General features: G+C 43.7%; 6 protein-coding genes and 1 non-coding gene across 13 annotated transcripts in view; 6 read left to right on the top strand and 1 right to left on the bottom strand.

Moving 5' to 3' along the window:
- FCGR2B (Fc fragment of IgG receptor IIb) overlaps window positions 1-12,887 on the top strand; it is a 15,746-nt gene extending 2,859 nt beyond the window's left edge. The window contains exons 2-8 of one of the 4 annotated variants that reach the window (XM_030303267.1): window positions 2,078-2,098; window positions 3,554-3,808; window positions 7,255-7,509; window positions 8,215-8,337; window positions 10,214-10,344; window positions 12,167-12,204; window positions 12,284-12,887. In XM_030303267.1, coding sequence (XP_030159127.1) covers window positions 2,078-2,098; window positions 3,554-3,808; window positions 7,255-7,509; window positions 8,215-8,337; window positions 10,214-10,344; window positions 12,167-12,204; window positions 12,284-12,332 — 872 coding nt within the window. In that variant the 3' untranslated portion in view covers window positions 12,333-12,887. Of the gene's footprint in view, window positions 1-2,077; window positions 2,099-3,553; window positions 3,809-7,254; window positions 7,510-8,214; window positions 8,338-9,156; window positions 9,895-10,213; window positions 10,345-12,166; window positions 12,205-12,283 lie in introns of those variants that run through there. The other 3 variants (XM_030303268.1, XM_030303269.1, XM_030303270.1) reach the window with 3 other exon arrangements.
- Window positions 12,888-29,209: 16,322 nt separating this feature from the next.
- On the top strand, window positions 29,210-38,658 carry FCRLA (Fc receptor like A). Its single transcript, XM_030302583.1, has 6 exons — window positions 29,210-29,357; window positions 32,184-32,231; window positions 32,484-32,636; window positions 33,412-33,678; window positions 34,260-34,544; window positions 35,409-38,658. The coding sequence occupies exons 1-6, from the start codon at window positions 29,225-29,227 to the stop codon at window positions 35,699-35,701; spliced, it is 1,179 nt and encodes a 392-aa protein (XP_030158443.1). The 5' UTR covers window positions 29,210-29,224; the 3' UTR covers window positions 35,702-38,658.
- Window positions 38,659-44,196: 5,538 nt separating this feature from the next.
- Window positions 44,197-48,933, top strand: FCRLB (Fc receptor like B). Of its 3 annotated transcripts, none has more exons than XM_030302890.1 (6): window positions 44,197-44,242; window positions 44,561-44,581; window positions 44,930-45,184; window positions 46,445-46,711; window positions 47,307-47,585; window positions 48,438-48,933. In XM_030302890.1, exons 1-6 carry the CDS (start codon window positions 44,212-44,214, stop codon window positions 48,857-48,859), a joined length of 1,275 nt encoding a protein of 424 aa, XP_030158750.1. In that variant the 5' UTR covers window positions 44,197-44,211; the 3' UTR covers window positions 48,860-48,933. The 3 variants fall into 3 exon arrangements, with proteins under 3 accessions (XP_030158750.1, XP_030158751.1, XP_030158752.1); XM_030302891.1 differs by having other exon boundaries at window positions 44,212-44,242; window positions 47,440-47,585; window positions 48,438-48,756; XM_030302892.1 differs by lacking the exon at window positions 44,561-44,581 and having other exon boundaries at window positions 44,212-44,242; window positions 47,440-47,585; window positions 48,438-48,756.
- Window positions 48,934-68,196: 19,263 nt separating this feature from the next.
- DUSP12 (dual specificity phosphatase 12) lies at window positions 68,197-73,734 on the top strand. The gene is made up of 6 exons (XM_030302536.1): window positions 68,197-68,579; window positions 69,878-69,991; window positions 70,082-70,200; window positions 70,607-70,703; window positions 71,367-71,553; window positions 73,205-73,734. Exons 1-6 carry the CDS (start codon window positions 68,197-68,199, stop codon window positions 73,364-73,366), a joined length of 1,062 nt encoding a protein of 353 aa, XP_030158396.1. The 3' UTR covers window positions 73,367-73,734.
- A 7,182-nt stretch (window positions 73,735-80,916) lies between these two features.
- ATF6 (activating transcription factor 6) lies at window positions 80,917-284,610 on the top strand. Of its 2 annotated transcripts, none has more exons than XM_030302535.1 (17): window positions 80,917-81,163; window positions 81,475-81,788; window positions 92,061-92,137; window positions 95,478-95,565; window positions 97,498-97,598; window positions 100,290-100,419; window positions 101,740-101,943; window positions 109,343-109,563; window positions 127,581-127,766; window positions 129,128-129,219; window positions 150,592-150,723; window positions 155,654-155,767; window positions 156,640-156,739; window positions 164,334-164,401; window positions 167,847-167,958; window positions 229,621-229,705; window positions 279,651-284,610. In XM_030302535.1, the coding sequence occupies exons 2-17, from the start codon at window positions 81,737-81,739 to the stop codon at window positions 279,857-279,859; spliced, it is 1,971 nt and encodes a 656-aa protein (XP_030158395.1). In that variant the 5' UTR covers window positions 80,917-81,163; window positions 81,475-81,736; the 3' UTR covers window positions 279,860-284,610. The 2 variants fall into 2 exon arrangements, with proteins under 2 accessions (XP_030158395.1, XP_030158394.1); XM_030302534.1 differs by having other exon boundaries at window positions 80,923-81,163; window positions 167,844-167,958.
- TRNAQ-UUG lies at window positions 94,636-94,720 on the bottom strand. Its single transcript has one exon. It is a non-coding gene; the product is annotated as a tRNA-Gln (tRNA).
- LOC115505115 (proteasome activator complex subunit 3-like) lies at window positions 195,070-198,391 on the top strand. Its single transcript, XM_032591729.1, has one exon. It carries the CDS (start codon window positions 197,091-197,093, stop codon window positions 197,829-197,831), a length of 741 nt encoding a protein of 246 aa, XP_032447620.1. The 5' UTR covers window positions 195,070-197,090; the 3' UTR covers window positions 197,832-198,391.
- Window positions 284,611-287,167: the final 2,557 nt, after the last annotated feature.

Below are 287,167 nucleotides of genomic sequence, written 5' to 3'. Positions count from 1 at the left end.
AGGAAGTAGGTCTAGAGAAGAGGGATGAGCTTACACAAAAGCCCCAAGTGTCAGGAATCTAAAAAGGAGCTCAGTGAGTAGGGGAAGAGGGCCTCAAGATGGGAGGGGAGAGGGGAGCAGAGCCCTCGCCCTGTGTGGCCTCATAAAGATGTACACTTCATTTCAAGAGCAAAGGAAGGCCCTTGAAGGCTTGCAAGCAGGGGAGTGATGTTATACGATCTGATACTTTTATTATTATTTTTTAATGTTTATTTATTTTTGAGAGAGAGAAAGAGAGCACGAGCAGGGGAGGGGTGGAGAGAGAGGGAGACACAGAATCGGAAGCAGGCTCCAGGCTCCGAGCTGTCAGCCCAGAGCCCGACACGGGGCTCGAACCCACGGACCGCGAGAGCATGACCTGAGCCGAAGTCGGACGCTTAACCCACTGAGCCACCCAGGCGCCCCTGATGTGATATTTTAAAAATAACTCCGGCCTTTCTGTGGGAAGTGGATCGTAGGGGGACACAGGAGTGAGGAGAGGAGTTAGGAGGTGGAAAAAAGCTGGTGGTGACCTAAACCTGCACGGCAGTCACGGGCACGGAGTGAAGCTGACAGACTCCAGGCCTAAGCGGGAAGCAGAATCAAGATTCACTGATGTGAAAGGGGGTGGGGGGCTTGGGAGAAGGAGGGGAACAGAGGTGAGTTGCAGTTTCCAGGCTTGGCTAACCGGGTAGATAGTGAAGACGGACACTTTCGCGGGGGAAGAACGGGAGAGAGACGTTAGAGCGAACCGGCAACGGCAGAGTCCCAACTGCGGCGAACGAAACAGTGAATGGAAGGAGTAGAAACGAGGGTGGCCCACGGGGAAAAAAACATTTTTGAGAAATCTGGCTCTGAAAGGGAGCAGAGCAACGCTTTTAGAATTGCATGTGGGATCAAGCGAGAAGCTTTTTTTTTTCTTTTAATGAAAAATCCTGGGATATGTTTACGTTGACGGGCCAGACCCGGCTGAGAAGGAGAAATTGATGATGCAGAAGAGGATGGGAGTAACAGAGAGAGGGAAATGCTCGCCAGGGTGACAGAGATGACAACACAGCCTGGAGACGGACCAGGGAGAGACGCAGGGAGGCTTTGCCCAGAGAACAGGGAGAAAGGATGTTGGGCAGAGGTGCAGACCGAGCTGGGGGAAGGCGTGAGGTTTCCTACCAGCTTTTGTTTTCTGTGAATTACGGAGGAAGGAGTCGGGCTTTAGGAGAGAAGGGTTCCAAGGCAGAGGGCAGGGAAGTTTTGGCAGCGAGAAAAGATGAGTGTTACTGGGCAGCAGAGCAAATTTACTGGAGAAAATTGTCAGAGGGGCGCCTGGGTGGCTCAGTTGGTTAAGCGCCCTACTTTGGCTCAGGTGGTGATCTCGCGGTTCATGGGGTTCATGGGTTCGAGCCCCGCGTCGGGCTCTGTGCCGACAGCTCAGAGCCTGGAGCCTGCTTCAATTCTGTGTCTCTCTCTCTCTGCCCCTCCCCTGCGCAGGCTCTGTCTCTGTCTCTGTCTCTGTCTCTCTCAAAAATAAACAAACATTAAAAAAGAAAATTAAAGGGGCGCCTGGGTGGCGCAGTCGGTTAAGCGTCCGACTTCAGCCAGGTCACGATCTCGCGGTCCGGGAGTTCGAGCCCCGCGTCGGGCTCTGGGCTGATGGCTCAGAGTCTGGAGCCTGTTTCCGATTCTGTGTCTCCCTCTCTCTCTGCCCCTCCCCCGTTCATGCTCTGTCTCTCTGTCCCAAAAATAAATAAACGTTGAAAAAAAAATTTAAAAAAAAAAAAAAAAAAGAAAATTAAAAAAAAATTTTCAGAATGACAGTTCAGTGTCCTTTTGAATATGGTGACCGCAAATTTATAGAAACATCCATCTGCCTGCTTGTGTAGGTGATTTTAGTAACACAGCTGAACCAGTAAAGACAGGGACAATACAGAGACAGCCAAGGGTAAGGAAGTTAAGGGGATTTGCATAGGGGGCTTTTTTTTTTTTTTTTTTTTGAGGGGATGCTTTGTAATGATGAATCATCAGATCTAAACTCCAGGCTGATCTTTGCTTTTCTCTCTTACAGGTCCAGTCATTGGGACACCTGGTAAGTGCTCCCCCCACATCCTCTCCCTCCCCCAGCCACCTTCTTCCTCTACTCCCAGCACCCCATCTGGAGGTGCCCTGAATGCACCAGTAACACCATACTGAAGTGGAGTCTCCCGGAAGATGCCCCGCCCCCTCCCCTCCTTTCTCTTTCCCCTTCTCCCAGGGAAGCAGGGGAGCCTTGGGGGCATAGGTGGCTTCAGCCCTTCCGGTTCCCTGCTGGTGAGCTGTCACAGATACCGTCACAGAACATAACTCGTCGTCTCTCTCGCACCTTCCTCTCCCCAAGTAAAATCAAGAGCCCAGACAATTTTAGTTTCAGCTGCACACAAAATCCCATCATCTGCCTGGGATGTCTCCGTGTGTTGATAAATTTTCCATTTTGGGTGTATCTGAGGGCTTCGGGGCCTGTTTCCCTGGATAGAAATAGGAGGAGAGACCCCTGGGTGCAGCTTGCTGAAGCAAACTCTGCAGGGCCTTCTTTCTCTCTGCCACTAAGCTCCCCAGGTCCCAGGCCCCCCAGGGGGGGAGGCGGAGGTTCTCCCTGGGGCACTGAACCCAGGATCCCTAGACTGCCCCCCAACCCCAGCCTTTCTCTCTTTCTTTATCCTTTTGAGGCCACAGAGCCTCCACTGTACTTGGGTGAGGATAGGTCTAGTCTAAGGGATAAAGATTGACATCAGGTCAGAACGGAAACCTGATGTCTGCCTTATGCCTGACACTTTCACCAGATGCTCCCACGGTCTTCATCCAGCTCTGCAGAGAGTTTATCCACAGTGTTCACATGCCTCAGGTTACAGGGGAGGAAAGTGAGTTCCAAAAGGGCATGCATGTGTAGTGTGTGTGTGTGTGTGTGTGTGTGAAAGAGAGAGAGAGAGGAAGGAAGGAAGGAAGGAAGGAAGGAAGGAACAAAGAAACAAGGAAGAGAAAGAAAGAGAAGAAAGAAAGAGGAAAGAAAGAGAGTAAAGAAAGAGGAAAGAGAGGAAAGAAAGAAAAGAAAGAAAGAAAGAAAGAAAGCAAGAGGAAGAAAGGAAGAAGCAGAAAGAAGAAAGAAAGAAGAAAAAGAAAGAAGGAAAGAAAGAGGAAGGAAAGGAAAGGAAAGGAAAGGAAAGGAAAGGAAAGGAAAGGAAAGGAAAGGAAAGAAAGACCTGCTTCGGATGGCCCCCCGTGAGATATACTTCCAGAATGTTTGCCTTGCCCCTTCTCCCTTTCTCTTACCTCTTGCCCTGTCTTTCTGAGGAACGGCGGCGACACTCTCTGAGGGGACCTGGCTTCCCAGGGGCCCCTGCGGTGGGGTGTACGAGTAAAAGGAGCTGCCTACATTTGCAGAACGGTTCTGGGCCGGTTTCCACGCTTGATGTCCCCAGCGGGACCTCAGGTGCTTGAAATTCGGGGCCCGCTTAGGCTCTTGGGGCCCCTTTTCCTCATGCGTCCCCTTCTCTCTGCCCCGGAGCAGGTCTCCCGAAGGCTGTGGTGGACCTGGAGCCCCCGTGGATCCTCGTGCTCCGGGAGGACAATGTGACTCTGAAGTGCCAGGGGGCCCACACAGCCGGGGACCACTCCATCCGGTGGTTCCATAATGGGAGCTCCATCCCCACGCAGGTCCGGCCCAACTACAGCTTTAAGGCCACCGAGAAGGATAGAGGGGAGTACGCGTGCCAGACGGACCAGACCAGCCTCAGTGACCCCGTGTATCTGGATGTGTTTTCCGGTCAGTGGAGGAAGGCCCCGGGGATGGTCCGGGAGGGCAAGGAGAGACGGAATCTGCTTACAGACGTTTTTTAGGGAAGCGAGGTGGCCTGTTTACTGGGAAGCATCGCCAGTGAGCTGTTTGAAGTTGTTTTCTCCACTCGTTTCCCTTTTCACCCACCCCCTTTGCTCGGTGTGTGTTCCTAAGAGATTCCTGATTGAGCGAGAACCTTACGAGGGCTACAAACAAGCAGCCCCGGGGTGTGAGAGAAGCAGAAGGAAATTCTGACTGCATAGAAACCCATTTTTGTAGCGGTCACGGAGCGCAGACGGACCACAGCTGCGTCCCTGGCCTGGACATTACCAGCCGTGTAAACACCGAGCTACGGTCTGCCCTCGGGCCTGTTTCCTCATCTGCTCCTGGGGGCTAATTATGCCTCCTTCCCCAGGTCCTGGTGGTACCAGCATTTCCCTGCCCCCTGCCCTCCAGGCAACTTGACCTGAAAATTGTGTTTTAACTATCTTTGCATTTCCAGCCCCTGACGGGGGCAGGCCTTAAAGGATGTTTGCTAAACAGAGGACCGGTTATACAAAGCTCCGGGCAAAACAGTAGTTTCTCCCCGAAGAAAAGCCATCAGGCAATTGAGATGCATACCCGTCACTGTCACTCTTCCTGTCCTCCCTTTCCCTCACCTGATTCCCGAATTTTCCTCAAAAGCACGGGGCCTGCTGCCCACCCCACCCCCACGGCCCACTCTCAGCCCAGCAGGAAGTGACAGGCCTGGAGGGAAAGCTCTGAGGACCGGCAGGGCCTTGACCTGTGTGTCCCTGTCCCTCCAGAAAGGGAAGGAGGTGAGAGCGTCCCCCTCAACCAAGTCCCCCCAGCCGCCCCCCCTCCCCCAGAGTGCATCCGCAGCCAGCCATTGGAGCAGGGAGGGGCTGTGTGCGCCTTCTCTGCGAGGCTTCCAGAAGATTGCAGAGGACTTTCGTTCCCAGATTGACAGAAAGGCCCTTGGATTACCCGAAGAACATATGGGGGCCGCGAACACGAAACTGGGCCCTGCTCTCAAGATCTTCCCCAAGACCCATGGGCTCAAGGAGACCTCAGGTGGCCCGCTCGCAACCCAGCCTGAGGCGGACACTCCCCAGTATTCAGGTCCAAACCTGGAGCGAGCACAGACTTTGCAGGGAAGGAAGGGCCAGTCACCTAGACAGGGAAGAGATGTGCAGGAATCCGTTGCTGGGGCCACGTGGCAGCAGCTTTGGCTTTTTCTCTGGGCTCTACTTTATTATTATTACTTTTTTAAGTTTATTTATTTTGAGAGAGAGAGAGAGAAACAGAGCACGTGAGCAGGAGAGGGGCAGAGAGAGACGTAGTAGGGAGAGAATCCCAAGCCGGTTCTGAGCTGTCAGCGCAGAACCCGACTCGACGCGGGGCAGGATCCCACAAACCGCGAGACCGTGACCTGAGCTGAAACCAAGAATCGGATGCTCCTCAGACTGAGCCCCCCGGGCGCCCCTCTACTTTAGTTTTTAAAAGCTTGACAGTCTCAGCGTTCCTGCCTACCCTCGTCCCATCTTCTGAAAGAGGCAGTCAGTCCAGGGGACCAGGGCCGCTTGGCCTCACCCTGGAGTGCAGTGTCCAGCCGGGGTCCCTGTTCTCCGAGAGGAGGAATCTGCAGAAAGGAAAGGGGAGGAAGTGGGTGGAACGTGTCTCCCCAGCAGGAGGGGTAGGCTTTTCTAGCTGGTGGGACCCAAGTGGCAGGATCTGGTGTCATCCTCTGCGCCCAGATTTCCCACTGTAGCTGGGGCACCCCCTGGGTACTGAGTATCTCTTCCTGTAACCGCGGCAGGGTCACCAGCCAGTGTAGAGACTTGGTTGGCCTCATTCTGGTTGGGGCCAGCCCGCGCCTGGCTGTTGTCATTCTTCCCGCCCCCTCCACCCCTCCCTCCCTCTAATTCTGCTCTCTTCTTCCACCTCTCTTTCCAATTCGTGCTCAGCTCTGTCCTCCGGCTTTAGAGAAAAGGAGTGGGGTGCCTGGTGGCTCAGTTGGTTGAGCATCCGACTTCGGCTCAGGTCATGATCTTCGTGGGTTCAAGCCCCACGTCGGCCTCTGTGCTGACAGCTTGGAGCCTGGAGCCTGCTTGGGATTCTGTGTCTCCGTCTCGCTCTGCCCCTCCCCTGCTCATGCTCTGTCTCTGTCTCTCTTTCTCTCTCTCCCTCTCAAAAATAAAAATTAAAGAAAGAAAAGAAAAGAAAAGAAAAGAAAAGAAAAGAAAAGAAAAGAAAAGAAAAGAAAAGGAGTACCTGGGCTGAGGTCAGGAGTACAAATATCCCTCATAGGCTCTGTTCCCTATACAACAAAATTACTAAATATTTTTTTCTTCCTCGGTAAAAGGATGAAAATTGGGGGGAAGGGGTATGCAGCAGTCTAGTGCCCCGCCCATGAAACTGCTGCCTTCAGGCAAAGACCCCGCTGAAGTAAAACTCCACGTTACCAACATACGTCAAATAAACTAATATTTGGTTCATGTCCATGATTTCGTACTCTCCCAGAAGACGCGTGTCGCTGCCGTGTCCCCTCACATGTTACCTCCTAGGTCAGACTGGATCTTTCCCGGGGCGCCTGGGTGGCGCAGTTGGTTAAGCGTCCGACTTCAGCCAGGTCACGATCTCACGGTCCGTGAGTTCGAGCCCCGCGTCGGGCTCTGGGCTGATGGCTCAGAGCCTGGAGCCTGTTTCCGATTCTGTGTCTCCCTCTCTCTCTGCCCCTCCCCCGTTCATGCTCTGTCTCTCTCTGTCCCAAAAATAAATAAACGTGGATCTTTCCCATCGCTCCCCCAAGGAAGGGACCGCATCCTGGGGTCTTTTTTTTGGTGTTTTGTTTTTTCTTTTTTTAATGTTTATTTATTTTGAGAGAGAGAGACAGAGCATGAGCAGGAAAGGGGCAGAGAGAGAGGGAGACACAGACTCTGAAGCAGGCTCCAGGCTCTGAGCTGTCAGCACACGGCCCGACGCGGGGCTCGAACTCAGACTGTGGGATCATGACCTGAGCTGCAGTCAACAGCTTACCTGACTGAGCCACCCAGGCGCCCCCCCCCCCTTTTTTGGGTGCGGTCTCTTGTATCCTTCTCACAAGGGCCTCCTGGGCAGGACGGGGCTGTAGCTGCCCTCTCTCAGGACAGGAAAGAGAAGACGGGCGTATCCTGAACACCTACTACGTGCCAGAAACTATCATAGATGCGTGGTATTACGTCATCCATTCTCACAGCTGAGGAATCCACGGCCCAGAAGAGGCCCAAGATCGCCGAGCTCCCAAATGATGGAGCCAGCTTTGGAGACCAGGGCCGCTGGATTGCGATCTCAAGCTCTTCCCTCCACACACCGTGTCCCACCAGTGAGGACAGGGTGGGTCTCAGAGTGGAGTCAAGACCTGCTGGGTCCTGGGGTCCCTTTGTGTCTTTCAGACTGGCTGGTGCTCCAGACCCCTAGCCTGGTGTTCCAGAAGGGGGAGCCCATCGTGCTGAGGTGCCACAGCTGGAGGAACAAGCCTCTGTACAAGATCACGTTCTTCCAGAATGGAAAATCCAAGCAGTTTTCCCCCATGAATTCCACCTTCTCCATCCCACGGGCAAACCTCAGTCACAGCGGCGAGTACCATTGCACGGGACTGATAGGGAAGAGTCTGCAGGCGTCACAGCCCGTGGCCATCACCGTCCAAGGTGGGAACCCCATCAGGATGGAGAGAGGACCGGGGGCTGGACAGTCATGGCCGAGGTCCTACGGGCCTACTTGGAGGCCTGAGAAATGCCACAGCCGAAACAGTTGGGCGCTGAGGCAAAGGGGGGAGGAACGGGGGGGGGGCTTGATGAATATTGGCCAAGGGGCAGCAGTAGGGGCTACGGTTCAGAGCCTCAGCCTCAGGTCCCAGCTGAAAAGGCTGTGTGCCGCTGAAAATGCAGGTCCCTACTAAGGACAGCAATGGCACAGAGCTCCCTCACTGGTGCAGAGGTTCCTTGAGCTCCTGGACGTGCCCAAGAACTGAGGGTTTCGGTTCTTCTTAGTTCTCGCGCCATGTACATTGGCTCGCTCCCCAAGGCATGGCGTGTCCCCGACAGTTCAAGGTCTTGCTGGGTCCAGTGGTGGTGCTTTCCACCAAGGAAGGCTTCAGGCCCCCCTCCCTTCTCTCCCTGAAGCTGACAGGAGCCCTTCCCTCTGCCCCCACACAGGCCCTCGTGTGCCTCTAGGAGGCACCTGGTGTGGGGGAGGCACACATCCAGCCACAGCAACCCCATTCAGGGGAGGTGGGGGAGGAAGTGAGTGTAGCATCTGCAAGGGACCCAGACACAAAGCAGCTCCCGGGGAGAAGCACTGAGCACTGTGGGAGGTGGGAGAGTACCGCCTGTCCTGAAGTCTCTCCTCTTCAGGGTCCAGTTGGAGCGACTCCTCAGTGACGGTGATGATTGCGGTCGCGGTCGCTGGCATTGCTGCCGTGGCCATCCTTGCTGCTGTTGTGGCCTGGTTCCGCCACAGGCAAAAGCAGACTTCAGGTTTGTGGCTTCTCTTGGTTCCTCTTGTTATCAGTTCCTACTTGGCCAACGCCCTAACCCCAAACATTTCCAGAACCCTTCTCTTGGGGCTAAGAGAATCCTTATAATTCAGACATAGCCCCTTGTTTTGTTTTGTTTTTGTTTTTAGTTTATTTATTTATTCTGAGAGAGAGGGAGAGGAAGAGAGAGAGAGAGGGGGGGGCAGAGAGAGAGGGAGAGAGAGGATCCCAAGCAGGCTCCTTGCTGTCAGTGCAGAGCCCAATGCGGAGCTCGATCCCACGAACCGTGAGATCATGATGAGCGCTGAAATCAAGAGTCAGATGCTTAACCTCCTGAGCCACCCAGGTGCCCCCACAACCCATGTTTTATTCATTCATTCATTCATTCATTCATTCAACAAGGCTCAAACAAACTTGTGTTCGTGCACAGCACTGTGCTAGGCAGTGGAGGCTAAGTCCAATCTCCGCTCTCAAGGAGCTCACGGTGCAGTGGGAACGACAGATGTGGGAACGGCAGAAGTCCAAGTAAATCGTTATAACTGGGTGGGATGACAGCAATGGTGGAGAGTTGCAAAGGCTATGGGTTCAGAGGACACGAGAGCCCACACGATGCAGCACGCGGCGAGCCATCAGAGAAGCTTTTTCGCGACGCTGTGGCGCATGTAGTGACCCACGCACACGTGGTGGGGCCAGACCACCCGAGTTTAGATCTTGGCTCCACAGCTCCCCCGCTTTGTGAGCTTGGGTGAGTTATTCACCATCTCTGGGCCTCCGTGTCTTCATCTGGAAAGTGAGGACGCTAATCGAACCCACCTTGCAGGATTGTAGGAGGATAAACGAGGCTGAGCTCTCACGACAGTGCCGAGTGCCTAGCAAACAGCACGCAAGTAAGAGCCGTTGTCATTATGGAGGAGGCCGTACATGAGGGGAGCAGTTAGCCAGGCCAAGTGGGCCGGAAGAGCATTCTAGACGTGGAAATGGGGAACACTGCAGCTGGGCTGGGACTTGAGGGAAGGGCAAGGAGGGCGCTGGAGGCAGTTGGAGGCATTGAGGCCATGAATTGCAAGGCATGAAGGAAGGAGGCCTGAGTCAGGCAGGCAAATGGACAAGGGCCGGGTCACGCAGACCGCGGAGGCCACATTAAAGAATGAAACTGTGTTCCAAAGAGGATGGCAAGACCACAGGAGGGAAGTAACCGTAACTCCTCGCTCACTTCCCCTCTGCACCACCCAGCACAGTTTGCCAGGCAGCCTTCCGTTCACTGATGGGCGCGCTGAAGATTCTGGGCCCTTGGAAACCAGTTCCTTCCCGCTTAGCACTAACGCAAAGGAGCTGAGAGAGGAGGGCAGGTGCCATAGAGATCTAATAGGCAAATCCTCGCTGTTCCTCACGTGGAAAAGCCGGCTTGCTGGAGAGAAAGTCGGAAGACACCCAGGGGAAGAAGGCGGAAAATGACTCAGAGCCATTGAGAGGAGGAAAGACTGTTACTAATACCTCGGAAAGCACTTTGCAAGCCTGCACCTCAGTCACTGATGACAAGCAAGTGCGGAGATGCAGAGAGAGACACTGAGTGGGAGAAAGTAGTGCTTTTTTAAAAGGCAGAACGAGCCTGAGAAAGATGCCTCGGAGGGGCCTTTCTGGCGGTCGCAGGAGACGCCACGGTTAACCCAGGCGCCCAACCTGTCTCTCTGGACCAGCCCTCTTACAGGCAGGGCCTGGGCAGGAGAGCCAGGGCGTGGGGAGGAGTCTCTGTGGGGGAGGGGTCTGTGTTGGTTCTAATCCATTCCTGCCCTGGGTCCTTGTCCCAGGACTCAGGCCCCAGCCCACAGTCCTACTAACCTTCTATGTGCACCCCCCCTCCCCCATGGCTCTCCTAGGATACCCTGAGCACAGGGAAATGGGAGAGACCCTCCCTGAGGAACCAGGTGAGTGCAGCTCCCCGCCTGGGGGCCTGAGGTGCCCTGTCTGGGGCTGCCAGGTGGATTGGAGTCAGCAGGAAGCGGCTTGTGTGAGTTCAGCTGGGAGCACAGGAGAGGGAGGGGGCGGTGGGAGGAGGACAGGGGCTCAAATCGCTTGGTCAGTTCTGAGACTAACTCCTGGGCCTCAAGAGGACCTCACTGGGGATGAGGGGCAGAAGACCACCTGTCCCAGATAGAGAGGGGAGGGCCGTGTCCGAATTTCGGAGCCAGGAACGCTGGGAACGTTTCCAGAGCAGGAAATAAGAGATATCTGGGCCTTTCTGTGGGGGTTGGCCAAGCTGGCATGGGACAGAGGTTAGAAGTGGTAAGACTGAGACAAACAGGATTGAGAGGAAACGAGGGGGAGACCTAGGGAATACTCCCAGGACATGGTGAGGAGTCTCTGGGAGTGATGGGGTAAGGGTGGGGCATCAGGAGGAGATCTGGGCTTGAGAAAGTTCTAGAGGACTGGGTGCATTCATCAGTAGCTTCACTTGTGGGCAAAGCTTGGTTCTGATGCCCACTTGAGTAAGTTTATTAAACATGGACGTGGTCCTAGCTCTGTCATCATCATCAGGTGGAATCTTGAATGTTCCCCACCATGGGGGTGCAGGGACCTCCCTGAGGACAGGAGTGGAGTGGCCTGGATGACCTCGAAGCCCTTGCAGGCCTGACACTCTGAGAGTCAGTGACCATTCAACCCCCGGCTGAGGTAGGAACGGGAGTATTCCAGGTGACCTCCTGACTGTAGTTTAGCTGGAGCACAAGGGAACCCAAGACATTCTCGAGGGGCTCCCCAGCAGCAGCAAGAGAAGAACAGGAGGCCCTCGAGGACTCTGGGTCAGACGGCAGGAGTGTGACTCAGAAAAGAACCAACAGATTCGAGAGCTTGAGCAAAATGGCGTTCGTCCCGCTGTGCTTTGAGCAAGGCCCTTGCGTTCTTGGCCAGGTCACGCGGGGACGCGGGGCCTGAGCCCACACCAGGCCAAAGCAGATGTAGAATAAAGCCCCAGCACAACTGGGAAGAGCCACCTGGAGGTTTGGCTCCGTCCATACTGGCATAAATACATTCCACAAGTATTTATTTCACAGCCAGGCACTGGGGCTGGTTGTTTCCCATCAGCTGGCGAGGTTGCTGGGATTATTGAGAAATGTATTGGAAGGAGAATTGGGGAAGAGGTTTGCCCCAGAATTTGCAGCATGGCGAACAGAGACTCTTTGTGTTCAGAGGGGGAGTGGAGACACTAAACGTATTGTCCCAGACCCTCCAGCCCCTTCCTGAGGAATGCTGCTTCGCAGATACTGAGGCCACTTCCCGCCCTGGCGAAGTGAGCTTTTTGGCAAAACACATGTGGGAATTTGGTGTGTTTTAGCGATTTACCAGGGAGCCCACTGGCCTGATTTGCTTGCTTCCCTCTTTCCCTCCCTCGCTTTCACCGTTGCGCTTTCTTTCCTTTTAACGTCAGGGAGCATCACCTTCTTCTGAGAGTTCCCAGCAAGATGCAGGGCATCTGGCCGATGCCCAGACGCCCCCCCACCCCCACCCCCGGTCTCCTGGGGTTGGCAAAAAATCTGGACTTGACTTCCCTGTGATACTGAACAGCTCCCAGCTCTTCCCCGGTTCTCAGATCCCCCAAGCTGGCCAGTTTGCCTCTAGAAAAAGTCAGCCACTCTCTGAAACACACGCAGCACAGACCGCCGCCTTCTGCCAGCTTGGCCAGGGTGGGGAGCCTGGGTGGTGAACGGAGCTCTTGGCCTACAGGTCCTTCTTGCAGGTCTGGTTCGGGCTTTGTTTTTGCAGCCTCTGCGGCAGTGTGGTAGGTCCTCTTCTGCAACAGCGCCCTGGCTGATCTCTGTTCTTGTTGCCCACAGCCAATCTCACGGATGCTGAAGATGCAGCCAAAGTTGAGGTGAGCCATCCCAGCCATCTCCTTCTCCCCGCTCTTCTGCTGCCTTCATCCCTGTGACTCTCCTTTCTGCTCTCTCTAGGCTGAGAATGCCATCACCTATTCACTTCTCTTGCACCCGGAAGCCATAGAGGAAGAAGCAGAGGACCCGGATTACGAGAACCACATTTAATCTCCATTGTCTTGCCTGAGATCCGGGGAGGAGAATCAGAGGGGCCAGAATCAGAGAATCAGAATTCTTGCCTGGCCTGAACTCCCCTTGGGGAGGACAAGAGGATGCTGCGGTTCCAAAGAAGGAGAAGGACTCTTCCAGAGCGACCTGTGTGAATCCTGAAGCTCCCTGTCCTCAAAGACAGTACGGCCCCAGACAACTGACTGTAGTGAGTCCTTCTGCGTCTCTGTCCTTCTCACCATCGAGACTCTTCTGCATACATCCACACAGCAGATAAAAAATTACATTTATTAAGAGATTGTAGCAACATGGGAAATATTTATGTCACAGGCACATGAGAAACATTACGGAAGTATGTACAATTTCAGAAATGATGAAACAGACTACATTGGCCAACACATTAAAAGTGGTTGTTTCAGGGTCATGGCGTTAATTATGGGTGCTTTCCATTTTCCTTCCTTATTTTTCTACACGGACCGTGTGTTCCTTTTATAATAAAATACTATAAAAACAACTTTCCCTTTACCTTTTAAAGGCCGTATTGGTTGGAGTGTAGACAGATCTATTTCTTTCCAGCGATACAAATCTTGGGCAGGTGGTGATGGGAAGGAGGTGGAGGAGAGGGAAGATTTGGAGTATAGGGTGAATGTCCCACTTAAAACTGACTACTCTTGGGGCACCTGGGTGGCTCAGTCGGTTGAGCGGCCGACTTCGGCTCAGGTCATGATCTCAAAGCTCGTGAGTTCGAGCCCCGTGTCGGGCTCTGTGCTGACAGCTCAGAGCCTGGAGCCTGCTTCTGATTCTGTGTCTCCCTCCCTGCCCCTAACCCACTTGCATTCTGTCTCTGTCTCTCTCAAAAATAAACATTAAAAAAAAATTTTAAAAAAACTGACTACTCTCAGCAAACACGTCTTCTGGTTTCCATGTCTTCTTTCTTTTCCTCCGATGGCAAAGAAAACAATCGCTTTGTTTTGTAACACTTGTTCTCAGGAAGCCAAGCTTCAGATGAATCCTCAGGACAGATTGCTGACTTCCTGCTGCTGAGGTCCTCCTATATTTACCAGCAGGACGTGACCCTCTTAGAGAAGCCATCCTGGCAGGTTCGAAACACGACTGACAGCTCCCCTGAGGGTTTGGTGGGTGCCCTTGGAGCGGCCTCATTTTCCTGGGACGCTAACACAGCCTCCTTGAACAGCCTCCTTGCATTTGGGATTTAGCAGCTTCCTTCTCAGTATAGTTTCCATAGCTTTCTAGGATACATCTTATAGTCCCACAATCAGATTTCAAACGCAAATAGTGTTATAATAATAAGGAATAGTAATGCAATAACCTAATTACTAGGTTATTGAGGGCTTACTTTATGCCAGACTAGGTGCTTTAGAATTAGAGAGTTTCAGAGTATTAGCCATTCACATTTCTTCTTCCTGTTCACATGCTCATTTTTATGGGAATAATGTATATCTATTTATAAATTTCCTGGTAGCAACTTATTTCCAAAAGGAAATCAAGATTTCTATGTAAATTATTTTACTACACTAATATTCTTTGCATAAAATTAAAATACAGGTAAGCAAAAGAGATCATTAAAATCACCTATACGCCTAGTAACCGGAAACAGTCAATGCCGACATTCAAAGGGTGCCAATCCGTGTTCCCATCTGTAGCAATAGGTATATGTATTTTAAAAATCGGATCACATCGTATTGTCACATGTGCATAAGTGCACATAGACAGAAATTCATGCTCACTGTAAGTACGTAGCTCAAATAATACAGGAATATATCAGGTAAAAGCAAATGCTCCCTTTAACCATCCCCATATTGTTCCCCTTTCTGTGAGTAACTGCTCTTGAACATGTGTGTATTTCTGAATTGTTTGGTATGCATCTAACACATATTTACGCTCTTTTTAAGACCGGAAGTGGGACCATATTTTACAGATGCTTATGCAGCTGGTTTATTTTGATTGACTGCATATTATGGAGTTCTTTCCATGGAACTTTTTTCTTTTTAAGGATTATATAGTGTTCCACAGTGCAAGTACTATACCACATTTTGTTTAGCCAACACTTTAAATGTTACCAATTTTTCATTGTTACATACAATGCTGCAATAAACAATGCTTGGGGGGGGATATTTTTGACTGCACGTGTGACTGTTTCTGAAAGATAAAGTCCTAAATGTAGCATCATTGGCTCAAAGATACTTTCATATTATCTCTAAGAAAGCAGCCTCCGTGCCCCACCCCACCCCCTGGAGTATATTAGGGTGCCCAATTCCTGACGCCCTTGTCCATGGTGGGCATTTAAATTTTTACATTTGTGCCAATCTGATTATAATGGACTATGTTACTGTTCCCGACCCAGCATGAATTTCCCCCCAATTTTCGTAACAGACTGATTTTGCTTTGGCACGATTCTGCTGCCTCTGTCAGTCCATGTGGGTAGGTAGGCTCACTGTATACCTATCGGATCCCAGAGGACAGCATGCACCCCAGCGGGTTGAGCAGGTGCCGTCTCCCTGGAAGTTAAATTCTGGAGATTAGGGGTGCCTGGGTGGCTCAGTGGGTGAAGCACCCGACTTTGGCTCAGGTCATGATCTCATGGTTTGTGGGTTTGAGCCCCTCGTTGGGCTCTGTGCTGACAGCTTAGAGCTTGGAGACTGCTTGGGATTCTCTCTCTCTCTCTCTCTCTCTCTCTCTTTCTCTCAAAAATAAATAAACATCAAAAAAAATTTAATCTGGAATAGATTAGACCATGACGGAAGGCAGGTGAGGTTCATTCGTCCCAGTGACGCTGCCTGGATGAGACCAACTTCCTACATCCTCGAACCTGCCCTGTTTCTTCTTGTACTTTCTAAGGTCAGTCATCTTCCCCTTAGGATAGGCAATTTAGGTTTGATAGATTTCTCCTATAATATCACATGGACTCGATACCCTTTTTTGGGATACATCTTTGACAAACTTTTGTTCCCTGTTATTATTGGTCTCATCAGGCTTTTCTATCTCCTTTGGAGTCAAGTTTGAAGAATCATCCATTTTACTGGTATGCGGCTGTACACATTTTCTTCTATTTTTTGGTAATAATTTATGTGTCTGTCCACATAAATCGTTCCCCCCCTCATACCTCGCTTTGGAGCTCTCTTTCTTTTATCAGCAAGATGATTTCAGCTGGAAATAACAGGAAAGCATGATTCAAATTGGCTTAAACAGTGAGGAAATGTATTATCTCACACAACAAAAAGTCTAGAGACAGGATGTCTCCAGTACATCAGGACTCTGGACCCAGTTTTCTGCAATTCTCTGGGCATGGCCCTTGGGCTAGCAGCAAGATGATTCTAGCAGCTCCAAGCATCAGACCCGAAATATAGAGAAAGAAAGGGACCAAGTACCTCTTCTATATGTCTCTTTCTTGAGTGTTGAAACTTTCTCCAGCGATCTTGCCATATCATATTGGTCAGGACGGGGTAACCTGCCCATTTCTAAGTCAATCACTAGAAAGGGGAATGAGATTGGCCACCATAACTTCCTCAGCTTACCCATTCTGAGGTGGAATGACTGTTGGGGAGGCAACCCCTTTGACCACTCTATCTGTTTTAATCAGACTTGCCAAAGGTTTGTCTGTCTTCTTAGTCCTGTCATAGATTTTGTCTTATTGATCAGGTCTTTGCCTTTTATTTCCTCATGCATTATTTCCTTCCTCCACTTTAGATTTACCTCATTATTCATTTATTTCTAAACTTCTCTTTTTTTTAATGTCTATTTGTTTTTCAGAGAGAGAGAGAGAGAGAGAGAGAGAGAGAGAGAGAGTGCAGTGCAGGGGCGGGGGGGGGGGCAAGGGAATCTCAAGCAACCCCTGTGCTGACAGCAGAGAGCTCGATTCAGGGCTTCAACTCACAACTGAAGTCATGACCTGAGCCGAAGTCAGATGTTTAACCTACTGAGCCACCCCGGTGCCCCTAAGCTTATGTTTTTACACAAACTCACAAAGGCTATCACTTTTCCTCTTATTGTTATCTTGGCCACATTCATTAGACTTTTCTATGTATTCCTGTCTTTGTTCCTGATTTCTAAATAATCTATAACTTCAGTTTCACTCCCTTCTTAACTCACGGTTGATATAGAAGCCTGTTTTATTTTCTTCGTGGTTTTCTTTCCAAGAGGAATAAGCATTATCTCCTTTGTTGTTATTTTCCACTTTCGCTGCACAGTGATGTGGCCTATGTGATTTTTTTCCCATGGAAATATCTTTAAATGTATGTGGGAAGACAACGCTTTCTTTCATTTTTCTTTATTTTCCTTTTTTTCTTTTTTGCTTTCTTTCATTTTTAAATGATTTTTTTTTTCAGTTAAAGGAACACACACACGATTTGAATTGTATAATAGAATTGCAACGCATGTAAGAAGATAGCTGTTTATTGGCCCTTTCCTCACACCCCTCAGCCCTGTTCCCCAGAGGCAGTTAAATAATAATAATTTTCAACAATTTTAGCTATGTCTTCTGTTACTTTACCTCGGTATGTAATATGCTGCTATTTCTTGATTTTTTCAACATTAGATATTATCCATTTGAACTCCTACCATAGAATATGAAGATTGCTCTTATCAGACCATCATTAGTAACCTCCCTCTTTCCTTAGCCACCGCTCCGATGCAGCTTTATCACAATTTATGGCTGCTGCGCGTTACTGAGACACACAGTGTTCGCTGATTACGTTTCCTTTCCCGAACAATCTTTTCCTCTCTAGAGATAATAGCTGCTTCATTTTTGTCATTTGGTTAGTTTTCTACGTGCCTATTATTAGCTTTCCCCCAAAGTTTTGAAAAACATTCTGAAGCCACTTAATACTATTTCCCACATGGGTAAAAGCACCAAGAAGTTTTTCGGTTTCTTTTTCTTCTTTATTTATTTATTTATTTATTTGATTTTCATCAGCAAAAAGTGTCCCCTGGGATCCACGGATCTTTGGCACTAATTTGGATTGTCTGATCTCTAGGCCCCCTGCCATGCTGCTATCCTGGGACTTCCCTGCATCTGTCTTTTGTGTTAAACCTCTTTTTTTCCTGAATCTTATGTCTTCCTTTTTTTTTTTTTTTTTTTTTTACTTCCTTGCTTGGCTGAAGCACCTTCACCAGGGCAAAGAAAAAGAGCGTCTGGGTGGTATGCCAGGTGCCAATGATGCCCCAGCTGTCGACCTATTGAGCTCACCTGAGTTCATCTGCACTTGCTACTGGGTTTAATTTCTCTTGAGCGTTTAACTTCGGTGGGGGAAAAATTAGTCTCCTGGAAACACCCACCCCTCCTTGGATGGAAGAGAGGCTCTAAGTGTCTAATTTCTCTTTGTGTAGACTTTCCAGCTAGCCTTTTATTTTCAAAATCATTCCTGATCTATATATTGTGTTGTACCTAATTCCTCCTATTCCTGAACCTTTCAGGAAAATCATCTTGCTTCTCATTGGTATTTTCCTCATTAGGGAAATAAACTCGATTCCCTACAACCCAATTTTCTTTTTTTTTTTCAATATATGAAATTTATTGTCAAATTGGTTTCCATACAACACCCAGTGCTCATCCCAAAAGGTGCCCTCCTTAATACCCATCACCCACCCTCCCCTCCCTCCCTCCCACCCCCCCATCAACCCTCAGTTTGTTCTCAGTTTTTAAGAGTCTCTTATGCTTTGGCTCTCTCCCACTCTAACCTCTTTTTTTTTTTCTCCCCCTCCCCCATGGGTTTCTGTTAAGTTTCTCAGGATCCACATAAGAGTGAAACCATATGGTATCTGTCTTTCTCTGTATGGCTTATTTCACTTAGCATCACACTCTCCAGTCTACAACCCAATTTTCTATAACAACAGGACCAAGATTAGTGGTCATCACTTTACTTCATAGATATTAAACAAAACATTGTTGTTTAATGGTTGAATATTAGAGATATCTTCATACTTAAAAAAATTTTTTTTAACATTTATTCAATTTTTTTTTTTTTTGAGAGAGAGACAAAGTGCAAGCAGGGGTGGGGCAGAGAGAGAGAGGGAGACACAGAATCCGAAGCAGGCTCCAGGCTCTGAGCTGTCAGCACAGCGGAGCTCGAACTGACAAACCATGAGATCATGACTTGAGCCGAAGTCAGATGCTTCACTGAGTCACCCAGGTGCCCCTAGACATCCTCATACTTCAGTTTATCTTAATCAGACTAGTCAAAGGCCTATGGCTTTTGCAGAATTAACTTTTGATATTTTCATCAAGTCTTCTGTCTTGTTTCTTCTACCTTGCACACTATAGTCTCTTCTTTTTTAGTCTGAATTTTTAGTCTTAATAATATCCCCTTTCTTATTTCTAATACTTTTATATTTTTAAATACCAAGGAATATATATATTTTCGAAATCATCTAAGATATTTACCCCACTAATGTATTCTGCTTGCTGTACTCCTGTGTCCGCTTGAATTAAAAATTCCTTATTTCTCGTCTTTTATTTTTGCAAAAAGCATAATTTTGACAGAGTTTAATTTATAGTTTATGCTACACATAATATACATATAACTTATGCTATAAATTATGTTTATACTATGGTTTATACAACGAGATGGCTTAAGACTTCATCAAACACCTTGTTACATACATTTCTGTAACTATGTGAGTCAGATAAATTAAACCCATCAATTTATGATTTCCACATACCCCATGAAAGTCAGATCATGACCTGAGCCAAAGTTGGACGCTCAACCAACTGAGCCACCCAGGTGCCCCTGAGGTTAATTTTTTAAATTTTTGGTAGAAGTCTCCAAGAAAACTATCTGGGCCTAGAGATTTCTTTTGGGGGAGTTTTAAAATTATGAATTCAATTTCCTTTATAATTATAGGGCAGACTTTTCAAGGAATTGGCCCATTTTACCTAAGTTGTCACATTTTTGTGTATTAAATTACTTATAGTTTTTCCTTATTGTCTTCTTGATATCTGCAGTTTCTGTAGTGATATCCTCAGTTGCACCTAGATATTGGTAATGTATGTCTTCTTTCTCTGGTTTTTCTTTTCCAGTCTTGCTAGAGGTTTGTCCACTGTACTAATCCTTCCAAGAAAGATTGATTTTCTCATTTCTTAACTTCATTGATTTTCTCTATTGCTTTTCCATTTTCAGTTTTATTGTTTTTCTGCTCTTATCTTTGTGCTTCCTTTTTTCTTCTTGTTTGGATTTATTTTACTATTTTACTATTCTTTTTTTAGGGAGCTTAGACTATTGGTTTAAGATTTTTCTGTTTTCTAATACATGCAGTTATCGCTATATATTTCCTTGTCAGGGGTGCCTGGGGGGCTCAGTCAGTTAAGCATCTGACTTTGGCTCAGGTCATGGTCTTGTGGTTTGTGGGTTTGAGCCCCACATCGGGCTCTGTGCTGACAGCTCAGAGCCTGGAGCCTGCTTGGGATTCTGTGATTCCCTCTCTCTCTGCCCCTCCCCTGCTCATGCTCTGTTGCTCTCTCTCAAAAAATAAATAAATGTTAATAAAAATTTACATTTCCCTCTCAACTCTGCTTTAGCCATGTCCCACAAATTTTGATATATTGTATCTTCATTTTCATTCAGTTCAGTGTATCTTTTTTAAAATTTTGTCGACTCATGGACTATTTGGAAGTATGTTGTTTCGTTTCCAACTGTGTAGAGATTTTTCTGTTCTCTTTCTGTTATTGATTTCTAGTTTGATTCCATTGTGGCTGGAAAACACATTCTGTATGTTTTTAACTTTGTTGTTAATTTTATTTTAAAGAGAGAGAGAGATCACACGAGCAGTGGAGACGGACAGAGGGAAAGAGAGAGAATCCCGAGCAGGCTCTATGCTCAGGGCAGAGCCCGATGCGGAGCTTGATCCCACGACCTTGGGATCATGACCTGAGTCAGACGATCAACGAGCTGAGCCACCCAGGTGCCCCTGTATGGTTTTAAATTTGAAAATTTGTTGAGCAGTTTTTTTGGCCCAGGCTATGGTCTATTTTAGTATATACTCTGTGGACATTTACAGAGAATGTGTGTTCTCCTCTTACTGAGTGGAGTATTCTACAAGCATCGGTTAGGTCTTGTTGGTTGATGGTGTGGTACCTTCTTCCATATCTTTGTTGATTTTCTATCCAGTTGCTTTTACAGTTGTTGAGAGGACTGGTGAAGACTCCACCTGTAACTGTGGATCTGTCAACTTTTCTAGTCTATCGTTTTTGTTCTACGTGTTTTGCAGCTCTGTTGTTTGGTCCATATACATGTGAGATGTCTTTTATGGATTGATCGTTTTATTAATACATAATGTCACTCTCGGTCTGTGGTAATTTCCTCTGCTCCGAAGTCTACTGATGCTTTCTCCAACGCTTTTGCTTCTGTTCTTTAAGTTTGTTTGTGTTTTGTAATCTCTACACCTAACATGGGGGTCAAGCTCATGACCCTGAGAGGAAGAGTCACATGCTCTTCCGGCTGAACCAGCCAGGGGCCCCAGTTTTCTAATGCTTTTGTGGGTAGTGGTGGGGCCATAGTTTTTTCCTGTGATGTTGCTGAAGTGGAACATTTATTGTCTAAACGTTTTCTGTCATGTTAAACTGTTCCTTTCCCAGTCCTTTGGCTAAAGAGAGCAGACTTTTGCTGGGGCTCCCGCCTCCCCCCCCACACTGTGCCATTGCATTTCTGGGTTGCTGGCTTTTTCAGCTCCGAGTCTGGCATATATAAAGCAAAAAGAAGGGGGCCTGGGTGTCTCAGTTAAAAGTGCCCAACTTCGGCTCAGATCATGATCCTGCAGTTGGTGAGTTCAAGTCCCACATCGGGCTCTGTGTTGACAGCTCAGAGCCTGGAGCCTGCTTGGGATTCTGTGTCTCCCTCTCTGCCCCTCCCCTGTTTGCACTCTACCTCTCTCTCTCAGAAATAAATAAACGTAAAAAAAAATTTTAAGAAAAAAAAAAAAGATCCAGGGAACTTATCTTCATTTGTTCCTTGGGTTCCAAGATCCCTAGCTGGTTTGCTTTCTTCTATTTATTTATTTACTTATTTATGTATTTATTTATTTTAGAGAGAGAAGGGGGAGGGAGGGGCAGAAAGGAGAAGGAGAGAGAATCCCACAGAGCTCACAGAGTATGAAGCCTGACACAGGGCTCGATGCCACCATCCCGGGATCATGACCTGAGCCGAAATCAAGAGTCAGACACTTCACAGACTGAGCTGCCCAGGCTCCCCTTCTTTTTAAAGGTTTTAAAGATCTTATTTTTATATGTAATGTGCAGAATTTTTAGTTGTATTTAGTAGGAGAATAAGGAAGAGTGCCTGTATTCTATATTCCCTACTTTAGACATCTAGAGCTATATATGTGTGTGTGTGTGTGTGTGTATGTGTGTGTGCGCACACATGTGTATATATATATACACACACACACACACACACATACATGTATATATTAGAGCTTTATATTTTTAATATACATTTTTAATCTTATGTTTTTTACCAGTACATAAGATTAATCATGGTCTATATTCCTGAGCTTGTTGGGTGGGGGGAACACCTAAGAAGAAAATTAACCAAACTATCAATAGGAAAAGTCTCTAGGTAAAAGAAATACAAATGATTTTTATTTCTTTATTTTATTTTTCTGTATTTTCTTCACTTTCTACAATTAGCATGTATCATTGCAAATAACATTTGGAAGCTTGATGTCCTATGTGCCTTATGTTGATATATTATTAAGAAAAATCTGGAATAGCATGGAAGGGTTTTGTTTTTGTTTTTTGTTTTTATCTCTCATCCCTGAAATGTGGCCAGATCAACATCAAACCATCTTGCACACCTAGAAAACTGATCTGGGGATTAACACAGCAATCTGCACAACTTGTACTACAGAACTTAGCAGAAAGGGAAAAATTTTATTTTTATTTTCCGTCTTTATAAAAAAAACTTCCTTTAATTTTTTCAACTATATTTTTTACTTTATTGTGATTTTTTAAAATTCGATTTTATTTTCATTTCATGTGATTGTATTCATTTTTTTCCAATTTTCAATCATTTTCCTTTTTTTCCCCTTTATTTCCCCCTTTTCTTTTCTTTCCCTTTTTACTCTATCAAGCTTCTTTCAACAACCAGACCAAATGACATCTAGGATCTAGCATCCTTTATTTGATTTTTTGTGTTGCTTTTAATTTTTAAATTTTTTTTTTACTTTATTCATTCCTTTTCCTCCTTCAAAATGATGAAACGAAACAATTCACCCCAAAAGAAAGAACAGGAAGGAATGACAGCCAGAGATTTGGTCAACACAGATACAAGTGAGATGTCTGAACCAGAATTTAGAGTCACAATAATAAGATTACTAGCTGGGTGAAGAAAAATCTTAATCATTTCTACATCATTTCTGCCAGTAAAACAGAGTTTTGTAAGCCTTCTTTTTGCTTACAGTGATAACCAACAAAATTGCAGGCTCTAACCTTTAAAAAAATGCAAGGTTTCATAACTATTAAAAGGAGCCTTAAAAGAAATGAAATAAATGTCCCTTCTCTTCTGAATCAATAGAGGGAGTATGATCCTTCTGTATCATAAACCTGGCCCAAAGAATCCAACTCGAGAAGGTGTCGAAGTAAAGACTTCTTATGGGACTATCAATCCTGTTATCTTGAGCGGAAAAAGAGACTTGTGTGAATATTCCTAATTGTTTACCAACTTCTTCTGTTAATATCAACCTGTCTTTGGAAGTAGAACTTTTTTTTTTTTGCTTTTTCTTTTAATCAAGTTTTTAAATTTTTTTTCTTTTGCAAATTTTTATTTAAATTCTAGTTATGGAAGTAAAATGTGACTAAGGGGGGGCTTGTGGAAGAACTTCTTGAAAGATGGCCATGTTCGGCGAAAATGACCCTTCAAAAGGAAACCCATAATTCTATCTGGTTATCTTATTTTTTACTTTGTTGCCTGGGCAGTAATGTGGTAGTTGACATCTCTGTATTCCTGCCCAGAATAAATACTTGTAAAATTGCTCTATTGACCCTTGAGTTTTTTTCATGTGTGTGTGTGTGTTGTGGGGGGAAAGCCTGTGGTTCTGCTAGAATTATTACTTCAACAAAGAAATTGAGAGATGTATTTCAACTAACAAATTTCATTAACCAATACACAGGGCAACTGAGAACTGAAGACAGGCCCAAATAAAGCAGCCAAGAGAAGGGAGGTAGACTGTCATCTTGGGCCCCAGCAGGAGCCGGCCTGCCTCTGTGATGCACCTCTAGGCAGCTCAGAATTCCTCTGTTTTGCTGGGTCAGCCTGCAGACCCATCACAAAAGGAGTAAGAAAAAAAATACACGCATACGTATTTTTTTAATCCTCTGTGGCCCAAGAACCTCAACCAGTATTAATTTCTCCAGGAGAAAAAAGCTCAAGGCACTATCCTCCGTGAAATAGCCTTAATTCTTTCATTTGCTGCCGGCAGTCAAGTTAAAGGAAAAGCTCAGGACACGATCTTCCAGGAAGATGTGTGTTTTCCTCATGAAACTGAGGCCCACCTGGCAGCAGAATGAGTTTCTCATACTTCTAGTGTCCTGGGGACAAGGGATCGGCTTGCTTGAGGAACTGGAACCACTCCCTGAGAGGGAAACAATCGAGCGAGAGGCTTGGTGCATGGGAGACTCAGAGCATCCTTGTGCTTGGTTTCTGAATGTATGTTCTAAACTCTATGCCTGTGGGGTGCATGGGTGGCTCAGTCGGTTGAGCGTCTGACTCTTGATTTCGGCTCAGGTCATGATCTCACGGTTGTGAGAGCGAGTCCCTTGTGGGGCTGAGCATGGACCCTGCTTGGGACTCTCTCTCCCTCCCCCTCTGCCTCTCACTCTCTTAAAATAAATAAAGAAACATTAAAAAAACACAGACAAAAAAACACGCATCTGGGGCATGTCAGTTGATGTCTGGCTTATCCGGACACTTCCAGCTTCTACATGAACAACCCGAAATAGACCTGAGAGCTTTCTTTTTTTTCCCCTCCCCCCTGCCTCCCTCCTTTTCTCCCTTCCTCCTTTTTTTTCCTCCTTCCTTCCCTTTTCTCCCTCCTCCTCTCCCTCCCTCCCTTTATTTCTTCTGTCTTTTTTTTTTTTTTTACAAGAAATGAACAAACAGTGGAATTCTCCTACACTGCTGGTAGGATTGTAAAATGGCTCGGTGACTTTGAGAAAACAGTTTGACGGTTTCTTAAATAGTTAAACATATAGACTTGAAATTATAAAACGCTTAAGAAAAAACCACAGGGCAGAAGTTTCATGGCATTGAATTTAGCATTGGTTTCCTGGGTTGTGACACCAAAGTTACCAGCAACAAAAGAAAAATAGACAAATTGGACTTTCTAAAAGTTAAAAATTTTGTGCATCAAAAAACATCCACATAATGAAAAGACAACCCCCAGAATGAGTGAAAACATTTGCAAGTCATAAATCTGATGAGGGGTTAGTGTCCAGAACATACAGAGAACTCCTAAAACTCAACAAAGAAAAATCAGATTTTAAAATAGGCACAGAATTTGAATAGACATTTCTTTTTATTTTGTTATGCTTATTTATTTTTGAGAGAGAGAGAGTTCATGTAAGTGGGGATGGGCAGGGGCGGGGGCGGGGGGGGGGACAAAGGGTCCGAATTGGACTTTGAGCTGACAGCAGCGAGCCCAATGCAGGGCTGGAACTCTCAAACTGTGAGATGATAGCCTGAGCTGAAGTTGGATGCTCAACCCCCCCCCCCCACCAAGAGCCCCTGAATAGACATTTTTCTAAAGAAGATAAACAAATGGGCAATAAGCACATAAAAAGATGCTCAATATCACTAATCATTAGGGAAATGCAAATCAAAACTATAATAAGATACTGCCTCCCACCCATTAGGATGGCTACTCTCAGAAAAACCAACAGAAAATAAGTGATTCTACTGATGTGAGGTACTTAGAGTAGTCAGGATTACAGAGACAGAAGGTCAAAAGGTGATGGCCCTTCTACTGGGAAGATGAAGAGTTCTTGTTTAATGGGGACAGAGTTTCAGCTTCACAAGATGAAAGCCTTACGGGGATGGATGAACGTATTTAATACCACTGAACTGTGTACTTAAAAATAGTTAAGATGGTCGATTTTATCAAGATGGCGTACTTTATGACAATAAAAAAATTATGCAAATTATACAAATACACGCTTTTTTACTTTTTACTTACATAAAAGAGTAAAAATTTAGAAATAAAAATGTTAAACATACACCTACACCTCATGAGCCAGCCAGTCTACTCCTAATTACTCAATACAAACGAAAGCTACTAAGTCCAGAGTTCAGCATGGTGGGGGCGCCTGGGTGGCTCAGTTGGTTAAATGTCTGATTTAGGCTCAGGTCATGATCTCACAGTTTGTGAGTTTGAGCCCCGCGTCGGGCTCTGTGCTGACAACTCAGAGCCTGGAGCCTGTTTTGGATTCTGTGTCTCCATCTCTCTCTGCCCCTCCCCCACTCACGCTCTGTTTGTCTCTCTCTCTCTCTCTCTCAAAAATAAATAAAACATTAAAAAAAAAAAGAACTACAGCATGGTAACTAGAGCTAATAATGCTGGATTGTATATTTGAAAGTGGCTAAGAGAGTAGATCTTAAAAGTTCTCGTCACCAGAAGAAAAAATGTGTAACTATGTGTGGTGATGGATGTTAATTAGACGTAAGGTGGTGATTATTCTGTGATATACGCAAATATTTAATTATTGTGTTATACACCTGAAACTAATATGCTATATGTCAATGATATCTCACTATAAATAATTGATTAATTAAGTAATTAAGAAAGCCAGTGTGCATGTGACAACCTATGCATGAATGTCCATAGCAGTTTTATTTATTTTATTTGGGGCTAAAAATATTTGCACTATCCAACCAGAAAGAGACATGGAGGAAACCCAAAAACACAACGCTAAGTGAAAGAAGCCAATCTGAAAGGTTACACGCTGTAGAAGTCCAACTCTGACATTCTGGAAAAGGCAAAATTATGGAGACAGTATAAAAAGACCAGTGGTTACCAGGGTTTAGGATGAATAGACAGAACACAGAAGGTGGTTAGAGCAGTGAAAATACTCTGTATGATACTATAATAATGGATATAAGTCATTACACATTTGTCCAAACCCATAGAATGGATAACCCCAAGAGTAAACCCTAATGTCAACTATGGATTTTGAGTGATGGTAATGTATCAATGTAGGTTCATCAACTGTAACTAATGTACCACTCTTGGGAGAATGTTGCTAATGAGGGAGTCTGTGCATGGGCTGGGGACAGAGGGGTACCCTCTGCACCTTCCCCTCAATTTTGTTGTGAATCTAAAACTACTCTTAAAAAATCCTGTTTAACATCCTATACACATACACTCACTCACACACACACACACACACACCTGACCTGAAGGATGGCAGATGAGGAATTAAGGACCTCTTGTCCAAGCCCAGCAAAAGGCTAATAAAAGAAATTCACAAGAAAAAAAAAAAAAGAAGAAAGCAAGTCTCAGAACAATCAACATAATGTGATTCTATTTATTAAAGGTTCAAAAGTACAAAGTTATTGCAACTATAAAATAAAGGGAGTGACAGATACACCATCAGGATTGTGGGTGATGATCATGGGGCAGGAAGTGTCATCAGAAGGGACCCACACCGTACTTCATGGATAATGGCAATATTCTATGTCTTCCGCTGGGTGAGGGCACAAAACTGCATATTGCGTCATCAGTCTTTAGACCTTCACATCTTTATAAATATTTTTATCTACTCAATAAAAAAAAAAAAAGGAAAAAAAGAAGCATCAGCCCACTAGTGACAAGCCAGGTGCAGCTGGGAATGGCATCCCAACTAGTGTTGGGATGGGGTGAAGGCAGGGACTTGTCCCAGTTCCCCGTGAGGGTTCTGGGATGATCTTGGTGGCAGGGCTCCCTCCGTGAACTGGATTTCAGTCTTCATAAGCGCATCGCAAGGCCCGAGGTGGCTTTTCCCCACTAACTAGTTCATTGATTAGGCTTCAAGGGAGTAAAATTTCCCAGAGACCGTCGTAGGAATTTAAGTGCGGAGAATACGATAGCTTCGCCCCACATCTTCAGAGGCCATCTCGTCTCCCATATTGAGATCTCGTGAGTTGTTGCAGACGGTACAGAGGAGGGTCTCTATCCAGTCATGACACTGTGGCAAGGGCAGTTAAGTTGAAAGGATGCCAACGAGAGGGAAAGATCTTTGTGGTTGGTTTAGAAGCCCCTTAAAGACCTATCTAACCCCGGGACTCTGTTTTAGGGAGTGTTAGGAGTGGAGGTCCATCTAAACACATTTCATTTTCTTAATTTTTATTAGATCCGGCCAAGAATTTTCTTCCTCTTCTGAGGCTTCAGAGTCTTTCACATCACGTCAGCTGCAGGGCTCACTGCCTCACTGACTCTCCCCACGCCCATATTTTCAACCCCCACTGGAGTCCCTGGGGCCACCTGCACAAAAATACATGTCTCTCAGATAATGGAAAATCTATTCTAAATGCTTATTTTAGATTGAGAAGTATCCGTTCTCTCATGGCCGTGTTGCCAACAGGTCTGCTCTGATCTGTGGTTTTTGCACAGCTGAAGGGGCACGCTGGCCCTCCCTCTGACCTCAAGCAGGACTGCATTCTCCCATTTCTGATGATTTGTTTCATCTCAACGTGGGTGTTATGCTGGGGAGGGGTGAGGAATGCGGTCCCTGTGACCAGAGGCCTGGGCCCTGCCATTAAGTAGGCCTTGAACAAACAGCAAACATTCGGAGGCAAGGACAACGGTTCCCATAAGGCCACCTGGAGCTGAAGAGAGATGCTAGGGCCTCCCTATCGCCCTTATTCCTGCGTCTCCTTAGGTTTCTCAAGCTATCAGATGCCTCTTATCTCTGATTTCCTCAGGATCAGTGGCTCAAGCTTTGGCCCTGGGCCTGAGCCCTGGGCTTACTGTTGTGTCTTCTAGAAGTCAATGTCCTTCTTTCCTCTCCTCTTTCCCAGGGGGCTCTCTCTGCTGCATACTCAGGTTTCCTCTGAGACTGGATATTCAGTTAAAAAAAATTTTTTTAATGTTTATTTATTTTTGACAGAGAGAGAGAGAAAGAGACAGAGCATGAGCAGGGGAGGGGCAGAGAGAGAGGGGGACACAGAATCCGAAGCAGGCTCCAACCTCCGAGCTGTCAGCACAGAGCCCGACGCGGGGCTCGAACTCACAAGCTGTGAGATCGTGACCTGAGCTGAAGTCAGACGCTCAACCGACTCAGCCACCCAAGTGCCCCTGAATATCCAACTTTAATCGTGCCACAGAAAAAGCCAGCAGAGACATGAGACTAGAGAAATCTGTGCACGAATCTGTGTGGGCTTTGGATGGTCGGAGCCTACAAGGGACTAACCTGATATCTGATTGGGTGTCATTACTGATCTTCCCGCTCTGTCACTCTGGTCACTAGAAACACGTAAGGCTTGCGGCAGGATAGGGCAGGACATGTGAATTCTCATCATTGCTCTCCCAGTGGATGTCTGTGTTGCCTTCAAGCAATTTCCTGCTTCTTGCCTGTTGTTTCACTAGGGAGATGAAGGGTTAGTGCACTGACCCTTGCCAGAGTGCCACGAAGGCCAAAAGGAGATCAGACAGTTAGGTGCTTTGGAAGGTCTCTGAGCTCTAGGGGGGAATTCTTGAGCAACTGAGAGTGTTACTATTTCATCCATAATCCTTTGGTTGTAAATGATGCTGGAGCCAACCTAGCCGAATCTGAATGATGAAAGCCAATCACAAAGTTGAAAATAGACCCCAGATGCAAGGAGATGAGACAGTTAGATTGACTTCCTCTTTTCTAATTTGAGAGGTTTCATGTTGAAGAAAATCAGTGCGTTAGAGGCTGCAGGAGACCTAAACACAGTCACCATGAAGCTGGGCTCTGTCTGCACGGCTGGGGCCTTCCACTTTTCTCCTACTATGCTCTGGGCAGGCCCGATGCTGCTGGGTAAGTGAAATGTTTGAATGCTGGTGTGGGAACAGAGATATGCCTGAGTTTGATCAAGGGAAAGAAACATGGACTGACTTTGGCCCAAAGAAGCAATGTTCAGGTGGGACGTGAAGGATAGACGTTACAAAGTCCGGTGTGCTGGCTTGAATGGCTCTTTCTGAATATAAAAATCTGCAAGCCTTTCCCATTCTAAAAGTCCCCTTGACTATGATGCTCTCTATTTAGCTACCATCTCAATGCTTTTCCTTCTTTTTCTCAAAGATTTCTTGAAGGAGTAGTTTGCACTTGCTTTCTCCACTTCCTCACTTTCCACTCACTCATGCCTCAGTGCTCCCAGTCTGGCTTCCACTGGAATCAGCTTTGCCCAGGGTGCAGTGACTTCTGTGTTGACTGCACCATTTTCCGTTTTTTAGTTCTTATCCTGCTGGACTTCTCTGCCGCATTGGGCAGCGTTGGTCACTTATTCTTTCTTGGCATTCTCTACTCAGCTGGGTTCCACTCACCATTTTCTCCTTGTACTCCATGTACCTGTCTTTGTCCCTTTGGTGTCTTCTCCTCTCTTCCCCTTATAGACTGGTGTTTTCTACGGTTGCATTCCTGCCACCCTACTCCTCTCTCTCTTCTCACAATCTCCTTAGTGAGCTCATTTATCTCTATAGTTTTTACCACTACAGCTATCTATTTAAGAGTCCACAGCCCGATCTCCACCCCTAATTGTGCTTCTGAGTTTCACAGTCCAAGATCAAATTTCGCATGAGACATATCTACCTGCATGTTTCACAGGCATCTCAGCACAATATGACCAGAGCCAAACTCACCTGTTTTCTTGGCTTCCACCTCTCTCTCCTGATTGCGTCTTTCGCTATTTCTGACCTTGGCTCATGGCATCCGCCCAGACATCCAGGCCAAAAATTGGGGAGATAACCTAGACACCTTCCTCTCCGTCCTCTGCATAGGGTCCATCAGCAAGTTTGGCAAAATGAACCTTCTAAACTGTTCTTAGAGCCAGTGCCTTCCTTGAAACAGAACTAATAGTATCCTAGGACAAGCCGTCATCATTTCTGACTTTGGATAGTCCAATAACTTCCTAAGTAATCCCTGTGTCTCAGACTTGTGTCCTTAAAATGGATTTTGCACTCTGCAACCAATGCACACAAGGCCCACCATAGCCGGCCCCCATTTCACCTCTTCAGCCTCTACCCTTACCTGTGAGCCCTGTAAATTATGCTGTAATAAACCCCAACCTGCTTATATTAATTCATTCACACACTGGACTCTTACCTATCTCCAAGCTTTACTTATACTGCCTGAAATGGTCTCTTCCCTTCACTCACAAACTTCCTGGTATCCCTAAAGATTCAGCCTAGGTGACATCTTCACCAGGGAACCTTCTTTGAACCCTCCTTTCTGCACCAGTTGCTGCCTGTCATACCTCTCTGTCATTAATTTCCTCCTCATGCTGAAAGAATCTCTTCATGTGCCTGTGCCGTCCACCAAACTGAGTTATTTGTAGATAGGGACAATGCTTTATTGGTTTTGTTTTTTAACCTTGTCGTGTTCATGCTTGAATTTTTAACATCTACACTGTCCCTGCACAACAATTTTGTTGAATCATTTTATTAAACTCATAGAAACAGGACTGGGTGACCATATGATGATACAACGCCGGCCTTATGGCGAGAACTCCAGACATTCTGGTTTCAAGCTGTTCTTACTAGCTCTATGTCGCCTTGGAAAATTCACTTTTTGTATCTCTGAATTCCATTTTCTTATGCATAAAATGAGACGAATACCTACCACAGTTTTTTGAGTGAAAGTGCCTGGCAGCCCACAAGTTCATTTTCAAAAAGGAATGGCGGCGGAGTCCAGTTGAGTGACAGCAGAGGAACTGAAAAAGGTAGCATCAGGGTGGTGAAGGGACCTGAGAGCGGAGCTAAAGAAAACACCTGGTACCGGTGTAATGAGAATTAGGAAGTGGAGAGGGCCTTGCTAGGAGAAGTTACAGGGTCAAAGAAGAGTACTGGGACTCTGGGAGTGGAAGGGAGCAAAGGCAAGTGGGTCAGGAAAGAACAGATTGAAGACTTGAATATATGTGAACGGCCGTGGAGGCAGAAGATAGGGAGAGGGATTAAGGGACAAGAAGCAGTCATGAACATGGGGAAAATGGAATTTACTTTGCCTGAGTCAACCATGGTTGAAGAGATGCAGTGAGAAATCCTTAACTGTGTTAACCTGAAAGTAAAGAAAGAATTGTTCCATAGTCACCAGTACAGCCTGGGAGGAGAGGCTTGGGATAGAGAGAAGGACATAGGGAGGGCTCTAGAGTTGCCATGGAAAGTTCAAGTCCAGAGGACATCAAGGTAGAGATGGGAGAGCTCTCCCAAAAGGAAGAGCAAGGAAGAAGGAGACACAGCTAGGTACTGAAAGCTCTTGGGTAGATGATATATTCAAGGATGAAGAGCCAGGGGAATGTTAAGAAAATGAAAATATGGAAGAACCCCCACACCCCCAAGGAAGGTCCGAGGATTGCAGTAGATCAAGTCTAAACAGTGAAGTAAAAAGAACACTGATTTTGGACTCAGGTATACCTTACTTTCTTGCTCCATTCTCTTTTTCGAAATTTTGAATAAGTTAGTTAACTATTCTAAGCCTATTTCTTTTTGAGTTATAAAATGAGAGTGAAATCACATACCTACAAATCTTGTGAAGATTAAGTAAAATAATGTGTAAAAGTGCCCAGCAGTGTCTGGCACCCAGTAAGTGTCAGAATCTGACCATCTCCCTTTCCCTTTTGTCTTGCATCTGCCTGCTCTGGGGTCATAGTTGTCTTTGGCTTCTGGTTTCATGCACCAGCGGCTGGATGTCCTGCTGGTGAGTTCACATGCCTCCAGCCCCTCCCCACCCTCTTCCCCAAACCACAGTCCGCTCACTAAGAGCACCTGGAAGCCAGTGAATCAAGTCAGAAGTATGGGTCAAGAGACACATATGGGTTTTGGCGTCTCCCCCTTCTCACTGTGAAGAGGATGATTCCCCCAGAGAGGGAGGGCTCCTTGTGGAGGGCAGTTTTCTGTCTTCTTCCAAGTCACAGCATTGTTTTCTGGTCTCAAACCATGCTCTCCCCAGCTGCCAGTTTTGAGACACTGCAGTGTGAAGGACCTGTCAGCACCCAGGACAGCAGCTGCGATACTGAGGAGGACTTGACGAGCCCAAGGGAAGTTGACTTCCAGTTCAAAGGCTACACTTTCAGTAAACCCTTCCATCTGATTGTGTCCTACGGTGAGGTCTTGGGAGGGACTGACCAGTGCAGGCCTGTTCTTTCTCCCATTTTCCAACCCTGTCCTTTCAGCCTGACGGCCCACTCAGGAGGGTGCCCCCAGGAAATTGGCCATGGGATGGGATAGAGTAGCCCCTCGCCTTTATCCATGGGAGATATGTCCCAAAACCCCCAGTGGGTGCCTGGAACTGGGGATAGTACCTAAACATACTATGTTTTCTCTATACATACATACCTGTGATAAAGTGTAAACTAGGCACAGTAAGGGACCAATAAGAGATTAACAACAATAGCTAATCATATAGAATAGTTATAACAATATACTGTGATAAGAGTTATGTGAATGTGGCTTCTCCCGCTCTCAAAATATCTTATAGTACTAATACTCATCTTTCTCGTGATGATGTGAGATGATAAAGCACCTATGTGATGAGATGAAGAGAGTGAATGACATGAGCATTGTGATATAGCGTTAGGCTACTATCGACCTTCTGATGACATGTCAGAAGGACAATCATTTGCTTCTGGACTGCAGTTGACTATGGAAAGCCAAACTGTGGTTAAGGGGAGACTACTCTACCTTCTTCCCCATATTCAGCCCACAAAAGTGAGGGTTTCCTCAGTCTTAGCTCCTAGAGAAGTTGTTCCACAATCCCAACCAGGGGTTGGGTCCCTGAGTAACTTTAGACGGGGTCGGGGGGCGGTCTGTGTGGGCAGCACTGGGGGAAATCCCAAGGAAGGCAGGGGGTCACACTCAGCTCTTGCTTTGGGTCGCAGACTGGCTGATTCTCCAAGGTCCAGTCAGCCCTATATTTGAAGGAGACCCACTAATTCTACGCTGCCAGGCCTGGCAAGACTGGCCCCTGACCCAGATCACCTTCTACCGAGATGGCTCAGCTCTGGGACCCCCTGGACCTAATAAGGAATTCTCCATCGCCGTGGTACAACAGACTGACAGCGGGCACTATCACTGCAGTGGGATCTTCAGGAGCCCTGGTCCTGGGAGCCCAGAAACAGCATCTTCCGTGGCTATCAAGATCCAAGGTGAGACCTGGAGGGAATAATATTGTAGCAGAGGCAGGTAGGGAGACACAGAGGGACCAAGACTGTCTTTCATTGGATGTGGCGAGATCACTGGAGGCTAAGGAACAGGTTGCTGGCAAATGCAACCTGTTAGGCGTCAGGAGGGGCATCATCTCAGCATTGTGTTCGCAACTCATCCAGCACTCTCCAAGCTCCGCCCACTTCCTGCAGCTCTATCCTACAGATCCATGTTCCCCAGTGTTCACTGTTTGGGCATCTGGACCATTGTCAGATTTGCCCACCTCTGGGTCTTTTCTAATCTCATCTACTTGAAGAGAGAGGAGATTCCAAATGTTCAAATGGAGCTTTTCTAAGAGTGCTCATTGCTGATGGAAATAGGGAGAGGAACATGTGACTGGGTTCTTTGTGTACAATAACCTTTGGCCAGTAGGTTAGCACAGCATTTAATAATGACCTCAGCCAGCATGCATTCTACCATGTTATCCTAAATCATGTGGTACAATGTTATCTGCTGTATTCTTTCTTTGTCTAGCATGAATGCAAGATGGCTGAGTGCTTCTTTCCCCCCATCTCTCCTCCAGAACTGTTTCCAACCCCACTTCTCAGAGTCGCCCCCTCAGCTGAGCCCCAAGAGGGGGGTCCAGTGACCCTGAGCTGTCAGACAAAGCTGCCCCTGCATAGGTCAACTGCCCGCCTCTTCTTCTCCTTCTACAAGGACGGCAGGACAGTGCGCGGCAGGGGTCTCTCCTCAGAATTCCAGATCCCCAGAGCTTCAGAGGCACACTCTGGGTCCTACTGGTGTGAAGCAGCCACTGAGGACAACCAAGTTTGGAAACAGAGCTCCAAGCTGGAGATCCGGGTGCGGGGTAAGTTAGTAGGTATTTGTCTGGCCTTTGTGAAAAGTGAGGGAAAGGAAGACTGGACCCATGAGCCGGCGTTTGGTGTGAGCAGGTTAAGAAAGGACACAGAGGAGGCAGGAGCAATAATCCAGAGTCTTCCAGAGATGGAAGAGAGCACAGACGGGGAACCTCTCCCTCACACCATGGTGCACACTTCACCAAACCAAGACCTGAGCCAGCTCCACAGCTGCTGCCTCAGAGGCCTTGTGCTCCCTACCTGAACTCTGGGCATCAGCAGGAACATAGTATCTAGAATGAAGATGAGGTCGTCTGGGGTTTGTGTTCAGTTCTGGGACCCTCAATTAAGAAGGTTGCATTTGGCCTGATATAATATACCCAGAGGAGGTAACAAGGGCAATGACTGGGCTTAAAGCCACGTCGTAAGAAAAATAATGGGGAGGGGTGGAAGATGTTCATCTTGAAGAGGATGTGACCCAAGCGGCCAGCAGAGGTGTCCTCAAAACACTGAAGTCTGGCACAAAGATGAGGAGTTGCACTAAGGTCACATATAGTGAGAGGTTGACCTAGGACCAGGTACCACATCCATGCTGTAGGGAATTAGGTTCTGAGAGTAGGCTGATATGCGTGTGCCCGTAATGTTGATGCCTCATCACTGAAGAGTTTCAAACTGAGGTAGCCAAGTGTCAGATTCAAACTTTGACCATGAGGGGGTCCTCAAACCTCTGTTGTCATTAGACCTCCCCCCCACCCCGCCCCCACACACAAAACAAGAAAGCCACTTTCAGAAAACAAGAAAGATTGACCATGAATATGAGTCTAGGGACAGAGCCAGACTTCACTCTTACATGTGCCTCCTACCCCATAATGCAGGACCCTCCAGCTCTACTGCAGCCCCCACCTTGAGTCCAGCTCCTCAGAAATCGACTGTTCCAGAATCTACTACAACCGAGTCGCCTGGACCTCACCCTCCACTGTCCACTCCTTCTAAGAATCCAGGCTTCTCCTCTCCTCTGCGGGTGCCAGACCCCCATCTGAATCACCAGATGGGCATTCTTCTCAAACAAATGCAGGATATGAGAGCTCTCCTTGGTCACCTGGTCATGGAGCTGAGGGACTTATCTGGCCACCTGAAGCTTCAGACCACAAAGGGTCATGCCAAATAGGAGTAAACAATCCATTCCCAGTTTTGCCCAACTACTCCCGATAAACTCAACTTTTTCTACCTTTCCTCTTTCTGTCCTATATATACACATAATACCCACAAATAACTTCACAAATTGCCCAGTGTTACGGTAGAGTAACAGAGACAGATGAGTAGACGTAAATTTGCACAAGGCGATCATTGGAGTCTAACTAGAATTGTGTATTCTCTCACAATGTGACAACATAATCCTGTTGTCTCTAAACCAGGAGTTGCCTTCTGCTGCCCAGACCAGAATCTGGTGATTGAAAGAAAATCAATGGTATGGATTTAGTGCAGCGGTCTCAGTCGGAGGCAACTCCGACCCCCAACCAAGGGGATATTTGGCAATGTCTGGAGACATTTTTGGTCTTCACATTGCGGAGGGGGGGTGCTACTGGCATCTAGTGAGTAGAAGCCAAGGATACTGCTACACATCAGGTAACACACACTGGACAAGCCCCCACAGCAAAGGATTATCTGGCTCAAAATGTCAGTAGTGCTGAGATTGAGAAACTTCAACCTAGTGGAAGCTAGGTGTTAGGCTCTGGGGTGGGACTTTACCTCTTTGCTGGCTGCCCCCCTCCAGCATCGTTCAGCAAATATTGATTACATGCTGGTATTTTGTTGGCCTCCACCACATACCAAAGTTTGTTCTCTGTTAAGTATACTCATAAGATAGTGTCCCTGCCTGTAGAGGGTTTAGACTTTGGGATAGAGAAGAAGTAATACCCTTTCCCATCAAACAATTAAAGCAGGGTATTGGAAAATTTCCTGCAGGATCTTACTGGACTCAGAAATATGTGATTGAGCATAACATTGCCAGAACAATAATTATGGGTTTTAATACACTTGTGTCTGAAATGTTTTTCTTTAAAAAAATACATATGTCTATTTTGGTACCATAATAAGACTTTTTTTTCTACATTTGGACTACTACTGTGCATTCACAGCCAATGAAAGATAGCTTGACAGCTTTTACGATAACCTTTGGTCGGTGGGTTAGCACACCATTTAACAACGACCTCAGCCAGCACGCATTTTCCCATGTTATCCTAAATCATGTGGTATGATGTTATCTGCTCTATTCTTTCTTTGTGCCATTTACTCTGTGCAGTTTTGACCCACAATGATTTGTGATCTCTCCAGACATGCCACAAAGAAACAAAGGAATAGAATCGTGCTGGATATTAAAACTTGAGTTTTGTGGTGGTTCTTAAATACGTGTTTTATGGTGGTTCTTCGTACTCTAAAATTCATGTTCTCTGGTGGTTCTTAACACCTTCAGGGTGAAGGATCAAGAGGCAATTGGGAATTGGTAAAAGCCCATAAACATCTTTGCAGTGGGAGGATCAACTCACAACTGTGAATGGGAGTTGCAAGAAATGATGACCAGAGATATTCCATGACTTTGGTGGCTTTGAAAACAGGGAAGTTCAATTGCCAAAGGACGGTGCTGGATGTACCTCCAAAGATACTATGTTATAACCATCCTACTTGGAGTTTATCTCAGCTAATGGTATCATTTTCATGAATGCATCCTACAAGCTCTCATGCTAAACAAGGGATTCACGTACAGATAATAAGAGCTATCAGAGATTGGAGAAGGAAGAAATGGATACAGCTGGCTGAGATGGGTGTCACGCTCCTCAATCGTGGGTCTATGTGCACCTCTGTCATCACGCTGCATTTGAATTTGTTATTATCCTTATTATTTCTATTCGTTGGAGGGTGAGCTCTTTGAGAGCTCCTGGAGCTCTTTGTTCTTCATTGACTCTTTGCTGTCTAGTTTAATGAGGCACAGTTAAGCTCTAAAATTCTGTTTAGTTGAATTGAGTTGAACCAGCACAAGGGAATATATCTTGAAGAAGATGGGAATGAGTGGTTTGTCTGGCATCAGAAAAATCTCCAGACTCTGCCCATGGGACCCAGCCTACTTGGAAGTTGGAAGCCTCGGGGAGAGGATCTCCTATCATCAGGGATGAGGAAGGCAAGACAAGAGCTGAAAGGATGGGGGCGAGGGGCTCTTACCTGTCTCCATCTGCCCTTCTAGCCTGGGGAGTTTGGGAGGGGGTGGAAAAGAGGAATTGTTACACTGGGTCTGGGTTACAGCATGTGCAGTTTAGGGTTCTGTAACCCACAGGGGTCCCAATGCGGCTATGCTAGAAGCTGCCTCTGGAATCAACATTAGGTAACAAGCACCTCCATTATCCTGGAAAATTGAATACTTGCATATACTATAACCCAGAATCCAATGCCCGGGTGTATATGCCCCAAATAGATTTCAGCATATGTGTATCAGAAGACAGGTATAATAACGTTCATAATTCTTACAGATAGTAAAAGCAAAATTTTGGAATCAATTCAGTTGTCCACCAACAGAAAAATGGACAAATTGTGCAACTTTCACAGAATGGAATACAGTACGACAATAAAAATTAACAAACCATAGTTAAAATGAAGCAACATAAAAAATATCAGGGATATAACTTTGAGTGAAAAAAAACAAGTCCCAGAAGATACCACACAGTGTGATGCCCTTTATACAAAGCTTAAGAACAAGTAAAACAAAAGAATATATTGTTTAGGCATTCACACATACGTAGGATAAACCTTTTAAAAAGGCATGAAAATGGAAATACCAAGATCAGGATAGTTACCTTTGAGGGTTGACTAGGGAGATCATGAGGGAGAAATGCATAGGTAAATACAAATTATTAGTGATTTAAAAAAATCTTCTCTGAGTAGAAATTTAAGTCTCCTTTAAATATATATCTCTCCGTACATCATCTTCAAATTCCTATGTGTTTTCTGCCTTTAGCTTTTCTTAGAGGTGATAAGAAGCCAAGTTTACCTCTTACAATGTGGAGTTGTTCCTTCCTTTATCGCTCCTCAAGGACCCATACCACCCTATTAAAGACTGTCCCACGTACCCTCGTATTGCTGGATTTGGTGAACCTTTGTTTGTTTGTTGACCTTAAAGTCATGACTATATATGTTTCATACATTTTCCCCAGCCTTAATCAAGTCAGACAAACTAGCTCTTTTTTTTTTTTTTTTTTTTTGCAGTACTGAAGAAACTTCACTTAATCTAACATTTATGTACAGAGTATTGTGCTCTTAAAAAAGAAGCCGCTATATAGGGGAAAAGAATATAAATTTAACATGATCTCTGCTCTCAAAGAAGAATTTACTTGGGGCACCTGGATGGCTCAGTTGGTTAAGTGACCGACTCTTGATTTGGGCTCCGGTCATAATCTCGCACTCCATGTTGAGCCCCACGTTGGGTTTCTCTCTCTCTCTCTCTTTCTCAAAATAAATAAATAAACTTAAAAAAAAAGAGTTCCCTTGAAGTTTGTAAAGTCTAAGTTGATCACACTATATGTTCCTTTATTCCTTTATACATCTGTGGGGAAAAAAACAACAGCCTCTGCACAGGAAACAGTAAACAGAGTGAAAGGGGAACCTCTGAAGTGGGAGAAAATATTTGCAAACCACGTATCTCGTAAGGCATTCACATCCAAAATATATAAGGAACTCATACAACTAAATAGCAAAAAACCAAATAACTTGATTTAAAAATGGGCAAAGGACTTGAATAGACACTTCTCGAAATAAAACCTACAAATGGCCATCAGGTATCTGAAGAGGTGCTCAACATCACCGGTCACCAGAGAAATGCAAATCTAACCCACTAGGAGATATCCCCTCGCACCTGTTAGAATGGCCACTATCAAAAAGACAAGAAGTGGGGTGTCTGTCTGGGTGTTTCAGTTGGTTGAGCTACTGACTCTTGATTTGGGCTCATGATCCCAATGTCATGGGATCAATCTGTTGGGCTCCGTGATGAGCATGGAGCCTGCTTAAGATTCTCTCTCGGAGCACCTGGAAGGCTAGTTGGTTGAGCGTCCGACTTCGGCTGAGGTCATGATCTCATGGTTCGTGGGTTCAAGCCCCATGTCGGGCTCTGTGCTGACAGCTCGGAGCCTGGAGCCCGCTTTGGATTCTGTGTCTCCCTCTCTCTCTGCCCCTCCCCCACTCATGCTCTGTCTCTGTCTCTCTCTCTCAAAACTAAATAGACATTAAAAAAAAAAAAGTTAAGAGGCGCCTGAGTGGCTCAGTCGGTTGAGTATCCGACTTCAGCTGAGGTCATGATCTCATGATTCATGGGTTCAAGCTCCATGTGGGGCTCTGTGCTAATGTCACAGAGCCTGCTTGGAATTCTCTCTCTCCCTCCCTCTCTGCCCCTCCCTTCTCTCTCTCTCTCTCTCTCAAAATAAATGCATAAACATTTTTTAAAAATTAACAAAAAAAAAGATTCTCTCTCTTCCCCTCTCTCCTGCTTGCGCCCATGCGCTCCCTCTCTTGCTCTCTCTCTCTCTCTCTCAAGACAACAACAAAAACGACAAGTAACAAGTATTGATGAGTACGTAGAGGAAAGAGAGCCCTGTGCACTGCTGGTGGGAATGTAAACTGGTGCAGCCCCTATGGAAAACAGTGGGGTTCTTCAAAAAAAAATTAAAAATTTTTAAATTTTTAAAAATTAAAAAAAATTAAAAATATTCCTTATGAACAGGAACCCCACTTCTGGGTATATGTGTAGAGGAAGTAGAATCCGTATGTCAAAGAGATATCTGCTCTTCTGTGTTCACTGCAGCCCTTCTCACAATAGCCAAAGCATGGAAACAACCTAAATAGTGCTCAACGTGTATCGAAAGATGAACGGATGAAGAAAGTGTGAGATTTATGTGTGTATGTGTACATACTCACACACACTCACACACACACATACACACGCCCACAATGAAATAGTATCCAGCCTTCAAAAAAATCCTGCCATTCCCAACAACATGGATGAACTTGGAAGACGTTAGGCTAAGTGAAATAAGCCAGAGACAGAAAGACAAATCGTGTGTGATCTCATTATGTGTGGAATCTGAAATCGTCAAACTCGTAGAAGCAGCGAGTAGAATGGTGGCTGTCAGAGGCTAGGAAAGAGAGAGGGAGAGAGAGAGAGAGAGAGAGAGAGAGAGAGAACGAGGATGAGGAATCAGTTCGCGAGATCATGGAGGCTGAGAAGTCCCATGACCTGGCATCTGCAAGCTGGAGACGCAGGAAAGTATAATTCAGTCCTAATCCGAAGGCCTGAGAACCGAGAGAGCTGATGATGTAAATCCCAGTCCAAGGGCCAGAGACGAGAAGATGAGATTTCCCAGCTCAATCATAGAGGCGGTGGGGGTGGGGGGGCGGGGTGGAAATGGTGGTTGGGGCAAATTTCTCTTAACTCTGACTTTTGTTCTAGAAGAGAAAATGGGGGTGGGGGTGGCTGGGTGGCTCAGTGAGTTAAGCACCCGACATGATCTCCTGGTTCCTGAGTTCAGCCCCGTGTGGGGCTCTCTGCTGTCAGTGCAGATCCTGCTGGAGATTCTCCCTCTCTGTCTCTGCCCCTCCCCCTGCTCGCACTCTCTCTTTCTCAAAAATAAATAATAAACCGTTTAAAAATAAGAGAAAAATAATACCTAAAACACAATACCATTTATGTAAATCAATAACGAGATATTTCTCACAGATAAACACATGCATGAATGGATGCGCGTGGGGAGGAGAGAAGGGTCGTGTGGATAGAGGTAATAATGATCCTTTCTGAAAGGCGCCTTGCGAGGATGAAATGTGTCAGTAATATGGTGTCGGCCGCAGACAGGATGCTCACCCTTCAGTGCTCCCTGAGAGCGGGCTGGTGCCCTTACTGTCAGCAACAGCAGCCTTGTCATCATCATCATTGAAAGCATTTTAGTCATCAGAATTCTTATCAGAAGGTGGCATATCTTGCCCAGAAATTAGGTCATGATAAGCTCCAAAGAATTGCTCAGGTAACAAAATGATAATTGCTACATATCTCCATATAGCAAAGGGGTGAAGAATTGGAAATTCTGCAGGGGAAAGTCTGGCATGGAGAAAAAGATCCAAGTTGGGGAAAATGCAAAAAAAAAAAAGCCTCCTGTAAAGAAATGTTGGGGGCCCCCAAGTGGCTCAGTCGGTTAAGCATCTGACTCTTGATTTCCGACTCTTGACCTCGGCTCTGGTCACGATCTCATGGTTAGGTTCATGAGTTTGAGCCCTGCATCGGGCTCTGCACTGACAGTGGGGAGGCTCCTTGGGATTCTTTCTCTCTCCCTCTCTCTCTGCCCCTCTCCCGCATGCACTGTCTCTCTCTTTCTCTCTCTCAAAAATAAATAAATAAACGAACCACAACAAAAACGAAATGTTGGGTGGGAGATTCTTCAAGTCCAATTCTGAGCAGTGTGTGATGGGGACCGTATGGATAGGTCTAGAGATTTTCAGGGAGAAGATACAGCTCATGAATATGTGGGTTGATCAGGTTTCTTGTGGAATCTGGTAAAGAGGCTGAGATCTGTGTTCTGAGTGATAAGAAGCCCCAAGAGAGGCTGCTTGCGGAGAGCAAGGACAGCTGACAGGTGCATTACATCCTGACCACGGGGGCGGTGGCCTGGTGCAGAAGTCAGACCCCTGAGTCAGGATGTGGTGAGGCCCACACTGGCCCTAGAGGAAGAGTCAGGCAGGGTGTTTGGGAGCCTTATCTAGCCAGGGCACCCCTAAAGCAGGCAGTTTATAATCTCTGTTCCCAGTATCGAATTCTTCTCTCCCTCCCTCACCCCTGAGCCCTTATCAGGTTCCTCCCTCTTTTTTCAGACCCATATGACTACCTGTCTTTTATCAAAACCTGCTCTCATACAGGATCTAAAGTGGCCATCAAAACTTAAATGGCCAATCACATTTCCCTAAGAGGCATTTGCATTTTTAACAAAAACTGACACCTTAAGAGAAACTTGAGGGAATTCTCAGACCGGAGCTTAGGCCCGCCGTCAGCCAGCAAGAGGGGAGACACTGTGTTTAAGAGGTGACAGCATCTGACAATCCTTTTCCTTCCTGCCAGGGTTCCAGAAGAAGGAGGTGCCCCAGTGCACTACAGGTGAGGACAGGAGACAGTCCAAAGAGACATACAATCAGGTTGGAAACTTCATTAAGTATTTACATGAGAATTCAGGTGCCCATTTGCTCAGGGTATGATCACATAGCTCGGAAAGCTCGAGAAGTAGAGCTGGGAGGTTGGACCTGAGAAGCTTCCGAGGGGCTGATGTGGTGACTTCTCTGCCACAGGTAAGGAGTCCCGGAACAGGGGACACAGGTAAGGAGTCCCGGAACAGGGGAATGGTTGGGGGAGGCATGTAGGCATGGTTAGAAGGAAGGAAGGCACAAGTGAGTGGAGATGCCATAGGGAGAGATCACTGGGGTGGATAGTAAAGAATTTTTGCATTTTTGAGGGTTTAAGTTTTCCAGAAGGGAGGAAGAAGGGGAAACACATTGCATTTCTATTCTTTTTTTAAGTTTATTTACTCATTTTGAGAGAGTGAGAGAGCACGAGTGGGGTAGGGGCAGAGAGAGAGAGAGAGGGAGAGAGAGAATCCCAAGTAACCCCACACTCAGTGCAGAGCCTGACACAGGGCTCGAACTCACAAATCGTGAGATCATAACCTGAGCCAAGATCCAGAGTTGGCTGCTTAACTGATTGAGCCACCTAGGCGCCCCATATTTCTTTAATTTAAAAAAAAAAACGTTTTAAATGTGTATTTATTTTTGAGAGAGAGACAGAGTGGGGTGGAGGAGGGACAGAGGGAGAGGGAGACACAGAATCTGAAGCAGGCTCCAGGCTCTGAGCTGTCAGCACAGAGCCCCACGCGGGGCTCGAACCCATGAACCGCGAGATCGTGACCTGAGAGGAAGTCGGATGCTTCCCTGACTGAGCCACCCAGGCGCCACCCCCCCCCCATTTCTATTCTTAACTGGAACTTTGGAAGACAGCGACATAGAAGGTGGTTGGTGAATCAGACCTTTCCATCCACTCATCTGTGGGCAGCTGTGAGCTCCGGGTGCAGGGAACCCAGTGTCAGCCTCACTAGGCCTCACACCGATGTCTGTCACCAGGGAGCCAGCATTATAAAGGCCCTGGGTAGACCCTAAGGACATGAAGAGGTATTTCCTCAACTAAGGCTTATAGGGTCAGCTGTGGAGCTGTGGAAGGTGGGGAGGAGAGAGAATGGGAGGGGGACGTCAACGGGAGCCCGAAGGTGGCAGGGTCGCCTGCCACCGCCTGGGGTTCTCTGTGGCTTCCTCGGGCTGCAGACGGCATGGGTTCTGCTCAGCACGCCTTCTCTACAGAGGCTGGCGCTGGCCTGAGATGTGCCGTGGCTGTAGGGCTGGCAGGTGGGACAGCGCCTGGTGCCTGGGACACCGGAGAGCTGCGCTTACCCAGCCCACGTCCCACTGTCTCCAGTCCGCCATCTTCAGGAATCAGGAATGGGTGAGCGAAGCCGCAATGCCTCCCAGGACTCAGGCGGCAGCACTGGCCACCTTCTCTCCCTCCTCCCCCACCCTACGCCAGGGCACCTGCACCGTTCTGGAGGCAGGTCCGTCATGTGGTCTCTGACGGCCCTACTGCTCCTGGGTGAGTCCTCAGTGCGTCAGCAGCGACCCAAGCACTTTGGCTGTGGGGGAGGGTATGGGCCAAGGTGTGTGTGTGTGTGTGTGTGTGTGTGTCTGTGTGTGTGTGTGTGTGTTGGGGAATATTCCTCTATTCCAAACAACAGTTCATTGTCTATTTCGGGAGGATAAAGAGGAGGGGGCTTTCTCGGGGCTGGGGAAACTAAAAGCAGAAGGAAAACAGGTCTTGAGACCCATGGGGGGTTTCCTACGGTCAAGAGGGCCCTTGCTTTCCTCTCACCTCCAACGTTCTTTTTCTTCTTCTTCAATTCCTGTGTTGCAGTTCCAAGCAGCGGGCAAGCTGGTGAGTCCTCCACATCCCTGAGCCCAATTTTCTACAGCCGCCACACCAATCCCCCTAAGGGAGCTCCCTGGGTACTCCCCACTTCCTGGCGGCCGTGGGACAGTGTCGCTTCCCACGCCTCCTCAGTCCCTGTGACTCAGTTTGCCTCCAAGCACCGAGAAATGGCTACAGATCAAGGGACTGGTAGTTTGTAACCCAGCGTGGTGTCTCCACAATAGGACTGGTTTAGTAACACGGGTTGGGTCCTGGGAGCTGGAGTTTTCTCAGATTTGCCAACCCCAGACCACATTTTGGGCACCTCATCTTGATTCTCTTTTCCACCTTGCCCCCTCCCGCATCCCTCCCCAGCTACTCTGGAGAAGCCCGTATTGTCTCTACACCCGCCCTGGACCACAATCTTCAAGGGGGAGCGGGTGACCCTGCGATGTGATGGGTACCACCCTCCGCTCCTGGAGCTTCGGCCCATCAGCACTCTCTGGTATTTGGGCCACCTGCTTCTGCCCTCTCACAAGAAGAGCATCGAGGTGCAGACACCAGGCGTGTATCGATGCCAGACCCGGGGGGCGCCCGTCAGTGACCCCATCCACCTGTCTGTTTCCAATGGTGAGTGTTTGAAACACGAGGGCAGGGACTGCGCACATCTCCTCTGGCCATACTGGCCCTCCTATGGGAGGGGACACTGGGCCACTCCCATTGGGGCAGGAAATGGGGGCTGTCTGGAGTCTTTGGGGCAGGCAGGGCCCTGCCTGGCCCTAAGACGTGAGACGCGCGTTAAGGCTTGCCTGGCCCCAAAGGTCCCCGCACCCCTCTGCTGCAGTGGGAGGCTAATAAACATTTGTGTTTGTTTCTGGGACTAGCTCAGAAGGGGAGAGGCTCTGAGGACCTGCAATACTGGACGGGGAGCTTTGGGGGAGGGCTCAGCCAGGGAAAGGGCAGAGCCAAGCCTGGAAAGTGAGAGTCCCGTGCAGGCTGCGTGCAGCTGGGAGAATCACTCCCGGCTGAGCAACGAGGTGCTTCTCTGTGCTTCCCAGCAGCCAAATAATTGTATCTGTGCCTTTGGCTGTTGCGCAGACGAGAAAGGAAAGATGACTTGTTGTTAAGGGGGCGGCAGAAGCAGCCGTTGAACCAAGCGCTTGAAAGCTTATTGTGGACGTGCCCGTGTGCGCATAGGGGCCAATTCGGAGGCTGACTTCCTGGGGATACGTAAAGGGTTTCCGAAGCAGGATGAGAAAATAGCAATAACCCCTTCTTTAGGGCACGGGATTGGCTATTTGGTAGGGAGTATTATGTCCCCTTAGCTCGACGGGCCACAACTTGTATTCAGAAGTCAAATATCATTACTTAGCATTTACATGCATTTCATGTCCATACTCTGTGTTTTGGAAGTTGGTGATACAGACAAAATACTGGCCACGAGAGAAGGTGATTACTGCTTGTGGAACGGAGGAGCATAGGGACTGTGGCTGTTACTCTAGAATTCTTTCTCAACGTAAAACTCCTAAAATGGCATCCAGAACATGTTAGGGCTGCATAAGCATTAGCTGTGATGGTGATGATGGTGACGGTGACCCATAAATACAGGGTAGGGTGGGAGGTACCTAAAACTGTCCTGCGGGGGTTGGGGAAACGTCTAAACCCAGATCTAGGGGACAAGTAGGTCTCAACTAAAACGCGTGTGTCTGGGGGTGGGGGCGGGGGTGGGGGGAGTCTTCTCGGGCGCCGGCTGCTTCTGGAGCAGGGAGGGAGCTGGCGAGGACGAGGAGAGCATCCGCGCGGGGAGGGCGGCGGGGAGGCGGAGAAGAAGGGAGACTCCCAGGGCTGGAGTTCTCTCGGAGTCAGGCCTGTCTGTGGGGACTGTCGTAGACTGGCTGATCCTGCAAGTGCCCTACGCCGCGGTGTTCGAGGGCGAGCCGCTGGTCGTGCGCTGCCGCGGCTGGTACGACAAGGTGGTGTATAAGCTTCACTACTACCACGACGGCAAGGCGGTGCGCTACTTCCACTCCAGCGCCAACTACACGGTGCCACAGGCGCGCGCCAGCGACAGCGGCCGCTACCAGTGCTCGGGCACCATGCGCATCCCGGTGGAGAGCGCGCCCATGTTCTCCGCCAAGGTGGCCGTGACCGTGCAAGGTGGGGGACACCGGGGGCCCAGGAGGGAGGCGAGCGAGTCCCGGGAAATTCGGGGACGGGCACCGGGCGGGCAGGGAGGGCGGGGGTCAGGTAGCTGCCACGCGGCGGATTTCTCCCCCCGGCCACGCACGCTCTCGGCCTCTCCTCCCCTGCGCAGTGAAGGCGACATCGAGGCACAGCCTGCGCGGGGGCGGGTGTCACCTCCCTCCAGCACGCTCTGGCTTCTCACTCGGGGTGGGGACTCCAATAGGCGGCGGCTCAGTCCACAGCCCCAGGCAGAAGGCGCAGCCACCCCTCTAGGCCGCGGGACCCCAACTGGAGGTCATCGGGATGTGACAGGAAGCGTCTCGCCGGGTCCTGCCCCCTTGCAAGCTTTCCCCGTCCCTCGAGCCCCCTGCCCCGCCCTTCGGGAGGCTTCCTCCCTCCTCGGCGCGCACCCAGCCTCCTCCCACCCCTTCTCCGCGTCCGCGAGGAGCGCTCGAGGGAAACCCGAAGCACAGAGGGGTCGCGGGGCCGCGGACGCGGGGACCTCGTCCCCTGGGGCCCCTGCGCCGGCCCGCCGTGCACGCTCAGCCCCTGGAACCCCTCTCTGCAGAGCTGTTCCCGGCGCCGGTGCTCAGGGTGACCGGCCGGGCGGAGGCCCGCGGCGGGGTGGCGGTGCGCTGCGACACCCGCCTGCACCCGCAGAAGCGCGACACGCCGCTGCAGTTCGCCTTCTACAAGTACAGCCGCCCCGTGCGCCGCTTCGACTGGGGCGCCGAGTACACGGTCCCCGAGCCCGAGGTCGAGGAGCTCGAATCGTACTGGTGCGAGGCCGCCACCGCCACGCGGAGCGTCCGGAAACGCAGCCCTTGGCTGCAGCTCCCCGGGCGCGGTGAGTGACCGCACCCCCGGGGACGCCCCCCGACCCCGGGCGCGCAGCCCCGCCGCCGCCTCCGCGCCCCGAGTCTCCCTCGAGCCACCCCACCCCTCCAGCTCGCCGTTCTCGCCCTCCCTCCCTCCTCTCCACCTCACCCCTCCTCTTCACTGCTCCCCTCTCTTCCGCACTTCCCACCCCAGTCCCCCCCCTCCCCGCCCTCCTAACCCTTCCCCTTCCCCCTCCTCTCCTCCCCATCCCTACCCCGTCTTCCTCACTCCTCCCCTCCCTTCTCTCCACCCTACCCTCTGCGTCCTCCCCACCCCTCCTCACTACCCCTCCTATCTCTTCTTCTTCTCCACCTCACCCCCTCTGCCCTCCTTACTCCTCCCCTCCCTCCCTCCTCTGCACCTCCTTCCTCTCCTCACTACTCCCCCTCTCTTCTGTTCTCTGCGCAGCATCTCCTTCCTCCCTCCTCTCCATCCCGTCCCCATCCCTGCCCTCCGCATCCCCCCTCTCCTCCCCATCCCTCCCCTCCTCCCTGTCCCCTCCCCCGCACCCCCTCCCCTTCCCAACCCTTCCCTCCCTCCCTCCTCTTCCTCTCGTCCGCTTCCCCGCCTCCCCATCCCTCCCCTCCCCTCCCTCGCTCCTCTTCACCCCGTCCTCTCCACCCTCCTCACTGCTACCCTCCCTTCGTCCTCTCCGCTCCATCCACTCTGCCTTCCTCAACGCCCCCCCTCCTCCCTTCCCTCCACTCCACGCCGTCCCTCCTTACTCCCCTCCGGCCCGCGTACCCCGCGTGCCCACGCGAGCGCCCAGGCCGCGGGAGGGTGAGAGCAGCCGCGCGGTTCTCGTGTGTTGCGTTCGCAGGTGCCGTCCCGGACTCGGCGTCCACCACCGCCCCAGTCCCGCAGGCCGCAGCCTTGGCGCCCGGCAACCAGCCGCTTTCCTTCAGAAAGCCCCCTGTGTCCCGATCGGCCGCTCCGGTCACCTCCGTCCCGAACATCACCTCGCCGGGGCTGCGGTTCCCCGCGGGCAGAGCCCCCACTGCTGGGCCCCCGGCCTGCGCCCCGCCGACGCCCTGGGAGCCATCGGCCGCCGCAGCAGCCCTGAAACCCGACGTGGACCTTCTGCTGCGGGAAATGCAGCTGCTCAAAGGCCTCCTGAGCCGGGTGGTGCTGGAACTGAAGGAGCCACAGGCCTTCCCAGAGCACGGGGACACCCCCGGGCCCCCCACTTCCCACTTGGCTGTGAGCCCGGCAACGCAGGCCACCGCTGTCGTGGAGAGCTGAGGGGGCCGGGGCGCCACTGTCCCCTCCCCGGGCTCCTTCACCTGCAGCCTCTCCCGCTTGTCACCCGCAGAGACCTCGCGAAGCCACCTCTGCTTGCCCGCGGTCCTTTGGCGGTGGTTTCCAAGAAGCGCCATAAAGTGTGGTGGCTGACCATTTCAGTGTCACGCAGCATGTTTGAGCCGTTCTCATCACACTCCAGTCCTCTGAGCTCTTCCTTCCCCTCTCAAGACCTCCCTCCTGTTACTCTCTACCCTGGAGTTGATGTTTGGAAGTGAATTAGGTCACACTTAGCTTTTCTTTAACAAAAAAAGTCTTTTTTTTTTTACATTTATTTATTTTTTGAGAGACATAGAGAGACAGAGTACAAGTTGGGGAGGGGCAGAGAGAGAAGGAGACACAGAATCTGAAGCAGGCTCCAGGCTCTGAGTTGTCAGCACAGAGCCCGACGCGGGGCTTGAACTCACAGACAGAGATCATGACCTGAGCCGAAGTCTGACGCTTAACCGACTGAGCCACCCAGGTGCCCCACCCTTAGCTTTTCATACATGCCCACCCGGTGCGTATTTCAGCACAAGCAATATTATTTTGGTACTTGAGGTCATTGAGGTAATGAGCCCTTTGGAACCTTCTAGGGTCAAGTTGTAATTATTCATACTGAATTTTTAAGGTTGATTTTTATTTTTATTTTTTTTTAATTTTTTTTTCAACGTTTATTTATTTTTGGGACAGAGAGAGACAGAGCATGAACGGGGGAGGGGCAGAGAGAGAGAGAGACACAGAATCGGAAACAGGCTCCAGGCTCCGAGCCATCAGCCCAGAGCCTGATGCGGGGCTCAAACTCACGGACTGTGAGATCGTGACCTGGCCGAAGTCGGACGCTTAACCGACTGCGCCACCCAGGCGCCCCTTAAGGTTGATTTTTAAAAAGGCTTTCAGTCCCATTTCTGACGAGTGTATACCCCAAAGTCCCAGAACCTATTTAGTTTTAATGTTTACTTATTTTTGAGAGACAGACAGAGAGCTAGAACATGGGGAAGGGAAGAACAGAGAAAGTGGCAGACACAGAATCCAAAGCAGGCTCCAGGCTCTGAGCTGTCAGCACAGCGCAGAGGCGGGGCTCGAACTCACCAACCATGAGATCATGACTTGGGCGGAAGTCAGATGCTTAACTGAGTGAGCCACCCAGGTGCTCCAATTCTACTTGGTTTTACAGGGAATGGTACTTGTGTGGCCCTCATTCCAGGCTATAAGGGTCAGAGTCCTATGAGACTCACCCAGATGCTCCCCCTGCCCCAGTATAGCTGGACAGACTGATGGACTTTGGTGGCAGCCGGCAGGCCATGCTTGCTTTAGCCATAACTTAGACAAGTGATACTATTTACCATCCAGATGGTAAATCTACCATCCAGAAATTTCTTTGGAGGAAGTTCAAGACAAATCCTTAAAAATGCAGAATTTTAGTTTTTAGCATTTTTTTTTTAACTCTCCTAAGAGCCGCTCCAACCCTAACACATCTAGACACACATGACCAGATCCAGATCCCGCCCCGCACGGTGATTTTATGTTACTTGAAGGAAGAAAGCAAGAGACCATATGATCATCTCAGGGATATGTTCACTATAAGTCTTATTTCCTGAGTCCTTCACCTGCCTGCTAGAGTCATTTGTTCTCTGCAGGGCTGATGTGACTTCTTCCCAGAAGGTCATTGAGTTCATACCTCATAACACTTAAGGGGCACCGACAAAGGTTAAGGACCGGTAACAACTCTACCCTCCCATCTCTTACTTCTACTTGACCTTGCCACAACCCAATTTCTCCTTTCTTTTTGAGTGATTAACCAACATGCTTCCTCATAGTCTTCTTAGTATTATTCTTCACTGCATTATTACAAAGTCACTGAAATTATACAGGGAGAGAGGCAGGCAGGCTCACGCGTAAGTTCCAATGCAATGTGGTAAGTGCTCTCTGAAACACAATGGAAATCCAGAGAAGGAAGCTGAATCTTTAAGAAGAGTGAGAATGCAAGTGGTGATGGGAAAAAGAGTGAGAGTGGGTGTGTAGGCTGGGGAAGCAAAGGCATGGAGATTTGAAAGGCCCGAGTGTGTTTGTAGAACTGCAAACCATTGAGAGTGGTTGGAGAATTGTGTGTGTTTCCGTGCGGGGAGGTGAATTTTAGGGGCAAGGTGGCAGGAGACGAACATAAAGAAGTAAAAGGGCACCAGAACGTGAAAGTCTTGTTAAGAAGTCCTCCAGCCTGTTGGACATTGGGGATGCGTCTTTGAAAACATTCTTTACTGAAAGCATCCATGAGCCTTAGTGGTGGAGATGCCAATTTAAAATTAGAAGTGAAGAAACACTCAAACTGATCTCAGTGGACATTTGCTTATTTCTGAGAAGATATGTCCAGGCCCCTAAATCTGGTACTGGGTTGTGGTTTACAAGAGTCTTGGGGCTCTGACTTCCAGCTTTCTAAAACAGGCTATCTCTTCTCAGAACTCTCCTCCCAGCACGACTTCCCCGCTAAACCCACTTGCCAGACAAGGCTCCTCCTCCTCCTGATTTTTGTTCCCCTGAAGTTTCTGCCATCTCTGAATTAGATAGGAAGTGACCAATATTAGTGCCAAGAAGCTTAGTAATCAACGGATCTCAAGTCAGAACCCCCCCCCCCCGAAACAAAACAAAACACACAACCAACTGGTCATTTTTCAAAGGGGGGGGGAGTGAAATAGCCTCTCACAGGAGAGCGAGAATGGCAGAATCTCCTTCACTCATGAAGGTAGCAGCCTTAATACCCTTCTTCCTGTCCTGTTTGCACTAGAAATGTGGGGCTGGGGAGGAAAAAGATTTAAGGGGGAGAATGGAAGTCACTCGTGACTTCTCTCTCTGAGTGTGGTGTGTGTGTGTGTGTGTGTGTGTGTGTGTGTGTGTGTGACAGGGCAGGAGGGATTGACACGTATACCCTCCAGACCACTGTTTGAACCCCCCAGCTTTCGTAGATCATCCCCCGCAGCACCTTAATGATTTCCAGGAAGGCCTACACTATGAAAAGAGAAGGAAATATCAGACAGGCAACTTATTGTCCATGCCCCTTAGGCTAAAAAAAAAAAAAAAAAAAAGTCCTCATCCAGCTTCTCTTTGAGATTCCAACATGCATTTAGGGAAACAGAAGGCTGGCTAGCCCGGCCACGCACAAGGAGAGCTCAGAGCTCATTCCCAAGCAGCAGGGATAGCAGCAAAATACTGGAGAAGCCTGGGGAGGAAGCTGCTTCTCTCTGGTTCTCAGATCAGTTCGGAGCCTCCAGGCTCAGACCCTAAACCTGCAGGGGTCCATTCCAGATTCCAGACAAGGAAACCAAATGTCTGCAGTCAGAGAGCAGAGAGCAGAGAGGATCCTGTTGCATTCCGATCTCAGCCTTACTCACTTACTCTGTCCTGCCTGAGTCTGAGTTTCTTAGCCGGACTTAACTCCCTGGAAAGAGGGAACTCTGGGTTCTACATTTAGGACTCTTTCCCTCAGAGGCTGAAGCACATCCTCTGGGTTAAAGTCCAAACGCCCTCCCTATGGAGCCCATTCACCCTGTAGAGCAGTCACACTGACCACTTGCTCTGTCCCCAACATGCCAGCACCTTTCCCACGTCTCAACCATACCCTCGCCTCAACCCCGATGGGGGGCTGCACAGGCCTTCAGAGCCCAAGCTTCCTCATCTGCAAAACGAGGGAAATAGAGTAACCTTACATGGGGGAGACAGACAAGTAAATAGATTCTTTCCTTACTGGAAGTTTTAAGACAGAAGATGTTAAGGTGCTTAGAAGCACACAGGAGGGACGCTAAGCCCAGAGTGGAGGTTCACACATCATTTCCTGGAGAAATGACATCTGCCAGTGCCTACTGACGGAGTATTAGATTATTTCTAAACGTTTGCTGTTTTACATTATGCAACAGTGAACATCCTTACCCCTACATCTTTATGCACGTATTTGGTTTTTTGCCTTTGTGTTAAAAAAGGTCTTTTTTTTTTCTTAATGTATATTTATTTTCGAGAGAGAGGAAGAACACAATCAGGGGAGGGCCAGAGACAGAGGGAGGCAGAGGATCCGAAGAGAGGTGGTGCTAAAACAGATAGCCCGACGTAGGTCTTGAACTCCCGAACCAAGAGATCATGGGCTGAGCCAAAGTCAGACGCTTAACCAGACTGAGCCAGCCAGGTGCCCCTTTATGCATGTATTTGACTTAATCTGTGGGATAAACTCTTAGAAGTAGAATTGCTGGGTTGAAGGAGCTAGGTCTTTTGTATTTTAATAGATATTGTCAAGTCATCCTTCAAAGAGATTGTAGCCATTTGAATTTAACCCTAGTTATGCGTAAGAGAGTTTGTCTCCCCAACCCTAGTCAAGAGAGCACATCATCATACTTTTATGTCTTAATTGGACCCAGAGAACCTCTTGACTCTTTATCCACTCTAGAATGTTCCCAGTTGGATCCTGAACCATTGGATCCTGCACCATACATCTTGGGTCATGTCGCAGCCTACCAGTAGAGTCCCCGAGTCAATGCCCCCTATTTGTAATGCTACCCCATCCCGTCTTCTGAATTACTTGCTGGCTGGTCCACGGTTAAAGGAAAATGCACTCCGGACTGTACTTATCAAGTGCAGACTTTCTCCCAAGTAGAGCTCTTAATCCCAACATATACTACAGTTATCCCATATTGGTTTAGTTTATTCCCCAGTCACAACACCTGCAAAGATAATTGGTTTCGATGCTTGACATCCTCCTCATCGTAAGAAGCTTCCTATAATCGTATGTCCCTGATTCAGCTCACATCTAAGGCAGAAGAATAGGTGAAATACGCTCTTGTCTTTTTCAGTTCAGAGGAGCCAGTCTCATTACAGTGATGTGGGAGATAACCATTCTCCTATCTCTTTAAGTAAATACGCCCCTAATGTAGCATGTTGTAATAGCCAGGCTAATTAGCTTTGGACCTAGAGGTGGCAGACTACAGAGGTTAAGAGCCCTGGCTCAGGAGTTCAGACTTGGGTTCAAATGTAATTTTTATTACTTACCAGCTGTGTAGTCTTGGGCAAGATACTTTGTTCCTGAAGTTCTGTTTCCTCACCTGTAAAGCAGAACAGTAATAGTATCTGCCTTACAGAATTGCTAGAAGTATTAAAAGAGATTATGCAAGTAACATAATACATAGGAAGCAGTAAATTGTTATTATGACTGTAATTCAGTGAATCCAAAAGGACATTGATTGCAGGATGCACCAGTAAAGAGAATACTAACGAAGGAAATCGTGGCCAAGTAACCACACGTTGTCTTTGAAGTTTAATTAGAAATTTTAAGTATCACGAATCCCTCTTATACACGCACAAAAAAGGAAAATATAAGGGAAATAAATTGGGCAAGGTATTTCTAAAACTTTTGCATTTTCAGGATCGGACTTTTCTTTCTTTTAAGTTTTTATTTTAATTCCAGTGTGGTTCACATGCACAGAATGTGACTTTTCTAAATCACTTTTTGAGTCAGATTTATCAACGTCCATATTTTCCCACTCTGACAACTTTCCTATGAAGAGCATTAGTAATTCTTTAAAAAGAAGCCTGGGGGTCTCTGGGTGACTCAGTTCACCTTGTGACTCTATTTCAGCCGAGGTCATGATCTCACAGTCCCGGTGCCTGCATTGTGTTGTGCCCTTGTAAGGGTTAAACTGTAGTGTAGGGCTAATGGGTAGCTTGAAAAATAACAGCTTTGTTCTGACACTGAAGGTCAAGAGATAACAGCCTTGCTTTACTCTTGTAAATTACGCTTCGTACTCTTGTAAATCAGGCTTTACCAATGAAGGAAACAAAAGCTCAAAGAAAAGAGCATCAGAGGCAAGGTCAAGGAGATCCACTGGTTGCAACTTGGCGGCAGAAAGTCTAAAATAATCACCTCATTCGCAACTGTTTCTAACTCATCTGGGAACTGTTTCCCTGTTCTGTTCCCAGGTAGTGATAAAACGATGTGATCGGCTTTAAAAACTCTGTACCCTGACTGTTCGGGGCCGCACTCTTATCAAGAGTGTTGGTCCCGATAGGATGGCCTTGCCTCTCGTTGTAATAAACTTTGTTGTGACTGTCACTGGTGCCCGTAGCATTCTGTTTCAGGAGTCGTGTGGATGCAACACCCTGACAGCACAGAGACTGCTTGGGATTCTCTGTCTCCCTTTCTCTCTGCCCCTCCCCCGTTCTCTCTCTCTCTTTCTCTCTCTCTCAAAATAAATAAATAAATTTAAAAAGAAGAAGAACCCTGAAAAAGAGTAACAGTCAGCAATTACTAGGAAGAGCTTACTTTTGACTTCTGCTTCAGGAATGTTGCTAAACGTGTCTGATTAAGGACGCACTTCACCTCTCCCCACAGCCTACAATTGGTTCACTGTTGTCTCTGGAAATTTCTTCCAAGCTGCTCATACTCATTCTGTAAATTCTGATGCTGGCCCTTTAATGTTCACATTTATGGAAGTAATGAAAACTGACGAGTTAGCAATGATACGATGCATCACGACTTCACAGATGTTAAAATGGAGTTTTAAATTGTTTTTAGTTTTTAATATTTTTTAAGATTGTATTTTATTTTCATAAAAACAGTTTTTATCTTTAAGTATCTTTACACCCAATGTGGGGCTTGAACTCACAATTCCGAGATCGAGAGTCACATGCCCCACTGACTGAACCAGCCAGGCACCCCTAAAATGTAGTTTCAAAAAAAAAAAGTCTTGGGGCGCCTCGGTGGCTGGCTCAGTTGGTTGAGCATCCGACTTCAGCTCAGGTCATGATCTCACGCCCTGTGAGTTCGAGCCCTGAGACAGGCTCTGTGCTGACAGCTCGGAGCCTGCAGCCTGCTTTGGATTCTGTGTCTCCCTCTCTCTCTGCCGCTAACCCATTCGCATTCTGTCTCTGTCTCTCTCAAAAATAAATAAACATTAAAAAAAATTTTCTTAATGTCTTAAAATTAATAAAATACAAAATGCACCCTGAAAGGAAATGGAGGAAAGCAAATTTCAAAACGCCTTAGAAAATAAGCCACGTATGACCCTACACGTAGCCAGAAACTAAATGTGGACATCTTTTTGAGATGTATTGCAGGACTTCAAAAAGCTGAATGGAATTTAAAGACTGTTTAGTTCAACCAAGACTTTTCCTTTCTATATTTCTGCCACTGGGTCATGTATGCAGCCAAGCTTGGCCCGATCCTTGCAGCCAGTCCTTTTTGTGAAGATGTGTCCTTGTTTCCTCCCAAGGACAGCCTACTCTACCATCGGACAGCTCTGGCATTTAGAAAGTTCTTCCTTATAGATAAGGGGCAAAATGGTTTTGTTATAACTTTTAGTCACTGTACCTCCTAGGGGTACACAGAACTAATTCCTGATCCTCTCGTTAGCTTTTCAAATACTTTAAAGACACTGGTTAGGTCATGTTTAGGTTTTATTAAAGAGAGCCTTTTTGGGGCGGGGCAAAAAGAGAGAGAGAGAGAGAGAGAGAGAGAGAGAGAGAGAGAGAGAGACTCTATTTCTTGTTTTTTTATTTTCAGTGTTTTCAACTGTCCCTAATTTGGAGTTTCTTTCCATCCCGGCTTTTCTGAGCACATCTCCAGCTGCTGTATGTTTGTTTTAAAATGTGGGGGGGCGCCTGGGTGGCGCAGTCGGTTAAGCGTCCGACTTCAGCCAGGTCACGATCTCGCGGTCCGTGAGTTCGAGCCCCGCGTCGGGCTCTGGGCTGATGGCTCAGAGCCTGGAGCCTGTTTCCCATTCTGTGTCTCCCTCTCTCTCTGCCCCTCCCGCGTTCATGCTCTGTCTCTCTCTGTCCCAAAAATAAATAAACGTTGAAAAAAAAAATTAAAATGTGGGACCCATGGGGCACCTGGGTGGCTCAGTCAGTTGGGCCTCCGACTTCGGCTCAGGTCATGGTCTTGTGGTCCACGAGTTCAAGCCCCGCATCAGGCTCTGTGCTGACAGCTCAGAGCGTGAAGCCTGTTTCAGATTCTGTGTCTCCCTCTCTCTCTGCCCCTCCCCCACTCACCCTCTGTCTCTCTGTCTCTGAGAAATGAATAAACCTTAAAAAAAAATTTTTTTTTTAATGTGGGAGCCACCACAGACTACGGCTCCTCAGGTGGCTGTGTCTGGGGAGAACAAGGCAGGAAGGCAGGATTTTAGTTTTATTTTTTACAATTAAGCAATCACAGTCATGACAGTGTGTCAAAAGTGGTATTTCACGACACGACAGACGTGACCATCTGAAGCCAGACTGTCACATGCAGAACTTACGTAGGGAATGGTTGAGGATCTGTCCCCTGACTTTTGGACTCTGAAGTCCCACGAAGGAGATAAAAAGAGGTCAGAGTATGGAGAAGGTCTGGGCAGAGACTCCTTTGCCGTGATGTGAGATCCCATCACAATTCTTCATCATAGTGGGAAGGTGTGGGAAGCCCGGACATCTCCCTCAAGCTTAACAAGGAAGATGCCCATGGAGTCGCCCAGGGGAGGCGACTGTGCTTTTCATTTGCTTTTAAATATCCTTGACTCTCCTCCTGGGGGAGGCAGATCTGAGGCTTGCCCTCCTGTCTCCTCCTTTGGCTGCCTCTGCAATAAACCTTTTCCTTGCTGTGTATCTGATGTCAAAGTAGGCGTCTTGGCTCCTGTACAGTCAGGCCACCGGGAAGGGTTGTCAAAGGCACCAAAAAGCTGAAGGTGAATCTGTATTCCAGGGGCTGAGGGAAGAGGTACAAAGGGACACCTGGAGGCATGCTAAATCTGCGGTGAGTTCAGGACCACAGAGGAGCGCAGCGCTCCAAAAGAAACATCTCCAAAGAGTCCACAGGAGTGCCCGTGGGAGAACGAATGGGCTTTAGTGACCTGCCAAGTTCAGAGAGCAGAAAGCTGCCAGGGTATCTAAGAGCTTTCTGTTTCCTTACCCGTCCTCCCTCCCTTCTCTCTTCCCAGCAACTTTGGCTCAAGTAAGAAACAGGGGGTAACCGCCCACTGAGAGAGGTGGGGAGGCAGGCGGAGGGGGAAGAGACAGAGGAAAAGGGGAGGGAGACCAGTCTAGCTCCTTCCCCAAGTCAGGACCTCAGCTGGGTAAGTAAGTAGGAGGACAAAGACTTACCTTTCAATTCAGATTGAGGTCTGGGCGTTCTCATTTATAAATTCAAACTACGCTGGCAACCTACAGCCATTATAGGACTATCCATTACCAGGAGAGGCAGAAAAAATCATGGCTTATCTCAAATATTAATGAACACGGGAACCACCCAAGGGCTCCTCCTCAGATGCAGGTTATGACTCAGGTGGTCCGGCAAGGCGTCTGAGGGCCTGCCTTTCTAACAAATTCCCAGTCCATGCCCATCGTGCTGATTCTGGGGCCACGCTCTGAGCAGCATAATGCTGGGGGCAGGGAAAGATTACCCCATGGGAATACATTTTAAATGGATTAGGAAAAAAGATTAGAAAGCTGCATTTTGACCCTGCCGTGAATTGCGCTTTCAATATACAATTCATCTGCTTTATTTGACTTTTTAAACAGAGCGTCGCGACGGAATATATTCTCTTTATTTGAAAGAAAGTCACAGTGTATGAAGAAAGGTTCAAGTTGACTTTCAGAGGCCACCTTCTCACTTGCTCCGTGGTTTCGGAGGTCACCCTAAAAAAAAAAAAAACAAAGCGTACTGTCATATTGACCAGAATTCAGTTTCAGAAAACAGAATCCATTCTAGCTGGTTTAAGTAGGATGGAATTTATTATACACGATTTCGCAGCCTACAGAATAGTTGGGAAAGGTAAAGAAACAGATTCAGGTCTGCGTTTTCAGCAAAGCCTCTCAGTATCAGGCCGCTGCGGGAGTCACTGCCCCTTTCGTGATCATAAAATCCCCAGTCGAGGACCACTCAGACAACTGCTACGATCGGAGAAAGAGCCACGATAAGAAAGAAGCTACTATTTCTGGGGCACCGGGATGGAACCTTGTCTGCTGTAGTCCAAGAAATAGATGCTCAGGGCCCTGAGATCGCGGACACTGGGATCTCTGCCGTGGCTGCCACGGAACACCCCAGAACTCTCCACTCTCCACGGAAGCCACAGAAATACAGCCCGTTTCACTTTCACCTTCCATGTGTTATCCAAAGGCTTCTGAGTGGCCAGACCTCAACTGAGCCCCCCACCCGGCCACAAGGGAATCTGGGTCCCTTTCAGCTTCCCAGGAGCTGCAGCTCAGAAAGGCACTTGAGAAGGTAGTGGAACGAATGTTGACCCCATATCCACCGATGGTAAAGGCTGCAGTCCTAGAATTTACTGCTGTAAAGGACCTAGTGACTTAACCCAATTTGTTGATTTAGAAACCAAGAGGTGGAGACCCGGAGACTAACGGACTTGTTAGTGGTGGGGTAGAAACATACACGGGGTTCCGGGTGGCCTGGAGGACAGCAGCTTTTCCAGGGGACCGGTGATATTGTCCAGCCTCATTAAGCTGGCTGCCTGCCTGCAGACCCACCGACGAGATAGGTTCTGTCTAAGGTCTACCTCTTTGCACCCCAACTGGTGTTTGTGCAGTCCATTTGGGAGATCAAAGTGTAGAACCTTGCATTTATCTCTTTTGAATTGTGTACTTGAGATGTGTCCCGAAGCCTGCAGAAGGACGGATTCGGTTGGTGGGCAGCTTCTCTAACCTGCCTATGAAGTCATTCTGTCAGGGAATGAACGGGTTTATCAGGGCAAGACTCATCCTGGTAAGCTCATACTGCCCCCTAGTGGACGCTGCTTCTTCTGCTTCTAAATTGAGGTCTACTAGCCCCATAACGTTGTATTGCTTTCAGGCGGGCAACGGAATGATGATTCGATATTTATATGTATTGTGAAATGATCCCCTCCATAAGTCTAGTTTAACACCCACCACCACACATAGTTACATAATGTTTTTCTCGTGATGAGAACTTTTAAGATCTACTCTCTTGGCAAGTTTTAAATACGCAATACAGTATTATTAACTAAAATCACTATGCCCACCATATATAGTTAATACAACTATTAACTATAGTTAATAACCATGCTACTGATGGGGTCTTGGAATGGTGGAGGTCCAAGAAAGAATTCCTGAGATGCCTTTGGTGCCAAAAGGTGATTTTAGTAAAGCACAGGGACAGGACCCGGGGGCAGGAAGAGCTGCACTGGGCTTGTAAAGAGTGACTGCTTCTATACTACGGAGCTGGGGGAGGGAAAGACCGAGGGGAAGCCTCCAGAAGGACTTTCAATGCTAAAGAGGACTCCTAGGATGCCAGGGGCCTTGCTATTGTCAAGCTAAGGTTGTTCTCCCCCTAGGAAGGCATTAACATTACCACAGCAGGGGGTTCCTGGAGAAATGTCACACACCTTATCTGCCTCAAGTATTTGTCAATGGGCTGCAGGCCATAAAGAAATTTAATTTTACCTGCCATTTCCTCCTTGCCTTTGTTCCCACATCACTGTGGAGGGGAAAGTGATGTTGGGGCTCCAGACAACAGTCCAGAGGTTTCCGGAGATTAAGCTGTTGATAAGATTGCCTTTTGTAATTTACGAAGACATCTGTAAACTGACGGAGACTCACAAATCGTATGACTGGGATCTCCCGTGTGTCCTGTATGTTAACCTTTTGTTTTCTTTCTTTTTCTTTGTTCTTGGGCAGCCAGGAGTACCTGAGGAACAACACACATATCCCACCTAGGTGTGTGTGGGGGGGGGCGGGTCTTGTTAGCTTGTGTTTTGCCCTCAGCTTGCCTTCTGCTCCCTCATCACTGTCGTTAATAACACTGTGGTTAATATAGCTGCTTATTTCTGTAAGTGCTAATGGGCCATTCCTGCCGTAACCAGGATACCAGGCAATCTTACTGGTTTGACGGCTTAAAGATATATATGGAGCTGGGGGCTAGACTGCCAAGGGACGCTGAGACCCTCTGTGAAAGGGTGCTTGGATACATGAGGCCAGTGAGTGAGGGACACGTAGTGATGAGGTTTTTGGGGGTGATGGTGGGGGTGGTCTGGAACCGATGGCCGGGAAAGAATTCTTGAGGACGTCTTTGGTGCAAAAAGGTGATTTTATTAAAGCACGGGGACAGGACCCAGGTGCAGAAGAGCAATACTGGGATTGTGACAGGTAACTGATTATATACCTTCAGGTTGGGAGGAGGTTAGGGACAGCATAAGTCTGTAAGGAATTTTGGAAGCAAGATTTCCAGGACCTTGAGGGGCTAGCTGCTGTTAGGAAAGTGCCGTGCTATTACCGTTTAGTAAAATCTCAGTCATGAGACCCTTCAGATGTATATCAAGGGGCCATAAGCTTGGAGTATGATTGCCAGCATATATCTTGGGGGAGTTGAGATAAAGGAAGGTTCCAAAGGAATTTTTACATGTTAAAGTAGACTTACAGGATCCCGGGGCTTGGCGGGGGGGGGGGGGGGGGGGGCAGGATAATGTTAAGCCAAGATTCTCTTTTGCCCCTAGCAAAGTGTCATCATGGAGGCAGCTGAGTTCCTGGAGGGAGGTCACTCTGCCAGTTTCAAAGACTTGTAATGGGGGCTGTAGGCAGTAAGGGAATTTAATTTTTCATTTGCCTTAGTTTCCCACATCACCATGGCAAGCACTTAAACCCCTTTCGTCTGTTCTTGGGAAGTGTCAACCACACATATCCCACCTGGGGTGCAGGGGGCAGGGGTGCCAGCTTGTACTTTGCTCTCAGCTTGCCCCACGCTCCCTCATCGTGTAGGAGCCCTTTCCCTCCACGGAGGCTCAGCTCTATGCAGCCACTGGTAGGGCTGGATGTGGCCAGTGTGACTGAACACACATCCCAGGACAGCTTGTGAAGTCTGACAACAAATCGTCCCTTTAGTTAGCCACGTTGGGCACCATGAATGAGACGGTCTGGGGTCTTAGCCCTCAGACCTCAGTGTTTCCTGCTCACAGCTACCCCCCACCCCACCTTGCCAGCCCCTTCTTCTCACCTCCTTCACCTGCAACTCAACCCTACAGGGTGCTAAGTTGGCAAATGTTGGAGGGTGGGGAGGGCCTGGGAGTAAGGCAGGGCAGTTGTTGGGTCAGTGGACACAATGCGGGTGCTCCCACTCCATTCAGTCGTCTCTGCTCCCAGGGTCTGTAGGCAGAGCTGATGCTTCTTCCTCAGAATCTCAACAGTAGGTGCCCCTTTGTCAAGAGGACGCACCTCTACAAAGACCCAGAATCCCAATGACTAAGTGAGTTTAGGGATGTGGTTGCAGCACGGTAGGTGGTTAGGATCCGCTTTTCCTAATCCTCATGACCGCTGAATTCCTGGACTGAGCACACCCCATGGTTCATCTCTGTTCAACAGCTTCAGCTGCACCAGCCTCCCCCCCCTCCCCCCCCAGCTCAGCAACCCTCTCACAGCCCCTTCCAGCTGTTCCCTCCAGGTGCACAGCTTTCCCTCCAGGTGCACAGCTTAGCATGGCAGATCTCTCTGTCGCCACCTAGTGACACACACCAACAAGTTAATCCTTATCAGAACTCTGCAACATGGCTCTAACTACTCCCATTTTGCAGATGAAGAGACAGAGACTTCGCGGAATCATAGAACTTTCTAAAGGCACGGGACCACACGCTGGTGGGTAGCAGGGGCCTGTGCAGCTCAGGATCACACCTAGGTGTTCCTCTGGCTTCAGACCGTGCCCCTCAAAAGCAACACCAAGTCCCAGCTCGTCACTTTCTAGGTGTCCACTTCCCACTCACAAACACAGGCCAAATAATAGAGTTATGTTGTCATCTATATTTTTGTTCATTTTTACTTGGCCTCAAAGTACATTTCATGTGTATCTTCACAACTGTCTTTAAGCCCCATTGAGAACATCACTGACAAACATTTCCTGATAACGCGCTGGGTGTAGGGGGGGCCCTGGGAAATGTGCTAGGAACAGAAAGAGGAAGTTCCTCTTGGGACTTTGCTGGGGAGAGGATGGGGCAGAAGAGGGGAAATTTCCTTGCTCAGGGCTCAGCACAGACATACACTTACAGAAAACATTTTTAAAGATGAAAGCGATACATTGTACACGTGACTGTAGCCAAACATTTCTGAGAAACAACCAAAGAAGAGGAAGGCTAGGGTAATGCGTATTCGTACAACTGGGTCGCGTTACAAAAAACGGCTGTCTTCTTAACATGCGGGCCACCACATATGTGATGATCGCTTAACAATAAGAATTTTTGCTTAATATTTATCAAGGTTGCAGGTTTTCTGGTGATACAATGAACAGATAAATTGCCTTTGTGTCTGCGGGGTGGGGGTGGGGACTCCCAATCCTAGGACAGAGAAGCTCCTTTCTCCTTGACAGAAAACAATCCGGCTCCCTCCCTAAAGACAGCATTCCATTCCTAACCCTAACATCTTACTTTTCTCACAGGCTGCCATATTCCTTTAACCCTATCGTGAGGGTGGGACAGGAAATGTATCTTGCCAGAGGGTAAATTGTGTCACCTAGTGGCCACAAATACAAATGCAGAAACTGGAAAAGATCTTCAGCGGCAGGAATCTGGGTATTTTTATTTATCCAGTTACAGACATTTACTGGACCAGACTCTGTGGGTAGTTAGTAACAATTCAGAGGTGTCTCCTACCCCCGGCCATGAAGGAGATGATAGTCATTTTAGGGAGTTGAGGAAAGAAAGCTCGCTTCCAACAGAAAACTAATAAGGCTGCGGGAATGATTAAGGTAACTTCAGGAGATGAACCGCTAATAGTGTTTTCCCCCTTTTCCAGAATATAAATAGCTATAATTGTTTACAGTGAATAATTTTAATGGTAGTAGTCGAAAAAAAAAAATAAAAACTACATAGAAAGAAGTGTATGAAGGCTGTCCTGTAAGTCTCTTAAGCCAGCTCCCAGAAATGACCACTGTTATGTTTGACATGTATCTTTCAATATTTTTCACATCTATATCTATATCTGTATCTATATAATCTATATCTATCTATGTGTATACATATATATGTCCAAGATGTATTTTCTATTTGCAAACCAGCTTCAAAAAAAACAAAAAACAAAAAAACAAAACCTAGGGGCGCCTGGGTGGCTCAGTCGGTTAAGCGGCCGACTTTGGCTCAGGTCATGATCTCGCGGTCCATGAGTTCGAGCCCCGCGTAGGGCTCTGTGCTGACAGCTCAGAGCCTGGAGCCTGTTTCAGATTCTGTGTCTCCCTTTCTCTGACCCTCCCCCATTCATGCTCTGTCTCTCTCTGTCTCAAAAATAAATAAACGTTAAAAAAAAAACTAGCATGGACCACTTCCTTTGTTATCTTTGAAATAGTTGGTTAGTATTTCATTGGCTGGATATAACCACTTGTGAAACAAATCCATTACTTATAGTCATTTAGTATTTCCAGTTTTTCATGATTCTAGACAATAGATTCTATATCAGGGGTCACCAAGACTACCCTCAGGCTTGAGTGTGAGCCACCAAGGCCTACTGAATTAACCCTTTACTGCACAGAAGCGTATTTATTTATTTATTGATTGATTGATTGATTGATTTATTATTTGAGAGAGAGAGAGAGAGAGAGAGAGCATGAATGGGCAGAGAGGCAGAGGGAGAGAGAGAGAGAATCCTAAGCAGGCTCTACACTCAGCACTAAGTACGGAGCCAGACATGGGACTCAATCCTATGACCCTAGGATCATGGCCTGAGCTGAAATCAAGAGTCAGACGCTCAAGGAACTGAGCCGCCCAGGTGCCCCAAGAGTTTTACATTTATGATGCAAACACTAACCAGGCCCTGGGCTGCCTGATCCCACAGGTCAGCTTCCACGCATGTTCTCTACTCTCTTCAGGCAAATTTCCCTCAAACTGGCTATTCTTCTGAAACCTCCATCATCATTCTCAGCAGAGAAGCCAGATTCTTTACCTAGAAAATTGTTTATTATGTTGAGACATGTCCCTTCATACCCAATTGTTGAGTTTTTTTTTTTTATCATGAAAAGATGTTGTATATTGTCAAATGCTTTTTATGCATCTATTGAGATGATCATGTGACTTTTATCCTTCACTCTGTTCGTGTGGTATATCACATTTATTGATTTGTGGACGTTAAATCATCCTTACATCCCAGGGATAAATCCCACTTGATCATGGTGTATGATCCTTTAATTTGCTGTTGAATTCTGCTTACTAATATTTTGTTGAGAATTAAAAAATCTTTTTTAGTGTTTATTTATTTTTGAGAGACAGACAGGGCATGAGTGGGGGAAGGGCAGAGAGAGGGAGACAGAGAATCCAAAGCAGACTCCAGACTCTGAGCTGTCAGCACAGAGCCCCACATGGGGCTCAAACTCACAAGCTGTGAGATCTTGACCTGAGCTGAAATTGGACACTTAACCAACTGAGCCACCCAGGTGCCCCTGAGAATTTTTGCATCCGTATTCATCAGGGATATTGGCCTGTAGTTTTCTTTCCTCATAGTGTCCTTATCTGGCTTTGTAATCATGGTAATGCTGGCCCTGTAAAATGGGTCTGGGAAGTGTTCCCTGCTCTTCAATTTTTTGGAAGACTTTGAGAAGGATTGGCATTAAGTTTTTCTTAAATGTTTGGTAGAATTCACAGTGATACCACCTGGCTCTGGGATTCTTCTTCTTCTTCTTCTTTTTTTTTTTTTTTTTTTGGAAAATTTTTGATTACTGATTTAATCTGCTTACTCATTATTGGTCTGAACAGATTCTCTGTTTCTTCATGATTCAGTCTTGGTAGGTTACATGTTTCCTAGACTGTATCCTTTTCTTCTAGGTTATCCAATCTGTCAGCAGATAATTGCTCATCCTAGTCTCTCATGATCCTCTATATTTCTGTGGTGTCTGTTGTAATGTCTCCTCTTTCTGATTTTGTTTTTAATCTTCCCTCCTTCATGCTTAGTGAGTCTGGCTAAAGCTTTGTCAATTCTGTTCATCTTTTCAAAACACCACATATTCCTTTCATTGCTCTTTTTGATTGTTTTTCTGGTCTCCATATCATTTTGTCATTTCCTTCCTTCTGCTAACTTTGGGCCCAGTTTGCTTTTTTTTTTTTTCTAGTTCCTTGAGGTATAAAGTTAGGTTATTCATTTCAGATCTTCTTTATTTCTTTTTTTTTAAATTTTTTAAATGTTTATTTATTTTTGAGAGAGACAGAGACAGAGCATGAGTGGGGGAGGAGCAGAGAGAGAGGGAGACACAGAATCCAAAGCAGGGTCCAGCAAAGCAAAGCAAATGCTCTGTAGATTATAGATAAACGCAGATGCATAATGGAATAATGTAAGAAATTAATCAATAATCAAAGGGTATGCAGGAAACTTAGGGGAAAATCACCATGTTATTTCTTAAAGGTTGTTTACACATAGGAACATTTTCAAAATTAGGTAATGTTAGAAAAACATAGATGACATATGTTACAAGGAAATCAATAGCAAATATAATGCCACATTTACTATAATAAATCGGCCAGTTCAACACACTGCTGTTGTCTGTGTCCATTTTTATTTTAGTTTTAGTTTTTTATTTTAGTTTTGTTTTATTTTCACCAATGCCGTTCTTCCTTCGGGAACCCCTGGTTGCTGGAGCTGGTCTCTGGCACTCTAGTTCCCTTCTCCCTTTCTTGCTTCCTTCATTGCTGAAGTGATGATTTTCCACAGTGTTATGCTTTGATTCCCTACTCTTCATCTCATGTGTATTGCATCTACTGTAGGTTTTGTTTTGTGGTTACTATAAGGCTTACATAAAACATCTTATAGCTATAACAGTCCATTTTGCGTTGATAATAACTTCAATACATACAAAAGCTCAACCCAGTTATCCCTCTCCCCCTTTTTGTTTTCTGATGTCACAATTAACCTGTTTAAAAAACTTTTTTTCTTTAATGTTTATTTATTTTTGAGACGACAGAGCACAACCAGGGGAGTGGCAGAGAGATAGGGAGACACAGAATCTGAAACAGGCTCCAGGCTCTGAGCTGTCAGCACAGAACCCAATGCAGGGCTTGAACTCATGAACCATGAGATCATGAGCTGAGCCAAAGTCAGCCGTTCAACGGACTGAGGCACCCAGGCGCCCCAATATTCCAAATTTTTTATTATTATTATATTTGTTATGGTGATCTGTGATCAGTGATCTTTGACGTTACTATTGTGATTGTTTTGGGGTGCCACAAATCATACCCATATAAGATGACAAACTTAATAAATGTTGTGTGTATACATATATTTAATGTTTATTTACTTATTTTGAGAGAGGGAGAAAAAGAGAGAGGGAGGAGGGGCAGTGAGAGTGAGAGAGAGAGAGAGAGAGAGAGAGAGAGAATCCCAAGCAGGCTCTGAGCAGAGCCTGATGTGGAGCTTGATGAGGAGATAGATCTCACGGACTGTGAGTCAGGACCTGAGCCTAAATCAAGAGTTAGATGCTTAACCAACTGAGCCACCCAGGTGCCCCAACATGATATATGTTCTGACTGCTCCACAGACCAGATGTTCCCATCTGGCTTCCTCTTTTCAGGCCTTCCTAGTCCCTGAGATGCAACCATATTGTAATTAGGCCAATTAATAACCCTACAATGGTCTCTAGATGTTCAAGTGAAAGGAAGAATCACAGGTCTCTCTCTTTAAATCAAAAGCTAGAAATGATCACGCCAAAAGCCAAAATAGGCTGAAAACTAGGCCTTTTGCACCCAACAGCTAACATGTGAATGCAACGGAAAAATTCTTAAAAGCAATTAAAAATGCTACTTCAGGGAACATGCAAATGATAAGAAAGTGAGATAGGTTCCCGGCGTTCTTGGGTTGGAGGGTACTGACACACAAAAATATGAGATTAGTATCTTAAAAGTATATAGGACAGTGTACATCAACAAGAAAGAGATTCACATACCAATAAAAAACTGGGCAAAGAAAGAAAAAAGAAGAAAAATTAGTCACAAGAGAAGAAACACAAACAGAAGGCTTCATAAACGTTGAAAAAACGGTTTTACCCCAGTTGGATAAAATGAGAGTTGATTCATTCGGTTGGTGGGACCATTATTTCAAATTTGAGTCCAGCTGCTCTCATCGCCCCTTTCCCTGAAGTCTCAACACTTTAAGCCCGAGAAACCCTGTATATGGGCAAGTTTATCCTCTACCACCAATCTAGGGAGGCTGGGGCCAGACTCGGGTTCTAAAGGCTGCTCTGCCTCAGCCACAGCATCACCTTGCCCCAGAAGCACGCATTCCTGCCATGGCCGCGGTCCTCCGAGGGAGCGCCTGCGCATCTAAGGCCGGCTCCTCCCAGAGGAAGGGCGTTCTAGCCGGCCGCCTACTCGATGGTAGGGCCCCTGGCCGCTCGGCCTCCGGCCGCCGCCATGTTGGAGGCGCAGGGAGGGAGTCATGGCTGCCCGCGGCCGGGTGACAGTCGGAGCGGGGCCAGCTCCGCCGGGCAGATGCTGGAGGTGCGGCCGGGGCTGTACCTGGGTGGAGCCGCGGCCGCGGCGGAGCCGGACCACCTGAGGGAGGCGGGCATCACGGCCGTGCTGACGGTGGACTCGGAGGAGCCCGACTTCAGGTCGGGCGCCGGGATCGAGGGTCTACGGCGCCTGTTTGTGCCGGCGCTGGACAAGCCCGAAACTGACCTGCTCAGCCATCTGGACCGGTGTGTGGCCTTCATCGGCCAGGCCCGCGACGAGGGCCGCGCGACGTTGGTGCACTGGTGAGCGGCCCGCACGAGGGGGTGCAGCCCCGCTTCGCTTCCAGCCTGCCGCCGCCCCCCTTCCTCCGAGGATCCTAGGGGAGGGCGAAGGGGCTGTCAGAAGACCAGAACCTCCTCTCCCTCCCTTGGCTGGCGGGTGTCCCGGAGAGAGGAGGGGGCAGGGGGCGGGGCCCCTGAAGGCGTGCTGGCTCTCATTCATTCCTGTTTTGATGATTCACACTTGTGTATTTTGATTCATCCTGCAGCCCCCCTCCCAACCCGGAGTTGTTTTTTAGCGGGGGGTGGGGGGTGGGGCTGATAAACGGCCAAGTCCCTGCACCTAGAAGAGTTTAAAGCTCTTCAGAAGAAGCCAGGCACCTACCCCGATGATTGTAATGCAGACTGTGATGCGAGTCAAGTGCCAAAGGAGATGAACAAACGTTATTCAACCTTCAGAGGAAAAGTAGATTCTTTTCAGTGTTTTTGTTTGGGGCAGAGGGTGGTTGATGAAGGGGAGAAATGGGGAGAGAAAAGTTGGTTAGGACACGAAGGATCCCTAAGCCACGCCCACGGGAAAGATGGAGTTACGTCGTAGCAATGCCAAAAAGAAAATCTTGATAGGTATTTGGGAATTCTTAGTAGTCCTTTTTAGTTGGATTGGAGTGTAGTAACAGGAGTTTCGGTTTATTGAGCCAGCACTTTTACTGTGTGCCAGCTCTTGTTCTAAATATTTACATAAAGGACATAAGGTAGTGGTAAAATGGAGAGAAGCCTGGGACCGGGTTTCCAGGCCCCTGAATGCCAAGAGCAAGGGAGCTTGGATTTTTTCCAAAGCCATTATAATTTTTTTTAATTAGTGTAAAATTAGTGTATTACCTTTTGGAAAGGTAATACATTCACATAGTTCAGAATTCAAAAACAAAAAGGAAATAAATAGGGGTGCCTGGGTGTCTCGGTTGTTTAGCGTCTGTCTCAGGTCATGATCTCACGGTTTGTGGGTTCGAGCCCTGCCTCGAGCTCTGATAGGTGGGAGCCTGGAGCCTGCTTTGGATTCTGTGTGTGTCTCCCTCTCTGCCCCTTCCTCTGCTCATTCATTCTCTCTCTCTCTCTCTCTCTCAAAAATAAATGTTAAAGAAATTAAAAAAAAAAAGGAAATAATTCTTTTGTATGTCGTTAGTATTTCAGAGACAAAGAGTTTATCTTGGGTAGAAGAAGCAGACATGCAGTGGACCTGAACTTTACCACTGATAGGGAGCTGGGCTTTTTTGTTTTTTTAATTGGTGCTGTTTGCGATTTTATTTTAAAGGTCTCTTTTTCAGTCATGCAGGAGTCAGTCGAAGTGTGGCTATAATAACTGCTTTTCTGATGAAGACTGACCAGCTTACCTTTGAAAAAGCCTATGAAAATCTCCAGACCATCAAACCAGAGGCTAAGTGAGTTCTTTGTTATAGTAATAATTGTTTTTGCAGTGTGATTTTACTCATGTAGTGAAAACTTAACTTTAAATTTGCTTGTCCTTACAGGATGAATGAGGGATTTGAGTGGCAACTAAAATTATACCAGGCAATGGGATATGAAGTAGATACTTCGAGTGCAGTTTATAAGCAGTATCGTTTACAAAAGGTTACAGAAAAGTATCCAGGTAAGTGATAATTGCTAGTGATAATTGCTTATTGGGCCCTTTTTAGATGTTCTTTGCTCTGACACGAAAGGCTTCAGGTGCATTATCTCACTTTTCCAGCCATCTCTTGAGACGGGTACTATTATTTCCTTTTGAAACTGTGATTTAGCAAGAAATAACTTGTTCCAGGTCACATGGTTTGTCAGTGGTGGGCTGGGATTTGAACTCAGGCAGTCTGTCCCAGAATCCAAGGGCTTCACTATGCTCTCCTACCTCCCCCTGATTTCTCCTCACTGGAGATTTTTTTTTTTTTCTTTTCTAATTTCTGAGGTTAGCACTTCTTGCCTTAGTTTGACATTAGCTGAACTTTGCCTGACAATGCAGAGTTAGCTTCAACAATTAGATACATTTTAATTATGTCCTGTAGAATTACAGAACTTACCTCAAGAACTCTTTGCTGTCGACCCAACGACCGTTTCACAAGGATTGAAAGACGAGGTTCTCTACAAATGTAGAAAGTGCAGGTAAAATATTTTCTATCCTCTGGAGATTTTGCCTTGTCTCAGTAGCTGAAAAGTATTGAAAGTTTCGTTTTCTTAAAATCTGTAGGGAGAACTTGTTTAATTGAGTAACGTAGAAATTTCAAAATCAGGGGTGCCTGGGTGGTTCAGTGGGTTAAGCGCCCAACTCTTGATTTCAGGTCAGGTCATGATCCCAGGGTTGTGGAATGGAGCCCATGCTGAGTGTGGAGCCTGCTTGGGATTCTCTCTGTCTCTGTTTTCCTTTCGTGTGTGTGTGTGTGTGTGTGTGTGTGTGCGCGTGTGTGCGCACGCGCGCATGTAAGTGGGGGGAGAGGCAGAGAGAGAGGAGAAAGAAAATTCCAAGCAGGCTCCCCATTCAGCATGGAATCCGACCAGACGCTGAATTGCACAACTGTGAGATCGTGACCTGAGCTGAAATCAATAGCCGGACACTTAACCAACTAAGCCACCCAGGCACCCCTTCAAATCTGCTTTTAAGAAGAGAATAAGTTCTTAAGAGTGAAACTAAATCAGATTATTTGTAGAGGTTATTGAAAATTACAGTAGCATAATCAATTTTATTTTATTTTGCTAAGAAATACTGCACATTGCATCTATTTTTTCATTGTTTTGAAAGCCATTAATGTTTTTGTTTGGGGCTTGCAGGCGATCTTTATTTCGAAGTTCTAGCATTTTGGATCATAATGAAGGAAGTGGTCCTATAGCCTTTGCCCACAAGAGAGTGACGCCATCTTTGATGCTCACCACAGGGGGTCAGGCTCAATGTACATCGTATTTCATTGAACCTGTACAGTGGATGGAATCTGCCTTGCTGGGCGTGATGGATGGACAGGTAGGAACACATTATATTTTCTGCAGTTTCATTATATCATCTATATTTTGTTCTCTGGGACTTTAAACCATCATAACTACCTTCTTGATGAAGATTATATCTTTCTAGTGTAGATAAGACTCTATCAAATATATTAATTAAATAAAACCCAGCTGATCTAAAATAGTGAACCACTTCTAGTTGGGGGTTGTTGGTCTAAGATAATTCCTTTCAAGGCTATTTATGTTTTTTCAAGTAGAAGACTAATATAAGCCAATTAGAATGTATTTTAACAAAACGCAAACTTAGTAACAAGTAAGGGCAAATAAGGATTTTAAAATTATATTTAAAGTTTTTCTTCCCTCTCTTTTTTTTTTTCTTTTGGCTCCATAACGTCTCTCTTTTTTCCTGATCTTTCAGTTTGTATGTTTGCTGAGAGATTTGTTTTCATTTCCTGTTAATTCTTAAGAATGCAGCTCATGTGAGCATTGTGACGGCCACATTTCTCATTTAGGTTTGCTTAATGTTAATCTAAAGATACCCTTTTTTTTTTTTTTAGTTTTGAGAGAGAGAGAGAGAGAGTGTGCACAAGTAGGGGAGGGACAGACAGAGAGGGAGAGACACAGGATCTGAAGCAGGCTTTGCACTGTCAGCACAGAGCCCAACGTGGGGCTTGAACCCACAAACTGTGGGATCATGACCTGAGCTGAAGTCAGATGCTCAACAGACTGAGCCACCCAGGTGCCCCTAAAGATATTCTTAATCTTAATCTAAGATATAGTCTTTTGTTTTTAATCTCTTTATTTTTATTTTTTATTTTTTTTAATGTTTATTTTTGAGAGAGAGAGAGCGCGCACAAGCAGGGGAGGGGCAGAGAGAGAGGGCCACACAGAATCCGAGGTGGGCTCTGTGCTGACAGCAGTGAGCCCCACGCGGGGCTCAATCTCACAAACTGCGAGATCATGACCTGAGCCAAGATTAGATGCTCAACAAACTGAGCCACCCAGGCATCCCTTTATTATTTTTAAATGTTTATTTATTTATTTTGAGAAAGAGCGTGACTGGGGAAGAGGGACAGAAAGAGAGGGAGAGAGAGAATCCCTCACTGACAGTGTAGAGCCTGACCATGGGACCTTATCCCATGAACCCCAGGGAGATCATGACCTGAGCCGAAATTAAGAGTCTGATGCTTAACTGGCTGAGCCACCCAGGGGCCCCTGTTTATTTGTTTTAAAATAGCCAGGAAGCTGAGACCTAACTTACATGCCGTCAATATCATTAATAGAACGTGAGACTCCTAACATGCCTTCCTGTTCTGTAGCCGTGATGATCTTAGTTTGAGATACTAAACCGCAGGCTGATTTAAAAGCCAGCACGTGCCACATCCTGCAACCTTGGGTTTCCTATCTCCGCCGTCACCTTTCTCCCCTCATGCGCGGATTCATCTGGTCCTTTGCCAAACTCCCAGGACACAACATGCTTTTTGCACGATTATCATAGCCCTCCATCTTAGTATGGCGAATTGCCATAGCCTTTCATCTTGCTGATTAGATCGTAAACTCCGTGGAGGTAGGAGCTGCGTCTTACCTGTTTTATATCCTATATTGCCAGTGGTAATTATTTGTTTTATATACAGGTGAGTGAATGAAGTAACACAGTTGCTTTATTTCAGCTTCTTTGCCCCAAATGCAATGCCAAGTTGGGTTCTTTCAATTGGTATGGTGAACAGTGCTCCTGTGGTAGATGGATAACACCTGCTTTTCAAATACATAAGAATAGAGTGGATGAAATGAAGACGCTGCCGGTTTTGGGATCACAGACAAGAAAAATTTGAACTTGTGACGTTTTTGATAGCTTGGAAAGAAACTTGCTGATACATGCTTCCCTTGCTTGTTGTCATTCATGGCCGATTGTCTAGTTTTTAGACCGTCAACATTTCATTTACTGTGACTTGGAAACTGTGCTTTGTTAGTCTCTTATTTCAGTAGAATACTTTATGTGGAAATCAAAACTTTTAATCATGTAAATTATACTTTATTCGATATTAAAATTTTGTATAACCCAGATTCGTTCCTTGTTTCGTATATTTTAAAGAGTTCTGATTTTTGGAATGTTAAGTGATGTTAAGGTCTGGATGGACAAAATTATGTACAAAAATTGGAAATGATTGTGTTTAAATAGATTTATTTCTAGAAATGCAAAGCAGATTTGTTTGGACATATTTTGAAACTTCTCTTTCTTTTCTAAAAACCTTTTTTTTTTTTTTTTAACGTCTTATTTGTTTTTGAGAGAGAGAGAGAGACAGAGGGTGAGCAGGGGAAGGTCAGAGAGAGAGGGAGGCACAGAATCCAAAGCAGACTCCAGGCTCTGAGCGGTCAGGACAGAGTCTGATACGGGGCTTGAACCCACGAACTGTGAGATCATGACCTGAGATGAAATCAAGATTTGGTTGCTCAACCAACTGAGCCACCCAGGCGCGGCCCCTAGTTTAACTTTTGAAATGGTGGGAGTGTTGTGATTTGTGAGAATATCTTAACATAGGACTTGAAGCCTTTGGTAACTTTTATAAAATAATTTTTTCTTATGAGAAAAATTTCTCCCATTTTTATCTTAGCTTTTGTAATATCTGTTCACTTTGCTTCATAATATACTCTAGAAAACTTTAAAAACAATTAGGCTGAAACACATGAATTTTGCCTTTTGTAGGTAACAGGTAGTTAAGAGTTTTGTATGGCTTGAGTTAATACCTATCAATCCCACGCTGTAGCATCTAGCATGGGGAAAATTGCATAGATTTTATTTGGATCTGCAATTGTCAATTCCGTAAATAATTTACTGAGCAACTATTCTGTGCACAATTCTAGATGATGCAGTGAGCACACTAGATAAAAACCCGTCTTCTTGCAATTTACATTCCAGCCAGGAGAAAGAGACAAAATAGCTTTTTTTGGAAGATAATTGGTATTTGCCAGTGGAAAATGAATTTGGGGGAATTGACTTTATGTAAATTTTGAAATTTTGTGAAACATCCACTAAGCAAAAGTTTCCAATTTCAAACTCATTAATGTTAAAACATTTTGGGTGGTAAATAGAAAATCCATTATGCCTTCATTCTCAAGAACAAACAAACAAATGGAAAGCTTTTTAATATGTAAGAATATCCATTTACAACATGATGGGCTTACAGATCTGTAGAAAATAGCAATTTTAACTCTCTTTCATGGCAGTGTTTCTGGCGCAGTTAAACTAGTACTGAAGGACTAGAGTGGGCTCTGAGAATTCTGGTTTCACCTGTCCCCAACTTCCTGGCTTGTGTTTGTTTATTTTGATTTAAAAATTGTTTTTAATTTATTTTGAGAAAGAGTGCAAGCGGGGTAGGGGTAGAGAAAGAAGGAGAGAGAGAATCGCAAGCAGGCTCGAACTACGTGGGGCTGGAACTCCAAACCCTGAGATCATGACCTGAGCTGAAACCAGGAGCCAGACGCTTAACTGACCGAGCCACCCAGGCGCCCCCTTGGAAGGTCTTTGGAAAGTTGAGCGTCAGTTTTCTTTCATGAAATGGGAATAATACACACTCTGCCTTCCTTAAAAGCATTATTTTAAAGGTCATTTGCATAAGCCTTAATTCCTTATATAAAACAGAGAGATAATAATAGGATTCAGTCTGGGTTTTTATGGGGATTTGGGTGATATAATGCAGTGCCTAGCTAGTAGCATTCATCTTTGTTCATTAAAATAGCTACAATTTTTTGAAAATTTACCATGGGCTAATTAGCATACCAATCATTTAATGTGTATTATGGAATTTAATCCTCCCCCCAAACCCTACGAGATAGGTCCTGTTATTCCCTTTTTACACGTAAAATTGAGGCTCAGAAAGATTAAGTCACTTCATCAAAGTTACATTGCTAGAAAATGGTTGAACCTAGATTTGAATCAAGATTTGGCTTATTCCAAAATCTGAGGTGTTTTTTTTTTTTTAATGTTTATTTATTTTTGAGCGACAGAGAAACAAAGCATGAGTAGGGGAGAGGCAGAGAGACAGGGAGACACAGAATCCGAAGCAGGCTCCAAGCTGTCAGCACAGAGCCTGACACGGCTCAAACCCACAAGCTGCGAGATCATGACCCGATCTGAAGTCGGACACCCAACCAACTAAGCCACCCAGGCTCCCCCAAGATCTGAGCTTTTAACCTCTGTATTCTAATGTTTGGATTCACTGTTTAGGGTGATCTAGAAGATGTCATAATGAAAATACCATTTGGTAAAAATATAGAACTGATGAAATACAATTAAAACAAAATTTTTTTCAATCTTTATTTATTTTTGAGAGACAGAGAGACAGGGCGTGAGCAGGGGAGGAACAGAGAGAGACGGAGACACAGAATCTGAAGTAGGCTCCAGGCTCTGAGCTGTCAGCACAGAGCCTGATACGGGGCTCGAACCCACAAGCTGCGAGATCATGGCCTGAACCGAAGCCGGACGCTTAACCGCTTAACCGACTGAGCCACCCAGGCGCCCTGAAATACAATTTTTAAGCAAGTTATAAATTCACTGGTCAGGTACCCCACCAACATTTGCAGCATCCTGATGAGTGCAAATTGAGGCCCATGTGCTATTTGTCTTAGTATTTGAAAGTTACAAATGAAGCTACCAAACTGTTATTCCCTTATCTTGACAAACATGCCTTCGTAAAGACCTGGAAGACAAGGTCTGAGTTTACAGACCTGAGAAGGTCTCAGACAGGTCTGAGAAGACAATTCCCAGACTTTATGGATTCCTTGCCAAAACATGACAGTGTAGGAGAATTGGCCCCTGACCTACAGACCGTCCCCTTTCCCCACCCCTGGGTTTGTTTATATGGCCCGTGCATATGTGGATGTGGACTTTCCACCTCACATTTCTAAGCTCTGTTTACACCCCTGGCATACAGCATTGGCACAGTTCACCCTTAGGAGTCAGAAACCCAAGCAAGCTTTAGAAGCAGGTGTGGAGCTATTTGGGCATAAGAAGTGTGTCTAGAAGGAGGCATGTGTTCCGGTTGGGCATCTCACCTTGGTACCATGGATTCTCCCCCTGCAGGAAGAGACACTGCCAGACGCCGGAGAGGAGTCCTCAGAAGTATGGATCTAGGCAAGGGTCTCCTTTATGTCTCTAGACAAAATTCTCATTTTTTTTTTTTTAATATTTATTTTTGAGAGAGAGAGAGAGACAACACAAGCAGGGGAGGGACAGAGAGAGGGCGATGCAGAATCGGAAGCAGGCTCCAGGCTCTGAGCTGTCAGCACAGAGACCGATGCGGGGTTTGAACCCACCAACTGTGAGATCATGACCTCAGCTGAAGTCAGATGCTCAATCGACTGAGTCACCCAGGCGCCCCTAGACAAAACTCTTTCAAATTTCATTTCTCTTCCAAGGGTTTAAATTGAAAACAAGTGAATAAAAAGGATGTAGTAACATTTAACATTTATCATTAAAAATTTTTTTAAAAAGCATGGTAACTAGAATGGAAGGAGTATATAACCAAAAGTGTGTAAAAAAAACCCCTAACCACGGCAAATTTCTTGATGAAAAATGAAAAGAAATTTTCCTTGTGTTAAGAAACTACAGGAAAAAACAAATCTTATCACTAGTAAAACTTTTTTAAACTTTCACATCGGGGGCACCTGTGGGCTCAGTCGGTTAAGTGTCCGACCTCGGCTCAGGTCAGGAACTTGTGGTTCATGAGTTCGAGCCCTGCGCCGGGCTCACGGCTCTCGGCTCAGAGCCTGGAGCCTGCTTCCGATTCTGTGTCTCCCTCTCTCTCTGCCCCTCCCCCGCTCATGCTCTGTCTCTGTCTCTCTCTCTCAAAAATAAATAAAACATTATTTTTAACGTTTATTTATTTTTGAGACAGAGAGACAGAGCATGACTCGAACTCACGGACCCCAATATTGTGACCTGAGCTGACCCAATATTGTGACCTGAGCTGAAGTCGGACGCTTAACCGACTGAGCCACCCAGGCGCCCCTAAATAAGGCATTTTTAAAAATCCTTTAAAGGAAACCTTTCGCATGAAAGTTGGGAACAAGTTAAAAGATGTACACTTGTGCATCTGCCTTCAGTGTGGTAGGAGAGGTCCTTGCCATTGCAACAACATAGGAGACGAAACAAGTGTACAAACCAACTGTAGAAAGGCATTTCTGAGCGAAAACTGAACATGGAACAGGTAGTAGATAATATTAGGAATTATTAATTTCGGTGGGTATCGTAACAGTGTTGTAGTCATGTTTTTAAAAATGTGAAAAAAGCCTTGTCGGGATATCTAATAAAGTATTTGTAGGTGAAATAACACGCTCTCTGGGATTTTCTTTAAAACACCCCAGGGGAAGTGGGGCGCCTGGGTGGCGCAGTCGGTTAAGCGTCCGACTTCAGCCAGGTCACGATCTCGCGGTCCGTGAGTTCGAGCCCCGCGTCAGGCTCTGGGCTGATGGCTCGGAGCCTGGAGCCTGTTTCCGATTCTGTGTCTCCCTCTCTCTCTGCCCCTCCCCCGTTCATGCTCTGTCTCTCTCTGTCCCCAAAAAAAAAATAAACGTTGAAAAAAAAAATTTAAAACACCCCAGGGGAAAAAACAAAGCAAAAGAAAAAGTGTTGTGGGGAGAGAGGGTAGATAAAACAATGGGAAATTGTTGAAGTTGGGTGCTAAGAACGAGTCTTCAGTACCTTTTCTTTGTGTTTGAAATTTTCCACATTAAAGGTCAATTTAAGGGGCGCCTGGGTGGCTCAGTCGGTTAAGCGGCCGACTTCGGCTCAGGTCATGATCTCGTGGTCCGTGAGTTCGAGCCCCGCGTTGGGCTCTGTGCTGACTGCTCAGAGCCTGGAGTCTGTTTCGGATTCTGTGTCTCCCTCTCTCTCTGACCCTCCCCCGTTCATGCTCTGTCTCTCTCTGTCTCAAAAAATAAATAAACGTTTAAAAAAATTAAAAAAAAAAATAAAGGTCAATTTAAGGGGTGCTTGGGTGGCTCAGTTGGTTAGGTGTCCGACTTCAACTCAGGTCATGATCTCATAGCTCAGGAGTTCGAGCCCTGCATGGGGTTCTCTGCTGTCAGCACAGAGCGGACAATTTAAAAAAGGTTACAATGGGGGCACCTGGGTGGGTCAGTTGGTTAAGGGTCTGACTCTTGATCTTGGCTCAGGTCATGACCTCGTGGTTCTTGAGAGCAAGCTGTATCGGGCTCCACACTGGGCATAGAGCCTGCTTGGGATTCTCTCTCTCTCTCTCTCTCTCTCTCTCTCTCTCTCTCTCTCCCTCTCTCTCTCTCCCTCTGCCCCTCTTCCCCTGCTCACATGTGCTCTCTCTCACTCAAAATAAATAAATTTTAAAAAGAGGTTACATGCTAAAATAAATGTTAAAATATTCGTATTTGCATACAATACATACATACATACATACATACATACAATTTCTACATAGAAAATTCTGAAGATTTACAGACAAAATATTACAGTCACATAATTCAGCAGGTTTTTAAAATTTTTTAATGTTTATTTATTTTTGAGAGAGAGAGAGAGAGACAGAGCACAAGTGGGGGACAGAGAGAGAGGGAGACACAGAATCCGAAACAGACTCCAGGCTCCGAGCTGTCAGCACAGAGCCCAATGCGGGGCTTGAACTCATGAGCTATGAGATTATGACGTGAGCTGAAGTCAGATGCTTAACCGAAGTCGGATGCTTAACCGACGGCCACCCAGGCGCCCCATCCAGCAAGGTTTTTGGATACAGGATTGCCGTATAAAAATCAATAGTGCTACTACACCCCAGCAATAACCAAATAAGGAGAAAAAAAAGAATGTGAAAAACAAAACTATAAAACTATGGAAAGAAAATTTAAAACATCTCTGTGACCTGAGGAGAGGGAAGGATTTCTTAAGCAAGTTACAAACAGCACAGATCATAAACAGAAGATTGGTAAATTTGACTACATTGAAATTGAAACCTAAAGACAAAAACCCCATAAACAAAAAAACAAGTGTAAACTTAAGAGAAGGTATTGGCAACATATATACCAGTTAAATGAATAGAGTAGGCTAGCTAAAGACATACATACCATTGAGAGAAAGAAAATACAATAGCAAATTTTATAAGAATAGGCAATTCACAGAAGAGGAAATAAGGTTTAATAAACGCGAAAAGATCTACCCCATATTTAATTGTCAGGGAAATGTTAATTATAGTCACACCCTTCACGGGGCAAAAAATGTGAAAGTGACCATATCTAGTGTTGGTGACAATGTGGAGTAAAGAGCTCATCACTGGTAGAAAGGATGTAAATTGGTATAATTTGGCAGATATTAACATTCATACTCTATGACCCAGCATATATCTTAAAGACATTTTTGCATATATGCATGAAGAGACTCATAGAAGGATGTATGTAACAGTAAAAATTTAAAACAATCCAAATGTCCGTTAGTAGAGAAATGAAAAATGAAATTGTGATATATAGATTTTTTCAAGGAAATACCACGTAACAGTTCAAACATGAATAGATCATCAAAAAGTAATGTTGAATAAGAAAAGTGACTTGGAGAACATGAGTATGATACATTTATGTAAATTTAAAAACCCAACACAACACTAAATATATGTATCTACAAATAAAAATAAAATACAAATAAAAATAAAAATGGATTTGATTCCCATAAAATTCATAATAGAAGTTGTCTATGTGGGGGGGGGTGGGGAAATGAAGCAGGAGAAGCAGCAGAGTTGGGCTTTATCTGTCATGTTTAATTTCTTACAGTATGAAAAATCTGAAAGAAAAATAGAAAATGTTAATATTTGTTAATTTTTGGTGATAGGGACGCAAATGCTTGTTTCATTGTCATCTGCGCTTTTCGGATAAAAATAAAAACTTTGAAAAAAAAATGGCTGGAGTTCAGGCATGGTGATTAAAAAAAAAAAAAAAGACCAAGGTATCTGATGGATGTAGAATAAAAGACTCTTGATGGTTTTATTTTAGGGCTTTCTTTTTATGGTCCGTTTTTGAATAGAAGCGATATTTATTCCACTATCCATGAAAACTGTTTAGTTACCTCATGACACAAGGAATCATTTCGGGAAAATGTTTCCGGTTTGGGGTCCCAGGACTGTATTGAAGACTGTGGATTATGCAATCTGTAGTAACCCCGCAGCCACGAGGAGTTCGCTGGATTCTGGGAAGCGTTTGTTTGGTTTAGTAACCATGGGAAGGATTCCACTCGGTCCTAGAGGGATCCGGGTTCTTAGGGTATTTGAAACAACTCGCGGCTGAAATGCTACATGTAGGAAGGAATTCTATTACGTAGCGTTCTTGAAATTGTTCCGTCAATCTCAATCCAACCTTTCAGTGGCAGTTCGTGATGTGAATTGCTTCGGAACAAAACAGACTCTCCAGTTCCAGCAATAAAAAGATTACGAATCTACCTTATTCTAGGTTGTAGGGTAAGGTCGCTCGGATTTCCACTACGAAGTACTGTGCGTTAGAAACGCATATCTAGGAGATAGGTGTGAGGACGAGGAGTTCCCTCTTTTATATTTGCCTTGCTTAAATTTGTTTAAATAGAAGGGGGCTTTCTGGAAGTACGACGGACGTGCTGTTGTTTACCTCAGGTACTGTGCCCGTGAAGAGAGGCGGGTCTAACGAACGCGGCACAAGAGTTGAGTTTTTCTTTCACACACTCGTGTGTACGCAGAATTTTTACAATGACGGCCAGCGATTGCAAAAAAATTAAATCACATTTACTTTATGGGTCTCTGCCTTTGTTCTGAGATAGCTACACGGTGGTATTAACAAGGATATGCGAGGAACAAGCCGGTCTATCCAGAAGGGGCTTTTACTTTTCATTTTGACTATTATCGATACATTTTATTTAACGAAAGTAGGGCTTATGTGTCTTTTTTTCTTTTTTTCCTTAAAACAGCGGGACAGAAAGTGCCGAAAACTCCCAAAGGGAAATAGTTACTCGGAGATCCGCTGAAAAGGAGATCGGTCTCTGACGTTTCCCCTTTCTGATTTGCGCAAGCTCCCCGGGCAGCGGGCGTAGTTTGTCTTCGCTCGGCCACCGTCCCCGCGCCGGGACGGGGTATTTTGTCCGCCTGCCGCCGCCGTCCGAGCTGTTAGTCGCCGAGTTCCAGGCCGCGGGAGCGTGGGGTGTGCGAGAGCCGGCTGGCGTTGCCGGCACCATGGAGTCGCCTCTTAGCCCGGGCCTTTCTCACCGAGCGAACGAGGATTGGGGTGAGTGGCGGCCGAGGACGTGCCAGCGCTGGCCGCGGGGTTCTTCCTCCCTCCTTCCGCCCACTTGTGGAGACAGGTGTGGGCGAACTCTGCCCCGGGAGCGGGGGCTAACTCGTCGCTTCCGTCCGTGGACCTGCCTGGAAGAGTCTAGCAGAACCGGGCGGTTTCTGCCCTGGCACCCGGCAGCATAAAATGTTGCCTGATTGGAATTGTTATCGTTTTTCGCCATTTGCGCTGGGAAAGTACCAGGGGGTCAGGATGTGGGAGCGGAAAGGGCGTCGGTAGGAAGCAGAGGGCAGGATGGCTGGGATCACCAAAAAGGCTGGAAGCTGTTTTCTCCGTGTGGGATGTGGGCGGTGATTGCCGTGGAGTGTGTCTGTACGTGTTTGTGTGACAGAAGGGGAATGTATGCAAAGATCTTCGTGTCGCAGCTGCCATTGTTGGTCTAGACTTGATGTCCATCTTGGCAGAGAACCAAAGCACCTGACCTTGGGTCCCTGACTGCCTAGACCTAACGCTTAAAAATGGATGTAATCCTGACTGCCCTTCAGAAACAGCGCCAATTTGTTTTGAAGTTGTTTCGTGTATCTTTGGTTTGGTTTTGTGATCGGGAAGAGTGGAATGGAATGCAGTGGGAATGACGGTGGGGAAACTTTGTCATCTAGGTGTTTAGAGGAAACTTGTATTCTTCTCTTCGTTTTGGGACATAGGACTAATGCTGTTCTCCGGCTCCAGCGAGAATTCGGGATTGCGTAGGTCTCTGAGTGGGCCCTGTCGTGAGCCTTTCACCTACTTTGGAACTTGGGGGGAATCCGGGGGGAATCCAGACTGATCTTCATCTTTCCTCCTTGGGCCACCATTCTCGGTAGCAAGAGCGTAATCTCAATTCTGTGTATTGAACTGAAGTCCTCATTTGATTTTCTAAGGACAGAACTCCTCTTAGATTGTGTGCAGTGGGAGCTTTATTTCAGTCCTTGGGTAGATTTCCTAGGAGCTGCTGGAAGGAACTTGAGACTGTCGATTCCAAGTGTGTTTTCCTGAGCCAAATATGGTGGTAATAGGGATAATTACCATTTATCTAGCCCTTCATTTGCGTCAGGTGTCCTGCTAGGCTCTTAACATGCATTGACTTCTTTAATCCTCCCTACAGCATAAGGAGGAGGTATTATTAATTTACAGATGAAAAAACAGGCTGAGAGAGAGAGCGCAAATGTTCAGTGTTGTAGCAAGTGAGGGGAGCAAGCAGGATCAGGAGGTTTGTTTACCTCCAAAGCCTGTGCTCTTATCTTAGTCAGTATTCCAGAATGCTTTTCCTAAATTATTTCTACAGATTTGATTCTTCCCAAGATCCACCCCCTCCATCAGTTATTAATAAATCTAGAATATCAGGTAGTTATGGTTTTTCTCAGCTAGCTAACTATTATATTTTTATGATATCTCTTAAACTATAACTGTGGGGCGCTTCCTCATAGCGTTATTTTCTCTTTCCAGCCTGCATTGTGGTGATTGATCTGATAAATTGACTCCCAGTCCTAGTGTTCTTTTACAGAGCGTTCAATTCTTTGTAGTCGGTTCACTGACTCAGCTCAGGTATCCTGCCCTGTCCCTCCCTGAATGTGCGCATTTCCCATTGTTTTCCAGGCTTCTCTTTTCACACTGTTAACAGTCTTCTCTTAGTTGAACACTTCAATTCTGATTCATTAGGGGTTCAGTAAGTGGAGTGGATTTTGCAGGCACTAAAGTGAAACGCTGTTGTCTGCTGGTGTTTTTCAGTAGACTGTGGATTCTTTTTCTGGGAGTTGCCATTTTGAGTATTCAGATACCTCACTGATTTATTTGATTTTTTTTTTTTTTAATATTAGAAGGTGGCCAGTTAAATTTTAAAATTCAGCTTATGTGATTAGAACTTGTGACCCTAACAACTTTGAATAATAAAGTGGTTCGCTCAGAACTGCCTATGGTGGGATGTGCTTTTTCCCTTTAACCTGGGTAATGAAATTTAGAGCAGGGGTTTGCCAACATTTATTTTCTGTAAAGGTCCAGATAGTAAGTATTTTAGTCTTTGTGGTCTTGTGGTCTCTGTTGCAACTACTCAACTCTGCTGTTAATAGTGCAAAAGCAGCCAGGGGCAATGTAAACTGAACGTGTAAATGAGTTATCACTGTGCTTCCATACAACTTTTTATTTATGGACACGAAATCTGAATTTCACATAATTATTTTTAATGCTTAATAGGCTTTTTGGGGGTACAGTTTTACATTTACAAAATAATTGAGCAGATAGTACACAGAGTTCTATATACACCCCCATCGCCATTTTCCATATTGGCAACATCTTGCGTTAGTGGAGTGAATTTGTTACAATTGATGAGCAAGTATTGATCCAATATTATTAACGAAAGTCCGTGGTTTACATTAAGATTCCCTCTGTGTTGTACATTTTGTGGGTTTTGACAGATGCCTAATGTCATGCATGTACATTGTCCTACAGAATAGCTTCATGTACCTAAAAAATCCCCCGTATTCCACCTATTCATTTCTTCCTCCCTCCCTCCCAAGCCCCAGGCAACCACTGATCTTTTCACCATCTCCCCAGTTTTGCCTTTTCAGAATGTCATATAGTTGGAATCATACAGTCTGTAGCTTCCTCCACTTAGCAACATGCATTTAAGACCTATAATTTTTCATGACTTGGAAGCTCTTTTTCTTTTGTCTTTTAAGCACTGAGTAATATTCCACTGTATGGATGTACTACCGTGTGTTAGTCGCTCAGCCTGCCGTAACAAACTACCATAGACTGGGTGGCTTAAACAACATAAATTTATTTACTGACGGTTCTGGAGGATGGAAGTCTGAGATCAGGTGCCAGTAAGGTCACGTTCCGGTGAGGGCTCTCTTTCTGGCTTGTGGATGGCTGCCTTTTCACTGCATCCTCACAAGGCAGGGGCACGAGAGGCAAAAGAGAGGGAGAGGGGAGAAGAGAGAAGGGCAAGAGAGAAGGGGGGTGGGGAAGGATCTCTCTCCCTCTTCCTAGAAGGCCACAGTCCTATCAGATTAGGGCCCTGCTCTTCTCTCTTCTATTGTCATTTAATCTTGATTACCCCTTAAAGGCCACCTTGTCTCTCTCTGGACATAGTCACACTGGGGGGTATGGCTTCAAGATACAAATTTTGGGGGGACGCAATTCAGTCCATAGCACAGTTTGCTTATCCATTTACCTACTGAAGGACATCTTGCTTGCTTTCACATATCGGCAGTTATATGTTCACACACAGCTTTTTGTGTGGACAAGTTTTCAAATCATTTGGGTAAATACCAAGAGGCACAATTGCTGGGATCATACGGTAAGAGCACATTTAGTTTTGGAGGAACCTTCCAAAGCGGCTGTACCGGTTTTGCTGTCCCACTAGCAGTGAATGAATGTTCCTGGTCCTCCATAGCATTTGATGTGGCCGGTGTTTTGGATTTTAGCCATTCTAGTAGGTGGGTGTGGTATCTCGTTTTAATGCTCAGCTGCCTGATCCCATACGATGTGGCGCATTTCTTCACATGCTTGTCACTTGCATGTCCCCTCCTTGTCTTCTTTCCCTCCGTGTCTGGGCTTTGTGCAGAAACCACCTCTTTGCCACATGTAAGGTGCATGTACCAAGACCAGAAGCTTCTATCCGCGTCTGTGGTTTCTTTTACGTCTTCAGTCTCCTCTGTGAAAGTTGGCTTTCCGGCACTGACCACAGCCTGACCCTCCCCTTGGTTACAGCTGCTTTCTCTGAAGGCTTGGGGAATGGCTGCCATTTTCATTCTCAAAACCTTTTTGCCATTCGGGCCTCTAAAGGTGGGATAAGCACCTTGGTTTTCACCGCTGCTTTCGGCTAGCTCTCCTTTCATCCTCCCTGAGATAAATCCCGTTTAAATCTCGTGTCACAATATGCTGTCCTCTGTCTCTGTCACAGTCCGGCATCTGCTGCTTCCGAGTTTATTCTCCCTCCCTCCCTTGTTGAGAAATTTTAGCTCCTCGCTTACTGTCACTCTTCTCGAATATTCCTTCCTTGGATGATTTCAGATTCTCAGAGGAGATACTTCAGATACCCTGAGCTCTCATTTCTGGGCCTCCTCTCCACCAGGGATCTTGCCTTCCACCCTGTCTCAGCCATTTGCTCCCCCATCATAGGCCGAAACCTTGTCAGCACTGAGAACCGTCTCCGTTTCAACACCCCTCGCTCTGACCACCACCTCCTGTCTTACCAGCTCACTCCCCGTGGCACTCCACCGGTTCCTGCGACCCTACGGACACGCCATCTTTTCACTGTCCCCCGTTTCCTCTCTGTCGTCACTTCCCCCTTACCCAGTTCAGTTCCATGGGCAGTCGTAACCGCTCCCTTGCTCATACCCTCCATACCCTGGTCTGTGTCTTGTTTTGTAGTTCGTTCTCTCTCCCTCTCTCTCTGGTGAACCACAACCTCGATTAAATCTAACTGGCTTAGTAAGCTGAACCAGGCCTCGAGGCCGTCGGCTGGCTGATCGGATCTGCCTGGTCCTCTCATTCTCCACTTAGATGTTTGTTTTTATGAAGTGTCTTGTCTCTTCGAACCTCTGTCACCCCCTGCCCCTCCCTTGAATCAGAAGAGCACTTCCAGAATCTCCCACTAACTCATCTACCCACCTGCCAGCATACTTGCCTTCTCTTCTCTCGTTGAGAACGAATGGCTTCTCCCGTGTGCTGTAGATCCTCCTCTTTAGCCAAGAGCCTTGCTCAAGGCTTCTTCCCTCTGTTGCCTTCTTCATTTCCCTCTGTGCTGGATCATCTGTGCTAGTCAGTAAACAGAGTTGTTGCTCCCATTTAGAGTAAAGAAAAAAAGCCCCTCCAAACTCTCTTTAGAGGTTACTTCCCCTCTAGCCGCTTCTGCATTTTTCTTTATGTTACGGCAGAATTCTTAAGAAAACAAAACAAAACACGTTCACCGACTCCGGTTTCTCCTCGTCTCTTGCTCTCACCGCAGCCAGGCTCCGCCACACCGCCAAAGCTGTTCTTACTGATGTCATCCCTGATTTCCATTATGTGACGCCTGGTGGCCGTTTGTCATCTTGCTAAACTTACAAGAAGTAAATGAATACCTAAGAGGTCAAAGTCGAGGTCATAGCTACCATAGTTTACTACTGTGAAGGGACATCTAACTGCTGGTCGTGTGGGATTGGTGAAAAGGATGTAGGAATGGGCAGTGGATTTTAGAGATTCCTTAGAGGTGACCAGCACTTTCTTAGGGATACTACAGGGATATTCTGTAGGTATACGAATGTATTTATCACCCTACTTGCAACGTTTTTTTTTTTAAACCACAGAAAAGTTTTTGTTCAAAAACTACAGAAAATTAAAAGATTGCTCTAGTGATGCCTTGTATTTCCCTTGTCTAGATTTACCAACTGTGAACATTCTTTATTACCCACACTTCCCTCTTCTTTCACCATCTGAAAGTAGGCTACAGATAATATGAAACTCATAAACATTTCATCATGTACCTCCTGAGAACAAGGAAACAGGTATTTTCTTTTTTTAAACAGCATGGATTCGTACCAATACCCACAGTTCAAAGCCAGTACCACAGGGTTCTCGCTCACCTTCTTACGTTATACACTTGTCTTTCTTTTCTTCTGTAAAAATCTGGATTCCCAATAATACCCTGTTTTTAATCTCGCTTTAGCTGTGCTGTTGAGAATGGCCTGAAGGGTGGGGCCAGGGCGGAAGCAGGGAGACCATTTGGAGGCTGTTACAGCAATGCAGGTGAATTGTGGTAGCGTGCAGGTATGGGAGTGGTTGGATTATGGAGATGTACAAATATACTTGTATATATTTATGAACACATAAGTATACAAATAATATATTACATAAATATACATAGGATAAATATACATAAGATACACAAATATACTTACGTATACTTCTGAATACACACGTATTTTTTGTTTAGATTTTAGTTTTCAAATAGTTTCAAACTTAAAGAAAAATTGTAAAAACAGTACAAAGAACTTTTGCATGCCCTTCACACAGACTCTGTTAAATTTTACTGTGTTTGCCCTATTTCTTTCCCCAGAGAGAAAGAGAGATGTGTTGACCCTTTATCTTTAAAGGCTACAGTGTGTATCCCCTCCTCGCAAAACAAGGATATACTCCTGTATTACTACCACGTACTCCTTCCAGTTAGGAAATAAACATTGCCACATTATCATCCATCTCACAGACGCCATTCAGATTTTGCCATCGGTCTTTAAAAAAAATTTTTTTTAATGTTTATTTATTTTATTTTTTTAAATTTTTTTAATGTTTATTTCTGAGACAGAGAGAGAGCATGAGTCAGGGAGGGGCGAAGAGAGAGGGAGACACAGAATCAGAAGCAGGATCCAGGCTCTGAGCCGTCAGCACAGAGCCTGACGCGGGGCTTGAACTCACAGACTGCGAGATCATGACCTGAGCCGAAGTCGGACGCTCAACCGACTGAGCCACCCAGGCGCCCCATAATGTTTATTTATTTTTGAGAGAGAGAGAGAGCATGCACAAGTGGGAGAGGGGCAGAGAGAGACGGGGGGAGGGGGGAGACCCAGAATCCGAAGCAGGTGGCAGGCTCTGAACTATCAGGACAGAGCCCAATGCAGGGCTCCAACCCACGAACCGTGAGATCCTGACCTGAGCCAAAGTCAGACGCTTAAGCAACTGAGCCACACAGGCACCCTGCCGTCTGTCTTAATAATGGCTCTTTTTCCTTTCTTGACTGGGATCCTACCTGTAAACACACATCGCTTTTACTTGTCACGTCTCCTTAATGGCCTCCAGTCCATAATGGTTTTTTAGTCTTTTTCTGTCTCTTGTGTCCTTGACAGTCTTAAAGACTACAGGTTTCCTATTCTCTAAGAGGACCTAAACCTGGGTCTGTCCGCCGTTCCTCGTCACCAGGCAGGAATGCCGGGAGAGCGATGCTGTGCTCTTCTCAGTGACTCACATTTGGAGGCCCACCATGTTGACTTGTCCCAAGGTGAAGTTCTCCTTGATCACATGGTCAAGTTGGTGTCTGCCAGGTTTCACCGCAGTAAAGTCACTACTTTCCCTTTTGTATTTGATTGCTGTTTTGTGGGAGCTAATCGGCCGTGACACCAATCTCCTTTTCCTTGTTAAACCTCCACCTGCCAGCCCTAGTCCCTGCCTGTGTCAGCCAAATGGTGGTTTTGTCTGCATTTACTAACTGACATTGTAGTGTAAGTAAGGACTTTCTCTAGGTATGCATGCGTGTATATACATGTATTTATTTCATTATGACTCCTCTCTTTGATTCAGTGGGTTAAAATCTGATACTCCCTTTTTATTTTGGTGCTCACATTTTCCCCAGTTTGACCAGCGGGAGTCCATTCGTATTAGCTCTTTTACTCTTTTGACATACTCCAATCATTCTCTGAGAGTTTCCTTATTTTCTGGCATCACAGCATCTTCCATTCTTATCTTGCACTTTCCCTGCTTCAGCTTTGGCATCAGCCATTTCTCCAAGGAGCTCTTTAGTGGACTTCCATTTAGTGGAGGATGGCATTTAGCGTCCAAGATCTGAGCACACAGTATGTTCATTGCTACCGCGATATCACTGTTCTGACTTTCAGCCCACAGAACTAGGAAATGTGTGTGTGTGTGCGCGCGTGCACACACACGTATAAAAACATCTGCAAGTCTTCTGTGTACATATATGTTTTAGACATGGGTTCATACTAATACTTCCCCTGCCAGTCCAACATCTTAGGGTTCTTTTAGGCTCTTTCCTTTCCATGTTTGTGAATTCTTTCTTACATAGTGAGAAACCTGGCTCTGGTTATTTTAGATGTATTTGATCACTTGTTCAGGTGATGAAGGTATTTGTTCAGTGTCGTCATTCTCTTAAACACTCAGGCTGCCTCTTCCATCTGCCTCTTTGTTCTCCCACCTCCTGCCCCATTTCCTTGGCAGCCCCAGCATGCTGCCACCGACACTGGGCCGCCCCCTCTGTCACACCATCCCATTTCCTTGGACGCCGGGCACGTTGCCACAGATGATGACACATAGAGCCCCATCACGCTCGTTGCCCTGCTTCCTCAGAAGCTGATATCTCAGTGTTGGGAAGGGTACAGAAGAAAAGGAAAGATGGGAGGGGAAGGAAGAATGGGAAGGAAAGGTAGGAAGCCAGATTATGGATATACAGTTTTAAGACAGAACTGATGGGAGTTGCTGGCGGTTTGAATATGGAGAGTGAAGAAGAGAAGCTAAACAGTGACTCCGAGCAGGGTTTTTGACTTGAGCTCCCAGGAGAATTGAATTGTCATTGACTGAGATGAGGACAAAGCAGTAGGGGATTTGGCGGGGGGTGGGGGTGGTGGTGGTGGTGATCAGGAGCTAAGTCTTGGATGTGCTAAGTTTGAGACCTCCAAGAGGAGATGACCCAAGAGGTGTATTGTGTGTGTACATGCATCTTGACGTATGAGCTGGACATGTATATTTGGGAATCCTTGGCATGTAGACGCTGTTTAAAGCTGTGAACTCAGCTGAGATCACAGAGGGAGCGGAATAGATGGAAGAGTTTATGCTAAGCCCCCAGGGACAAGTTCACACTGGGAGATGAGGAGGAACCGGCAAGGTAGGGTCAAGCAGTGAAGTGGAAGGAAAACCAGGTGATTGTGGTGATTTGGAAGCCAAGTGAAGCAGATGTTTCAGTTAATATGAAAGCATCAACTCTGTCAAATGTTGCTGATAGGTCAAGACGATGACCTTTAAACCTGCCGTTGAATTTAGCAATATGGAGATCATCGGTGACGTTAATAACCATTTGTGTGTGGGAGAGGAGCTTGGTTAATGTAGCCTCCAGAAAGAGTGGGAGAAGAGAAATGAGAGACGGCAGGTAGAGAGGACTCTTTCCAGGGTTTCAAGCGCCGTGTAAGGCACACGGCCACAGTTACCTACTTCTGTGTTTGCGGCTCTGCCGCTGAGTGCGAGGCAGTCCTTTTGTGAGAGTCGTGTGAATAACCTTTCACTATCACTACACACAAAATTTGTTGCTAGGCATTATTTGGGTGTAGGTTGGTGAAACGGTTGTGTCATTGGCCGAGTTAATGACAGACGGGTAGTGTTGCTCCTGTACATGTTATAAGTGAGGAAATTCCCAGAGCAGTTTCAGTGGCATGATACTGGGGAGGATAAGTTTGTTTTTGTTTTGAATTTTTTCAGTTCATTTATAATGAGAGAGAGAGTGAGAGAGGGAGCATGCAAGCAGAGGAGGGAAAGAGGGAGAAAAGAGAATCCCAAGCTGTCATCACAGAGCCCGATGCGGCGCTCTATCCCATGAACGGTGAGATCATGCATGACCTGAGCTGAAATCAAGAGTTGAACACTTAACTAACTGAGCCACCCAGGCGCCCCCTAGGGGGTATAAAAGCAAACTGCGATTTGGAAAACTGAAGTTCTTGAGATTCCAAAAATGTTAGAGAAAGTGGACACTTTACAGGTTGTGTGGTAATCAGCTGCCTTTGGCCTTGTCAGCGCCTTGACCTTTGTCTATAAGAAGTTGCAACTTCGTTTATTGAAGAATATTTTCTATGTCCATAAGTTGCTTGGTTTATAATGAAATCTTTTTTTTTTTTTAATTTATTGCAGTTTTTTTAAAAAAGATTTTGTTTTTAAGTAATCTCTACACCCCATATGGGGCTTGAACTCATGACCCCGAGAGCAAGAGTCACATGCTCCACTGACTGAATCAGACAGGCGCCCCTATGATGAAATCTTACTAGGAAATTAGAATTAGTTAGATATGCTGAAATAAATTTAACGGTTTAGACAAGTGAGTCCTTGATTGTTTAGATAGAAAGTTGGTTGCACCCGCCACTTAAGGCTTGGATGACAAATACATAGTACATACGCTGCCGTAGTCCTCTCCTACCGTCGCTGCTGATCAGCCACAGTGCATTTTCATGCTGAGTCCAGCTGTGGCCTCAGAATTCGTGTTAGTAATGTTCCAGAAAGTTACTACCATTTAGTCCATTGTGACCCGACATAAAACTTGTTAATCCCTGGTGTAAGGACTTAGATCGCAAGATAATAATTATGCGGGAACAACACATAAATTAGAAACAGCTTTGAATTGGTTGTCATTCACACGGCTAGAGTTTATCAGTAATAGCAATGGCTGATGAGGACCCCAATAGAGCTGGGTTACAGCGCTTAGTTCTTTTGTTGAAACGTTGAATTGACAGTTAATCTCTATTCTTTTGTGCGAAGATTCTACTCTGTTTGCTGAATTTGGCTATTTCACAGACACTGATGGCCTGCAGTTGGACACGACAAAGGAAACTTACGTAAGTATTCACTAGAGGGGAATGACTGAGTAACGTGATATTTAATCTTTAATCACTGCAAGATGGTTTCGGGATGACAGGTTTAGGCCAGTGATTTAAAGTTTAAATAACTTAGTGTTAAGTACGAAAATCAGCAGCCATTTTTTACTCAGTAAATTCAGGATTGTAGAAATTGCATTGATCTTGGCGTGAGAAGACCTGTGTTCTAAGTTTACTTTGGCCCCAGGGTTGGGTGACTTGGAAAAGTCAGTTCACTGCCTACTTTTTGGCTTCTATAGATACTTTGCTGCATAAGGGAAATGATGACGTTAAAGGGTATACGTGAGTCGTGGATCCACTCAAGTAGAACTTACTAACTTCCTTTTTAAAAGTTATGTATCCTTAGTGTAGAAAGCTCTCAAACTCAGACATATCCTTATTTTTTGCCTTTGAGTGGTTAGAAGTCTGTATAAAAGCTATCAGAGCACGTTGAATCCTCAAAAGTATTTTTTTTTTTTTTTGTCTTTTTTGTGTTCATACATAGTACGTTGGCCCATGGAGCTCTTATTTTGTCTTATTCTTTAATGGATGAGGTGCTGTTCACTTGGAAAGTGAACAGAGTGATTTTATATGTACATCAGTGAGGTTGGAGATTTGTTACTTACGTTTTAAGCCCTTATTAACCTGAGTATAAAAATACGTAGTGCTTACTTAGTGAGTTTCTCAGACATTTCTCAAAGAATAATTTAGCAGTTGTTTTAGTATGAATCAGTAGAAGAGAGTAGGATATAGAATTGATTAAAACAAATTTTTTTTGTTTTTTTTTGAGAGAGAGAGAGAGAGAGAGAGAGACAGAGTGTGAGTAGGGGAGGGGCAAAGAGAGAGAGAGGAGACACAGAATCTGAAGCAGGCTCCAGGCTCTGAGCTGTTAGCACAGAGCCGGTGTGGGGCTCGAACTCATGAACCGTGAGCTCGTGATCTGAGCTCACGCTTAAGTCAGACGCTTAACTGACCGAGCCACCCAGGTGCCCCCAGGATAGATTTTTAAAAATCAGTATGTGAACTTTTTTTTAAGCTATTTATTTTGAGAGAGAGAGCATGAGTCGGGGAGGGGCAGAAAGAAGGGGAGAGAGAATTCCAATGTACCCTCAGTACATGAAATTTTAATGGCTTTGCTTACTTTGTGAGGTGTTTTAGAATGTGGTCTCTTGGTGGTGCCTTGGTGGCTCAGTTGGTTAAGCATCTGACTTCAGCTCAGGTCATGATCTCACAGCTTGTGAGTTCAAGCCTCATATTGGGCTTTCTGCTGTCAGCACAGAGCCTGCTTCAGATCCTTTCTCTCTCTCTTGAAGATAAATAAACATTAAAAAAAATTAGAATTTGGTCTCTTGATTACATTGGCTTTATTTGTTTTTAAAAATTATTTTTGAGACAGAGCAAGAGGGGGATAGGAAGAGAGAGAGAGAGGGAGAAAGAATCCCAAGCAGGCTTCATGCTGTCAGTGCAGACCCTGATGTGGGGCTTGAACTCATGAACTGTGAGATCATCACCTGAGCCTAAATCAAGAGTTGTTCACCCAACTGACTGAGCCACCAGGAGCCCCTAAATTGGCTTTAAATATTGGGCGGTTGCCAAAGCAACTGGTATTCTTTTACAGCCTCTCCAGCTAAAACCATCAAGAAACACTGTAGTAAATTTGAAAGGTTCAGGGATAGATGGTTCTCATTTTATACCATTCTTACCTTCCACAAGGCATTCAGTCTTTCAGTTCCTTGGTATTTCTAGTATAAAATGAAGGGGTTGGATTAGATGGTTTCTGAGGGCCCTTTCTACCTTTAAAATTGTGTCATTTTTCTTTCACACATTAGTAGATTTTTCCATGAGAAGTCATTGAAAAGCCAGAATAGAGAAGTATAAATATGTTTCACTTTACATAAAATAGGCCTGTTAAGTTTGCAACCAGATAGAATTCTTAGGCTGTAAAAAGTATTTGACTTTTTTGGCTGAAGACTGAGAGAAGCATCTCCGAAGTAGGTCACGTCCACTATTATATGTTTAAAAACTATTATATGTTTAAAAACTACTATAGCACTCAGGTAGGCTTTGTTGTTTAATTTACTTACGCCAACAAAGTTTAAGGATGTTTTTGGTTGCTGAAAGTATGAGGTTGCTTAGTTTCATGATGTGTAGATTCAAATAAGAGAAAAAAGCAAAGGGGATTGATTTAAAAAATGATTGTTTCATGACTTAAGTAGTTTTTTCTTTCTTTTCACATGAACTTCCATACATTCTTTTTATATAACTTGCACCAATATTCACTTAGTTAAGGGCGGTGTGATAAAACTGTTTTCCTTCTCTCTTTTTTAAAAAAAATTTTTTTTTTTTAACGTTTACTCATTTTTGAGAGAGAGAGAGAGAGAGAGAGAGAGAGAGAGAGAGAGACAACGTGAGCGGGGTGGGGCAGAGAGAGGGAGACACAGAATCCAAAGCAGGCTCCAGGCCCTGAGCTGTCAGCACAGAGCCCAACATGGGGCTCGAACCCATGAACCGGGAGATCATGACCTGAGCCAAAGTCAGATGCTCAACCAACTGAGCCAGCCAGGCACCCCACCTTCTCTCCTTTTGTTCTCAATAAAAATAAACCACAAAGTAGACGTTGTGAAATACTATGATTTTAGAAATTATTACCAAATGGTTGTTAATAATTAAGAGATTAATCTTTATTTTTTGCCTGAGGCTTACTTTCTTTACTGTTGCTGTTTTATTATCTGTCACATTAAGTTAATATTAACTGCCTTGAACTTTGTAATACTATTTGTATATTGCTTACTTCTGTTTTTGTCTCCATAACCCTAGACACTTAAGATAATAGTACTGTCTTGATCTCAAATACCTGTGAGGGCTCTGAAATCATGTGACAGTTCTTTATTTATGTATAATAGTATAAGATGGCTATTCAGATGACCCAGAATATGCTTATATTTAAGTAAGAAACATTGTCATCTAAATGAAAAAAAAAAAAAAAAAACTTTAAGAGTGCCTCTAAGAAGTGTATTGACTTCTATTTTGAGAAACCTAGTTTTATCTTCTAGGATTAAAAAAAAAAATTAGAAATTTTATTTTAGAAGTTTGAAAAGGTACTGTATAGTAGAAAAAAGAAAATTGTCCATTTTTCTGTGGATCTCTTGCTTACATAACCATTTTAATATTTGATATAATTGAAGATTCAGCTGAAGTCTCGTTATGAAGTTGGGTAGTAGCAGTTATATTATTTATGGCCAATTGTGTCTGAGGTTTGATTTCTAGATCTTTTTATTCTTCTAATATCCTTTTGCTGATATCCTTTTCCTGAAACCTACAGGAAAATAATTTTGATACTCTTGATTTTGACTTGGATTTGATGCCTTGGGAGACAGGCATTTTGGACATCAACAACCAGTTCTGTACAGGTAATGGTGTATTTCACTGGTAAATATTTTAAACAGATCCATTTTATTTTGTAGTTTGGTAACAGTCAATGCTAGGTGGGGTTACTGGGCTCTTTGATGGGTCAAAAATCCCAGGGACTATATATTCTACTTTTGATGTGGCAGGGCATATATAAGTTTCTTGCCAGAATGGAATGTTTTAGTCGCATAATGAATTGAGAATTCATACCCAAAATCTTGATTTTGAATTATATACAGTATCTCTGTAAGAGGTTAGCCTGTCTGAGAACCAGGCAGAATTTAGGGAATCAAAGAGAAGAAGCTTGGGGTTACCCGAACTTGGGAAGTTGGTGTAGGGGTCCCATGCATCTGATACACATGCTTCTGTGGAAGGGGCACCCCCCTGGCTGATGCTAGTATCTTTAAGGAACCCTGATAAAGTACGTTTGGGATGTGCTCAGAGAGGCTGGGACCTGGAGGAAACTGTCACTTCTGGGATGAAGCTGATGGGAGGAGGAAGAAACCCCCTTCTCCCCTCTCTTCACTTTAGCGTCCTTCTAGTATCTCCCACTGTTGGGGCCTAAAAGGGAGCCAGCTGGGACATGTCTTAATAATGTGCGTCGCAGACTATAAATAGGAGGTAGACTTAGCGCGGAGAGATAGTGAGTCAGTCAGTCACCCGCACATCCTCCCATCCAAATTGCAGCCCTCCCCACCCCTGCAGGTCCCAGTCCCTCATTTTATATATTCCTGTGTCTTGCTCAATACCTGTCTTCCCTCAAAGAATATGGGCTACCCAAGGCTGGTGTTCTGGTTACTATTGTCAGGTAGCAAACTACTCTAGAACTTTGTGGCTTAAAACAACAACCGTTTTATTATGCTCCCAGGATCAGTGAGTCAGGACAGGGTACGCCAAGGGTGGCTTTCTTCCGCCATGTGATGTCCAGGCCGCAACTGGGAAGATTGAAAGGCTGGAGTAGCTTGAAAGTTGGGGGCTAGAATTACCTTAATATCTCTTCACTCACATTATCTCTTGCCTGGCCTGAATGACTTGATGACCAGGAGTGTCAGAGCACCTCACCTGGTCTTTCTGTACGGCTGAGCTTGCTCTCAGCTTAGTGGTCTCACGCAGTCAGCCTTCAGAGGCTCCGATCTAAGTGTTCCAGCACGCAGAGTAGAAGCTGTGTTTGCCTAATGTCTCCCAGCCTTGGAATCCATGGAGCGTGACTTCTATACTCTGTTGATGGAAGGAGTCCTAAGACCCCCTTGCTTCAAACGGAGGGAAACAGATGCTGCTTCTCACTGGGGAAGGGCAAGATGACATTACAGATTAGGAGGGATAGTAGAGATTTTGCAGCTAACTCTGGACAGTGCAGTCTGTTGCAGGGATGTGCCCTCTCTCATTCCCACCCTGTCCCAGACATGACACCCAGGAACGTGGCCTCGGCTGTAGTTGCTCGAAAGATGTGAACAGTATGTGCGATTTAATCGTACTGCCACGAGTGTTTTCCAAAATACCTGTTGCCGATTTCCTATACTTTGAAAAGTGATTTTTGGACGAACCTGTAATGTTTTGCATATGGTATAATATTCCGAAGGTCCGACAAGTCTGTATGGTAGAAAGATGTCTCCTTCAGCTGCCGTTCCTCAGCCAGCACGTTCTCCCCAGAGACAACCATAGTTACCGATGTGTTCATGTTTATCCTTCCAGAGAACTAGTGCACCTGAGGGAAGATACATACATATGCACGTATATCATTTATTATACAAATGGTAGCCTACTCGATTCACTGTTTTCTGCATCTTGAATTTACATTCGATGATGTGTTTTGGTGACCTTAGCTTCAATGTGATTGGATTTTAAGAGTAGATTTTACCTTCTTTCCTCCTAACTGTATTCTGAGTTTGTTTGGTGCAGCGGGAAAATTTTTACTCCATGTTTCTCCGTTAAAGGCATTAAGGCAGAGCCTCAGCCACCTTCTCCAGCCTCTTCGAGTTGTTCAGTCTCCTCTCCTCAGTCCGTGGACTCTTGTTCTTCAACCCAGCACGTTCCTGTAAGTAGCCAGCCAGTCTTTTACTGTGATTTTTTAAAAAAATTTTTTTGAAGTTTTTTTAAAATTTATTTTTGAGAGACAGAGACAGAGCGCGAGTGGGGGAGGGGCAGAGAGAGGGAGACACAGAATCTGAAGCAGGCTTCAGGCTCTGAGCCGTCAGCACAGAGCCTGACGTGGGGCTCGAACTCACACACCGCGAGATCATGACCTAAGCTGAAGTCAGACGCTTAACCGACTGAGCCACCCCAGGCGCCCCCTTTTATGGTGATTTTACAGTGATTTTGATTATAATGCTGTCTGGGAATTCTGCATGTGGAAGAGGCAGTTAACATTTATTAAATGCTACTGTGAATCTTATTATCTCCTTTAATCCTGAGGGAATGGAGTCTCGAGGAAGGGTCTTGGGAGGGCAATAAATTCTTTGTCTCTTTGGTTTTGCCCTCCTTCCCCTATGTTCTTGCCTTCATGATTTCATTTTCTTTGCACTTTACCAGTATCCAGTATTTTTTTTTTTTTTTTTGTCTATTGGCTTACTGTCTTTTCTCCCTGGTGCCCTCTCTCCTGTCTGTTAGAATATACATTCTTTGAGGACAGGGAAGGCTCTAAGATGGTCTGTTTTTGTAATGCTTTGGTCATAGAACCTAGAATGGGTTTTTTTTAAAAATTTTTTTTTAATGTTTTATTTTTGAGAGAGAAAGATAGAGAGCGAGCAATCAAGCAGGTGAGGGGCAGACAGAGGGAGACACAGAATCCGAAGCAGGCCCCAGGCTCTGAGCTGTTAGCACAGAGCCCGGCGTGGGGCTCGAACTCAAAAACCGTGAGATCATAACCTGAGCTGAAGTCCGACACTCAGCCGACTGAGCCCCCCAGGTGCCCCATAGTTTTTGTTTTTTTGTTTTTTGGTTTTTTTTGATGTTAAGAAAGTATCTCTCTAATTCTTGTGTTTTAGGACTTTTATGAGGAATACTTGCTGAATGTTATGCAATAACCTTTTAAGCATCTAAGGCCATGAAGATAATCGTATCCTCTTGTGTTGTTATCTTGTACTCTTTGGTTTCTCCCAGATACACTCTGAAATACTGTAAGGTTCATAGAGCCCAGTGTGTGGCTGGGGCTGAGTAGTTGTTGAGGATCAGTGAGCGACACAGCTCTCATTCTCACCGGCATGACTGGGAATGACCATTTCTCCCCTATTTTCTCCAGGTCATTTTAACTTCTTTTCTTCTGATCAAAAAAAACCCAAAAAAAACCAAAAAACAAAAAGATTAAAAAAAAAAAACGTGCCTTTAGCTACCATTTGCATTTTTTTCATTGAAGTGGCTGTTCCTGTCCTTGTCTATCTTGGGCAGATATGTGCCCCAGTATTTATCTTTTAACTTTACTTATGGTCTATTTTTTTTTTATTATCTATTTATTAAAAAAAATTTTTTTAATGTTTATTTATTTTTGAGACAGAGGGAGTGCGAGTGGGGGAGGGGCAGAGAGAGAGGGAGACACAGAATCTGAAACAGGCTCCAGGCTCCGAGCTGTCAGCACAGAGCCCGACGTGGGGCTCGAACCCACAAACTGTGAGATCATGACCCGAGCCGAAGTCAGGCACTCAACGGACTGAGCCACCCAGGCGCCCCTCGTCTATTTTTTATTATAAAATATTTTAATTACTGTTTGTTCAAATTACTTTCTTCTTCCTTTATCGCTTCTGGGTTTCTGTTGTTGTTGTTTTAAATTAAGGAGCCTACGTTATGCTTAAACGAATATTCTCTTAATTAAAAAAAAAATATTTTTTAAGTTTATTTATTTATTTTTGAGAGAGAGAGAGAGAGGGAATATCCCAAGCAGACTCCACGCCACCAGTGTAGAGCCCAGTGCAGAGCTCGAACCCACAAACCGTGAAATCATGACCCAAGCCAAAATCAAGTCAGGTGCTCAACCTGCTGAGCCACCCAGGCGCCCCTCTTAATTTTCCTTTTAATACTCTTACAGAGTATTTTGAAGATGGTATGATGTATTTATGTATGTCTATTCTATTATTATATGTAACATCTTTTTCTCTCAAAATAGAAATGCTACTTTTATCCTATGTTAAATTTCCGTATGCCAACAAAATGAGACAGATCCGCTAAATGTTAAGACTTGGAAAATGTTATCTTTGTACATCTCTGTATTACCAATTCATCCATTAAATAAAATAGCCCTGTTCCTTTTAGTGTTTGTCTTTCTTTCAAAACATTTGGGACAAAGATGGCATTAATAAATAAAGAATAAAAATTAGTAAGAACTATTTGTTTTGAGTTTCTTGTAAGACTGAATAGGAGATTGGGGGGAAAGGATATTGGCATTTTCACCATAGACTTATCATATACTAAATGTTTGTATAGCTAGGAACCAAATAAATACCAAGCTTGTGGGAGGAAACGTAGAAGCAGATCAGTGATTCCCATCTTTAATATGAGAGGAATAACATAGAATACTCTGCAGTTCGGGTTATTTTTCCCTAGTATTGATGGATAATGCTTATTTATCCAGACTCTTAGTACTTAGTATACAAAGTTTCAAATATATTACACCTTTGCCTTGAAGTTGTCCTGAAGCGTTTATCTGCTTATGTATGGATCTTGCCCCTCTAAGCAATTTTCTGCTCAAGGACTGTATGCTTCTGCATGAATCTGTTTGTGTTTCATGTTGCTACAGGAGGAGTTGGATTTGTCTTCTGCTTCCCAGATGTCTCCCCTTTCCTTGTATGGTGAAAGCTCTCATAGTCCCTCCTCGGCAGAGCCATTGAAAGAAGATAAGCCCATCATTGGCCCTAGGAGCAGAGTTGGTATGACTCCACGTCCTAACTTGGACTGAGCTGAGGCTCCGTTTTTGAAAAGAAAACGTTGGATTAAGTTCATGTTTATTAAGCTGGGTTTTTGGTTTTAAAAGAGTGGACCTGTTTTGTTTGTTACGGTTAGTTAATGTGGAGAGGAAAGGCAGGGAATCATCTTCTTTGGTTGTTTTGTCTTTATAGGTGAAAAATGCTTTGAAGTAGAAGTAGGCCTCATCATTTTCAAGAGAGAATGCAAAGATTCAGTTAAAGATATTGATTGTGAGGGCCATTTAGTTGTGACATTTATTACCTCTTAATCTTTAGGCTTTATTCAGTGATTTTAGCTGTTCTCCTTTACCAGTTCATATATCCCCTTCCCAACGCTGCAGCTTGGTCACAAAGGAAGATCTCACTACATATATATATATATATATATATATATATATATATATATATATATTTTTAACGTTTATTTATTTTTGAGACAGAGAGAGACAGAGCATGAACAGGGGAGGGGCAGAGAGAGAGGGAGACACAGAATCTGAAACAGGCTCCAGGCTCTGAGCTGTCAGCCCAGAGCCCGACGCGGGGCTCGAACTCACGGACCGCGAGATTGTGACCTGAGCCGAAGTTGGCCACTTAACCGACTGAGCCACCCAGGCGCCCCTATTTTTTTTTTTTTAATGTTTATTTATTTCTGAGATAGAGACAGAGCATGAGTGGGGGGAGGGGCAGAGAGAGAGAGAGAGAGGGAGAGGGAAACAAAGAATCTGAAGCAGGCTCCAGGCTCCGAGCTGTCAGCACAGACCCCGACGCGGGGCTCAAACTCACAAACTCTGAGATCATGACCCGAGCCGAGGTTGGTCGCTCAACCAACTGAGCCGCCCAGGCGCCCCTCTCACTATTTATAAAATAAATAAGTCATGGAGATGTCGTGTATAGCATGGTGACTGTAGTTAATAATACTGTGTTGCATATTAGAAAATTGCTAAGAGATTACATCTTAAAAATTATCATCCTAAAAATTGTAACTGTGCTAACGTGGTAATTCGACTTACTGTGATGATCATTACATGATACAAATACCGAATCATGTCGTACACCTGAAATTAATATAAGGTTATATATCAATTGTACCTGAAAAGAAAAGGGGAAGACCTCAGATTAAGGACCTTTCTTGAGTCCAGTAAGATCTAGAGTGGCTATGCTTAAACTCCAGTTGAGGATACTTACTAAGAAGTCAAGATAATGTGTAGAAAAAGGTGTATAATGGAAGCTGTGTTCTGGGAATTGCTTTCAGATTGATTTGTGATTTGTTTGGATTTTCTCCAGCAAATGGAATGACTCCAAAGAAAAAAATTCAGATGACTTCAAAACCTTCAATTCAGCCCAAGCCTTTAATACTTCCAGCAGCACCCAAGACTCAGACAAACTCCAGCGTTCCAGCAAAAACCATCATAATTCAGACACTGCCAACACTGATGCCATTGGCAAAGCAGCAACCAATTATCAGCATACATCCTGCACCCGCTAAAGGTACCTGAGTAGAATCTGAGGCTGCGTGTGTTTAAGTGATGGGCACTAAGGTTGCGTCATGTCATTTGTTTTATCTTGGGTTATAATTTCTGAGCACACGCTGAGTGCCAGGAATTGTCCTTGGTTTTGAGGATTCGCAGAGATGACTAATACGTGGTTCCTATCCTAACAAGGGAGATAGCTCTCCAGATGAGTTATGTTTGATACGTCTTTTTTCTTACAGTTTTAGTTAGGAAAATAACTGTCAGGCTTGTGATTTTGTATAGCCACTTGTAATGAAGAAGAAAATCTGGGAAACTTCCTTGGTATCATTTCATCTTGAGGTTTTTGTGTCTATGAACTCTTGTTTTTTGTTTTAAACTTTTTTTTAACGTTTATTTATTTTTGAGAGAGAGGGACAGAAAAAGAAAGTGCACACGAGCAGGGGAGGGACAGAGAGAAAGAGGGACAGAGGATCCAGATCAGGCTCTGCGCTGGCAGCAGAGAGCCCGATGTGGGACTTGAACTCACAAACCATGAGATCATGAAGTCAGTTGCTTAACCAACTGAGCCACCCAGGCGCCCCTGAACTCTCGTTTTTAAGAACAGGTCAGCATGTAAAATAACATTACAGGTCTAATAGGTGAGTTTTGGCAAAAGGATCAGGCTCTTAGTCTCTGCAGAGGCAACATGGTTTGGTAAACATGATCGTGAGTAGGGGCATTAGAAAGGAATCTGGGGGCGCCTGGGTGGCTCAGTCGCTTGGGTGTCGGACTTCGGCTCAGGTCGTGGTCTCACGGTTTGTGAGTTTGAGCCCCGCATCGGGCTCGGTGCTGACAGCTCGGACCCTGGAGCCTGGAGCCTGCTTTGGATTCTGTGTCTTCTCCTCTCTCTGCCCCTCCCCCACTTGTCCTCTGTCTCTATCAAAAATAAATAAATGTAAAAAAATAAAATAAGAAAAAAAGACAAGAATCTGAATGCTTGTCTTCATGTAGTTAAGAATGTGTGTGTTTCTATATTTTATCCACCAGATGGCCTCACATACTTGATTCTGCAGGAATTACATCTAGCATTGCAAGAAGTTATTGAGAGAAGTTCATGTTAGAGGATTTGGTAACTGTGCAGATATAGGAATCATTTGCACATGGAGATGTCTTAGGCAGATTGCCTATCACTCTTTTCATATTGCTATGTGCGCACAAGAGTAAAGGAAAACTTGTTTAACGTTCTTTCCCTGAATTTAGGACTAGGTCTTAATGGGGCATGGGTTATAAACAAACCACCATTGTTACACTTGTCTTTATGGCGCTGTTCCCAGCTCTGGGTTGTTCATTCACTTCTTTGGAGCAAGAAGAGCAAATTTTAATGAGAGCAAAGGTCATAAATTTGATTTCTAGTTAATTTGTTAGTTTTGTTCTATTCCAAGGTCGTGAACAATAGGACATTGACAAAGAGAACCAGGTGGGAGACTGGACAAGCCAGTGAAAAATCCATCAATCTCTACCAACCCCCCCCCCCCCCCCCCCCCCCGACAAACCTGAGATACCTGTGCTTTCAGTGCAGGGTCAGAACTGCTGCCTTTATCGTGCGAAAAATAGTGGTCCTACAGAATGGGTATGCTTGTGGTCTGTGAATGGATGTAAAGTGTTCATGAACTCCTTGAAATAAGATGTAAGATTTATTGTATATGTGGATTTTTCAAGGAGTAGTCTCCAAAACTTTTATCGGGATTTCAGAAGGGTCTGTATCTTCCCAAAGGCTAAGAATTTAAACTTGTGAAGAACCTCGTTATAGTTCCTGTAATGTATTAAAACACAAGTATACAAAGCAACACTTGACATTATTATGACAAGTGTGTAAAGCAAAGGGTATTGCTAAGAATTTGCTCTTAGCGGATCATGCTTGAGTGATAGAAGACAAACTTCTTTTCTGAGCAGGTTATCAGGTTCAGAAACCTGAATCACACATTATTCAGACTGTCAGTGCCTTCCCATTATCTGAAGATAGTACTTACGTTTGGGGAGCAGGTGCTAATATAAGGTGCTTGTCTGTTTTTGTAGTACAATCTAGAGAGTTGGTATTATTAAAACATACAGATTTAAGTATGTCTTCCATTTACTTGAAATAGGTAGAGGGGAAATACAGGAAAGGCATTTTACAGGTAATCAACATAAGTATCAGCAGTAAATATTTTACTATTAAAAGAGAAGTAATTCTTACAGGATTAAGTTCAAATTCTCTCACTTGGAAGTTAAGCGCACCATGGTTTGGCTCTAGTTTCGTTTTCTAACTTTACATTATAATCACTCCTTTTTATAAACCCAACTTCCTCTTCTAGCCTGATGAATCTGGCCGCTGTCCCTTGAATTCTCATGTTTTCCCTAGTTTCTTGGCTCAGACCGTTCTGTCTGCCTGGAACAATTTCTGCCCCTAAGTCCGCTAAGACTGTTAGGAGGAGTGCAGGTGAGGGCTGGTGAAAGCCTGCTGTATCAGTGAGAATGGAGATCCAGGATAGAGAGTGCGAGTATGGAAAAGTGCAGAATCACAGGCTTGGTGATTGGATGGTTTGGAAGGGGAATGAAGGATAGAGCAGAATGTATCCTGTTTTGGGCTTTTTTTTTTTTTAAATTTTTTAATGTTTATTCATTTTTGGTAGAGTGCAAGCAGGGGAGGCGCAGAGAGAGAGGGAGACACAGAATCCGAAGCAGGCTCCAGGCTCTGAGCTGTCAGCGCAGAGCCCGATGCGGGACTCAAACCCACGAACTGCGAGATCATGACGTGGGCTGGAGTCGGACGCTCAACCGACTGAGCCACCCAAGCACCCCCTGTCTTGGGCTTTTTGAGTGGATGATAGCGCAAGTCATTGAAACGGACGATGGAAGTGATATAACTTGCCCCAGGTCATTCTGCTCATGAGAGGTAGAGTCAGAACCTGGGCCCAGTGGGTCTGGCTCACGGCCTGTAATCAGTCACGATACTACTTTGTTGCTGCTAAAAGAACGCAGAGATGTGCCCCTTGATCTCAAGAATTCTAATTGGGAGTTAACACATTTATGTAAACAGTTAAATAGCAGTCACTATGAGAACTAATGAATTAATAATACATGCAGTACCCTTCATGGAAGCTATTATTATGCAGAAATGGCAGTTAATGATAAATAACAGCCAACATTGAGGTTCTTCCTGTGTGGCAGACACTGTTATAAGTGTTTCAGTGCATTATCTTGTTGAATCCTTACATCAGCTCTGTGAGGATAGGGACTATTATTATCTTCATTTTACAGAGGAGAAAATTAAGACACAGAGAAATTATTTACCCCAGGTCGCATAGCTGTCCTATTTTAGACAAGGTAGGCATTCAGCAATGCTGGATACATAGTTTGAAGCCTTTGAAGAAGATTGACAAGAAAGAACTATTACAATCGATGAGTCATACATAGAAGCATTTAGCATTGAATCTAGCCATGTTCTGTTAAGGGGGATTTGCGTGTAATGCCTAAGAGGATTTTGAGCAGGCTGAAAGGGATAAACAGCCTTTTGGTATGTCCTTTTGGACCGTTTCCACGCTAGGAACAGCCGTCACTATGTTCAGCTGCTAACTGAGGCCCAGAACAGTTCTTTGCATTACATTTTACGATCTGTGAGCACCTTCGGGTCCGTGTTTAGCAAGTCACTCTGAGAGTTTTTCTTGAACACGTTGTAATAGAAATTTCTCCCCGTTCAGTCTTGAGACCCAAGCAGGCCTGGAGTATTTAGAGGATCCTCGGTTTAGATGCTAGCTGATTTGGGGATAGTTGTGTACCCTGGGATGAGAGGGCTTGACGTGCGTTACAGAAAACAGGAGGCGGCGGTGGCCTGTTGGACTCGGAGCCACATTCGGTCCACAGACCTTGCCTCAGTGGTGCTCTGTCTCCTCACTCCTTGATGTGGTTCTCTCAGCAAGGGGATGCTGCCAGCTAGGCCACAGACAGGACAGACTTGGGTTATTCTTCTGAGTTGAAGAAATATCCCGAAGCCTCCTGCATGTGTTAGCTGGAACTAGAAGTATGATCCCTGTCTTTGAAATGACTTAACGCTTTACACTTACCCGTCTTGTCTTTGGAATAATCCCAAAGTTCACCGAACAGTGTTTCATTTCAGGACCTTTTTATTGTACTTTTGAAACTCACAAGATGTGGAACACTGCTTCTAGTAATGCTCTTTCTCGAAGTATGGTTTTAGGTCAAGTGGTTCCCAGCCTACAAACTGTGGACCTAAGGTGTGGGTGGTGGGAGTGGTAGCCTTGGGCATTGTGCAAAAGGCATCTGCAAAACCCATATAGGGGGCAGGCATTTTCTATACATTGAATAATTTGTTTTATATATCTTTGTACTCCGGGTTTTCAGATTTTTGTGGCTATAGTTCCGAGTAATAAACTACAGATTTATTTTAAATTTTTACTAAGTTCTTAATAGCCTTTTCTCAACATGTATTTTCTCAGTCCCCGGAAACCGAATGGACAGCCCTGACCATCTTGGGTGGCCATGATACTTTTTAAAAAAAATTTTTCTTTTTAATATTTATTTACTTTTGTGTGTGTAAGAGAGAGAGAGAGAGAGGGAGGGAGGGAGGGAGAGGGGCAGAGAGAGATGCAGAATCTGAAGCAGGCTCCAGGCTCTGAGCTGTCAGCACAGAGCCTGACACGGGGCTCGAACCCAAGAGCTGTGAGATCGTGACCTGAACTGAAGTTGGATGCTTCACTGACTGAGCCACCCAGTTGCCCCATACTTTTTGATGTTAAAGAAACATATTTATATTCAGGGTGGGAACCCTTGGTTGAAGTTTTACATAATGATGAGTTAATAATGAGTGTTGTGGTTTCTTAACAAGTGTTACTAAAAAACTTGACATTTGGTCACATGCTATTTATTTATTTTTATATTTGCACATTTGGTCTAAGCATATTTATATCTGCTTCTGAGTCATTTCCTTATTTTATACGTTTTTGTTTCATAAAAGGAGTCCAAGGGAAAAGAAGATAAAAATGTTTAGTGATCATTTTTGTCCAAGTAAATTGTACGTATTACTTTTACATCTTTTGTGCTAATTTAATAATTTATCTGGGATGTAATGCTATTAACTAAATTCTACTTTTAGTATGCTTTTTGAGGCCATCTGAAACAAAGACTTTGATTTAATAGATGTGACTTTTTTTTAATGCTAAGACAGGTGTTCTTAACAAACAGGTGTTCCGAAGTATTATTTAGATTTTCAGTTTTCCTTGATCCTTTGAAATACCGAGCTGAGTTTTACATGGGTCATGTTACACTGTCTGAAAGTATAATGCTTTTTTTTTCCCCTTAAAGAAGAATTATAAATATTTATGTAATTTTAGTTGCTGGTTACTTTAGTACCTTTATTTTGTTAGATATTTTGCTCAAGCAGCTGTGGATATTGGGGGAGGCTTTCAGCACCTGATAAAATTGGCCGGATCTGAAAGGAAACATTGAGCAGGCAAGTAAGATTTTTAATAGACCACAGTTATGAGTTATAGGAGTCTTCTTTAGGTTAATGATACTGATTCTCCAATTAACATAATTGAAAAAATAATGTTAAATGTGAGGATTGAGAAAAGATTTGTAGGCCATTTTGTGTGTGTAGGGGGAGTTGGTATTGTCTACAGACTGTTTTAAATTACGGATTTATGTTTCCTGTGCCTGTTAGCTGCGAATTCATCTCAGATGGTTTTAACATTTTTTTTAAACAAGGGTATCATGAACAACTTTATAAAAAATATATTAAAAATTTTTTTTCTAACGTTTGTTTATTTTTGAGAGAGAGAGAGAGAGAGACAGACAGAGACAGAGTATGAGCAGGGGAGGGTCAGAGAGAGGGAGACACAGAATCCGAAGCAGGCTTCAGGCTCTAAGCTGTCAGCACAGAGCCCAACACGGGGCTCGAACTCACGAGCCTTCGAGCTGTGAGATCATGACCTGAGCCGAAGTCAGCCGCTCAACTGACTGAGCCACCCAGGCACCCCCAAAAGTATATTTTTAATTGAAGTCTAATTAACATACAGTCTTACTAGTTTCGGGTGTGCAGGTAACGCCTGAACAACTCTATACATTACTCAGTGCTTATCACAGGAAGTGTGCTCTACATCCCTTTATCTCACCCTTTTCCCACCCTCCTCCCCACTGGTGACCACCCGTTCTTTGTATTTAAGGGTCTGGTTTTTGTTGCTGTTTGTCCCTTTTCTCTGTTGGTTTGTTTTGTTTCTTAAATTCCACATATGAATGAAATCATACAGTATTTGTCTTTCTCTGACTTACTTCACGTAGCATTATGTTATCTAGATCCATCCATGTTGTTGCAAACAGCAAGATCTCGTTCTTTTTTATGTATTCCATTGCCTGTGTTTACCACATCCTCATCCATTCATCTCTTGATGCACACTTGGGTTGCATCTGTATTTTGGCTATTATAAATATTGCTGCAAGTTTTAACATTTTGATATTTGTAGCTCCTGTCTTTCCAAGTATTGAGTTACTGAATCACCGTTTATATATTTTTGGTGTTGTATTTCTAAATCCGATTAATTTAAAATACATGGCTCTCTTGGGGCGCCTGGGTGGCTCAGTCAGTTGAGCCATGACCAACTTTGGCTCAGGTTATGATGTCGCAGTTCATGGGTTCGAGCCCTGTGTTGGGCTCTGTGCTGACAGCTCAGAGCCTGGAGCCTGCTTTGGATTCTGTGTCTCCCTGTCTCTCTGCCCTTTGCCTGCTCACTCTCTTTCTCTCTCTCTCTTTCAAAAATAAACATTAAAAACAATTTAAAAAATAAAATACGTGGCTCTCAGTGTTCAGTATAAAAGTCTTGTTACTTACAATATGAAAAATATTTTTTAGTACTAATTTCAGAGGTTGATAGAAAAATCTATGTATAACTTACCAAGTTTGGCACGCATACAGTTGAGAAAAAATATGGAAATACATTATTAATGATAACTTCAAAGGGAACAAATTTAGTTTTCATTAAAAATACAACAACAGAAGTTTGTGTGTGTGCTGCTATTGACTATGTTTTAATTGGTGGGGTTTTTGTTTCTGTTTTTTTTTAATGTTTATTTATTTATTTTGAGAGAGAGAGCACAAGCAGGGGAGGGACAGAGGGAGAAAGGGAGAATCCCAAGCAGGCTCTGTGCTATCAGCATAGAGCCCAGTGCGGGGCTCGAACCCGTGAAACTGTGAGATCATGACCTGCAAAATCAAGAGCCAGATGCCTAAGCAACTAAACCACCCAGGCACCCCCTTCATTGGTGGTTTTAAATCCCTTCAGTGTCATCTTCCTGTTACAGCCACAGAAGAGACCTGAGTGTTCGGCATCCTCTGCCTCAATGGTCGTGCACGCTGTGATTCCTTCCCTTCTTTCTGCACTCAGGTCCAACAGTAGTGCTCTCTTCGCCTGCCGTGGTCCAGCTTCAGGCACCTGGAGTCCTGCCCTCTCCTGCCCCGGTCCTTGCTGTCACCGGGGGAGCCACGCAACTACCTAATCCCATGGTGAATGTGGTGCCGGCCCCTGTGGCCAACAGCCTGGCGAATGGAAAACTCTCTGTGACTAAACCTGTCCTACAAAGCACCGTGAGAAGTGTGGGCTCGGATGTAAGTGTTGAAACCCAGTGCTTTATCACACCTGATTTCAAAACCAACAGAACCAAAACACGCTTTGTTTTCCTTGCCTTGTTTCTGTTTTCTAAATTATTTTATACTGCCTCAAATAAAAGAATGTGCTGGGATTGCACATCTGTTATTTGGTGGCAGATTATTTTGTTAGAATCCAAGCGAAAGGTTTGAAAGAAGCTAAAGTTGTTTGATAAAAAGTGACGTATAGGGGCACCTGGGTGGCTCAGTCGATTGAGCGTCCGACTTCGGCTCAGGTCATGATCTCATGGTTTGGTTCGTGAGTTCAAGCCCCGCGTCGGGCTCTGTGCTGACAGCTTAGAGCCTGGAGCCTGCTTCAGATTCTGTGTCTCCCTCTCTCTGCTCCTCCCCCACTTATGCTCTCTCTCTCTCTCTCTTTCTCTCTCTCTCTCAAAAATAAAGCAACCTTGGGGGCGCCTGGGTGGCTCAGTCGGTTAAGCGGCCGACTTCGGCTCAGGTCATGATCTCGCGGTCCGTGAGTTCAAGCCCCGCGTCGGGCTCTGTGCTGACCGCTCAGAGCCTGGAGCCTGTTTCAGATTCTGTGTCTCCCTCTCTCTCTGACCCTCCCCCGTTCATGCTCTGTCTCTCTCTGTCTCAAAAATAAATAAACGTTAAAAAAAAAAATTAAAAAAAAAAAATAAAGCTTTGGGGCGCCTGGGTGGCTCAGTCAGTTGAGCATCTGATTTCGGCTCAGGTCATGATCTCACAGTCTGTGGGTTCGAGCCCCACGTCGGGCTCTGTGCTGACAGCTCAGAGCGTGGAGCCTGCTTCCTATCCTGTGTCTCCCTCTCTCTCTGCCCCTCCCTCACTCTCACTTTGTCTCACTCTGTCTCTCAAAAATAAATAAATGTAAAAAAAAAAAAAAATTAAAATAAATAAATAAAGCTTAAAAAATTAAAAAAAAAAAGTGACGTATGCATACTTTGCTGTAACTCCTTCTTTCGAGCCCTCTCCTCACATTCTTCAAGCCCTTCCCCAGCCCAGGCAGATACTAGTGTCTTACAGGATTCTTTCATTCAGGTCTCCTGATTGAAATGTCTTTGGCAAGACCCAGATAAGAGTCTGTAGACTATTTTCTCATCAGGGTTTATATTTCTGTCCTGACTTATGAAGGGTTTTCACCCCTGGGTAATAACTTCCTGCTCTTAGGAATTCTGTCTCAGTGACTAGTTGGTGTTTTCCCATCTTTGCAAATCTTCAGGTTTTCTAGCCTGTTGAAGGTTTCTTTTTTTTGTAATTTATAAATCACAGAGTTTCCTAAGATTTGGCCTCCCTGAAGCCAGTTATAGCATTTGCCAGCTAACTCTGCTTTCTTAAAAAGTGGTACAAAAATACCTCACGTTATGTACTAAGAAGTAATTGAATATCATGGGCCTAAAGTTTAATGAAAGTTAAAGTCAAATAACCATTCTAATAGTGGATTCTCTCAAATTGTTACTGGGAAGCCAAATTCATGTGTTTTCTTTAAGATAAAAGTAGATATTACTGACTGTGAATATTGCCACACTACCTTTTCTTCAGGTATTGCAAAGTACTTTTTTTTTTTTTTTTTAATTTTTTTTTTTCAACGTTTATTTATTTTTGGGACAGAGAGAGACAGAGCATGAACGGGGGAGGGGCAGAGAGAGAGGGAGACACAGAATCGGAAACAGGCTCCAGGCTTTGAGCCATCAGCCCAGAGCCCGACGCGGGGCTCGAACTCACGGACCGCGAGATCGTGACCTGGCTGAAGTCGGACGCTCAACCGACTGCGCCACCCAGGCGCCCCTGCAAAGTACTTTTAAAGTCCTAAAGCGCTGTGAGTTCTTAAGGTTATCGAATACTGTCTGATCGGTCCACCCTAATTTATTAACCCAGCGTGTCAGCCCAGTAGTGAAATTGCTCCTCTGTTGCATTAAACACAACCGAGTGACCTCAGCCAGAAATATTGTAAAGACCCATAACAAAGGAATATTTTCTGATGAAGCAGAACATTGAAGGTCTGCAGTAATTCCCATAGCGTTTATAGGTATTGAAAACTGCACCCAGACACGGGGGAAGATTAGTGTTGGACGAGAATAGACATGGATAGTACAGGATTAGCCTTGACTGTTAACGTTCCTTTAATTTGAGGTCCAGAAAAGGTTAAGCACAGTGCCTGTGGCATAATAGGCACTAATACACAGTGTGTGTTTCAGTTGAAGATGAAACGATACGCTGGCATTTGCTTGAAATACTCTGGGGGTGGGGCGGGGAGCCCAAGTTGGAGGAAACAAGATCAGCAAAATGTTGACAATCATCAAAGTTGGGTGTGTTGTCTTTCCTTCCTTGTGGTGTGTGGGAAAATTTCCACAGTAAGTAAACAACAATCGGCGTCCAAAACAATTCCGTGGTTTTGTCAGTTAAAAAGTTGTATGGGGCACCTGAGTGGCTCCGTCGGTTGAGCATCCGATTCTTGATTTCAGGTCAGGTCATGATCCCAGGGTCATGGAATCGAGTTCCTGGTTGGGCTCTGTGCTGAATGTGGAGCCTGATTGGGATTCTCTCTCTTCTACCCTCCACCCTTCCTCTGCCCCTCCCCTGCTTGCACATGCATACTTGTTCTCTCACCCTTTTTCAAAAAAAAAAAAAAAAAAGGATGGGGGGGAGCCTGGGTGGCTCAGTTAGTTAAGCGTCTGACTTCGGCTCAGGTCATGATCTCACAGTTCGTGGGTTCGAGCCCCGCATCGGGCTCTGTGCTGACCGCTCAGAGCCTGGAGCCTGCCTCGATTCTGTATCTCCCTTTCTCTCTGCCCCTCGCCTGCTTGCTCGCTCGCTCTCTCTCTCTCTCTCTCTCTCTCTCAAATATAAATAAACATAAAAAAATTAAAAAAGAAAAAAAAGATGGTACAACCAATAAAAGAAAGGGTGTGCTTTTCATAGGAGGCCGAGAAGGCTAAGAATGATGAAAGAGGATTTTCAAAATGACCCTTTAAGTTTTCCTTTCAATCCTCTTTAAATTATAAATTGAATGTTTCTTCTGTGCAATGGAACTAACAACAGAAAATATCAAAGTTGTCTTTATTCCATGTTAGGACATTTAAAGTATTTATTTATTTATTTTTAATTTTTTTAATGTTTGTTTTTGAGAGACAGAGTGAGTGCGTGTGTGCTTGCATACGAGTGGGGAGGGGCAGAGAGAGAGGGAGACACAGATTCCGAAACAGGCTCCACGTTCTGAGTTGTCAGCACAGAGCCCAATGTGGGACTCGAACTCATGAGCTGTGAGATCATGACTGAACTGAAGTTGGATGCTTAACCTACTGAGCCACCCAAGTGCCCCTAAAGTATTTGTTATGAAATACCTTAGACATGGAGAAAGGTAGAGACTAATTAGAACTTTAGAAAATATAGATTAACAGTATGTCACAGTTGTTAAAATACTAACATAATGTCAGTCCGTATTCATAGACTTACAACGTCTGATCATGGGGCCAGTCCAGAGGAATGTGGCTAGGATGGGAAGGGTGTCTGGAAACTATGTTCTGGGTAGAGGCAGCGTTTAAGGTTTGGAATGACTCAGTAAACTGAAGAACACTGAATGTAGATCTGAGAGGCGATTCTAGGACGTGAAGGTTGATGTGTGGAAAACAGGGTGATTGATCTGGGTTATTCCAGAGGACTCAACTAGAACAGATACAGGAAGCGTTATTTAGAAAGGGTCCTTCCAATCCTAAAATCCTTTGATCCAGTCATTGTATTTAAAAATAGGAGGAGATCTTTTAACTTCTTTCTTCCAGCTAATATCTGAATAATAAGCGTCTTTTTTTAAAATTATTTTTTAATGTTTATTTTTGAGAGAGAGCGAGAGAGACAGAGTGCAAGCAGGGGAGGGGCAGAGAGAGAGGGAGACACAGAATCTGAAGCGGGCTCCAGGCTCTAAGGTGTCAGCACAGAGCCCCACTGGGGACTTCAACTTGTGAACCGCAAGATCATGACCTGAGCCCAAGTAGGATGCTTAACCAACTGAGTCACCCAGGCGCCCCTAAATAATGAGCATCTTAATGTTGGTACTCATCATTGTGTTCTGCTGACCCATTTTGTAATCTCTGAACATTTCAGTTGATTATTTATTGATCAATTAGACATTCACTATATAACTTCTCTGGTGCGAAAGACCATGTTTGTTCTGCTCTTACACTCTTAAGAGTATTCTGTAAATCTGGTGAATAATTTACTGATGAAGCCTCCATCAACATTGAACTGGGGGACGTGTGAGATGCAGAAGTATAGAACCAATAGGTATGATTTTTTTTTTAAGCAGTATTTATTGGCTAGCATTCTTACTACTTTTCAGAGTGTAGAGTCGACAGTATTATAGGAGAAAGATTTCAAGTACTGTGTGTCTAGTGCAAGAGACCTAAAGGCGATTAGAATAAATTTTCTAGTCAACCTGAGTTGAGGTTTTGTGCTTATTTTTCCTTGGCCTGCATATCAGGAAGTGAGCCAGGCTTTTTCAGTATGAGTTTTCTGGTAGAGGTTTTGATTTAATGTTTATTTCAAGTGAAGAAACATCAGTCTGTCCTATCAGCTGGCCAAGCCTCTCAGGAACCCAAAGTAAATTTGTTCCAGAAGGAGCTGCAGGAAACTTTGATCTGCTGGGATGGTCTCCTGTGTTAGTAACGTGGTTGACCTTAATAGTGCGTGCATTTGTTAGACTCAAGTCCCATGAAATTATGATAAATTTGAAGTGGTATAAATTTCTGATTAAAAATGGCCCAAAAGAAAAATTTTTCATTATGTGCTTTTTGTGCTTTTAAGCCAAAAGTGTGGTGAAAAAGCAGTAATTCAGCAAAAGAAAGCGTATCAGTCTTTTGTGGCTTTGTAAGGCTGACATGGCTTCTTTTTTCCTACCTTTTTTGTTCTTTTGTTTGGCTAGTTTCAGTCTCTGGAGACCTGCTACTGCCCTAAGTAGCGTTTTTTGCATACCATATTCTGCAAACTGCATTAAGTGCCACATTTTCTGTTATGAAACAGTTTGCCTGGTTCAAATTATAATCTCACTCTTCCTGCCTTTTGCTGGTAAATCTGTTCTGTTTAACTCTTGGAAACCTCACCTAAGTTTTCAAGAAATGTGGTTGGTTTTTGGCTCTGATCGTGATGGAAAAAATGAACATGGTCTCTCATTTCAGGGTAGAAATTCTCTTATGCAGTTTCTTAGTAAATGGCAATCTTGGAACTACAGAGTTGCCTTCATAGGAGAGCGTGCTTATCTTTCTTTAAAGGGCCGTTGAATGTTGCCAGACGTGGAACCAAGGGCTGAAAGCAAGCCGTCTGTTTAAATCTGCATTGCTGTAACTACTGCCCTCTACCCACCATGATTCCATAAAGTTCATGAAGCATTATGGCTCTGGTTTTAGGTCCATGGAGTTAAATTGTTGTAGTTGTCTTGTTTGGGATAAAAGACCAGGAAAAAAAAAAAAGTGTGGTGAAATTGTATTGTGTGTCCTTCGCACTGGGCCAAGGTGAAGCAAACCCCTATTGGAAATCAGTAGGTGGTAACAGTGGAAAGAAAATGATCAGGAGCTAGGTCAGAACTCGAAATCACATCAGATTTCGAGCCTCAAATCATCATCAGAGGCTGATCAGGGAGAAATCACATCAGATGGGAGGCTGATCAGAGACAGGCTCTGCTGACAGGAGGCCCCAGGCCGCCTTCTCAGCCCATTCACCCCATGAAGCATCTTACAAACCTTTTATTACCTTGTACTCTCTAATTCTTTACTTAGTGACCTTGACCCTCCCATCCCAGTCTCCTCCCTTTGGGGGATCCTGCCCTAATCACTAAAGCCATCATAAGAAGCTGGGTGCTGGGGAGATCCCTTTCTACCTGCCTGCAGGTATTAGAAATGGCGTGAATGGGATTCTTCTAGCATAGTGAACTGGAACTTTGTCACTTCGTTTCTCTGGAGACACCGTTATACCGTTAGGTTTAAGATTTCGGGTATGTTAGTACTGTGAGCGTGGAGGTCACATGATATGGGCCCAGACGGATGCTGTGCACACGGTGTTTCTTTATTGCAGCGAAGGAATGCTGAGCTTTACAGCAAGTGGTGGGCAAGTTTCCTCATTGTCCAGAGGAAGACATTACCTCATCTCTCAAGGTTTCTTGCTGGAAACAGCCCTGAGAAATGGCCTGGGTAAAGAGTGGTCAGGGCCTTGTATTCTTGGCATGCCCGGGAAGACGTATAGTAACACGACTCACAAGAGACCCTAGAGAAGTCCCTTTCAAGGAAAATACAAATCTAATGTAATTTATTTCCAGTGCAAAGCAATGCAGAGAAACTGTTAGAAAAATGGAGAGTGCCTGTGCTCTATTTTGGAAAAAAAAATTTCTTTTTCTTTTTTAATGACGCTTAAGCTGCTCGTTTTATCTGTGATACCCAAGAATGGGTTCTCTGTTAGGTCTAAGAGTGAGCTGAATGTCCTTAAATGGTGTGGCCAGCTTAGATCTAAGAAGATAAATAATGAATAGATACTTTTTATGACTAAATTCCTTCACAACACAGACATGGGATCATGATATTTCTGTAGGCTTTGAAAGTAAAGGAATCCATCAGAACAAATTCAACAGGAAGGATTTGGAGACCAAAAAAGCCATCCAGATTTTAGTAAAAGATTATTTCTGTGCTGACTGCTTTCTGGCTTTGCTGCTAGCAGGGACTCTGCAGATCAGAGAAAAACATGCTTTGTTAAAGTATTTGTAGTTTCTCCTTAGATGGAGGTGTGGGCCTTCTAAAAATTTATCTTGAATAAGGACTTTGGCAAATCATTTCATTTGTGGTTACAGTGGTTTTGGAGAGGGAACAGAAGGTGTTTCTCCCCCCGCCCTGCTGGTACCGCACTTAGATTTGTGTCATTAGGTTAGATTTGTGAACTGTGGCAGCTGTGGCATTCTTTGTTCTGTTTTTGTTTTTTTTTTCAGTTTGGCATCTTGATCAGGTTAATAAATAATTCTTGAAAAAAAATTTTTTTAACGTTTATTTATTTTTGAGAGAGAGAGACAGAGCATGAGCAGGGGAGGGGCATAGAGAGAGGGAGGCACAGAATCTGAGCTGTCAGCACAGAGCCCGACGCAGGGCTCAAACTCACGGACTCCAAGATCATGACCTGAGCCGAAGTCGGCCGCTTAACCGACTGAGCCACCCAGGCACCCCAGGAAATAATTATTTTTAAAGGGATGCTGATTTCCATCTTAATAAATAATTAATACTTAATTCCCTCTTCTCTGGTTTCCCTTCCTGCAACCTGTTCCTGAAGACAGTCCTTCCATGCCCCAGATGCTTTGTAGCTACTTGGTTCCCCTGTCCAGAAGCAGTCACTGTTACTAGTTTTTCATGCGTCGTTCCTGAGACAGTTCCTTAATATGTTGGTATTTACAGTTTTACCTATTTACCTATTTTACAGAAATGGTAACTAGTGTCTGCATGCTGCCCTGCACCTTCCTTTTCCCCTTCAGTATATCTTCGCGTACTTGCCATATCGGCACTTAGAACATTTTCTTGTTCCTTTACTAGCCGCGTGGTAGCCTGTTTCGTTAGGGTGTCCTAATTACTTAAGGTTTTTTCTTTATAAGCAGTCCCTTCGTTGAATAACTCGGTACTCATTTAATTTTGTTTACGTGCAAGTATATCTGTAGGAGAAATTCCTAGAACTGAAATTAGAGGCAGAAGGCAGGTAGTTTTTACATTTTGATAGATATTGTCAAATGGCCCTCCGTAGGGTAATTCTAATTTATTCTTCCACTTTGAGTGTATGAGAGAGAGTGCCAGTCACAGGGCCATGGACAGTGTCTCCATACACAACTCCCCTTTTCTTCACGTCCCCCCTTTCCTTGCGTCATTGATTACAGTACTGGGTATGTGCATTTGTCTGGAGAGAGAGTCTGTAGCTTTCTATGTAATTTTTTTTTTTAATAGCTTGTTGAGATAGAGTTCATCTTTAAAAGATCTAAAATTTAGTGGTTTTCAGTATATTCACAAAGTTGTGCTATGACAGGAGCTGCTATCTAATTGCAGAATGTTCTCATCCCCCTAAAAAGAACCTCCATACCCATTAGTGGTCATTCCTATTCCCCTCCTCTCCCCAGCCCCTGGCGATCACTAACCTGCTTTCTGTTTGTATGGAATTGCCTATCCTGGACATATTATGTCATGGAATTATACACAGGGTGGCCTTTTGTGTCTTCCTTCCTTCCTTCCTTCCTTCCTTCCTTCCTTCCTTCCTTCCTTCCTTTTTTCTTTTCTTTTCTTCTTTCTCTTTCTTTCTTTCTTTCTCTCTCTCTCTCTCTCTCTTAGTTTATTTTGAGAGAGAGACAGAAAGAGAGAGCATGAGTGGGGAGGGGAAGAGAGAGAGAGAGAGAGAAGGAGAGAGAGAGAATCCCAAGCAGGCTCCACACTGTCAGCACAGAAGAGCCTGATGTGGGACTCGAACTCACAGACCATGTGATGGTGACCTGAGCCAAAACCAAGAGTTGGACGCTCAACCGACACACAGAGAGAGAGAGAGAGAGAGAGAGAGAGAGAGCGTGCGCGCATGAGCAGGGGAGGGGCAGAGAGAGAGGGAGAGAATCCCCAGCAGGCTCTGTACTGTCAGCACAGAGCCTAATGTGGGGCTCGATCTCACAAACTATGAGATCATGCAAGAGTCGATGCTTAACCAGCTGAGCCACACAGGCGCCCTGAGATCAAAATCAAGGAGGTTTAACTGACTGAGCCACTCAGGCACCCCCAAACCCTTTTTGATTTAGAGAGTGTTTACAAATCAGTGAGAAAAATGCAAGTTAACCCAATAATCAAATGGACAAAATACGTGACTAGATAATTCACAAAGGAGAAGGGCCAAGTATTTCGATGGCTGTCTATTCTGGAAGGGGCATGCCCCCTGGAAGATTATATTTTATGACTGTGAAAGAATATTAATTATTAATGGAGGAGAACTTTTGACTGGTTAAATAATGATATGCAAGGATTAAAAGTGTTAGGGTTAAAATTTTCTGTGGCTCTGCAGGTGTGTGTGTGTGCGTGGGCGCATGCGTGTTAGGCTTTGTATATGGTGATAATACTAATTATATTCATAATAATGATATCTCAAATATTTACAAGTTGCAGAAACAAACCATAAGAGACTTTTTTTTAATTTTAGTTTTTTAACATTTATTTATTTTTGAGAGAGACAGAGACAGAGTGTGAGCGGGGGAGGGGCAGAGAGAGAGGGAGACACAGAATCCGAAGCAGGCTCCAGGCTCTGAGCTGTCAGCACAGAACCCAATGCGGGGCTCGAACCCATGAACCGTGAGATCATGCCCTGAGCCGAAATCAAGAAACCATAAGAGACTCTTAACAATAGAGACCAAACCGGGCGTCAGTGGAGGGCGGCGGGTGGGGGATGGGTGTTAAGGAGGGCACTTGTGTTGAGCATGTAAGATACTTAGTTAGATGTAAGTGATGAATCATTAAATTCTCCCGAAGGCGATACTACATTGTATGTTATATATATAACTAGAATTTATATAAAAATTTGAAGAAAACAATTAAAAAAAATTACAGAAACAAAAATTCTCCAGAGAACACCGGTACCTTCACCCATTCACCTGTTAACATTTTACCCCATTTGCTTTATTAGTTTGTTCATTCTGCCTGTCTCTCCATCCACACACATACTCGGTTTTCCCCCCTGGACTACTGTAGAGTAAGTTACATACTCTGTAGTCCTTTACCACTAAACATTTCAGTGTGTATTTTTTCAGAATAGGGATAATCTCTTACATACCCACAGTATAGTTATCAGCTTCATTAATTTACATTTGTAAAATACTTTAATCAACTCTCAGTATTACAGTTTTATCAGTTGACACAATAATCTCCTTTATTGAAAAATTTCCCTTTCGGTACAAGAACCAGTCAAGGGCCAGATACTGCATTTGGTTGTTATCTGTCTGTAGCTTCTTTAAATCGGGAACATTTCCACAATCCTTGTCTTTTTGACGCTATAGGGGAATTCGGCTCTAATACAGTTTTGATAAGTACTTCACATTCATATTGGGTTATAAATCATTTATTTTCACAGAGTCCTATTTGATTCTTACAAAATCCTTGTAGAGTGGGTACTGTTGATTCCCATTTTACCATGGAAGGAATCGGTTAGGTGTTTTAGCCAAGATCATCTTGCTAAGATGTCTACATTGATAAAGTAGTGTGTGCTGCACTTGTCTAAGTGCCTGACTCACAGATATTTAAGCCTCCTAACAGCCCTTTGAGGTGAACGAGATCCCCGATACATCCAGACTAAGGGGCAGACCGAGGGATCTTGGAGGAGTGTGAATTATACTTGGGCTGTTTTTCAGCTTCTGCAACTTTTAAAGGTGATTCCCAGGTTTTGTCTGTTTTTGTTTCGTAAGTCATTTTTAAAATTTAAAATCTGAAAATAGGAGCTGGGTTGTGGGCAGATATTTTCAATATTGCTTTATTTGCGCAGTTTATCTGAGCAGCTATGAGGCACATTGGTGATAGAGTTCAGAATTTTTGCCTCCTCACTCAATCTGTTCATAGCTGCAGGGTAGCTCCCCTTACTGAGCCTTTCGTATGTGTGGTACCTTGTAGTTTACAAAGAACCTTCGTGTCCATTCTCTGTGTAATCCTCGCCTAATCATCTGACCTGCTCCATCTGAGTTAGGATTCAAGCCTAGGCCTTGTCTCAGTCCAGTGCTCTTGTCACTACTCTGTGCTCCGTTAACGGGGCTTTACTTTCAACGCAGCCCTGATGCAGCATGAATTTCAAATTATTACGTCTTAAAACTTGCTGCTGCCTTTTCTCTCCCTCTACAGATGTATTCTCTTAATTTGTAAAAATTTTCAGCAGGTGGTTGTAAGTCTTGAGAGACAAAGTATAGAGACTGATCTTAGGTGAACAATTTGGTGATCTCAAAATCGACAGCAAAGTTAGTCTTATCCGTATCTTATGATGCAGTAGTCATTTCCGGGATGTGTGGTAGTTCGGTATGGGTGGTTAGCATCAGTACTGGAACCGTTTTGGTTTTAGATTGAATGAGACCTTTAGGGGATTCACGGGGTGGCTCTCAAGTTTTTGTCCACAGCCCACAGTCCACAGTAAGAAATGTGTTTTACATCTTTCTCAACACACGCGGTCTAGGGAGACAATAAGTAAGCTCTTACTACATTTTTTTTTTAAATTTTTTTTTTTTAACATTTATTTATTTTTGAGACAGAGAGAGACAGAGCATGAACGGGAGAGGGGCAGAGAGAGAGGGAGACACAGAACCGGAAGCAGGCTCCAGGCTCCGAGCCATCAGCCCAGAGCCCGACGCGGGGCTCGAACTCACGGACCGCGAGATCGTGACCTGAGCCGAAGTCGGACGCTCAACCGACTGAGCCACCCACCCAGGCGCCCCAAGCTCTTACTACATTTAAAGCATTCTGTTTCCTTTTATTTTATCCTGTGCTTTTCTGTCAAGTTTTTTTTAAGTCTCTTGTGACCCACTAAATTTATCATGCTACTTGCTATTGGGTCATAATAGGTTCAAGAACACCATTCTGGTCTAACCCCCTTTTATTACTGCCGTGAAAACGGGCCCTGGGAGCAGAAATGAGTCTTCTAAGATCTCCCAGTTACTTCACTGCAGTCCTAGACTAAGAATTAAGGACACCAGTTTCCGTACTGTATTGTCATCTGATGACTTCAGTTACTGTTACTCTTAGGTGGCTGCTCCACTTGTTTCTGGGGCCGTGCGAAGCGGGGGAAACTGCTCCGAGGATCCCTGATGATCCCTGTACATAGGACGTCCTTTGTCCTTCAGGAGGCTGTGCCCAACTGCGCAGGTTTGCCTGAGAGCGTCTGGTGGGCGCTTCTGCCTTTGCCTTCTGCCGGTCCTTCCCCTTCGCTCAGAACGGGCGGTCGCGTAGGGCAGCCCGGGCCTGCAGTTAGCAGGGGTTGCGTCTGTTACCTTTTCTCACTCGTGAAATCATACTACCTGTCCAAAGGCATTCTGCGTTAAAAAAATAAAAGTTTGTAGGGTGAAGATTATTGCCTTGACTCTGCCAATTAAATGGCTCAGGTGGCCAGTAATGAAGCTGCTTTATTTAATTTTTGGTGACCAGGAACTGGGTATAACGCGCGCACGCACACACACACACACACACACACACACACCCACACACACACAGTAGAAGAAGTAAAATGAAATTTTGGCTTTCTGTCGTGAGATTTGAGAAGAGTACAGGTAGTATAAGTGGAAAGTTTCCCCTTTTCTGTTTTGAACAATTTTATGAGAAAAAGGGGAGTATTGTGTGTATATATATATATATATATATATATATATATTTTTTTTTTTTTTTTTAAGGAGTTTTTTCTTTATTTTTTAAGTTTATTTTGAGAGAGACAGAGACAGTGTGAGTGGGGGCAGGGGGACAGAGAAGGAGAGAGAGAGAATCCCAAGCAGGCTTCCTGCTGCCAGCGCAGAGCCTGATGTGGGGCTCGAACCCATGAAACCGTGAGATGATGACCTGAGCCGAAATCCAGAGTCAGACGCTTAATCTACTGAGCTACCGAAGTCCCTCTTTCTTTTTTCCCTTTTTTTTTTTTAAAGTTTATTTATTTATTTTGAGAGAGAGAGAGGGAAGGTGAGAGAGAATCCCAAGGAGGCTCTACACTGTCAGCACAGAGCCAGACGTGGGGCTCAAACTCCCAAACCATGAGATCATGACCAAAATCAAGAGTTGGAAGCTTAACTGACTGAGCCACCCAGATGCCCCTAAAAGAGTTTTTATTTTTATTCATTTATTTTTTAGAAGTTTTCATTTTTAAGTCACTGTACCCAACATGGGGCTCAAACTCAAAACCCTGAGATCAGCAGTCACAGGCTCCATGGACTGAGCCAGCCAGGTGCCCCCAAAAGGGAGTATTCTTACGATTCCCAAGAGAAATCAAATTAGAATACTTAGTTGATTTGAATATTTAAAGTAAAGTTGTGGGGCGCCTGGGTGGCTCAGTCAGTTAAGTGGCCGACTTCGGCTCAGGTCACGATCTCGCGGTCCGTGAGTTCGAGCCCCGCGTCGGGCTCTGTGCTGATAGCTCGGAGCTTGGAGCCTGCTTCTGTTTCTGTGTCTCCCTCTCTCTCTGCCCCTCCCCCATTCGTGCTCTGTCTCTCCCTGCCTTTCAAAAATGAATAAATGTTAAAAAAAATTTAAAAAAAAGGAATAGTAATAAAGTTGCCACAAATTAAGTTTGCTAATGATTTTAGCTGTACACGTTTTTTTGGAATGTATTTATAAATATATTTACTGTGATATGCAGTAATATATGTTACATAAATTAGAAATGTGTGAGTTATAAAATGTGTGTGTTATAGAAATTAGAAATTGGCTTTTAAATCAATTTCAAATAGACAAAGTTTCTTTCTTCTTTTATTTAATGGAAAAATTGGGTTGTCTAATACGATGAAGAGGTTAATCAGTGACCGTTTCTGCTTTAGGTATCAGTTTAGAGGGAGAGATTCACCAAAATAAGAAATAGAACCAAGGCAATGGCACCCATTAAGCCAGTGATTTCATCCATGGTGATCAGTACTTGATCTGGCTTGAGGTTGTGCGAGATGTTGGAATGTGTTTTGTAGCATTAAAATATCCTATTTTTTACGGGGCGCCTGGGTGGCGCAGTCGGTTAAGTGTCCGACTTCAGCCAGGTCACGATCTCACGGTCCGTGAGTTTGAGCCCCGCGTCAGGCTCTGGGCTGATGGCTCAGAGCCTGGAGCCTGTTTCCGATTCTGTGTCTCCTTCTCTCTCTGCCCCTCCCCCGTTCATGCTCTGTCTCTCTCTGTCCCAAAAATAAATAAACGTTGAAAAAAAAATTTTAAAAAAAATAAAATATCCTATTTTTGTATCTGATTTATAGCCATACAGGACTTTGAAGCTCATTTCTTAGCAACATCACAGAATCAAAGGTCTAGATGGTCTATTTTTTTTTATAAGAACATAATATAGCATTGCTTGATCGTGAACTTTTAAAATTAGAAAACAAAATGCAAACGGATTTGGAATTTTGACTCAAATTGGTGGAGCCTTCAAAAGCAAAAGTACATGTTCATTTGTGAAAGTTCTTCTTTTCTACAAGTCTTTCTTACAGTCAAATGTTCGTTTAATAATGCAACACCTTATTTTACAGTGTAGTGGCACTAAAGGGAGAGTATTTTATAGCTGTGAAGTTTTTCCTTTTTCTTTTTCTAAGCACAGTGCTTGATGGGAGAGTTGTCTGAAGCAGGATGATCAGAAGCAGGGACTGACCACCTCTTCGCTCATTTCAGTCCTGTTAAAGCATCTGACAGCCCATAAGTGAGATGTGCCAATTGATTAATGAGCCAGAGTACTGATTTTATGTTTTCAGACTGCTAGCACAGGAGATGAAGCATTGTAGATACAGGTGTTTCCATAGCCTTCCTTTTCAAACAGGTACATAATGAAAGTAAGCACGGAGTTCACGAGGTTAGGGTGCCATGTTGAGATTCAGGACTTCCCATTTGGTATAAAAAGCAGTGTGGTGCTGTTATGTACCGGGATTGTGTGTGCTGGGCTTAGAGTCAGCTGCTCTAAGTTCTAGCTGTGGCACGTCTACTCTCCAACAGTGGATCCAATGAGGAGGCTTATTTTAAAGAATCTTGAAAACTGTAATAATTTCAACAGGAGGAGATTGATATAGAACATCAAGATAACTGAAATACCATGCATTCTCATTGCATGTCAAAGCTGATCATAATACATCCGGGGTGCCCGAGTGGCTCAGTTGGTTAAGCGTCCAACTCAGGTCATGATCTCACGTTTTGTGAGTTTGAGCCCTGCATTGGGCTCCACGCTGACAGTGTGGGGCCTGCTTGGGATTCTCTCTCTCCCTCCCTCTCTCTCTGCCACTTCCTCGCTTGTGCTCTGTCTCTCTCAGAAAGAATGAACAAAAGAAATAAATTAAAAAAGGTGATCATAATACATTCATGCAAAAATCAGTATACAAAATAGTAACTACAGTGTAATTTTTCTTGTAAAATATACCCCCCACCAGAAACACAAACACCATGGGTGTATATGTGTGTGTGTGTGTGTGTGTGTGTGTGTAGTCTGAAAATCATAATTTTTTGGTCTAGGAAATACAGAATAGCTTAAATATTATACATTCAAATAGCTGAAGATAGCTTGCTGAGATGTAAAGTTGGAACTCTTATATTTGGCAATTCCTGTGGGTTTCATTTATTTTTACTCTCTATCCTTTGTGTTTATTGGTAGTATTGAGTGTTTATTTTTGGAACTATTGTATCTTTTTCTCTGGGAAGCAATGAATGGCCACAGGTGGTTTTCATTTTTTTTAGCATGAGGCATGTGCACTGACAGCCTTTGAAACTCTCATGCTGTATAATGTGCAGGTGCTTTTATTGTTTATAGAAATTCCTAATCCTTGTTTGAAATTTATTAAATGGTGTGCCATCTGTAAGCCTCCCTAAATTCCGCAGATTAATTAGCCTTTAAAGTAAGGTTGCCTTTTATCTAACGTTAGTATAAACTCTTCCATCTGGGAACCTTCTCTTTCATGCGCTTGTTCAGTGTTCTGTATACTTTAGCACTCTGGAATTAAGTATTAATTATGGACCCTGGCCTTCTCAGTAACCATGAAGAACACTAAGAATAACAGTAGACTGAACAAAGTGGCATTGTCCAGAGACTGCTTTGACGTGGAGAAGAATCATCCATCATGGCTTGGCCGCTGCTGCGTGTGTGTGTGTGTGTGTGTGTGCGTGTGTGGTCCGTGTTACTGAAGAGCGGGATGGTTACTCCTTAGGGAAGGTTTGCCGATGATGGTTACATAAGTTAGCATTCCTATGAAGCTTCAGTAAAGGAAGGAAAAAGGAGAAAAACACCCTCTTTTGACATCTCCTGTAGTTTTTTTTGTTTTGTTTTGTTTTGTTTTTTCCCCTTGTAGCTTCTGATTGAAAGTTTGTTGACAGTATTTGGTGCAGAGAGATTGGCTTTGGCTCTTTCGAGGAAGTGTTGTGTGGGGTTGGAATTGTGTTATTATTTTAAAAGAAATCAATATTATTTAATTCTGTTTACTGGTCTCACTGAGCCATTGAATGCCACAGAGTGGAACGTTTATTTTTTTTTTAATTTTTTTTTTTTTCAACGTTTATTTATTTTTGGGACAGAGAGAGACAGAGCATGAACGGGGGAGGGACAGAGAGAGAGGGAGACACAGAATCGGAAACAGGCTCCAGGCTCCGAGCCATCAGCCCAGAGCCCGACGCGGGGCTCGAACTCCCGGACCGCGAGATCGTGACCTGGCTGAAGTCGGACGCTTAACCGACTGCGCCACCCAGGCGCCCCTGGAACGTTTATTTTTTAAAGTCAGTTACAAAACCTATAAAGTCAGTAGTTCAGTCATCTGTGTACTTTAAAAATAATCAGTTTAATATTATTTGGTGCTTTTTATGGACTTAATTTTGCTGCCTCACCCTCTGCCTCAAATAAATTAGACTAATGCTGTTAGTTCATTATGGACAAATAGGTTCCATAAGTTCTCACTTAGAAAATGTGATGCAAATAATTTTTCTCAGTAAGTTGTGATTATGGAAGATATTGTGGGTAGTAAGCAAACACGTAGAATTACATAGTTTTGGCTTCTAATGTAAAAAATTGAGGTTGGGAGAGAGTTAACACTCCCGAAACAGTGGAGAACATTAAAGTGTTCAGGTATATTTTCCAAATTATAAGGACGTAAGACATTCAGGAAAGATGGTTTAGCATAAGCACAGTGTGGAGGACCCTGAGATTTAGGTTAGTGGAGGAGACCACATTACAAGCTGGCGTAGATGGTATGACTAAAGGAATGAATTAGGTGTGTGTGGAGATTGGGGGGTAGCCTCAAATGATCAGAATTTGGGTGTGGATTGAATGGTTGTTGGGTTAGGGCAGAAGGTTTGGTTATTTAGGGGGGTGGTCACATCATGGAAGGCCTTGAAAACAGGTGGCCAACTATGATGCAGGAATAGCTTGTTTTTGCGATAGAATAGCAAGGTTTGTTGTTGTTGTTTTGCAGGGTGACTAATCTTGCAGATGGTAGACAGGAAGAGATTGGAGACCATTGAAAATATGTAGGAGACTATTGCAGTAGCCTGTAGGGATGTGGTCATGAGGGCCTGCTTTTGGAGGGTGACAGCAGCAATAGAGAGAACAGATTAAGTGAGACAACACTGTCCCGGGAAGAAACTTGGTCATTAGCATAGCCTCAGTGCATATTTAGTGAGTGAATCGGGTTGAGAGAGGGGATAAATATGGGGAATGAAGGAAAAATAAGTTGATGGTCACTTCCTCCTAGATATCTTGAGAGGCATTTATGACTGAGAGAAGATGGATAGATAAATCCAGATAGAGGGAGATGATGAGTTCAGTTTGTGGGAACTGAATTTGAAGTGATGGTAACTTTGCAAGTAGAAGTGTCCTTATAAGCAGTTGGATACGGGGTTCTGGAAAACAGTCAATTCAGAGCCTGAGTCTAAAGGTGTGTGGATATGTACATATGTGTATATGTCAGGACACCTTCTGAGTTTTGTTTCTTTTCTTTTTCTTTTTTTTTCCCTGAGTTTCTAAAGGGAAAATTGGAAGATCAATAAATAAGCCTTAGAAAAACATCAGAAGAAACCATTTCACATTTAGGTTTTAGAAGGCCTTAACCATTTGATTTCATTTTGCTTTGTTTAATATTTTTTAAAACCTGTTTTAAAACAAACATAACCTATGTTTAGAACAGATATGTTTTAAAGCAAACATAACAGTCGTTTGCTTTTTTTTTTAGTCGCTTGTTTTGTTTGTTTTTTGCTATGAACAAAAAATAATTGTTAAATAAAAATCAGTCTATTCTGATCTGGTTCTAAAATTGGCATGTTTTGATTCATTGTAACTTTTTCTAGATTGCTGTACTAAGGAGACAGCAACGTATGATAAAAAATCGAGAGTCTGCATGTCAGTCCCGCAAGAAGAAGAAAGAATATATGCTTGGCTTGGAGGCCAGGTTAAAGGCTGCGCTCTCGGAGAATGAGAAGCTCAAGAAGGAGAACGGGTCACTGAAGAGGCAGCTGGACGAAGTGGTGTCCGAGGTGAGGGCCAGCGACGCAGCCCCGACAAGATGGGTTCAAGCATTCTTTTTTCCTGAGAAACCATTGGGAATGGCGTGCACTTTAAATCGTGTAAACTAAGAGTACTAGGAAAAAGAGGGCGCATTAAGCCCTAAAGCATTTGCAGTGGGAATAAAAGCATTGGGAAAAGGAGCTCGCGAATTGTACCTCCCAACCTGCGTTTAAAAGCTGTGTTTCCGGGGTACCCCTCTCTTTCTGACTAAGTGAATCACCGTGAGGACCTTCAGTAGTCCTGCCAGGTCTTTCCCTTTAAAAAAGAAAATACAGGGGCGCCTGGGTGGCGCAGTCGGTTAAGCGTCCGACTTCAGCCAGGTCACGATCTCGCGGTCCGTGAGTTCGAGCCCCGCGTCAGGCTCTGGGCTGATGGCTCGGAGCCTGGAGCCTGTTTCCGATTCTGTGTCTCCCTCTCTCTCTGCCCCTCCCCTGTTCATGCTCTGTCTCTCTCTGTCCCAAAAATAAATAAACGTTGAAAAAAAAAATAAAAAAAAATAAAAATAAAAAAGAAAATACAGGGGTGCCTGGGTGGCCCAGTCGATTAAGTGTCTGACTTCGGCTCAGGTCATGATCTCCCAGTTTGTGGGTTCAAGCCCTGCATCGGGTTCTGCGCTGACAGCTCGGAGCCTACAGCCTGCTTTGGTTTCTGTGCCTCCCTCTCTTCTCTGCCCCTCTCCTCCTCATGTTCTGTCTCTCTCTGTTTCTCAAAAATATATAAACAGTTAAAAACAAATTTTAGAAAGAAAATACAAAATAAAATTTTAAATCGTTTCTCTGTCCACCTGACCCCCATTATGTTTTTTGCATGTTGTTGCCATGCTGGTCCCGATAAAGTCGACCTTCTCCTTGATTCTGTTCCTGAAACGTGCAGTTTCAGGATTTGCCACTGCATCGCTGTCTGGAACTGAATGGATGCCTGTGCCCAATGAGTGGGCTTCTTCCATTGGGGTTCTCTGTTTTGCCCTGAGCGCACGGGAGATTTAAGAGACGGGGCAAAAAAACTACAGATGTATCTGAAAATTCTTTGAAGACCCATAGAAGTGTTAAATGGTTGAATTCTTTCCTTTTGGGGGGGAAGAGGAAAGTGCAACAGTGGCCACTATGTTTCTTTTCTCCTGCTCCTTTGTTTTTCTCTGCTACCATCAGGGAACTAAGAAGGCTGCGCTCTAGCCTTGTGAAAAGTACCATTTCCTCACCTTTGAGGTTTGTTTATTATTATTATTATTTTTAACTAATAACTGCTGAAGAGGAGTGTGCTTATCTTACCTGTTGCTTTTTGCGAGATTAGTGTGTAGTTTAACCGTATTTGACGTGGTTATTTCTTTCAGAACCAGAGGCTTAAAGTTCCTAATCCGAAACGAAGAGCTATCTGTGTGATGGTGGTGTTGGCGTTTATAGTGCTCAACTATGGACCCATGAAGTGAGTGTGTTTTGTCTGCAAACACTGTTTATTTATTTTGGATACAAACACTAAAAATTTTAGTTCTCATTGTTTTCACCTCTAGTCATAAGCTAGGGAAAAACAGATTTGTTTTGTTTTCCTCGGAGACAATATTTAGGTGAGAAGAAAGGAGAAGAAAGACTCATTCCTCTTCCTTGTTCTTCCCCTAAGTCTAGTGGAAAAATCATGTCGTTTAATGGAGAAAGCCTTAAGTTATTAAACAGATTGGTGGTGAGGCAGAGTTCGAGCCCCGCGTCAGGCTCTGTGCTGACGGCTCTGAGCCTGGAACCTGCTTTGGATTCTGTGTCTCCCTCTCTCTGCCCCTCCCCCACTCATGCTCTGTCTCTCACTCTCAAAAAAAAAAAAAAATTAAATTAAAAGATTAAAAAAGAATTAAAAAGAATACCGAACCATTACATATAAACATAAATAACATTTTTATGGAAAATAACTATTTTCCAGACCCTCAAAAATTGAGTGAGAGGAGTAGCATCATTTTATTTATATTTGCCAAAAATCCCGATAGAAGCCAGCTCTATTCTCCTGTTTCTTCCTGCAGTCCGTTGTGATAAATTGTTTTGGTTGAGATAAACGAAGAAAATCTAGATTCCCATAGGTATGTAGTTGAAAAGGGGAGAAACTTGCTGACCCTTTGAAAGAATCTTGGGATCCTCAGGGCTTCACAGAACTGCTGACTTAATTTCTTTAACTGTTCTCCTATTAATGGGCATGTAGGTTATTTTGAGTTATACAAATATATATACATATTAAATATATACCAGATATACATTTAAACACATAAATGTTTATGTGCACATATAAAAATATAGTTATGTAAAACACATAGATCTAAAATGTATACATATAACACGTATTCATATATATATGTAGAAAGAGTATATATTATGGGTATATATTTATTAGAATCTAAGTATTCTGATTCATACCTTAGAATTAGAAGGTATGGATATCTGGAATCGTGATGGAGTCTGCCAGATTGCCTCAAGTGCTGTGTGCTCATTTCGCATCTAGGCTATTATATAAGGTGCTTATTTATTCATTCAGTCACACATCCGGCAGATATTTATAGAGTACTTACAACTTGCCAGGTAGTGAGTAAGGAGCCAGGGATGCAAACATGAATACGAGTGTAGACTAGTAAAAGAAGTGGATATGGAACAACTGTAGCGTGAGTAAGACTTACGTAGATGTCATCTAAAGATGTGGGCCTACTCTTGAAGGGACACAGAAGTACCCAGTAACTCTGATAATGACAGTCTCGGAGGCTTTATGCAGTAGCATTCGATGAACAGTAAAGAGGACGGGGTTGGGGATACGTGTTGTTTTGTAAGCCCTCATGAGTTAATAGAGATTTGGGGGGGGAAAGACAAATTTATTTATTTTTAAAAATATTTGTTTATTTAGAGAGAGTGAGAGCTTGAATATACGTGCGTGAACAGGGGAGGGGCAGAGGGAGGGAGAGAATCCCAAGCAGGTTCCGTGCCCAACACAGAGCCTGAAGTGGTCTCGATCTCACAGCTGTGAGATCGTGACCTGAGCTGAAATCGAGTCAGATGTTTAATTGACTGAGCCACCCAGGTGCTCCTCACTTATTTATTTTTGAGACAGAGTGAGAGAGCGGGGGAGGGGCAGAGAGAGGGAGAGAGAGAGTCCCAAGCAGGCTCTGCACTGTTGGTGCAGAGCCCAACATAGGGGTCGATCCCACGAACCATGAGATCATGACATGAGCCCGTGTCAGGAGTCGAATGCTCGACTGACTGAGCCACCCACGTGCCCCAGAGACAAAGACAAAATGTTTTTTGATGACTTAATGATTTTTACATCTGAGGATGAAGGGGGTGTGTGGGGGGATGGCTCTCATTTCTGTGAACAGAGGATTGATTGATTTTGGAAAGAGGAGGCAGACGATGGTCCCATTTTATCAAGACGGTTTTGTGTCCAAAAAATTAGACGGACGGTACAAACAGCAAAATTGAGAATGGAGAAAGCTCAAATACTTGAACATCCTGAGGAGTAGCCAGAGGAGATCTGTGTCTGTTTCTTCGTGGAGGCTTTTGGAACAGAAAGCCAAGAAGTACTGGGCAGATCTGGGAAGTGTTCAAGTTTAAAAAAAAAAAGCATGCTTAAAAGACTTAGATCGAAGAAAAGCAACAAAGAGCTGGAGGGAATGAAGAAATATCAAAGTATCTTAACAGGTTGGGATTTGTGCAGACACCAAGAAGAAAGGAGAAGAGAAACTGGCCACGAAACTCATAAAAAGCCAGGAACTGTTTCTTCTAGAGAAAGTCTGGCACGGACGGTAAAGCATCAGAGCTGAGAGGGCAGCACGAGGGGTCTGAAGGACTGACCCGTGCCCCCCTGCACCAGACGTTGGCGGCGTTGCTTCTCCATCCCGTATGGCCCTGGGAAGCTTGCTTGATTGACCCTGTCACTTGCAGCCCCTTCACTTCAAGACTGAAGATCTGCTCAGGGCTGGGAATCTTCCAGAGGAGCAGAAACTCCCCACTTGAACCCCATTAGCACCACCTGGAACGTATTTGGTGACTGACTTCCACATTATGGCCTTGTAGATCTGTACACCTTGAGCGTTACTGTGTTGTCATTGGTACGGAAAAAAGCAAGACGGCGGGTTCTAACCGAGCTTCTCTCAAGTCCCACAAAACTAAGTCCGGCCAGACAAAGAGACACTTTAATGAGAGACTTCCAAAGCATTTTAAATTTAGGAAACAGAACTCTTTCAGAACAGACCACGTTTCCATAATAAAGTTGTTAGTGTGGTTTCAGATGTTCAACGTAGCATTGACCTTGTGTGCCATATCGGTATGGGTCCAAGTGAAAAATTTATAATACACAAGTTTGCTGAATATAAGTATGCCTTAAGCATTGTCTGAAGGCGCTTGGTGATGAAATGTAAATACATCTCGCATCTAAAGTAAGAGAGTTTCGTGCACCAAAACTGACTCGTTTGAAGCATCTTCGGTTGCTGAATAGTCATCACACAGAAAAAGAAAATAAACCAAACAGACTTTAAAAGGGTTAATTTTTCTGACCTTGTTGATGTTGTGTGGATGGTGAAGAAGGCATCTAGCTGTTTCTGGCACACGATTCAAAGAGCTGTCCCGCTCTGGGTGGTCCATGAAAGTAGTAACTCTGGGCAGCAGGGAATGGTTAAGCTGAACAAGTATGCATTGGTAGGAAACCCCCTTTTTACTCACTACTCATTGGGGTTGAGTCTATGTTCATTAGTTCTATTTTACTTTTTTTTTTTTTTAATGTTTAGTTTTGAGAGAGAGAGAGAGAGAGAGTGCACACGTGTGAGCAGGGGAGGAGCAGAGAGAGGGAGACAGAGAATCCAAAGCAGGCTCAGGCTCTGAGCTGTCAGCACAGAGCCTGACGCAGGGCTCCAGCTGACGAACCTTGAGATCGTGACCTGAGCCGAAGTCGGACGCTTAACCGACCAAGCCCCACATTAGTCCTATCGTATAGTCGAAGGGCCAGAAATTTAACCAAGGTCTCTTTTTAAAAATTATCATTGAAAACTCTGCCTTCTCTTCTATGCCACAGTTTTTCTCTACCATTGTCCAAGAAACCTTAAGGACTTTTATTTTTGGTAGTATATTGGGCTAGAGGTAAGGAGAAACTCTTTGCAGTTCAATATGTCAGAAAATGCTGGATTAAAAAATCAAAACTCTTACATAATGGCTGAACTGAAGACAAAGTAAGGCCTTCTCAGAGGTCAGAAGTTTAAGGTAACGTGAATCCATTGATAGGCTAGCATTGGAGGTGGTGCTTGTCCTAGAGTTATTTCCTGATCTTTTGGCCTAGAGTCTGGCAACAGGAAAGAAAGCTCTGGGGTTCTAAAGAAAGTAGGAAGTCACACCTGAGCCCCGTACCCCCTTCCCAAACCCAAATAAAGCTGGAACTTCCAAAAAATGACATTGTTAGTTGCCAAGAGAGGGGGGGAAAGTAGATTGTTCTACCACAGAGGGAGAGTGTTGGTAAGTACCTGTCTTGATACTGGCTTTGAGGAGAGTGGACATAAAGACAAACAGAAGTCTTCTGGAGAATTCATTATCACCAGACTTAACTCGTACAGGTTTGAGCCTGAATTTATACTACTGTTGTGACACCCCAAAAAACCAAACCAAAAATTTGGTTTAAGTGGCCCTGTGTTGGTACCACTAGGCTTCCGGCAGATACAAATGCAGACTCTTCTCAAGGAAGGCACTTTAAACATCCATCCTGAAAAAATTGCTGCAGATACAGTTCCGGTTGAACATGAGCAGCCAACATCCCATTTTCTCCCCCAACTCATTAAACCAGCTAGGAACCCAGCCACCATGAACAAGAGTTAGAACAGAGTCAGACTCTGAGGACTACGGGTATTCGAATCAACAGATACAGAATGCTAACTATGTTAAATAAGAAAGGGAGTTAAAGAATGATGAAGAAACCAAAGACTCAGAATTGATCCAGACATTTTGAAAAAAACATCTAGAAATGTGATAATAAGTTCAAAATAGAAAAACATGGGGCGCCTGGGTGGCTCAGTCAGTTAAGCGTCCGACTTCGGCTCAGGTCACGATCTCGCGGTCCGTGAGTTTGAGCCCCGCGTCAGGCTCTGTGCTGACAGCTCAGAGCCTGGAGTCTGTTTCAGATTCTGTGTCTCCCTCTCTCTCTGACCCTCCCCTGTTCATGCTCTGTCTCTCCCTGTCTCAAAAATGAATAAACGTTAAGAAAAACAATGACCAGGTTAAAACAACAAAATAGGCACCTTTGGAGAAAGAAATGGCGAATGGGAACACAGGGCTGAAGCAAAACAGCGTAACAGAGAGAGGAGATGGCAACCATGACAGGGACCAAGAGACTTGAGGCTACCCTACCATGGCCACGTAATCAAGGTAACATCGGTCAGGAGACATGCTGATGGTCTTGTACCTCCTGGGGTGATACAGGATACAATGACACTCACGTGACATTCTGGCCAAAAATGTATACCCTTAATTTTCTCATGAGAAAACAGCTAAATCCACGCAGAGGGGATAATGTATAAGATAAATGGCCTACCATCTTAAGTGTCAGCGTATTCAGGAAGAAGGAAAATAATTGAAAGAAGGTTTGAGACACAGAAATGGACGGCCAGCAACAACAAAAATAATAGTTGTGGATGAAGCATTTTAAAAAGTCGATGATCTAAGACATTAACAATGTTTAGCTTGCAAGGTTGAAGCACATCAAGGTGGGAGAATTTTCTGTACAATAATACCTGATAAGTAGGGAAAGGTGTGATCAAAGTTAAAACACTCAAAGTTCTTAGTCTTGTTTGGGAAGTAGGTGAAGATATTGATTGTTTAGACTTGTTAAATTACATTACCCCCTAACAAAATACAGTTGAAGTGTATCCTTTCAAACTCTGGTGGAAGCAACATCACTTAATGAGGTGGACAGACTCAACCCCAAAAAGGCATGAAAAGAGGGAAAGAAACTACTAGATTATGAAAGCCCAAAATGTGATAGAAGAAATGAATCTAGAACATTATGCATAATCACAATATGTGAAAATGGACTGAACTCTGCATTTAGAAGGCACAGATTGTCAGACTGGAGGGGGAAGAAGGCAAAATTCAACTTCTTGCTTTTTTACAAGAGAAACACCTAAAAGTATCAAGCTGCAGAAAGTCGAAGTTTGAAAGTCAGGGGATGGATGGGGTGCCTGGGTGGCTCAGTCGGTAAGCATCTGACTCTTGGTGTCGGCTTAGGTTGTGATCTCACGGTCGTGAGATTGGGCCCCATGTCCCCCTCTGCGCTGTCAGATTCTCTTGGGATTCTCTCTCCCTCTTTCTCTGTCTTTGCTCCACTCATGCTCTCTCTCTCTCTCTCTCTCTATATATATATATATATATAAATAAATAAACATAAAAAAAGTCAAGGGATGGATGGAAAAAGCAAATAGTTGCCAAAAGAATCTGGAGTTGCTTTATTTGTTCATTAAAATAATTTTTTTAATGTTCATTTATTATTTTTGAGAGACAGAGCATGAGAGAGAGAAGGAGACACAGAATCTGAAGCAAGGCTCCAGGCTCTGAGCTGTCAGCACAGAGCCTGACACGGGGCTCGAACTCACAAACCATGAGATCGTGACCTGAGCTGAAGTCAGACGTTTAACCGACTGAGCCACCCAGGTGCCCCTGGCGTTGCTTTATTAACATCAGACAGATAAACCTTAAGGAGAAAGCATTATTAGACATAATCACTTATCGATTAAAAGGTTTACCAGGAAGATATAATAATTCTAAATTAGTATATAGCTTGCAATATATAGAACTATGGGGAAAACTAGCATTCCACTGCCATAGTGGGAAATTTTGAGTGTACCTCTGCCTTGATAGACCACAGTGAAAAGAAAATCTGCAAGTGTGAGGGGTGCCTGGGTGGCGCAGTCGGTTAAGCGTCCGACTTCAGCCAGGTCACGATCTCGCGGTCCGTGAGTTCGAGCCCCGCGTCAGGCTATGGGCTGATGGCTCGGAGCCTGGAGCCTGTTTCCGATTCTGTGTCTCCCTCTCTGTCTGCCCCTCCCCCGTTCATGCTCTGTCTCTCTCTGTCCCAAAAATAAATAAACGTTGAAAAAAAAAAATTAAAAAAAAAAAAAGAAAATCTGCAAGTGTGTAGAAGGTTTGAATATTATCATTATCATTATGAAACTTGATGTAATGGCCATTTACATAATTACTGCATTTACCAACACACAGTTTTTGAACTCTAGGTGAAAATGTTAAAAAAGAGAATTGATCTGTGCCAAATCATAAAGGAAGTCTCGACAAATTTCGTAGACTAACACGTAGACTACATTCACTGCCGGTGTAATTAAAGTCGAACAGTAACAAAAAGAGAAGAACCTCCTACGCTCCTAACACCTAAAAAACACACTTTTAAGTAACTCATAGATCAAAGGAGAAATTAAAACGAATTATTACTGAATGGTGCTAAAAATGCTGTTCATCAGACCTTATAGGAAGTATATTGTGTGGAATAAGCAAATTGTAGAAGAGTATTTGCAGTAGTCAGGTAAGCATTGAGCACGTTTAAGTCACATCAAGGCCAGCCTGAGTATTTTGCCCCGTGCTGCCAAATCAGCCTGTTTACACACCACAGAACTTGCCACGTTGTGCCTGTTATTTGTTGGTATCTGGGTCTTCGCTACTATAGCTTTGTGTTGTTTTCTTTCCTTTTCTTTTTTTTTTTTTTTTGAGAAGCTGTGCCTCCATGCACTTTCTGTATCCTCAGCACCTAGCACGACGTGTACAGGACATGGCAGACGCTAAAAAAGTGCCGCCCTGACTCACTAAGATTCAGGACTTTGTCAGCCTGATGGGGAGAGATGGGCATTCCCGGTAAAGACGGTGCTGTGAGCGGATGTTCGGGGAGGATGGCTTTCACCTGCCGTGAGCAGCAGTCAGAGATGGCTGGCGCTCACCTGGCTTCTAGATCATGCTTGAAGTAGTGTAGCCACTTAATAAATATTTGTTGGATGTAGTTGAGGGGCCAAACAGGGGACAAGTGCATGATTGCACGCGAATGAGCGTAGACTGGGCGGGGGGACACAGCAGGGCTGAAAGGGTGGGCTGTGGCCAGTTCATACACGGGGGCGGGGGGGGGGGCATCCTGTTCCTGCAGAGGAGAAGGCCTAACATGGCACGTATTGTGCTGGTGACTGCTGAGTGGCGTGTGTTGTGAGCGTCTGGCGGGAAGGGGATGTACGTGGACAGAGTGATCACAGGGGAAGGCTTCACCAGGGAGAGTGAAATTCAAGATTTATAAGGAGAGAAAGGACGGACGTTCCATGGGAAGTGGAGGGCACATGACAGGAGCCAGGGCATAATACAGACATGGGAAAGACGTTATTTCCCCATTTCTACCCTTTTTGTTGCCTTAGAAAAAACAGTAACATAAGACAAAAAAAAAAAAGCCTTTTCACCTCCTGGGCCTTTTATGACTGATTAAGTTTTCTAATTTTTTTTTTCTGGTTTTATGTTTTTTATGACACCTTAATTTGCACAGCCTTTGTTTTTATCTCATTACTACTACCTTCCACATTATAAGTGTAGTTTCTTCTAATCGTTTTTCACACACTGAACCTTCTAATGGATGTTGAAATTGGTTAGGATATAATATGAATGGTTATCCGGTTTACATTTTGTGAGGATGAGGAAGAGATATTTTCATTGTAGGGGGGATGCTTAATGTTTAGAATTTCTTCCTCTTGGGTCCCTGCTAAATTAAAGCAATGTTCAAAGATTATACCTGGGGCGCCTGGGTGGCTCATTTGGTTAAGTGTCTTGACTGTGGCTCAGGTCATGATCTCACGGTTCACGAGTTCGAGCCCTGCATCGGGCTCTGTGCTGACAGCTCGGAGCCTGGAGTTTGCTTCGGATTCTGTGTCTCCCTCTTTCTCTGACCCTCCCCTACTCATGCTCTGTCTGTCTGTCTCTCTCTCAAAAATAAATAAACATTAAAAAAAATTTTTTTTTAGAAATCATACCTGCTGTTGGTCATACAGAGGCGTGGTTTTCATTGCTACTCCGTGCTGATGTGTTTCTGTTTTGTTGTTATTTTAAATTTGTCCTTCAAGACCATTTTGACATTGGGGAGGTTTAACTCTCCTCCATACCTCAGGAATTGATGTAAATCTCAGCCTTGTACAGATATCCAGGAAATAGGGTAGGGTGGAGAGAATGAGCAGTGTTCCTTTTAGACATTTGTAAAAATATTTCTTGGTGGAGGGAAGTTGAATTAATTTAAGAAAAGCAGGGGAAATAAAGGAAGAGAAAAGGAAAATGGGTTAATCTTGATGGAAGAAAAGAATCTCCAAAAGGTTCTGTTGGCAGCATGAAGTTTAACCAGCGATAAGTTGTGTTGACAATACTTCCATCTTTATAGAACAGGGTGTTTAAAGCTGGTTGGAGAAACCTCAGTCTGAGCCCTACGTGCAGTCTGTCATCTATTGTCGTGAGTTTTGTTGACTGTTGGGTAATGACACGGACCACGGGTTTTTGATGCAGAAGTTTGTCTGGAGGTTTTGCAAATTTTACTTGCCTCCTTAAAAGTTTGGATGAAAAAAAAAAGTTGGGATGATTTTTTTGTTAAATTCTCTCATAGTCGTTTGCAGCCATGGCTGTACGTTAATCATCAGTAGGAAATCTTCAAAAGGGAGGAGCCCTGCCCAAAACTTGTGGAATCTGGTAGGATGGGTCTAATTCATTTGCTCTTAAACACAATGTTTTTCCCCCAGGGAGTCTGAAGTATGTCCAGAGTTGAAAATTGTGTATAGTGTAGTATTTCTTTCTTTCTCTACATCGGCCTCTGTAGAAATTATAAGAGCATTTATCCATTGAATTAGAAGATAATCTACATAAGAGAAGTTTTATTAAATCTCTGGACAGACACCTCTGTGTTTATAGGTTTGCCTTCTGTAATTGGGGAAATGTATGGACCTATGGTTTGGACTGAGTGAGACCATAGCATAACCTTGTAAGAGGCACTTCTTCCTGGCACACAGGACTGCAGTGTATAGATTCCTTTGGTATGTTTTCTCCTTCCTATTTTATTTTATTTTATTATTATTATTTAAAATTTTTTTTTAACATTTATTTATTATTGAGAGACAGACACAGAGCGTGAGCAGGGGAGGGGCAGAGAGAGGGGGAGACACAGAATCCGAAGCAGGCTCCAGGCTCCGAGCTGTCAGCACGGAGCCCGACGCGGGGCTCGAACCCACAAACTGCGAGATCATGACCTGAGTTGAAGTCAGTCACTTAACCAACTGAGCCACCCAGGCAACCCTCTCCTTCCTATTTTAAAAGTCACTGTAATCATTCTCCTTTTCAGAAAACACAAAGCAATATCTCAAGGAGATTTTGAACATGCTGGGTCTTAAGAAAAAATAACAAGTGTTTGAAGTGGATGATGCTTTTTCCTTGTTTGTTCCGGGTTAGGCACTCTCCCCTCGTGAGAACGGAATCTGTGTAGTTTGAGACATCAGACTTGGATGAAGAAGGTTAAATCATACTTAAGGGCCGGCTACTCTGTGGTTTGCTTATGAGACTGTGCTAAAGGAACAGCTGACCACAGAAAATATGGCACTGAATTTGAGTTGTCTGGAACTGGTTAGAAATGAAATGTCTCTATTCGAACATTCTCTAAGTTTGTCAGCTTTTCATAATTTTTATAGGAAAAATTCTAGCTTCTTATCCTGAGATGAGCCTGTCCCCAAATCTGGCTCCAATTTTTTTTTTTTTTCCTGTTCAGTTGCTGAGCACATTTTGCTGTATGAAATCATTATTGGCTGTAGGTTAAAAGTTACTGTATAACTTAAATGTCAGAATTCAAACCGAGTATACATGGTTTTGTTCAGCCAGATTTTAAAGTGAAATCTAATTCAAGTTCTTGGCTAAAAGTACTTTCCACATTTATCAAAGTGACACATAAACTGAAGAAATACAATACATCTAAATACCAGGTGTTACTGAATCCTGGCTTTGCAGAGCAGTAATAGAGCTAAGGTCAGTCTGTCCCCCAAATAGTCCAATTTATTCATGTTCTTCAAAAAAGTATCTGTGCAGAGTAATTGGTTTCTTCCAGCCTCTGTAGATTTCATCCTTTGTTTTAAAAAGTGGCTTAGAGTCTGTCAAGTGCGGAGCTGAGTTTTGAGGGCATGGAAAAATCTGTTGATGATTTTCTTTAGTTTTGGACTTCATCTGAGTTGCATATTGGCGGGTTTATAAGGAGTACCCCAGTGGTTTTATCATTTATTGCTTGGCTACCTTTTCCCCAGACTTGAATTGTTATAGTGAGGGGAAAGGCATTTGAAATCAGAAACCTTTGCTAATTTCCTTCTTTACTTTGAGTAAGTCACTATGTCACTTTCAAGATAAAAGGAGATAATGTAACTTCTTTCTTTCTTTCTTTTGAGACGAGGTCATTGGGAAACTAGGGCAGGTGAGAAAACTGCCAGAATTTAGGTTGGGTACTTTGATTTTTTCTTTAGACCATAAATCTTAGTTAACCTGTATGGTGTGTCTGAAGCAGAGTTCTCAACCACTATCTTCAGTATTTAGTAATCCGGGTAGAATCCTGCTGTGGAAGTTGAACAAAACATAAACAATAAAGGAATACACAGCTTTATTTTGTAGTAAGTGAAGGTCTAGTCTGATACTAAGGTAGTATAGGATAACTTTGAAAGTTTTGATTAAAAAAAAATATATATATATGTAATTATGTATTATTTAAGCTTCTAGGCAGTTTGCTGTTAATGTCTTATTTTCTCCAGATTTGAGCTGTTTTGTAATTTCAGTAAGCATTTGAAACATAAATATTTTAATGGTCATTGTACAGATTTTTTTTTTTTTTTTTTTTTTTGAGAGGGAAAGTGCATGTGCATGAGTTGGGGAGGGGCAAAGGAAAAGAGAGAGAGAGAGAATCCCGAGCAGGCTCCATGCCTAGCAAGGAGACCCCATGTGGGGCTCAATCTTATGACCTTGAGATCATCACCTGAGCTGAAATCAAGAGTCAGACCCTTATCCGACTGAGCCACCCAGGCGCCCCTAGGTTGTTTTTAACGGAGTTATGGTCAGTGTAGCATGAACTATGAGTGTGTGGTGTGTATTTAGACTCTGTGTTGACTGTGTTCTGCACATAAGCTGGCATTAACGCATTATGTCCACAGTTAATTTGTCCTAGCCCATGACCTCTGAATAGCTGATCTGTATGCCTTATAAGGCTTTGTTTCTCAGCCCTTCTCAGTAAAGCAGCATTACTTACTTTCATTTTTCTTTCCTGTGTGGGTTTTGTTGATGTTGTTGTTGTGAATTTGAAAATGCGAGATAGATAGATGGAAATAAGACAGTGGGAAGAAAAGAAGATGAATCAAAAGGAGAAGATAATTAGTTGCATAATGTAGATTGGCTGTATGTTGATATCATCTGTGCTTGGTAGAGGATTTTGTGTTTACCGTGTTAAGCTGGGTTTTTTTTTTTAATCAAATATGTGCTGTGCACCAAGCATACTAATCTAAGCACTTTATATAAATTAATTCTCCTACAACTATAAGGGCAGTATTATCTCCATTTTACAGACGAGGAGACTAAAGTCACAGCTGATAGTGTTGCAGAGCTAAGATTGATAATCTGGGTCCGGAGCCCTTGTCTTAATCACTAATAGAGCCATCAGGCCGAGGAAAAGAAGTTGGTATTGACAGAATGAGGAGAGGAGTCAGGACTCTATCCAGTAACATTATTCACCTCTCTAAAGCTTAGGATGGGCTGTGAAAGGAGTAGAAAATGCTCATTTTATAAGTTGGATGGATTGATGTAAATGTAACAGAAAAGAGATTGCACTCAAATTTACAGGCATCTTTTTGACATTTGGAATGATAGGAGGATGGCTTTCCCAGGTGAGAAGATACTAAAGTTGTTTGCATACAGACTTTTTATATTAAACATTGACTCAGTGGGATATCAGCAGTTGAGTAAGCACAGTGTATTAGTCATCTATTGCTGTGTAACAAGTCACCCTAAAATGTAAAGGCTTAAAACAACATTTGCTCTGCTAAAGTGTCTATGTGATTTGGGCAGGGCTCAGTAGAGGCAGCTCTTTGTTTCTGTGAGTGTCAACTGGGTGGCTTGGGTTCGTGGACCCCTTCCAAGATGGCTCACTCATCGCGGTCAGCAAGGTGGCGCTGGCTTCACCTGAGACCTGAGCCAGGGCTGTGGGCCAGGGTTCTCCGTTCTTCTTCAGTTAGGCCTCTCCCGTGGCTGGGTTCCAAGAATAAGCATCACCTATTAGAAGACTGCTTTCTTGATAATTGTTCACCGAATGAATGACAGGATCTCATGCGGTTTTCTTGCTCCTGTTGGCTGACTTGGCAAACTTCCACTGTAAAGTTCATGTTTCTTCTCAGGGTCTGGTAATCCCAGGTTCTGAGAGCTACTTTTGAGAAAGTTTTTGAAATCTTGATTTAAAGATTGATTTCTCCATTCAGTCACATTTCTGTTTCTAGTAAATTACCCCCAGTCACTACGAGCCTGCAAAAATCATCTGTGAACCATTCAATAAACAGAAAAAACTTTAGAGAACTTTTTGTCTTTAGTCTCATTTGCAATGAAAATTAACATAATTTCCTCTTCCTGGATCTGGAGATGGTATAATAATGAGTTCACCACCTGCTATTCTTGAGTTGTGAGTTAGTGTCCCTAAAATGAAGATCTGGATTTTTCTCTTGACATGAGGTAGAATAGAACATAAATTTCATCTGTTATTTAAAAAAAAAAAAATTATTTCCTCTAAGCTAGGCATTGTCCTAGAATAAAACACAGGTCCCTGTACTCCTTAAACATATATTCTAGTGAGGACAGACTGACAAAAAGCATAAGTAAATATAATGATACAGTTGTTTCTTTGGATAAAGGGATAAATTCTAGCAGAGTGAGTGGTTTTACAGGTGTGAGGGTGGGTGTTGGAGCTGGAGTTTTAAATAGCGATCATTGTAAAGTAGACATTTGAACCAAGGCTTAAAGAGAGGGCTAACAATATGGATATGTGGGGGAAGGGCATTCCTGGCAGAGGGAACAGCCAGTGCAAGTGCCCTGGGGTTGGAGGTGTGCCTTACATGTTTAGGGAAAAGCACGGAGGTCAGGGTGGCTGGGCTGAAGTGAGCAAGGGGGAGAGAAACAGGTGATGATGCCGGAGAGGGAAGATGGATGGAGGGGTTAAGTTTAGTGAGGCCTTGCTCATTTTAAGCGTTTGGGCTTTTACCATTTTTTTAGAAATAGGGAGCTGTCTGAAGGATTGAACAGAGGAGTGACATAATAATCTGACCCAGATTTCAAAACAGTCACTCCAGTTGCTGTGTTGTGAGTAGGCCGAACCTGGCAGGCAGGAAGACCAGCTGTACCATTGACTTCTCTGTGTCCCCCTTGGGACACATGGCACTTTTTGATTTATAGAAGCATGTTCACATCTGTCTTTTTTTTTTCTTTTCTTTCTTTCTTTTTTAATGTTTGTTTATTTTGAGGGAGAGAGACAAAAATGTGAGCAGGGAAGGGGTAGAGAGAGAGGGAGACCCAGAATCCCAAGCAGGCTCCAGGCTCCAGGCTCCGAGCTGTCAGCACAGAGCCTGATGCGGGTCTCGAACTCACAAACTGCGAGATCATGACTTGAGCTGAAGTCGGACGCCTAACTGACTGAGCCACCCAGGCGCCCCAACACATCTGTCATTTCACTTGAATCTTTGAGAAACGGAAATATTAGTTATTTTTCCTCTTTTACACGTGAGGAATTGGCAGCTCAGAGAAGGTAACCAGCTGTCCCAGGGCTACTCAAGTGGGGAATCTCGGAGCCACCCCTTGAACCCAGACCTCCTGACGCCAAAGTTTATGCTCTTTCCGCTCTCCTCCGTTAAAACTGGAAGAACTGCATGCTCTTTGCAGCTTCCAGTGATTTCGCGTTTTCACGCGTGGGTGTCAGATCAACAGAGCGGCTGCAGCTTGTGGCTTCCTTCCGGAGATGAGAACCAGTATGATTCTTACCTGCTGAGATGGCTTGAATTTAAGATTGACCTACTTGTACCACAAGGAAGCAGGTTTGCAAAGGGTGGGGTGGATTTGGAAATGTGCTGTGTTTTGTTCAGCTACTTGGTATGAACATTGGCTGTGTCATATCTTAACGATCAAGTGGCTTCACAATCATCTAAGACAGTCGTTGGCTTTTAGAATTTTGTAAATGAAAGAGTAAAGTAACAATTCTCCTAATGCCTTGTCTGGAATTTTGGATAACTGAAATTATTTGTGGTTTATTAATCTATGCTTTCAGGCCCCTTGGCCCATAACCTGAGCGGTTTATTGGTGTAATGCTGATTTGTGGTTTAAAACCGTTGTATCTTGGGGCGCCTGGGTGTCTCAGTCGGTTAAGCGGCCGACTTCGGCTCAGGTCATGATCTCGCGGTCCGTGAGTTTGAGCCCCACGTCGGGCTCTGTGCTGACAGCTCAGAGCCGGGAGCCTGTTTCAGATTCTGTGTCTGCCTCTCTGTGACCCTCCCCTGTCATGCTCTGTCTCTCCCAGTCTCAAAAATAAATAAAATGTTAAATAAAAATTAAAAACAAAAACAAAAAAAATGTTGTATCTCCTCCAGAGTAGCCTATTTCTTTTTTTTTTTTTTTTCAGTGTTTATTTTTGGGACAGAGAGAGACAGAGCATGAACGGGGGAGGGGCAGAGAGAGAGGGAGACACAGAATCCGAAACAGGCTCCAGGCTCTGAGCCATCAGCCCAGAGCCCGACGCGGGGCTCGAACTCCCGGACCGCGAGATTGTGACCTGGCTGAAGTCGGACGCTTAACCGACTGCACCACCCAGGCGCCCCAAGAATAGCCTATTTCTGATCACAGAGATGTAGGGACTGTCACTTTCTTAATATTTGTTAGTTTATTTAAAATACGGAATAGAACCTAATTTAAGCTCATTATGAGAAGAGTTTGATTAGACTATTAAGGTTATCAACTATACACACTCATTGCCCTTATCACACTGACTCTTACTGTGACTGAGCCATCTCTTTGTATCAATAAACATTTAATTTTTCTGGGGCACCTGGGTGGTTCCGTCGGTTAAGCATCCGGCTCTTGACTTTGGTTCAGGTCATGATCATGATTTGTGGGATTGAGCCCCGCATTGGGCTCTGTGCTGACAGCTCGCAGCCTGCTTGGGGTTCTCTCTCTCCTCTCTTTCTGCCTCTCCCCTGCTTGCTGTCTTTCTTTTCTCTCTTTCTCTCTCTCAAAAAATAAATTAAAAAAATAAATTTAATTTTTCCAGAATTAACGAAAAGAGACATTGAATGATTTAAAATTCTCATGTCAAGAATCTAAAAGTTCACATCAACAATTTTCTGTTACTTCTTTGTACATTTGGCCGTGATAAGGACTGTCAGATTCCTTGTTAATACTTGTGGTGTCACAGTTGTATCTAAGACAGTCTTGAATTCTGGCAGTGAAATAAAGCTCTTTCGTGTCTTTCAAATATTAATAAAACAAGGAAAATAGAAATCTGCAGTTATTCAGATGATTAAACTAGTTTCTGTAGGTCTTTTCACAGGGTTCAAACATTTGTAGTTTCTTTTGAGCTGAGCTGGACAGTCGGCTTGCCTGTAGTTTAGCTTACGAGAAATTTCATTTAAAGACTTAAAAAAAGGTGTACGAGGAATGGAGGCCAAATGACAACAACAACCAAAAACAAATAAATAAAAAATTTTAAAAGATTGTTTACAAAGTTTCTTGATATATTGCCTTTCAAAATACATTCTCGTCCAACGGGTAGATAATAAATGAGGCTAAAAAAAGGTGCAATTTACTAGAGTAGCTCCGTGACAGGTAAATTGTCATTACCCTGTGAAATCATTACCTGTGTGGGCAGTAGTGACAACTAGTGATCACTTGTGAGCCAGACCAGTCACCGTCCAAACTGATGTCCAGCAAGTGCAGCTGCCAAGTGACTGGCGCAGCCCAGCCACACGTGAAATAAACTAAACTAATAGTTAAACGCAAGGCGTTTGCTTGTAACAGCTGTAAATTGTCGATTGAAACGCCTGCCCGTCTTTTGGTGCAAATCATCCAAAGAACAATGATCAGGGGCGCCTGGGAGGCTCAGTCAGTTGAGCGCCCGACTTCGGCTCAGGTCTTGATCTCACGGTTTGTGAGTCTGCTGTGAGCCCAGAGCCTGCTTTGGATCCTCTGTCCCCCTCGCTCTCTGCTCTGGCTTGGGAGTTAATTGTGGGAGTTATCGAGGGAGGCTCCTTTTTAAAGGCTTACACCCCTTAGCGAGGATGTAGGGAAGCAGGGGAGCTGTTCTGGTAATGTGCTGTTTTTTAAGTAGTCTAGGTGACTAGGAGATGATTGTAATACCAGTTTGTGAAAGACAAGGGATAATTATACCAGGGAATTGAACAGTAATCATAGGGAAGATTCCGCTGTAGAAAGGGATAGGAAAAGGGTCCCGGGTTGGCCCAGTCAGTAGAGCATGTGACTGTTTATCTTGGGATTGTTAAGTTCGAGCCCCATGTTGGGTGTAGAGATTATTTAAAAAAAATCTTAAAAATAAATAAAGTCTTTAAAAAAATGAATAGAAAAGGAAGAGATATGATGCCTGAGAGCCAAAATTAAAACAAGAACAAAACTTGCTAGTTTATTATTTGTTTTAAAGTTTATTTATTTATTTTGAGAGAGAGAACGAGAACGAGCAGAGGAGGGGCAGGGAGAGGAGGAGAGAATCCCAAGCAGGCTCCACACTGTCAGTGCAGAGCCCAAAGTGGGGCCTGAGCCCAAAGTGGGGCCCGAACCCACGAACCTTGAGATCGTGACCTGAGCCGAAACCAAGAGTCGGCTGCTTAACCGATGGAGTCGCCCAGGTGCCCCAAAAACATGCTAGTTGTGTTTCTGTTACTTGAATAAGTTGCTAGACTCAGTGATACTGTGGCAGGCAGGGCCATCTGTAATCCAGCCTTACATTATCGTCCTGGTCCCCTTTCTTTCTCCTCTGTTTCTGAGACCCCTTCTTGCTGTGTGCTTACATTTGCATGTGTCCACCCTCACAGCCTCTCCTGCTTGACTTACAGTTCCCTGAGCATACCCTATTCTCTTCTACCCGTGTGCTTGTTTCATACACCATTCCGTCTATACGAGTGTCTTCCTTCACTCCCCCCCCCCCTTTTCCACCTGTTTGTTTACTGCTTTTCATTTAAGATAACTTTGCGATCCTCTTAGTAAAGATCAGGCACCTTAGCTATATGCTGCCATAGCATTCAGCATCAACCTTTATTATGGCATTAATCACTCTATTATCTTTTATCTATCAATACCCGCCCTCCCCCTCTCCCCCCCACATAAACTGTAATTTGATCTTTACCTTTCTTTTATTTTTGAGTCTTTAGCATCGTACATGGTTCCTGGAACATGATAGGTATTTAATGCATGTTAAATAAATGAATCAGTCATTCTGAGAAATGTCAACATAATGCAGCAATGTAGTTCCAATCCTAAGTCCAGATCTTGGCTTCTTTAATTACTTAGAGCATGACCTTGGTCAAGTTGTTAAAACTCTTTGAGCCTCAGTTTGTACTTACGTGTTCATTCCCTGATACGTAGTAGGTGCTCAGAAAATGGCAGCTGCTGTCATACTGTATTTGCATCTTAGAAGAAAAGAACATTTAACAATCTTGTGACATCTGTATGGTCAAGATGGGAAATTTTGGACTGTGTGATAGAATTAATTCAGAAATGGTTAAACTTAATTTTTGTAAGGCTTTCTCTAGGGCCATGCACCATGGCTCGATTTTTTTGTTATGCTCTTCTCAATATTTGAATAACCGTTCAGTTGAGGATGTTGATGGCATGCTGATCCTTGCTTAAAAGGAGAATTTCTTTTGCTAATTAGGGTCCTAGAAGTTCTTGACTGATTAGTAGGCCGAATGATAGTTTTAAAGGAGTGGATGTAAATTATTCTGCTGGGATCAGAAAAGCTCAATTATATAAATTTAGGATTGGAAGAGGGAGCGGAAGGGAAAAGAAGGGAATGGTTCAAAATCAGTTTGTGAGGAGAGTTGGGATTTTGATTAAACCAGGCTCGGTATAAATAACTTCTGATGTAATTGCCAAAAAAAGCCTATGTGATATTAGACCGCATCAGTGGAAGAAGAATGATCTAGAACGCGGGAAGGAATTATCTGTTCCATCCTGACTCGTCTGACACCTGAGAAGTACTGTGGTCAGTTCTGGACACCACTCGCGAGGGGCGTGTTGACAGGAGAGGGGCCTGACACTGTGTACCGGAAAGTAGAACATGGGGAAGAAACCACAACCTTGAGAAAGAGAGCCTGCGGGGAGGTGTTCTGTGTCTTTGGACATTGGAAGAAGGCTTGCTTATCTTTTTAGCCTTCTTCTGAATAGCCGCAGAGCCCAGAACTAGCACCCAGAGGGGAAAGTTAGAAGGAAGCACATTTCTAGTTAAAACAAGGGGAAACTAAGCTCTTTGAGTAGTTAGGGCGGTCTCTGGAGGGGTTGAGGGCGAACTTGTCCCCAACCGGGATGTTATTACATGGATGGGTCCCTAACACAGTGTCGGTGTTAAATTAACTGAGATTCTGTAAACTGAGGAGAAAGGTCTTAACTTTGTTTTGTTTACAGCGTACGTTCCTAAGTAGAATTTTTGACACCACACTTGAAAGATTTAGAAGTAAAATCCTTTTCAAAAAAGTAAGTTGCAAAAAGGAAAAAAAAATCTGTAGTTATCATCACCCTGTGTTTGTCTTCCCTACAAAATTATCATTTACTGCTGATCTCATGTTTTCTTAAATACTCACCAAGCCAAGTTTTCCTTAGTTAGCTACCTCACTAGGCCTTTCTCTTCCCTTATTTGCAGCAGGGTTGGGATTGCTGGCGACATTCTGTGTGAAAGATAGGAATGGGGACAAAATGTATCCTCGGCTGTAGCAAAACTAAATGTTCCTCAAGGCATCTCATTTGGTGGTATACCTTTGAAGACTTTACAGGACGTCCAAGTGCTACGGCATGCTGTGTGAGGGCCACTGGACAGCAGTGACTCTGGGGGGGAAGAACTGAGGAGATTGGGAAATATAATAAGAGCTCAGAAGAAGATTCTAGAAAGGTGTACCTGCTTGCTGTTTCCCCCTACACTGCTTTCCCCAGCTGTGGAGGCAAACTGCCATACCCCGGAGAACTCCTTTTCTCTTAGAACCTCAGGCCCTTAATTGTGTCCCTTTCATCAGCCTTACTTTCCTTTAAGTAGAGTCTGGCATCCCTTCTTTTGTGTTTCCCTAGGGAGATTGCCTTTGTGTTTCATTTCAAGAGGACTATAGAGCTAGTGTAAATTGTGTGCGTGGCATTATACAATAAAGTGCACACACACAAAATATCTTACTGGTGAGCCAAATTTCTGAGCTCATGATTAATGCATTAAACGTGTTAACAACTATTGCAGTATTTGCTTTATATGTGTGTGTATGTATCTCTACATACATATACTTATATTTTATGTGTGTGTATATCTATATATAGATAGATAGATATATCTATATCTATATATAGATATATCTATATCTATATATAGATATATCTATATCTATATATAGATAGATATATCTATCTATCTATATATAGATATATATACACATACATTTTTTGTTGTTGTTGCAAATACTTAACACCCACCAAGAGCACATACGTTGATGAATGAAGGCATTGGGGCAGATGGGGAGAAAGAAGTAAATAGGAAATTTTTACATGTAAATAAAAATAGAAGTATTTTTAAAAATAATTTTTTGTTACTTTTATCTGATAGCCCGCCATCTGGGATTGCGAAAGGCTAATGAATTGGCTGCGGATAAGGGGAAAAGCTCGCATCTCATTTGAAGTACTCCCTCATTAAAATGTTAGTTTGCAGCATCCAGGAGGACTTTTTTTTTTTAATGTTTTTATTTATTTTTGTGACAGAGAAAGACAGAGCATGAGCAGGGAAGGGGCAGAGAGAGGGAGGCACAGAATCCGAAGCAGGCTCTAGGCCCTGAGCTGTCAGCACAGAGCCGGACGCGGGGCTCGAATTCATGGACTGTGAGATCATGACCTGAGCTGAAGTTGGTCGCCCAACCGACTGAGCCACCCAGGCGCCTTCAGGAGGACTTCTTATTTCAGTTTACTCTCTGAGTTTAAAATTTGTTTCTGTGTATATTGTACTTATTTCTACTTTTTATACATAGTTAACGTAATTATACAGTTTTCAAAGCGTACAGATTACTGCTGTTGTTTAAAAACGAGGTGCTTTTTGGGGCGCCTGGGTGGCTCAGTCGGTTGAGCGTCCGACTTCAGCTCAGGTCACGATCTCACGGTTTGCGAGTTTGAGCCCCGTGTCAGGCTCTGGGCTGATGGCTCAGAGCCTGGAGCCTGCTTCCGATTCTGTGTCTCCCTCTCTCTCTGCCCCTCCCCCATTCATGCTCTGTCTCTCTCTGTCTCAAAAATAAACATTAAAAAAAAATTAAAAAAAAATGAGGTGCTTTTTATATTTAACAGAAATTATTCTTAAAATTGTTTTGCCTACAGACAGGATGCCAGGCGGGGCAATCTGACCACAGATAATGCTGTTTTGTTTCTGCACCTAGTGTTCGTGCTGAGTGCGTGGATCTGTGAGGGAATCGTGGTTTGTTTTAGAGCTAATGTCGCTTGCATATGTGTGACTTACTTTTATTTCAATTATTGTTTCACTTTTTACAATTTTCAGCATGCTGGAACAGGATTCCAGGAGAAAGAATCCTAGTGTGAACCCTGCAAATCAGAGGAGGCATCTTCTAGAATTTTCTGCTAAAGAGGTGCAAGACACATCAGATGGTATCATCCAGAAAAACAGCTACAGGTTAGAAGATGGCATGTCTCTGTCTGTTAAGATGATTTAATGAAACTGCCGTAGAGAATTATATAGTATAACTTTACATTTACTAGTTTATGCACAATTTTTGTTAGAACAGACAAGTTACTGAGGCCCTTAATGAATTTTACTGTTAAGATCAGTTCCGAGAATACATTTACTTTTTGAAACCTTGAGAAGTTTTGAAATTCTTGTAGAGATGTGACCTTAAAATCTCAGTTTATGTGCACTAATATACATATTGAGGCACATATGGTAAACAGACATTATATTATATATAATGTTTCTAATACAGCTTTTTATTATCATATGATTACACATATAACGTATCTAATAGTATCATCCTGTGATGAACATGATATGGTGGAATGATTATGATTGAACCTGCGTGCAGTCATCAGATCACATCATTTATACTTGTTTATTGTGACCTTTGTTGGATCTCCCTCCCCTGTTACAGTTTAATATTGTCTTAGTAAATTTCTCTATAGCCTGTCAAATAGTAAAAGGCTTGAACTTTTTTGAAAACACAAGGTCTATGTTATGTAAAGTAGAAGAAGGTCATCATGGACGTTTTCAAAGCTGTATACTTTTTGATAAACATTTCCCTGTGTTATTAGAGCCAAGTGGACCTGGGTCCTTGATTAACAGAACCAAGGGACATCCCAGTGTGGCAGCCATTGCTGCCAAAGTGTAATGCTTTAGGACCCTTAGAGATCTGTGTACTTGTAACTCTGTGATGCTCTACAGGCCAAGAGCCATTGGGGAATCTTTTTTTTTTTTTTTTTTTTTTTTTTGAACTTTTACTGTGACAGCCAAACCATTGAATGAAATTATTACCATAGTCCTGTGGGCTTGTGTCCATTTAGCCTTCCTAGGAAAAAATGCTAGTGTTCATTGTTTTAGGAATCTGCAATGTGTAAAGTACGATGTTAAGTGTGGCGGAGAATCCAGAGAGTTCCTTGTCAGTTAGTGTGATGCAGCACCCGTGACAGGTGCTATAATGTGGGAAGATATTCTATGACGTCTCTTGCTTTTTCTCTCGTGCCCAAATCAGCCGTACTTCGGACATAGTGATCTTAGTACTCACTTAACAGTGTCTTTAAATCTCGCTAGAGTTTAGTAGTATCTTTAATTTTACTAAGTAATTTGTCCAAGTTTGCCCTACATGTTCTATGTGTAATTTTGAGCTCTGTTGTCCACGTGAGATCTGTCAAAAGTTACATTCTAAATTTGATAGTCTTCGGGTTTATGAGAGTGCAGACTGTGCCCTTCAGCTACGTATTGCAGGCTGTTAAAAAGTAGAACGAGTTATTGATTGCATACTTGCAGTGAAGTTCAGATAGCCTTTACTAGAATATTATTTATGTTGAACTAACCACAACAAGTAGAAACCTTCATCAATCTGTCTGTGGTAGAGTAAGGTGGTGTGGAAAACACGGTGCTCTGATGATCCTAGTTCGACCCAGATATTTGAATGACCTTCAGGCTGTAATTTGTCAACTTTCAAAGTAGTATATGAGATGCAAGCCGTCCACTGTTGCCCACCCCAAAGTCACCATGGCCTGTTTCGGCTTACTGGTGGTGGTAAAAAAAAAAAAAAAAAAAAAAAAAAAAAGGACAAGGACAAGATTATGGATTCTTGGCTACATGCAAATCTCTTGAAATATCTAAGATTATTATTGAGCAGCTTGGGAAATTGAAATAGGTATCAGTCCACCAATGTGATCTTCTTGCTTTGATCACTTAACTCTCCCTCCCTAGCACTGTCCTCTGCGGTAGTGATTTATTTGCTAAAATGTTTTCTATCAATATGATTTGTTTGCAAGCAGCCTAGAACTCTGGCCATCTCAGGATTAGTGTGGATCTGATTGTCTCCAGATTGCATATTGGCTGAGACTCTCTGTTTTCCTTTCCCTTCAGCTCCACCCAGGTCCTTTCCTGGTATTTCTCCTATCAGACTTTTTTCTCTTTTCCAACGAATATTTTTGGCTGATAGAAAAAGCCAATGAGCACAGATGTGCAGAAGTCATTATACTAGGGTTTATCACATAGAAATAAAATTATAAATAAAAAATACATTTTCAAAAGTAATTTTAGACTTCTGTGATGGACAGCAGCAGTTATATTTTCCTAAGTATGAAGACCTGATTTTTTAACCTAAGGCACACGAGACAGGTCTGTGGTGGTGGTGGTGGTATTTTTTGTTTGCTTTGAGTCTAGCAAACAGCCTCCTCTTGTAGGCATTTAGAGTTTATCAAGTGCAAAGGAGAGGTTTTCTTCCCTTCTCCCTCAACACTTAATTTCAGGGTGGTGTGTGTGCCACCTGTTACTACCTGTGTGTGCTGCCATTTCTGTGTTATTCAAACGTTTTAACTCCCAGAGGCAGAAGAGAGGACGTGGAGAATGTTCTGGGGCCACTTGCAGGAAGAATGATCTGTATGTCCTCAGCTGTTGTGTGTGGCTTACATAGAAGTCTGTAACTTTCATCTCTTGAAGTTAGTTTTCTACTCTGCCAAAATTATTTTTGTCACAGAGGCCGGTTATTTCAGTGTTGCCAGATTCAGCGGAAACTTCTGTCTTCATCTTGGTCTTTCCTCCATGTCCGGCCGTGGGGTCCCTCCTTCCTGGGGACCTTCTTCCTTGTGTCGCTCCAGGTTTCAGGTTCCATTGTTTTCACAGACCTCTGCTTCAGTCCTCTTTCTGGGCTCCTCCTCCATCCAAACCTCATCGTCTGGAACTGTGGGTATTTTAGTTTTCTTTCTGCCTCTGTGACTCGTCCGTAATTTAGCGCACAGCCCATATCTCCGTATCCTGACAACTCCCAAATTTGTGTTTCCCACCCAGACTTCCCTTCTGAGTCTCCAGACTCCTCCACCCAGTAGTTTGCTTGACATCTCTTTTTTTTTTTTTTTTTTTAACATGTCAGACTTAACACGTGCACGCTGGACCCCTGCGTCTGTCTCCTTGTTCATCTTCCAGCCCCTTCTCTACAACAGTCTTCCTCATTCCGTCGTTGCTTCTGCCGGAAACGCTGATTCCTCCCTTTCAACAGGTGCCATTGATACCTTTCCAAAAAGTATCTTGCATTGGTTTGCTCCCCTCCGTCTCACTGCCAGCACCTAAGTCGTGCTGTCGCAGCTCTTGCCTGGATGATAGCTGCCTCTTGGCCGGCCTCCCGGTTTCCGCTTTGATCTCCTTCGAATCCAGTTTTGGTACAGTGGCGGGGTGCAAGTGTAAACTGAACTTTAGGGGCGCCTGGGTGGCGCAGTCGGTTAAGCGTCCGACTTCAGCCAGGTCACGATCTCGCGGTCCGTGAGTTCGAGCCCCGCGTCAGGCTCTGGGCTGATGGCTCAGAGCCTGGAGCCTGTTTCCGATTCTGTGTCTCCCTCTCTCTCTGCCCCTCCCCCGTTCATGCTCTGTCTCTCTCTGTCCCAAAAATAAATAAACGTTGAAAAAAAAAATTAAAAAAAAAAATAAATAAACTGAACTCTATCACCTCTCTCCTTCTGTGAGCCTCTCGTTATGTTCCAGTAATTCCTTGTTAGGATCCAGGCAGTCTTTCTGAGCTTGTCTTGTGCCTCCCTCACTTGCTCACAACTCTTCAGCTGGTGTGTAGTCCTTCTTTGAGTTCCTGACGGCCACCTTCTCCCCACCTGCCTCTGTCGAGAACACTGTTTCCCCAGTTTCTATAGTAGTGCCTCCTTCTTTTCCTTTAGGCGTTGACTTAAATACCATCTCCTCAGACCATTTCATCTAAAGTAGCCACTGCCACCGGTTTTCTCTTGCTACCTAGATTCTTTCTTTCAATTTATTTTTATGTGTTCTCTTATAGTTGGTCCTTCTTCCCTCTTAAGGCCTTTGAGGACAGAGACTTCATTTTTCTCGTTCCCTGTTGGGTTCCTAGCGCAGTACCTGGCACACGGTTGGTATGCAGTAAATAGTGGTTCGATGAGTTGATGAAAACTGTGAGTCTAGCCGTGTCTAATTTTGTTTTTATATTTTTTCTTTCTGAGTTTTAGCATACCAGGTTTTCTAAATCTAGAGCATTGAGTGTAAAGAAATTTAAGACCGATCTAAGAGTTTTGAGTGAGAAAGGTGAAGGTAGCAGAGTGAGAATAAATAGCAGTGATGCCCGCAGCTCGGCTTCTGATGTCCAGCCTCGGTTGTGCTCCCTCCATCACACCCTGGATATCAGCTCCTGTGGTGTAGATCAGCGTGACGGTTAGGAAAGTGGATTTTTGAAGCTAATGGAGTGACTGGTTAACTTTACTTTGGTGTTTTATTAGCGATTCAGGTTTTTTCATGATTTAAACATTTTTTAAATGTTTATTTACTTAGAGAAAGCACACATGTGAGCAGGGGTGGAGCAGAAAGAGAGAGGGAGAGAGAAATCCCAAGCAGGTTCCGCGCTGACAGCACAGAGCCCAACGTGGGGCTCGATCCCACGAGCCATGAGAGCATGACCTGAGCTGAAATCAAGAGTCGGACGTTTTAACCAACTGAGCTGCCCAGGCGCCCCCAGGACTCTAAAATTTATATTCAACTTTTCAACACTTTCACTTCACCGCCTGCAGGTGTTGATGCCTCTCCTTGCCCCTGTCACACACGGTTTTAGAGAGACTTCAGTTTTGTCGTCACAGAATTGTGAATGACCATGACACTTGAGTCCTGGTCACGTGGTACTGTCTTTCCTGTCAGTGGGTCTGTGCCCCTGCTTCCCCTATTACTGTGTCACCTGTGTTCCGGCAGCTCTGTGGGCCATGTGTTACCATCGTGTCCTTAGTTTTTGGTACGTAGTAATTGCTCCGTATATTTTTATTTCCATAAAATGTTAATGCTAGTGATGATTTTCTTATAGCAAACGACTTAGGAATTTAAGACACAAGGAGATGTATTTTGTGCTTATGTTTTCCAGATACGATCATTCTGTTTCGAATGACAAGGCCCTGATGGTGCTCAGTGAAGAGCCACTCCTCTATATCCCTCCCCCTCCTTGTCAGCCCCTGATTAACACCACAGAATCTCTCAGGTGAGTGTTGTAGACCGTTGCAGAAATACCTGAGTGGGCTCCCGGGCTCGGCTTTGAAACCGGGAAAACTATTCGTGCAGATTAGCTAAGTGGCTGAGAGGACCTCTGCTTATTTGCCGGATGACCATGGGCATATCAGTTGCTGTCCAGTTCCCCCACCAACCTGCTGAAGATGGTGACGGGTCTGCTTCGGGTGAGGGTATTGGGGTTGCCTATTGAAGTATATGCCTTATCTGAGAACTACAGAACGATCTTAATATAAAAATTCAGGATGTTAGACTTGAGGGCGGTAACATTGACAGCACCTTTTTCTTCAAGTTAGGAAGATAACTGTTTGAAGAGCGGCGATTCTAGAGGTATAACTAGCCCTTTTATATTCCCAGTGTTGGGCATTTTGGGTTACAGTGCACTGAAATTTATTTCTCCCCCCACTATTTTTTCCTGAGCAATTGAGTTCATTCTTTTCCTTCTCCCCAAAGAGTGTGATTTTCAAAGGCTTTCACGCACTCATTTGTTAAATGCTCTCCAGCATCGCCATTGTTGGTGTGTATGTGGCCCAAGGGCAGAAGTAGGAAATACTCTCTTTGTGAAAAAACTTGTGCATCCAGTATTTACATTCGGAAGGTATTTGGCTGTTTTTGTTTTTTGTTTTTAATTTTGAACTCATGATCGAGGAGGCTACTGTATAAAAATCCATGTCGTGTCAAAACGAACTGGACATTAGTGTCTCAGCTTTTTCCAGTCAAAAAGCAGCATTGAATCATCAGGCACTTGGGGTGCTATTTGGAACCTGTAGAATAGGATTAAATTCATTTTCAACCAAGAGTGAGACATTTGTTTCTAGGAAGTATGTTTAATTAACTATTTTATAGGTTAAATCATGAGCTTCGAGGATGGGTTCACAGGCATGAAGTGGAAAGGACCAAGTCCAGAAGAATGACGAATAATCAACAGAAAACCCGTATTCTTCAGGTTTGTTTGTGCTTGTCTTTATTTTTAATTTTTTAATGTTTATTTATTGAGAGAGAGAGAGAGAGAGAGAGAGAGAGAGACAGTGTGAGTGGGGAGGGGCAGAGAGAGACACACACACAGAATCTGATGCAGGCTCTGAGCTGTCAGCACAGAGCCCGACGTGGGGCTCTAACTCATGAACCATGAGATCATGACCTGAGCCAAAGTCGGAGGCTTAACTAACTTGAACCACCCAGGCGCCCCTGTGCTTGTTTTTAAACAACGGTTGGCACATTTGTTGGAAGTCTCCCCTCAGATGGATTGCTTTCTTCCCTGTAAAATTGGGAAAACTTGAACTTCAGCCGTTTCCCGATGCGTCCTGCTGCCTCAGACTCGGCCGGCACTGGCACTGAACGCCGTCCGCCCGGTTCAACAGCGCGAGTAGTTCTTGCTCGGGCAGGTGCTGCTTCTTGCTCTCTCCCTCACATTTACTTTCAAGCCAGGGCTTCCTCTACATGGGCATGTATGTCGAATGATTTGGGCGCAAATGGTAGGATAAAAGGTACTACTCATCTCCGGTCTTCCAAGAGCTTTTCGAGAAGACGGTGTTGAGACGTAGGACAGCTTGAAAGTGGAGGCACATCTTCAAGGAGGACGTTTTGAACTTACACACGTGGGGCTCCAGGTTAATGACAACTCTTATTTACAGCCTGTTTAGTTGGGATCCCATCTTTTTTTTTTTTTTTTAAAGTAATCTCTGCACTCAACATGAGGCTCGAACTTCTAACCCCCGAGATCAGAAGCCACGTGCTCTACCGACCGAGCCAGCCAGGCACCCCGGTTGGGCTTCCAGGTTAACATGGTTTACCCCACAGCACCGTTTGTGGTCATTGCATCATTCATCCGGTATTCATTATTGCTTCTGAAGTGCTGAGACTACCAGCTGGCACATTACAAGCTCCCCACCATTAGTACCTATGGTAGTAATGATGAGCCGGCTACGGGTTCTAGATCCTGGAACACAGTAGTGAGTATGATAAAATCCCTGCCTTCCTGGAGCTTACATTTTGATGGGAGAGATACGCACAAACACGTAAAGTTGAAAATAGAAGGACAAATACTACATGAACTCACTTATATGTGGAATCTGTAAAAAAAAAAAAAAAAAAACAAAAAAAAAACAAAAAAAAAACCAACAAAAACTGAACTAGATACAGAGGACACATGCAGAGACTGGGGGGTAGCAGGGTGGGTGAAATAGGTGAAGGCGGTCAAAAGGTACAAATTCCTAGTTACAAAATAAATACGTTATACGACGTAATATGTAGCATGATGTCTATAGTTAATAATACCGTATAGTATATTTGGAAGTTAGTAAGAGAGTCTATGTTTAAAGTTCTCATCACAAAAGAAAAAATAGGGTTGGAGATTAGAGGTTAAATTGAGAGGTAAGTGGCTTTTTTAGACTGAATGGTTGGAGAAGGCTTCTCTAAAGAGACTTCACTTGAGTAAGGTATTGCCAAGGTAATTAATGCTAGCTGTTGTAACCACTAGCCTCAAAATCTCAGTAGCTTATGGAATAAAAATTTGTTTCTCACCCACATAAAGTCTGATACAGCTCTCTAGGATGCCTTTTTTTTTTTTTTTAATGTTTATTTTTGAGAAAGAGAATGTGAGTGGGGGAGGAGCAGAGAGAGGAGACATAGAATCCGAAGCAGACTCCAGGCTCTGAGCTGTCAGCACAGAGCCCGACATGGGGCTGGAACTCACAAACAACAATATCATGACCTGAGCCGAAGTCAGATGCTTAATTGGCCGAGCCACCCAGGCGCCCCTAGAATGCCTTCTTTTCAAGCAATGGCTAGGGAACCCAGATTCTTTCTACTCTGTGACCTCAACAACTGGAAATTCTTTGCTTCTAGCTTTGGGTATGGGGGAAGAGAGAGCTTGGAAGATTATGCAGAATGTTTTAGGGATCTCGCCTAGACTTTAGCCAATGTTCAGGTGGCTAAAACTCTTGTCACTTTTCACAGTCTCCCTTGCAGTAGGTGAGGCAAATGTCATTTTCCTTTGTGTTCAGGATTGGTGAGAACGTTGCTTTTGCAATAGAAAAAAATGAAGGCGTAAACAATGCAAAGATCCAAGGGAAAATCTAGAGAAAGAGCTTACAGAAAACTGGAACAGCAAATATAAAGAAAGATCTTTAGGAGGAAAACAGTCTGGATATTTGAGGAACATCGAGAAGTTGTGTAAGGCTGGACTGCAATGCCTAGGGGTCGAATAGTAGAAGATGGCATCGGAGAGGCAGCAGAAGCTAATTTGTAGCCTCATAGTCTACCGTGAGAACTTGGGATTTCATCCCAGGTTTGAGAAGACAGCATTGAGAGGTTTCAGCAGGGGAGGGACTTGATCTGATTTATGTTTATATTTTTAATTTTAATTATTAAATGTTATTACTTTATTTTATTTTATCTTACTGTATTTTACTTGAGAGAGAGGGGGTGGGGGGAGAGAGAGAAAGAATCTTAAGCAGGTTCCATGCCCAGTGCCGAACCCCCTGTGGACTCAGCTCCATCACGAACCAGAGATCATGACCTGAGCTGAAATCAAGAGTCAGGCACTTAACCAACTGAGCCACCCAGGCGCCCCTAATCTTGAAGGAATTTTAACGTAAAGAAGAGAATTTTGTTTTTATTTCACAGCCTTTGAACATGAGGAGACCTGGAGTTTAATCTCAAGTGTTATCTCTTTGCTATCTTGGGTATATATCTTTCTGTTATGAGCTTAGATAACGATCAGAAGTGTGAGACACTTAGCTATTCCAGAGAAACGAATGACAAGGAGGAATCTGTCAAGGATAAAAGAAGTTCTTGGTCAGAAGAAGGATCATTCTGCTTATGCTGTTGTCAATACTAAAACATACAAAGAATTCCTCTGGTTCTCTTTCTTAGTGTAATGAGTTATAACTGTTCTGCCTAGTCTTTCCTCATTTCAACCTCTTTTTCCTCACAACCACTCTTTTCAGATGCTTAAAAGGATCCACTAGTCTAGATAAGATATTCTGTAAATTTGACAAATTGACATTTCTTTGAAATTTCTGTGATTTCTTAAGCATTAAATCCTTGATTTGGCTTGTCCCATTTCATACTTCTACCCTTTCTAGATTGTGAGTCTACAAAAGGCAAAGGGGCAAATTAGTGAACATATCATTCAAAATGAAGGAAAAATAGAGGTACCTGGGTGGCTCAGTCGGATGGGCGTCTGATTTCAGCTCAGGTCATGATCTCACAGCTTGTGAGTTCGAGCCCCATGTTGGGCTCTGTGCTGACAGCTCGGAGCCTGGAGCCTGCTTGGGATTCTGGGTCTCCCTCTCTCTCTGCCCCTCCTCCGCTCGTGCTCTCTCTCTCTCTCTCTCTCTCTCTCTCTCTGTCTTAAAAAAAAAAAGAACATTTAAAAAAAATGAAGGTAAAATAAAGACATTTTCAGACAGATAAAAGCTGAGATAATTTGTCTCTGGAAGATCTGCACTATAAGAACTACTAAAATTTTTTAGACTAAAGGAAACGGTAGCAGACACAACTCCAGATTAGCAGGAAGGAAGAGCACCAGAATGGGTAAATATCTATTAGAAATAAATGGCCTTTTTATAAAAGTATTTTATGTATATATGTATATTTAAATGTCTTTAGAAGATTATTGTCTTAAATTTTTTTTAATGTTTATTTTTGAGACAGACAGGGACAGAGCATGAACAGGGGAGGGGCAGAGAGAGAGGGAGACGCAGATTCCGAAACAAGCTCCAGGCTCTGAGCTGTCAGCACAGAGCCAGATGCGGGGCTCAAATTCACGGACCGTGAGATCGTGACCTGAGCCGAAGTCGGACGCTTAACCGACTGAGCCACCCAGGTGCCCCAAAGATTATTGTCTTTTTAAAGGAAAACTTGTAACAATTTTTTATGGGTTTATAGCTTTTGTAGCAGTAAAATATAAGACAATAAGAACACAGAATGGTAAATGGAGTTATAAAGTTATATTGTCCACATAATATTTAAAGGTAGACTGTGTTACTAAACACTAACACAAGCACTAAAAACTAGCACAAAGAAGTAAGGCTAAAAAGCCAATTCAGGAAATAAAATTGGAATACTAAAAAGTAAGTATTTTAACCAAAAGACGGTAGGAAAAGAATAAAGAACAAATAGGATAAAAAGAAATATATACCAAGGTAGTGGACTTAAACCCAGCCATACTAGTAATTCCATTTAATGGGCTGAACACATCAGTTAAAAGGGAGAGATTGTCAAACTAGATTTTGTAAAAGGGAAGACCTAAGTATATGCCGTTTACATGAAGTAACATTTTAAATAGAAAGCCACATGGAAAATAAAAGTGTGGGAAAGTATGTATACAATGCAAATATTAACCGTTAGAAATCTGGTGTGGCTGTATTAATCAGAGACTTCTAGATAGAATATTGTAAGAGACAAGAATATTTCATAATTATAAAAGGAGTATTTAATCAAGAAGATGTAATTCTGAATATATAGACCCATAGGCAAAAAAGTGGTAGAACTAAAGGGAAAAACAGGCAAATCTACAGTGTAATTGAAATTTTAACATCATTTATATGTAAATGTGTCATATTTTTGCTAATTATGACCTTTTGTTAAATTCTGTGTAGCTAAAAATGCAAAAGCCTCTTGGACAGTTTTTCAGAGTTTTGTTTTGTTGTTTTTTTTTTATATTTCTGAGAGAGAGAATGAGAATGGGGGGGGGGCAGAGAGAGAGGGAGACAAAGGAGAGAGCCTGATGTGGGGCTTGAACTCACCAACTGTGAGATCATATCCCCAGCCAAAGTTGGATGCTCAACCCCCTGAGCCACCCAAGCGCCCCTTTCAGAGGTTCTTTTGTTAATTGGTCTAAATCTTAGGTTAAATGGCACGTCTAATTTTTATATCTAATGTCTCTGTAACAGCGAAAGTCTGTGTACTCATTTCTGAGTCTAGAGAAAGAAGTCTGGTTTCTTTCAGACTTCTGTGTTAATTTCAAATGTGCCAAACTAGCAAAATCATTTAAAATGTATCAGATATTGGGACCCCTGGGTAGCTCAGTTGGTTAAGTGTCGGATTCTTGGTTTTGGCTCTTGGTTGAGCTCTGCGCTGGTAGCACGGAGCCTGCTTGCCTTCTCTCTCTCCCCACCCCCTCCCTGTGCCCTCCTGTGCTCATGCTCTCACTCTCAAAATAATTAAACATTAAAATTCACCAGGGGCGCCTGGGTGGCTCAGTCAGTTAAGCATCTCACTTCAGCTCAGGTCATGATCTCACGGTTCACGGGTTCAAACCCTGCCTCAGGCTCTGTGCTGACAGCTCAGAGCTTGGAGCCTGCTTCGGATTCTGTGTCTCCCTCTCTCTCTGCCCCTCCCTGTGCTCATGCTCTGTGTGTGTGTGTGTGTGTGTGTGTGTCTCTCTCAAAACTAAATAAAAATATTTTAAAAATGTAATAAAAAAATTCAGATATTTAATCTGTTAATTTTAAACATTGTTTTTATCAGCTAGCTATAATTTAATTTTGGCTTTATTTACTACTTGAAAACATATCAGTAAGTTTACTATTGTGTATCTGTTTTTCTTTTTTCATTTTATCAATACATATTTTTTAGATGTTTGTTTATTTTGAGACAGAGTACCCGAGTCAGGGAGTGACAGAGAGAGAGAGAGAGAATGAGAACAACAATGAGAGAGAGAGAGAATGAGAATGAATCCCAAGCAGGCTCCATGGTGTCAGTGGAGAGCCCACCTCAGGACTGGATCTTACGAACCTCGAGATCATGATCTGAGCCAAGATCAAGAGTTAGTCGCCCAACCGACTGAGCTACCCAGGCACCCTTCATTTTGTTGATATTTTAAAATTTTTGTTTAGATAAACATTTATTGAGGGGCACCTGGGTGGCTCAGTCGGTTAAACATCCGACTCTGGCTCAGGTCATGATCTTGCAGTTCATGAGTTTGAGCCCCGCGTCGGGCTCTGTGCTGACAGCTCAGAGCCTGGAGCCTGCTTCGGATCCTTTGTCTCCACCTCTCTCTCTCTTTCTCTCTCTGCCCCCCCCCCCCAATGAATAAACGTTAAAAATAAATAAGCATTTATTGAGGGGTATGTCAAATTTATATTTTCAGTTTATTTATTTTGAGAGAGAGAGAGCACAAGCAGGGAAGGGGCAGAAAGAGAGGGAGGGAGAGAATCCCAAGCACTTCCAGTGCAGAGCCTGCCGCAGGGCTGGAACTCATGAGCCCATGAGATAAGAGTTCTCTCTCTCAAAAGTAAACATTAAAAAATAAATAAGTAAATAAGCATTTATTGAACACCTGTTATATGTACCCCCTACATTAGATTTTCATAAAATTAGACCCTTGGCATTTTACTCTCAGAAATTAGCCCAGTATTCAGCCCTGCATATTGGTTCCATCCACTAAACAAAATTGTTCCCTCTTTGTTTTTTCCCCTTTCACTCCTTGTATGTTCTTCTATTTTAGCATTTATCACATTGTATTGTTTCCACATGTCTGTCTTCCCAGTCAGTGCCTGTCCTAAGTGCTCTATAAAAGTTGATTACTGCAGGATGGATGGATGGATACAGTAATGAACAAATGCTAATAGTCTTCTGAGTAAACAGTTCCTTAAGCTGCTTTTGACAGGGTAATAATAAGGTCACTTCCTAACATAATAATTGGTAACGTGCCCTTGAACTCTGATCCCCTTAAAAAAGACTTCAGAAGATGAGTCTATAAAACTGGCAAGGAATAGAAGAAGGCTCCATGCCAAGCAGATGCTGCAAGAAGACAGGTCCCCAGTAGAGCATATGTGGGCCACTCATGGTTCCAGATTGGACTGTTCTCTGGCCAGAAAAGTCATCGCCGAAATCTCTTTAATGATGGCTTAGCCCATAGGTACATTTTGGCGAGAAGATCTTTGTGTTTCATTCAGTAAACAATAGGATCCAGTTTCATTATGAACCTTTCACACTTCAGGAACTTGCCTTGGAAAAATAATTACTTTAGACAAACAAGTTGTTATATGTTCAGTAATATTTGTACGACTTGGTCATAAAACTTATGGTAGTTGAACTAAGCTTTTGGACTGTATTTTTAAACTTTATGGGAAAATGCCTTAACGTTTTAATCTCCTTAAGATTCTTTTCTCAGCCCAGAGCGTGACCAGAAGAGTTTTAATCTCTCTGTTGGTATTTAGTTATGTGAACCTGATCTCTCAGAATACTCATGAAAAAAAAGGCATATGAATAATTTTCTTTTTTAACGTTTACTTATTTTTGAGAGAGAGACAGAACGTGAGCAGGGGAGGGGCAGCGAGAGGGGGAGACACAGAATCTGAAGCAGGCTCCAGGCTCCGAGCTGTCAGTACAGAGCCTGACGTGGGGCTCAAACTCATGAACCACAAGACCATGACCTGAGCTGAAGTCGGACGCTTAACTGACTGAGTCACCCAGGTGTCCCGGTATATGAATACTTTAATGAGAGTTTAGTAAATGTAGAGTGAGTCAATATAGGAAGATCTTCATCTGATTTCATTATATGGCATTAAGTCTTTTTTTTCTTCCAGGGTGCTCTGGAACAGGGCTCAAATTCTCAGCTCATGGCTGTCCAATACACAGAAACCACTAGGATCAGGTAAGAAAGTGTGGAAGTTCTTGGCCAAGGAATTTTAAATACCTAGTATTTTAGTAAAGTTGAGAGGCACATTTCTCTTCTGTCTTAATTACGCTTGTTCTCATCAGTGACTTTTCTGTTAGTTCACAGACCAAACTGCTTCTGAGTGGTCGGAGTAAACCCAGAGAATTTCAAGAGGGTAACTCTCAGATTCCTTAAATACACATTTAGTCAGAATGCTGTTCAGTCGTCATTTTGCTGTACAATGTAAACATCCATAACTCTCGTCCTCGATTTGCATCTATTTCATGAGTGTTATTTTATGAATGTGCCAGGTGTCTTGCTGAGTGCTTTCCATGCATTTTATTTTAAAATCTGTATAATAACTTAGAGTGTAGATATCACAGTCCTTATTTTATATGGAGAAAAACTGGGCAAGTCACTTAGTTTTTCTAAGCCAGAGTCATAGACCAACAAGAGGCAGAATTGGCACTCAAATTGATTTGATTTAAAATTCATTTTTCACTACACTGATGCTACTTAAGCTTTTGAAGGAATCTGGAAGGAGTGCTGTATCTAAGGTCGAAATGTTTGGACCAAACACATCTAACTAAAAGGAACAATATTACCGGAGGCAATATAGTATTATGATTAAGTTGTTGGCTTTTGAATTGGACAGAGTTGAGAACATCTCTGCCACTCACTTGCTCTGTGGATCAAACAGGGGAACTTAAAGTTTCCTCATCTACACAGTTCTGGCCACACAGAGTGGATGATCAAATCGCATAATTTATTTAAAACACTTCGCATGGTCCTCAGCACGTTTGAAAGCTGGTGATGGTGCTGATGTGATATATTGATGACAGTGCCACTGAAATGGAAGTAGAGGGTCTCAGATTCTGTGTGTAGCTTTCCCACAGACATAGAGTTCACAATTTGTTTACTATTAATTTCACATTTACTGAGCACCAGCTGTGTGTCAGACCGGGTACCTGGCCCTGAGAACATATGCCCAGTGTAAGTGGAAAGCTGTTTATTACCCTGTTAACTGAGAGTCTCTATTAAATGGCAGGGAGCAGTATATTGGCAATCACGAATGTTTCAAATCGGAAGATACGGTGTTATCATGTAGAAATAGATAATTCACATAGGTATAGTGACTAATAATTCTCCTAGTGATCAGAATATTTCGTTCATTTACTATATATATATTTAAAAATACGTTCATTTTTTGATGCATCATTATGATGGCATATTATTTCATTACTAGTCAAAAATATTTTTAATTTCTGTATCTTCCCCTCAGGTTTGGTGTGAATCCAAAACTGCTTTAAAAAAAAGTCTTTAAAAAAGTGGTTTAAATGAATTAATCATGTATTCTGTATCAGTGAGTCAGTCAGCCTACTCACTAAAATGTATTTGTGCCCCCAAATCAATACTCAAGATGCTTTTTAAAAAAATTTTTTTTACATTTATTTATTTATTTTTGAGAGACAGAGAGAGACAGAGCACAAGCGGGGGATGGGCAGAGAGAGAAGGAGACACAGAATCTGAAGCAGGCTCCAGGCTCCGAGCTGTTAGCACGGAGCCCATCACAGGGCTCGAACTCACAAACCGCGAGATCATGACCTGAGCCGAAGTCAGATGCTCAACCGACTGAGCCACCCAGGCTCCCCAATACTCAAGATGCCTTTACAGCCATTTGCAAGTGTGCATAGATGGTCCTAGGTGAGGCTCAGTTAACAAGGCCACACTGCGCCTTCCTGCTTCAGCTCCTACTGTAAACAGGTTTTTTTTGAAGTCTGTTTAATGCCATATTTTTCACATTTTTATGCTTTTTGGGTGTGTGTGTGATTTCACTGTCTAAAATGGCCCTGAAGCACAGTCCCAAAGGGCTACCTATTGTTCAAGAAAGCTGTGTTGTGCCAAGGCGCCTGGGTGGCTCAGTCAGTTAAGCGTCTGATTCTGGATTTCGGCTCAGGTCATGATCTCACGGTTTGTGGGTTCCAGCCCCACGTTGGGCTCTGCACTGGCAGGGCAGAGCCTGCTTGGGATTCTCTTTCTCTCTCTTTCACTCTCACTCTCACTCTGCCCCTCCCCTGCTCTTGCTCTCTTTCTCTCGCTCTTAAAAGTAAAGAAATAAACTTAAAAAAAAAAAGGCTGTGTTGTGCCATATGGAAAAATACACATATTAGATAAGCTTCATTCAGGCATAAGTTACAGTGCTGTTGACCAGGAGTTTAGTGTTAATGAATGAACAAGATATGTTGAAGAAGGTGTCTTTAAACAGAAACATAAAAACAAGGTTATATATTAATCTGTTGACAAATATGCCATAGGTAGGGGCTTATAAGGAACCTAACACGGTATTTCCCTTAGGAGAATGGTTCAGTATTTACTAATTCAGTGTTCACACCGACTTGTAGAACATAACTATCATGATGAATCAGAATTGATTGTATGTCAAAATAATATGGTTAGAAGTGGCTTCATGAGCAAATGGAATTATTTCAAAGAAAGTTCTTATGATTCATTTATAATTTTCCTTTTAGATCAGTCTTTTTTTCCTCATAAAGTTGGATAGAAAATGTAGAAGAACCTGTAAGAAAGAAAACACAGGTTGTCTGGAGAAAAAGGCAACATTTTAAAAAATTTTCCTTTAACTTCTGGGTTTTGGCTTCTTGCGCTAAATAATAAAAGACTGGAAATATTAAAAACTACACTAATATCATTTGAGTGTATCTTTTGGGGCTACGATGTGGTTGAGTTACTATAATTTTAGTTAATAATGTTACGAAGGCACTGACGTGGTATTTCCTGTATCTGTGGCTGGCATTTGTTGAGTGACTCCTATGAGGCCTTACTCGGTGCTTCACATATATAACGTCTCTGACCAGTAACAATCCTGCAGGTTTACATGGTTATCCTCATTTTATGGATGAGGAAACTGAGGTTGCTCAGGGGTTGATTTCCCTAAGAATACCCACTTGAGGAGTGGAGATGAAATTCAAAGCCAGGTCTGTTTGTTTCCAAATCCTACCTCCTTCCCAGTTTTCACACAGCCTTATAGACAAGTACGCCTTACAGATTTGACAGAGCGGTGAAAAATAACTTCCCTAAGACTTACTGTCTGTTACCAAAAATTTTAAATCATGCAAACCAATGCAGAAATCTATTTTCTGATACTCTTTATTATTTTTACATGCTCTGCAGTGAACTTGAGTGGTGCTTTTTTAGAGCTTTCCATTCAGAAATGAGAGTTTTTGCTTTAGTGAATTGGATCTTATAAATATCCTGACCTTGGGCTTTTCAGAACGTTATTATAAAAATTACTGTCGAATGCTGCTACTATTTTGGTTGAGAGTAATTCTTACAATTCAGACATAGCCTTAGCACGGGGAGTATTTTTGAGAGGAGATGAAATTTTCTGGTTTAAGAACACTTTGCCCTGTTCTTCCTTCAGCAGGAACTCAGGGAGTGAGCTGCAAGTGTATTATGCATCACCCAGAAGTTATCAAGACTTCTTTGAAGCCATCCGCAGAAGGGGAGATACGTTCTATGTCGTGTCATTTCGAAGGGTAAGTTCACTCTGAAAGAAGAAAGAAGATATTTTTGAGTACCTGTTATGTACAGGGCATTGAGCTGAGTACCATAGGAGGTAAAAAGATGTGAGAGATAGAAAGCCATTTAAAGAAATTATGACTGGAACAGTCTATCTCAGTTCTGTCACATGTGCTTGTTTCTGAGCTGTTCAGCATTGCGAAGACGAACATGGATTGATGTCAGGCCACAAGTTTAGAAAATATAAACCGCTTGTTGATTTTTATTCTTTGTCATTCCTGTATCCATATGGTTTGATTATTAACAAAGTGAGTAAGAATATTAAAAAACAAAAATCTGTGTAGGCTTTGTGGTGGTAGTCCTGTTTGGTAATTGAGAAACAGACTTCCCAAATGTGGGATTAAGGTGAATCGTGGGCGGATCAGTAATATTGATGTGGAATGTTTGGATTTATGTCCCTAAGACTTCCTATTCTTTTTTTCCCTCCCCATCAGACATTTATTTCTGTTGGTGAAGAATGTGTTAGTCAATGCAAAAGGAAATGGGTGTACGAGTACTCTTGGATGTTATGAATGTTAGACTAAATGGAAATAAGATGCGTGGCTGTATGCTTTCTATCTTCTTTTCCTATAAAATGAAAATACATTTTTCATGGAGTTGCCATGTGAATCTCTGTTAACAGTGCTGTGTGTGAAACCAGGAACACATGAATGACTTAGAACTCCTGGGTGGTTTGTATCCTAGGCCGGCCTGCCTCCCTCCCTCCCTTCCTCCCTTCCTTCCTTCCTTCTTTCCTTCTTTCCTCCCTTCCTTCCTTTTTAAAGAATGTTGAGGGGGCACTGTTAGAAATAAACCTGTGCCAACAGGAGAGCAAACAATTCATTCTCTGGTTATGGTCACCACTATCTAAAATTGTCAGTTAATTCTTTTCCTAAGGCATGAATATCTAGTAGCTTGGAAGTTTAGAATCTGAGAACGTTGACACTTGAAGATTAGAGAAATAAGAAATTTCATGTATTTTTAGCTGATAATCAAATACACTGGGAGATTTGGCATACTTCAGCAATGGCGTCTCATGATTTCTGCCCTTTCACAAAGTTCCTTGTGCCCGTCTTATTCTCTCAGACGTAATTGGTGTATTTCTATACTGCACCAGCCTCAAAGTTCATTTCCAGCAGCAAGGGGGCAGCTGAGAACAGGGTTTCAGCAAGGTTCCAACTGTATTGGCTGCTGAGAAGTAAGTCTTTGCCTTAGCGTCAGACACCGTCATGTTAAAAGTGGGAAGAGAGAGCTCAACTTTAGACGTGAGATGTGGGAGCACTGTGGAGAGACTTGATGGGTGTTAAAGTGAACATGTTCAAGTATATGTTTATGGAAGCTACCACAGAAGAGTGTTTTTAACACTCGAATAGCTGTGTACTTTTTCTTAGGTTCCAGATAACTTCTCTATTATTTGACTAAAACAGTATATTTAATACATATTAGAAGTAGCAGTGGTCAAGCCATGGGTTGAAATCATGGTTAGTAACGTTTTTCTAGGGAAGAGAACAATAATTCTAGCTTTAAAGGGATTATATCTACAAAGGAAGATGAATGGTGTTTTTATTTTAAATATACACATTATATTTCTTGCGTTTGTAAGAGCTCTCTCTCTTTAGTTTGCTGTAGAGAGTGCCATTGGAGAATTACTGATTTCCTCTCGCTGCTCCCAACCTTTTGATGTTCTGGAATAAACAGTCTTTCTCATGTTCTGGAAAACTGTTGAGACTATCTGTCACATTCTGTTTGGATTTTTTATTTCCTAATTACTGATTTATCACATCTTGGTGTTTTATGTCAAGGAACAGTAAGGATAAACCTGAACTTCATTAGATAACAGTAGTTAGAGACAACGTCCTTTTTCATTTTTTCTTGTTTTAACAGTGGTGATAAGGAAGTTAATTTGATCATGATAGCTATAAACTGTGTCATGGGACAAGACTATTTGGTTCCTAAATGCTGGATGGTTCTTTTTGTTCTTGCTAAAATGAAAATGAAAGAAGTAATGACCTCATGCTTGGTTTCTGCTTCCATTTGTCAATGTAAAATATTCTAACAGTTTCATCAAAAAGGTGAGGAGCATCATTTCGTGTGCAGAAGGATGTAGACTTTTTCTCATTGACACAAATTATCTTAGTTGATACTATATGATTGCATTGGAATTTAAGAAATACAGAGATTCTAAAGCTTCAAGGTTTGGCTTAGTGTAAATGAGACATAACAGAAGCCATATTGTTTCATTTTATAATTGGATATGTATTTGATGAAATATTTGATTATCTAAAAAGGTAGACATAGCCATTGACCATTTAGGATACCATTATTTAACAAACCTACCTTGTCTCAGCCTCGTACCTCCTCACACCCCACACTCCTGTGCTCTTTAATCACGTTGCAGTTGAGCTGCTGAAATAATTTTCTCCAGAGCAGACTCACTCTTGGATAACTGCTGACTTCCTGCTACAGGCCAGCAGGAAAGAATGCTTATGATCCCAATAATCCTGTCAGAGGCTCAAACCTTTTCCTGTTCTTTTGACTTTGCTTTAAGTTTTTGCCTCCAACTTAGTAACTCCCTCTACTCCCTTTATTTAGTTCCAGGTGTTCATAACCTATTTTCTTCTAAGTATTTTGTCTTTTCCTCCTTTCTTTGACTACGGTTTGGAGCTGCAGTGGTGGGAAATAACTTTTTCTCAGACTTTCAAGTCACTTTGAGTGTGGTCTGATACATTAATAAAAAAAATCTAGTTAAATTTAATGTTGATTTTTTTTTTTTTCCTCTGTGCTTTCATAGGATAGTCTGTTTAGGGAGGGAGGGAGTAAATGAAAGAATAGACTAAAATGATGTCAAGAACATGGGACAGGGACAAATAGCTCAGCAAGGCTCGCGCAAGGTGGGATAAGAAAGTGACTCTAAAGAGGGGAGGAAAGAGAACATTGGGAAAAAAGGAAAATGATATTTACCTTATCTATAATTCCACTAAACATTGCAATACTATTCTAGATGCTGCTCTGTTATCTCTTAATAACAGGAGAGAGTCATTCGTGATCTTCCTGGGGGCAATTTCCCGTTAAGAACAACCTCATTCTGGGGCGCCTGGGTGGCGCAGTCGGTTAAGCGTCCGACTTCAGCCAGGTCACGATCTCGCGGTCCGTGAGTTCGAGCCCCGCGTCGGGCTCTGGGCTGATGGCTCAGAGCCTGGAGCCTGTTTCCGATTCTGTGTCTCCCTCTCTCTCTGCTCCTCCCCCATTCATGCTCTGTCTCTCTCTGTCCCAAAAATAAATAAACGTTGAAAAAAAAGAACAACCTCATTCTGATTCAGATGGCTGTGAATGTCAGCTCACCGTATTATCTTCATTCTTAAAATTTTTTTTAATGTTTATTTATTTTTGAGGGAGAGAGACAGAGCGTGAGTGGGGGAGGAGCAGAGAGAGAGGGAGACACAGAATCTGAAGCAGGCTCCAGGTTCCGAGCTGTCAGCACAGAGCCCGACATGGGGCTCGAACCCACCAACCTCAACATCATGACCTGAGCTGAAGTCAGATGCTTAACCGACTCAGCCACCCAGGTGCCCCAACCATATTCTTTTCGTTCTTGTTTGAGATTTCCTTTTCAAATGAAATGGATGCCTGCTTTTTGGAACACTATTTATTTTATATTTTCTGTTTTCACTGCCTGTCCCTCAAGACAAAGTCATACATTTAACGCTGTCTTTTCATCTATTTCAGATACATACATAACGTAACACACATAAGGAGAATGTGTGCCTGCCTCAAGGATGTTTCTCCCCCTCCTTCTGAATACTTTATGTGTTCTAGATACAGTAACCCTTTCTGAGTGTTTTATGTATTCTTAGATATAGTCCCATATTTGGGTATTTTATCCCTTCTTGGTCTCTTATAAAAAATTTGTTAGTGGTACCATGTATATGGCATGGATCGTTAGGATAACCTTAAATAATAGGGTCTTCCTGGAAGATACATGAGCATTGAAGAGGTGCAGGAACCTGGCTCAACAGCCAAATAGTCCCCCTGGGCTTGTGCTTCATAGCCTGGAATGTGTACGGGTCCTCCCAGAGATTAGAATAGTGGCTTGTCGTCATTCCCGATTTGGTGGCAGTTCCGGCGATGCCACGGCACTCTTTTTCACACATTTGCTCATTCAGACTTTCTGGATAGAAAGAATATCTGACTCTGTGTGTGTGTGTGTGTGTGTGTGTGTGTGTGAATGCGCATATGCGTGTGTGTGTGTGTATATATACATGCATATATCATCTCTTATGTAGAATCTTTTTTTTTTTTAATTTTTTTTTTTAATTTATTTTTGGGACAGAGAGAGACAGAGCATGAATGGGGGAGGGGCAGAGAGAGAGGGAGACACAGAATCGGAAACAGGCTCCAGGCTCTGAGCCATCAGCCCAGAGCCCGACGCGGGGCTTGAACTCCCGGACCGCGAGATCGTGACCTGGCTGAAGTCGGACGCTTAACCGACTGCGCCACCCAGGCGCCCCTCTTATGTAGAATCTTATGTAGATGGCCTGCCTCATGAGTCATGGTTCATTGATTTGTGACCAGGGAAATAGGGTTGATTTCAAACGTATTCTCTTGCTTTGTAAGCCTGCAACTTTATGCAGAAGGAACAGCCCGGGGCCACTCTTGTGAAAAAATGATTGTGGTGAGCCTTTAGAGCTTCATAAAGTGTTTATTACACTACACAATCTGGCTTTTAAAAACAATTCTTTCTTGTATTGGTTCCTAATTGTTGGATCTAAGAGGCTTGCCTTCTCATCTATATCATAACCCTCTTAAAGGCAGGAAAGTGTCAGATGCTTTTTTATTACCACTCCTGACAGCACAATGCCAGCCACTCTGTGTTTATTTATTTTTTAATTTGTTTTGAGAGAGAGAGAGCAAACAGGGGAGGGACAGAGAGAGAGAGAGAGAGACCAAATGCCAAGCAGGCTCTGTGTCGTCAGCACAGAGCCCCATGTGGGGTTCAAACTCATGAACCGTGAGATCATGACCTGAGCTGAAATCAAGAGTCAGACGCTTAACCGCCTGAGCCCCCCAGGCACCCCTAGCCACTCTGTGTTTATTAAGCAGAACAATTTTGGGTAATGGTTCACTAAGAGAAATCACAGTGATGGAAGTTTGTTGCTTTTCATAATCATTAAAGGATATTTTTACATCTGCTTTGCTTAAAGCAATGTGAATCTCCTTTACGGATGCAAGGAATAACATAAGCAATGCTGAATTCCAACAGAAAATTCAGAGATGACCTTTCCTCTGTCCCTTTATGGTGGCACTGGCCAGAGCTGCATCGGCTTCGTTCTTGACTCTGAATCTAAGGTTTAGAGCTGAAGAAATCACCTGGGTGAAATGTTTGACTGTGAAATGTTGAACAGTTCAGAGAACTTTGAGGTGCTTACATCCTCAGTGTTTAGTATTTGGCAGAAACATTTTGGCATAGATTGTCGTTTGACCTCATTGTTTTCTTGTTTTGGAGAAGAGCTTATGTCTAGTATCTGTAGAGTCCGGCAGCAAGAGCCAGAAACTTGGAGCCTTGGACAAAGTATAGGAAAGGCTCTAATTAGTGCAGGAAGGCTGACTTGTGATATTATTGATTCAAAATGTTTGCCAAGGATTGACTCCCATGGAAGGCCATAAAAAGGAATTTCACAGAATAACAATGATATTTCCTAAGTGTAACACCTACATTAATACCTACTATATGCTTAGAAAGAATGGCATCTTTTTGGATGCATGTTATTTATTTCTTGGAATTACTGTTTAGTGTATGAAATCGTCAGAGGCAAGAGGAATTTCCTTAGTAATCAAAGAATATTAGTCACTTTATAAAGTCTACTTCAAAAGGATTCAGCTCCTTTTGTTTTGGGACCTCACAACTGGAACATAGACACATCAGTCTTGGAGGTTGGCCATTTTCTTATCTCCAGTTTCATTGCGTTTTAGCCAAATTCTTTCTCTCGATAGAAAAAAAAAATGGGAATAAATGAGTTTGGAAAGATACTTGCATTAAAAAAAAAAGTCTTATCTCAGAAGAGAGACTTTTTTAAAAAACCTTTTAGGAGGTTTTTTTTCTAATAATTTTTAACATTGAAATATATCTCATTCAGGTCTGAAGCGCATTATAAAAAATAGAGCAGAATTCTCTGAGTATCCGCTCAACCACTTAACAATTAAATCTGTAACATTCTCTTCAGTCATTTTCTCTTCCATTTCATTTATACACAAATGCTGCCACCTTCAGTGTTTACGACCATTATAGTGTACAAACTTTTTTGACATAGTTTTGTTAGTTCCTTAAAATAATAAAGTAAGTACTCCTAGTCCTGTTTTACAGGTGAAGAAATTGAGGCAGAGAGAGGTTAAGTGGCTTGTCTGAGGACACAGGAATTGTAAGCAATAGAGCTAGGGCAATCATTGAGGCCTTCTAATTTAATACAGTGATTTTTTTCTTTACACTCTAGTGCTGTCCTTCAGACATACTACAGAATATGTAAATAGCATAATTACTCTACTCCTCCAGAGCCATTTTCTTTGCCAGATCTGCTAGGCATTTTTACTGGAGTTACCTAATAACAATTCAGATTTTTGATTACCTGACGATAGATTATTTATTAGGTTACACTTTCACAATAGTAGAGAATGACCTGATGCTCTGTAAGATTTTATCCAGGGAATGGAATAAATGGGCATTGAGAGCTTCTGGTTTCTTTTTTAAAACAATTGGGGGGAAAAAATCTATGTGTATCTTAAAAAGAAAGGACTTTAGCCAAATTAGACACCCTTTTAATAATTGGTACTCTAGAATGTCTCATAGAGAAGGGTGGTTTTTGTGCATGTATAAGTGCATTTTGTTATGGATTCTGTATCTGGCCTGCCAGATCCCAGAGATCAGAGACTTTTGATCTCAAGCTCCTCGTTAAATATGAATTACTGTTGTGTGGTTTTAGGGGATTTAGTCATTTGTTCCTTGGCTCTATAACAGATTGTTAGCTAACATAAATATTTCTATTATTTATACTCTTCAATGCAAATTCTAAAGTGATTTGTTTTATGTTTGAAAAATGATGATAGTCTCTGTAACTAGACTTGGATACAGAATAGCCATGGACACAGAGAACTTATAATTCACAAATAGCTTGTTTATTTTTCTAAACCTTTTAATTAACTTACTTATTTTGAGAGAGAGAGAGAGGGAGAGAGAGATCCCAAGCGAGCTCCACACTGCCAATGCGGAGCCCGACGCGGGGCTCAAACTCACAAACCGTGAGATCATGACCTGAGCCAAAACCAAGAGTTGGACTCTCAACTGACTGAGCCACCCAGGAGCTCCCACAAATGATTTAAAGTTTTCAAAACTCTCAGGGTGGTAGGCAGATCCATCTGAATCAGGACAGTTTTCCAACTGTTCATTATTTGTGTGCTCTATTTAAGTCTTTATTTTATAACATGTTTTTCATGTGCACTTTTTAATCTCCCTTTTTAGGTTGCATGCTTTTTCTGGGCAGGGATAAAAATCTTTTCATTCTGCTTTCTCTTTCTATAAGGTCTGTTGCAACACACTCCAGACTGTGCAGAGCAAGTCCTAAATAAATGTTGGCTGCTCAAATCACTGTTTATTTGTGCCCTTTAACCTTTTTATATCCTACTGTTCAAAAGATTAGTAGAGGTGGAGTTTGCAGAAACGAAAGAGGAAATCTTTCTCACTGAATGTTTAAAACTACTTTTGTAATTCAAATAGCAATGACAACTTTAAAAATACACAATCTGCTCTGATGTGGACTTTTAACCATAGAATAAAGTCCTTTCTGCAAGCCTTCTAAAGTTACCTTGAAGAAAGGTGGTGTTTAGTAATTGATAGCTTGAAATTTTGATAGTTTTCTTCTTATCAAATTTCAGATTTTTCATAATGAGGGAATATTTCCTGAAGGCAAAACTGCATTCTAAGAAAGGTATTTCTTCACATCATGAGTAGATGAGGGAAAAAAACGTTTTTTCAGTAATATGTTGATGCATACTTTAGAGACCTGCATTCCAGCCCTGATTCTCCCTCTCACTATTTGCTCTGTGACTTTGGACAAATCTCTTGTCTCCTTTCTTCAGTTTCTTTATCTGTAGAATGATGGAGTAGGTTTGTAGCTCTAGAAATCTATAGTATTCGTGTGTGTGTGTGTGTGTGTGTGTGTGTGTGTGTGAGAACACTGTCCTCTTAGAAATCTGTGGTATTATGTTTGTTTGTTTTTCATGTTTATTCATCTTTGAGAGACAGAGAGAGACAGAGCATGAGCGGGGAAGGGGCAGAGAGAGGGAGACACAGAATCCAAAGCAGGCTCCAGGCTCTGAGCTGTGTGCATAGAGCCTGACGTGGGGCTCGAACTCACGAACTGTGAGATCATGACCTGAGCTGAAGTTGGCTGCTCAACCGACTGAGCCACCCAGGTGCCCCGGTATTACCTTTGTTTTTGATGTAGCTAAAGTGATTCAGTCTAGTGGAGTTAGTATGTTTTAAGGGTTTTGGAAAACACCTATCACAAAAATAACAAAATGTCAAGTTACGAGGTGGGCCCATAAATTAATGAGGTTGAGTTTTTAAATTTTTTTTTTTTTTAACGTTTATTCATTTTTGAGACAGAGAGAGACAGAGTATGAATGGGGGAAGGTCAGAGAGAGAGGGAGACACAGAATTTGAAACAGGCTCCAGGCTCTGAGCTGTCAGCACAGAGCCCGACACGGGGCTCGAACTCACGGACCATGAGATCATGACCTGAGCCGAAGTCAGACGCCCAACCAACTGAGCCACCCAGGTGCCCCGAGGTTGAGTTTTTTTTTTTTTTTAATTTTTTTTAATGTTTATTTATTTTTGAGACAGAGAGAGACAGAGCATGAAGGGGGGAGGGGCAGAGAGAGAGGGAGACACAGAATCGGAAACAGGCTCCAGGCTCTGAGCCATCAGCCCAGAGCCTGACGCGGGGCTCGAACTCACGGACCGCGAGATCGTGACCTGAGCTGAAGTCGGCCGCTTAACCGACTGCGCCACCCAGGCGCCCCACGAGGTTGAGTTTTTAATAGCTGCTGGTCTTATAATTTGTTTAATAATCACTTTCATAGTGCCTATAATGTGCCTGCCTTCAATCTTCACAATATCCCTGTGAAGTAAGTACCGTTATTACGCTCATGTTGCAGATGGGGAACTTGAGGCACAGCGGGGTTACTCAGGTGTCTAGTATGACATAGTCTGGAAGTGACAGAGTCAAGTTTAACCAAGAAAGTCTGGCTCCACAGTCTGTGTTTATGATCATTTCCCTATATTGCCTTTCTAGAACCTTTATATATCCAAATGTCTTTTCTTTCAAAGTATTCAATTTGGAATTTAATTCCATGGATCTCCGTGTTCATAACATACACTGAGTTGCTTCAGGTTAATTTTCCAAAGAGAACAAGATCCAAGACAAAGCCCAATGGAAAACCAAGCCACATGCTACGTAAAGTAATAGTGTAGGAGGAACAGCAGGTAGCAGGGGAACACAGAGAAAAGGTTAGAGATGGAGAAGGAGAATTGGAATAGTATACCACAGATGAAGTGAGAAAACTGACTTGTTTATTTGACTTTAAAACATGGAGGTTGAGGAAGAAGAGTTCAAAAAGGAGGTGGTCAGCAGTATCGGGTCTTACAGAGCTCGCTGAGAATGAGACATGAGAAAAGTCCAGTTGTTCTGTATAAACATGGAAGTCATTGGTGATTTGAGATTACAGTTGTGGTAGAACAGATTCAGAACAGAATCCAGAGGCAGTAGGAGAGAATGTGAAGGAAATAAAGTGGTGGGTTTGGTAAACTTGGCATTTAAGGGAAGGTGGATGGCCTGGATATGGTTAAAGAGAGCTAAGGGCGCGCCGTGTGTGTGTGTGTGTGTGTGTGTGTGTGTGTGTGCGCGCGCGCGCGCGCGCATGTGTATGTGCACGTGTGTGTGCGTGCCTTTGTTTAAGGATAAGGATAAAGGTAAAATATACGGCAAATGCAGACTGTTGTGGTTAATTTATATATATTGAATGTAAGAAGGAGCATATGTTTTATTCTTGACAGCTGTTTTAAAAGAAAATAAGCAAGTCATTGTTCATTCCTCATCTTAATGCTTTTGTGTTTAAAGCAGAGCATGGAGAAAGTTGAAGAACAATTCTTGTTTGTTTATTTGCAGTGGGACTACAAAAAAAAGAGTATGGAATTAAAACCAGATTTTTAAAAAATAAAATCATATTTCAAGTATTCCTTGAGGCATCAAGTCTTCTAAATCTTAAATAAAGAGGCATTTTTAAAATAATGGCCAAGAGTTTTAAAAATATAAAGCTTGATAGAACTCTTTCTAATTTAATTTATACATAGATGGTCTAGGATTTTTTTCCTCATATAAAGCCAGAAAACTAGCAGTGTAGGCTGTTAAATCATTTTATGTCTAAACAAAGTTTGGTGTAAGTTTTTTGATGATGTCACAATCTTAATTATGGAGGAAGCAATTATTATGGTTAGGAAAAGTTGATGATTTACGATCTGACTCAGGATTAAGGTCTGAAACACTCGTGTCATTTCCTCCCCTCCCCCATATGTGGTGATTTGTTCATTTTGGACTCTGATTTGTTTAACTTTAACACCATCAGCAAATTTGAACACTGACACTTAGTTGGTTTTTGCTGAAAAATCCTAAGGCTAGCAGTAGCGTGATATTTATTTTAAGGCATTGATGCTAATCTATGAAGAGCCTATTAGGAGTAGGCTTTGAGGAGTTTTCCAACTCCTAGTATGGGAATCACATTGGAAGTCAACAGGATGGATGATTAGTTGAGACCAGGAGTGTAGAATATGTCTGACTAAATGATGATGTGATTGTTTGCTTCATGTGTATTTCCTCTGTCTGGCCCTAAGCACCCTGAGGGCAAGAACTGTCTCTGTCTTAGTCATCACTCTATCCCTGGTCTCCACCAGAGCACCAGGCGTATTGCAGATACTGATTGAACACACCAACAGACTGGATACCATCCACCTGATAGAGAATTTGTGATAGACCAGCTTCTTGACCGTTTTTATCAGGGCCATCTGCGTCTCATGGTGAATCTGAAAGCCAGTCTTTGAAAAGTAATGAATTCAAATGCCAAGGCTAGTTACCATTATGCATGAGGGAAGCTATCCACTCAGGAAGATCCTCTTGTATTTCAGAGTTGATGTCGGTAGTACACGCATAGAGATTATTTTTCAGTTAGGACGCTAACCAGACCGTGGTGTCATTTTAAGCTCCAAAATTCATAAGCCACGGACTGAATAAGCTCCATATTGACGGAGGCTCATCTATACGATACGCCCATGGTGTCCTAGAAGGATGGGACAATGTTAGCATTTTAGTCCCTGGGAGTGTTTATTTTGAATATGGAAGGTATTCAAGAAAAGCTCGTCAACTTAAATTGTTAAATCTTCCATAAACCGTGTCGGGAATAATTTTAGAGTCCTCTACGTTTGATCATAATACGCCTAGAAATAAATTTTGAAGATAAAACTAAAATATATCCTACCGAATAAACAGGCCTCTGTTATCCAGTTTAAGTTCTATAGCTATCTCTCTTCTGATTCCATTTGTTACTGAATAGGAATTCAACAGCTTATTCTATTAAGAAGGGGTCTGCCTTGGAGGGGTGTCAGATATTTACTTTGAAGTCTCTTAAAGACACTGGTTGCCTTCTCCCTGTAAAATGTGCTTTGAATTAGTGGCTTTTCAATATCCATTCTGGTGGAGGTACAAGCGGTGTGAGCTAACGAGAATGATAGATAGTCAAAAAACAATTTTTCCTTGACTTTGAAATGAAGAAAATCCAAGTCGGAGCTATGCAGGCACACATTTATTTGATCAGATGTGTACTCACTCATTTTCTGTGTTTGACCCTGACCTTTCAGTCTTCCATTTTGCCATCAGGCCGTAAGACCCACCTGAGATATAAGAAACTGGAGATCCTTAGTTTGATGTAGGCCAGTGTTCCTCCAGCTTTCTGGTTTCATAACTCCTTTATGTTTTCCAAAATGCAAAGAAACGTGAGTGAGAAGAGTGGCATGGTTTTCCATTGTTACGGATCCCTTTAGTCGATGGCTTACTAGAACCCAGCTGGATTCATGTATCTGCTTCCACATTAATCATTTCTTTTTGGTTGAAATCTGTAAAGAAAACCTAGCCTCACATAGATAATGTAGTTGGATAAGGAGGGAATCTTTTTAAACCCTTTCGGATAATTGTGCATATTCTTCTTTGATACGACACCATTCAACGAGAGATTGTTTCTTAAAGGTTAGTTGCGGTGTAGAAGCCAAATCTGTGAGCTTTTAATTCGAGTACTCAGGTACATTAAAATCCCTTCATTTATTTGCATTTTGGATCTTTCACCCATGCATGATTTTGTAACATCACACATTGGTCATTTGGAGAAACTTGGCTCACTGAGTTATACGGATCTTCCAAACGTTCACACGTTTTATTACACATTATTTTAAAAATCACATTCTTTACAATCTACATTCTTTACAAATCTACAAATCTTACCAGGAAAGTCTTTAAGTATCAGGAAGCTGTTAAGGTTATGGTAGCAGATGCAAGTTTTCCAAAATCCTAGTTTTCGCTCAAAGGCTCAAATTTTACCATTGTCAGAAATACTATCAGTTGTTTTCCTTCAAGTGTCAGGTTCCTTTAATTTATTTTCAAGTAAATGTCTATCAGATATCCAGGTCTAAATAACTACAGTTTGTCTATATGATATTCTTTTAAGTAAACCTGGTGTTCCATTAAGGCAGTGGCTTATACAGCTCACAAGTCAATACAGAAGTGATTTTCCTCTAGACGATCATAATACTTTGTGAGGCACCAGAAGTGCTCTATGTGTATTTCCTGTTTTGTTACACAGAATACCAAGAATCTAATCAGAGGTCAAGATTTAATTAATAATTTTTATTTTTTATCAAGGATATCCTTCAGTTGAACTGACTCTGTGTGTGTGTGTGTGTGTGTGTGTGTGTGTGTGTGTGTGTGCGCGCGCGCGCGTGCCCGAACATGGGGTGAGAACTAATACAGTGGATTCTAACACAGTTGGGTCCCACTGCGTTGGTCAGGCACCCGCAGTGCCTTTGCACCATCAGGGTGGATGATGAGATTCAAGAAAGTTACTCATCACTAAGTATTTTAGTCCTGTTTGTGTTTGTTGCCAAGCATTCACTTGAAAGATCCTTGTTGCTGACTGTTTGGAGCTGCAATTGATCGGATATAAACAAAACGTTAAGTCTGTAGATTCTTTTATGGGTAAAACAAGAGCACAATTCTGTGGTGGAAATATTAACTTAGTCTTCATATTTGCAGCTAAATCTGTAATTTGACGAGTTACTATAAGATAAGAAAGTAGCAAGGCGGTGATTTCTTTTCCTGATCTTTCATCCAGCAGGCACTGAGCAGGGTCAGCTATCCAAGATTTTATTAGTTTCTCAGCCATCGTGTGTGCTTCCGTAGCCAGTGCGTCATAGCGTAACATGCAAGATGTTTCAGTGGTCTTTTCATTTCTAGAAGGAAAAGCTGTAACAGATTTTAATTTTTAAAGAATTCATCACATCTTTGTTTAAAATATTCAAGTCCTTTTTCTAAGTGATTGGTCTCAGAATGACACCGTTACTTAGCTGACACCATAATATTTGAAATGTTTTCTTGCATCAGAGACAGTAAGATAAATTATTAACACCCATAGTACAAGAGAAAGATAGCTTTCAACATACGGTCATTTCTTACTAACAGTTTCGACCAGTTTCTTGGAGTGGATTCTGCCTTTCCGTGAGTCACAGAATTCTCTAATGTATCAGTTTTACCTTTTTCAGCATCTTAGATACAGACAGTACAGTTGTGGGGTAAGGAAGCAAGTCTTCTAATGTCCCATTTTTAAGCCAATTATTCAACCTTAAATAGGAGAAAAACATGTTGCAGATATTAGAAAATATTAAATTTAAGAATAAGAGTTTCTTGGGGCGCCTGGGTGGCGCAGTCGGTTAAGCGTCCGACTTCAGCCAGGTCACGATCTCGCAGTCCGTGAGTTCGAGCCCCGCGTCAGGCTCTGGGCTGACGGCTCGGAGCCTGGAGCCTGTTTCCGATTCTGTGTCTCCCTCTCTCTCTGCCCCTCCCCCGTTCATGCTCTGTCTCTCTCTGTCCCAAAAATAAATAAACGTTGAAAAAAAAATTAAAAAAAAAAAGAATAAGAGTTTCTTGTAAAATTTAGAAGTTTTCAAAAAAATGTAAATATTATTACAAAACAACAAAATAGACTTTCTTGCTTGTATCTAGATGGTAAGTCGCATCCATGTAACTAAACTCCAGATTAGTATGTTTTCAGGACTTTCTCCTTTAGTCTGCTACTAGATCATAAGGCTTATATATTTATCTTAAGATTCATTTTTTCATGTACCCAGGGGACTTTTTTTTTTTTTTCCCCAGAAACAATTTAATGAGTTTGATGATGAAATGCTGGGGGCAAGTGTTCCAGTGATAAATCCGCCTCTGTGCTCCTGCAGTTTGTATTCTACTTGATGGGACTGACCAGAAGACCGAAAAAGTAGACAGAAAAATTTGTAAAATAATTGACAAATACAATACAAACACAGTAAGATTTATGAAGAAAACAAACAGTGGGATCAGAGATTAACAGGGAGGTCTCCTGAAGATTGGATCAAGGATGCTCTCTTAAGAGGTGACATTTAACGGACAGTGAGGCTGGGATTCCAGGCAGAGAAAAGAGCACCTGTACAAGGTGGGAGAGAGCCTGATTTGAGGTACTGAAAGAAAACCAGTGTGGCAGAAGACTTAGCGAATGGGGTGGAGGTAGGCTGAGTAATGAAAGTGAGGCTGGAGGGATTGGAAGGAGCCAGATCGTGCAAGAGCTCGGTTGCAAGCAAGAGCTCGGTTTTATCCTGAGGGCCAACGAAGGGATGTAAGTAACTGAATGACATGAATGATAGAGTTTGCAGGGTGACTTCAGTTGTCGTCTGGACAGTGGGTTAGAGGGAGACATGTTAGAAGCACAGAGACCAATCAGAAGGCTTTCTCAGCTGTCCAGTCGGTATGATGATGGCAGTGTTGGGATGAATGGGTTCTAAATCCATTCTGTAGATAGATTCAGTGGGAATCGGAGACGTACTGGATATGTTCATATTTCTAGCTTGAGTGACCAAGTAGATAGTGGTACCATTTACTGAGATGAAAAACGTTTGGGGTAGAGCAGGATAATATGTTTGGTGTGAATTTTAAGAGTACTTTTTGGACACATGTAAGTTTGAAAAGTCTGTGAGACATTTCAAGGGGACATGTTAGATTGGCTCTGTGAATTTGATACTTGGGGAGAGGAGAACTCTGAGCTGAGAAGTTGAATTTAGGAATTGACTGTTTAGAGGTATTTATTTTATATATGTGTATATATATATATATATATATATATATATATTTTAACATTTATTTATTTGAGAGACAGAGCATGAACGGGGGAGGGGCAGAGAGAGAGGGAGACACAGAATCGGAAGCAGGCTCCAGGCTCTGAGCCATCAGCCCAGAGCCCGACGCAGGGCTCGAACTCACGGACCGCGAGATCGTGACCTGAGCCGAAGTCGGACGCTCAACCGACTGAGCCACCCAGGCGCCCCAAGCTCTTACTACATTTAAAGCATTCTGTTTCCTTTTATTTTATCCTGTGCTTTTCTGTCAAGTTTTATATATATATATATTTTTTTCAACGTTTATTTATGTTTTGGGACAGAGAGAGACAGAGCATGAACGGGGGAGGGGCAGAGAGAGAGGGAGACACAGAATCGGAAACAGGCACCAGGCTCTGAGCCATTAGCCCAGAGCCTGACGCGGGGCTCGAACTCACGGACCGCAGGATCGTGACCTGGCTGGAGTCGGACGCTCAACCGACTGAGCCACCCAGGCGCCCCTGTTTAGAGGTATTTAAATCCATGACGGTGCTGTCCTCATCTAGGAAGAGAATGTAGAGGGAGAAGGAGGTCCAGACGGCCTGAGTGAGAGATCCCGTTAGAGAAGATTAAGCTAACAAACCAGACTGAAGTGGAACAGCCAGCAGAGGAGAAGGAAAGCCGGGAGAGCAGATGTTTTCCAGGGGGCAGTAGTGGTTGACTTGAATGTTGCTGAGGGGTCAGGTAAGATGGAGGTGAAGAGCCACCGGGTGTGGCAACGTGAAAGTCATTGGCTTGGCCTTGACAAGAGCCCTGTAGTGACGACACGGAAATGAAGGTGATATTAACAGTGGATCAGGCAGTAAGGAAACGAGGGCACCATGACTAGTTTAATAGTATTGGCTATAAAAGGGAACAGAGAACAGGAATTTTTTTATCTCAAAATAACAACTTAAATTTTTTTGTTTTTTCACTTTAGAGAGCAGGAGTGGGGGAGAGAGACAGAGAGAGAATCTTAAGCAGGCTCCGCACTCAGCAGAGCCCGACATGGGGCTCACTTCTACGACCCTGGGATCGTCACCTGAGCCAAAATCAAGAGTTGGATGCTCAACCGACTGAACCTCTGGGGCTCCCCAACAATGCAAACTTGTAGAGAATGAACTAGTCGGTAGGAAGAGAGCGGTATTATGGGAGAGGTAATGAGGTCATTGACAAGGAATGAAAGGTCGAATTCCTATTAGACCTGGTAGAAAGATTGCCCTTTGCCAGAAGGTAGGATCTTCATCCTCTTGCAGTAGGGGCCGGACAGGTTCATAGGTAGGAGGTTTGGTTCCAGGAAGGTAAGAGAGGACACCTCTGAGGGTTTCTGTTTCCCCCTGAAGTATGTTGTGATTGTCTTGTGCGTGCCAGGGAAATGGCAGGATTGTCAGGCCGTGGTGGGGTGCCAATTTGTAGCATAAGTGATATTTTTGCAAGAAGGTGCCAAGTATGAGGTTACAGTTGATTAATAAGACACAGGCCTTGTACTCAAGGACTTTCTAATCTAAAGAATTGAAAGACCAGGAGCGCCTGGGTGGCTCAGTTGGTTAAGCGTCTGACTCTTGTGTTGGCTCTGGTCACGATCTCACAGTTCGTGAGTTTCAGGCCTGCATTGGGCTCTGTGCAGACGGTGTGGAGCCCGCTTGGGATTCTCCCTGTCTCCCTGTCTCTCTGCCCCTCCCCTGCTCACTCTCTGTCTCTCAAAAACAAATAAGTAAACATTAAAAAAAAAAGAGACCAGTAGTTAGAATACAGTCGGATACAAGGAAATCTTCCCGGAGCCTTACCACTAAGCTGAGACAGAACTGCTCTGAGATACTTTACCTAAAGTTATGACATCATAGCTCATGGTAACAAAAATATTCTTAGAAGCATGATAGTCACAACCGTATTGTTACATCTTTGTGTAATGGCTCGTTTTCTTTCTGCTGATATCATCAGGCATCTTTGAATTTCTGACTGTCATTAGCACTTTGAGGTTTTGTGACAAATCGCCATCCCTCCTTTCCTTCTTCTGCTTTTTTCCCCTCACACGTTTCTCTAGTTCCAGCTGTTGGACGCTAGAAAATTTCCAGGAATTTGTAGATGCAACGTTAGCAGTGTTCTTTTGTTTTTATTTGGCATGTTGTCTTTATCGTTCTCAAAACCAAGATAACCAAGATAAAACCAAGATAAAAATAAATTAAAAAATACATGTTCGTAAAAAATGATTTGACATGAAGGAATCACACATTATGTATTTTTTCCTTCCAGTGTAACTATTTTGAGATTCATCCACCTTGTTACTTTATTGGTAGTTCATTCCTCTGTTGCTTAGAATTCCATCGAAGGCAGAGAACACAATTGCTTACCCCCATTCACCCTCCATTTTCGGATCCTATAAACAAAGCTCCTCCGAATGTTTATGTACAAATCTTTGTAGGGGTAGATGCTCTCATTTCTCTTGTGTAAATACCTAGAAATAGACTGGTTGGGTTAGATGGTAGATGTGTACTTGGCTTTTTAAGAAACGGCCAAACTGTTTTCCAGAGCGGTTGTACCACTTTGTGTTCTCAGAAGTAACGAGCGTGCAGTACCTATACGTCCTCACCAGCGCTGGGTGTGGCCAGTCTCTTTCCCTGTAGCCTTTCTGGTAGGTGTGTAGTCATAGGGCGTGGTTTTCACTGGCATTTCCCTGATGACTAATAATTTCAACCTTCTTTTCACATACGTATTTGGCATCCACAGACTCTTGGTGGAGTGTCTTCGTGTCTTTTGCCCATTTTCAATCGAGTTGTTTGTTCTCTTGTAATTGGCTTGAAAGTTCTTTGTATATTCTTAGATAGAAGTTCTTTATCTTGGGGCGCCTGGGTGGCGCAGTCGGTTAAGCGTACGACTTCAGCCAGGTCACGATCTCGCAGTCCGTGAGTCCCAGCCCCGCGCAGGCTCTGGGCTGATGGCTCAGAGCCTGGAGCCTGTTTCCGATTCTGTGTCTCCCTCTCTCTCTGCCCCTCCCCCGTTCATGCTCTGTCTCTCTCTGTCCCAAAAATAAATAAAAAACGTTGAAAAAAAAAAAAGTTCTTTATCAGATATGTGAGTTGGATACATCTTCTCCCAATCTCTTGCTTGATTTCTCAATTTCTTAAATTCTTTTTTTTTTTTTTTTTTAACATTTATTTTTGAGAGACTGAGACAAGAGCGTGTGTGGGGTAGGGCAGAGAGAGAGGGAGACACAGAATCCGAAGCAGGCTCCAGGCTCTGAGCCGTCAGCACAGAGCCCGATGCGGGGCTCCCGCTCACAAACCGTGACATCATGACCTGAGCCGAAGTTGGATGCTCAACCGACGGAGTCACCCGGGTGCCCCTTGACTTCTCAGTTTCTTGTCGGTGTTTTTCAAAGAGTGGACATTCTTAATTTTGATGAAGTCCAATTTATCAGCTTTTTCTTTTATGGATATTTTTGTTGTTGTGAGAAATCTTTACACAACCCGAAGTCACAAAGATTTTCTCATGTTTTCTTCTAAAAGTTTTACAGTTTTAGGTTTTCACGTAGGTCTGTGATCCATATTGAGTTAATTTTTGTAAATGGTGCGGGGATGAATCAGAGTTCATTTTTTATACATGGCATCCAGTGTCGTGTGATAGTCAGTGCTAGGTTTTCATCCAGTAGCTTTTAAAAGGAGAACTAAACCAAAGCCAGGCTTAAAAGGTTCTATACCAGGCTTCAGTTTTCTTTGTGTTAGCCTTAAGTCTTGTTAGGTTGTACACTTTGCTGGAACTTCTTAAAACAGTATCCTGTGATTGAACTTCCTCACCCTCAAATTTCCAGTCTTTATACTTAACCAATGAAATGTTATTTATACTCTTTGGAAACATAACATATACTGTAGATAATTATAGCAAAAGTGTAATGGGTAGCGGAAGATATTGCCAAACCAAGATTCTGGAGACCAGATGAAATAAACACATAACATGTGCACATATATATCACAGCAGTAGGAAATACACAGAAAGTAAGTGAAAGAGGAACTAAAATCAAAGTTCTTAGAAGAACTGTTACTTTTTGTTTAATCTGCTAGTAGTTTTTTCCCTTCATTTAAAGAGAGCTGCAGAATTAGGCCCTAGAATTAATCTTTAAAAAAAAAAGTATATATATTACGTACGTTCGAATATGTGTAGACACACATTTTAGACATGGGCTTAAATAGAAAAATAGCACAGGGTATACAGGTAGTTCATTCATCCTGTAACATTGTGCAGCCTTATTCAGAAATAAGAAAAAAAAGTCTTTTTACTAAGTCATGAGTCATTACTTTTTTTTTTTTTTTTTTAATGAGTCACTACTTTTTAGTTTAATGGAGAAAATAACTTTTGGGGGAGTCATTACTTTTTAGTTTAGTTGGGAAAACTTTTGGAGGACTGATAGAGCATTTGTTTTGTAGGCAGTCATGAGGCCTGGGCTTTGGGGTCCGATGAATTTGGATTTCAACCAGCACTGTTTTACTGCAGGCAGACTCAAAGACTATCAGGAAAGACTTTTCAGAGCCTCAGGGTCCTTATCTCTAGTAATTATTAATAAATGTCATTGTACAAAGTTATGGTTCTTTCTCATTTTTAGATGAAACCTATTACCTTACATTATTATATATAATAGAAGTCCATAATTTAGGGGTACCTGGCTGACTCTGTAGAGCATGTGATTCTTGATCTTAGGGTTGTAAGTTCGAGCCCCATGCTGGGTATAGAGATTACTTAAAAATAAAATATTTTTTTTTTAAAGAAATCTAAAAAAAAAAAAAAAAAAATCTGTAGGTTATTAAACATATTAAAAAATTACTGATGAAAGAACTTGAATTCAGATTTTAAAATAGCTCAAGTCTATTCTGATATAACAGCTTCACTGAAGTCTGAGGTTTGGGGGTCAGCTTTTTAAGTTATACAGTTTATCTTATTTTTTAGTAAAATATCTAGTTATTTATAATAGTGCACCATACAGAAAGAAACGGTCAATCTCATTTCTGTGCCTCGATGATCGCTAATTATTTGAAAGCTGTTCTCCTCCTAGGATTATTTCACCAAGTTTGTGTTCAGTTTAGATTAGGAAGAATATAGTGTTCTTAAGCAAAAAGTTAATAGAACTAAAAACAAGTCCACACTCCATTGTTTTTATTTGTATTTTTGAGATTTTACTGTAGTTCTGGGTAGTTGACCTGACTTTAAAATATAAAGCTAGGAAGGCATAATTTCCATCTATCAAAATGCAGTTCGTAATTTCATTTTGAAACAAACAGTTCTATTTATTTTAAGAAGGTGAATGGTAGTGATAAATACCAAATCCAAATTTCTAAAAACCCAGTCGTGCCTCTTTTGTTGCTCTTTAAGAGAAAAGATGAATATAAGATACCCTTAGAGCATAAAAGATTTCTTTCTTCAAATCTTTTAAGAATTGATTTTAGGCGTCTGAGTAGCTCAGTCAGTTAAGTATCTGACTCTTGATTTTGGCTTAGGTCATGATCTCAGTTTGTGAATTCGAGCCCTGTGTTGGACTGACAGAAGCTGCTTGGGATTCTCTCTCTTCCTCTCTCTCTGCCCCTTCCCTCCCACACATGCGTGTATGCGCACACTCCTCTCTCAAATAAATAAACTTAAAAAAAAATTGAGTTTATTATCCAGAAAACTTTTATTCATGCTAAGTGTGACTATTTGATTAATTGCTTTACTTTCATAATTAAAAAAAAAAACAAAACACTCTTCCAAATGCAGCTGTCCTTAAAGAATTATTAAGAGATTGAACCATTTTATCCTTATTCATCCAACAAAATGTTTATTGAGTAGCCATTATATTCCAGGCTGTTCTCATTCTAAAGAATCCAGTGATAAAACAAAGCCCTCACTTTTATGTTCTAGCGACAAATACTTATAAACAGATATACAAATATGTAAAACGAATGTCAGTTTGTGGGAAATGCCAAGAAGGAAAATCAGGGTCAGAGGACAGAGCATACTTTTAAATGAACATTGAAAAAGTACTTTTGTTTTCAGGTTGAAGCATATAAAATCTTCGGCATATGTTGTTAAATTAAAAATTTTGATTTTTGACCATCGCTGCTGGTGGAAATTAGAGAAATTAAAAACTCATTGTACATATTTGGTATAAAAAAAATGTAGCCTCACCTAGTGAATTTAGCATTTATAAATGGAAGTGTCTATGGAGGAATAAAATCTTGAGTTAACCACTACTATACTTTTCGCAGTAAAGTCTGCAGCTCATGAAATCTGTGATTCTGGAGTGGTTTCAGCTTGCACCAGCCCCTCGGGAGCCTGTTGACACAGCACCGAGTTACAGGTTATTATTCAGCTGTAGAAGTTTTACGCTTAGGCATTTTCTTACATCTTCCTCTCTCAGTCCGTTGAAATCTTGTACTCTTGCCAAATAAAACAAATCTCATACTAATAAGAAGCTATAAATAAACAGTAGGAGCATGAGTCAGAGCCAGCATCACCCTTATTCCTTGTGTGTACCTCTCTACTGCTCCCCAATATGTTCGTTTTGCACAAACACGTAGCACTGCGTAACTGCTCTTCTACAGAGCAGCTCCAGGTAGTTAAGCGAGGGTGATTGTGTAGAACTCAGCAATCCTGTGACTCCCAGATTTCTGGTCTGTTACCACAGTCAGAAGCAGAATGTCAAACTCGGCATCCTGTTGGTGGGAGACAGAAATCTGTGTCCTCCCTTTCCTGTCTAAATCCCTGAAGAGCCCAGCCCAGAAGACGGCAGTGAGGACTCCCAGGAGGGATGTTGCACAGTTGAGCAACTTTCCAGGGAGGAAAAAAAGAGAAAGATGAGCTGCTTGAGAGTCCCATGTCTTCCGCTAGTCAGGTCCCGTCTGATAAGTTTTATCCTATTTTGCTTCATTAATTCATTTATTCATTCAGTAAATGTTCATTGAACACTTGCTTTTAGCAGACACTGTGCTACCATAGACTGTATAAAAATGAATAAGCTAAAATCCTTGTCCTCCAAGAGGTTATCATAGTGGAGACAAGTGACTTGTAAATCTAAAATGACAACGCTGTGATAGGAACTGTGAAAGAGATACATGCAGAATACTCTGAGATTACAAACAGAACTACTGTTTCGGGAGCATTTAGTGTCCTAGCTGTTTGAGGTAAGTTGTTTCATTTAACCTTCTCGGCAGCTTTATGAGGTAGATACTACTACACTATGTAACTTGTGCCCAGAACACTAACCTCCCCGAGGAAGGAGGGGGTGGTACCTGGGTAGGTTTCTTCACCGAACACCCCTTGAGTTGATTCTAGAAGGGGGAACGAGTAGGGTAGAGCGGGAGGAGGAGGAGGCAGTGTGGCGTTCACACAGAGAGAGGTGAATACGTGAGTGCAGAGGACGTAGGAGAGAGCCTCTGTTGAAATGGAGAGTAGCTTCTGGAAAAGAAAAGATGGCAGGGTCCATTCGTGGAGGAACTTGTGGGCCATGCCTAACGAATCTGGTCCGTACCCTGTAGAAGATGGAAATGTGGCCAGACACGCATTTTAAGAAGGTAACTGCAGTTGTTTGTACCAGATGTTACAAGAGGGTTTGTACTTTTAAAGGAAGTAATTTCTTTAAAGAAGAAATTCTCCATTGTTAGGCATCGTTTTAAGCATATACAAACATTATGTTCTCAAAGCATCTTAAACTTCTAGATTTATAGCTATAAAGCCAAAGTAATTGTATAAATTAAATAGAAATAAAATTACAAAGAGAATAAAATTAACACCAACAACAGGAATTTACGTAAAAGATCATGTTGGTGGGAAGTAGTCACGCCTGACAAGTGAGCGTGATGCCAACTCTCACGGTGCAGGTTCCTTGCATTTTTATTTTTATTTTTTTTATTTTTTTTCAACGTTTTTTATTTATTTTTGGGACAGAGAGAGACAGAGCATGAACGGGGGAGGGGCAGAGAGAGAGGGAGACACAGAATCGGAAACAGGCTCCAGGCTCCGAGCCATCAGCCCAGAGCCTGACGCGGGGCTCGAACTCACGGACCGCGAGATCGTGACCTGGCTGAAGTCGGACGCTTAACCGACTGCACCACCCAGGCGCCCCCCTTGCATTTTTACTTAGACGTTTTCTCACTATAGAGTACTGTCTGAGAACCGAATTCTCCCTCCAGTTTTCTCTCTCTGACCCACTAAGGAAACCTTTGCTCCATCTGATTAACAGTTGTTTAGGAGAAGGGGAAACAAAGATAACCATACCTAATAGGCTTTTCTCTCTGATCAATTAAGGTAGTGGTACTGGTACTGGGGGCGCCTGGGGGGCTCAGCTGGTTAAGCATCCAAATCTTTTATTATTGAAAAAAATCGTTTTTATTTGAGAGGGAAAGAGAGCAGGGGAGAGGCAGAGACAGCAGGAGGGAGAGAATCCCAAGCAGGGTCCACACTGTCTGCACGGACCCCGATGTGGAGCTCGAACTCACGAACTGCAAGATCATGACCTGAGCCAAAACCAAGAGTAGGATGCTTAACCGACTGAGCCATCGGGTGCCCCTGGTTAAGCATCCAACTCTTGGTTTTGGCTCAGTCATGATCTCACAGTTTTTGAGATCGAGACCCAAGTTGGGCTCTGTGCTGACAGCATGGAGCCTACTTGGGATTCTCTCTCTCTCCTTCTCTCTCTCTGTCCTTCCCCTGCTTGTGCTTTCTGTCTCTCTCAAAAAATAAATAATCCAATAAACCTTTAAAAATGAAAATAAAATAATGGTACTTGGTGGCATTATAATCATAAAAAATAGAATTATTGGCCCCCCAAATTGCATGGCAGTTATAATATCACCCCAGAATATGCTTACATCGATTGTTTTATCATCACCGTGAATTCACACAAATAATTACAGGGAACTGATGGACCACAATATGTGAAATGCAGAACTAGAGGGTTCATTGTTCATCCAGAACAGGGGTTTTGAAAACAAGGGAGCCATCAGTGCCTTGGGTAGAGAGTCATTGGCCAAATCATTTAAAAAAGTCAGGCATCTGGGACCCAGAGGTTAATAGATTTTAGTTAGAATCCATGATCTTAGAGATCCTTGATAGTAGACATCAGTGTTTCCAAATTATACCAATTATGTCATTTGTAAGAGAAAATACAAATGTGATGAAGACATGGCAATTGCAGAAAGGGTTCTGCTGAGAAATGTACTTTTCAGCCAAGGTAGCTAGTAACATTTGCACTTCACTTATGCCCTCTGTGATACGGATTCTAAAAAACTCAAGCAAGTTTGTTTTTTTTTTTAATTGCTTACATCCAACTCTGTAATACAGTGAGTCATCACTGATAAATAACAAGACCGTGAACAAGAAAAGTATACCTTGATTTGTTTGTATAGAATTCACTTAGTTCTCCATTCCGGAGGGTGAAGGGAGATGTTGGAATGTCGATGCCTCTCCTTTAATAATAGCTAACATTTACTGAGCACGTGCCACGTTCAAGGCACTGTGCCGAACTCTTTATTAACTAGATCCTCAAAACAACTTTTGTGAGATAGCTATTATTGTCATGCTCATTTTACAGATGAAGAGAATGCAGTAGAGAGAGGTAAAATAACCGAGCAGGGTCACATGGCCGGTAAGTAGCAAAGCCGGGGTTGGAACGTGGCAGGGTGACTGCACAGCCTTAACCACAGTGCTGTTTTGCCACTCCTCTTTGCATAAAGGTGTGCACAGGTTAGACCTGGAGACAGATCCTGGAGATGTTGAATTGGCAGCTACGACCAACCAGAGGCCATGGCAGCAGGTGCTTCTACACTGTTTATTTCTGTGCCTTTGCTTGCTGCAGACTAGGAGGAAGAATGAGAAGGGGAAGGGAGGCATTTGTCAACCTAGAAAGTGACTCTGGCAGCGTTCTCACTGACTACGTTGGAAAACCAAGCATTTTATGCTCACTAGGGGGTACCGATAAGTTTTGAACGAAGTCCTTTGGTCTAGATAACTTAAGGTCCATTGCAATCTAGAGATGAAGAATTTCATCAACATAAGGGCCCATCAGAATCTTACGATTATCTAGGTTTAGCCCCATTGATTATATTTCTCCTAACTTCTATTGACAGAAAGCTGTGAGGAAGTAAGTATTTTGAAGGATTAAATTCCAATCTGTATTTCCAAGTTACATTTATTTATTTATTTAGAATTTTTTTTTTTTAATGTTTATTGTTGAGCGCAAGCGTGAGCGGTGGAGGAACAGAGAGAGAGAGGGAGATACAGAATCTGAAGCAGGCTCCAGGCTCCCAGCTGTCGGCACAGAGCCCAACACGGGGCTCGAACCCAAAAACGGCGAGATCACGACTTGAGCCGAAGTCAGCCGCTTGACCGACTGAGCCACCCAGGCGCCCCTCGAAGTTACATCTATATCCAAGAGTTGACACAATAGTTGCTTAGACTAATTCGCTAAATGGAACTCATACATAGGACCACAGAATCCTTTCTTTACAGGCTTAGTTTCAGAGCTGGAGGATATTTAAAGGATAAATCAATCCGTAAATCTGTAGGTATTACTAAAAGAAGAGTGGTGTGTCAGTCTTGGCATCCGTACATGCTGAACCCTGCTGGGCTGTGGAGAAAGGAGAAACTGACCTGAATAAGACAACACTACACAGCTGTTCATGGCTTTCTTCCACCTGTTAGCACTCGGTGTCCATTTCATGGGTGGAATCATGGCATGCAAGTGCATTAAATAATTTTTAAAAACAACTGCTGATTGCCAATGGTCAGTAGGGAAAGCAGCATTAGGAGCTGTCATTTTCCTACCAACTGTTGCTTTTATTAACAAGGACAAGAAACGTTGTGAATGAATACAATTCTTACACCACGCCGGAAAAAAGAGAAGCTGAGCCCCCTCCCCAAGGGTTTTATATCCTGTCATCAGACAAGTAAAGAAAATAATTTCATATAAATGGCTGCATTAGTCAGTGTCATAATACAAAAAGTCCTCCGTTATCTAAAAGAGCAACTAGAAATATTTTCTCTTTGAAAATAGAGTAACCAAACTGCCCTACGATCCAGCAGTTGTACTACTAGATATTTACCCAAAGGATACAGAAATACTGATTTGAAGGGACAGTGCAACCTGATGTCTGTACCAGTACTATCAGCAATAGCCAAACTTTGTAAAGAGCCCAGGTGTCCATCAACTGATGAATGGATAGAGAAGATGTGGTATATACAGTGGAATATTACTCAACCGTCAACAAGAGCGAAATACCGCCAGTTGGAATGATGTGGATGGAGCTAGAGTGTATTATTGCTAAGCAAAATAAGTCCACCAGAGAAAGACAAATACCATATGATTTCACTCATATGTGGAATCTGGGACACAAAACAGATGAACATATTTGAAGGGGCAAAAAAAGAGACAGGGAAGCAAACCGTAAGAGACTCTTAATGATAGAGAACTAACTGAAGGTTGATGGAGGGAGGTGGAAGTGGGATGGGCTAAGTGGGTAATGGGTACTAAGGAAGACGCTTGTTGTGATGAGCACTGGGTGTTTTACTTAAGTGATGAATCACTAAATTGTACTCCAGAAACCAGTATTACACTAAATGTTAACTAACTAGAATTTAAATAAAAATTTGGAATAAGAAAAAAAAGAGTAACCATTTGATAAACCATATATAGCACTGAGGATATTTTTCAATTAAAGAGAATTTCTATAGTAGCTCTCTTGTAATATGTTATAGCCAAACTTATGAAGAAAATCAAGATGTGGGAAAGCTGTGGTCATGTTTCAAGATTGGATTTTACTTTTCTGTGTGATCGCTCTATCTAAATTCCCATTAACTTGAATGTAAATTTGCATGTGTAAAAATATATGTATATCCAAGTTATCTCTTAGGAGAGGTTTAATGTAGGTATAAATAGAAATTCTTCCTTTAACCACAAAAAGAAAAAATTAGTATTGAATTCTGCCTTTTCTCATCTCTTCATATCCAAAACTATCACCATGTACTATTAATTGTACTTCCTAAAACTCTATATTCTTCTCTCCAGCCCCATTGCCATCACTTTGAGGCATGCTTTGGATTCTATCAGCAGTCTCTATTCTCCTCTTCAGATCTACCTCTACCACTGAAGTCCTCCATCTGTGTGTGTATGTGTGTGTGTGTTTGTGTTTTCCCTGCCCTTCACTGGCTTTTTATTAAATCCAAGTTCCTTAATCATGGCAAACAGGGCCCTGCCTCTAGGAGCTGGTCCTTGCTTATCCTCCTGCCTCGTTTCCTGCCACTTTCCCTCCTACCTGAAGATCCAGCTTACCAGTAGTTCCCCAATACCCACCCCATACACACCACAATATGTATACACCTTTATCCCCATACACACATCGTTGAAAATAGAATTCCCTCTACCACACTTTTGTCACATTCCAAGACCTGAAATGATCGAAACACAGAAATTTCATCCCCTAATTGGGGCTGAATACAGTTGACTTGGATACAAGTGAATGCTAGTTTGTTAGTCTAGTTATCTTACTGTGGTACATGTGTTCTTGGAGCTTTGAGGCACTCCCCAGGTCGTGCCTCAGAGCTAAGGAATTTCTTTCCAAACAGCCCCCTTCAGGAATTGCCTTGTCCTCAACTTTGGACAACTGTGAAGGGGCTTTCCCCTTCCCCATGGGGTCAGCTGAGGCTTAGAGATTTCATCAGCTTCTCCCTCTGCTGTAGCTCTTCCTTTCCAGGGGTCCTTTGGTTAAGAACAGCCCCTAATAAATTTCCTGGAAGCAATCTCTGTCCGCTTGCTGCGGAGACCAACCTGCAACATGTCTTGTTGATACTTTTTTGTTCTAGATCTTGTGAAGTCATGGTTTGCTAAAATCTTACTAATACAAGGTTATTTCATCAGATGGGTATTGAGCACCTGCTCCACACCAGGCATTGTGCCACATGCAGCGGAGACAAATTAAGCCTTGGCCTATGCCCTGAGGAAGTTTGCAGTTCAACTGAGGTGACAGTTACGTTCAGAACTTATAACATCTTTAGAATAATCCTTTTTTGATCTAAACTTTAATAATTTCAGTATAAAATCCAAGGTATGCACTATGGTGTTGCAAAGAACAAAAGGAAAGTATTTCAGGAAAGTGAAAGTAAAACAAGTAGAGCGATCGTGGATCTCCCTGAGCTCCTATGTATAAAGTACATCGACTCGTCTGCTTGGTCCTCACAGTGCTCAAGTTTACCGATGTTCTTTGGCACCGTCTTTCCTGCGCAGGCTTCCGGCCGAGAGGCCGGGGGTGGGGGTGGGGGTGGGGGACTGCTCCGGGAACTAGATCCGCAGTCCCCCCGACCCCCACTGCACACACACAGGTGTCAGGGCCGCCTGGCTGGGGCGTTGTCCGGAGGGCGCGGTCGGCACGTGGCTCCCTCCCCTCCCCACCCACCGCGGGCCTGGCTGCGCCGCCGCCGGGAGTCCGGACGTCACTTCCGGTGTGGCTGGGCATGGTCTGTTGGGAGTTGGCCGTGGCGGCGGCAGCCCAAGGCCGGCCGGCTGGCCGGCCGCGGGGGGAGCCCGGGTAGTGTCCGCCGCCCCAACGCTCGACGCCCCTGGACGTCATGGCTTCCCCGCTGAAGCTGGAGCAGGACGTGCGGGGGAAAGTGGATTCGTTTCGGGCCCGCATCGCGCGGGAGGCCGAGGATCTGGTGTCCACCTTCTTCCCTCAGAAGCTGTCGGAGCTGGATAGTCGGGTCCAGGAGCTGCGCCTGCAAGACCTGTCCAGAATCCGTTCGGTGCCGGCCCCGGAGCGCCCCGCCGCCCCCGACACCGCGGGGGACGGGCCCAACCGGGACCCGCCGCCTCCGCAGACCCAGCCCTCGGTCAGAGTGCCGGCACTGCCGGGCGGTGAGGGACAGCTGCTGCGGAGCAACCAGCATCTGGTGGAGCTGATCGAGCGGGTGAAACCCGAGATCGAGCTGCTGAGGGAGAAATGCAACACGGTGCGCATGTGGGTGCAGCTGCTCATCCCGAAGGTGGAGGACGGCAACAACTTCGGAGTGTCCATCCAGGAGGACACCGTGGACCAGCTGTGGACCGTGGAGAGCACGGCAGCCTCCTATCTGCGCCGCTTCTCCACCTACTACAACACCAGGGCCAAGCTGGTGTCCAAGATCGTGAAGTACCCCCAGGTGGAAGATTATCGCCGCACGGTAGCCGAGGTGGACGAAAACGAGTACCTGAGCGTGCGCCAGATCCTGCTGCACGTGCGGAACCAGTACGCCACCCTGCATGATGTGATCCTCAAAAACATCGAGAAGATCAAGACCCCTCGGAGCACCAACACTGACAACCTGTACTGAGGACCTGCCCCCACCCCTCTTTCCTTCAGGAGGTGGCCGAGCTGTTCGGGCAGCCGAAGGGGGTTAGAAATGACACTGTAGGTGATGGACCGACTGGAAACGTGTCCGACCGTTCAGTGACGGTTTCGTACAGCTTATCCTCCCACTGAATACTTCCGGTGTAGTTTTTATTTGCTTTTTCTTTCGCTGAGAGGATGGGGACAAGCCATCTGGTAGAAGGTGGTAGGGTTGGCCAAGGAAAAGGACTGCCATTTTTAAAAACAGCCTTTAAAAGCAGCTTCGTAGACGAATATGGGCCAGGGTTTCTCTTTTATGGCATTGCTGACATTGAACGGTTTGAGGGGTTACTCCAGGAAAAACCTTAATGTTTAAAAGAAAGCTAAATGAAGCTTTTCCTGAGGTTCTGCTATGTGTTACTTTGTTCAAACCTCAGAAACGCTCCTTTCGTCACCATCGTCTGTTTTTTTTTTTTGCAAGGAAAGGAGTTTACAGAGATGTGTCGAGGTCACCGTATGTCTCCAGTTTGGCAGATTGAAATAAAACTTGGTTTTAACATTTTGCGATGGACTCAGCGTGCTTATCAGAATGTAGTCTTCAGTGGCATAGGGTTTCCCTCCTCCTCGGTTGGACCCCCCACGCTCGAGATTTTCCAGCTCTGACGTGTAAGACAAATGAGCAGATAAAGAGTCTTAGATCTTTAGTGTTCTGAAGAAATGCACATCCACACCTCCCTTAGAGCGAAGAGGGATCTGTGCACACTGCTTCCTTGCACGACCTTCTACCGTCTCCACGTCTTCCAGTTTTCTTTCACACAGCTTAGGATTTCTTCTGTGTGTTCATTGCCTCAGAAGTTCCTGTTGGATCCTTTAAGCTTTGTATCGCATTTGCTTTTTTTTTTTCCCCTCCATTGAATTTCATCTTTGTTTCTCCTCTCACCTCTTGAGATATTTCTTAGGGCGTCTCATTCGAATTTCCATCTCAAAGGATGTGGATTGTTATTTAAATCCAAAGACTCTAAAAGGTAACTTTGGGTGTTTACCTCCTGCTTTTGGGGTCTAGTTGAGAGGAAACTGTTGTCTTTTTCCTGCGTGATCTATACTGTTGGTATTTTTCAAGCCCCGCATTTCCAGATTTCAGTTGCAGTACATTACACTTTTGAGTCACCTCATGCATTACAGAGAACTTCTTTCTTTTGATGCGAGGGATCCTCTCTCCCTAGTGGTTTTTGTTCCAAATTTCATGTTTTCTGATAGTAAAGGTACTTTAGTCAGCTTTTTAGTATTAATATTAATCTGAGGATCTTCATCGCTCAGAAATACCATTGGGAAAAAGCATGAGCAGAGTGCTTTTTGATGCCTTTTTATATACAGGAATGAGATCATCTCTGTGCCCGGTGGATAGCTTCCTCTCTTTTTCCCGTTCAGCTACTTGTACCCTGAATCCTCATAATGTTTTTGAAACTATATACATACGTAAGTTATGACCTTGGTATTTTAAAGTATTTTATAGTAGTACTTTCATGCGATAAATTATTTCTCAAATGAGCTTTTGGTGGGAAAATTATGAGCGATTAAACTTATTTTTTGTAAGAGGTGAAAATGTATTTCCCATTGAAATTTCTTTTCTACATAAGATCCTCTGAAACAAGGTGACCATATAAAAGAGTCTGGTGCCTATTTTGAAACATCTGTTAGGGGCGCCTGGGGTGGCTCAGTCAGTTAAGCGTCTGGCTTCGGCTCAGGTCATGATCTCACAGTTACAAGTTCGAGCCCCGGGTCAGGTTCTGTGCTGACAGCTCAGAGCCTGGAGCCTGCTTTGGATTCTGTGTCTTCCTCTCTCTCTGCCCCTCCCCTGCTTGCTCGCTCTCTCTCTCTCTCTCTCAGAAAATAAAAAAAATTAAACTTATTTGTAATTCTGTCTTTTCCCCTTTTTTAGTAATATCTTTGTGAGGATATAGTTCTTGCCACAAATGCAATTACCTTCTGAACTTGTTTATGGATAAGGGTGAAAACATGAATAATTTCATGTCTTCTTTTGATTGATCCTAATGTTCCCTCTCCCCCTTTCCCTGTTTAATGAACGAAATCACTTTTGAATGAGGCTTTTTCTTCAGGAGTTTCTCTTCAATGTGTTTTCGTTGCCAGGAGTGAAAACCAACATGAACCTTTACGGACAGACTTGACTCTACAGGCTGTTAGGAAAACATTTCCTCTTTATCAGGAAGAATTATTTAAGATGTAAAGCGGAGATGTTTTCTTTTGCATATTTTTAAAAATAGAAACGTTTCCGAGTTTGAACTATACCACATTATGGTGGGCAGATTTTTTGTTTTTTCTAACATGGTAGGGATACGCATTATGTTTTCCTGAGGTTGGCGTCAGTGTCTCTCTAGGAAGTGCCAAATGATTCTTGGCATTTCTTTTGCTTTTTCATTTTCCTTCTCTGTTTCACCTGAGTGAGTAAAGAGATGATATTTCTCCATGAGGAAAGTGAGTTAGTGACGTAGAATTCTGTTGCAATCACCTTTGGTTTTTAAAATTTTATTTATAGGGGTGCCTGGGTGGCTCAGTCTGTTAAGTGTCCAACTTCAGCTCAGGTCGTGATCTCATGGCTCATGATTGTGAGCCCTGCATCGGGCTCTGTGCTGACAGCTTGGAGCCTGGAGCCTGCTTTGGATTCTGTGTCTCCCTCTCTCTCTGCCCCTCTCCCACCTGCGTGCATGCGTGCGCGCACGTTTGTTCTCTCTCAAAAATAAATAAACATTAAAAAATTTTATTAAAAAAATTTTTATTTATAGTGGGGCGCCTGGGTGACTCAGTGGGTTAAATGTCCGACTCTTGATTGGCGCTCAGGACATGATCTCACGGTTCATGGGTTTGAGCCCCTTGTCAGGCTCTGTGCTGACAGCTCGGAACCTGCTTGGAGCCTCTCCCTCTCTGTGTGCTCCTCCCCCTGTTGCTCTCTTGCTCCTGTTCCCTCCCTCCCTCCCTCCCTCCCTCCCTCTCTCCCTCCCTCCCTCCCTCTCTCTGTCTCTCTCTGTCTCTCTCTCTCTCTCTCTCTCAAAATAAATAAACTTTAAAGAAAAATAAAATTTTATTTGTAGTTACATCTAGAAAATGTACCTCGTACTTGGGCCTACTCTTATTAAGATTGATATGAATATTTTTCTATTCTATATAAATCAGAAAGATTTGTAAACTGACTTAGTAGAAACTCTATTTTCAAAATAAACTAAAAAAAATGATACTGGGGTAAAATAAATTCATTGTTTTGTGGAACTTCTGAAAAGACCGAGTCTTTCAAATCTGACTTGAAACAGCAACAACAACAAAAGATCTGGCCTAATAGAAAAACCTCTGTCTGCATTTGACATTCCCCCTTGTGAGTTCTTTATTTCCCTTGTAAGGTATTCTATCTGAATCACAAAAGTGCCAGGAACAGTTTGGCAGGCATTTAATTGCACACAGGCATGTAATGGACAATGTAAGAGACATCCAAACTTAGTTTTCAAGCATGGTTCATCTTCTCAGGTTTAAATTATCTGTTCCAGAGGCACTTGGGTGGCTCAGTCGGTTAAGCATCCAACTTCGGCTCAGGTCATAATCTCCTGGTTCGTGAGCTGGAGCCCCACGTCTGGCTCTGTGCTGACAGCTCGGAGCCTGGAGCCTGCTTCAAATTCTGTGTCTCCCTCTCTCTCTGCCCCTCCCCTGCTTGTACTCTCACTCCCTCTCTCTCAAAAATAAATAAACGTTAAAAGTTTTAAAAGTATGTGTTCCGTGCACAACATAGCCGTCATATTTTGCTTGTTCCTTTTACTCCTAACCTTTGCCAAACCCTGTGCCAGATTGAAACAAATTGTCTCTCATACCCAGGCATGCCTTTTACTAAGAAAAGACGCATGTCCTCCATAGTTAAGGATTTTTGGTATTTGCATTATTTCCCTGTTCTAACACTATACCCAACCAAACTGGAGCTGGAACGCTTTTATAAAGTGCCTTCTGCAAAAATCAAGCCTTTTGTGATTTTCCCCTTTCTTGCAAATGGTTGCAAAAGCTCTTACAAGAATAGACCTATTTTAGGAACTGGTGTGAATACAACTGGTGGTTTCTGATACATGTTATTTGCCCATTATTGGCACTTACAGCCCCAGTTTTGTTCCTTTTAAAAGACTGCTGAATTGAGATAGCATGTTTTGATGTTTTATTCTTTTTTTTTTTTAATTTTTTTAACATTTATTTTGTTTTTGAGACAGAGAGAGACAGAGCATGAATGGGGGAGGGTCAGAGAGAGGGAGACACAGAATCGGAAACAGGCTCTAGGCTCCGAGCTGTCAGCACAGAGCCTGATGCGGGACTTGAACTCATGGAGTGTGAGATCATGACCTGAGCCGAAGTCGGACGCTCAACCGACTGAGCCACCCAGGCGCCCCTTGATGTTTTATTCTTAAAAAATGGTTTTAAAAACTTATTTTGGGATTAAATAAGTGTAGTTTTAAGTTCTTTTTATAATTGGTGACAGCTGCTGACTCAGATTTGATTTGAAACTCGGGTATTGGTAGATCTGGGTTTTAGAACGGAGGGAAGATTCTTAAATGATGTAGAAGAGGCTTAATTTTTAAGGTCTGAAACTTTGGAGCTTAGAGGGTTTTTTTAAATTACTGAATTGTTTATAAATTCCTTGGTTGTTAGAGGCAACAGTTTTTATAGTCTTTATGAGGTTTTCATGTTTCTACAGAATTCTTACCAAGTGGTCTTAACCATTAATAGATAACTATGTGATCAGTTTTAAAGCTCAAAAGAACGATCTCAGTGCTCAGAAATTTGGAAAAATAAACAGGGAGGAATTACTCATAACCCTATAGTTCAAAGTTATTGAAATGTACTTGTGGGTTTCATTTATTTTAAAGAATACATACACGTTTTTAAATCACTGCAAATCATTATGCGTATTTCTGTAGAGGATTGGCGTTTCTATTTAGATTCAATCTAGCCAAAATCAGTTTCATTTGACTGATACCCCAGGTTCAGAAATAGCGGTAGATAAATCCCCTTTCATTTGCTTTCCCAAGGATTCTTGTGGCTCTGTCACCTAATGGTGAGAGTATTTGTCTGAGGCACAGATTTTGACCAGAGTGGAAAATCGAGATCAGGTAGCCAGGAGGACACGTGCCTAGAACGTTTCAACATGTAGATGAAGAGGTTACGCTGCTTTTGGGTTGGGGCTCCATATGGCATTAGCAATATAGCTGTAATAATTTCACTCTTTAGTGCTTATCTCCTCCCAAGAAATGCATATTAATTACCTTTATGAAATGTGTACAAGAGAGCAGTGGCATTATTTTATACTGACTAGAGGAGTCATTCCTATGTGCATGATTTGTTATGAGTGGGAGGGAATCCTACTTCCTCTGTCAACATGTAAACATTTCTGAAAGATCCTATTGTGCACGGACATCAAGGCATTTTTTAGAAATTACTGATCCTTTAAAAAAAAAAAAAACAAAACAAAGGACTCAGTCAGTTAGGGAACAGGTGCTGGACCACCCTTGTTCTTGGCATTGGAACACTATTCTGCTAACTCATTAGTATCTGCCCACCTTCAACTGAAATTACTCCTGGGAAGCAGAATATATGTTTAAAAGTTTCAGATTTATCTTTTCATCAACAATACTAGGTGCTTTCTGTTCGATGACCATACATTTGTGTATGGTTTTCTTTATTGCGCTAGGTCTTTGAGTTCCTAAAGGCAGAATTTTAGCAGTGAAACTTAGTGACCCCAGTCACTCAAATTTAAAATGTCTCACCAGTAAACTGATTTTAATGAATTCTCTCACACAGAGAACGTCAAGTGTTATTTTTACTTATTTGTGGAAAGCTAGCAGGAGCTGATGAACAGGAAATGAGCCTATAATCAGAATTAGATTCCTTTCACAATTTGGCCATTTGTTTTGGCTTTGTTATTTAAGCTCACTTTTACAGTTTTCCGGCATCATGTTGGAAGTCACATCTGCTTCAAATACTATTGCTTTCAAAGTGTAAAGCATTTTGAAGTTGTCAGATAAAGTTTTTAATGTAAATTCTGGAGACTGAGAGATGTACTTTTGCCCCCGTTAATTTTACAGATGGAGAAATTTAGGCCCAGCGAGCTCTATAGCATCACAACCCATGTGTGACAAAGCAAAGTCTAGAAGGCAAATCATCTTCCGTCTCAGGCTAGTGCTTTTTTTCACCGAGCTACACTGTCTCCCTATTATCAATAATGAGATTTTGTTCAAAGAGAGTCCTTCTAGGGGCGCCTGGGTGGCTCAGTCGGTTGAGCGTCCGACTTCGGCTCAGGTCTTGATCTCATGGTTCATGAGTACAAGCCCTGCATCGGGCTCTGTGCTGTCGGCTCAGAGGCAGAGTCTGCTTTGGATTCTGTGTCTCCCTCTCACGCTGTCCCCCTCCCCTGCTGTCTCTCTCAAAAATAAATATTAAAAAAATGTAAAAAAAAGTTATTGTGCAAAACTTAAGAGATGTTGAACTGTTTCTAAGCCCATAATATTTTTACTTAAAGATGATGTAAAGACATTTTTAAGAAATCTCTCAATTTATGTTAAACGTAACTTTGCGTGGGTCATAAAAATGACCTTCGCTAAACGAAACCCGGGAACGTCAGCACCTCCAGTTCCGTATCCTCCTGACGAGGAGTTGTTCTGTACCATCAGCGATGCCATTTTGTTGGAGGATGGGGCTGTGAGAGCATTTGGAGATAGACCAGAAGACGTCTAGTATAAGAGTTTGGTTTTTTACTTTCGTGATATATGGGTTTAAAATTTCCTGCTGACCAATTCCCCCACCCCGACTCTTCACCGCCGAAGAATTGCTAAGTGGAATTGTTACAACCGCTGTTCATACAGAATGAAGCAGGGTAAGGAGAAGACCTGTAGTGTTTTGTTAGGGAGGAAGCCCGAAAGGGCCGTTTCCCAAAAGAAGTTTGCCCTCTAGCGAGTTCCGTACAGTAGACACGAATCTTCAGATAGAAATGGTCATTGAGATGTGCTAGCAGCGTGAAAGGCGCACCAGAGTTTGAAGGCTTGGTACGCAGAAAAATAGTAAAATATCTCAGTAACTTTTATGTTGATTGCATGTTAAATGATAATATCCTGGCTACACTGGGTTAAATAAGTAGATTATTAACAATTTCACCAGTTTCTTTTTTCCTTTTTTATTGTGTATTAGAAAGTCTGAAGTTGCCTCTGCGTATAAAGTCAGCACTGTGTGGGAGCTAAGATTTCTAAGGTGATTGAGATGCAACTTGAAGCTGAAACAGAACTTTCTCCGGTGGTGTATTATGGGGACGTGGCATTTCATTAAGTGTGGACCTTTTGATTTTCAGTAAAATTTATTTAAACATTTTTTAATGTTTATTTTTGACAGAGAGAGAGAGAGAGAGAGAGAGAGAGAGAGAGAGAACACGAGCGGGGGAGGGGCAGAGAGAGAGGGAGACACAGAATTGGAAGCAGGCTCCAGGCTCTGAGCTGTCAGCACAGAACCCAGTGTGGGGCTCCAACTCACGAACTGTGAGCTCACGACCTGAGCCGAAGTTGGGATGCTTAACTGAGCCACCCAGGCGCCCCTTCAGTGAAATTTTTATTGGTTTTCCATCCGGTTCATAATGTGCAATTCAGTAAAAGCCATTCAGAGAGAGGCTAAACTTTGCTTGATCTTGGAACTTAGAATTCCTACAGGAGTGGATGGCTAGAATGCCCTGTAAGCATCCTTTTCTAAATACGGTGTCTCTTACCCAGACTTTCGGGGAGTAATCTGAATGGTTAATTCAGGGCAGCTAAATTAGAAACCAGAAAGATCCTAAGTTTGGCATCTTACAAAAATTTAGACACCTGTTTTTGTGTGGATGAAAGAATAGCAGACCTTTGGTGCCCACAGATACCTACAGGCAAAGTCAGGCTCTACCACAAGGAACAGCGTTTGAAGACCCAAATCCCCATAATTCCTCAGCGTTCCCATAATATTGTTTCCTTGTATTATTTTTATGTACATACATAGCCTCTCCACATAAGTCCCTTGAGAATAGTGAGGCGTTATTTTATTCACTCTATTATCCCTTACGGGGTTTTGCCTATAGTAAGTTTATGAAGTATTTTGAATTAAGTTGAACCCAGCCAAAGCGAGATCAAACGACAAAAAAATTGTTTCTCCCCTCTCTCCTAAGACTTCTAGTAAATAAGTGAAAAACTTTGCTACAGCCGAACACGTATGTGGATGTGTACCCAGACACGTGTGACAATGGTGTGGGACCCCGAGGGATCTGATTCAGAATTAAACAAAGGCCAGTTTTTGGCTTCTAATTAAGCTTTTTTCATGTCACAATAATATAAATTCTTTAAAGTAGTCCTGGCAGCGCTCTTTTTCTCTTCCCGGTTATGTCATTAAGCCTGTTCGCTGTGCGACAGCTGCGAGTTGTTAAACATCTGCCCCGAGCCCCCCCCCCCCCCCCGAACACGACTCTCTCACCCCATTAGCAACACCAGTAATTCTCTTATTAGTTTTCTAGCCACGAGTTACAGAGAAATAAGTCTAGTATATCAAAGAGTAAAGAATCCTGAAAATTGTTTTCCAGAACTGATTCTCTCTGGTCATGCCCACAATGCTTTATTTACCCTTCCAGGTTTCGGTACTCAAAAAGTTAAACAGTTTCGTTAATGCTTGAGTGTTAGCATAGTTTGTTAAATAGTTAAGAAGGAATTCTTTCAGGTTTTAAGTTTTATTTGCTAATAAATATAAAGACTTAAAATACTTGGCGGAAAAATTGTCATGAATTTCACACAGTGTAGAAGCGTAGTGAAGTCTGCACAGCACAGCCTTCTGCTGCTTCTTTAATTTTGGCAAATACGTTTTTCTGCTTTTCCCTCCTACATTTTTGCTATGGGACCAGCACAAAATTACTGACAACACGACCTGTGTATTTCACAGCTTGTTCCACTGCTTCTGTTAGACACCATCCAGAACTGAAGAAACTTGACTCTATGGTTGCTGTTGTTGGAGGAGTAAGATTCCGCTCTCCTTGTAATTAACAGATGGCATGAGAAAAGACCTCTTAGGAAGCCATTTTTATGAACCTCCTGAGCCAAGGGTTAATATTTTCAATAAGAAGCCAGTAAGTCGAATAGAATTCTTCTGCATTTAAACTCCACATGATTGCATTTTATTATAAGAAGTCTAAAGATAAAACAATTTAGTATCGTAGGAAGAACAAAAGAATTCTGATGAATGTAATTTCCGTGTAAACTTTTAGAAGGAAGATGAAGGGTACTGGCAACAGATCAACTCAGAATAGCTTCATTAAAGCAAGCAAATAATTGTAGCTTATTAAAAGAATATCTCCTTAATTCTATAGCGTGCGCTAATTTTTTGCTTTGCAGTACTTACACTGAGACAGAAACCTATGCGTTACCCGAGACATACTCATTCTGTAAAAATGTTGTGCAAAACGCTCTAGAGCTCCCTAAGAAAATTTGAAAATTTGAAAATTAAAAAACGAAACCTTTGCTAAAAGCACAGGACATGGGAGTTGTCCTCGTCAGAAAGAAATATTACTCATTCGTTTTTGCCCTTCTATTCCTTCCTCAGAAATCATTTGAACTTACTCAAAAAGATTTAATTTAAAAGTTCTGCCTAGAAAACAAATTTGAGATTTTTAATATTATTCACAGTAGTGCTGTGTTGATCTCTTAAGTGAAACATGTTTATATGAGAGATTGATGATCCTTTTAATGATTTAATGCCAGAATATAGTTATTCTTTTAATTATTCTCTTCGAAACTTCACTAATTTCTAAACTAACTAAATTTACTCTGAAGTCAGTTCTGAAATTTTTAGCTACACTGTGAGATTAATGGCTGGTTTCTTTTCTTAGGTACGATCTTGATCTCTTCTCAGTAATTTCAAGAGGTGGTATTATTTTAACAAAGTTGTACTGACCCCGTGATGAACATATCCTGAGGATTTATTGATCTCAGGATTGATTTCAAGTGTATATGAAACTATTTCTGTACGCGTTCTTGGGATCACAAGTAGTATTAATGTATTTACTAACTTATGTTTATCAATACTTTTGCTGGGCAATCTTAGTAACACTGGAATGATGTTGAGTATAAAATTACAGTAAACCACTATGTCGGCTACTCATACATTATTCTGACCTATTTATATATATTTTTTATTATTTTTTTTAACATTTATTTATTTATTTTTGAGAGAGAGAGAGAGAGAGACAGAGCACGTGTAGGGGACAGGTAGAGAGAGAGGGAGACCCAGAATCCGAAGCAGGCTCTAGGCTCTGAGGGATCAGCACAGAGCCCGACACGGGGCTCGAACTCACGAACCGCCAGATCATGACCTGAGCCGAAGTCGGACATTTAACCGACTGAGCCACTCAGGCACCCCTATGTTATTTAAATTAAGTAAACTCTGTGCCCGGTGTGGGGCTGGAACTCACAACCCCAAGATCAAGAGTCACATGCTCCACCAACTGAGCCAGCCAGGCGCCCCTATTCTGTCCTGTATTAATTAAACAAACATTACCCTTAACTATTATAAAACAGGTGTTCCTGCTTATCACGTATATGAATTACTTGTATGTACTTGTGTAATTTTTAAAGCCAGTTAGTCTTGAAGGACTAAGACATATTCCTCAGCCTGAGCCTTTCCCTTCCAGTATATTTAAGTATGTTTTAGGTGAGCCATAAATTGGGCTTATATTCATAGTTCTGGGTAGCAGACAACAGCTCTTTTTTGTTTCTGTATTTGAACTTGCTTTCGGATCATTTTAAACAGCTAAGTTACATACTCACCTGAAGTTTGGTTTTAACCTACTATTTTATATTGGTGAGATTATTATTTTCTGTAAAAGTTTTATTTTCTGAGAGTTGTCAGATCATACTTCGACCGTTCTTTGATTTTTTTTGCCTGTAGTAGAGTCATACATTTATTTCCTCTCTGTGAACAAAGAAAGCCATTTAACGATTCTCAATTCTCTTTAGGAAAAGATGTATCCTGGGAGCTGCGGAAATAATAGATTCAGAGATGTATAGGACAGTTTCCATGATTCATGACTTAAAACGTATAAGAATAATTACTAATATGTAAGGCTACCTGTGTCTGTTTGACTTTAACATTTCAGTATGTGATTCTGTTAGAATTGCAAATGCATTTGAGGGTTCCATCCATAATTCTCTATATTTAATGTGAAATTACTTCAACTTCATGTACAATCATCCCTAGTGCTTACTTTCGCATCATTACCTGTTATTCATGTAACTTAGAGGCTAAAAAGATTAACTGTGATGACCATCTTTTTCCTCCTTTTTCTTAGCATCCTGATCTTCCGTGATGCAGAGTGATGTTAAAGGGGGCATCTCATTCCTGGTCACACCCCAAAGCCCAGGCACACACAGGGAGAGAGCAGAAATTCTGTATTCTAGACAGATATGACCTGAGAGATAAGTATGTTTGTGAAGTCATTCATGGATATTGATTTTCTTTTATTTAGGGACATCCCAGAAACCCCCGCAGCTTGTGGGGGTTGCTACTCTTGGCAATGTGATAAACCGCCTTTCGTGAGTGAATTGTATTTTCCACTTTGAAGGTCTCAAGGTCTTTTTTTCTTGGTGATTTTGGAAACACTCACTTTGATTTGGTGATCGCTGGGATGTTGGAATAAAATTGTTGTTGACGGAGCCGGGTCTAGATCCCAGTTGGGCCTTAATTCTTTTCAAATGAGGGCATAGACTCCCCAGTCCGTAGGGGCTGTTCTTGCCCCATGACTCTGTGCTTTTGCTTAATATAATCTGTCATATTTTGGTTGACTTTTTGAAGGTAACGGCAGACCTTCAGGAAAATCCCCTATGTAAGACTTGGCCAAACCGGAGATTTTAGGGTTGGGATGGAGATGATCATAAAGCCTTCAAAGATGAAATTGTACGCTGAGTTCTATCAGGTGAATAGGTATTCTCGGCACAGAATAATAAAGACCCAGGGCATTCCAGATGCAGGGAACCGCACTGTAAAGTTAAGGATCCCTGAAAGAGTGTGGTGGGAAAGAAAGGGAGTAATCTGAGTTTATTAGAATTCAGGGAGTATTGTACAGGATAAGGTTGGAGAAAGGAAGTTGGGCCCAAATTTTCAGCTTATGGGCCATCGCCTCCTAGTTATGTACATATTCTGTATTGGTATGCTTTTTGAGTATCACAGACACAGCAAGAGTTGGGAAATAGAAAGACTTCAGGGAAATTTTTCTAACCTTGTAGAAAGCTGCGGTTTGCTATCTTAATCATTCTAAGAATGTGGAAGCAAAGAAAGGGTTGAGGTTAGTTAGTTGGCTATCCTCACCTCCTTTCGTTATCCGGTCCAGCATTCACTTCCTAGACACTTTCCTTGATGGGGTTGTTTTTTTTTGTTTTTTTTTTTTTAACAGTAACCTATTTGTTTTCCTAATTAGTAGGCATTTATTTCCCTTTTTAGTTTATCGCTCCTCTTCATGAATTAGCCTAATACTCCAGTCCGCCGTTTTATTTAGGCTGTCATCCTACGTGTCTTTTGAGCTCCGTGTTGGTAGGCGGATTTTCCATGATCTTCTGTGGAGTCCGAGGGCACAGTGTTTTGCTAGGTGTAAAGACGATAGCCGTGGCCACATTTCCTAATAAAAGGAAATCCTTGTAAGAGTGAAGATCTAAAACTGAGGGGAAAAAAAAAAATCCCCCTCCCCCAAAATCCCCCCTCTAGAATAAGGGCTGTTACCTTACTCTTGCCTCAGGCCGCCCGTCTTTTCAGAGCCTTTGTTTATGGGAGCACTTTTGTGTGCCCTGCATTCCAGGGCAGGGCTGACCACCTCTTATTCCCTCCAGTTTCACCATTAATTACTAATGCCAGTGCTGTGTAGGTCTCACACTGGAGAGTAATCTCCAGCTTAGATTCTTTCTCTTTTTTTTAAGTTTTTATTTTAATTCCGGTACAGAATAATGAATTAACATCTATGTTAGAATAGTTTCAGGCGTACAGCAGAGTAATTCAGCACCTCTATACAGCGCCCAGCGCTCCTCTCAAGTGCACTCCTTAATCCCCATCACCTATTAATCCCCCCACCCACCTCTCCTCTGGTAACCGTCAGTGTGTTCTCTATCAGAGTCGGTTTCTTGATTTCTCCCTCTTAAAGATTTTTTCCCCTTTGTTTATTTGTTTTGTTGCTTAAATTCCACATATGAAGTGAAATCATACAGCATTTGTCTTTCTCTGATTTTGCTTAGCATTGTACTTTCCAGCCCCATCCGTGTTGTTGCAAATTGCAAGATTTCATTCCTTTTTATGGCTGAATAATGTTCTCATACACACACACACACACACACACACACACACACACACCCCAATCTTTTTCCATTCATTAGTCGATGGACACTTGGGCTGCTGCCATAGTTTGGCCATTGTAGATAACGCTGCTATAAACGTAAGGGTGTGTGTATCCCTTTGAATTAGTGTTCTTGTATTCTTTGGGTAAATAAATACCCAGTAATGCAATTGCTGGATAATAGGGTGGTTCTATTTTTAAGTTTTTAAGGAACCTCCATACTGTTTTCCAGAGTGACTGCACCAGTTTGCATTCCCACCAACCGTGCACCAGCGTTGGCCACATCCACACCGACACCTGTTGTTTCCTGTGTTGTTGATTTTAGCCACTCTGACAGGTGTGAGGTGATACCTCAGTGTAGTTTTGATTTGCATTTCCCTGACGATGAGTGATGTTGAACATCTTTTCGTGTGTCTGTCGGCCGTCTGGATGTCTTCTCTGGAAAACTCTCTGTTCACGTCTTCTGCTTATTTTTTAATTGGATTATTAACATTTTTGGGGTGTTGAGTTTTAGAAGTTCTTTATATATTTTGGACACTAACCCTTTATAGGACATGTCATTTTCAGATGTCTTCTCCCAGTCTGTACGTTGCCTTTTAGTTTTGTTGATTGTCCCTCTGCTGGGGACAGAAGCATTTTATTTTGATATAGTCGCAATGGTTTATTTTTGCTTTTGTTTCCCTTGACTCAGGAGACATATCTAGAAAGAAGTTGCTTCAGCTGATGTTAAAGAAGTTACCGCCTGTGTTCTGTTCTAGGATTTTTATGGTTTCAGTTCTCACAGTTAGATCTTTAATCCATTTTGAATTGGTTTTTGTGTACGGTATACGGCAGTGGCCCAGTTTCATTCTCGCACGTTGCTGTCCTATTCTTCCAACACTGTTTGTTGACAAGACTCTTTCCCATTGGATATTCTTTCCTGCTTTGTCGAAGATTAATTGGCCGTATAATTGTGGGTTCATTTCTGGGCTTTCTTTTCTGTTCATTGATCTATGTGTCTATTTTTGTGCCAGTGCCATACTGTTCTGATAACTACAGCTTTGAAATATAACTTGAAGTCTGAAGTTGTGATGCCTCCAGCTTTGCTTTTCTTTTTCAAGATTGTTTTGGCTACTCAGGGTCTTTTGTGGTTCCATACAAACTTTAGAATTGTTTGTTCTCTGGGCACCTGGGTGGCTCAGTCGGTTGAGCATCCGACTTTGGCTCAGGTCATGATCTCACGGTTCATGGGTTCGAGCCATGTGTCGGGCTCTGTGCTGACAGCTCAGAGCCTGGAGCCTGCTCCAGATTCTGTCTGTCTGTCTGTCTGTCTCTCTTTCTTTCTGCCCCTCTCCTGCTCGTGCTCTCTCTTTATCTCTCAAAAATAAATAAATGTAAAAAAAAAAAAAAAAGAATTGTTTGTTCTCTGTGAAGAATGCTGGTGGTGTTTTGGCAGGGATTGCATTGAATATGTAGATTGCTCTGGGTAGTATAGACCTTTTAACAATATTCGTGTTTCCGAACCATGAGCATGGAATGTCTTTCCATTTGTTTGTGTCTTCTTCAGTTTCTTCCATCAGTGTTTTGTAGTTTGCAGAGTACAGGTCTTTCAGCACTCCGGTTAGGTTTATTCCTAGGGATCTTATTATTTTTGGTGTAATTGTAAATAGGACTGTTTTCTTAATTTCTCTTTCTGCCGCTTCATTATTAACGTGTAGAAATGCAACAGATTTCTGCACACTGATTTTGTATTCTGCGACTTTCCTGAATTCGTTGATCAGTTCTAGCAGCTTTTTGAAAGGGCAGCTTAGATTCTTGTCACATTATTCTGAGAGTTTGCACAGGTAAGTGGTGGGCAGTGTCTTAAAATGATGGCTCTTCTTTCACAGGGGCATCTGTTTAACGGCTGAGCTCTGCTGAGGAGAGTACATGATTTCCAACTAGTGCGATTTCCTCCCGTTGTGCTTCTCATATTCCTGTTTCTTTCTTTCTTTTCATGTTACTGTTTCTGATGAGCATATTTTCCAGTTGGGTGCTCTGAACTTTCTTTTTTTATCCTATTTTATGCATGTGTGTTATGCTTTGTTTGTGTTTTGGTGTGTGTGTGTGTCTTTTGTTACATCTTTATAGCTAAAGAAGTTTGTAAAAAAATGAATTAGTCTAGACATTATAACATCTCTAGGCATAGAAGTCTCTTGAAATGAGTGTCCTTCATGTTCTATTGACTTGACTCCCTTTAACAATAAGAAGAGATTCACCCATTCACTTACTCACCTTTTTAAAGTTACTTTTTTAATTAAAAAAAATTTTTTTAACGTTTATTTATTATTGAGAGACAGAGCACAAGCAGGGGAGGGGCAGTGAGAGGGGGAAACACAGAATCCGAAGCAGGCTCCAGGCTCCAAGCTGTCAGCACAGCACCCGATGCGGGGCTGGAACCCACAAACCTCGAGATCACAATCTGAGCTGAAGTCGGACGCCTAACCAACTGAGCCACCCAGCGGCCCCAACTTTTTAAAAGTCTTGATGAGCTTCTGTTAGTATTCTAGTGCTATGGATACAAAAATTTCAAACTCCTTCTCTCCTAGAAGTCATCTTTGTCGTCGTTAGCCCTAAATTCCTTTGACTCCTAGGATAGTTCATTATACTACGGAATACATGTGTTATGTATACATATCTGTACATACATGTGGTATGTGATAATATTTGTTTTGGTGAAATTTGAGATGTATTAGGAAAAGAGTGCATTTAATTGTGGGCAAGGCTATAAGATAGGTTAAAAAAAGATTTCCTAAGGATATGAGTAATAATCATGATGATAGAGTAACCACAATCGACCAGAGCCGTTAGTCATTTCTGTTAACTCATGTCTGGGATGTTAGAAGACAACAATCTGAAAAGAAATGGTCATTAATTGGGAAAATAAACTCTTCCTTATAAGTGCCTGGCTGAAGATTTTTCACTGTTTCACTGTAAATGACCATTCAAACACATTTTGTCCGTAAGTTAGTCGTTTTGCTTTAATGTAAATAAAGGAGTTGTTATAGTGTGGAAGTCATATCTGAAACGATTTTGAGTGAGGCAACTTTTCGCTAAAAGAGCCATTCATGCTAAAATGTTTATTGAGTACTTTTAGTCTTTGTGAACAAGGTGTTATTTGCTGGAAATTGAAACATTTCTCCCTCAAAAGCAATGATTCTTTATCCTTTTTTGGGAAAATACATATACATATTTGAATAGAATGCCTTACGTACTTTCAGGAGGATCCCACCATTATGGATGTTACCTTTTCTACCCAGTAGAAACAGACATGTGAGCACAAACTATCATATGTTAGGTGATTCCACTGTGAGAGGTATAAGGGACTGTGGGAACATAAATTAGGGCAATTAATTGTCCCGAGGCGTACATGATAGAGAATGGAAATGGAAGGAGAAGTGAGTTGAGCAGGAATCCAAGTTATGAATGGAGTTGATATTTTGTGCCAAAATAATGGACTGAAAATAAAAAACAGTAACAAAACCAAATGCTGGTAAGGATGTAAAGAAACCAGATCATTCATCCATTGATGATGGGAATATAAGATAATATAGCCACTCTGGAAAAGTTTATAAAACTAAATGTGCATTAGATATAATACCAAAAACACAAGTAAGAAAATTTTAAAAATAGATAAATTGAACTTTTTCAAAAGTAAAAACTTTGGTTCTTCTTTTTTTTTTTTTTTTTTTTTTAATTTTTTTTTTTTTTCAACGTTTATTTATTTTTGGGACAGAGAGAGACAGAGCATGAACGGGGGAGGGGCAGAGAGAGAGGGAGACACAGAATCGGAAACAGGCTCCAGGCTCCGAGCCATCAGCCCAGAGCCTGACGCGGGGCTCGAACTCACGGACCGCGAGATCGTGACCTGGCTGAAGTCGGACGCCCAACCGACTGCGCCACCCAGGCGCCCCAAAACTTTGGTTCTTCAAAGGACACCATTAAGAAAGAGAAAAGAGAACCCTCCATAACAGGAGAAACTATTTGCAGATCATGTATCTAATAAGGGACTTGTATCCAGAATATAAAAAGTAATCTTGGGGCGCCTGGGTGGCTCAGTCGGTTAAGCGTCCGACTTCAGCTCAGGTTATGATCTCATGGTTCGTGGGTTCGAGCCCCACGTCGAGCTCTATGCTGACAGCTCAGAGCCTGGAACCTGCTTTGAATTCTGTGTCTCCCTCTCTGTCTGCCCCTCCCCTGCTCGTACTCTGTTTCTCTCTCTCTCTCTCTCTCAATAATGAATAAACATTAAAAAAAATTTTTTTAAAGCAATCTTACAACTCAACAATAAAAAGACAAATAACCCAATTTTTAAATAGGCAAGGGATTTGAATAGATTTTTCTCCAAAGAAGATATGTGAAAAGCCAATAGCACATAAAAAGATGCTCAGAATCATTAGCCGTTAGTAGAAGTTAAAAATAAATGTTAAAAATATTTAATTTAGTGACTCATACGAAAATAATAAGAAATTTATTTTTAGTGAGAAGAGTGGCATTTTTTATAGTTTTGCAGATTTTTACTATCTGATTTCATAGAAACTAGCAGGATTTTCATATGTATTTCTGCATTCCATCTGTTGCAGGATGTTGTTTGGGTTGAAATATAAGAAGAAACTCCTGCTCTTTACAGATGCATAGTTAGAAAAGGGAGGAGTATTTTAATACTGTTTTCAGATCATTGTGGGGGATTATTATTTTTTGATACTCTGTCAGAATTCAACAGGTGATCATTTCTTGAAAGATAAATTGCAATATGGAATCTGACACCATGTCAGTGGAACCTTTATATTCTGTAACATTAAAATTCATTGATCTGTATTGCACTTTTTTTTTTTAAGTTTATTTGTTTTGAGAGCGATAGAGACAACACAAGAAGGGGAGAGAGAGAATCCCAAGCAGCCTCCGTGCCGTCAGCCCATGAGTGGGGCTCAAACTTGTGAACCTGTGAGATCACGACCTGAGCTGAAGCCAAGACTTGGATGCTTAACCGACTGAGCCACCCACGCTCCCCAGCAAGGATACTGTTAATTGAAATTGGCTTTTTAAATTTTTGTATGGATTCATTTTTACTATGAGCATGAGGCAGTGAAGCATACAGTGCTGTTGGTGTAGTTTGGTGCCACTACCTCGATTCATGCAAAGGCCCAGCAGTCTTACCTTGCTCTTTCGCTATGTGTAAATTTCAAGAATGATAAGAGGCGAATAATGCCTTGGTATTACTATGAAAATAGCTTTACCTTGCAGACTTGCTGAAAGAGTCTCATGGATCCTTGCTTCCCTGAGGCAAAGAGCTAGTTAAAAATGGGGCACCTGGGGGGCTCAGTCAGAAGCATCCACCTCTTGATCTCCTCTCAGGTCATGTTCTCACGGTTTGTGAGATCGAGGCCCAAGTTGGGCTCTGTGCTGACAGCGCGGAGCCCGGTTGGGATTCTCTCTCCCTCTCTCTCTGCCCCTTCCCTGCTCACTTGCACACTCTCCCTCTCAAAATAAATGAACGTTAAAAAAAAAAAAAAACTAGTTAAAAATCTATTGTATTATCAGTCCTGTAGCTAATTTATTTATCCTATAAACCATTTTGGATACCTGCTATTTGAAAGACTGTAATAGATCCTGGTGATTTGGCAACGAACAAACCAGATGAAAATACCAGCTATTGGAAAGCTTACTTATAAAGGATAAAGACAAACAGTAAGTGTTAGGGAGAAAAGTAAAGCAAAGAAAGGAAAGGACCTGAGTGTGTTTGGTGGGCATGTGTCTGTGCAGTTTAACTAGGGCAGCCAAGAAAGGCCTCGCTGAGAAGGTGACATTTGAGTGAAGATTTGAAGGAGGGGAAGGTGCATGCCATGCACATATTTTAGGAAAGGACGTTCTGGGGTCACAGCAACAACATGCTTGGCATATGTGAGCAGGAACAGAGTAAGCAGCGGAAAGAACCATAGAAGATGATGTCAGAGAATTAAGTAGCTGGGTCAAACATATACAGCCTTAAAGGCCATCGAGGTTATTTTAATTTCACTTGGAGATTAGAAGTCATCAGAACATTTTGATGTACATTTCAACAGGATCACTGAGGTCGCTGTAATGAGAATAGACTTGGAGGAAAGAGTGAAAGCAGATCATCTGGGAGGCTTTTGTAATTATACAGACAGTAGACAATAATGGCTTGGACTGACAGTTTGATCCTGGATGTATTTGGAAAGCAGAATCGACAGGCTTCACTGATAGATTGGATATGGAGTACGAGAAGATCTACAGGACCTTTGGCCTGAGCATTGGAGAAGAACGGCTTTGCCACAGAGATGGGAAATGCTGTGGGAGAGCACATTTGAGAGGCATATCGGGAGCCCAGTTCTGGATATCTTACCTTGGAAAGGTCCAAGGTCCAAGTGAGTGTTTTGAGTAGGCAGTTGGATATAGGAGTCAAAGCCAAGGGAGTGAGATGGGCTAGGAATACAAATTTGGGAGTCATCAGCATGTAGATACTATTTAAGTCCCTGAGAGTAAATGACATTACCAAGGAGTGAATACAGGTAGATGGGAGGAGCTGAATGTGGGATTCACTCTTGGGACTAAGAAAAGGGGCATATTTCGTGTGGACGGTAAGAACAGTGGAGGAGTCCATGATCATTCTGGGTTTCTATTTGGACAACTAAATAGAAATTGATGACATTAATTAAAATAGGAAACCCAGGAGGAAGATAAATTGTAGTTTAAGGACCTATAGAATATACCAGTTGAAGTGTTTGGCAAGCATTTGTAAATATGGGCTTCTAAAGTTCAAGAGATTTAAGCCAAACATACATTTCAAGCTACGGGACTAGAAGAAAATGCCAAGAAAAGAAAAAAGGTTTGCCTCTGAGAAACCCCAATATTTAATGTGTGATGGGGCTGGAAGAGAAGGCAGCAGAAAGCGGGGGTGGGGACACGAAGGAAAATGAGCACAATGAAGGCCAAGAGTTGGAGGAGAAGTTGAAAGCGTCAGATGCTGCAGGGAGCGAGTAGGGGGAGGACTGGCTAAAAGCAAAGGGTTTGACCGTTAGAATGTAATATTTATAAGGACAGTTTCAGTGAGAATGATGGCGACAGAGCCACTTTGCATTACTTTAGGGATCAAATGGGAGTCTGATGTGTGACTCCATCTGTTTACCTAATATGATACCATGATTAATCTAATTAAAATTAACGTTTGGGGGGAAATGCTAGGTCAGATACTAACCGGCCGTCTCAAATATGTCAGAAATGGAATCCCAGCCCTGTGCCGGTGATTGTTCTTGGTTGTAAACAACAGAAATTTACTGTAACTTAAGTGAAAGCAGAAATTGCTTACATTACAGAAAAGGAATTTAATGGAAGGCTGTTTGTTCACAGACACCGTGCGAATGCTGGAGAGCTCAGCCCAGAACAGGGGTGGGAACCGAACGCAGCTAAGGACACAGCCAAACTCAAGAAGCTGGGTTAGAACAGCTCGTCACTGGCCACCCCCACGGCCGCCAGCACTGCCGCCAATGGCATGCTCCCATCGCGAGGACTCTAAGTCTCAGTCCTTATTTGCTAATAATGCCCAAGACTTTGAATTTTAAGGGCAAAATCTGATTGGCCGAGCTTAGGTCACACGTCTGTGTCCTAGTGGCCAGAGAGCTGGGAGAGAAATTATGTCTCCCCTTCAGGCTTCTGCGGTTTTTCCCTCGCAAAACCCCACCAACAGACAAGATATTCAAATGCTGGGTAGCCAAAACCAACAGCCAGTACTGTAAAAACTAAGTACAAAACCTTAAAGGTTTAGGGAAACTAATTTGAAAGTCACATAACCAAAATGAAAGTGGTTTAGTAACCTTAGGAATGTACTCCATGGCTTATTTTACTGGTAATAAATATCAAGAGTATCAAATTAGAAACTTGGCTTTGATCTCTCCTGCCTTATGCCTTATAGCATACAGGCCCTTAAATGTCGTCCTCTCCCCCCACATCTTCTCGGGGCCCCTGTAACCCACGTTGGGATTTAGGATGGCAGCCTGGTCAAACCAGGGAAGCAAGTGGAGGCGACACTACCACACCTCCTGGTAGGAGCACATTTCTGGGAGTGAGATTGGGCTCAGCTTGTCCTGGGGGGGTATTAGGAAGAGCCGTGACCTGGGGTGGGGGGGCGGCGGGGGAGGAAGTGGGGCAGAGAAAATTACAGTCAGAAGAGCAAACTGAGTTGAGGCGGGAGAAAGTGGTTTTGGGCCACAACAGACCCAAAGGGCCCGAGTGGCTGGGCCAGGCCGGGGATTGGGAGGGGCCGGAGACATGGCATGTGATGGAGAGAAGCAAAGAAAGGCATGTGTCGCACAGACAGGGGCTGCCCAAATCCTTCCCAAACTAGGCCTGTGAGAGCTCTTTTTGGTTGGATTTTTGTTTTGTTTCCTGGGGTTGGTTTTGGCTTTGGGACTAGGGTTTAATTCTATTTTTCAAGGTGCTTCTCTGCCAGAAGTCCATTGGGAGGTCTCCACAGAGGAAGAGACCATGTGTAATTTAAATAACACTGGACTTGTTTTTTTGCTTGCCCCTTTTTAAGACTGATTTTGATGCAGCGACAAATCTAAAAGAAATCCAATTCCCAAACCTCATAAACGTGATAAGTAACGTAAGGCCTTTAATGACATCTCTTGAAGATACCGTAAAGAGAATTATTAAATAAAACAGCAGCAGTGTCCCCTTGCCCCTCCCTCCCCACCCCTCAAACACACACCATAGAATCACTGCCCCTTCTCTCCCCTGTCACCCAAAGGCAGCAACCCAGGCTGCCTCTCTTTCCATCTCTTTTCCACTCTTCCAACTTCCAGGCACTTCTTCCCTGCTAATAACTCATACCTTTTTAAAGCCAACTTAACTTTTTTCAGCTCTCCTCTCCATCTGTAACCTCACCCCTACCACACATGCAGTCCAGCAGTACTTAAAAAAAATCGAGTAGAAGCTTTGAATATCTGGGCTTCAGTTATTTTTCCCGTCATCTTTTTTTTTTTAAAGATATATTTATTTACTTAGAGCGAGAGCGAGAGAGCGAGAGCGAGAGCGAGAGAGAGAGAGAGAGAGAGAGAATCCCAAGCAGACTCCACGCTCAGCAAAGCCTGACTCAGGGCTCGATCCCACAACTGTGAGGTCATGAGCTAAGCTGGAATCAAGAGTCAGACACTCAACTGACTGAGCCACCCAGGTGTCGTCCCCCCCCCCCCCGCCCCCGTTACCTTTTAAATTAAAGAAACTTAAATGTGAGGGAATCTTCTTTTCTTGGTCGAATTTATAGAGAATATCTCTGACAGTTGGTGGTAACGTTTGTGAAAAGGAATAGTGGAGATCACGGTGGAAAAGAGGCCAGATCGGAGGGACTGAAGTATAAAGAGCTTCCATTTCTAGGCTCAGAGTTTGGATCAGTAGTGAGTGCTCGTCACTGTCAGTTTCTTTATTGAGCGGTGGGACAGTGGCTCTCAGCCATGAGGTCGGATGGAAGAAATCCGGACAACAGTGTCTACATCCGTGTCCGTGGTCATCCTACCCAGTACATGTCATCAAGGACTGCTCTGACCTCAAATTTTTTGGTCTGTTTTAAAAAAATTATCAGATACTTATACGTTGCCTGGGTGGCTCAGTCAGTTAAGTGTCCAACTCTTGATTTCGGTTCAGGTCAGGATCTCATGGTTTGTGAGTTCGAGCCCTGCATCGGGCTTTGTGCTGGCAGCGTGGAGCCTGCTTGGGATATTTCTCTCTCTCTCTCTCTCTCTCTCTCTCTCTCTCTCTCTCTCTCTCTCCTTCTCTCTCTCTCCCCCTCCCCTGTTCTCTCTCTCTCTCTCTCTCTCTCTCAAGATAAATAAACATTTAAAAAATTATTGAATACTTACAATAGTGCTTTTCACTTGCCAGTTACTATTCCAAGTGCTTTCACTTTTTTTGTTATTTTATTTTGTATTTGAGAGAGAGACTAGGAGCAGGGGAGTGGCAGAGAGAGATGGAGCTGAAGCTCTGTCAGCACAGAGCCTGATGCGGGGGCTCGAACTTAGGAGCAGTGAGATCATGCCCTGAGCCGAAGTCGGACACTTAACCGACTGAGCCACCCAAGCACCCCTCCCAAGTGCTTGAAAGTATTATCTTGTTTAATCTTTATAAACAACCTGTGCAGTATGTATTGCTGTTGTCCTTGTTTTACTGATGAGGAAACTGTGGCACGGAGAGATCAAGGAATTTGCTGTAGGTCCCCCAGCTAGAGATGGGAGTGGCAGAGGCAGGATTCAGACCCAGGCAGTCTTGCTCCAGAGTCCGTGCTCATAATCTCTGTCGACACCACGCTGGCCAGTGCTTGTGAAAGCAGTGTCATCCAGCTGTCTGCATCAGAATTGCCAGGGATACCTGCACAATTTTGGCCCACCTCAGACTTCCTTTAGGGGGTGGGGACCCTGGTGCCTACGTGATGAAGTCCTGTATGATTCCGATATGTATCCTTTGTTGAGAACTTCTGCTTCAGAAGGACCCGCTACTGTCAGTATGTTCACTTCTGATCTCGGCTTCCTGTGGCCAGAAGATTAAATGCTTTCTGAAGGGTACCTAATCATTACAGAACTTAACGTCAATACTGTAATACCTTAGTTTGCCTTTGGAGCCATCCCTACCTGAAATGTAGTTGAAATCCTTTCTTAAACAATACCGGACTAGACACTGAAAACAATTTTCATTCCTTTTCCATAAATGCATTATATGTCAGAAATTCACTTTAAAAACTGAATGGGGGGGGGGTGCCTGGGTCGCTCAGTCAGTTAAGCGTCTGACTTCGGCTCAGGTCATGATCTCGGTGTCCATGGGTTTGAGCCCCACGTCGGGCTCTGTGCTGACAGCTCGGAGCCTGGAACCTGCTTTGGATCCTGGGTCTCCTTTTGTCTCTGCCCCTCCCCCACTCACTCTCTGTCTCTCTTTCTCTCAAAAATAAATATTAAGAACGGAATGGAAACTGAGAACTTGATGTTCTGTTTGTGATGAGAATGCAGAGAAATGTACTAGGTTCTGGAAAGTACACCCTTGGTGAGACGAAGGGAGAACTCGTCTGAACTCCTGTGGAACAAGTGTCTGTAATAGCACCCCCACCTTCCTTAGCAAGGCTGCAGCTGGAAACTCAGCTTCCCCTGTGGGCCAGTCGTTCAGTTAATAACCCAGGATCTCAAGAGAAAATTTGTCCACAGAAGTAGAAAAATCAGATGATTGCAGATTATAGTTAAATCTTTAAGAGCTTTAAAAGAAACTTTACAGGGCTTTCCCCCCCCCCCCCCCCTTGGTTGTTTGCCTTGTCAAGACCAATGTTTTCCTAAAAGGTACTTTAGGAAGATTTCATAGTCCTTCCTATTTCTTTGTGTGAAACCCAGATCGAAGTTACTTTGGAAGGAAGAGCAAGGTCTTTAGTGGAGACTGGAGGGCCATCCAGACACAGAATCATGTGGGAGAGAGAACTTTAGAAACATAAAGTAAAGCGGGACGCCCCTCTCCTCCTTCCCTCTAGAAAGTTGTGGCATCATTGATAGGAAGATCCTATTCAGCTAGAATGGTGTCTCCCTTCCCTTGCTGCTGGGATAGTCCACACACACACGCACACACACACAACATTTGAGACCACTTACACAATTTTACACCATTCTTGTAGTTCCTGCCTAGGACTTTAAAAAATTATTTTTGGGGGGAGGAGGGAAAAGTAAAAAAATATTCTTGTCTCAACCCGACATTCCCCCCATTTTGTACAATGCAAAGTAAAATAATTTTCTTAGATATTGGAGTTGAACTTTTTCTTTGAGGTGTTTCCTCGTAATGTCTCTTCTCAGAGAACTCATTGGCTCAGTTCACTGTAGCCTCCCCCCCCTCCCCCCCGCCCTCGGTCTGGCCGCTTTGGTAGCGTATCTGTAGGAGGCGATTTAATCTTTTACAAGTTCACTTCCTACCAGCAGTCCCGAGTAAAGTGGATTTTCTGAAATGAAACATCTTGTAAACATTACATCCGACAAACTCCTAATGGTTAAACTCTCCATGCATTTAGTGTTTGACCTTTCTCCTTAAGACAGTTTTTTGGATGGCCACACTGTTGGCACTCAACAAATGATGATTAATGACAAGTTTGAGGGGTCCTAATTCATTTCCCTCAATCACACACTGTCCAGCTTTTGAAAAAGCTCTGTATTAAGGCTGACAAAGTTTTGAACTTGATTAGCTTGAGTTATGAAATGGAGTAATATGAAATACAGGGTCAAAGACTTGCTGGCCTGATTCCTGTTCAGAGCATATATCCAGCATTTTGTCTAAGAGCTTTCTCTAGGGAAAACAACCCTGACCTGATTTAGAAACACTTTCCCTGCAAAGTCTTATTAACAGAAGAATGATTTGGAAACATTCTTTTATCCTTGGGTAAGTATTTACAAGAAAGCATTTTGACCAAGAAACTAAATTAACTCTACTTTTATTTTTTTAAGTGTTTGTATATTTTGAGAGACATTGAGAGAGCACTTGAGCCAGGGAAGGGCAGAGAGAGAGGAAGAGAGAGAGAATCCCAAGCAGAGCTTGGGCGGTGCCTGACTCGGGGCTCAGAACTCAAGAATTTTGAGATCATGACTTGAGCCAAAATCAGGAGCCAAGAGTTGGACATTCAACCGACTGAGCCATCCAGGTTCCCCCAAATTAACTCTACTTTTAAAAAAGAGGCATATCGGGGCACATGACTGGTTCAGTCAGTAGAGCATGCAACTCTTGATCTTGGGGTCATGAGTTCGAGCCCCACGTTAGGTCTAAATTTTAATTAAAAAATTATTTTTTTAAAAAAAGAGGCATATACAGCGACTATTAGGTTGACTTTATGAAATTACTGATGCTCGGCCCACCCACAAAAAAGACGGTTTTGTTGTATGGTACAACCTTACACTTTTTGTGTGAGTAAAAAGGGAGGTCTCAGTGCGTTCAGCAGGTTCGGGGGCTCCTGCAGAGTTTGATATGAGAACCACATCTTAAAATGAGTTTGTATCTATTAGGATGTCAAGCTGATTTTTCCTTTGGTGACCTTGGCAGCATCTATCAGATTTGAACGTAGTGTCAAAGTTTTCCTCTTGTCAAGTGTAAACCTTGGCTCACTCTTGAGCCATCTGTTGTGCACTCATAGTTTTGATTTATCCTTCCTCTGGCTGACACGCATACGAATGGTGCTGATACAAGCTTAACATTTCCTTTTATTGGTCTGTAATTGTATTGCATACATTAGTGGCACACATATTGCCTTCATATCAGCTATTTATATTAACCATTTCTAGTTTGGGGGTGAGTAATGTACTTTGCTTGTTTTTACGATAATGGGAAGCCCTACATCCTAGACATTTTAATAGACTTTTAAAATGGTTACATTCTACTTAGTTTTACTACCTCTGTTTTTTTTGGTTGTTGCTGTTGTTGTTACTTTTTTTTTTTTCCAGGACATGTCACTGTATGTGTCTGTATATATTTTTTTTAATGTTTATTTATTTTTGAGACAGACAGAGCATGAACGGGGGAGGGTCAAAGAGAGAGGGAGACACAGAATCCGAAGCAGGCTCCAGGCTCTGAGCCGTCAGCACAGAGCCTGATGCTGGGCTCGAACCCATGAACCGCAAGGTCATGACCTGAGCTGAACTCAGACGCTTAACCGACTGAGCCACCCAGGCGCCCCATGTGTCTGTATATTTTAATGACTTCAAATTTCTTACCTTTGCTTTTTAATTGTTTTAATATATGGACACATCTGATTTCCAGTCAACAATCAATACGGCTCTTAGAAAACAACATACATTTAGAATGTTTGACTTGGGTAAATTGCTTTGAAAGGCCTGCTTCGGCCCTCCAAGCTTTGATATGCTTGTCTCTTTGGTAACTTGAAGGAGACTTGGTGAGGTGAGCCAGGGAGAGTGATAGTGGAAAACAAAAGCTCCCCAGGGGAGGAACATAGATTAGAAAAAATTTAATACGAAGCTATTTTTGAAACGAGGATGGATGCTGTTGTCAGTTTTGATCTGGTTTTAACTGTTTATATTGGAAAACCAAGCCCATCTCTGGAATCCAGTGGACACAGACCAAACATAAAATGTTAAGGGGCCGTTGTTGTTAGCATGAGCCTGACACGCAAAATTTGACTAATTGAGGCCCATGTTGATCCAAGGAAAAGATGGTCGGTGTCATGGTGCAGCCTCTTGCTGACGGTTTCTCTCATCCCCAGGAAACATCGTTGGATATTAAATACATTTCCTTTCTATCAAGGAGAAGGGGCTCCAACCTTAGGTCAGAGTTTCCTAATACAAGAGAAGCTGTCTTACCTCAGGCAACAGAGACTAGTGGATGATCTACGAGCTAACAAGATTGGTTAAAGCAGGAGATTGTTCAAATGTATATTTTACATTGGTTTCATTTAATTATATAAATGTGGACTTGTTTGCCAAGTTCTGATGTAGGGCCAACACCTTTTCTTTTCTGATCCATGAGAGCCCCATATCACCTTTCTTGTATGAACTGCACTCACAGTGCATCAACCATAATTTCCAGGGTCAGTTACAATTCCTTTAAATTAGAATAAGAACTTAAAGGTACTTTTGAAGCAATCTGAATGCAGACTGGTATGGTTTTTTTTTCCCAGTCTTTTATGGTTGTCTTACAGTGAGTGGATTTTTTAAACTGTTTACTTTTATTAAATCTTGTTCTCCTTTGCAAACATTTTTAAAAATCAATTTCTGGATTTTTTTTAATTACACAATTACACTAACAAATACGATTTTAAAAAAATTGTAATGTTCATTTATTTTTGAGAGAGAGACAGAGTGTGAGTGGGGGAGGGGCAGAGAGAGAGGGAGACACAGATCTCAAAGCAGGCTCCAGGCTCTGAGCTGTCAGCACAGAGCCCGATGCGGGGCTCGAACTCACGAACCGCGAGATCATGACTCGAGCCGAAGTCGGACGCTTACCGACTGAGCCACCCAGGCGCCCCTACACTAACAAATACAATTAGCAAAAGTAGTTGTGGAAAAAAAAACACAGCTAGTTATGAATGTTCAGTTGTACCATGGGCATCAGCCAGTATGTTTTAGAAAGGAGTAGGGTCATTTAATCTCGGCTGTCAGTTTAAATCGAGGTCAATTTTGACTCTGCACGGACATGTAGAATCAATGTGTGAGAACACTTAGTACTACGACCTTAATTTTATTGTGAATTACCATTGTAACCTTCAGCAGAGCAAATGTGTTTCTGTTCTTTTGGTAAGTTAGTCTCCAATGCTTTAGCCCTCTTAAATAGAGAAGAAACATAACTTTGGATGCTGCGTTATGCACTAATATTTTGGTTTTCTTCTAACAAAGTGCTTGGAAAAGGGAACCGGGAGAATCATCATGAAAATAGCATATTTTCTCATGCACGATATTGCGTAACATCGGAAAACTGATGCTTTATTCTCACAGTGAAATGTTTTGGTGTTTTCCCACCAGCGTTTCTCTGACTTCTTCTGGGAATAAAAATAACAACGTGTTGATGATAATATCTGTCCACAAAGTTTCCTCCCCAAAGATACCCCGTGGTAGCTCAGTCCTTGTAGAAGCTTTTCAGGAGTGTGGTTGAAGATATCCTAAAATTAGTAACAGTGCCAAAATAAAGCTCTTTTGTTCCTGAAAATGTCATTGATAAAATTAATGATATGCTAATTAAAAAAGAGTGGGATGAACACAGCTGGGGAGAAAAAAAGTGATTCAGAATCACTGTTGTGTCAAGGGCATTTAATTTGAGGAAGAGAAAGTAAATGTGAAATGAACTAACAACACTCTCCCAGACGTGTGTGTGTCTACATTCTTTTTTAATATAAGCACCGTTGGGATTTGTACTATACCAGCTTTGATCCCCTGTGGGACACAAAAACTTGAACTTGATAGATGCCCTCCCCCATTTGCAAACTTTAATAATTAGAGGTAAGGCTGGTGAACTGTAATAACTGTTATGCATTCAAGATGTGATTCTTCTTTTTCATAAATAATAATGTGTTTTTTGGCCTCCTCCTGCAAAAGTAACTACTTTGAAATTTAATGAAGAAAGAAAGCAGGAGACATTATGTTCAGAAGATCACGTTTAAAAAAATGTTTAGTATGGCATCTAGATTTGAGCCGGAAACTCAGATTTAAGTCTGAGCCTGACCTTAACCCGTGGCCAGTGGAATCTGAGCGTGTTTATTTTTATAGTCGCTTTAATTTGGGGCTTGCGAGTTTGTTGGTTTGTTTTCTCATTCGATTTTGGGGGCCCTGAAGCAGTGTTTTAATTATAGGAATTATCGTATTTATAATTTCCATGGCATGAAGATCAGCAAAGTTTTTTTTTTTCTTGGCTATATTATGTTATCTTACCCAGAAATGTGTGATCTTTGTGTCTAACAATGCACTTAAAAAAAAAAAAAGAAAAAACCCCCGTGCTGCCGCTGCCGTGTTGGAATCCAGCAGAACAGCTTCACTCATCTTTACCCTGCTTTAAAAAAAAAAAACAAAAAACTGTTCTCACAGAAATGTTGCCTTGAGTTCAACAAAGTACAAGCAGTTACTGGAAACGTGTTCTGGACAGCTCTGTTCATGTATGTTCATTTCAATTTGATTTTTGCATTCTAGATTTTTTTTTTTCCCCTTAGCTTTGCTGATCATTTCATTTCATAATCACACTGACCCTTGAACCAAGTTGCACCGCATTTTTGTCACCCTCCGCTCTGTTCAGTCCTGCTTGTAGTCTTACGTCACCCGAACGAGTGATGAAGCAGGGGGGCAGAGGAGCAGGAGAAGGAAATGAGGGTTTCATAGCAGGGTCGGCTCTGTGCTCCCTTAAGTGGAAACATTAATGTACGTTGTTGTCTTTTCTCTTTTTTCCTTTTGCTGTGACAATTCCTGTTTTTGCTAGGAAAAAGGAGTTATCGATGTTCAAACAATAGTTAATATTAGAGTCCTCCGTCATTTATAGTCTACTTCAGGATACCTGCGGAGGTGCATACCTCTTTCAAAACACACACACTCCCTCTTGTTTGAAGCCAGACTCCTCTTGGCGTATTCGTACTTTGAGTATTTGTGTGGTTGGAAACCAGAAACTTCAGACGCCACGGGTCACTTATAGATGATCAGAAGTTGGCAGTATAATATTTGGAACTTTAAAATTGTGCTAGACATGCATTTATAATTTTCTTTTACTCTTCCACTGGACTGAATACTTTTTAAGGGCAAGAACTATACATCTTCTTTGGTACGTACCTGTTGCTTACCTGAAGAAGTCTAATACTTGGTTGTTTCAAAGGGAAAAGGGGAGGCTAAGCAGGCAAGGCTCCAGGCTCTAGCCTTAACATCAATCAGAATCTCTATCTTATGTGTTGGTAGTTTTGGATTGGGACTTGTGGGGTGGGGGGGTGGGGGGGGGTAGAAATGTCCCTCTTCTTTAAAAAAAAAAAAAAGGGAAGATGGTTCTATTGAGTAGATTAATTTCAGGATCTTGTGATACTACCTCGTCTAGCTCCCTCATTTTACTAGAATTAAAATCCTGTTCTGGGCGCCTGGGTGGCTCAGTTGGTTGAGTGTCCGACTCTTGATTTCGGCTCATGTTATGATCCCAGGGCCATGGGATTGAGCCCTGCGTCAGGCTCCACACTTAGCGAGGATTCGCTCTCTCTCTCTCTCTCCTCTCCCTCTCCTCTCCCTCTCCCTCTCCCTCTCCCTCTCCCTCTCCCTCTCCCTCTCCCTCTCCCTCTCCCTCTCCCTCTCCCTCTCCCTCTCCCTCTCCCTCTCCCTCTCCCTCTCCCTCTCCCTCTCTCCCTCTCCCTCTCTCCCTCTCTCTCCTCTCTCCCTCTCCCTCTCTCCCTCTCCCTCTCTCCCTCTCTCCTCTCCTCTCTCTCCCTCTCCCTCTCTCCCTCCCTCTCCCTCCCTCTCCCTCCCTCTCCCTCCCTCTCCCTCCCTCTCCTTCCCTCTCCCTCTCCCTTTCCCCATCTCCCCTGCTCAAGCTGTCTCTCTCTCTCTCTCTGAAATAAAATGAAAAATTAAAAAAATCCCTCCATTCTGACTCCTTTAACAATACTCTGTGTGGTATAGCACAGCATATATGTTATTAGAATGCGTGAGTATTCCAAGACTACTCCATAGTACCTGGTAATGATAGACACTCCGTTAATGTTTGTTGCATCGTGAATAAATGAATCATGAGATGATTTGTAGTTAATGACCTCTCTGGCAAGTTAAAAAAGGTCATTTTTTATGATCCCAATGAAACGTTGGCATGTTAGAAACTCTGATTTTGGCCTGTTACAGGACTAAGCCAGTTGTTACAACAGATTGTTTTTTGTTATTCTTAGGATCACCTGCTGTTACCAGCTACCACCCATAACAAGACCACAAGACCAAAGATGTCAATTGTATTACCAGCAATAAACATAAATGGTAAGTTGAAGTTTTGGTTTAATAACAACATGAGATTGCTTTGCTTAACCAATATTCTCTGGATTAACTAAAAGACATTTAAAATGTTTGGTTGGTCAGATATATATCCCTGCATTAATTTTGAACCATTTTCCACTGTTTTTACAAAATACTAGTTTTAAATTCCTATACTCTTTCTAAAAATAGCTCTTTTAAAAAGTAAAAGATTTAATTGAAAGTTACTTTTAAAATTACTGTAGTTTTAAGAGAAAAAAATTCATTCTCTTACTTACAAAATTGGAAAAGTTAGCATCTTGACTGCTCTACAGACTTCTTTTCTGTGACCTTTCTAGTGATACACATAGTATAAGAGGCCTCTGCCGGCTTCTGAGAGTGAACTTGCAAGTTGGGTTTTAGGAACTCCGAGCAGTTTCTTGTGTTATATAAATGGTGACATGATTCCCAGACCAAACATCAGAAGCCTATTTATGTTTAGTCCATAATACTGATGAATTTGATTTCGATAGTGTCACGATTGCATTTTGTTTTCCTACTAGTGCTGGGTATTACCGAAAACACAAATAATGTTGTAACACCTTGGTACCATCTAAAGATGTTAAGACATCTTGCTCATAATCTAGAAAAAAGAAAAGAAAAGAGCCCAGAAATCACTGTGGTCCAAAGAGAAAGTCCCATAAGGAATATACGAAGTACTAAAGAAATTTAGTAAAGGAGAGATTACTTCCAGCTGGGTTCTTCATGGAAAAGAGAAAGAGCTTGCTCCCAATGCCAGCTGTGTGTTGTAAATGAGCACAGTGTATATCGTTGACTAATTGCTTTCTCTGACACATCATATTAGGGCTCTAATGAAACTGGGGGGACTGGCCATCCTTCTCAAGTCCATTTCTCCAACGTAGTGGAACTACCCGTACTTTTTCTGTCTAGGAGTAGGAACCTCACAGTTTATGGGTAAGCCAAAAATGAAAAGCTCCTGGAACTAACCTGTAGTTGAGCTAGTTCACATTCTGACTGACGGTCACGGTTAAACAACCACATACAATTATTAAAAAAAACGAAACGAAACAAAAATCACTGGGATTCTCGATAAATTCCAGTAAGATTTAGTCTTGGAGAAAAAGTATTAGATATTCATTGTACATTTTAAGACCGTAGAGGACTGTAGAATTTCAATGAGCCGGTTCCCGACCGCTTATTAGAAATGCTCAGGAGGCAGCTTTATAGATATAAAAGAAAAACTTTGCTTTGCTAATGTCTAAAAGCATTATGACATTTTCTTAGTCTTACAAAGACATTAGAACAAATTTTTAAAAAACAAACAAACCGGAACACCGAGAACCTCTCTTCCTTCAGTAAAGGCACACCTCCAAAGCTTTCATGGAGTAGTCCTACAACTACGTCAAGAAGAACAGTACATTCCAAAGACCATGTTTACACTCGAAAGAAGATGTTTAGGAAGTAATCGTCTATTCTTATTTCATGGGTACCTAGGTTTCTGTGCTTTGAACCATAATAGATTTAAGTTCTGGTCAGCTCACGCTCAGAAAGGCTGTTATCGAAGCTTCAAAAGACAGAATTCACGGAATCTTGTTCTGATACTATGTTCTTACGCAAGAGAATGCCCGGTGTCATTTTTATAACAGTGAGCTATCCATAGTTATTAAGCCAAAAACAATAAGATGCTGTTCCACTCTGTTTATCTTGGCCCGGGGACCAATTTTTGCAAATGAGCCTTTCATGGGTTTAAAGAATACAGTCACTTAGAGGATCATTTCCTTTTTAATCTGGCTTGGATTTCTTGGTAAACAAATTCAGTTTTTTCCTTTTTAGAGTACAGTAAACCATTTGAAAAGTTAAGATTCAAATTCAGGAGATACTGGTTGAATGTATAGCATGTGCTAAGCAACGTGTGGCGTCCTCGGGCTCCGTTCTGAACGGTCCCTTCACTGTTTGCTCTGGGGATCCGTCTCACGTTAGAATCTGATTTTGTCTCCTCCCCTCATGTGCCTGTGAGCCTGCAGGTGGGGTGGGTGTATCCTTGCTCCCCGTGGCAACTTCCACATCATCTCTCCTCCTTTCCCCCTCAGTCCCCCTGACATCTTAAACCGAATAAAATCAGGCTTTACTCCTCTGACCCCTGTTTGTTGCCGTCCTCCCCCACCATCGCTGATGACTCACTGTCACTGCTTTTGCTAGCTCTCTGTACAACTTCAGCATCCGCACAGAGGATTCATCCAGCACCCCCGCCTCTTTGGACCCAGTTCCCATCCATATGGTCATACTCTAGACCTCATCACCATCACTGATGCACTGACTGCCCTTGAAAACCCATCTCCAGGCATCCCACTCCTCCCACTGCCCTGCGTGGCTGGGCAGGGCAGTTCGTTCTTCCGTAGCTCGGCCGCCTCATTGGCGAAAGGAGAGATGCCTTATACCTTTATGTTCGAGTTGGCAAGAGAACGAAATGAGCGAAGGCGCTTTAAATAGCGCCTGGCTCTTCTCTGGCTCTTCTCCGCCTGGTCGCGCGTGCCCCTGGATCACGGTCGTCGTTGTCACGCTCACCGTCACGGGAGGGGCTTCCTTCCTTTTGGATCCCGCGTCGCGGCCCCTCTCACGATTTCAGACCCTTGGCCTCTGCGCCGACACTTCCTGTCCTGCTCGGTCAGCGTCTTCTCCGCCCCATCGCTACACACAGCGTGTTAATACCGCCCGGGTGTGGGGCGGCCCTCCCAACGCCCAGGTTCCCTGTGGCCCTTCAGAGAAACACTCTTGGAAGGCTTTGCTCATCTCTGGCTCTCTCCTCCACACTCACGTTGTGGGTTTTTTTCTGAACCATTTTGAGACCGCGTTGCAGACACTCTTACATTTTACCCCTGAATGCTTGAATATGCATCTGCCAAGCAGGGGGTATTCTACATAAACACAGGAAAGTGACTACACTTAAAAAAAAAAAAAAGTTTGGGGCACCTGGGTGGCTCAGTCGGTGGAGCATCTGACTTTGGCTCAGGTTATGGTCTTGCGGTTCGTGAGTTTGGGCCCCACGTCTGGCTCGCTGCTGTCAGCCCAGAGCTCCATGTCACATCCTCTGTCCCCCCCCTCCCCCCGCCCCTTCCCTGCTCATGCTCTTTCTGTCTCAAATATAAGTAAGCATTAAAAAAATAAGTTTAGGGGTGCTTGGGTGGCTCAGTCGGTGGAGCATCCCACTTGGGCTCCAGTCGTGATCTCACGGTTCATGAGTTCGAGCCTGGTGTCAGACTCTGGGCTGACGGCCCGGAGCCTGGAGCCTGCTTCAGATTCTGTGTCTCCCTTGCTCTCTGCCCCTTCCCGATTCATACTCTCATTCTCTCTCTCTCTCTCTCTCTCTCTCTCTCTCTCAAAAATAAATAAACATTAAAAAAATAAGTTTAGCGTTGATACTATGCAGTTTAACATATAGTCCATTCACATTTCCAGTTGGCCCCCGAAATACTCCTGACAGCTTTTTGTGGGGAGGGATTCAGAATCCAGACACCATATATTACACCCACTTGTCACCCCTCTTTAGCACCTTTTCATCTGGAACCCTTGCCTTTAAAAACAAAATTGGTCTTTCATGACGTATACACCTTTTAGGAACCAGAGTTATTAGAGTATAACGTCCATACAGTAAAAACTAACAATTTTATGTGTACAGGTTAACGAGTTTTGACAAATGTAAACGGTTGTGAAACCACCACTCAATCATGATACAAACGTTTTCCTTACTTCAGAATGTCTCCTTGTACCCCTTCGCAGTCATTCCCCTGAAGTCCGTTTTTTGACATTCCTTCCTCTTGAAACGCTTCATTTTATGTGCCCTCATGAAACCCTGGCTCGTCTGGTTTTCCTTCTGTGTCTCCTTCTCAGTCAGCTCAGCCAGCTTCTCTGTGAGGACAGCACGTTTGTCTGTCACGTTATGTTTGCCAGTTACAACCCGGCACCTACCACAATGTCTGGTGCGTAAGAAAATTGCAAGACGAGGCACTTTGATCTGTGCTAATTCAGGTAATGCTCACTTGCCAGCCAAGTATCATCCTCCTTTCATAGATGAAGATGGTAAAGCTCAACAAAGTGACTTGTACTGCGTGTACAGCCACTGCATCCCCGAGAGCCAAGAGCCAAGAGCCGGGATTTAAATAGTGTCTAGAATACATCCTGATTAATGAGTATATTGTTATTTCAGTGTTAAAGACAGATATATGAATATCAAAAATGATTGGGATTCCAGAATTTAAGGTAGATTTTTATACCACTTTATCCCTTAGGGGGTAAGGCTGTGCACATTCGGTGAGCGCAATATAATGCGGTGTGATTCGTGTGTTTTGAATTTGATAGGCTCACGCTTGTTGAATGACAGATTAAGTAAGTAAGGTAAATGCTATTTGGTCATGACTTTGTGGTCACTTGAAAGATTTTACTATTTTAATTCTTCACATGATTAAAAACAGTTGGCAAGCACGGTTTTTCCAATCTTTTCAAATGCAAATTAATTTAAATGTGTACTTAGTTCACCTTTCTACCACATTGGTCGAGATTTGAAATTCACGGTAAAGAGTGAATTGAAATTATTAACCTCCTTTTCAATGCTTGTTGTACAAAGGAAAATGCATGCAAAAAATGGAAGGGGGCACCTGGGTGGCTCAGTCGGTTAAGCGTCCGACTTCGGCTGAGGTCGTGGTCTCGTGGTCTGTGAGTTCGAGCCCCGCGTTGGGCTCTGTGCTGACAGCTCAGAGCCTGGAGCCTGTTTCAAATTCTGTGTCTCCCTCTCTCTGACCCTCCCTCCCCCGTTCATGCTGTGCCTCTCTCTGTCTCAAAAAAAAATAAATGTTAAAAAAAAAAAAATTGAGGTACAGAACTCTCCAAGATCCATAAATTGGATTTCTTTGGCCTTATTGCAGGTATGAATTTGTATCACTTACAATCTGAAGAGTGTAAGTTATGTGCACACAGAAACGTTCGGGCACCATTTGGAAGAGCAGAGGTGTAGTGAGGACATCTCTAACATCAAAGTTTTTCATCCTGAGCAGTGTAAGGGCTTGAGAAATTTGAATGAAAGATATTTTCCACCATTTCTGAGTGCAGAAGTTACATGTAACTTGCGAAGGAACATGAGTTGTGGGCTTGACTCAAGTGGTGCCTGAGGCTTTGGAGAGGGTGATAGAAGGCATAAAATCAAATTTTGTTGAGCCGTTGGTTTATGTCGTATCCTGGACAGGGATATTTGGGAAGAGGAATTTGCTTTTCCAATTTTGGCAAAGCAAATTAGATTCCGAAGTCAATATCGGGTCTTAAACCATAACGTATAATGATTCTACTTTGTGGTTTTGAGCTGTGGAAAAAAGTCTATACAAGAAATAGCTAAAGAGACTAGGATATGGGTGTGAAACTCATGCTGTTTAGAAAATAGCAGTTACATCATTCTGTTTTCTATGCCAGTTTAATTTTTGTAATTTACTTCATTTTGCAATCCCTTTCGTTACTGAATTTCCTTTGTCTCGTATGACCTTTGAAAACAGGTTAGTAAAGCTGTAAGAAAGGCTTTCTTTGAGGGAATTCTTCACACTGAAAATTATTAAAGAAAAATAAAATGCTGGGTATGCTTTAAAAACGCTTTTAAAAAATGATTGCAGATGGTTGGCAGAGCACTGGATGATAAATTAAAGGCTATTGCTATTTTTAAAGAAAGGATTCTGGAAGTTTTCCTTATACTATAAGTCAACATTTCCTGCTTTTAAATGATTTCCACTTATGTTGTGGTAAAACTGTTCATTTTCTTTCTTTCTTTCTTTCTTTCTTTCTTTTCTTTTCTTTTCTTTTCTTTTCTTTTCTTTTCTTTTCTTTCTTTTTCTTTTTACTTTTCTTTTCTTTTCTTTTCTTTTCTTTTTCTTTTTCCTTTCTTTCTTTTTCCTTCCTTCCTTCCTTCCTTCCTTCCTTCCTTCCTTCCTTCCTTCCTTCCTTCCTTCCTTCCTTCCTTCCTTCCTTCCTTTCGTCATAAGTAGCTCAACAAAATAGACCATAGTAGAGATCTTGTTTTTAATGGTATCTGCTTTGTAAGTATCTTTCACAGAGAATGAACACTGCCATTAGCAAACAGGTTCCATAATTTGACCACCATTTTCACTGATTGGGTTTTACTGTTCTCCTGCCCTCTGTGTGTCATATACCTGTTAGTGTCATACCTAAGTAATAAAGAGAAAACTCTAACTCGGATCCTACCCTGTCCTTAGTAAGGGTTCACGTAGATGAACAAATGACTATAAGGCTAAACTGTATTTATATTTAATCTCGAAGTAATTTCCACGTGAAGAAAATTGAGAAGAACTTACTAGCAATGAAACACCTTTTTAGTTGAAGAGGACGTAATAGAAGGGCAGGAAGAAAACCAACTAAATAAATGTGTTGGTTGTAATAATAAGAGAATGTTGATACAACTGCTTTTGATGATCACCGGTTTCATAAAACTGTGATCCCAAAGAAAATGTATTTGGAAACTGGCCTATTTAGACATGTTCTACACAAGCAGGCTGGTTATCCAAGAGAACTGTGCCTGGAAGTTGTGCCTTTTACTTTTGTAAGTCCATTTTTTTTTCTTAAAGGTCTGCAAATTACCTACTTTCCTAAAATACATTTGCAAGCTTGCATTTCCTTTGCAATTTATTCCATGTCAGGGTTCTATAATTGTGTCCAGACAGTTGAGTGGAGTCTTCTCTTCATACCACGTTTTAAATTTTTTAAAGATGCACAAATATTTGACTTTTGGTTCACTACTGAGACCAGTAGCAAAAATTCCCACACTGAGAATTTCTACTGAGAAAGGGAGAAAAATGACACTACTCACCCGGAAAAAAGGTTGTTTTCTTTCAGGGTATATCTGTAGATCTATTAATTATGTGTAACTGGCAGTAAAATGATGAGTGTTAATATTCACTCTACTGGCTATGATAAACAATACCTTCATAAAGACCTAAGTTTTCACTTTAATTCCTCGGATTCAATTGGCAGTTTCCTAGTGGAAGATAATCACGTATGTGAAGCAGAATATGACTCAAATTGTCTTTAGAATGTAGGTAAAATTTGGCTCATTTCCTTAGGTCCCTTTTTAGCCATGCTAAATCACCAGCTAGGCCTAGACCAACAGTGGTGATTTAGATCAGTTCTAAACCAGAAACAACATGCTGATTAATATTTTAAGAGAAATCAGTTAAGTACCGGCTAGTTACAAATCGTAACGCTTCTGGCATAGGATAAAAAATTTGAATATATGAGAGGTGATAGAATCTTGGTGACTAACCTCGCTTGGTACCTTGGAAAGCAAAACTTGAACTGGACTGGAAAGGAAACTTAGAGTAGGATAAGGAGAGGAATATGTATTTACATGAGGACTGCATTTAGCTGTAAGTAACAGAAAACCTTAACTAAGCATTGGCTTAAATAAATTGGATTCATTTTTTCTTCTATATTAAGAAGTCCACAGCAATGAACCGGTCTAGTTGCCAGTGTTGGTTCAACAATTTAAGGATGCTAGGACTAAGGTTGCCGCAGATGTCCTCAAAGTGGCTGCTGCAGCTCAAGCCATCGCATCTGTATTCCAGGCAGGAAAAAGGAGGAGGGCATGGCGTCTTTCAGGAAAGCAAACATTGTCCAGACATTTCTAGCAGACTTCACTTATGTCTCATGGGACATAAACTGGCTCACGTGCTTATGCCTAACTTCAAGGGAGGCTCAGAAGTACAATGTTTTAACCAGGCACACTGTGATTGGAAAAAAACACGTGGACTTCTCTTAGCATGGAAGAAACGGACACCGAGTGGACAGATCAGCAGCAGCTGCTTGCCGCGGCACTTCATCATGTGCTCGGTTGGGACTGAGTAAAGCGTCTGGGAGGAGACGGGAAAGAGAGGACGCGTGTTGAAGGGTGTGAGAAATAGTGTTTGCTGCCTGAGACGCAGCTATATGATTGAGGCCATTAATGAGTGAAGGAAATGACTGACAGCTCTCCAACATAAAAATTACACCGTGAAAGCTCTATTAAGAGACGGCTGATCGGGCTGAGGTCTGTAAACGAAAACAAAAAGTTAGGAGGCAAGGTGAGCTGGGATGCATTGCAACAGTGTTGGGGTGAGGTTGTTAAAGGCCTGGGGTGGAGAGAAAGGAAAAATGTCCAAAGACATTGCAAAGGAAAAGTCTATTGCGCTTGGCAGCTGAAGGAGGGAGAAGGAGAAGCTGATTCCATGATTCTGGAATAGCCGTCCTGTGGCTGTTTCTTGCCACCCTCATTTCCTCTGGTTGAAGTCATCAGGGCATCCATGTTTAACTCCTCCCAAACCGTTCGGTTATCTCCACTTGGCATAGCCTCTTCTGAGCCCTCTTGTACAAAGGAAGTCTGAAACTAGATGTGGGGAATGGGAAAAAGAAGGTGAATGCTGGACCTGCCTTTCTGTACTTGAATGCCTCTCACTTTGTTGAGAGTGATGTTGCTTTGAAGATTTACTGGCAGTTGCACAGGTAAATTTTTTTTTTTCAGGAGTAGTTTGTCTTTTCTGTATTTGATTTGCTAATAAACTTTTTAATCTGTGGGAACGTTTGCGAGTCTCCAGAGATTGACATCGGCTCCGCTTGCACTGCGCCTTCTCGGATATTCGTACTTCTTTTCTTTCTTCACCCAGAGGGGCCAGTTCCTGAGACCCCTGCACCTAGCCGACCTTCCGAGTCCCATCAACTTTCACTGAGGCCACTTTCCCTCTGTCTCCCTTGCGGCGAAAATCTGTTTCTATTCAAACAGATGGTTTAGCTTTTGACTAATAAAAACTAGAGATCAGCATCTATTTGAGCCAACAAAGTTGGTTTGAGCTTCCTACTACTGACTGTTCAAAATCTGAATCATTTCTTTCTTTTAACATATTGAGGTCCCCAGATTGGATTTTTCTTTGTGCTGGAACATCAAGGGTCTTACCGTAGTGTGTCGGAAGATTGAACCATCTCACATCATCTCCAGTTTCTGTCTTTCCGAAGAACTACTTAAGCTCAGGGCTCAAGTCCTCGGTTTTCTCTTCTGCCATGATAGCAGCTGGAAACAGTAGGGATCCTAACTTTCTGTGGAGCGTGACAGATCATTTCTTTGTTATTTAAGACACAGCTGGGGACGGATGCTAGGCCAGCATCATCTCAGGGATATACGTGTCACAGACGCTGTCATTCTGTCCACATTGGAGAATGCTCCTTTTCTTGGGCTTTTACAAGTAAAGGTTAAAGCATCCTCAGAAATCTAGGTTTTTCTGAATCTAGAATGTTGCAGCTGACAATATGGATACGGATCGTTAAAACTTTCGCTTTGGGAATCTTGAGCGAATCAGACAAGAATTGCCTTTGGACTTAACCGAATATCCGTAGAGATATTTTCTTCCATATTTATTACAGATTTTACGATCTGAGACAATCGTGTGCCTTAAACATAAGATTTAGATTAAATAATGAGGCAAATGTGAACCGTAGAATAGTTTGTTGCTAGGAGCGGAGTTGTTAGGAGGACCGTACTGTTATTTTGAGGATGTCTAAAGCCCATCGCTTTGTTTTCATCCTATTTACCATACAGGACAGGACCTTGTGGGAAATGTGATCCACTTGGTATCACTACAGTAGAGATTAGGACAAGGAAAGACTCATTAATATTCATGTTGTCCAGCCATGAAGTACCAGGGTTAAAAGGCATCCAGGGTACAGTCATCCAGGGTAACTCCCTTCCGGTGGTAGGATTTTCTCCTGCAACACTTTGCTCCGTGGCCAGCCACTTTAGATACGGTCCCCTCCGAGGATGCAGACTGCCTGCTTTAAATAGCTCTGGCGATTTGGAGATGGTTCCTCTTCTGTCTCTTCCTTCCTGTACCTACAAATCCACAGGATTATGTATAAAACTAGTCTTTCTTCCACACGACAGACCTTCAGCCACTTGTAGTCCGCAGATTTCCTCTGAGGCTTCAGACACCAAGGCCTTCGAGTTGTCAGAAGCTGTTCTTGTGACCTGGGTTCAGGGTGTCTCAGTCCTGGGTGGGTTCAGGTTTCCCGCCTCTGAAGGAGGGCTGTGAATCCTGAACATAATGGAGTATCCCCAAAGTCTGTGGACTGTATTTCATTTGGGGACAACAAAGTGTTTTTCCCGGTTACATTGTGGGTTTGGTCCGTCCTAGTCCGTGGCTCCTTTCACGTATATTACCACCAACCCGTGTCTCTTCCATTTTGCTTGCTGATTTTGATTTTTGGGCCATTTTTTATCCTGATTTAACGTCTTTTTGATAAAGTTTTTTTTTTTTTTTTTTTCTTAAATCCCTTAAACATTCCGGGAAAGCTTTTCTGAGCCCACAGAACGGGTTTGGTGCCCCTCCCCCACCTCCACTGCCCCGAATACTCTGAACTCTTATTTGTGTAACATTCGTATTATTTATCATCAGTAGCTTATTGTCTAACTTCACTGCTAAACTGTAGGCTCTCCAAGGTTAGGGACCCTATTTGTTCAATGTTTTTCGTTAGTCCTAGTGCCTCCTGAAAAACATGTGCCTAACACACAGTAGGTGCTCATCAAAATGGGTTGGATTGAGTTAAATGTGTACAGCCTCTTTGTCATTGGTATCTAGGAAACGATACCATTTCTTCATACCAGGTACTGCCATGTGTATCCAAGAAAAAAAATTTAATTAAATAAACAAATACACATTCACAGAGTGATCTTTGAACTGAATCCTGAAGGACTCATAGGATCGGCCAAGTGTGGGGGACGTTCTGGGAACAGTGGATATCAGAGAAAGGAAACGAGTTAGCCTACATGGGAGATTAAAGTAGGAGTTAAGAGCCTGGGCCTTGAAGTGCAGAGGAAGCCAGAGAGGCCAGCAGGGTTCGGTTCCCAAAGGCCTGTAGGACAAGATGTGGAGTTTTGGGTAATAGGGATCTACCAAAAGCTTTTGGGCAGAGGAGAGGCACTAGTAGGATCGTGTTTCAGATACTTCCCTGACAGCAAGGATGGATTGGGGGGTGGGGGTGATACTTTTACAGAAGCAACAGTTAGAAAGTTACAATCATCTAGGCAAGAGACAGCAGTGTGAACACACACACAGATTACGTCACAGTTTCTGGGGGCCAGGGATGTGGGAGCAGCTTAGCGGGGTGCGTGTGGCTCTAGGTCCCTCGTGGGGTTGTAGTCAGGCCGTGGGTAGAGCCGAAGGTTTGACGGGGGCTGACGGATCTGTTCCCAAGCTCACTCAACTGTCGGCAGCCCGCTCCAGCTCCTCACCATGAGGGCCTCTTCCTGGGGCTTCCCCCAGAGCAACTGATCCGTGATCCAAGAGGGCAAGAGAGTGAGAGAATGAGAGAGCTCCTCAAACAGAAGCCAGTCGTTTAAACCTGGTCTCGGAAGTGACACGCCGTCTCTTCCCCGCAGGCTGTAGATTACACGGACCGAACCTGGCACGTTGGAGGAGGGGCTGCACCAGGGTGCGAACACCTCGAGGTGGGGCTTAGGGGCGGAGGGAGCATCTTAGGCCGCTTACCATGCTGGCTTGTCACAGTGTACAGAGAGTGAGTCCAGAAGTCGGGAATATTGTGGGGGTTTTATGGAGACAAAAGGACAGAATACCTCACCTCGAATCTAGCCTGTTCATCGTTTCTCCCAGCTCATTACTGCCTAGTGCACTTGCTTGACTGGAAGGTCAGATCATGGAGCCCCCACTGTGAATGTTAAATAAGGGTTAGTGTGCCATCATGGCTTCGCTTCCTGAGCTCTGATAATCTGGTCCCACGTTTGTTTTATAGCGTAACGCGGCTGTCGTTCAGGTTCACACATAGCCATCGCATGGCACTCTGCTACATCACGCACAGATTTTGGAGGTACCCTACCATGTGATTTATGCCTTCAGAGAGCTCATAATCTCACTGGGAAGCAGGACCTACGTAGATCAGAGAGAATCTCAGAGCTGGGAAGCCTGAGACAACAGGCAGGAGGGGGATTATGGAAGGCAGGAGACAGCAGCCTCCTGACACAGGTAAGAAAACAGGTGGAGGCAAATGACTGAGGGGCTGTGACCCAAAGCCACGTCTTTACATCCTCCCCACCCACCCCAGGCACAGCTCGTGAGTTAAATGTGAAAGGTAATGTTTTTCCTACCACAAGGACATTCTTGGAAAGCAGAAACCATTTTTCTATTTGAAGCAAAATGACCTAGTATTTGATGTGGGGAAAGGCGAGGCGTGTCTTAGAAGACGTTTCTGTCTTTTGTTAGAAAACCACCTCACTCCGTCATGATCACTGTGTGGCTTGGGGCTGAATTATCATACATGAGTAAACACAAAATAATTCATGGTGCCACATACCTTACAGTGTTGAAAGCAGGGACCACCCTAATTGATAGTGAGATCTTTACATAAACTTTCCCGTGTGTGTGTGTGTGTGTGTGTGTGTGTGTGTGTGTGTGTGTTAAGTTTATTTATTTTTGAAGGGGAGAGAGATAGTGTGAGTTGGGGGGAGAAGCAGAGAAAGACAGAGACACAGAATCGGAAGCAGGCTCCAGACTCTGAGCTGTCAGCACAGAGTCGGATGCGGGGCTCAAACTCACAAACTGTGAGATCATGACCTGAGCTGAAGTTGGACGCCTAACTGACTGAGCCACCCAGGCACCCCAGACTTTCCCATTTTAAAGTAATAAATATCCATGGTTAAATAATGTAAAAATTATAGTGCAAAATTATGAGTAAAGACAGTATGCAAACATGAGCTATGTGGTTAGAATGAGAGTAGAAATAAAGAAAATAAAGCATTTACAAGATCTACTCAGTATATATCTACCACAGCTTAAAATATTTTGGAGGGTTTTTTCCTTCCAAAACAAAATGCTTTTTAATCGTCCGTCGTCTATATCACTAAATAGTTTAAGTTGCAAATTCAGGTTTAGTTCCTCTGTTTTGAGCACCCACCATGTGTGTTAAGCATATCGTGGGGTTCTTTGACATACATAATTGCATTTGGTCCTCAAAAGGCTTCATGACAATTTGATCCCTGTTTCGCAGCTGTAGTGGCTATGAAATTCGGGGAACCATCAGTGAACTTTCTCAATAGTCTTTTGCCGTCAGTTTCCTGTGGCCCCAGCACTGGCTCCTGTCGGCCTTGCCCTCAAGCACAGTTTACGACTAGTGAAGACAGGAGAATTGAATACGAGTTTATGCTCCCATAATTCCAGAGTAACAGCTGCTGCGTTTATGTTCCAGTCATCTATAAATATTTTAATATTAAGCACATAATTTGGCGTGCTGGCCAACTAAAAGATGACATATTTATATTCTTAAAAGATAGACGCACTCACCCAACAGTTCCCTGGAATTTCCATGGTAAACTGAGAAGACTTTTTCACCACTATCTTAAAATAGAAACAGTAGGAAGCTTCAGCTTCCTTGCCCTCCTAAGTTTACCTAATTAAAGCGCTGTTTAAGAAATTCATTCCATCCAAGTTTAGTGGACATTGATTTCAAAGTTTGCTGGCTTTTTCCATGGTACTTAAACATACTCCCCCCCCCCCCCATTTTCTAGGAAATAAATGTTAGTCATTTCCCTAAACTAGCTTGTCCCAGACCAATAGATCAGTTCCACGTTCAAAATAAAACATACCACTTTGTAGTAAAATTAAGCAGTCTGTCTTCTCACGAATGAAGTTACCGTCTGCATTTGTATAGATGTGGCCCTGTGTTTTCCCAGGAAAACAGGCCTGCAGTGAGACTAAAATAACTAGTAAAGTTCCTTTAGAAGGACTATGCTGTGAGGCGCCTGGGTGGCTCAGTCAGTTAAGCATCCAACTCTTGATTTCAGCTCAGGTCATGATCTCACAGTTCGTGAGTTTGAGCCCCACATTGGGCTCTGTGCTGACGGCATGGAGGCTGCTTGGGATTCTCTCTCCCTCTCTCTGCTTCTGTCTATCTCTCAAAATAAATGAACTTAAAAAAAAATGGAGTAGGCTGTGAACATGAAAAATCTCTTGCTCCCTCAGTTGAGTTCAGTTAATCATGTTCTTCTCACACATTCTAGCAAATGTACTGTCCTGTTAGTGCTGTCTTCTCTCTCTTATCCCACAGAGCCTCATTAAGTGTACAGTTAATAAGTACTACTTTGTAAATAGCCAGTTTGATTCCACATTTATGAAGAACCTACCAAATGTTAGATGTCATTTTATGAGCAGATACTATTTAATATGAAAATTATACATTAGGCCCCTGCCCTAGGTAAGCTCACAATATAATAGAGCTTTTTTTTTTTTTTTTTAACTTTTTACTGCTTTTATGTGTAAGTTTTCTTTAGTTTCAAATAACGGGGTATTTAAGCAGAATTTGATAACATAAGCAGAATTTCTAGGAGAGTCAGAGGAATAGACTTAGAGGTTTGTTAAGCAAAAACAGAGCCCCAAATTACCCCACAGAGCGTGCACCACTGATAACACAGATTCCAAATTCTGCTTCCAGAACTAGTGCCACGGGTGACTCTTGAAACCAGATGCTACTGCTTCCAGCGCCACCCCCCCACCCCCACCCCAGAGGAGTTTCATAGCCATGGCTTCTGTTTGGTCTAGAGCCTGGTGCCTTTGGTTGGCATTGCCTAGGTCACATGCCCACACCCTCGTTACAGGGAAGCCTGGGAACTGAAGTATCTGGTACTGTACTGGAAAAACCTATAGCCCTCCTCTCCTGTATCTTCCTCCTTTACTCCTCACACGGAATAATCAGGACACTTGTGGCCACCATTTTGGGGAGGCGGTCCCCTTACCAAGCAGTTCTCCATGACACCAGCTGAATGTCCTACTGTTTAGCTCAGTTCTACCTGGAGATTGCACCCGATCCCTGGGTTGAAGGGCTCCATTCCATAAGATTGCTCCCACCTCACTTCAAATGCCAATCACAGGTAGGTCCCCAGATTACCCAAAACTTCTGTCCAAGTTGGCTATAAATCAAGGGTTCTCTTGACCCCTTTCTCAGGTCCAGTGAATTTGCTAGAGCAGCTCACAGACCCAGGGAAACACATTTACGAGTTTATGAAAGGATGTGATAAAGGATACAGATGAACAGCTAGATGAAGAGATACAGAGTGAGGTCTGGGAGGGTCCCAAATGCAGGAACTTTTGTCCCTGTGGAGTTGGGGTTGTCTATGTTTTTAACAGCCTAGAAGCTCTGAGGTCCCCATACTCTTGGGATTTTTATGGAGGCTTCATGGTTCAGGCATGATTGATCATTAACTCCATTTTCATTCATTAACTCCCCCCTTCACCAGAGAATGGGGAGTGGGCCGAAAATTCCAGACTTCGAATCTTGGCTTGGTCTTTCTGATGGCCAGCCCCCATCCAGGAGCCCACCCAGAGTCACCTCATTAGAACAAAAGACATTCCTGTTACCTAGGAAATTACCTGGTTTCAGGAACTCTGTGGGCAGAGACCAAAATATATCTTTCTGTTATCTCACAGGTACTTAAACTTATATAGTGGGAGGTAAGTGCTGCCTCATAAAATAGGAGAATCTCTAAACCCAGGAAGATGGTCAGATGCTTTGGCCCAAAACTTCTCCCAATAGCATGTTGAATAATCAGAGAAGGAAAACACAGGAAGTGAGAAGAAGAAAACAACAAGCAAAGGAGAAGTACCGTGAATTTGGCCTTAATGTCACTAAAAGAAGTGTTGTTTTTAAAAATCGTATTTTCCGGAGGAAATGCAAACTGGTGCAGCCACTCTGGAAAACAGCGTAGAGGTTCCTCAAAAAATTAAAAATAGAATTACCCTATGACCCAGCAATAGCACTACTGGAATTTATTCAAAGGATATAGGAGTGCTGATTCATAGGGGCACACGTACCCCAATGTTTATGGCAGCACTTTCAACAATAGCCAAATTATGGAAAGAGCCTCATGTCCATCAACTGACAAATGGATGAAGAAGATGTGGTTTATACATGCAATGGAATACTACTTGCCAATGAGAAAGAACGAAATCCTGCCATTTGCAGCAACATGGGTGGAACTAGAGGGTATTATGCTAAGTGAAATAGGTCAGTCATATGTTTTCAGTCAGATGTGGAACTTGAGAAACTTAACAGAAGACCATGGGGGAGGGGAAGGGGAAAAATTAGTTTCAAACAGAGAGGGCAGCAAACCATAAGAGACTCTTAAATGCAGAGAACAAGCTGAAGGTTGATGCAGGGGGTGGGGGGTGGGGAGAGAAGGGAAAATGGGTGATAGGGGCATTGAGGAAGGCACTTGTTAGGATGAGCACTGGGTGTTTTATGTAAAGCGATGAATCATGGGAATCTACTCCCGAAACCAAGAGCACACTGTATGTTACCTAACTTGACAATAAATTATATAGAAATAAGTTAATTAAAAAAAAATGATAATAAACATGTTTTCCTAAACCATTTGATAAAACTCCGTTAATGGAAGGCTAGATGATAGGACCTAAGTTCAGAAATCCTAAAGAATGTACCCTCCACTTGAGGCTCATTTACTCTCTGCAAATACAGGCACTATCATCTCTTCGGAAAGGGTTATTAGCCTCAGTATAACATACAGGAAAAAGGCCCACGCTTGGAGTCAAAGCTCCTAGTGTTCACCCTGCTCAGTCCTCAGCCAGATGTGTGACCTGTTATCAACTAGTTCAGTTTTACTGAGATAGTTGAGGTACGTGATCTTTAGTCTCCTGTGGGCTCTAAAATTCTGTAACTTCTACATGATAGGCCAATGACAATTATTTTTACTTGAATTGATTGTAGGTTTTAGAAGGCCAGTAAATCGTGAGTTTATTTTTTGATGACAATAAATTTCCATGAACTCAAAGAATTAAGTCTCCATCTTCCACTTAGTTTTTTGTTGTTTATTTTTTAAACAATGGTATTTTCCCACACAGTACAGTTTAAGCATTCAAGTTGCGACAGGGGAAATACTCACTGAATTTGTCATCATTATTTTTGGCTTCTATTTTTATGAGAGCCTTGTTAGTTTCCTAGTTTCGATAATTTATTTTTCAAATAGATAGTAAGCCACAGTGTATCTGATTTAACACTTGCGGATTAAATTGCACTTATGGAAATGGATTAGAATGGTGCCATGTTTCTTTCAAAAAGGGCTTTATCTTAGTATGAAACACCAGATGCTTCATATTTATTGTAAAGTAGAGAATTTTGGAGACTTTTCTATATCCCCTGATAAGCTCACTGTTTTGATTCAGTTGATTTAGTGATGGAAATGGCCACACACTGTGCATATATAATGAATAAGTGAACCAAGCAAATAAATGCTGAAGAGTTTGCCACATTTTACCTGCCCGCCAGTTGTGTACAAGGGTTCCATTTTTTCAACATTCTTGACAACACTTATTTTTTTTTTCTTTTGATTATATTCATCCTGTGGGTGTGAAATGGTTTGTCAGCTCATAGTTTTCATTTGCATTTTACCAACGGCTAATCATGCTGAACATCTTTTCACGTATGTTTATTGGTCAACAGATCATTTTTCAGTTTGGTTATTTGTCTTTTTTTTTTTTTTTTAATTTTTTTTTTTCAATGTTTATTTATTTTTGGGACAGAGAGAGACAGAGCATGAACGGGGGAGGGGCAGAGTGAGAGGGAGACACAGAATCGGAAACAGGCTCCAGGCTCCGAGCCATCAGCCCGGAGCCTGACGCGGGGCTCGAACTCACGGACCGCGAGATCGTGACCTGGCTGAAGTCGGACGCTTAACCGACTGCGCCACCCAGGCGCCCCAGTTATTTGTCTTTTTATTACTGGCTTGTAAGAGTTCTTTATATTTTCTAAATAAAAGTCACTTACGAGATACGTGATTCGCAAATATTTTTACTCATTCCGTGGGTGTGTCTTTTCACTTTCTTGAGCAAACCTTATTCTTAACTCTGGTTAAATTTTGGTTTCTTGAACTTTCTGCTAAGTTTTCTAAGTGTCTCAAGCTGTGAAGTAACCTGATATTCTTTGAAAGTAGAACTCGATTCTTTTTTTAAAAAAAAAATGTTTATTTCTTTTGAGAGACAGAGAGCATGAGTGAGGGAGGGGCAGAGAGAGAGGGGGAGAGACTGCACCAAGGAGGCTCTGCATGGTCAGCACAGAGCCCCACACGGGGCTTGATCCCACGAACTGTGTGATCATGACCTGAGCCAAAATCAAGAGTCAGACGCTCAACTGACTGAGCCACCCAGGCGCCCCAAAAGTAGAACTAGATTCTAATTTAAAACTGTAACAGAAAAGAGTAGCTGTTACAGGAACCAGTATTTTTTGGTTTTTTTACCATGGGCCCAGCATTGCACTGAGTGCTTTATCACCCTAAAATGTAGGAATTCTTACGCCTGTTACCTGTGTGGAGAAACAGAGGCTTGAAGAGGCTGGGTCGCACTAAGAAATTGGAATGCCAGTGCACCTTATTTTCTTAATTGCTATTCATATTTTATTTTGTATCTTCATATCACACTATCATGTTTTGTAGAATGATGTTATCTTACAGCTGTGTTCTTCATTCATTAATAATCCCGAAATTTTTCTCGGGTGTATTGGAACCTAGTCGTTCATTTCTGCTCTTGGAGCTTTCCCTCTTTGAAACTGGATTTCTCAGTTTCTGACCAAATCTTTCCACTAATACAACCTTTTGATTTTTTTCCTGCCCCCTCCAAATTGGCTCTTTCAAACTAACTTTAATATTTGTCAGTGTTTAAAAAATATTATGAAGGTCAACTTGCTGTTACAAAGTAATTAAGTGTATATTTTAGGCATTGTAAATGTCTTTCAGATTTTAGCCACTGTCAAGAATTTAACTGGTCTCGGGGCGCCTGGGTGGCGCAGTCGGTTAAGCGTCCGACTTCAGCCAGGTCACGATCTCGCGGTCTGTGAGTTCGAGCCCCGCGTCGGGCTCTGGGCTGATGGCTCGGAGCCTGGAGCCTGTTTCCGATTCTGTGTCTCCCTCTCTCTCTGCCCCTCCCCCGTTCATGCTCTGTCTCCCTCTGTCCCAAAAATAAATAAACGTTGAAAAAAAAAAAAATTAAAAAAAATCATTTAAAAAAAAAAAAAAAAAAAAATTTAACTGGTCTCCTTCTCCTTTAAAATGTGGCCCAATGGATTAGTTATAAATTGCTGTGTAACAAATTACCCCCAAACGTAATTGCTTAAAACCACATTCACTGTTTCCCAGTTCCTGTGGGTCAGGAATCCAGGTGTTAGCTGGGTGCCTCTGGCCCCAGGTCTCTCACGAGGCCACCGTGAAGCCACCAGCTGGGGCTGCAGGCCCATTCTGAAGGCTCGGTTTGGGGAAGATCCATGTCCAAGTTTACTCACATCATTACCGTTGGGTTTCAGTTCCTTATGAGCTGTTGGACTGAGTGCTGTGCTTTCTCACTAGCTGCTGGCCAAAGGCCTCCCCCAGTTCCTTGCCACATGAGCCTCTCGTAGGACGGCTCACAACATGGCATCCGGCTTCTCTCAGAATGAGCAGACGGGAGAGTGCTCCCAATAGAAGCCACAGTCTCTCTCTCTCTTTTTTTTTATGCTTATTTTTGAGAGAGAACACAAGTGGGAGAGGGAGAGAGAGAGAGAGAGACATAGAATCCGAGCTGTCAGCACAGAGCCCAACATGGGGCTTGAACCCACAAGCTGTGAGATCATGACCCCTGAATGGAAGTCAGACGCTTAAATGACTGAGCCACCCAGGCGCCCCAGCCACAGTCTCTTTGTAACCTAATCTCAGAGTTGATAACCCATCAACTTTTATCCTTTTTCAGTCACTGGAAGCAAGTCACTAACTACAGTCCACACTCAACAGAAGGGTGCCAAGGGTATCAATACTGGGATGCAGGGCCCACGGAGTTTGACGTTAGAGGCTGCCTGTCACATGCAGTGAATGTGTTGTTCAGTCGTGAAGTATCCGCGAGTCATGGCGTGCTTAGAAAACTGTCATATGTAACTCCATCATGCAAACAAGTGATAATTTTCAGATAGTATGTATTGGAAGTTGTCTCCATCCTAAAATGTGTGTGTGTATTTAAAAGTATCTTGGGGCGCCTGGGTGGCGCAGTCGGTTAAGCGTCCGACTTCAGCCAGGTCACGATCTCGCGGTCCGTGAGTTCGAGCCCCGCGTCGGGCTCTGGGCTGATGGCTCAGAGCCTGGAGCCTGTTTCCGATTCTGTGTCTCCCTCTCTCTCTGCCCCTCCCCCGTTCATGCTCTGTCTCTCTCTGTCCCAAAAATAAATAAACGTTGAAAAAAAAATTAAAAAAAAATAAAATAAAAAAAAAAATAAAAGTATCTTAATTATAAATACTTGCTACCCATTCACTTTATTGAGACAGCGTTCGAGTCCTGGGACAAAATCAGGAGAGCAATTTTTATATGTAACTTCATTTTTTTTTTTTTTCCTTGACTTAGAAAGATGGACGTTGGTCAGTTTCAGTAATGAAAGACTTTGGCCGGTGAAAAGAGGATTTCCGTTTGAACATGTTGGGCGTGCCCAAGAATATTTTTCTTCCTCCTAAACCTTACTGTAAACTTCAGGCCTCATCTGACAAAATGAGTAGTTCAGACTGGACTTCAATAATTCATTTGTTCAACGGGGCTTTACTGAGTTACTCTTACAAGTCAATTATGAGTTGCACCTGCAATTAAAGTCCACACTCCTCCTTTGGCCTCCATGGCTCAGTTGATCTCTGTCCATCTCTCCAACTTCCTTTCCAGTATCACCACCACCCCACCCGCCTTGTTCTTTCCACCAAGAGCCCACAGTTCTTCTTGTGCTTCTTTGCCCTGGCTGCTCATTTATGCCTCAGGCCTTTCCATCTTTCTGGAAACCTCTTACTCCAGATGATCACATGGCTCACTGCTTTACTTCATTTCCTTCTCTGGTCCCTCATCGCTGCCACAAGGAGGCATCCGTTCACCACTCTTCGCGGTGTAGTAAGGACCATCAAAGGCCAAGGACACGGTAACAATGATGTTTGAGAAAGATTATGCTGCTGGCAGTGTGCAAAATGACTTGTATGTAGGGGCGCCTAGACGGCTCAGTGGGTTAAGCGTCCAACTTCGGCTCAGGTAGTGATCTCACAGCTCGTGAGTTCGAGCCCCACGTCAGGCTCTAGGCCGACAGCTCGGAGCCTGGAGCCTGCTTCGGATTCTGTGTCTCCCTCTCTCTCTGCCCTCCCCCTGCCTCCACTCACGCTCTGTCTCTCTCTCCCTCAAGAATAAATAAACATTTAAAAAAATGTTTTAAATGACTTGCATGTACACAGAGGTTGGACTGAACGTGCATGAGCAGAGACAACAGTTAGGAACTTTCACACTCACGCAGGTGTCCATCGATAATGGTCTGATGTGGAAGAAAGGACTGTGTATTCTTTTTTTTTTTTTTTTTAATGTTTATTTTTGAGAGAGAGAGAGGGAGAGACAGAGCATGAGCATGGGAGGGGCAGAGAGAGGGAGATACAGAATCCAAAGCAGGCTCCAGGCTCCAAGCTGTCAGCACGGAGCCTGATGTGGGGCTTGAACTCATGAACTGCGAGCTTATGACCTGAGTCAAAGTCAGGTGGTCAACCGACTGAGCCACCCGGGCGCCCCAAGGACTGTGTGTTCTTACGCAGAACAGAATATACTCCAGAAAATGGCAAGTAGTGCTCCAAAACCACATTACTTTTTCTTGACCATTTAATTGACCTCATTTTTTTTTTGATGTTTATTAATTTTTGAGAGACAGAGACAGAGCGGGGAAGGGGCAGAGAGAGAGGGAGACACAGAATCGGAAACAGGCTCCAGGCTCCGAGCTGTCAGCCCAGAGGCCGACCCTGGGCTCGAACTCCCGAACAGTGACATCATGACCTGAGCCGCAGTTGGACGCCTAGCCCACTGAGCCAAGTGACCTCATTTTTAAAGGATCCTGTTTAGCTCTTTGCGTACAATTTTATCCATTTTATTGCCTCTGCCTCAGAGACTTGTTCATGAGAAATGCTTCCCTCCTGAACACAGATGTCTTGCTGAACATGTGGGATGTCCATGGTTACTCTGATTATGTCTGTTTAGCACAGGGGAGATAGCTGAGCTTAAATGGAAAACATCTGCTATTAGCCTTTCTGTTTACCTGTCATAGGGAATGTACGGGGTCAGTCTTCCCCGAACCGGCGGTCCAGTTATCTTTGTCTTTTCAGTGAGATTGCAGACCACTCTTTCTGCTTCTACGCTTGTGTCGAGAACCCCGTGAATTTTTCAGAATTCACGTCAAGCGGTCATGGCTCCTGAGCACGCTGTTGGCTGGTCCCCCCCCCCCCCCCCCCCCCGCCCTGTCACTATCTATAGCCTACCAAAAACCCACGTACCCTTTGAGACCATTGTTATTGCAGGCATTCTGGCTCTTGTGTTTTCTGGACTATATATAAGGTTTCTTTGCACATATTTCTTTGTCACCCATCTGTGCCAAGGACGTTTTGGAGACCGCAAGAGACGTTATTATGGGTAAGTAGGCCCTTTACCAGAGCCACTGCACAACCCAGCCCCTGGTGAAGCTGGATAAAAACAGGAAGCGCCAGAGAAGGAGCAGGGAGTTCTTTATCGGGAGTGAAGACCACCAGGCCGGAGGGGCTGTGCTGGAAGGAGGGAGCTCTTCACAGGGGCGCACGTGGGTGTGTTCTCGCTCCCGAGACTCCCTCAGCCCGTAGACGTTTCCCGGTGGTGTTGGCAACAGCGTCTGCTGGGCATACCACAGACTTTCCCAGAGGCCTTTTCAAGGAAGCTTACGGCCAACACCCTCTGTGTAAAGGCCCATGACTCTCGGGAGCGTGGGCTCTACTGGAGGTTTTTTCCAGGGGAGCTATGATTTGGCGGTTTCTCTACTTCCAAGCTCCCTTCTAATTGTTTTTCCCCTTGTTCTTAAGCGCAGTGATTTATTTCTTTTCCCCCTGTATTTTTCACATGCTTGTGGAAAGAACAGATATGTTTCCATGGTACTTAGCATGTTGTAAACTGCATCGTTTTCCAGGCAGTGAGCTCAGTCCACTTAAGCCCGTGTTCCTCAGGTAACCCGTGTGTTCCGAGGGGCGGGGGAGGAGTCGGGACCAGCTTTCACCTTCCCTGCTCTCCTCCTGGGGCATCGCCCACCGCGCTGCCCACTCCCAGGAAGTTTCCTCCCCGAAACAACATTACTTCTCTCCTTACCCCTGTTCCGGTTGACCCTCTATTACAGATGGAGACAATCCGACTCTGCCGAGAAATCTGACCATGTTCTGCTCATCCTTGAGCTACATGATTTGTTCACCGTCCTGCTTTGGTCTCTTCCTAGCACCACCCCTGTGTGGAACTCTGGTTTTGTTCTCATTTCTCCGCTGTATACAAGTGCCGTGAGGGCAGGAACTTCGATTTTCTTGTTGCTCTACCTCTGGCCCCTGAGATGGTGCCTGAGGTGTGTCAGGTGCTTGATATTTACTGGATGTTTGGCCGCTTCTTCGTATTTCACCGTGGTGTATAACCGCCAACTAAGCTGCCAGAGACCCAGCAGCCCGCCGCAGATGACGTAGGAATTCAGGGTTCGGGGAAGGACCGCACGCGCGGAGTAGAGACGGGCGGACTGTCTTTTGTCCTCTGCCATCTAAATGGCGGACCCAAGCGATCTTGGATTTGGACATCCAAGTCCCTTCTCGCCTCTCTAGCCCCACGCTCCCCCTTTCCATCTCACACTCTATACTTCAGCGACACCTTGCACAGAACGTTGCCCCATGACTTCATGTATTTGCTAATGCTTATCCATCCCTCTCTAGAATTTCCGCCACCTCAGACCAGGCTGAAGAAGCCTTCAGAGCTCAGCTCAAGTGTCACCTCCTTCAGAAAAGCCCGCCTCCCCAGGCAAGGGAAGGCCCCTTTCTCTTTGTTCTCGTTACGCCACACGCATACCCGTATCACACTTATGCCACTGCCACCGCGTTTTATCTGTTTACATAGCTGGCTCCCGAACCGCATGGCAGACGCCTTGATCGGGGGCCAGGTCTTACTCATCTCTGTTTCTGCAGCACCCAGCACAGTGCCCAACACATAACAGCTGCTAAGTAAATATTTATGTAATTGAATCATATTGATCATATGAACAAACTCCCACTGGGAGAACATCAGCCCTGCCTTATGTATCTGAAAAAAGCCCTTGTGTAGTACAGTCTATTAATTGAGAGCTGCCGTGCTATACATAGAAGTTGGGTATTTTAGTCCCTGCTTAGAAAATAAAGGTTAAATTGAGCATATTCATAGTTCTGTTGAGATTACATCGTGGCTGTTAGTGCGAAAACAGGTAGTGACTACAGTGTGCGGTTGTTTGGGATTTGCGATGGCCAGCTGCAGTCTAGGGGCTTTCTGCGTCTCGTGGTGTTTTGACTAGATGAGCTAATAGTGTAAAAGTAACAAGTCACTGTTGCTCCGTGGAAGAGGGTGGCTGGCAGACCTTCTCTGCTTTCAAGTCTTGCTCTAAAAAAAAAAAAAAAAAAATCCCAAGAAAGGCAGATTCTTTCAAGAAGGTTTATGGCCTGCATTTTCTAAGCCTTCAGCCTGGCTCTCCTCAAGATTAGCGGCGACCCGCACAAACGACGTGGTGGTTCCACTTGTGTTACTCAGGACGGGCCCCCAGATGTTCACTGAAGAACCCCAGAAGGAAGAGCTGTCACAGATCCTGCTGAGAAGTACTGAGTTACAAGAAGCTGGTTGGGATAACTTATCCTCGAAATGAAAGAGAGATAGGAAACTTGCCAGGTTTTCTAGCACTTTCTTAGCACTAAAAAAGGACTTAAAGAAGCTCTTAATACTTGCCAGGTTTTCCTTTCTGGAACCATTTCTGCTATGTGATAGAGAGCTGCTGCTCCGAAATCTGTTTGGTTTTGTTTCCCCTCCCCTCCCCTCCCCTCCCCTCCCCTCCCCTCCCCTCCCCTCCCCTCCCCTCCCCTCTCCTTTCCATACACTAAATCATCGAACTCAAAAGACGGGACGATGTTTTCAAGATAAACAGATAAATCCCACATTGTTTCCAATGCAGCAGCTTCCTCTGGACTCTTTCGCTGTCTCCGTAGGGTAAGGCTCAGTCACACTTGTATTAACAGTGGAAACAGGCTGCAGCAAATCCTTCGTATGGCGGTGTCACAAGCATTAACTCAACTGTCACACCACCGCAGCCACCGTCACCTCCATCCGTGGCAGAGACGGAGAAGATGAGACCTCGAAGCAGTGGGAGGTCAAGGCTAGACGCCAGGGTCGCTGATTGCTAGGGCTCTTCTGTGCTCTGGACCTTGTGTTTCTTGCTCCCCGGAGAGGCGCGTGTTACCTGCCGCGTCAGGCGCGTGACCTAAGCTTTGCTCTCCCAGCCACCCTGCCGGCCAGGTGTTACCCTTCCTGTTCCTGATGAAGTCACAAAAGCCTGCTTTGCTTGCTGGCTTCTGATCAGGAGAGCTGGCCTCCAGGCCCCTGTCCGTGATCCCGAAGCCCTCTCCACCTCTCCACGTGCCACACCGACTCCACACAGCCACCGTGCGTTACATTTGCTGTCACTCGGTAGCCTGGCCGTCCTCCACAGACACCCTCGCGTTCCCCCCCTTAAGAACTTTGGAAATAGGAGCGGTTATCCTACCCTTTGTGGCAGACAAGACACTGGACCCGATGCTCTTGTTAAAACCGTCGATTCCCGGCGCTCCCGCTTGACCCCTCCAGCTGCCGCCCCTCTAACTAGAGTGAAGGCCCAGACCTCATGCAGCCTGTAAGGCGTCTGGTGCCCTGGTTCCTCCTCCGACTCGTTCTCCTTCTCTCCCTTCACTGTCTCTGCCCAGGCGCGCCGGCCTCCTCGCTGGGCCGCAGATACTCAGGGCCTTGACTCTGGCTGTCCCCTCGGCCTGAAGTGCCCTTTCCCCGGGTGCCTGCAGGACCGGCCCCCTCGGTTCTGTCAGGGCTTGACCAGAAAGTTCTCTTTTCCCAGAAATCATCTTTCCGGTCACTTGTTCCAGACCATGCCTTACTTTCGATCCTGGTCTTCGTCATTTTCAAGCATTCTGTGTACTTGTCTTGTTCACCATCTGCCTCCTGCCCCCTGGGACAGAGACGCCCTTGTCTGTCTAATTCACGTCTCAGCTGCAGAACAAGGTGGGCATGTGGTAGGCACTCGGTGCGTATTTGGCAAATGAAAACAAATTAGCAAACGAAAGATCAGGGTGCCTGGTTGGCTCAATCAGAGGGTCGTGTGCATCTTGATCTTGGCGTTGTGAGTTCGAGCCCCGCACTGGGTATAGAGTTACTTAAATAAATAAGTAAATCTTTGAAAAAAAAAAAAAAGAAATTGAAAGATTCAGAGAGGTAAATTTTTTTTTCCCAAGGTGAATTTTTCCCCCAGAAAATGATGTGGCCCCAGAAGTGCCAGAGCTTGAACTGACACTGGTCTCCTGACCCACACGGTCCATGCTTTTTGAGTGTGGAGCCCAGCGAGGTCAAAATCGGGAAAAAGTTGCAAGTAGTGTTACCAGGAAAACCCAGTTAGTTATGAACACTTTTTATATAATATGCACTTTCTAAACAATTGTTGCATCTGTTAGCGTATCACCCTCACTCAGGCTGGGATGGAGAGCAGCCTTCCTTTGGACCGTCTCCAGGCAGCAGGAATAAGGAAGTCACAGGACTTCATGCCAACATACTTATTTCTGGGCCTTCTGAGTCTGAGCCTCTAAAATGATGAGCTGTGTCATTTCAGAGTCCCTTGCAGCTCTGACTTATCTCGACTAAATCACAGAAGTAGACGAGATGCCGTTTTCTCTTGCATTTGCCCAATTCCACGCACACAAGGTACGCACCGTTGGTTCAGGAGATGAACTGGGGTTGTGCCTTCCTGCAGCTCCTCCTTTCTCATAGATGATCCACACCCATGTGCTCGGTGTCTTTATGTTTGTGCAAAACGTACGCTTTCGTCTCACCGTGTTGCGTCGTGGGATCATCTCGTGCATCGTCTGTTGCGGGAAGACTACAACTACTGCCTCTGCAGCGTTTCCCAAGAGGCAAACAGACCAGAAGGCCAGGCCACGTAAGGCCAGGGAACTAAGTCAGAACAGTGACTCGTGGGTCCGGAAAGGATGCCTGTCAGCGGCAGAGCCCCGCCCCCACCATTCTGAATTAAGGACATGCACACCTAAAAAGTTGTCAGACCTAAAAAGAAGTGCAGTAAGTCAGGCCATCGTTGTCCAGCTGTGTAGACAGTTTTGGCAGAGAGGCTTAAATGCAGCGTTTAGCACTGTATCTCAGCCTGGTTCATTTCCCTGTTAAAAATTTCCTCCACATAGAGAAAATGCAGTTCTTTGGAGGTGGTGTCCACATCCTTACGAGCAGGAGTGAGCTTTCCAAGCTCCTTCACAAATATGAGTTATTAAAATGCACGGTTTGAGGCTGGTGAGTCCCACTCCTGTTATATTGCTGCACAGTGGTTTATAACAAAGTGAGCCTGCACGCCGTCGCGGGATAGAACACGTCAGAGAAAGTTTGAGACCATGAGAGTGGCAGGTGAATTACTGAACTTGGGATTTGGTCAGTAACTGGACCAAAACTTCTATCTGAAAACAAACTAAAAGAACACACCCGCATCTTCATTCACCTTTCTCTTAGTCCATTTTCTCCGAAAGGAATGTATCTCTTCCTTCTTCTCCCCAAGCACCTCCGTATCTGCACTCGGTTAAAGGCAGCTCTATTAATTTCTTTGCTCAAACTGAAGTGTCTTTGATCGATCATAACCGTTACGCCTGTCGCTGTACCCACTAGTGTCTGGATTTCACAAATAGGTCTTGCGGTTTCCAAAACACCGTCTATATTTACTCCCGAGTGACTTTTCACAGGGAGAAATTATAATCGATCCTTCACAACAGAACTACAGACAGGACAGATTTGCCCTTTGTTAATTTCTGTTACGCTTGGGCACGCTGTTACTTTGTCTTGTACTTTTTCCATACCCCGTTTTCTGATTGTAAGCCCCTTACAGACAGAAACTGTTACGAGACCATCTGGCACAGAATCCATGCCAGTTCTGTGAACGGTGGCAGGTGACGGGAACTTGGCTAGACACGTCCGCGAAAGCGGTCCCTGCCCCGAGTCCACCCCGGGTCCGCTGAGCCCTCAGCCACTTGCTTCTGTGAGCACATTTCCTGTGTCTCCCACCCAAGCATTTCCAGAAGATGCTACCGGGTGCCTGCCTTCAAACCTACAGCCTTTCTCATCCAGGAGTAAATGCTGGGAAGAACCTCCCGCCTTTTCCCCCTGGTGCTAACGCTTCTGTGGGGCAACTGCGGGTCCTCTAAAAAGATGATGTTTTGGCTCTATCAGTGACACCTATTAGCTGTTCATGAGAGAGCATGAGAAATTCTCTGGAGTTCAAAACACCAAAATGACATCCTTGGTAAAAAAATCTCTTTATGATTTGAGTATCGTGGTTAAGAGCAGGAATCTCTGGGACTTTGGCCTCGAAGCTGTTCTCAGAGCGCGTTGTATACATTCCACGAGGGCCTTGGGGGACGGAGCAGGCTTAGGTTGGAGTTTCCAGCCCGCTTTGTCATCGTCACAGCTGAGCGGAGTGCTGGAATGTGACATTTAGTCAGTTGTGCCCATTCCTCATCCAGTATTTATCATTTTCCCGTGTGGCAGCTCTTGTGTTAAAAAAACAAACACCTGCTTTGATTTTGCGAGGTTAGTTTGTAAAACACACGAGAGGAAGAAACTCCTCTCCGCTGGACTTCACCCCCGGGTTTCACCCCTCACTCTCTGCTCCTGCTTGTTCCTCAGCAAGTCGGATGGCATTTACTGACCGGAGCATTTTATGGTTAATTCACCTTTAAACTTTCCAGAATGCCATCTGGCTTCGTGCCTGCAGAGCCAGGACTTAGGAGCCTTGTAAATATGACTGCTGCCCTTTTCCAAAAGAATAGAAGCCACAGAGAGACACAGAGAGAGAGAGAGAGAGTGAGCGAGCTAGAGACAGAATGGCTTCCCTGCTAAAAAGAAAAGTTACTTTTTATGGCTCAGAGAGTAATCGTGTAACTACAGCAAGCGATGGCTTGTCTGTGTCTCACTTTATAATAATTGAAAATCGTGATAAATTCTTGGAGAAGGTGCATTTGTTCTAAGATCCCTAAGTCGTGCTGTTTGCAGACATATGTGGTACTGGTGTCAGAATCCACTGAACGGAAAAATCCCTCAATGTGTAGAGTAATATGTTCCGAACGACTCTGTGTTACGAAGTCAAAAACACTCCACAGTCGTTAAGCTGTTTCTTTTGAGTATCTGAACAAGGGTAACGGCCCGTGCCTTCCTCACTCCGTCGGTTGGGGACTTGAGTTCATAGCAGAGCAGAGCCTTAATTGATCTTGGTGGCGACCTTCCAAGCTCTTCAGGCACATATCCTCCTTCTTCTGTAGATAATGTAGAGATCCTTCCTTGCTTGTTAGGCGGCTTCTCTAGATTGGTGTCTCACCCTAGCAAAAGGGAGCGTCCTTCCTTCCATCTTTTCCAGAATATTTTCTCATTACTCCATCTGCAGGAGTAAGGCGGACATCGAAAATGCCCAGGTGAGCGTCAGCCACCTGTCAGGCACTCATCAGTCACTTCTCTTCTGTGATCGTATTTCTGTGGGGCTCGAACCCACGAACCGTGAGATCATGACCTGAGCCGAAGTCGGACACTTAACCGACTGAGCCACCCAGATGCCCTATGATTTCTTAAAATCCTACTTGTTATCAAAGACCTGTGTCTAAAAAACAATTCTTTTCTATTCTTTGAAATAATAAAATCTTAAAGGACTCAACATCCAGGTTTCAGCTAAGAGTGAGATTGAATCAGCAGCCTCAGATTCTCCACATCTATTTAGCCTTACCTATTGTTAACCAAACTTGCCTGCGAGCCGGGCTGCATGTTGCAAAACTTAGAGCAATAAAACTATTTATAAATCCAAACACCTTTATGAAGACCTGTTTCCTTGGTTTCACTTATGTAAGCCCACAGAACTATCAGTTGCAAGTAACTGAGGGTAGCAAACACAAGTGTTTTCAAATGCCTAGACTTTTCTGAACGTTATGTGATTGAAAAGCAGCCAAGTTTAATGCCGACTGAGAACTGCTGACATTTCTGCGGAGAAAATGACACCCGGAATGGCAAATAACGTTCTGGACACCAACCTGCGAGCTCCATCTCCGCCCCTCCTGCCTCCACTCCTGCCCCCCCCCCTTTTTTTTTTCAGGGGGAGGGACTCCTCTACTTAATCCAGATCTGTAGGACAGGAGTCCATTTGATGAATAAAAGGTACGCTAGGCTTTTAATAGGCTGGGAGGCATTTGGTAGTCTCAGACCTCATTACCCTTGGAAGGTTCCTTTATGCTCTAAAACGCTTATTCAGGGATTCCCTTTAGAACCTGAATCTGACGAACACAACGGGCACAGAATTACTGCAAAAATAATATTGCAGAGAAAGCTACGTCAGGGCCCCGAGAAGAAGGTGTAATTCCCAGACATTGATTTTAAGTGCGATTCAAGAGCCACGGTGTTTCAGAGGAAAGAGTGCTTTCTGACCCAGTAGCAGCAAAGGCAGAGGTTTGGTCTTTAATCTGCCTGCAGGGAACCCTGGGTGCTGGATTGTGCAGAGAGGTGCTTCTGAACACTGCTTCAGTGTTTATGGGTCTCGAAATTTCAGACTGTGACACTGTAAAGCAGTCTTCTAAGGTGCTAGTGCCGGTGATTTAATTATTAGAAGCAAGAAAGTTACTGGCTATCCCTAGAGTTGGGCTCCAGATCCCAAACAAACACTCCCAACTACAACCTCAGGGCAGAGCAGGTACCAGGCCCAGTTCACTCGGCTTTCGGAATGAATTTTAACCCCCGCCCAGTCTTACAATGGGTCCCCTACCTGCAGTTCACTCGTTTTCAGTTTTTGAGGCAATAATTACAGTTACATAAGCAGATGTCTGTTTGGTAGTTCAGGAACTCAGTTTGAAGAAACGAGTAATAATTTTGTTAATCCTATCCTTTTTAATGATCTTTCAGGAGCTGTTTGAGATCAGTGAACCAGAACTCTTCTGCCCATCCCATGAAAAAGCCACCCTATTTGTGGGCAGAATTCTCAGGGAAAGAGTAGGCAGGCCCAGAGAAAAGCAAGTCTAATACCATCCATCTCCGAACAATTGTGGAATGAGCCAGGTTTCCTGAAATTCTCCTAGGAGGCTATCAAAAGCCCCAGAGGATCTGAACTTGAGAAAAAGTAGGAACTTGCCCAAATAGATAGTGTAGACCTTTGTAGCATAGGCCTCAAAATTTCCCAGGGGATCAATCTCATCTGGTCACCTTTAAGAGAGTCTTTGTTATTGTATATGAACTATATTTCAATAATAATGATAATAATAGTAATAATCATTGTGGATGGTTAGGAATTCAATATATAAACTAGAGGTTGAAGAGAAGTGACTGTGTTTCAGAGACGAGGTCTTAGCGGGACTATTTTTGTGTTTGAGGACATTAGAAATCCTTTGCTGCTTAGCACCCTTTCTGGAACCTTTCTGGGATGGCACTTTCTCAGGTTGGAGCCAAGAACGGTGGAATTTTCAGGAAGCAGAGTGTTAGCTGATGACATAATTAGCAGGTGTGAGAGGTCAGCCTTCTTAACACTAAGGTCACTTCCTGTATTTCTCATTGTCTGCTGGGTGCCGGGCAGGTGCCGTGCTAGCTCTGGGTGTGAGTAGTGGTGAATGAAACAGACCTGCTTCCTGACTTGACCGAGCCGATGATCTAGTAGGGAAGACATACATCAGTAGACAAGAAAACAGGCCAGTGTTTAATTATGCACGTGACAGGTGCTTTGAAGAAAAAGGGCTGACATGACTTGGGGAGGTTACTTGAGTTTTGGTAGTAAGGAAAGGCCTTTCGGAGGAAATTCACTTGCGTGATATTTTATCCAGTATAGTTTTTTTTATTGAAGGATAACTGGCATACAATATCCTATTAGTTTCAGGTGTATATTGCAGTGATTTGGTATTTTTATACAAAGCGATCCCCACAAAGTTAATTACAGTATTGTTGGCTATATTCCTCATGCTGTACATTACATCTTGACTTACTATAAGTGTAAGTTTGTGCCTCTTAATCCCCCTTCACCTATTTTGCCTGGCCAACCCACCCCCCCCCATCCCTCTCTCTTTTGTTAACCAACATTTACAAACACACCAACAGTTTGTTTTGTATTATCTACGAGTCTTTTTCTGTTTTGTTTTCTTTGTCCTTTGTTCATTTGTTTCTTAGATTCCACACATAAGTGAAATCATACAGCGTTTGTCTTTCTCTGTCTTATTTCACCAAACACAGTACCCTCAAAGTCCATCCATGTTGTCTCAGATGGTAGGATTTCATACTTATTTATGGCTAATACTTCATTGTGTATAGATACCCCACCTTCATTATCCATGTATCTGTTGATGGGCATTTACATATCTTGGCTATTGTAAATAATGCTTCAGTGAACATATAGGCACATATATCTGTTCAGATTTGTGTGTTTGTTTTCTTCAAATACTCAGAAATGGAATTGTTGGATCATGTGACAGTTCTGTTTTTAATTTTTTGAGGAACCTCTATACTGTTTTCCATAGTGGTTGCACCAATTTACATTCCCACCAGCAGTGTATAAAGATTCCCTTTTCTTCATATCCTTGCCAAAAATTGTTATGTTTTGTCTTTTTGATAGTAGCTAGCCTGACAAGTAGGAGGTGATATCTCATTATGGTTTTGATGCGCATTTCCGTAATGATTAGTGATGTTGAGCATCTTTTCATGTGTCTGTTGGCCATCTGGATGTCTTCTTTGGAAAAAATGACTCTTCAAGTCCTCTGCCCATTTTTTAATAGGGTTGTTTATTTTTTTTACATTAACTTGTATAAGTTTTTTGTGTATTTTGGATATTAAGCCCTTATCAGGTGTATGATTTGAAAATATTTTCTCCCATTCAGTAGGTTGCCTTTTCGCTTTGCCAGTGGTTTCCTTCATTGTGCAAAAGCTTTTTAGTTTGATGCAATCTCTTCTGTTTCTTTTAGCTTTTATTGCCCTTGACTGAGGAGACTCATCCCCAAAAATATTCCTAAGACCATGTCAGAGAGCTTATTGCCTATGTTTCCTATAGGGGGTATATGGCCTCAGATATTACATTCAAGTCTTTAAACCATTTTGAATTTATTTTGGGGCATGGTGTAAGACAGAGGTCCGGTTTTATTCTTTTGCATGTAGCTATCCAGTTTTCCCAACACTATCTATTAAAGAGACTGTCTTTTTGCCATTGTATATTCTTGGCTTCTTTATCATAGATTAATTGGCCATTTATCCATGGATTTATTTCTGGGCTCTCTATTCTATTTCATTGATCTGTGTGTCTGTTTTATACCAGTACCATACTGTTTTGATTACTGTAGCTTTGTAGTATAGTTTGAAATCAGGCAGCATGACACATCCAGCTTTGTTCTTCTTTCTCAAGATTGCTTTGGCTATTTGGGTCTTTAATGGTTTTATACAAATCTTCAGATTCTTTGTTCTGTTTCTCTGAAAAATGCCATTGGTATCTTAATGGAGATTGCATTGAATCTGTAGATTGCTTTACTTAGTGTGGACGTTTTAACTGTTAATTCTTCCAGTCCATGAGCACGGTATATCTTTCCATTTATTTGTCTTCATTTTCTTTAGTCCGTGTCCTATAGTTTCCAGAGTACAGCGTTTTACCTCCTTAGTTTACATTTATTGCGAGGTGTTTTATTCTTCTTGATGTAATTGTAAGTGGGATTGTTTTCTTAATTTTTTTCTGATAGTTTGTTATTAGCATATAGAAACGCAACCAACTTAATTTTGTATCCTGCAACTTTACCGAATTCATTAATTCTAATAGATTTTTGGTAGAATCTTTAGAGTTTTCTATATGTAATATTGTCATCTGCAGATAGTGACAGTTCTGCTTCTTTCCAACTTGGATTGCCTTTTATTTCCTTTTCTTGCCTAATGGCTGTGGCTAGGACTTCCAGTACTATGTTGAATAAAAGTGGCGAGAGTGGGCATCCCTGTCTTGTTCCTGATCTTTGAGGAAAAGCTTTAGCTTTTCCCCATTGAGTGAGTGATGCTAGCTGATGGTGTGTTGTATATGACCTTTATTATGTTTAGATATGCTCTTTCTATACCTGCTTTGTTGAGTGTTTTAATGCATCTATGGAGATACGATTTTTACCTTCAATTTTGTTAATGTGGTGTATCATGTTGATTGAGTCATGAATGTTGAACCATCCTTGCATCCCTGGAATAAATCCCACTTGATTGTGGCATGTGATCATTTTAACATATTATTGGATTCAGTTTGCTAATATTTTGTTGAGAATTTTTACGTCAATGTTCATCAGGGATATTGGCCTATAATACTCTTTTCTTATGTTGCTTTTGTCTGGTTTTTGGCATCAAGGTAATGCTGGCCTCGTAAAATGAGTTTAGAAATGTTTCTTCCTCCTCAGTATTTTGGGATAATTTGAGAAGGATAAGTACTCTTTCTTAAATGCTTGGTAGAATTCACCTGTGAAACTGTCTTCTGCTGGATTTTTGTTTGGGGAGAGTTTTTAGTATTAAGCTGTTGATTCAATTTCATTACTTGTAATTGTTCTATTCAGGTTTTGTTTTATTTTTGAGAGAGAGCATGAGTAGGGGAGGGGCAGAGAGAGAGAGGGAGAGAGAGAATCTTAAGCAGGCTCCACACTCAGCGCAGAGCCTGACATAGGGCTTGATCTCATGACTGTGAGATCATGAGCTGGGCTGAAGCCAAAAGTCAGATACTTAACCAACTGAGCCACCCAGGCATCCCAAACTCAAGAGTAGATTTTCTAAATATTCGTGATTCAGTCTTGGAAAGTTTTGTGTTTCTGGCATTATTTCTTTTAGATTTTCCAGTTTGTTGGTGTATAATTGTTCATAGGAGTTTCTTAGGATTCTCTGTATTTCTGTGGTATCAGTTGTTAACTTCTTTCGTTTCTGATTTTATTTGGGCCATCTTTTTTTCTTGATGAGTTTGACTAGAGGTTTATTAATTAAAAGAAAAAACTTTTACATTGTTCTATTATTTTTTTAAATCTCGACTTCATTTATTTCCTCTCTCATCTTTCCTTCCTTCTGCTAACTTTGGGCTTTGTTCTTTTTCTAGTTCCTTTAGGTGTGAAGTTAGATTGTTTATTTGGGATTTTTCTTGTTTCTTGAGGTATGTATGCCTGTATTGCTATGAATTTCCCTCTTAGAACTGCCTTTGCTCCATCCCATAGATTTTGGAAAGTTGTGTTTCTATTGCCTTGTGTCCCAAGGTATTTTTAAATTTTTTCTCTTTGATTTCTTCATTGATTTATTGGATATTTAGTAGCATATTTAGTCTCCACTTATTTGTAGGTTTGTGTTTTTTTTCAAGTTTTCTTATTGTAAGTGATTTCTAGTTCTGTACTATTGTGGCCAGAAAATATGCTTGCTTGGTAAGATTGCAGTCTTCTTGAATTTATTGAGACTTGTTTTGGGGCTGAACATGTGATTTATCCTGGAGAATGTTCCATGTACACTTGAAAATGTTTATTCTTTTTTTAAAAAAATTTTTAAAAATTAACATTTATTCATTTTTGAGAAACAGAGAGAGAGCACTAGTGGAGTTGGGGCTCAGAGAGAAAGGGAGACACAGAATCTGAAGCAGGCTGCAGGCTCTGACCTATCAGTCTTGATCCCGACACAGGGCTCGAACTCAGGAGATCATGACCTGAGCTGAAGTTGGACACTTAACCGACTGAGCCACCAGGTGCCTCGTTTTTAAGTTTTTTTAAATGTGTATTTATTTTTGAGAGAGGGAGAGGGAAGGAGGGCACACAAGTAGGGGAGGGGCAGAGAGAGTGGGAGACACAGAATCAGAAACAGGCTCCAGGCTCTGAGCTATTAGCTCAGAGCCTGATGCAGGGCACGAACTCAGGAACCATGAACCACGAGATCATGCATGACCTGAGTTGAAGTCAGACACTTAACTGAGTTACCCAGGCACCCCTTGAAAATGTATATTCGGAAGGGAGGAAGGGAGGGAAGGAGGAAGGGAGGGAAGGAAATGTGTATTCTTAAGTTTTAAGTCCATTTGGCCTAATAAGGCCAATGCTTTTGTATTGATTTTTCTGTCTGGATGATCTGTGGTTATAAGTAGGATATTAAAGTCCCCTACTATTACTGGCAGCTAGATAGGCATGGGCCAGGCGTCCCTGGGAGTGCCATGCTGGGGTTACCCTGGGGGGATGGACAGCTGGAGCTGGGGTGGCCCTAACAGGGGCCCCCCATCAAATCATAATAGCTCAGGGCCAGCACAGGGCCAGCTCAGGCCAGAACAGGGCCAGAGCTATTCTGTTCTCACCTGAGCTATTATGATTTGATGGGGGGAGACGTAAAAAATGGCACTGGCTGGCACCTCCAGCCATGTCTCCCTCTCCTGGCGTTCTCTGTGTGGTCCTTCTGTTGTTTATTGTGCAGAAGCTGTTCAACCAATCCTCAGTTCTTCCTTAGGAGGAATTGCTCTATATGTATAGATTCAGTGTGTCCGTGGGAGGACATTGAGTTCAGGGTCTTCCTATGCCGCCATCTTGGACTGCCAATATTTTAAAGGTTTTAAATATTTTAAATTCTGCTTTTGCAACACTCCAGGAAGTTATGGAAGGGAAGAAGCCCCATTTTCTTCTGTAATCCCTCACAGTTTAAAGCACTCAGTGAATGTTGACTGACATTTTTGTTTTTTTTTTTAATATATTAAATTTATTGTCAAATTGGTTTCCATACAACACCCAGTGCTCATCCCAAAAGGTGCCCTCCTCAATACCCATCACCCACCCTCTCCTCCCTCCCACCCCCCATCAACCCTCAGTTTGTTCTCAGTTTTTAACAGTCTCTTATGCTTTGGCTCTCTCCCACTCTAACCTCTTTTTTTTTTTTTTTTTTTTTTTTTTTGGACTGACATTTTTGTAACCCATCATATGTTGTCCATGTTCCTTTAGAAAATGCTCCCTAGGTCTAATTGGATACGGCCTAATTATGGTCTGGGACCTAATGTTTATAAGAGTCGGTAACAGTACCTGGCCTGTAATCAGTGCTCAAATACTGGTGAATGAATGAATGGATCAATGTAGGTTACAAATTGAGTTTGGTTTCTCAGATAAAGGCACTCTCCGTGATCTGATGAAACCACAGACCTTCCCTTTTCTCCTCATGCTCATCCTTCTTTTTTTAAATGTTTATTTTGAGAGAGCATGCATGTGTGCGAGTGGGGAAAGGTCACAGAGAGAGGGAGAGAGAACAAGCAGGCTCCGTGTTATCAGTGTGGAGCCTGATGCGGGGCTCGATCTCATCAATCATGAGATTCAAGACCTGTTCATGCTCCTCCCTCCTCCTCCCTCTCCCCTCCTCCCTTTCCTCCCCCCTTTCCTCCCCTCCTCCTCCTTCTTTTTTTAATGTTTATTTATTTTTGAGAGAGAGAGTGGGGGAGGGGCAGAGAGTGAGGGAGACACAGAATCCAAAGCAGGCTCCAGGGTCTAAGCTGTCAGCACAGAGCCCGACGCGGGGCTCGAACTCACAAACCATGAGATCATGACCTGAGCCAAAGTCGGATGCTAAACCGACTGAGCCACCCAGGCACCCCCATGCTCATTCTTCTTAACCCACATGTTCCCATCACTCCCTCCCCAAGAGTGATACCATTTGGTCCCATCTGTCTTTTGTCTGTAGACAACTCCCAAGTTACAGTGCTAGCCCTGTTCTCTCCGGCCCATCAGGCCTCACCTGTTTCCTATCGTTTGCTGCTCTTCTCTACTAAATGTCCTCCTGGCATCTCAGATGTGCCCGAGACTCTCCACTTGAGGGCTGCATGGCTTGCCCCTCACTTCCTGACGTTTTTACTCAGAGATCACCTTCTAGGAGAGGCGCCCAGGGCACCGTGTCTAAACCCGCATGCCCCTCCCCACCCACCACACTCGCTAACCTCCTTCCATGCTTTTGTGTTCCTCTGTAGTACTTATTTAACATTCTGTATACTTTCCGTCTCTGCCTCCTCTCTCGTTTTATAAGAAGGAAGCTCTGTGAGGACAGGAATTTCTTTTCCTGTTTTGTTCACTCCTCTGTCCTCAGTGCCTGGCACATGGTAGGAATTCAGTAAATGTCTGTTGAATTCATGACTATTTATGTATAATGTTCAGGCACTATATATCATATAGAAGAGGTAGTGACCAAGTCAGGTACTTGCACCGATGCATACTGTCCCCGCGAGCAATTGCTAGAAATGCAGACTGATGCCAATGTGTCCTGACAGTGATCAGATTCCAAGAGTGGTTCTGGCACCGGTGATGTGATTTTCTGAGATGAACCCTTTTTTTTAATGTATGTATTTATCTTGAGAGAGAGAGAGAGCCGGGGGAGGGGCAGAGAGAGAGGAGCGAGAGAGAATCCCAAGCAGGCTCCATACTGTCAGTGCAGAGCTCGACACGGGGCTTGAATCCACGAACCACGAGTTTGTGATCTGAGCCGAAGTCAGACACTTAACCAACTGAGCCACCCAGGCGTCCATGAGATGAACAGTTCTCGAGTTCAGAAAGAAACAATATTCCCAGCATAGTGGGGTAGTTATAAGAATGTATTCTGAAGCCACACTGCCTAGTAAACCAGTGAGGTTCTGTCTTGATTAATATAGTAGTAATAAGGGTTTTTTTTTTTTAACCTATGTGAATATTACACGAGATGTGGGACGATCCCTGTGCCTTGCAGATTGTCCAGCATCCTGACCTCTGCCCCCTGAATTCTAGTAGCTCCCCTCATTCATCATGACCACCCCAAGAAAGGGTTAATGGTTTTTGTATACACTATTCCAGGCCCCCACTTTTTTGTGTGAAATTATTATAGATCTGAATAACTAGATAGGCTCTTTGTCATTTGACTCCCAGTTGCTCAGTGTCCATAACAAGTTCTGGTTTGTCTTTTTAATTATATATATATATTGTTTTAAGTTCATTTTTGAGAGAGACAAAGACAGCACAAGTAGGGAAGGACAGAGAGAGGGAGAATCCCAAGCAGGTTCCGCACTGCCAGCACAGAGCCCAATGTGGGGCTCAAACCCACGAAGCCACGAGATCATGACCTGAGCTGAAACCAAGAGTCGGACACTTGACTGAGCCCCCCCAGGTGCCCCCCAAATTCTGGTTTGTCTTACAGCTAAACATGATATTGCTCCCTCCCCCCGGGTCTCCCTATCTTTGGACACTCCCAGCCCAAAGTTCTGCCCGCCCCCCCCCCACTGCTTTTAGTTTCTTCAGGCAGAGGGCAGACATGGGGGTCGCAAGGAGCTGTTTTGCTTGTCCGTGTTCCTTACGTCTCCAGAAAGACTCTTCAAGTCGGAAGTACCTACTGTGTTTCCATCCGTAGTGTGACTGTTAGGGTCCTTCCCAGCTGAGCCGGGAGAGGTTCTAGCTGCCCCACCTTCGGAAGTGCCAGTCATTTCTTAAAGGAGCCAAAGCTCTTTTCTGTAAGTATTTTGACACAGTTCAATTAAGTAGAACATTTATATATTGGGTATGAAGAAAAAGGTCAGTGGCGGAGTTCTCGTGGAAGGTTTCTAACAAGGGGGACTTGAAATGGACCTTAGAGGGTTAATAGAATTCGGAGAGAGAATTTGGGTGAGAAAGAGCAGAAAGGGCGATTTTTCCAAATAGAGGAAAAAATACCAACAGAGATACAATGCATGGTGTGTTGGGATGGTCAAAACCAGGACTCGAGTTGAAAATTGGCGATAAGATGGACCAGGCGTAGTGGCCCCAGCTTATGGGAGTTCTTGGGAGCCGCCGTGCCGTGACCTTGTGCCACTTCACTGTTCATTGTATTCCCTTCCCTCCCCTCCTCCCCTCCCCCTGTTCCTTCCCTCCCCACCTCCTCCCCTCCCCTCCCCTCCCATGGTGTCTCCCCTTTTGGACTTCCTTCCATATTTTTCCTTTTGTTTGTTTTGCTTGAAGGTATCTCTTGTGGTCTGTGAATTGGCGGATTTTTATCTACTGTCCATGCAACCCTACACACCCCCACCCCCACCCCAACCCCACTGGGTTCAGGCACAGATACCGACAGCCTGTCACTGCCTGTCACCAGCTTAGCTTACACGGAGCCAACTACCTCTTGTTAGGATTAGTGTCTGATCCCAAATAGAAATCTGTTTTATGACACATGCTTCTTTGCAAAGCATTGAAGTCTTGTGACTTCTTAAAATTAAACTTCCTGTGAAACATCTGCATCTTTAAATTCTGTTTATGGTCAAGGTTCTGGCGTGGGCTAGCCACCAGCCAGCTAACCGTCTCCTTCCTGGCAGGCCGTTCTCGGTTACTGTGCGTTTACAGGCTGTTCAAAATTCCACATTGCCTGGAGTCTTTCCGCCTCCAGGGTCCAGGCACATTTGCTGCTTCCTCAACCCTTCTGAGCTTTCAGAATCACATTTTAGCGTTCGTATCTGAAGCCCTTCATTCCTTTTCCTTTTTATGTGTCTGATGAATTTTGTACTTGAAGTATCCTTTTTTTTTTTTTTTTTCTACACCTTTTTCCTGACTCAGATCAGGGTTTCGTCTCATTCTCCTGCTTACTTCAGAAGGCCCAGGACGGAAAAGGACTTTCGTCACCTGTGCAGTAGCCACATGTTTGCTGAGAGGTGACGGAGAGCGAGCCCTTCACCTCTCGTTCCATGCCGTTCCTTTTGGGCCAGCTTTCCCCGAACAGTCCAGGTCTTTTTTTTATTAAGTACCCCAAAGCAGCTTAGCCGTCCTGTCACGTATCTTGGCTCTCGGCTGTCCTGTCACAAGGCTCCTGCGCTTGACGCTCTTAGTACGAGGGTGCTGCGTGTGGACGGCGGGGACCTGGCCTGCAGTGGAGGTGCGGAGTCTGTTACACTGAGGCGCGAATCATGGGCAACAGTTGAAGACGCTGGCCTTTCAGGGACGATGAGTTGTTGACCACACTCACAGCCTTGGAGTGAAAGGTAACAGGAGCCTCACCTGCCCTTTCGAGGGGACTTTCAGAGCCTCTCTGCTGCTCCTGCAAGTGTACCGTGTGAACAGATGCCCGACAGCCCAGGCGAGGGGTCCCGAGTTACCATACGCTGTTTCCCAGTCCGTCCTCCTTTAATTAAAATAGTCAGAACCTCACCAGTAGTGGTGAGATGCAGGGGTGAGTACTGAAACACCGAGAGAACTCTTTACTGAGTCCCACGGAGCGGATAGAAGATTACGCTGTAGCCCCTCGGCTGTCGTGCAGAGGTCCGGGTAACCTGGGGCTCCTCGCGGCAGGTCACTTCACGCCCGGAGACCCCAGCTTGTCACTCAGAAGGGGCTTCCTGAATTCAGCTCAAGGCATTCCCATCCTCCCTGGTGGCCTTCCGATGGCACTCATCGTTTCCTTGCCCCAGAAGTCATTGCTTCCAGAAAGGAGTAAAGCACCGAACCCGTCTTTATGGCCGCCTAGACCATCCTTCATCTGAGTCTCCCGGCTGGGCTTAAGATGGCAGTGCCGTTGCAGCCACGGCTGGGGACTCCCGGGTTTGGGGGCCAGGCCACGGCTTTACTTTTCCCTCAAGGCATCTGAGCTTCTGTCACCAGGTCCTCCGTTTCTTCTCAGCACTTAAGGTATCAGGGAAATCCAGTTATCGGTGTGAACCACCGCGGGCACACGGGCTGTAGTGACTTTTGCAGGTGGCTTGGGCCACGTACGAGGGAACCTACTCCTGATCTCAAAATTGTCATCTGGATCCCACATTAATCCAGAAAAGCAGTAAAAATTAATAATGTATGTTACATGTCTCTAACACATGTGCTTTCCGTTATCTGGGCACGTATGCCCCAGCGTGCACGTGAGCATGCCTGCACCCCCCCCACCCCCCGCAACACAGTTTTTCTGAAACGGGGAGTAACTGTGGTTCCAAAAGGAAACGATTGGTGTGACCCCTTGAAATCTGAGCCCAGCCGCACGTTCCAAATGAAACGGCTCCAAATGCACGGGCAGGTTGTCTGTCTTCCAGAGAGCCGCAGCTGCCCGAGAAGCAGGGAAAGAAAGCACTTTGGTAGGAAACGTTGGCTAACTTGCAGGCATTCGGATTTAATTCTCTGAAGATGAGCAAACGACTTCCGCAAGGTGGTCATATAGGAAGATCCCGACTCCCCTCCTCCCGCACACACCTACAGCTGCCTCTGGAAAGTTTCCCTCTGCTTCTCCCCGACAAAGGATAGAAAGACCCCATCCGGATGGGTGAGAGAGGCAGAGAGACGCAGGGGTGCCAAAACCCCGTCCCCGGCACAGCGACGCACAACAGGGAAGGAGCTCACCAGCCCGCAGCCTCTGCCCGGGAAGCAAGGGGTCGGCGCCCCACATCAGGCCCCTCGAGTCCTGCACTGGAGAGACAAGCCCAGAACATCCGGCTTATTAGGAAGTGAACGAGGCTGATTATCCAGAGAACCCAAAGGACCGTAGAAACCGAGGTCCCCTTTCAGAGAGCTTGCCTGCAGCCTCCACCCCGACCCAGTGCACAGACAGCAGTTTGACAAGTGCTTAGACTAGATGAGAAGGAAATTCACTTGCCGATCTAAAAGCAGCAGCTGGAGGGGAGACAGTCGAAACTCTCCCGGAGGAGAGGCACTGGTGAGGCCAGTTTTGCACCCGCCGCCAGCCCCCTCCCCCCCGCCCCCACCAGCACGCAGGGAGGAGACCATCCTGCTGCCTCACTGCAGCCAGAGAGTGCCTGTAGGCAGGTGCCGCGCTCCCCTCTCCCTGGCAGCTGAGCGCAGCATTGCCCCACCCCCAGCCGGTGCTCCGGCACAGGAAGGCGCCCTCCTGCTGCAGTCCTGATGCCCACAGGCGGGCTCATCTTCCGGCTGCCTTTCTGAAGCCAGCAAGCATGGCACGCCCCGTACGCTCTCCACCTGCCTAGTTGAAGCCAGTAGGTAGGCACAGTCTACACGGTGCTGCCCTTGGTTGCCTGGCCCTAGTGCCAGGGGGGCTGCCGTTCCTGAGCTCCATGGGAAGGTAACAGTGGAGAATACAGTTCCTGGCAGGCCACCACCCCTAGAGCACTGCACAGACAGCAGTCTCCCTGGGGAAAAGGCCAGCTACCCTCGAGCTCCTGCCTGGGCAGTAGGCTTCAGGTTGCCCACACAGGGAGAGGCTGATAAGGTGCTCCCGGGGAGCGTAAGCCAGGGAGATACCTCCGTGTCCACTCCTCTGGCCTCATGACAGATCTATAAGACCTCCCAGAAAGGAGAGTATTCGTTCATCTGGAGCCCCACTTGTTAAAACTGTTGCCCAGGTGACACCTCCAGATCTCCTGGTCTGGCGGCCAGCACAGGGATTACGACTATCTCTTTGCATACTTTTTCTTTTTTTTTTAAGAGAGAGAGAGGGGGGAGAGGGCCAGAGAGAGAGAAAGAAAATCCTAAGCAGTCTTTGCCCTGATGCAGGACTTGATCCCACAATCATGAGATCATGACCAGAACTGAAATCAAGAGTTGGACACTCAACTGACTGAGCCGCATACTTTAAAAGCTCTTGGCCTGAGGGATTTCACTTTTAATTGCCTGAACTCAGTGTTAAATGAGATTCCTCCCCTGGGAACACTGACAGGTCTTGGCACACTCTCAACAGCAGGGACACATCAAGAAGAAATCAGGTGGTGTAGACTGTCCCAAAGGTTCAAGAGATAATCATGAACCAGGGCAAAGTTGAATGAGAAGCTTCATCACCTACAGAGGCCAATCCTTCAAGATTGAGAGAGAGAGAGAGAGAGCGAGAGCTGCTTTGTCTAATACATAGAAACACATGGGGGATCAAACAAAATGACACAGAGAAATATGTCCCAGATGAAAGAACAAGACAGAACCTCAGAAAAAGACTTTAATGATACAGAGGTTCAGAAATCTGATAAAGAATTTAAAGTAGTAGTCAATAAAGGTGATTGCCGAACTCAGAGGAAGAATGGATGAACACAGTGAGAACTTTATCAGAGAGAAAGAGAATATAAGAAAGGACCAAACAGAAGTCAGAGACCTGAAGAGAAAAATAACTGAGCTGAAATATGCTATAGGGGTTCAACAGCAGGCAGAATAACACATTAAAAGGCTCAGTGAGCTGGAAGACAAGGCATTGGAACTCATCCAGACTGAGAAGCCGAAAGAAAAAAGAATTCTTTTAAATGAAGAGACCTTAAGGGACCAAAAAGACATAAAGTAGAATTACATTCACATTATAGGGTTCCCAGAAGGAGAAGAAAGAGAGGGGCAGAAAATTCCCCTAACCTGTAGAGGGAAACAGACCTCCAGATCCAGGAATCCCAGAGAGTTCCAAGCAAGATGAACCCAAAGAGATCCACACCCAGACATGTTATAATTATAATTAAAATACTTAAAGACAGAATCTTAAAAGCAGCAAGGGAAAAATAAATTGTTACATACAAGGGCAACCCATTAAGGCCATCAGATTTTCGAGCAGAAACTTTGCAGACCAGAAGAGACTGGCAGGATGTATTCAAAGTGCTGGAAGGAAAAAACTTCCAACCACAAATATTTTACCCAGCAGGGTTATCATTCAGGATTAAAAGGAGAGATAAAGAGCTTTCCAGAGCTTTAGCTAAAGCTAAACCTTTCCAGAGCTTTCATCACTACTAAACCAGCCTTTCAAGAAATGTTAAAGGGACTTCTTTAAGCTACAAAGAAATAGCAGTGATTAATAACAAGAAAACCTGTGAAAGTAAAAATCTCACGAGAAAAACTAAATCTATAGTAAAAATAGTGGATTCATTCACTTACAAAGCTAGTATGGAGGTTAAAACACAAAATTAGTAAAATCAGGGGTGCCCGGGTGGCTCAGTTAGTTGAGTGTCAGACTTTGATTCAGGTCATGATCTCGCAGTTTGTGGGTTCGAGCCCTGTGTGGGGCTCTGTGCTGACAGCTCAGAGCCTGGAGCCTGCTTCAGATTCCGTGTTAACCTCTCTGTCTGCCTCTCCCCTGCTCACGCTCTGTCTCTGTCTGTCTCTGCTGCTGTATTATGTTTATCCAGTACACCCAGAACACCCTCTAGGATAGATCACATATTAGGCCACAAAACAGATCAGTAAATTCAAGAAGGTTGAAATCCTTTCAAACATCTTTTCTGACCACAATAGTATGAAATTAGAAATCAGTTATAAGAAAACTAGAAAAACTGCCAGTACATGGAGATTAAACAATGCATTACTGAACAGCTGCTGGGTCATAGAAGAAGTCAAAAGGTGAAAATACTTAGAAACAATTGAAAACAAACACAAATACCACAAACTGTAAGATGAGCAAAAGTGAGGAGAGAAGTTCGTAACGATACAAGTTTACCTCAAGAAACAAGATACATCTCAAACAATTTAACTTTACGTTTAAAGAAACTAGAAGAAGAACAAACAAAGCCCAAAGTTAGTACAAGGAAGAAGGTAAAGATCAGAGCCGAAATAGATGAGATAGGAGACTAAAAGGGTAATGGGAAAGATACCTGAAACTAAGAGCTGGTTGTTTGAAAAGATAAACAAAATAGACAAACCTTTAGGTAGACTCACCAGGAAAACAGAAGGCTCAAATAATGTCAGAAATGAAAGTTAAACTAATAGCACAAAAATAAGAAGGATCGTAAGAGACTATTATGAACAATTATTTGCCAATAAATTGGACAATCTAGGAGAAATGGATAGAAACACAATTTTCCAAGACTGAACCAAACATAAAGAAATAGAAAATCTGAGGAGAACAATTATTAAGATTGAATCAGTAATCAAAAACTTCCAAACAAACAAAAGCCCGGGGCAGATGTCTTCACTAGTGAATTCTACCGAACATTTGAAGATTTAATATCTATCCTTCTCAAACTCTTCCAAAAATTGAAGAGGAGGGAACGCTTTAAACTCATTTTACGAGGCCAGCATTACCCTGATGCCCAAGCCAGACAAGGACACTACAAGAAAAGAAAATTATAAGACAACACCCCTGCTGAACACAGATGTAAAAGTCTTGAACAAAATACTGGCAGACCCAATTCAGGAATACGTTAAAGTGATCATAGACTACAGTCAAGTGAGATTTATTCCAGGGATGCCAGTATGGTTCAACATCCACATTAATCAACATGATACACCACATTTATAAAATGAAAGATGAAAAATCATATGATCGCCTCAAAAGATGCGGTAAAAAGCATTGGGCAAAATTAAACATCTGCTTATAAAAACTCTAAACAAAGTAGGTATAGAAAGAGCAGACTTCAACGTAATAAAGGCCGTCCACAACAAACCTACAGCCAGTGTCCTACTCAGTGGCGAAAAGCTGAAAGTTTTTTCTCAAAGACCAGGAACAGGACAAGGATGCCCACCGTCACCACTTTTATTCAAAATAGTATTGAAAGTCCTCACCACTGCAGTTGGGCAGGAAACAAAAGGCATACACATTGAAAAGAAAGAAACAGAACTGTCACTGTTGGCAGACGACATAATACTGGGCCTAGAAAACCCTCAAGATTCCACAAAAAAAGGACTAGAATTAACGAATTCAGTGAAGTTGTAGGATACACAATCAGTAAACAAAAATCTGTTGTGTTTCTATACGTGAATAACGAACTACCAGAGAAATCAAGAAAATAATCCCAATTACAGTTACATCAAGGAGAATAAAATACCTCCAAGGAGGTGGAAGACCTTGCACTGGAAACGGTAAGACGTTAATGAGAGAAATTGAAGAAGATACAGACAGATGGAAAGATAGTTCATACTTAGGGATTAGAAGAATTCACATCGTTAACTCTCCATCCTAACCAAAGCAACCTACAAGTTTGGTGCCATTCCTATCAAAATGCCAATGGCATTTTTTCACAGAACTAGAACAAGTAATTCTACAATTTATGTGGAACCACAGGAGACCCCGAATACTCAAAGCAATCTTGAGAAAGTCCAAAGCCAGAGGTACCATGCTCCCTTATTTTTAACTGTACTGCAAAGCCGTAGTAGCCAAAACAGTATGGTACTGGCACAAAAACACGTGGGTCTGTGGAACAGAATCAGGAGCCCAGATACGAACCCTCATATGTGGTCCGTTAATTTTTGACAAAGGAGGCAAGAATATACAATGGGGAAAAGACAGTCTCTTCAGTAAATGGCGTTGGGCAAACTGGACAGCTACGTGCAGAAGAAGGAAACAGGACCATCATTTTATACCATATACAAAAATTAACATGGATTAAAGACTTGAAGACCTGAAACCATAAAACTAGAAGAAAATGTTAACATAAGTGGTAAACTCCTTGACGTCACTCTCGGTGATGTTTTTTTGGATCTAACTCCAAAGGCAAGAGAAACAAAAGCAAAAATAAGCAAATGGGGGGCGCCTGGATGGCTCAGTCAGTTAAGTGTCCGACTCTTGATCTCAGCTCGGGTCATGATCTCATGGTTCGTGGGTTCAGGCCACGTGTTGGGCTCCTCACTGACAGCACAGAGCCTGCTTGGGATTCCGTTTCTCCCTCTCTCTCGCTCTCTCAAAAAAAAAAAATTTTTTTTTAAAGACGTATGTATATTTATACGTATGATGGAATAGTACTCAGCCATAGAACAAATGAAATCTTGCCTTTTGCAACAACACGGATGGACTTAGTGGATGTTATGCTAAGTTAAATAAACAGACCCAAAAAGACATACTCCACTCATATGTGGAATCTGAAAAAATAAACGAAACCAAACCCAGACTCCTAGACAGAGAACAGACTGGTGATTGCCCGAGGGGGAGATGGGTTGGAGTGGGGAGCAAAATAGTAAAGGAAGCAGGAAGTACAAACTTGTAGTTCTAAAACAAGTCGTGTGGCTTTCATGTACAGCATGGGGAATGTAGTCAGTAATATTGTGTTAGCTTTGGTGACACATGATAACTAGATGTACTGTGGTGGTGACTTTGCAATGTATATAAATATCAAATCACCAAGTTGTACACCTGAAACTAATATTTTGTGTCCATTATACCTCAGTTTTGTTTTTTTTTTTAAGCTAAGCAAATTACTTAGTTGTCACCGCATAGTGGCAGGACTCCTAAAATTGAAGTGTCCAGAGCGACGGTCTTAAAGAATAGGTAAGGTTAGTCAGTGCCCACAGTTCTTCCTCTCTAGTAAAGTGGGAAAGAAGGAAATCAGCTCCAAGTGTAATAGAAGACATTTGCAATACTTGTAATGAGAAATCAGTCATCCATGGAGACTGTGTTAAAAATTACAGCAGGTAACCAACCAAGAGAAGTGGAGGGATGGAATCTTCCATTAGCTTTGAAATAGACTCACATCTGCTCAAGGAACTTAAAGTTGATAGGTTATTAGATCCAGTAGTTTTCAACTTTCGGGAAGTCATAGACCCCATTGAGAATGTGATTGGGGCCCTTCTCCAGAAAAATAAGCACACAGAACTTTGCATGCAATTTCAAGGAACGTATGGACTCCCTGAAGTCTGTACATTAGACCCTAATTTCAGACGCCCTGGATTAGCGCATTTCTGTAAATCCTAACCTGTGACACACTCCATGGCTCAGTGTTCCCAAACATAACAATGGAATCTGAAGATCAGATGTCAGACTCTGGATTTCCCTCCTCTAGATTAATAGTACTTGGCATACACAGTGTGAAAGTAAAACAAAAAAAGAAAAATTCTACTTTTAAATTCAATTCCTGGTCCTGGAGAAGCCCAGCGTGTAATTTCAAAAGTCACCGGTGGGCTGCGTATCATCTTCATAAACAGGTAGTAAGCTCAGCCCTTGCCCGATCCCCCTCCCAGCTCCGGATTCACAGGGGAAACGCTAACGGACGCGCAGGCATGAATTCCGCACTCACACACCTTCTAACTGCATTGCCGTGAATGTCCAGCTGGCCTTGGAAAGACTGTCCGCTTACAGTTCCCTCATCAGTTTTATGCCCGAGTTTCATTGACTTCAAGTTGGAAAGCGAGTACCCAGAATTACAAACCAGGAAATAACTTGGCTCTCTCCCTAAAATAAAGAGTTTTCATCCTCTTAGGAAGTAAGGGCATGTGTCTATATATTTTGAGCTCATGATGAGTTACCCAACACGTGTCAGGTAAGTGTGGCTCTGTGTGGTTTTCCTGTTCCCTCTGCAAATAGCCTCTAGTTTACCTGCAAGTCCTGTAGCACTCTCTCTAATCCCAAATGGGAAATGCACTTGTCTCTTGTACCAGGAATCAAGAACTCTGGGATGGGAGTCCCTTCACGCGGAAGGGGAGCGATGGGGACCTCTGGGCAAGAGCATCACTGTCATGTCTACAGCTTGTCTTTCCTGTGCTTTATGCTGCTAAGGCAGACCTTTAAACTCATAGCTGGGAATCTTAGCGAAATTAGAAACATGACTGATGAATGGGAGGCAAGTAGTCTCGGCCCAGGTCTCCTTGCCACCCACATGATAGGTTTGTTCTTTTGACGGTTACTCGTTCCCACTGTTGAAGGGGAAGGGAGCGCTTAAGCATTCTTGCCTCCACCCGCCACAGAAGTCTTCCTGTGATATCTGTGGACAGAAGCTCTGGTGTTAACTCGGCCACTGCTCCGAGACCTCACTGAACCGACGAAGGCGGTTTGGGAGCTGGAACCGAGGAGGACGGGCCATCTCAGCACCTAGCCCAGCCACAGCGCCGCTTGGTGACTGATGGAGTCCCTCTGTTCCCTTGAAAGCGTATTGACAGTTCACAGCCGTTAAAGCTTATTGATGTCTTTCTGGGACCGAAGCTGATGGCAGAATCGCACAGTCTGTTGAATATTGATTCCGTCTGTGTATTCCTTCCGCAGAGAACGTGATCAACGGGCAGGATTACGAAGTGATGATGCAGATTGACTGTCAGGTGATGGACACCAGGATTCTGCACATCAAGAGCTCGTCCGTTCCTCCTTATCTCCGGGATCAGCAGAGGAATCAGACCAACACCTTCTTTGGCTCCCCTCCTGCAGCCACGGAGGCAGCCCACGTCGTCAGCACCATCCCGGAGTCGTTACAGTAGTGATGTGGGGCTGCGTGGGAAAACAGTGGGACTCTGCCAGACCGCAGAGCAGGGAGAGATGCTCCTTCCTGCCTGCTTGGTGGCGAGCACAGAGCCGCCTCGCAGTGGGGTTCAAGGGAGTGGGAAAAGCTGTTTTTCACCATCTGCCCTTCCACTTGGAAAGCACTGAAATTCAGACTCGAGGGAGACGGCATTTCTCCAGTGGCAGCTGCCTCCCTGTCCTCCAGTGCTGCCTGGGGTGGACTGTTTCCTGTACTTTCTGAATTGCTGTCTCTTCTGTATTTCTGTTGTGTTTAAATAGTCATCTTTACAGTAAGATCCCCTTCCCTCCTCTGCCATTTCACTTCTTGATAAAGAGATTTTTATTTACAGCCGTGCAGCACGCCAAGTGTTTCCGCGGATGAGCGTTCCCGTTGACTTCATGCAAATCCGTTGCAGATATTGTGCTGATTGGAAAACAGATTTCAGAACCAGAACAGCCAAAACAACACCCCCCAAAAAGGTCAAAACAATGTGGAGCCTTAGGCAAAAGGGGGGAGAAAAAGACTCCCCATTGGGGAAGGTTGGTCTTTACCTGGGATTGTGGTTCAAACGTGACACTGAATGTGTTGGGCGCCACAGGGAGGGCGGCAGGTTGGAGAGGACAGAATGCGAGAGCGAGGTGGGCCGTGGGAGGAGGGGCAGCTCTGTGACCACACACGTGGAAGACACGGCAGGTTTTGATGCGATTGTTGGAGTTTAAGATTAAGCCACAACAATGCTGAGGCCGCTGAGCGTTAGCATCTGAGCCTGTACGCTCTCATTACTAGCCTGGTGCGGGTTCCTCAAGGACCCCGGGACAGATCCTTCACTTTTGCTGTGAATTCCCACCCACTACCCACCTTCTGCTGATAGTGACGTGAAGCAAACAGGTTTTCTTTTCTCTTGAGAACCGACAAGTACTTATTCCTTAAGACTATGCAGACAGGCGAGCTTGGATTCCTGTTTGGCCAGTGCCTCCCATAACTCGGCAATAATTTTCAGCTTCTCCAGGGGAAAGACAGTGAAGGAATTCACTTCTTTGTTCTCCCATATTAAAAAAAAAAAAAAAGAAGAAGAAGAAGAAATAGCCCTACCACGTTCCTTTGTATCTTATTGTACTTTGACTACTTTTCTTTTTCTCTCTGATGTTCTGCCTTCGGTTTCTCGACTGAGTCTTCCTTCTTCTCGTCCTGCGAAACTTTGCAAACACTGCTTCTCACCCTAATCGCCCGGGCCGCCTCTTCCTGCAAATCCTCCAGGGGACCGTGCGGCTGGGGCGTTGTCAGCCCGCACGGTCAGGCCTGGCTTCGAAATCTGAAGAATCGCTCAGGCTTCTGGCTCTGGACGGTGATGCCCCTCTGCCCGAGCTAGTTGGATGCTCTCCGAGGAAATCAGTTTAACTTGCGCGTGCAGTGTGGGGGAGAAGCGCCCTGCTGCCTGGGTACCCGGCCGTCTGGAGTTGGCCGTGATAATGAGCCTCGCTCTGCCCCACGCACAAGCCTCCCAGAGTCCGGGGCCATATCCCGGCAGGGACTGTCTTCCTGGGATGCTCCGGTTGGAACGGGCACCAGGACGAGAGGGCCGTGCCAACGAGACCCGCAGGTCACAGGAACGTCTTCTCTTGGAGTCTCTTCTCCGTCCCCGTGCCTTCCGTCCGTCGTGCAGATCAGCTGAGAAAGCAGCGGCGGCCGCGGCCAGTGGGAAGGTGACCTCGTTCCCCAGCCCCCAGCCTGCCGGAGCTGCCCACAAGGGTGGCCTGCGCGTGCACCTCCCCGTCTGTCCCAGCTCTCCCTACCCGTCCGCCGGCAGGTGGCGGTCATGCCGTCGGCACCCCCCCCCCAAAGGCCTCTCCTCCAGATGGACGTGCGGGAGGGACAGCAAGGAGTCATGACCTTCAGCGGCAGCCTGGGAGCCCCCCCCCCCCCACACTCCCCCTGCTGACCCTCCAGCTCCTCGTGGTTTCCTGGCCTTGACTTGGTGTTTGGAGACGAGGGAGCGGGTTTCTCAGGGTGCAGTTTCAGGAAGCGAGCGAATGGCCGCTGACAATTGCAAAGAAGTATTCCACCGTCCGAGTTTCCATCAAAGCCACTACTACTCCCTGGGCCCCACAGTGCTTTTGATCTAACACGTGTAAGGCTCCCCCCAGTGAAGGCTGTCGGGAAACAGCAAGCGGCTACACCTGATTCGTTAATACAGCAAGCTGGTGTTTTGGTTTAGTGTGCTGGTGAAATCGCCTCTGGGGGGTTGCAGCCAGGAGTTCTGCCCCCAGGATATATATGTGTACATATCATTTTAATTTATTAAGTTTTTAAGTGGGGTTTTGCAAGCTGGCAGGGACTTGGTTAAACTAGAGCGGGCAGTCCCCCCGGGAGGTACAGGACCCTGTTCCCCTGGGGCCCCCCCCGCCGCAGTCTTGGGAAGTGATGATGGGGACAGCCAGGAATGGTCCTTCACCTGGTGGCAAATCCCACGTTTTTAGGCTTTTAATGGAAGTAGGTGTTTCCCCGTGCGAACTGAGTCAGCCGTAGGGGCTCCTTCCCCCGGGGGGCGTTCAGCTCGCTCAGAACAGATACGCAGCTGGGTTGCAGTAGTAGGTGTAGACGGCCTCTTTCCAAAGTGAGGATTTGTACAAGGATCATCTCGAATCCAGTGTTTGCCAGGCTTGTAGTTGAGAAGCTTTACGTTAGATTATTGAGTGTCAGGGTTTGTCTTTTCACAAGTAAGAACCAAAAAAAATCTAACAAAACTTTTTTCTAAATGACTGCAGCCTCCCACCACCAAGTTGGCACGGCTTTGCCTTTTCTTGTTAGCAAGGAGTAGACACGGAGGTATTTGAAAGCAGCAATGTTCTGTGAGTCATTCTTGAATGTTCTAAATAAACATTACTTAGAAACAGACAAGCAACTTGGGATTCAAACTGATTTTTCTATCATTTTTAAAGAGACACCGTCCCGACTAAACCTTCCTGGCTGGACCCTTCCTGCCGGGCAGGAGCCCGGTCGTCACAGCAGTGACCCCGACAAGACAGCCGTTGCTGTGGCATTGGGGGTCCTGGACACTGAACGGCTGTCCAGCTCCTGCAACTTTTGCACTACTTTCTGACTCCTGCCATTTTCCTAAAGCTCAGGTTGTGAAACTCGGCAGAAAAATAGCACAGGGAAAAACCCGTATTCGACTTCGCGACACCGAAAAAGTTTCAAAGCAACTCCCACGTCAACTACCTATGAGGAGTGACCCCTTTTTTACTGACGAGCCAGAGTAAGACCCCCGTGCCCTCCAGTCCGACCTCCCGCAAGCTGTCCACCCAGGAACGCCCTCTCTCCACTGCGCACCGATGGGCCGACTCCGGGCTCCTACAGCAGATCCGCGGGAACCGAAGCTCCAGTGGAGCCTTTTATACTAGCTGCTGATTTATACGAACTAACCTCTCAAGTACGACTGCCGACGCCAGAATCGAGAGATGCTTATTACCACCTGTGCACCCCACGCTCTTAACCAGAATGTTAGTTTTGCCCATCCTGAGTCATTCTAATCTACAGAAAGTAGGATCTTTGCTGCTAATACGAACACTAATTACGTACGTTAAAAACAAGAATAAAGCCTAAAGAAAGGAAATGTGAGAAATTTTCGTTTCTACCCCTAGTAACATTTGGGGAGGGGGGCAGTTTCTGTGCCCCCCCCCACCCCCCACTCCTAGGGGTTATGGTCAACTTTTTATTTTCTAGGAAAACAGGATACTGGATTGTGCAGAAGGATGTTGCTGGAGTCCAGACGGAAGTATGCACGTAACAGAAATGCCGTGTTCTGTTCCCCCCAAACAGAAATCGGAACATACCCTGTTAACTTCTATTTCTAGTGACTAAGCTGAAAACAAAGTCTATTTTAGATAAGTCTAGAACTTTGAGCAGTTTGTTCTAAACAGCTGTGTTACCTGTCGGGTTATCTGTCAGAATGATCTGTATAAAAAGAAGGGCAGAGGCATCTTGATCGGGAAATTTGGTCCTGTGTGTGGATCGTGTCGTGGCTAGCCACTGGCGGATAACGGACACCAGTCTCGACGTAACGGTTTGCTCACTTTAAGCGTTAAAGGTGCAGCACATTAAAAGCCTCCATTATATTAGTTTGGGGAACCAAGGAGTAAATAAATCCTGGTCTGTCATTTGCCAAGGTCAACAAACAGCACACTGTGTTGCTTCTTGTGCCCAGTGCAGCTGGTGACCATTAATTAAACCCGGAGGCTTGAGACGGCCCCCACATGGGAACCCCAGAGAGATGAGCAGGTTGACTTTCACAGTGAATGCAGATTGGACCATTCCCCTCACCCTCGGCCCTAAATGCCAGGCCAGCCACCTGGATAAGAGATGAGGGGGACATAGAACGGTGGGTGAAAACCGCCACGTACATCTGGCCTTAAGACACCAATTACTTAGTTCTCGTCACGTTGGCAAGTGTGGTGGGGCTGAGACCCACGGTGCTTCACCCGAGCAGCCGTTAGGGCCCGAGGAGAGAGCGTTCACCAAGCCACATCAGCGGGTTTTCCTTCCAAGATCATGTCCACGCTGAACAAAGAACAGGTTAAAAGACGAGGGACGGGCTTCCATTCTCTCCAACAATAGTTACGTCGGTTCATGATGCGTAAATGACACCAGATTTATGTGCTTTTAAGCAAGTCTTTATAAGGCCATGCTTGTTCTTTGTCTAAGATTCAAATAAAGAACTTTTAAACCTGCCTTATTTTGTTCTGTATAGACCAAGAAACAAGACCCCAAATGAACCTTCAGTGTTAAGTGATTAGTTATGAGAAGGGAAACCCAAAGGGTTCCGTGGCCTGTTACTGTTTAGGTGGAAACAGAACACTTTTCCACTCTCCACCCCCACCCCCCACGCTGCCCCCCAGCCTCGTTAAGTAAAAGTTTCCTTTATTGTGTCCAAATATTTCAACTACAATCTTACTAAGGAAAAAAACTCGCCTAAGAACTCACACTTTGTCCTACATCAACAAACTGGGTCACTCAATCCCATCAAAGGCCTCCTCCCGGTTTGGAGCGACAAGTGTCCCCGTGCACGGAGACAGTCGCTGAAAAGCGACGGCAGCGGGTCCATCCGGGGGTCGTTAGCGCAGGCGCTCACTGAGCGCTCGGCATATGCTTCAGACGACACCTGAGGCTCGTCAGTCCTGCTGTCCCGTTTCGGTCCTCCCAACAACCCGGTCCCGATCGCGGCCACGTGACTAGGAAGCAGTGTAGCCAGTATTTGGACCCAGGCAGTCTGCTCCAGCACATGGATTCTCGGCCACCGTATTGTTTCACCTCCGGAGACACAGATCCCATATAGGTCCTGCCCTGCAAGGCTCACAGTTGGCCTGTGAGGCCAGAGACGGAAACGCACAGAGTAACGTCAGGGTTCTCCTAGGGGCAAAACTCCGTGTGGTTCCAAAGACATTCGAACAGACTTCTTGGGCAAGTGAGACCCAAGGCCCCTTTTCCGCCGAGAAAGCAGACCCTGGAGGACGGGCTGAGCGGCAGAAAAGAGGGGTCGAGCCACATGGCGCGGTGTCTGGGTGCTGCAGCTCCGGAAGAGGAGTCATGAGAGGGCTCCCTGGTGGCGGGGAGTCAAGAGGACTTTTACAAACCGTAGCACTAAAATGTAAATGCTCTTGGGGGCACCGGGGTGGCTCGGTCGGTAGAGCGTCCAACTTTGACTCGGCTCGTGATCTCACGGTTCGTGAGTTCAAGCCCCGCCCCAGGCTGCTGTCAGTGCAGAGCCTGCTTTGGATCCTCTCTCTCTCTCTCTCTCAAAAATTAATAAACGTTAAAGATAATTGATTCATTAACTAACGTAAATGCTTTTTCTGCCCGAGCCCTCAGTAAAGCCTGCTGCGCGCACGGCGCCGTGTCTGTGGTTCGGCGAGCGACGTCGCGGAGGGTGCGGCGTGGGGCGACCGGTGACAAGTGTGTACGCGGGACAGCAGAGAATCCAAAATCGAGGAGTCCGTGAAGCCCCAGGGGTGAACAGGGAACCAGAACTTCGCCACCAAATCCTTACGGGATCGTCCCCTGGGACCTCCCACTGTATGTGGGATTCGGGTTCCGGCCAAGTTTTGGATCTCGGAGGATAACCACGTGGCCACTCGCCCTGTTAGCCACAAAGGATGCAGCCGGCGATGAAGAAGAGAGGAAGAAACCGAGCCACGTGTCACGGGCAACGAGGGCGTTGAGGCGGGTTCAGGAGAGAGGGACGACAGCTGAGAGCCTGTGACCTCCGACAACGCCGGCGGGTTTTCCACAGGCCACTTCCCTGCAAAGCCACATACTCCGTGCTGGTTGTGGGTGGAGCACACGGGGGGCTACCACCCTGCTTCTCCTGCACCTCAATCCCCGGGGTCTCCACCCCAGGTGAGCCACCGGCGGGGTGAAGACCAGCCTGGTGCTCCTGTGATCGAAAGCCCCAGGCTCAGCTGACCTTCCCACCCTGCTCATGTCCAAGAGCCTAAGCGGGACGTTGGGCCCCGTCCCCAGGGTGCGTTCAGTGCCTACTCCTTGGGTCGCAAGTTCTGTCTTTACAAAGTTTTCGCTGCGGGATTCACGTCGTGTGGATGTAGACCTGAGGCGGGAAAGGATGCTTCTGTAAGAGATCACGGATCTCCAGATGCAAAACTGGATCCAGAAGTGAAGGACAGATCTAGAAAAGAGACGCCAGCCACATGGCCACCATATTAAGAAACGGGTCATCTGGGGGGTGCCTGGGTGGCTCAGTCGGTTAAGCGGCCGACTTCGGCTCAAGTCACGATCTCACGGTCCCTGAGTTCGAGCCCCGCGTCGGGCTCTGTGCCGACGGCTCGGAGCCCGGAGCCTGTTTCGGATTCTGTGTCTCCCTCTCTCTGACCCTCCCCCGTTCATGCTCTGTCTCTCTCTGTCTCAAAAATAAATAAACACTAAAAAATTTTTTAAAAAAGAAAGAAATGGGTCATCTCGTAAGAGTAACTATCGGCAGCACTGTCACTCCTGGAAACTGCGCGTGTCGACGGGGGACCCGGCGAAGCTAACAAGCAGAACGTACTGTACGGTCCTCCCAGTTGTTGACGGGCATAGCCCCGTACCGGTGGGCATCGGCTGGTTGCAAAGGGAGACCCGAGAGCCCCCAGAGCCATCCCGATCCTCCTTTCCTCGGCGTCCTGCCTGACTTCCACGGCCTCCAGGCTTATCCACGCGACCTGAGCTTCCAGCGCGACTTGCGTTCTTGGGGCGCGTTTCCGCACAGCCAGCGGGCGAGAGGGTGCGACCCCAG

Source organism: Lynx canadensis, chromosome F1 (genome assembly GCF_007474595.2).
Source record: "Lynx canadensis isolate LIC74 chromosome F1, mLynCan4.pri.v2, whole genome shotgun sequence".
NCBI classification, from domain to species: domain Eukaryota; kingdom Metazoa; phylum Chordata; class Mammalia; order Carnivora; family Felidae; genus Lynx; species Lynx canadensis.
Note: the sequence above shows the minus strand (reverse complement) of the source record. Positions and strands in the feature narration are given on the sequence as shown.

Coding starts and splice junctions, on each gene's coding strand:
- LOC115505115 (XM_032591729.1), top strand. CDS start 197,091: ATGGCTTCCCCGCTGAAGCTGGAGCAGGACGTGCGGGGGAAAGTGGAT.
- FCRLB (XM_030302890.1), top strand. CDS start 44,212: ATGTGGTCTCTGACGGCCCTACTGCTCCTGG. Junction 44,582..44,929: donor TCCAAGCAGCGGGCAAGCTG/GTGAGTCCTCCA, acceptor ATCCCTCCCCAG/CTACTCTGGAGAAGCCCGTA. Junction 46,712..47,306: donor GGTGGCCGTGACCGTGCAAG/GTGGGGGACACC, acceptor CCCTCTCTGCAG/AGCTGTTCCCGGCGCCGGTG.
- ATF6 (XM_030302534.1), top strand. CDS start 81,737: ATGGAGTCGCCTCTTAGCCCGGGCCTTTCTCACCGAGCGAACGAGGAT. Junction 92,138..95,477: donor ACACGACAAAGGAAACTTAC/GTAAGTATTCAC, acceptor TGAAACCTACAG/GAAAATAATTTTGATACTCT. Junction 156,740..164,333: donor AGAAAACCCGTATTCTTCAG/GTTTGTTTGTGC, acceptor TTTTTCTTCCAG/GGTGCTCTGGAACAGGGCTC.
- FCRLA (XM_030302583.1), top strand. CDS start 29,225: ATGTTGAAGAAAATCAGTGCGTTAGAGGCTGCAGGAGACCTAAACACA. Junction 33,679..34,259: donor CGTGGCTATCAAGATCCAAG/GTGAGACCTGGA, acceptor TCTCTCCTCCAG/AACTGTTTCCAACCCCACTT. Junction 34,545..35,408: donor GCTGGAGATCCGGGTGCGGG/GTAAGTTAGTAG, acceptor CCCATAATGCAG/GACCCTCCAGCTCTACTGCA.
- DUSP12 (XM_030302536.1), top strand. CDS start 68,197: ATGGTAGGGCCCCTGGCCGCTCGGCCTCCGGCCGCCGCCATGTTGGAG. Junction 69,992..70,081: donor ACCATCAAACCAGAGGCTAA/GTGAGTTCTTTG, acceptor TTGTCCTTACAG/GATGAATGAGGGATTTGAGT. Junction 71,554..73,204: donor TGGGCGTGATGGATGGACAG/GTAGGAACACAT, acceptor GCTTTATTTCAG/CTTCTTTGCCCCAAATGCAA.